Source organism: Salvia splendens, chromosome 5, assembly GCF_004379255.2.
Source record: "Salvia splendens isolate huo1 chromosome 5, SspV2, whole genome shotgun sequence".
Taxonomy (NCBI): domain Eukaryota; kingdom Viridiplantae; phylum Streptophyta; class Magnoliopsida; order Lamiales; family Lamiaceae; genus Salvia; species Salvia splendens.
The window spans coordinates 43,381,520-43,652,567 of record NC_056036.1 but is presented as its reverse complement, the minus strand read 5'-3'; the positions used below and the strand labels follow the sequence as shown (position 1 = coordinate 43,652,567).

Below are 271,048 nucleotides of genomic sequence, written 5' to 3'. Positions count from 1 at the left end.
CATCTGTGCAACACAAAAAAATTTTTAATAAAAAAAAAAATTATTTTTTTATTCCCCTGTCTGTGCACAGCACAGCAGGGGATCCAAATCCGGGAACAGATCGTCCATTGAACAAAATAATGGAACGGAAGAGAGAGAGTGAAAAAATGTGTGGTGGAAATTTCTTTTAAGAGGGGTAGTATGTAACGACCCGCTAAGCCGATATTATTAAGAGACTATATTATTAGCTCGATTATCTAAATAAGTAACTTTTACGCGATTAAATCCGAACTACGATAGATTGTCGTTGTTGTTTGTTTTGACGATTAGGCAAGAAAATAGAAAACGTAAATATATTACACCTATAAGAATGTAATAATTTTAAATAATAAAAAAAAAAGATTCCAAAAATCAAAATAATAATAATGTCCGATACATCCGATAAAAGCCCAACAAAATTTAATTTAATACATCCTTCGTTCTAAAGGAGATCGGGAACTACTACGCGGACAGCCACGAGCTTGAAACGGGTGTTTTCCTACACCAAAATAAACAATAATAAACAAATAAAACTTACCAAATGAATAATCTAATGCAATAAATCTTATACAAATCCTACAAATCCCACCAGATCATTCTTTTATATCAGCAGCATTTAATGCAGTACCATATCTCAAGTGATTATGTTGGCAACACAATCTGATGAAAAATCCTTTAGGATAGATTTCTGGCATATCTTTTATTACAAGCATTAAATGTTAGCAGTGAATGCATAAATTGTTAACAAGAGAATGCATTAAATGTTCTGACAAAAGGAGAATGATTAAGGGGGAGAATGTTGGCAACTTGCTACCAACGTCTCATGCAGCCTTTCTTTTATATACCCATGTATACCAATCATTTTTTCTTTACCCACATCACTATCAAACCCCAACCTCTTCCACGTAGCAACAATTTTAAGGAGAGATCAGACATAACAGTGTGTTCCAGTTTCAGCCGTACCAAACACTTTCTACCTCCCAAGGTAATCTGCAACTTTCTTAACTTTTAATACAAATGCATACATCTATGAAACATAGGACTTTTAATGATGCATTAGACAACACCAAAAGCATGTGACTCTTATAACGATTATAGGTAGATCTCTCAAATAAATATAGGAACTTAGCTTGGACCAATCTTTAAATCTGCCGCAAGGGACTTCCGGCAGCGGGCTCGGCACTCGTCGACCAACACTCCGAAAACCACCGCTTTCATATCTTTAAAGATCTGGAAGTTAAATGTAATTAACAAAGTTATAAATAATGATAACAATATCTTTAAAACATAATCTTTAGCTTTAAAAAAAAAATGGAAGAGAAGGGGATGAAGGGGTCGGACTTCACGACGCCCTCACCTGACGGGAAACGGCGTCGGCGGCTGGGGAGTTCTCGGCGACGTCGGCTGAGGCGCGAACCGCGACGACGTCGGACCCGCAGCGGTGGCGGCGGTGCGGCAGATCTGGAGAGAGAGAGGGACGACCGAGAGAGAAAAAGAAGCCGACTGAGAGAGGAGAGAAGAGGGAGAGAGTGGAGAGAGGAGAGGCTGGAGAGAAGAGCGCCGCCGGAGCGGCAGCACTGGCTGGCGAGCGGCGGCGGAGGAGCTGGCAGCGGCGGAGTCCAGGGAGAGAGAGAGCTGATCTTTGATTTGTGAAATGAGGGAGGATGGTGACTTAGTATTAGGTAGGTTTTAGTTTTTGGGCTAGTCTTTTGTTTTGGAATGAGCTAGCATTTAATTTACTTGGGCCAAGGGAGTGAGGAAATTAATATTGAGCCCAACTGCTGTGAATAATTTGGTGCAGCAGAAAATGATTAGGAAGGGTCCAATTTCGAATTTAATTTAAGTTAGGCCTAAATTGAAATACTTAAGAAAGATAGGATTTTTTTAGTTGCATTCAAGTTATTATAACTTCACATAAAACTTGTAGTGACGTACGAAGTATCAAATTAGTTGGAGCCGGAAATAACTAACGGACTAATAATAAATAATGTAAGTTTTAGAAACTTCTTAATAAATAATAATTTTTATAATAATAATAATAATAATAATAATAATAATTATAATCATAACGTTGGTAATAAAGTTAAACCTTGAGTTGTTATTTCTCATTTAATTAGTTAGTTTAAAACTAAATTAGTGCTTTCCTTTTTGTGATGTTTTAAAAAAAAAAAGGGTACGTTCGCAAGTAAGGTCGGAACGAAAGATTCAAGTTAAGGAAACTAAGCGATCCAGGTGAGCTTTCTTATACTAAAATACAAATCGTATTTTATGAAAACACGAACACATGTTCGTGATTTTAATGATGTTGTCATGCCATAAATATTTTGTGTATGATGCCTATCTGTTGGCTACGGCCAAGTGAATTATGAATGATGATATATAAGTCGAATTCGGGTCCCAGTGAGGGTGGTGTCCCCGCTCGGACTAGTGTACACGGGAATCCTCTGGCCGTGAACGGCAGAGAAGGTGACCGTGGAAGGTGGCCACCTTCCCGGCACATGGAAACCTCTGACATGATGGGCAGAGAAGGTGACCGTGCGAGAACACCATCTCGACGGCACAATGTGATCAGATATGGCTAAGTACAGGAAAAAGGGACTGCAGTCTAATGTGAATATTTTAGTAAGCTCGGGCCTTTTCAATAAAACCCCCGAGTGTTACTGTGATAATGGCTTGACAATATTTTCAAATGTATACTTGTATTTTTTGGCAATGTGTTCACTGAGTACTTTTGTACTCAGCCCTGCATATATTTCTAAATGTGCAGGTTGAGTAGTGAAAAGGGGGAGGGACAAGTGCTGTGGAGAGCAAGCTAGTAGCTAACTAAGAATAAAACTCTCGGAGGTTCATGTCTCCACACATGGACCACGTTCTTTTGCTTCCGCTGTGTCGGTTAAGCGACAGTGCCTACTTTATATTTGACTCTGATAATCAGAACTTGTGTGAACAGTCACTCGATCTTGCATGATCGAGTGTATTTTGTTATAAGTATTTCTCTATTTGACGTTAATTTGTGTGTCTCATTCCGCTTGGCTTTATTTTTCCCCTAAATTCTATCCCCGCTTCTTTAATCCCTCCCTAGTCACGATTTCCCCGAGTTATGCTATCCTTAGCTAACTGCGGTCGTGACAGAGTGGTATCAGAGCCGTCTTTCATGCTCTGAACCCGAGAGTCTTTTTCAATAATCTTCGGTCTAGCATTGCTCCGCTAGTCTTTTCGTCTAACAAAAGAGACTCCCAGCACTCACCCCCAACACGCTCAACCAAAGCAACGGTAAGTCAAATTTTTTTTTGGTTTTAAAAGCAAATGTGCGTTTTATGTTTACCGAATTATGTATTGAACTCCTATATGTAACCTTGACAGAACAGAAATAGTGAATTTGCCAACGCTTTCCTGAGCTAGGCAACAATACCATAAACCTTATAACGATTAGTTCCGAACGATAGTGAACATGTATTATGTGACATAGAAGTGACTTTTAGGACTGCTTCTAGTGACCAAATATAACATAGTTTGGATACGACTCGTAGGAATGACCGAGCATTTGCATCTCATCACGTTTACTTCTTTACGCTTTATACGCATATTTATGAGGATACGAGGGTCTGATCGACACGTCTTCTTGTAGATGGTGTATCCGACAGTGTCAGACATCATTTTTGAGTATATTACGTTTGTGATATTGGAGGGTACCGATCTCGGCCTATGCTTGGCGCAGTTTCGCTGGCTCTGGGAGAGGGCCTATTCGGTTGGGGTCACGCACCTCGACGGGATACAGCGACTCATCCGGATCCTGCCCTCTGACTGGGTAGGTTTTGCTCTCGATCTGACTCGTCATTACATATTTTCTGTGCACCCATTTTTCGACACTGTAGGGAACTTTCCTGAGTTTATCGGAGAGATCCATTTGTGCTTCATCCTGCACGGGCAGGCGCCGCGAGGGCCATACATACGCCCGGGCGATCTAGCCGCGGTAGGACCTGCCGAAGTTCTGCTACAGCCAGCACCACCAGTCGAGCCATTCATCCCACAGCCAGCTCCTCCGCAGCCCGATGAGCCTTACCCGCTCCCGTCGCCTTCTCTTCTAGGACGTCGGACTCGTGGGGAGTTCAAGGCTGGGCCATCCCGTCCCCCTATGGATGGGGATGACTTCGGCTTCGATGACCTCTCCTCGACACCGAGCTTGGCCGAGGTAGGGACGGCCGATTCGGAGGCTAGGGAGCTGCATGCAGCCACTGCGGAGGAGAGAAGGAGGGGCAAGGCCCCCGTTCATTCTTCAGGGACGGAGAGCTCTGACGAGCCGAAGTTTGTTGTTGGTACTGGCCGTCTACAGCCGCTACCGCTCTTTACAGAGTCACTGCTGGGAGAGATGATTCCCACCATCCGCCAGGAGCCCACTCCCCGGGAGCGTAGGCCCCGTGCATGGGCTAGGCGCCACTGGAGAGCCATCACTCGAGGACCTCACGCGCCCGGCACCACTAGAGAGTCGGCATTTCACATTGATGAGAGCTCAGATGAGGAGGTGCCCGAGGAGGAGGATCCCGGGACAGCAGAGAGCACTATTTAGACTTGGTGATAGTGATGTGATGTTTATGTATATATGTTTGTACCTCAGAAACGGATCCGTTATGAGACCGTTCTAGTTATGTTTTGACTAGCTACAGTATTTTGACATCTCGGAAACATTCGTGCGAGTGTTCCGTGGCTTGACTTTTGACTAGCGTCTGTATAGTGACAGATGTGACATTATTTTGCGACACCAAGAATGGTTGTACGAAAGTCCTCGGTGGAGGCAATTTTTTCCTTGTACATAAACTTTTATATGAAAATCTACATGTTTTATTTCGTGTCTTTAGTGATATCTGTTATTGATTGTTTGAATAAAATTTAAAGTTCTCTATTCTCTGAATCGTTTAATCTTTCTAACAATAATAACTTACCGGGAAATGTTTTATCGATAGAAAATGCCGCCAAGGATAGCCGGGCGACCCCGAGGGAGAGGAAGGGGACGTGGTAGAGGACCACAACCCGAGCCCGAGGAACAATACGTAAACCATCCGCCACCATCTCCACCTCGATCACCTTCGCCTCCACCTGCCCCTGCAGTGGATAGGACAATCATAAACACCTTTCTGAAAAAGAAGCCTCCAACATTTGACGGAAGGGGCGACCCCGCCGAAGCAGAATCATGGATACGTGCGCTCGAACGCCTGTTTGACCTACTGCAGTGCACAGACGAGGAACGTTTGGTTTGTGCCTCACTCCAACTGACAGGGTCTGCAGATTATTGGTGGGAGGCCCGCAAGAAGACAATGACACCGCATCAGCTGGAGGGCCTAACTTGGGATCAGTTCAAGACAGGAATCTACGACAAGTACATCCCCAAGAGCTATAAAAAGCAAAAAGAAACGGAGTTCTACAACTTGAGACAGGGACGAATGTCAGTGACAGAGTATGATCGCGTCTTCTTTGACCTGTCCAGGTACGGTGCTGATCAAGTGGACACGGATGAAAAGATGTCCGAGAAATTTTGTGCTGGCTTGAGGCACGAGATAAGGGTAGCATTGGCTAGTCGTGGCGGACTACCATATTCCGAAGCTCTGAAACTAGCTCTGGACATTGAGGCTGCCTTGCCTAAGGAAAAACCCGCACCCAACCCCACAAATATTCCACCGCAGGCCTCGTCTCAAATCCCAAGAGAGAAGAGGAAATGGGAAGGAAATCAAAACCAGTGGGGACAAAAGAAACCATGGCATGGACCACCCCCACCCCGTCCACAGAATTTTGCAAGACAGCCTACCTTCAACCCTCCAGGGAACACTCAGCCAAGGAATCCCCTTTGCCCCAAATGTAACAAGCCCCACGGCGGGATATGCAGGGCTAGAGAAATGACTTGTTATACTTATGGGAAAAATGGCCACATCGCCAAGAACTGTCGAAATGGACCCCAGAGATGGAATGCACCAATTAACCAGCCCGCACCACGTCAACAACTGCGAGCTCTGCGGGCAGACACTCAGGACTACCAGGCCCCGCATCCACAACGACCGAGCCTTCCAACACAAGCCAGGGCATATGCATTGGGACGAAACCAGCAGGGCAACAACCAAGGGAATCTGGCAGGTATGGGCACCCTACTGAACATACCTATTGTCATATTGTTTGATACTGGTGCTTCGCACTCCTTCATATCCACCTCGTGTGTAAACACTTTAGAACTCACACCAGAACCAGCAGAACCTAGAATAACGGTGTCCTCACCAGTAGGAGGAGTTATAGAAATCACACAAAAATGCTCGAACCTAGAAATTTCGCTCGGAGAACGTAAGGTTGTTGCTAATAACTTGGGGGTCATGAAAATGGAAGATGTCGATATTATACTAGGAATGGAATGGTTGGCCAAGAACCACGCCACCATCAAGTGCAACGAAAGACAGATTTCTTTTCAAACTCCAGGAGAAGGGCGAGTTGAATTCTATGGAATCACGATGAACAAGCGCAAATCCATAATTTCGGCCCTACAAGCAGCTACACTTGTGAGAAAAGGATGTCCCGCCTACCTCGTCTACTTAAGTGAAGAACAGCAGGAAGAAAAGAAGATTGAGGATGTGGAGATTGTACGTGAATTTCCAGACGTGTTTCCTGATACGCTACCCGGACTACCCCCAGACAGACAACTGGAATTCACCATTGATTTAGAACCAGGAGCTGCGCCAATCTCAAAAGCGCCGTACCGAATGGCCCCAAAGGAATTGGGAGAACTCAAGTTACAGCTGCAAGAACTCTTAGACCTGGGTTTCATCAGACCCAGTGTGTCACCATGGGGAGCTCCTGTACTCTTCGTTAAGAAGAAGGATGGAACCTTGAGGATGTGCATAGACTACCGAGAACTGAACAAAGTGACGCTCAAGAATAAATACCCATTGCCAAGGATAGATGATTTGTTTGACCAGCTTAAGGGAGCCAGTGTATTTTCAAAGATTGACTTAAGATCCGGGTACCACCAACTGAAGATCCGGTCTGAAGATGTACCCAAGACAGCTTTTCGCACAAGGTACGGTCACTACGAGTTTGTTGTAATGCCTTTTGGATTGACCAATGCCCCTGCGGTGTTCATGGATCTGATGAATCGCATATTCCACCCGTATCTCGACAAATTCATCCTGGTCTTCATAGACGACGTCCTCATCTACTCGAAAAATAGAGCGGAACACGCTGAGCATCTAAGAACTACCCTCGAAACGCTGAGGACCGAGAAGCTCTATGCTAAATTCAGCAAGTGTGAATTCTGGCTGAAGGAGGTTAATTTCCTTGGACACATTGTGACGGCAGAAGGAATTCGGGTGGATCCAGCGAAGGTAGAGGCGGTACAAAACTGGAAATCTCCAACCAGCCCGAACGAAATTCGGAGTTTCCTAGGACTGGCGGGCTACTACAGAAGATTCATCGAAGGGTTCTCAAAGATTGCCAGGCCAATGACGCAACAACTCAAAAAGGGCATCAAGTTTGTGTGGACTCCTGAATGTGAAGCTAGCTTCCAACTAGTGAAAGAGAAACTAACTACCGCCCCTGTGTTAGCCGTCCCAGAACCAGGCACAAATTACGTGGTCTACACAGATGCTTCGAAAAATGGACTCGGATGCGTTCTAATGCAGAACGGGAAGGTGATAGCTTATGCGTCGAGGCAACTCCGACCCCACGAACTAAACTACCCCACCCACGATCTGGAATTAGCAGCTGTAGTGCATGCACTGAAAATTTGGAGACACCACCTATATGGGGTTAAAAGTGAGATTTTCACTGACCACAAGAGTCTAAAGTACTTCTTCGAACAGAAGGATCTAAACATGCGGCAGAGGAGATGGCTGGAGTTAGTGAAAGATTACGATTGCAGCATAAACTACCACCCTGGCAAGGCAAATGTGGTAGCTGACGCACTGAGTCGAAAGTCTCAACAACTAGCTTGTCTGGCCACCCAGGAGGAAGCACTGATACAGGAATTCACCAAGATGAAAATAGAAATAGTACAAGCCCCGGAAACAGTGGAAGCAAAAATCGCAACTTTGGTGCTGCAACCCGACTTGAGAAAACGAATAATTGACGCCCAAAGACATGACGAAGCGCTAGAGAAAATACGAATGAAGGTGCGGACCGGTGAGCAAAGCAATTATAGAGAAGAGGCGGACAATGCCCTCACTTTTGAGGGAAGACTGTGTGCACCCGCCAACCCGGACCTAAGAAATGAAATATTGACTGAGGCACACTACACCCCGTATACCGCACACCCCGGAAGCACAAAAATGTACCAGGATCTAAAAAGGAAATTTTGGTGGGACGGCATGAAAAGAAGCATTGCATCGTTCGTCGAGAGATGTCTAACTTGCCAACAAGTCAAGGCATTGCACCAACGACCATATGGGAAATTGCAACCCTTGGAGATTCCCGAGTGGAAATGGGAACACATCGCCATGGATTTCGTGACCGGCCTGCCCAGATCCAAGCGCGGAAATACTGCCATTTGGGTAATCGTTGATCGACTCACGAAAAGTGCTCATTTTATCCCTATTCCCATCACGTACGGATCCGAGAAACTAGCACAGTTATATGTACGGGAAATCGTGCGTCTACATGGAGTACCTGTATCTATCACGTCAGACCGAGACTCGAAGTTTACATCCAGATTCTGGCAAAGCATGCAGAGGGAATTGGGCACGAGATTAAACTTCAGCACTGCATTCCACCCCCAGACTGACGGGCAATCCGAAAGGACAATTCAAACTCTGGAAGATATGTTGAGGGCCGTCGTACTCGATAGAGGAGAAAACTGGGAATCCATCTTGCACCTGGTAGAGTTTGCCTATAATAATAGTTATCAAGCCACCATTGACATGGCACCTTACGAGGCGCTATATGGAAGAAAATGTCGATCTCCACTCTATTGGGATGAAGTAGGGGAGAGAAGAGTATTAGGTCCAGAATCCGTGGCGGAGATGATCGAAATCGTGAGACAAATCCGGAGTCGAATCAAGGAAGCACAAGACCGGCAAAAATCCTACGCCGATGAGCGTCGAACGGAATTGAAATTTAACATCGGGGACAAAGTCTTTTTGAAAGTATCTCCATCCAAAGGAATAACCAGATTTGGACTCAGAGGAAAGCTGAAACCGCGATTTATTGGACCCTATAAAATTCTGGAAGAAGTGGGCCCAGTAGCATATCGCTTGGCATTACCACCCAACTTTGGGAACATGCACAACGTATTCCACGTCTCCAAACTTCGGAGGTACGTGTTTGACCCGAAACATGTGATTCGTCACGAAGAAATCACTTTAGAACCCGACCTGAGTTATGAAGAAAAACCGGTAGAAATACTAGACCGGAAGGTGCAGCAGCTTCGGAACAAGTCGATTACTACAGTGAAGGTTTTGTGGAAGAACCACGGACAGGAAGAAGCAACATGGGAGCTAGAAGAGAAAATGAAAGAGAAATATCCCGAGCTTTTTGTTTAAATACTTCCTAAATTTCGGGACGAAATTTCTTTTAAGAGGGGTAGTATGTAACGACCCGCTAAGCCGATATTATTAAGAGACTATATTATTAGCTCGATTATCTAAATAAGTAACTTTTACGCGATTAAATCCGAACTACGATAGATTGTCGTTGTTGTTTGTTTTGACGATTAGGCAAGAAAATAGAAAACGTAAATATATTACACCTATAAGAATGTAATAATTTTAAATAAATAAAAAAAAAGATTCCAAAAATCAAAATAATAATAATGTCCGATACATCCGATAAAAGCCCAACAAAATTTAATTTAATACATCCTTCGTTCTAAAGGAGATCGGGAACTACTACGCGGACAGCCACAAGCTTGAAACGGGTGTTTTCCTACACCAAAATAAACAATAATAAACAAATAAAACTTACCAAATGAATAATCTAATGCAATAAATCTTATACAAATCCTACAAATCCCACCAGATCATTCTTTTATATCAGCAGCATTTAATGCAGTACCATATCTCAAGTGATTATGTTGGCAACACAATCTGATGAAAAATCCTTTAGGATAGATTTCTGGCATATCTTTTATTACAAGCATTAAATGTTAGCAGTGAATGCATAAATTGTTAACAAGAGAATGCATTAAATGTTCTGACAAAAGGAGAATGATTAAGGGGGAGAATGTTGGCAACTTGCTACCAACGTCTCATGCAGCCTTTCTTTTATATACCCATGTATACCAATCATTTTTTCTTTACCCACATCACTATCAAACCCCAACCTCTTCCACGTAGCAACAATTTTAAGGAGAGATCAGACATAACAGTGTGTTCCAGTTTCAGCCGTACCAAACACTTTCTACCTCCCAAGGTAATCTGCAACTTTCTTAACTTTTAATACAAATGCATACATCTATGAAACATAGGACTTTTAATGATGCATTAGACAACACCAAAAGCATGTGACTCTTATAACGATTATAGGTAGATCTCTCAAATAAATATAGGAACTTAGCTTGGACCAATCTTTAAATCTGCCGCAAGGGACTTCCGGCAGCGGGCTCGGCACTCGTCGACCAACACTCCGAAAACCACCGCTTTCATATCTTTAAAGATCTGGAAGTTAAATGTAATTAACAAAGTTATAAATAATGATAACAATATCTTTAAAACATAATCTTTAGCTTTAAAAAAAAATGGAAGAGAAGGGGATGAAGGGGTCGGACTTCACGACGCCCTCACCTGACGGGAAACGGCGTCGGCGGCTGGGGAGTTCTCGGCGACGTCGGCTGAGGCGCGAACCGCGACGACGTCGGACCCGCAGCGGTGGCGGCGGTGCGGCAGATCTGGAGAGAGAGAGGGACGACCGAGAGAGAAAAAGAAGCCGACTGAGAGAGGAGAGAAGAGGGAGAGAGTGGAGAGAGGAGAGGCTGGAGAGAAGAGCGCCGCCGGAGCGGCAGCACTGGCTGGCGAGCGGCGGCGGAGGAGCTGGCAGCGGCGGAGTCCAGGGAGAGAGAGAGCTGATCTTTGATTTGTGAAATGAGGGAGGATGGTGACTTAGTATTAGGTAGGTTTTAGTTTTTGGGCTAGTCTTTTGTTTTGGAATGAGCTAGCATTTAATTTACTTGGGCCAAGGGAGTGAGGAAATTAATATTGAGCCCAACTGCTGTGAATAATTTGGTGCAGCAGAAAATGATTAGGAAGGGTCCAATTTCGAATTTAATTTAAGTTAGGCCTAAATTGAAATACTTAAGAAAGATAGGATTTTTTTAGTTGCATTCAAGTTATTATAACTTCACATAAAACTTGTAGTGACGTACGAAGTATCAAATTAGTTGGAGCCGGAAATAACTAACGGACTAATAATAAATAATGTAAGTTTTAGAAACTTCTTAATAAATAATAATTTTTATAATAATAATAATAATAATAATAATTATAATCATAACGTTGGTAATAAAGTTAAACCTTGAGTTGTTATTTCTCATTTAATTAGTTAGTTTAAAACTAAATTAGTGCTTTCCTTTTTGTGATGTTTTAAAAAAAAAAAAAAGGGTACGTTCGCAAGTAAGGTCGGAACGAAAGATTCAAGTTAAGGAAACTAAGCGATCCAGGTGAGCTTTCTTATACTAAAATACAAATCGTATTTTATGAAAACACGAACACATGTTCGTGATTTTAATGATGTTGTCATGCCATAAATGTTTTCTGTATGATGCCTATCTGTTGGCTACGGCCAAGTGAATTATGAATGATGATATATAAGTCGAATTCGGGTCCCAGTGAGGGTGGTGTCCCCGCTCGGACTAGTGTACACGGGAACCTCTGGCCGTGAACGGCAGAGAAGGTGACCGTGGAAGGTGGCCACCTTCCAGGCACAAGGATACCTCTGACGTGTTGGGCAGAGAAGGTGACCGTGCGAGAACACCATCTCGACGGCACAATGTGATCAGATATGGCTAAGTACATGAAAAAGGGACTGCAGTCTAATGTGAATATTTTAGTAAGCTCGGGCCTTTTCAATAAAACCCCCGAGTGTTACTGTGATAATGGCTTGACAATATTTTCAAATGTATACTTGTATTTTTTGGCAATGTGTTCACTGAGTACTTTTGTACTCAGCCCTGCATATATTTCTAAATGTGCAGGTTGAGTCGTGAAAAGGGGGAGGGACAAGTGCTGTGGAGAGCAAGCTAGTAGCTAACTAAGAATAAAACTCTCGGAGGTTCATGTCTCCACACATGGACCGCGTTCTTTTGCTTCCGCTGTGTCGGTTAAGCGACAGTGCCTACTTTATATTTGACTCTGATAATCAGAACTTGTGTGAACAGTCACTCGATCTTGCATGATCGAGTGTATTTTGTTATAAGTATTTCTCTATTTGACGTTAATTTGTGTGTCTCATTCCGCTTGGCTTTATTTTTCCCCTAAATTCTATCCCCGCTTCTTTAATCCCTCCCTAGTCACGATTTCCCCGAGTTATGCTATCCTTAGCTAACTGCGGTCGTGACATTTGTAAACAAGAGTAAAGTAAAATCAGAATAAGAGTGATGTGCTTTGTGAACAAGAGTGAAGTAAAATCATGCTAAGAGTGATGTGTTTTGTAAACAAGAGTGAAGTAAAATCATGCTAAGAGTGATGTGTTTTGTAAAAAACAAAGAAGTGAGATCATGCTAAGAGTGATGTGTTTTGTAAACAAGAGTGAAATAAATAATGCTAAGAGTGATGTGTTCCAGGATAGAGTGAAATTTCCATATGTCAAAGAATGTGCTGGAAATCATTCGATCGTGCACACAAACAGCAATGCCAACAAATCCGGAAATGATGGATATCATACAATTTACACGCACACAAATTCCTACTTGTATTTCCAATCACAACATACAATTTCCAGCTGCGTAGATCAAACAATACCAAAATAGTTCATACTTACAGTTTACAATAATCATCCAATGAAATTATAGCCATCTATCACAAACTAGAATCGCCATTAACGAGGTGCGATCACAAACTAGAATCGATCAAAATGTTCGATTCTATGAATAGTGCTAATGATCAATTTCATAGTAATCTTAATTTGAATAGCATAAATCACATGAATCCACCATAGTTCTTTATTATTGAGATCAGATCTTGCAGATGCGATCAAATAATTGACGAAATATGGATGAATTGCAATTGCTAACTGTCGTTTTAACATGGCGACTGCGCCGGGGAGCCCTGCGCCCGCTGCACAGGTTGAAGGTTTGAGCGCGGTGTTGGTAGGGTGGAGGCGGATGATGAGTTCGGCGGCGAAGCCTACATCGTCGCCGCCTTCATCGGTGAAGAACAGCGAGTCACCGGAGGAGAAGGCCGTTTTCATAATGAGAATGAAAGGAATCTACGTAATTCATTTAAATTTGATAATTTAATTTCCAAAAATACCCTTGGCCTATTTTGCATTATTAAAATAATTAATATTTGTTCCATTAAGATGTGTGGTTGAAATTTGTTCTCTAGTTATACACTTAAAATTAGTTATATCTTGATCACCACCCTATATATATATATATATGAGAAGGGTGAAGGGAGTATTCAAAAAGTTAGTGCTACAAAATATCTTAGTTTTTAAGGAAAATCATAATCGAAATTCGTGGATCGCGTGCATGAATAACAGTTAATTACAATTACTATAAAAATAAAAAACGTGAATGTAGAGTCGGATCATAGAACATTAAAAAATTACAAAAAATTGAAAAAATGAGTATTTCTTTGTGTCATTTACTTTGTCATAAAATCGAATCTATATATTAATAAACATTGCCGATTATAAAATAAGCACCATTTTATGTAGCAATAAGTGAGTATAAAATTGCGTATTATACAAGTGATCGAATTAAAACCATTTTTAAAATAAAAAATAAGGTTATATTCATTTTTTTTTGTTTTACGACTATTATTTTGATATATGGAAATTAATCATTTTTAATTAGCCTTTACTTAAATGGTTATTTAATTAATATAATTTAAGGAGCTCTTTCATTTATGGGAATATCTCCCTTAATTTAAGCAACTTGATTTTAAATTTTAACTATATATTAAAATCATACACATAATGTTGTACTCCTTATAAAGCTATTGGACACACATTATGAGGATACATATCATCGTTCATTTGAATATCAACCTTGACGTTATATATAATAATACCATTAATTAGCAATAATATCGTAATGCTCATAACCAATAAAACCATAATTATATAGTTTTCAATTAAGTATAAAATTTTTATTAAAAATTATTATTTCATTTAAATTTCATAATTTTATGACGATGAAGGCATATTATTGGTGAGAAGGCCCATATATTTGGGCTGGGCTGCATAACCTCGCAATATAAATAATTGCACAGTTGACGCCAATCTCTGAGCCCAATCAATTATTGCGGTTTGGTTTGTTTTATTTTCCAATTATTGAAAATTGCTTTTATTGAATATTAATTGTTGTCTGATTTGATGGTGGTGGCTGACACTTGCAAATGACATTGGCTTGAAATTCACGATTTTAGGTTAGGCCATAGTTAGACCTTCATCATTCTACATCTTTTCTCAGTAATTATAGTGTTGGTTTGCCAAAATGCATACGTGCCATTTTCCTTTTTAACCTTTATTTGTTTTGCAGTCAGTTGGTAATTTTGGAAGACGATAGTTACATTTGTTTTGAATATATTGGCTCTTTTTCTAGAAAAAGGAAAAATTGACACCAATTAATGAATGTGTTCTAGAATGCAATTATAACATTTTAATTGCTTTCACCAGTATAATTTGCAATAAGCCTTTAAAAGTAGTCTAACCTATTGCTACTTTTCAAAAGTATATAAGAGGAAGGACAAATTTATGCAGATAAAAAAGAAATTGTGCAATGTGTTATATGTACACCATCATATCCAATATACACGTGGTATTTACTATTGTGGATGCATAAGGTACTTTTTCTTCATAAAACATAATCTCATAATCTTCTTTATATCTCAACTCTTATCTATAAAAAAATCCATATTTTTCTATTTCTATATAGTGGAACCCTTAGTAATATCTTTTTTCTACTAAAAACACACCGCAACTAGCATCTATTAGCTATTTTCTTAGAAGTAAGCATTGAAAATATTTGTAAGGTAATTTCAGACAATTTTACAACCACCCTCATTTAAAACAATAACATTACATACTTAAAATTAAGTATAATGCCATTATTAAATATATCACCTGTATGTGTATCGCCAATGACAATGTTGCACAAGAAAGTATATTGCCATTTATGTATACAAATGATTATTTAACCATTCTGCGTAAAGAACACCTATATCATGTATATATGTGTGTGATGGGGTACGAACTAAACAAGCCCAACAGCAGTGACGGCCCATCAGCCCAAAGCCCAAGGAAGAGTATGAGTTCGGCATTACCAAAGAGTTCGGAGGAGTTCGGCATTACCAAAGAGTTCGGCCTCAGCCTACAGCTCGGTAAAAGCCAACCAATCAAGCTCTGCTCTCAGGTCGGCATCAAGCTCTACTCTCAGATCGGCAACCAAAGCAGTTCGGTCTCAGTATTCGACCGAACAAGGAGTTAGTGGACCCATGCAGGATTTCCACAACTTCCAACACACCCACTACCACGTGGCGTCAACTCAGGCCACGATCTTAGGCCATGACCTACACGACCTCCACGACCTAGAGTGATGATGTAAGCCACGATCTTAGTTCAATGTATAAATAGAACTTAGATCTGATAGAAAAGGGTTAGAATCTCTCTAGAGAAATAATCATATAGCAAGTCTGTGTTGTAAGCTGTAATTCGCAGATCAAGCAATACAAACCTGCCCCCATTTCTCCCCGTGGACGTAGATTTACCTCAGTAAATCGAACCACGTAAAATTCTCTGTGTCGTAATTTATTTTTACGAGCATTTATCATCATCAAAAATTCGCGGAATCATCACTGGCGCCGTCTGTGGGAAACAGAGAACAAAATTTGTGATAAAGCGAATTGTTGATCCATTTTTTCCACCCAAAAAATGCATACCAGATCGCAGAGTACCCGTATTCCTGCCCGTGAGAACCAGGAGGAAGCCAATCCATCCCATAGGTCGGGAAAACAGCCTAGGGATAAATCCACCACCAGTTCTCATGGTGGAGGAACAAGCCGCTCCAAAAGCCGTCACACCGAGTCTTCCCAGCAGCCCGATTTGAACGAGGCTGTCAAGCTGTTTTTGGCGGAAAAGCAGGAGGAATTCTTAACCTTCCTGCAAAAAAGCCAAAAGCAGCCGGGGACAAAAACGGCGGATTCTCCCTCTCCCTCCATACGAGACAGTCACTACCGCAGTAGTGTCATGTCTTCCAGAAGAAAGAATCCTCGGTACCGGAATCACAGGAGAACTCCATCTCCTCCATACCGAAGAAATGTCGGGTTCGCCATGTACGGAGTATTGAGGACTCCGTTCTCGGACGATATTACCCGAACTCCCCTTCCACAGAACTACCGAACTCCGTCGATAACCTATGACGGACTCGTGGATCCTCATGACTTCCTGGGACGCTATCAGTATAATATGGCGAACCAAGGTCTCAATGAGGTCCATATGTGCAAGCTGTTCCCCGAGCTGCTCATCGGGAACGCCAGAAGGTGGTTCGACAGCCTTCCTCAAGGCAGCATTAGATCCTACCGAGATCTGATGGATGCTTTCCACAGGAGGTTCTTTCAGAAAGCGGAAGCCCGAAATACTTCGGCTCAGCTGCTTTCTATACGTCAAGGTCGCGACGAAAAGATCAGCGACTTCCTGACGAGATTCCATAAGGAATGCCTACAGGTAGATAATCTCAATGATCTACTTGTCATTTCGGCATTCCAAAATGGAATCCTGCCCGGAGCTCTCTACAGAAAGCTCGTGGAGTGCGGTCCGCAAACAGCTCAAGAGATGTGGGACCTTGCGGACAAGTTTTCTCGTGCCGATGAGGCAGACCGTCGAAAACGGTCTTTAGACAGCTCATCTAGAGAAGACAAAAAGAAGCCCGGTCATAGCGATCAGAGGCATCCTCGCCGAACACCTTCTCCACTAAAGGAGAGATAACGGTCATCCGAGGTGATCGAAAAAGAGCAAGTGTGTTCGCAGATTGCGCTTAAAAGTGCCGAGCAATCAGTTCGGCACCATCAAGCATAGCAATCACAGCAGCCGGAATCAGAGGCCGGCGAAATGACCGAAGTCACACCGGAGCCGAACTCGATGGTGTACGGCACTGAAGCCGTGATTCCGGTTGAGATCGGCATATCCAGTCCCCGAACTCAATTTCTCCTCAGAAATGAATGGTGACGGACTAAGAGCCGAACTACATCTGGCCGAAGAAAGAAGAGAATTGGCCTGCATAAAAGCAGCCAAGTACAAGGAGCAAGTAGCCCGGTATTATAACCAAAGGGTGAAAAAGCTGCAATTTCAAGTGGGAGATCTCATCTTGAGAAACAACGAAGTAAGCCGAGCAGAAAAGCTGGGCGAACTCGAACCCACATGGGAAGTTCCATATCGGGTGTCAGAAGTCCTCGGCAAAGGGTCTTACAAATTGACTCACGTGTCAAGAGCACAAGTACCCCGAACATGGTACGTTTCCAACCTCAAAAAGTTCCATTTGTAAGAGACAGTCCGGTCAATGTGCTTTCTTTGGTTTGCTTGGTTTTTGTTCGTCTCTATGTGCTTTTTATTTGTCTATATGCCTTGTCTATGTGCGTGTCGTCTCTTACAAATGTTACTGAGGTATCTTGTTCTTCGAAGGCTGATCCCCTTCTTAGAACATATTCAAGCTAAACGATTGTGCGTCAAAGCTTCTAAAGAAGATACAAGACCACAATTCAGCTTAAACAAGCAGTTCGTCTGAAACGAGCTGCAACAAGCCCACGATTGTGTGTCAAAGCTTCTAAAGAGGATACAAGACCACAATTCTGCTTAAGAATCAAGCACTTCGTCTGAAACGAACTGCAACAAAAGTCCGATTCTCGCGATAAAACTTGCCTGAATTAGGACAAGGGAAAGTCCAATCCACGCGATAAAACTCGCCGAATTAGGACGACCAAGTTCGGTCAAAGCAGTTTACCTCATAAGACCGAGGACGACCATGTCTAGTCAAAGAGGTTTACTGCATAAGACCACTTCGGTTAACTGGGAAAGTCCGATCCACGCGATAAAACTCGCCGAATTAGGACAAGGGAAAGTTCGATCCCGGCGACAAAAATCGCCAAATTAGAACACAGACCAAAGACGAGTCCGGTCAAAGATGTTTATTTCATCAGACCAAAGACGAGTTCGGTCAAAGATGTTTATTTCATCAGACCAAAGACGAGTCCGGTCAAAGATGTTTATTTCATCAGACCAAAGACGAGTCCGGTCAAAGATGTTTATTTCATCAGACCAAAGACGAGTCCGGTCAAAGATGTTTATTTCATCAGACCAAAGACGAGTCCGGTCAAAGATGTTTATTTCATCAGACCAAAGACGAGTCCGGTCAAAGATGTTTATTTCATCAGACCAGAGACAGTCCGGTCAAAGATGTTTATTTCATCAGACCAAAGACGAGTCCGGTCAAAGATGTTTATTTCATCAGACCAAAGACGAGTCCGGTCAAAGATGTTTATTTCATCAGACCAAAGACGAGTCCGGTCAAAGATGTTTATTTCATCAGACCAAAGACGAGTCCGGTCAAAGATGTTTATTTCATCAGACCAAAGACAAGTCCGGTCAAAGAAGTTTACTTCATAAGACCGAGGACAAGTACGATGAAATTTTTTTCGCTAAGCTGTAAATACACAGTGTTAGAAGCGAAAACAAAAACAAAATTTCATTTTCAAATCTTGTTCGGCACACAACTCCGCTACCCTACAAGATGGCGTTACGCTATTACAAAGGACTATTCTACTGTCCAGGGTTGCTAAAGTTGAGCCATCTATTCACAAAATCCTCGTGAAGCTGAGTTCGGGCGTTCCAGGCAGCTGCAGAATAAGCAGGTCGACGAGATGCTCTAATCGACCTGCCACCTCTTCTCTGAGCCCGGGAAGCCCTAGCACCTCGGCGGCGAAGAGTCTCTTCACGAAGCATTTGTTGATCTTGCTCACTCATAATCACAGCTCCTCTACGAACTTCAGCCTGTTCTCGTCTTGACGTTTCCGGCTGTTCCAGAGTTCGTTGCTGACTTGGAGTACGGTTTTGAGCAAGTGAATCAAAGGTTTGATCTGGAGTGCGAGCATCTGTTGGCACGATATGCCGAAGGAATCTTTCTATGGAGGGGCGCCGAGAAAGAACAATGTTGTACCGAGAAGCCCAGCGCCGCAATGATGTCACGACTTGTTGGCAAGCCGAGCTCTCCAGCGCATTGTTCCTCCGGAGTACATTATATTCCTCCCACAGTTCGTCAACTCGACTCTGAACATCTGATATGGTCATTCCCCCGCGCACACGGATGTAATCCTCGTACGCAGTCCTCTCAGCAATGGTCGTGTTCAGCTCGGCCTCCAGATCATTCTTATCGGACTCTAAGTCCTTATTATCGGCATCCAGCTTCACTAAACGAGCCAGAAGCTCGTCATTCTTCGTCTGATCGGCTATAGCTCTTTTCTCAGCTTCGTCTAAAGCCGAAGAGTACAGCCGCTTCCAGTGAAGTACCTCCAGCTCCTTGAGAGTTAAGAATACAAAGCAGCTACGTCAGTTCGGCATTTCAGCTTACCGAGCAGGTAGTAAACCACAACAGGAGTAAGAGAGTACGAAAGGCTATACGAAGACACAAGAGCAGAAAGAAGAATTTTTTCATTCATAAGAAAAAAAATTTTTCTATACAAGGAGGGCTTCAAGGCCATTTTACATAAAGGAAGAAACTAAACTAAGAGAAGGGAGACGAAATCATACTTCGCTAGCTTCGTCTCCACCTTCTCGGTGAGGTTCAGCTTCCTTCTCCTTATCTGCTTCAGCTTCAGCCTCTGCCTCCTTGCTCTCCTCAGCCTGCTCGGCGCCACCGTAGCCGATCTGCTGCGTCTCCTGATCGGCTTCCTTCTCCGGATGCCCGACTCGCTCGACTTCGGCCTCCCGCTCCAGCGGCTCGGCCTCACCCTCTCCGTTGTAAGTCGAAGCGGGTGAAACGGGTCCCACGGAGGCAAAGATAGCCTCCAGGTTCTCGTCCCGATCAGCTCGACAACTCCGGACTCGGTCTGCAGAAAGCAGGACCGAGGATGAAGCGAGCTCCTCAAGGAGCGGCAGATTCTGAAGCCGAGCTGCTATCTCTCGGCTGTACAGAGGCAGCACGACATCGGCCCCCTGCTCGCCCTTATCGGCAATTAGCCTTACCAGGCTACCGACAAAGGCCGAGAACTGGCTGCTCAAAAAGAGTTTCTCCGTGTAAACACGGAGAGCCTCCCCTTGGGCAACCACGGCAGCAGCATCGCTCCGCTTCGCCTGCTCTCGCTGGATGACGAGCTGGTTTTTGGCAAACTGAGCTTCATCCTGGGCCGAAATCCTAGCAGCTCTGGCCTTCTCAAATTTAGCCTCAGCCTGTTCGGCCCGATGACAAGCAGCCGCCAACTTCCTCTGCATCTCGGCATAGTCATTGGACGCTTTGGAGAGTTCGACGGCGACGAGCTTGGAGAGCATATCGTTCCTCTGAAAATGGATAAGGAAAAAAGTCAACAGAGGGCACCAAAAATACAGGACAGAAGCCAGGCCAAAGAATCAAGAAGACAATTCACCTCGGCGAAGTCCGTGGGCCATAAAAATGGCTCACAGATATGCTCCGAAGGAGGCGCCAAGACCACGTCTTTCTCTGGCGCTCTCGGGGGCTTCTGGGTCCTCCCCTTCCTACTTGCCGAAGTCGACTCCGGCTTCTTTGGACCCGAAGAGGTCTTTTGCCTCTTCGGATTCTTCTCGGCATCAGGCGCCGAGCTGGTAGCCTTCTCTTTCTCCGGCTCCTCAAGCTCGGAGGACTTTCGGATAGCCTTATTCAGCATGAACACTGCCAAAAAGCAAGAAAACAAGGTTAGTTTTCTTCGTTAAAGCAGTAGAGCATAAAGATAGAGAGAAATCCTCACCCTCGGCCTCTTCGTCCGAAGACGAGATATTGAACACGAGGTCGCCCTTGACGAGCTCAGTTTCCGAATACTGTTTCCTAATCATAGGAATCTTATTGAGCTCGCCCTCGAGCTCGGCCAACGGTTCTAACCGAGGATGGGGAATCACGGACTTCGGCCTTCTCCAAGGAAAGCCCGGAGCCGAAGTCCTATTATAAAAAAAGAAACGGTTTTGCCATTTCGGCCACTTGGTTTTGCAGAAGGCCCTAAAAGGCTGTAAGGGGATCAAGTAAAACCAAGATCCCTTCCTTTTAAACTGGAAAAAATTAAGGATCGCCCTCAGAGACAGATCCTTATCTAGCCTACGCAGTTCGGCAGCAAAAGCCGATAAGTGCCTCCAAGAGTTCGGAGTCACCTGACCTAAAGGGAGTTGAAAAAAATCAAGAAGCTCTACAAAAGGTGGGGGAAGAGGAAAACGAAGCCCGCATTCTAAGCAGGCTTCGTAAACGGTGGCATAACCCTCCGGCGGGTCGTTAGCCCTATGATCATCGTCGGGAACCACCGCCTTCCCCCCAGGTAAAAAATACTTTTCGTGTAGAGATATCACAGTATCCTTACTCAAGATACTGTGAAAATACTCTACGGTCTTCTCCCCGGATTCTTTCCGGCTAGAGGACCCCTTATCCCCTTTCCTACCGCTACCTGACTCAGAAGAAGAAGAAGACATGGTTCTTACTTTTTGAAAGTGAAGAAAGTCTGAAGAAGCTCTTGAAAGCGGAAGAAAATTTCTCGAGAAAGAGAGAGTATAGAAGACGCAACAGCAAAGGTGTTCAAATGAGGAAGAAAGAGCATATTTATCAGATTCGGCGAAGATTTCAAAATCATCGCACCGTTTCGAATCCCACCTTTTCAGGATTCAACGGCCGGATTTTACTGTCGCATTTAATGCAGTCACATGCAAGGCACGTCCCCTGACGTCAGCCTCCCCCGTACCTTTATCCAGAATGCCGAAGTGACTCGCTTCGCCGAAGTGATTCACTTCGTCTTTCGGGGGGGGTAGTGATGGGGTACGAACTAAACAAGCCCAACAGCAGTGACGGCCCATCAGCCCAAAGCCCAAGGAAGAGTATGAGTTCGGCATTACCAAAGAGTTCGGAGGAGTTCGGCATTACCAAAGAGTTCGGCCTCAGCCTACAGCTCGGTAAAAGCCAACCAATCAAGCTCTGCTCTCAGGTCGGCATCAAGCTCTACTCTCAGATCGGCAACCAAAGCAGTTCGGTCTCAGTATTCGACCGAACAAGGAGTTAGTGGACCCATGCAGGATTTCCACAACTTCCAACACACCCACTACCACGTGGCGTCAACTCAGGCCACGATCTTAGGCCATGACCTACACGACCTCCACGACCTAGAGTGATGATGTAAGCCACGATCTTAGTTCAATGTATAAATAGAACTTAGATCTGATAGAAAAGGGTTAGAATCTCTCTAGAGAAATAATCATATAGCAAGTCTGTGTTGTAAGCTGTAATTCGCAGATCAAGCAATACAAACCTGCCCCCATTTCTCCCCGTGGACGTAGATTTACCTCAGTAAATCGAACCACGTAAAATTCTCTGTGTCGTAATTTATTTTTACGAGCATTTATCATCATCAAAAATTCGCGGAATCATCAGTGTGCATCGCCAATGAAATTGTTGCACGATATTCTCCATTTGACCATTGATCTTTTTCGGTATATTATCGCCCTCAATTTATTTCACATAGTATAATCATATCTACACTATATAAAGTGGTAAGGGTGAAAGTCCTTATACTTAAGATAAAAGACTTAGTGAATAAACAGTTCTCTTTTGAATAATACAGAGGTCGATAGTTCATGTAATCATGGTCACAAAAATAAATGAGAAAATTGTTCTTGATTTTTAGGGGAAAATTCTGATTAAAAACTAGTATTAATTTTGGATTTTCTTGCAATTATTATTATGCTAATTTTTTTAGAATTGTATCTAATTTGATACGTGAAAAATCTTGGATGTCACCGTCGATTAGTTTTGAGATATTGTCTAGTCTTAAAGAAAAACTGATGTCAATTTGATTAAAAAACATAGTAATATACGTATGTGACCATATTTTTTTGCCATGTAGGTATTGTGAAAAAAATCCAAACTTTGATATTTTCGACTGATTTAAAAGTTATGGATCGTATTAGAATTCAACCAAATTCCAAAGTTTTCAAGCAATTAACTCATTTTTCAAAGGGCATCTTCAAACATTTATATCAATATCAAACTGATTTTTTAGTATATGTCATACTCAGACTTCTTCGTCCCATTTAATTGGCACCAATTTTCCATTTTCGTCCATCCTCAATTAATTGACACAATTTACTTTTTACTACTTTTGATAATGAATATCACATTCCACTAACTCATTCTACTCACATTTTATTCTAAAAATTAATATTATATAAAAGTAGGATCCACATTTCATTAACTTTTTCAACTCACTTTTTATTATATTTATTAAAATTCATGCTGAGTCAAAGTATGACATTTAATGGTGGATGGAGGGAGTGCATAATAAATTTTAATTCATTTTATCGAAATAAGAGAGAAAAAATCAGTTTGCTTTTTGTCAAAAAAATGATTAAACTACAGTGAGACAACACAAAAGAAATACTACGACTCAACTAGATAGAGACGGAAAGAGTATAATATTGTGGTAAATAGGGCAATATTGTCTTTTTAGTTCTTGACTTAGGAAGCACCCAAAGCAAAAGCAGTGGGCCTACCCGCAGGGAAAAAAGGTTCCATGTATGCAGGAGAACACAGATTGGAGTAGGTACACCGTTTTAGTACGGACTATTGGTTGACGTAAAATCTATCCAATCAGAAGTTGTCCCTCATCCTGTAACGCTGTCTATCCTCTGCCAACGCCTAGCTCGCGCCAGTAGACAGGTAAAAGGAGTGATCGAGTATTTATGGATAGTCTGCTTGATCAATCGATAATGTCTAAATTTCCTAATCTGATCAAGTAACATTCCAAGGAAATTCGGTCAGCCCCTTGTTAGTGTAAATAGTCTTTGGTAGGTTTAGTTTTATTTAAATCAAAAGTCGGAAGTAAAGGCAAGAAATTGATCAAGTAGGATTATGTGAAATGTCATGGCCCACGTGATCAGTGCAAGTTGAGTTTAATTAGTGGTGCATGGATTGAGTTGATTAAAAACAGGAGATGATAAGACGTGTGCAGTAAGTAGATGAGTGTCAGGCGGCGCCAACTGTTGAAATGAAAAGACACCTCGAAGAGAGAGGAACGAAGCGCGTCGGGGAAGCTTTGCCACCTGGCACTCTAAAAAGGCGCGCCGGTATGCGAAGGGTCGCAGAGACTTCGATAGAAGGGAATCTTGACAGTCAGAGCTCAAGCATAAAATGGGGTCTTTCGGATCTCACTTTCCATCAGCTACCTCTCTACTATCCTTATCTATTTCTCTCCAATGCGAATCACCTACAAACATAATCCAAAGAGATGAAGGACAATCAACTCGTGGTTTCCAGTACTTCCTCGTTTTCTTCAGGAGACGTCATCAACAGTGATAATCAGAGACCCTTGTTACCGCCCAACCCACCGACAACCAGAACCCCTTCATTACCTCATGAGGTCATCGGCCCACTCCCAGTTATGAGCCCGACTGACATGAGGCGTGTGGGTTTCTTACTCAGAAGTTTCCCCGTCGGCGCTGACCCCGTGGAAAGGCACATCGCCATCAAGGTTCACCAAACAATTTCTCGGCGAAGGGACTTCTCTACGCCGCCACCGACGGAGAGTATGATTGCTCAGGACACCAAGTCACTACCCAGTGGCAGGGACCTTGTGTACCTTCACGAAGGGGTGCCTCTTCCTAGTAATCCCCTATGGCAACGAAAGGAGACAGAATGTAACATTTCTTTGACTATAGAGGTTTACTCCATCCCGAAAAAGACGCGTCACCAGACCCCGAACCAACTCCTTCTTGAAGCTGAGGGTTCAAGGCAGGAGGTGGATGAGAAGAGACAAGTGGACCGAGGGACCATGCCAGCCGCAGAAGCAAGCAAGACTGTGGGAGGCAGCCAAATGAGAGCAGAGGAAGGAAGTGTTCTTCCTCCTCCGAAGAAGGACCACCATACCCATCAAGGTGTGAAGGTCCACTAACGCCGCCAGCATAAGTCTTCCCCTCCCAAGGAGAAAAAGAATAAAAAGTCCAAAGAGGAGGAGCTCCAACAAAAGTAATAACCATGGAAGCAATAAGGAAGGCCTGTGAAATGGAGGCTATAAGGAAGGCATACAACACCCCCTGATCCAACCATCCAGAAGTCAACAGTATCACCCTCGACTATGTTTCTTTGTGCAAATTTTGTTTTGACTCCATTCTCACACTTAGTCCTAAGTCGGGACTAAGTGTGAGAAGTATTTGGAAAATTGTCTTCCATTTTGTTTAAGTGTTTTGTGTTCCTTAGCATGTTTTGATTGTTGGCACTGCCTCACACTTAGCCCAATGCTTGGTGTAAGTGTGAGAAGTTTCCCTTGTTCGTTCTTGTGCAAATTGTCTGTACCTAACCCTTCTTTCCACTGCACCCAGTCCCTCAAGGACGAGTTCATATGCAGTGGGGAGGGGGGACGGGTTAGTCACAGAAAATTCATACATGCTAAATTTTTTTCAAAAATAACAAATTTTAGATAGCAATAAGATAGGTAATATGCATGAAATCGGATAGATGAAAGACTTGATTACTTCGTGGGAGAGTTAGAGAAAGGATTCAGCACGCTCACATGTAAAACTTGATCGCAAAAACTTGATCAATTTGAATGACGCAAGTATGATGGAATCGCTCAATTTCTAAACCAACTTTGAAGCATCTCTATATGTGAGTTATAAGCCGAAAGTAGAACACTTTCTACTAATCTTTACAAAAGAAAAATTACGAGAGGCTAACTTTTAATATTGAGATGAAAATTGCACAAGTAGTGAGGACTAAAGGCATTAGGATTTAACCATTTGAGCCGTTTTTCTTTCTCCGTTCCACGAACCCGCCTCATTGCTAAAGGCACCCCTTAGTTAGCCACTTTGAGCCCATACACTCTTACCCATTCTTTGAAGCCGTAAAGCCAAAATTTTCGTATCACATGAGGAAAGAGGGTCAAGGAGATGAAATTTATCAAGGGAAGAAAACGAGATAGCAATAGAATAAACAAAATAAAAGGTAGCCGGGTTGATCAAGTTAGACAATCAGGTTGACCATACAAAAAAATGGAGAAAAGGTTTAAGAAAAGAAAGGGGCAACCTGACCCAGGAAAAAATAAAATAAAGCCGAAAGTTATAAGGCTAAGGGTCAACATTGACCGAGAAGGAGCATCAAGCGGAAAAAGACCTTAGAACCCCTAGGACCCTACCCTAACAAGTTACTACTCCTAAACCCCGTTACAACCCGAAACAAAGACCTTAAAGAACTATCTTGTGCAGTACGATTCAAAGTATTAAATTTGTGGCAACACCGAGTGAACAATCCTAACATCTCTGGTGAGGATTAAGTGACTGAGCGAATCCACCAGTGGTTTTTAAACTGAGCAATCTTGAAGTGTTAGCTTAGTTTAATTCTGAAGTGTTAGCTTAGTTTAATCTCATGTTGTAATCGTCTCTTTAGTTTAATCAAAGTTACCTACTCCTTTAAACCGCACATTTACTTTTCTGTTCTCACCTGCAAGTCACTTGATCAAGTAGTTAAATTTACCTTGTGCAAGTTAGCTAGTTTAAATTCTGCCTAGAGTAAAATCAGTAGTTAAAACTCCCAAAGTTAAAGCGTGGCAGCAGCTAACCCCCCCTGTTCAGTACTCACACACTCGACACACCAACTTCCCTGTGGGATCGACCCCGAACTTGCCGCTTTACTGTTAAAGTTGTGCAAAATTGGGAGTTATAAATTACTTTGGCAAGGCAGAAAGGGCGAGAGCTAGAGTGCATTGATTAAGTGGCAACGACATTTGCTAACTGATCCAATCGGTTTAGTTATCATTCCATATAACTTGATCCGCATTCTATCCGTGTTTTCGATCTCTTCCCAAGACCTTCCATATGACATTTAATGGTGGATGGAGGGAGTGCATAATAAATTTTAATTCATTTTATCGAAATAAGAGAGAAAAAATCAGTTTGCTTTTTGTCAAAAAATGATTAAACTACACTGAGACAACACAAAAGAAATACTACGGCTCAGCTAGATAGAGACGGAAAGAGTATAATATCGTGGTATATAGGGCAATATTGTCTTTTTAGTTCTTGACTTAGGAAGCACCCAAAGCAAAAGCAGTGGGCCTACCCGCAGGGAAAAAAGGTTCCATGTATGCAGGAGAACACAGATTGGAGTAGGTACACCGTTTTAGTACGGACTATTGGTTGACGTAAAATCTATCCAATCAGAAGCTGTCCCTCATCCTGTAACGCCGTCTATCCTCTGCCAATCCGTTACTACGGGGACAATGTCGTCATCCCGTATTCCCGTTCCATCTATTTCTATTTATATATCGATTTTTCGAATATAATCATTAATTTATTCATTTTATCGAAATATAACAGTTATTGATTTTTTCTTTTACATGGAGCTTTAATCATTTTATCTAAGTAATTATGAATAGTTAATTTTTTATATGTCATAGTACAATCTTCTATATTTGTTTATAATTAATTTTGTTCTTAGTTGTGCGATATTAATAAGTGATAATTTTAAAACGAGTTACTAATATAATTAACAATTTATTGTTATTTTTTTATTCAAAACTCCTATACATTAAGTTCTTGATTATATTATAGGAGTAGTGCCCCTAAAAGTTAGATGATCTGAACACACATCTTGCACCTGGTTGTCGTGTTATTAGAAATACAAGATTACGAATGTTTGTTACTATTATTAATATTTTATAATTATTATTTTCATTTGAACCCTTCAAATAATTCGTAATGATTTATTAATTGTAAAATAGAGATCGACGCAACGTGAGTGGCCTGACTTCGAACTCCTCATGACATTTAGACTTTTAGAGCGCAATAATCATTTAAATCGTTAGTGGGAAAGCAATCATGTGTAGATGGAATTAATTGGTTAGGATTGTGATCAAGATAGAACCATTCTTAAACGTAGAACCATTCTTAAACGTAGAACAAATGCCAAACGGAGGTCGTTAGATCTTTTAATCCAATGGTGTTGATTTGCAAAACAACTTCCCATTACAACCAAAACTATTATTAATGGGTGAATGCAGAGAAGTGAAAAAATAAAGCATGCATGGACTCTTCTTCGTTTCATTCATTCTTCCATCAACATGTGAGTTTTTTCACATGTTGAGTCCGGAATGTCGTGAAAACATAGTCTAATATGTATGATTTTTAATCTTGACCATCATTTTTTCCTCATCCAATGAATAAAATATGTAGAGTTCTAGGTTCTACACTTAAGAATGGTTCTATCTTTAACGCGACCCTAATTGGTTAAGTTTATTTTTACAAATTTGGAAGTGGTTACATTTAAAAACTAAATACTACTAGTATTTTACAAATTTCGAAGTTGTTACATTAAAAAATTAATATTCTTAGAGCTTTCGACTATTTAATCTTTTAGTTAAAACATAAATTGTTTACATGAACTTCTCCACTTTGTTATGATTTTAGTGGGAGAAATTTTTGTGTTAATTTAGTGATCAGCGTTCCTCTAGTTAATTCCATGTCAGAGTTATCAATTACTACTATATTTGAATCTATAAAGGTGATTAAAGGGATATGTCATATGATGTTTAATTAGAGTAATTAATTACCAATAAGACAGACTTAATTGAATCCGAAGATGCAGAGAAAATGTCACGCCGGACCACTAAAGTGGTAATTAATTAATTAATCTAGTGATTATTGAATCTACATTTGATCAATTTGGGCCCTCTTTTGTTTCCACCACAAGTCCACAACCACCAAATGTCACAATTTTCTATTTCCACCTTTCATAGTTAGTTAAATCCCGTTTGTGGAGAAAAGATATATGCCTCGAACAACGTTGTTATGATACTTTACTAACCTTTTAGATAAATTAGAGCATATATATATGCTGACAAATTTTGGTTTCCCTGTAACTTTAAAAATTAGTCAGAAAGATTATGTAGTTTGAATTTTATTCGCAACCCACGATGGATTTTTTGAAAAAACAGTATCTCATATGAGCGATGGCAGTCAAGAAAGCATATATATATGATATCGTTTATTTATAAAGAAAATATTGTCTTTCGGTTGAAAAACGTAACATCGTCGATATGGGCGATTATATTTTTTGAAGTGAGATAAGAGAAAATTCAATGTTAATCATTTTTGGAATGATTTTAAAAATTGAATAATATATGAATGAGAATATTTTGAAACTTGGTGGATTTGTATGCAGCAGACATAAGGGGGTACAACACAAATAATGATGAGAGTCGGTGGTGGAGAGGAAGGCGTATTGTTCACGAGCAAGAAGCTGCTGGTAACTTCAATCATGTCATGCAAATATATGAGTATCCATATTCCACTTGTTCAATATGATACTATATACTATCGTGCAAAGTGCAAAGGAATTTTCAATACCAAAAGTTTAAAAATTACTATCTTACACGAGCCCTAAGTCAGTAAAAGCTTTTGTATTTGAACTTTCTTTTCTTTGTGGCTTTTTCTTTTTTCTCTTATTGTTGCCATTTATGAAATTATTAAACCAACGTAATTAGGATGAAGGACTAATTAAGAAAGTCATCTAGTTATAATCACACTTCAATTAATTAGCTCACTATTTATACATAGATTGATCCATTAGAGGAGGGTGTCTAGACGATATAGCTTGTTAACTTCAACAATATACGAAAATGATAAGAATGAGAGGGGATATATACATGAAAAGAATGGACTTCTTGAGCTCGTTGTGATTTTGTTGTTTCTTGGCTTCATTAGTGATTTTGTATTTATTAGGATAACCTAAGAAGTTGGTTTATGTTGTACTTTTGTGTTTTGATTTTATTTTGTCTGTGTTTTAGGATCTGTCTATCTTTGTTAACTGTTTTTAGTCCTTTTTATCATCCAAATCGACATGTAGTACGTAGTAGTACTATATATTGCAATAACATCAATATGATCAACTATAGTGCATATATATATAATTCTTTTTAATCACAATGAAATGTCAATACAATCTATGTGACATTAAATTGTGTGACAAATTAAATCCAAAGTGTAGAAAAAAGATGACTTATATATGGATTTGAGGGGAAGAGATGGGTGGGACAATGATGGTGGTAATAATTGAGAAAGTTAACAAGCTAACAACCCTCTCAATAAATGAAAGATACGGCAAGAATTAATTACAATGATTCACATAACAAACACCGCACTTATTTTAAAAAAATGAAATATCCCCAAACAGATCAAGTATGCACCGTGCGCATTTGGATCCCATATTGTTGGCTAATTAGTGATGGACAAGAATTTGGTAGGGACAAATTTTAAAATAGATGTCTAGGGTTGATAGGGTCCATTTTCCTCCATTTTGACACATGAGTTTTACTACATATTCTAGTTTGCAGTCATCAAAACACCACAAAAAGAACTAGTAGGAAATTTATTACTACAAGAGACCAATCAATAGTTTATTGGCCCTTTTGGGTGTCTTATTGAAGTCTTGGAATAGAATGTTTCCTATTGGTTGAGTCTTTTTAACCTCAATATATCTTCTTGAATGATCTTCGTGCATAAGCAGGCTTCTTTGATATAAATGTGTCACAAAAATAATCAAACTGACATAGAAATTAAAATACAAAAGTCCTTGTTTCTTAATTTGATTTTTTTTAACAAAATTAAAACTTACTAATAAAATTCTCAATTTATAAGTGGTTTGAAAACTCAGAACACAAAATGAAATAAAACGAAATAATGAAAATAAAATATAAAGTCAAAAATTTACTAAAAGACTATTGCATAAGTCGAAGGTGAATTTAAAGTTAATCCGACTAAGAAACGTTTTCGACGTTATCGACGTCTTTCACTAGATTTACTGTTCAAAATTTGAGTCACATTTTTATTTATAATCATAAAAAAAGAGGACGAAAGCACCAAGAAACTTTAATGATTTCAGATGTCATTTATAATGTAAAAAGGATCTTTATTGGTGACGAATTGGAAAATGCCAACAGTAATTCTCTTGATATCAAGTAGTGTGATTTACCAATTAGGAAAAAGGTAGAGTTATCATATGAATGATTAAGTACAATTATACACATTACATATATAAAATAATCAATAAATTTATTAAAGTTCTAGTACCCAATACCATTAAAAACGCAGAGAATGTTTTTGTTCTTTTGTGGATTGGGATTTGGGAGGATGACTAATTCAATCATTTAATTAGAAATGAATGATTAAGGATAGAGTAAAATAAAGTGAGTTACATTGTACTTTAAAAAAAAGTTACTAAAAATATGCATATTTGTATAACACATATCATAATTTTTTGAAGCCTTCATCTAACAAAACTACTCCAAACATTTAAAGAAAAAGGAATAAATGTATCATTTAACACTGTAACCATATAAAATACCGCCATGTACATACCTTTAGCCGAGTAAAACAAATTATGTATATCTATAAAATACTAATGTTTTTTTTTTCATTCGTCCCAAAAGTTTATCTCATTTTAACTTTGGTAATTTATTTCTCTAATATGGTGAACTCCATTCTTCAGTATGATATGTCAATCATTTTTTTATCACTGTCTACATCTTAAATTTATCAAGTTTGCATTTGAACTTGATCAATTGATTACTAGCAAGACTATTAGAAGTGGACAAAGATATCAGTGTTGACAAAAAAAAAATCCTCAAATCGATGAAGTATAGGGAATTAAGAAATAACCAAGTCTTTTACTTTATCAAATTTGCATCAAAATTCAAGTCACCTACTATCAAGATTATTGATAGTGGACGAAGATATCAATGTTGGTATATAAAATTAACAAGCGAACTCACTACATTAGTGTAAAGAAAAGAACAAAAAACAACTATCACTACAAAAAAATTTACAAGGAAACAAAAATTGAGACGCTATTACTAGCATTTGAATTTTTTTTAAAAATAACCATAATTAAGGATGAAAAATAAAACGTCCCTAAATTGAAGACAAATTATCATAGTCTTTTACTTTTTAAGGATGTTTCTATTTGTGTCCCCTTATTTTAGTTGGGACAACAGCAATAAAGACACTTTATTATGAAGCGTTGGTGCCTGATGGTATAGTTAAACACACAAATTAGCGTCCTTAATAGCATTAAAAAGCGTCATTAGCAATATTTTTTTGTTGTAATGTATACAAGTCTCATAGCTAGGCTACTACTCCCTTTTATAGCAATTGGTTTTAAGATTGAACCTCTTTCATTTTTATCATGACATCAGAACAGATCACTAATTGTGGTCCGTAACTTTAACTGACCTAGCAATGTACCTGAACCCGAAGATGTGGAACTAGTGGCGGATCTACGTTGGTACAAAGGGGTACGAGGTGTACCCCCAAAACAAAGTATGAGTAGTGTCCTAGTGGTAGACTTATTGCCTTGCCATCCGGGAGACACGAGATCGATTCCCCTTAACAACATCGCATTATTATTTTCAATTTATATCCATTGTTCAATCACTAATTTTTTAATGTATATGCATTTATTCAGTCACTATTTTTTCTTTCCAATGTTATATTTCATAAATGGTTTTTATTTTCTTTGTATTGTTCTCTCTTTTAATTTTCTACCAATCTATTTAATTTTTTTTCTCCTTTTGATTTACTATAATACATCTCTTGTAGTATAATATTTTTGCTAATGTAATAATTTTATCTTTTCGTTTCTTGTACATCCAAATTATCGAATGTATTTAATTTTCTCTTATAAAATATTATTTGATTCTCTATAATACATTTTTTTGTCTTTATTATTTCTTGATCACTTGTAAACATTTTAATGCATTTTTAAAATTTCTGCTCATTCTAATCGATTTAAATTTGTATCTGTTCTACTACTTTTTAAAAGACGACTAAAACTTTGCTTAAATAATTGAAATATTTTTTGCAAAAATAATATATATTGCAAAAGTTGAAATAAATCATCCATAAAATATAAATATATAAGAACTTCCATTTTTATAGTATATAATTAAGTATATTAAAAATACAGATATAAATTGTGATTAAAAGATCAAATGAATTTTGAAAGTCTAAATTGATATAACTATTTATCGTATCCCAAAATCTAAAATCCTGGATCCGCCACTGTGTGGAACTGAGATAGGTCTCAAATCTCAATCAGTTGCGGGTGGCCAATTCTGCGCCGGCGCCCAAATAAAATACTTTCCCAACAATTCAGCTGAGTCTTGACAGCGAGGGACAATCAACATAAATGTTAGCTACATAACCTTTCATCATTAGGGCTCCACTTTCTCTCTCTCTCTCTCCACAAATTAGTTTAGAGTTTTGTCCTTAGTATATAACTCTCATTTGCTCTTTCCATTCTCCCCTTGTTCAAGTAGGGTTTTCAAGCCTTGATCTCTCTTGCTCAGTTAAGATTCAAGAAGCCAGGATTCAAGAAGCCCTTTTCCTCAGGATCCGGCCCGGCTCGGCTCACCCGTGTAAAGGGGTTTTAGTCCCGAGGAGAACTTCTTCCTCCTCTTCGTCGGAGATTTCACTTCGCCACGGCCCGATTCAACTTCTCATCAAGGTTTGGAATCATTCAAAGTTGTGTGTGTTAAATGAAATTAATTGAAAGTTGTGATTGATTTTATGATTGCCATTACTTTAAGCTAATGCTAAGCTAAGCTAATAACTTGGTGATCTAGCTTTAGCTGATGATTATTATTTCATGATAATATATATCTTGCATATTAATTTGAGGTTCTTATCTTCTGATTTTTCAGAAAGTAATATTTCTGTATGTCATTTTTCACGTTTTATTTCTAGATTTTCACCTAGTTCAATTTCACTTTTTTGTAGGAGGGCATTTTGTTACTATAATAAGAGTATATAATTGAAATAATATGATTTTGATATTGATTTTACATGCTCTCTTTTTTGAAATACATAATTATAAGGGGAGTGATGAGAACTTTGCATGCATCTCACATGCCTATATTTTTTTTCTTCTCATTATGATACAAGCACTAGTATTGATTTAATTTGGCATCCACCCCATCCATTTTGCATTGAGAAATTGTTGTCGATGATTATAGCCTTGCAATTTCTTGTTGGAATTCATGATCATTGACTGCACGCTTAATACTCCATATACATATACGTTCATTTAATTTTATGATATTTTTTTTCATTTAATTAGCCTTAAAAGTTATACTATGAAATATCATGTTAGATTTCAAATCTCGAACAATTTTTACATCCAAATTAATTTGAAATTCGGACCAGTAAGCTAGTTTATCATGTCATATTTAGATATTAATAAAAAAAAGATCATTTATTTTTCATTAAGATTCATTTTATTTTTGTTTCTTTACGTACACATTAAAAACCAAACACCTCCAAAAATATGTTTAATTTTATACGAAACAAACATTTAGTAATACGCGGCAAAATCGTAGTATTATTACATCAAAGAAATTAGGAAATTATGTCACGCGCAATTTATAATATGAACAATGTTTGGACCATATAGGCTGAATTATTCGATGATAGGGATATTTGGTGGACATGATGTGCTTTAATTCTTTCCTTTATGTAAAACCCTAAAACAATCACATAATAAAGAGAAACACCTTTAATTTGTTGATAAAAGAAGAAGAAAGAGGTACAATTAATCTTGACGGATTGAATCAGATATTATGAATACGTTTTCACACGTCCCTCCGGGCTTCCGATTCCATCCGACTGACGAGGAACTTGTCGATTATTATCTCCGGAGGAAGATTAGTAACCGAAGTATCGACTTGGACGTCATCAAAGATGTTGATCTTTACAAAATTGAGCCATGGGATCTCCAAGGTACAATATGATCATTTCTTCACGTACACTCCATCCATTCAATTCAAAATACCTCTTTTCACATCTATCATAAAAAAATTCGTTTCTTTTTGTCCTCATTTAAACACCAAATACTACATTTTTTAATGTACTTTGATACACTAAATAGTTCCACCTAAAATCTCATTTATATATGTAGCCAAATCTAACATAGTTATGGTTGATTTTGGTAGAGCTGTGCAGAATAGGAACAGAAGATCAAAACGAATGGTACTTTTTCAGCCACAAAGACAAGAAGTATCCAACGGGAACGCGCACGAATCGGGCCACGACAGCTGGGTTTTGGAAAGCAACCGGCCGGGATAAGGCCATCTACTCTAAGCACGACTTGATCGGAATGAGAAAAACCCTAGTTTTCTACAAAGGGCGAGCTCCAAATGGTCAGAAATCAGACTGGATCATGCATGAATATCGCCTCGAAACCGACGAAAATGGAACCCCTCAGGTATGTAACTAGCTAGTTTAATTTTCTCAATCTATTGATTCCTCTATTTTTCTGTTTTGATCCAGGATATACTGCTGGGTCGGTTAATGTTTCATCCCAACTACACCTAATTTAAGCTAGTACTACTATATACTCCCTCTGTTCCATAGTAATAGAGTCATTTTGTCATTTTGGTACGTTCCATAGTAATAGAGTCATTTCCCTTTTTAGTAAAAGTCAACGCATTTTTCTACACCTACTTTACTCCCTCTTACTTTTTTCTCTCTTCATCTCTCTACCTTTTTCATTTTCCACTTTATTCTCCATTTACTTAACTCACCTAACACAATTTTTCTTAATCTCCGTGCCAAAATGAAAACGCCTCCATTACTATGGAATGGAGGGAGTAGTATTGGGCCAGTCATTTTCCTTGTGTCTGAGTCAGTCATTTTTCTATTTCGGCATAGATAATATTTTAGCACAACTAGACTAAATTAGAAGCCCATATATACGGTTAAATTGGGCCAGTTAATATTTCAACCCAACTACTCCAAATTTGAAGCACAAATAGGTGAATGAATATTGTGTTTGGGCCCACATAGACAGTCTGGTGAGTTAATGTTTGAGCTGACTGTAATGCATAATGCAGGAAGAAGGATGGGTGGTGTGTAGGGTTTTCAAGAAGAGGATTGCGACGACACAGAAAATGAGCGAGCACGACTCGCCCGTGTGGTACGACGACCACGTGTCGTTCATGGAATCTTCGAATCTGTCCTACTACAAGAAAGAGATGTCGTTGCCGTTGCGATACGGCCAGGACCACTTCCTCCAGCTGCCCCTTCTAGAAAGCCCTAATAAAGTTGTTCAGAATCCGGATCTCGATCACAACTTTCACGTCACGGATTGGAGAGTTCTCGACAAGTTCGTGGCATCGCAGCTCAGCCACGAGGAGCTTTCCAAGGAGAACGAGGGTGGGGAATTCAATGTGACGACGTCGTCTTGTCAGATTGATCTGTGGAAGTGATGTGCATGCGATTATATATTTACTGTTTCTTGTAATGTAAATAATTAAACTCATAATGTGACCTATAGCTGTTCATCTTGCAATACTACTTAGTAATTACTACCTATATATACAAACTAAATTAAAAACACAAATTAAGAGGGGTGGGGGAAAAGCTTAGTACATATGTTATTCTTGTAAGATTTTATTGTGGTTGCACAAGGTCATCTGTGTAATGCCTCTGAATATATATATGTCCCTTTTGTATGAAATTTAAAAGAATTATGAAGATTAGTCAAATTTAGGTTTTTCTGGCAACTTTAACAATGAGCCGGGAAAATAATGACATTTTGATTTGTTTGCAATTGTCCTAAGGCGAAAAAACAGGCCACCTATGTGTACATTGTTGATGTTTTCAATGAAACGACATGATTTTCTTTATAAATGGACGACATCATTTATCTCGCCTATGGTGACGCACATGCATAATTTCTCGATTTTAACCAAAAAAATTTACTCACTAGATAATTGCAAACAAATCCAAATTTTATGATTTTCATTAGTATATATGTAGTATTATGTTATGAATGAGTACTATTATCGAATGTAAAATTTGCTAATTGTTAATTACTACTAGAATTGGCACTACTAAACTTCATAAATAAGGAGAAGTCGAAGTTGAAAGCTAGTTAGTAATAATATAATGGGGAAGTGTTACAATGATACAAAGTAATTATGCAGTATATTTCCTTTTCTTTGCTTTTGCTGTCCGAAAACAACGTCACTTAGAAGGGCAGGCTTGTAGAATATTTGGCTTTGATTCGTATATTTATTTGAAGAGCTGTTAATTCGAAACTTTTACAAAAGCTTTTCTTATACTTTACACATACGTAAACTCATCGATCTACTATTAGAAGCCATCGAGTTTAATTGATAGATCGATGATGATGAATTCGATACAAATGGTCCAATGCATCTCTACCTACTTTCCGTATATATATTTATATATACATGAGAGACATAACACATTATTAGTGAAATCCATTGTGATAGAAACTTTTCAATTTGCTTCATATTTAAAGCATATACAAAGTGTAAAAACAATAGTAGCATTAAACATCTCATATTGCATTTACGAGAATCTTCTATCACTTAGAATTATGCATCATGTCATTATTTGATTAAGTTACACAAATGAAAAAAGAATTTTTTCAGTTAGTAGGGGGGAAGAGATTTTAAGTACTACAGTCTACATTAGAAATGTATTTCTTGCATGGATTGATAATATTTCTTAGAATTTATAACTCCATTACTTGATAGTATATGCAAACTAACTATACCAAAATATATATCAAGTCCAACCTCTAAGAATAGTGTAAGAAGCCAACAATATAAGTATATATATATATATGCATAGATACAGTGAGTGTGTGTGCGTGTGATGAAATGATGATGGACATAAACCATTACCAAAATGTGGAGTCTTGTTTGAAATTTGCAGTTTCTTGCATCTTTGCCGCAGTGAAGACACCTTGTTTTTGAAGTGTGGTGATGACAAATAATAGTAGGACAATATTGGTGTTAATATATATGGGGATAGGAATCGATGTTTTGGAAAAGATGCATGGTTTCAAATCCAACTACTCATTTGACCTCAATCTTGGGAAGTGGCCAACATTGAATCCTCAAGTCAATGCATGTTTCTTGTGATCAAACCAATATACATAGAGGGAGAGAGAGATTTATACATATATATGTGTGCAGTGAGCATGGTGATATGATTATGGGGTGATTAATATATTGTGTGTTGTGGAAGTAAACATGATTAAACAGCTAGAAAAAATGATCATGTGAAACTGTATAATGATCCACCATCACTCTCGATCAGCCTGCATTGTCACAATTATTACTCCAAATTATTATTAACGTATATTCCCATATATAGTAGTACTAGGACATATGGCATACAGTATATAGCATGTTCTTAAGTGTAAAAGGTGTTTCCTTTTGTACAATTTGCATTTTATGTGATATGTTACTTGCAAGTTGCAACAGTCTAATAAGTAGTGCAAGTGGCCCGGCCCATGTGCATATCTGGGCCCGTCTGTAACTCATTCCCTCGCTCACGCTTCAGGTTCGGTCTCATAAAATATAATGTTGTGAGTGCACTTAATTTGGTACATGTGTGGTGTTAAAAATAAAGCTCGTCCTACACTAATTAATTAATTAATTAACATGTTAATTTTCTAGTAATAAATAAACTCTGCATTCTAATCACACATTATGATATACTACTCCCTATTTACTCAGGAAGATGCCTAATTATGCAATTTTACAGCGCTAGTAGCATTATTTGGCTATCAAAATTCATAATGTAAATCATTAATCGTTAGGTTATGTTTTACAGCTGCAACATTACTAATATTGAAAATCAAATCGCTCTAAATATAAATAGTACTCCTATAATATAGAGTAAATGTCAAAATTACTCCTAAACATATAGCCAGAATACGAATTCGGTCCAAAACATTCACTTTTTAAAAATCAGGTCCAGAACATTTGAAATCGTTATTGAAGTGGTCCTAAACATTTGAAATCGTTATCGAAGTGGTCCTTTTCCGTCAAAAACTAACGGTCAACGCCTAATTAATGATTTTTTAAACTTAATTAATATACTAATGCATAATTAATTAAACAAAATTAAATATAAAATTAATAAAATGCTAAGAAGTTCCAAAATCGACCACAAACATCTCTACACGTAAGGCAGCACCGCGGCGGATATTTAAAGGGGAGAGAGATTGAATTGTTGAGCAACGGCGGACAGTTAAGGTTACAGAAATTTATTAGAGAAAGATATGAATTTGAGTAAGATTGATTAAGAAAGAGGGAGAGAAGAGAGGGATTTGATGGTTGAGCTGGGAAATGGAGAGAGGATGACAATGGGTTGGACCGAGGCAAGAGCAGCGGCGATGAGGTCATGGAGCAGCAATACTACTCGACTGACAACGAGCAGGCAGAGACGACGGGAGCGAAACCATCTTCCGGCAACAGCGACCGCGTCGGCGGAGATAACAACGCCGGACCGCCGAGAAAGAAAATTGAGAGAGAGATGAGGAGGACTGAAAGGAATGAGGGTTGATGGCGACAACAATGATGGACGGCGACGGTTTTGATCTAGGACACAAGCAATGCGGAGAAACACACGATGACGACGATTTATGGAGGAGCGAGCAGAGAGAGAAAGACGCGATGACGTTGAGCGCCGGAGAGAAGAAGAGAGAGATTCCGATTTAGGAAGAACGAAGGAGAGATGGAAGGGGAAGAAGAAGAGGAGGGAGAAATAGTCAATTTTGTAATTTCTTAGCATTTTATTAATTTTATATTTAATTTTATTTAATTAGTTATGCATTAGTATATTAATTAAGTTAAAAAGAATCATTAATTAGACGTTGACCGTTAGTTTTTGCCGGAAAATGACCACTTCGATAACGATATCAAATGTTTTGGACCCAATTTTTAAAAAGTGAATGTTTTGAACCAAATTCGTATTCTGACTATATATTTAATACTAATTTTGACCTTTACTGGAAATATATGTACATGTTTTAGTGTTTATATATCAAGGTGAAGTATATAATATTCTAATTTCTAAATCAGAACATTGACCATAAAAAAATGTAAATTCCTAAAATGAATGCAGAAATTAAGGGATTATAAAAATAAATTAATACAGTCAGCCATAACTAAGGGAGACAGCACATTCTTCGGTCAATCATTCTTCTTTACTTGTTTGCTTATCCACATCTTTAACAGTATACCCCAAAATAAAATACTCCACATAATGATTTCATTTCCACCATATGATTTCATTTTGTTCAATGAATAATTGTCTCTAGGACCGGAGTATTTCTTTTCAAGAATTCTTGATATAATAGTACTTTACAAATTAGTATAATTGATGAAAGGAAAGAAGACCGGCACTCTTAAATTATATTTAGACTAATGTTACTTGCCATTTAATTTTGAAATCCAGGAGTACCATATACAGAATTACAGATCGATAATTTAGTCCTATACTCCATATTTCTCAAACTAAAGTCGGAATGTTAATATATACATATGTATAGAGAGAGAAGATCTTTATTAGTATATAATACTTTACCAATTAAATTGTTTATAATATACTACCAAATTTATAAAAAATAACAACTTAAATTTGTATTTAAATCATTTTACACTTGCCATTTAGGAGTAGTAGACTTATAAAGTAAGCTGATTCCACTTGATATTATTACGTCTTATGAATCGAATATGTATTTGAAATGATTCAATCCGATTTTGCTCTTCGATTTTAATTGTTAATTAGGATTCCATTCCGTACATATTCTTTACTTTAAATTAGCATATTTTAGTTATTGTTGCTATTTCATAATTATAAGAGAATATAATTATTTTAAATTTCAAATTTAGCAAGAAATCATATATTTATTACTTGGGGTGGGGCAATAAATGTTGATTTACAGAATTAACCAATGTATTGTAATACCAAAACAAGCAATTTCTAATACAGCCAAGATACTGTCTACAAATCTTAATTTTCAGTTCCAAATTAAGTTTCGACTAAATTGCATATTTTTATAGTAATAAACTAATAATGTCAATAATTAGGATTTGACTAGTTAGAAATTGGGGAATTGACTATTGAATGTCACGCAAATTAGATTTTCAAGTTAATTGCAACCGTGTAGAAGTAATTAATCAGAAGTAATTGGATGAGTCTCAAAGAAAAATAATGCACCAAAGAAATAAAGAAATTTTGAACTCAAAGAAAAATAATGCACCAAAGAAAGAAAGAAATTTTGAAAGAAACAAAATTAGAATTGAAGGGAGAGGGCATAAGAATGGTACATCTTCAACAATGTAAAAATCACCTAGAATTAATGAGGACTAATGCTTTGGACAAATTGAGATGTACTAATAATCTTACATGATCCATGAACAAAAAACAATCATGTCCACAACTCCAACAACATTTTGACACACCACGCCGTCTCGTTGGCTTGAGAAATCAAGATAAGAGGATCGAATCATTTCTTCCCGACCCTTTTCCAAATTTGATAAATGTTGGTTGATCATATATTTCATTGTTAGCAAAAGTTTAGTGCAAAAGGAAAATCAGCATTGGAACGATCACGAGCAGCACATAGAGCATGCGTGTGTGCAGTGCCGTTGCTGAGGAAGCTTTCTGAGGCCTGCACGTAACCATCAAAATAAATTCATGCTGCTAAAGATGAGCAAATTGAATTATTTGCAGGTAGAGTTATAGAGTTCACTCACTTTTGCATATGGCTGAGGGCACCACAGAAAAGAGCGTTGTCGGGGACAGGCAGTTCTGTTTTGTTGCTGGAATCTTCGGGGTTGATGATTCTCATGTAGGTCTCTTGCCCAAGATACCACCTATCGAGGTTGTCAGTCCTAAGGTTCCATGCACCAACATTGTCGAGCGACACATAGACAGCAGTCCATCCTCCAGCGAAAACCTGACCAACGAAAAATAAAAGTTGTAAAACATGATAGCGCGTAAGTGGTTGGTCATAGGCTTCATACCTGGACAGTGGAGCGAGATATCGCATCCCATCTGTTGTACGAGCCCCTGTTGTTTTCCGTCCAATCACCATAGCCCATCCTGAGATCATTCACCATACAATAAGCAGTTAGGATGGGTAACAAGTCACCTGTTTATAAGATGAAATAACTAAAGATTGAGACCATACCCAACGACAAAGAATGAATATCCATCCACGTGAAATGTCTGTACAACTGTGTCGTTATTCTGGAGTATGATTTCTATGAATCCCTTGTATGTAGCGTTGATGAGAGATCTGTCCTCAATTGCGGGCCTATTCAATGGTTTGCTGGGGAAATCTAGCTTATAGTCGCCTTTCACCTTGTACACATCAGCAAGGCGTATAGGGGTGTCAGGGTTGACAAATGATATCCCGTTGTATGTTGCTCGTAGCTTCCCATTAATCATTACTGGTGGTAGACTCTTGAGAATATACACATCGGTAACATTGATTGAACCATAGCGAAAAGAACCCTGTGGGTTAGGACGAGCTCCACTAGCACTCACGTTTTGCCTGGCATACACGCATGGAATCAGGTTGAGGAACAGCAAGTAATGAGAAGAAAAGAACAATTCGCAACAAAATTAACGTGCATCGAAAGAATCATACAACATAAAAACGAAAAGAGATGTGCAAAAAGTGCAGAAACTACGGACCTGATAGACAGCGCCTGGTTGAGTGAATATGATTTGTCATAAAAGTCATTCGGAGAGTCTGGGAGTGGACCAGCAGCCTTTCCTTTCGAGTTTGAATAATGCAAAACAGCGACACCGGTAACTCTCTGCCAGAGTGACTCATTCACAAATCTTGCACTGGCAACAATATAGTAATCGCTGCTAGCATTCTGATCCATGGTAACGAGAAAAGAGTAAGACTGCCCAACGTGGATATCCAAACTGGTGTAGTTCTGCTGAGTCGTGTAATAACCCTCGGTTTCTGCCAGAAGCAGATTATGGTTCTGAATACGAAAATTCAGGCTAGTTGACACCCCAACATTGTGGACCCTAATACGATACGTCTTACCTGCAATTTCCAAAATAAGAAGGCCGAACACAAAACAAGGTTAGTCCATTATGTAAAATATGCTTTTGTGAGGGATAAAGCGAACAAAGCAACAATAAGAGATACTCCATCGGGAAGACAATCAATTGATTTGCCAGTAAATCGAGGGGCGTGTTTATAAAGTTTACCAGGATCAACATTAATAGTCTCGTGCACGATACCATCAGGAACAAGAGATGTATTGTATCTGTATGGCCCTTTTCCATTGATCAGAACTCCATCAGGCATTCCTAATTCTTTTCCACTGTCAAGGGCTTTCCTTAGAGCCTGCATTTCCATACATGATCAAAATAAGAAAATTCCGTATTTCACAATTGAGTGCATGATCAAAATAAGAAAACCAACCGTGTGGTTTTGTGTGTACCAATCACCAATCATGATAACTATATCTCCATCAGGGGTGTTGAAAGGAATAGGAATGATATTGCGGTTCATGATAACCAAAGAGCCGAACCCACCAGACGCCCTCTGCATGTTAAGTGATGGGAAGTAAAAGAAGCTACCAATCTGATCCTTCACCTGGAACTGGTAGGTCCAGTTCCACTTCGGCGGGATGGGGCAATTTGTGCCAAGAACCCCGTCCTGCCATGAAGCACGGCGCATCTGAATCCCGGACCTGTGACACCAGCAATCTAATTACACAATCTGATTTGATTCTATATAACTGATAATCTAATGAGGTAAAACATACCATGTGACTAGGAGGTTCTCATCTAACTTGTTCTTAACATTCACCACCACATTGTAATTCGTTGTAACGTTGAGAACAGGGCCTGGGAATTTCCCATTGACAGCTATTACCTACAAAAGGGAGCATAGACATAATCAGCATGCCAACCTCAAAACATAAAAAATACAAATAAAAAACCAGAAAATCCTAAAAAGAGTAGCTAGAGTCAGAGATGAATCATAAAAGCTAACTCCAATGACTAAACAGACACCATTTATAACAGATTCATCTTGATTCTTCTGTGGTCCCTATACACTACTTTTTGAAATCATCAAAGCAACAAAATTAACAGCTCAAATCAAACTTCAACTTTAATTGAGAGAAAAAGAACCTCAAAAGCAGAGACAATTACAAGAAGTTAAAAGAGCTTGAATAAGAAAAAAAACCCACAAAACAAGATTAATATATCCAACAGAATCAACATGGCAACCTCAATAGCACATAATAATCAAACAGAAAATCCTGAAAAGAGTAGACAGAGTCATAGATGAATCATAAAAGCTAACTCCAATAATTAAATAGACACCATTTATAACAAATTGGTTCTGATTCTACTGTGGTCCATATGTAATACTTTTTGAAATCATCAAAGCAATAGAATAACAGCTCAAATCAAACTTCAACTTCAATTAAGAAAAAAAAACTCAAAAATAGAGACAATTACAAGAGCTTACATACAAACAAAAACAAGAATAAGGCATAAATCAATCCAACAGTTGCTAATACAATCGAGAGAAATATAAAATTAATCAATTTTCAGTAAAATCACAAAGAAGAAATGAATTAACCTGTTGAGGGACACCTAATGGAGAAGCAGTGATGTAAGAGAAATCCAATTCGAAGTTAGCAAAGGGGTCGGCGCAAGAACCGATTTTGAACAGCAACCCAATGAAGAAGATCCAATACTGTAACCGGAATGTCGCCATTTCTGATTTGACAGAAGAAATTTGCAATAGCAAACAAATGGGATAAACTGGGAAAGGGAAAAACAGAGTGACCAAATGCAGAGAGAGTGCAAAAAACGTGCTTCAACTTTCTCTATCAACACTCAAAAGGAAATTGAGAGAGAAGAAGGCTTGATTTTCTTGGGCTTTGGGTAGAGTGATTGATTTGTGTCGTTCTTACCTATAACCCTTTTTTCATGGCGCATTGCTTTTTTTATTATTGTTTATTTTTCTTTGTCTAATTGTATTAATACCAAGTTTTAATTCTAAAAGAAAGAATGTTGGAGAAGTTTAATATTTATAAAATAGAGCTAGCAGAGCACATTTTAAATAATTATACAAATATTAAAGGTGGTTAGTCTTCTATAATACTATTTGCATTCTATACAAAGAAAAAGTAATAATCAACACTTATCCCTAATCAGTACAGAATATTTAATGTAAAAGAATTTAGGAGTTCATAGTCCGAAGCTTATTATAACATTATAATAATATTTCAAAAATTTTGATTACCTTATTAAGAAAAAAATTGAAATTAATTACCTTATTACGGTAAAAATCGAACAAAATAAAATAAATTCCAAGTTCAAAAATTATGAAATCGATAATTAGTCAATGAAATGCTACAATTTGAATGGCAATTATGAATTACCTAATTTCTACATATACAAACATGTATTTCAAATTTCCATATTACACTTGGCAACGTAAGTGACATAAGATTAAGATCCTCAGGATATTATTATGAAAATAATTAGAATGTAGTGGCATTATAATTTTTTAAAAAAAATAGAAAAACAATGACATTTAGCCATGAAAGTAATTTCCATCATTTTATAATCCACGTATTTTTTAGTGTTATTTTAAAGGAAATATTTATTTAAATTTAATCCCTAGTGATTGGCCGACATTAAAATATTTTTCTACATTTGTCCCGCAAAATCTTCCATTTGCTATATTTCCAAGATAAACAAATCTTAATTAAAATGGTGGAATAAAATATTCGAAATGTATATAAATAATAATAATCGTTTTAAAATGGGAGTCAAAACCCCGCGCCCCTTTTTCCATCTCCAACGTTCCGAATTTCACATGGGAAATCCGGTGGGCCCATGTGCGTGGGGCCCAACTAACTAACAGTTATACAAAAATGACTTTATTTTATCCGGTTTCATATTTGATTGTGTCCCTACTAACTCATTTGTCCATCTTTAATCTTTTCTTGCCGCCAATTTCGGCGTTCAATTTAACTTGTTTTAGATGTAATCTATACAGAAAATAAATTAGGTCAATAGTCTGTGTCACTCACAAATTAAATAATTTCATTTCGCTCTGCATTACGCACATCCAGTCTAATTTATAGTAGGGATGTCAATGTAGCCCGCAACCCATGGACTGGCCCGAATAACCCGCCAAATTTATAGGGTTAGGGTTGGAAATTTCTAGCCCGATAAAAATTAAACCCGATTAGCCCGCACCCGATTAACCCGCGACCCGTTAGGGCTAGACCCGAAAACCCGATGGGCTGGCCCGAAAACCCGATAAAATTTCTATTATTATAGTATTTTTTACTTCTAATTCGACACTTCATTGATTAATTTTATAATATAGATAACTAAAAAATAACTTTCAATTTTATATTAAATATATAAATTTTATATTGAATTTTTATTAATATAATAATTGATAAATAAATTAAAAACTTCAAATTCACTTAAAAAATATTTAAATTTCTAAAACATGCATTATAATTTCACGAAATATCTCAAATATTAGTATTTGATCATGTTTATGATTGAGTTTGACCATATATCTCAAATTTATCATAATTAAATATTTTACATTTTATGAATATAACTAATTTTCATCATTATTTATTGAATTGATCGCATGTTAATCTTATCGGTAGCAACCCGATTAACACGCCGGGCTAGCCCGAAACCCGAACTTTTAGGGTTAGGGTTGAACTTTTACCACCCGAAAGAATTCACAACCCGATTAGCACGCACCTGATTGACCCGCAACCCGAGTAGGGCTGGCCCGAAACCTAATGGGCCGGCCCGATTGACATCCCTAATTTATAGTATGCGACCCGTCTCGCTTTTCATAGTGGATGATGCATTACGCTCATTCAAACTAATTTGTAGTATACGCGTCTCGCTTTTTACAGTGAATGATCAACGCACTTAATATAATCAACCAAATGTTGTCAACAATTATGAGTGCCCTTGAATTATAATAGATGATTTTTTATATGAAAACTAGGAATAGATTATTGCTAACATATTGCAATCTTTAATGTTAGTATACCCTTGTTTTGTCTATAACAAAATGCTCCATATCCTGGTTATCTTTTCTCTTTTGTGAAAATTAATTATGATAAAAGAAATATATCATATTCATTTATATTTATTTTCCTCATTTTAAGGGAATTGATAAAAATTAATTAAATCACAATTTGACTTTAATAATTGGTTGAATTCTTCCATTTATTGGGGATCTGCACCCTTCATGTACCTGGAAATTGAAGAGTGCGTTTTACCTTCGCATACTGTCATTTCCTCTTCCAACTTCCAAACACTTAACTTTAAACACAATTATTGTCATTAATTGAAAATTAGAAAATAGCATCGATGTCATATAAGATTTGACTATGTCCACATTCGGACAACACTAAAATCACACTATAAAATTAACTATATATGGTTGGATGTCGACAATTCAACTTTAATATTATATATTTTTAATAATAGTAGTAATATTTTCTATCATATATTTGACTTTGCAGTCCTACACTTCTTTATTTCCCCCTCCCCCACGAAAACCGCTTACATTCTTGCTATAATTATTAAACTTAGGATGATAATTAGCCAGATTGCATGCGCATATGACCTATCTAGACTAAAAGTATAGTGGGATAATAACTATTTAAATTATGAAATTTAGTTAAATTAAATTACGTATAATATTTGAAATTAGAATATTAAATTATGAAGATTCAATAGCTATTAATTATTTCGCTCGTATATAAAACGCGGTTTTATAATGTTAAAAATAACATTTTTTCTTTAAAATACAAAAAGAATACTTATTTTAGTAAACATCACCAAATTTTATAATTTAAATGACCTCAAATATTTCTTTCAAATCTTATGCAACTGTCCACAAATATTATGTAACTGACTCAAATTTTATAATTTAAATGTTTATTATTTTAACTATAGTTCAAAAGTGGTACATTTAAAATTGAATAATATAATAAGACTTATTTCAATGATAGAATCGAAAGAACTATACATTAAAATTAACTTTTCTACTACGTTATTGTCTTGTTAGCTGTAACAATAGTCTTTATTTTATTAAAGTGTTTACAGACAACGCAACTTCTTTTGATGATTAAATAGTGCATCGATTTACCAAATAAACATTTAATATTTCTGACTCAATTGCTTTATCCAATTATATATTGCCCCAGTGATCGTAATTGTATGTGGATTTATTATTTTATTTGTTGTATTTTTAATACCACTATATCCTAGTAGTATTAAATTTTAATCCAAACGAAATAGAGAGGGCCAATTTCCTTATTTTACTAGTCGAGAAGTTTAGAGAAATAGCCCAAGCCCAAATCTTGGATGTTGGTCCGTTACATTTGAAATCTATCATGTGGGTATTCCAACTTGGTCCACGAGTTTTGTATTTCCAAACAAAATAGTGATTGAATATTAAATATCAATAATAATTTAAAGCATAAGTTAAAATATAATTTTCCGACTGGTGTATCTATTACTTATATATTACATTAATTGAATATTATAGGTTTGGCCCAAATTTATGAGAGTCCCATAAGTTGTTTCCAAGGATGCTAGCTCGATGAAATGTGTTGTTCCTACTAGTACAAAGGATTAAACTTTCCATTAATTTGATGGAGGATCAATAAAAAGTTGTATATGTAGTTGTAAGAAAATTCCATTGATGATTTGTATCTATTGCGAGTGGTTGTAGGTGTGGATAAGTTGATAATGACTGTGATACTCAATGGAGAGAGGTAGAGAAAGATTGGATAGACATTTGGAAGGATAAAGTGTATAGAGAAATATTTGTTTTTATTGTATCAATGATATGCTCATAACCCTTATTTATAGGGATGTTTGAGGCTCTTCAACTACAATAATAAAGAAGCTTGGAAGTTTACATTCTAGGAACTCTTCAAATCATTAATGTACTCTAGGAACTCCACTATAATCTATTCATTTCTTCACTTTCCAGCAGATACATAGGAATTTTTGCGGTAGCTTAGTCGGCCGATTGAACAGCTTTTTGAGGGAGAGGAAGGCTCTGATCTTAAAGGAAGGATGGTATATTTGGATGAGATTGGATAGATCGAAATCAAAGCGTCCAGATCATCCGCGGGCAATTGGCACCGATGATCCACACCACACATATATCTCTCCCATCTTCACCAACACCTCTTTAATTTACGACTACGCAATTGAGATCATAGGTTCGTAAGTACTGACCAGAAAAGGAAATGGAGCTATGGCCGCCGTGATAGCGGAGCTGCAGAGAAATTTGATGGAGTTGTGAAGATCCAACCATAGTTTTGGGGATTTCTATTTGACATACAAGTCAGATTTAACAGCGAACACTTATTTATAGACGAACAAGGATTTAAGTGGAGTATTATTTTTAATCATACATTTGTAGTAGTGGAGTAGTTCATTTGAATTCTATGGTTGTCTAACAACCACTCAAAATTTATGTAACTTTCTTTTCTTTCACATTTCCACTTATAACTTATCCATTATTTATGACTTTCATCCGTTCTATGATATTAGATTTGTTTTTTTTTTTATTTTGGGCATTCCATAATATATAGAGTCATTTTCTTTAATTTTTAGTAAAAAGTAGTAACACATTTTTGAACTCTTACTTTTATCTCTCTCTTGCTATATTATCCCTATTTTTTCCCTCTCCTACTTTATTATCTTTTTATTTAATACATTACACACATTTTTCTTAATTTTCGTACCGAAAAGAAATGCCATTTTTGTAAAATACTAGTATTACATATTTATAAAAATGGTGCGAATTTTTTATACGGGTAAAAAATTCACTAACAAGCTATATTAAAAAACGTACTAATATTCAATAGTATTTTTCATGACAATGGCTCAGCATTAATAATACTCCAAAGTAAAAAAATATTCAATTAAATATTTTTTAAAAAAATGGCCATGTTAAGTCACAGGCTATGCATGGGTGGGAATGAGAGGGTGCAGAGAGAAAGAGATAACATGGCGGGAGCGACTATATATATGTTAAGGATCAACTCTCCTTAACGCGATTCCACGAACAAGAAACAGGTACCGTAGACAATCCGGCGCCCAAGAGCTTTGGGTCAGCGGTGTTTTCCGGCGATAAAGGGGCTGGGCGCGAGAGAGATTCTCGTCGGCAGCGTGAACGATAGGTTTCTAGTTGCACAATTTTGTTGGGCCGTAAAATATGATTTCATTAATTGATGATGTATAATGAAATCGCCCTATTTATAATATCTAAAACCCTAGGGTTGGTTCTGTAAGTTTTATGTCTCACATATGTGACATGTGATAGAATCCTAAATAGAATTGGATTCTTTAATATAATACATGAATTTGGTATAAGACACATTTTCCCTAATTAATTATCTATCAATTGAATATATTGATTTAAGTAGGACGTTTCCTTATTAGTCATTAATTATTGACTAATATATATGTTTCCTATTAGTGTATTGCTATTAAGGAAATTGGGATATTTATATATAATAATGTCTTGATTAGCATTAATTTAGTCAAGAATATATATGCTTTTGATTGTCATGAATTTGACCGTAATTATGTTATTGACTATCAAAATCAAATCAAATTATTATGATCATTTATTTAATTTGATTTTGATATTACTTGGTCAGAAAGAAACGTTCTAATTAAATAGTCACTTTGATGGAAAGGGCTTTAAGGTTTGATAATTGGGGTTTGTCCTCTCTCTGCCTATAAATACAAGTGTGGTGATCCCATCAAATTACACACATTACAGAGAACACATAAACGAGGGAAAGAGAGAGAAACAAATCCTTGGAGTTGCGCCACTACACCAAAGTCCGAGGAAGTTCTCTCCGTCTTCCCCAATCGCTTCCGCTATGGATCATAAATGTAAGTTTCCGATCCATTATGTTTATGGTTCTCTACGTGAAATACATGATGTTCAAAGATCTTGTTTTATTCATATTCAATTATGTATTCTTGAATATATTATGATAAATAATTTCCAACAGGTTCGACTTAACCTATATGTTCGGGAAAGAACCAACTAAGAAAACCCGAACGGAGCTTATAAAACGCTCAGCTTTTCCCTCGGCCGTAGAGCACTCGTCGTCGACACGGCTGCCGGCGTGGCCTCCTTCCCAGCCGTGTCCTCCTCTGACCCTGCCATTTCATCTTCTCCTGATCTCTCTGTTTCAGGTGTGTCAGCCGTCTTCAAGAGTGGGCTTGGGGGGCTTGGGATGTCCGTATCACTATATCAGGAAGAGATAGAGTTATAGTAGTATTACTCATTCATCTTCTCATCCCTCAATAAAAACTTTTGAGTAGTAAATTATAAAAAAATTTAAAGGTTTTAAGTTCGAAATATAGATTTTGAAATTATATCTGCACATTATTTTTTACACTCTTGAATAGCGACTATATATTTCTCTAGACATAAGTAAATTAAGAAGACAAAACAAAATTTATTATGTATACATATACCTATATATGCACACATCATAGAATGTTCATGTTCAAAAAATCTCCAACGAAGGTCCTAGATGACGATTACCAACTTGCAAAATTTTATACAATTAATGTTTTGTTACGACGCCAAATAACAAATTGTCACATTGTAGGCCATTATTATCCATTAATTTGCTATTGTTTAATATATGATGGCCACTGAGAAACACCCGACTGTCTTTTGGAAAATGACATGGATTTAGCACTTTGTTTGTTTGGTTGGTTGGGATGGTAGGGTTAAATTACACAAAAACGACAATTAGAATATGATTGATTTTAGAGCATCCACAATAGCGCCTAGCGCACCGCCTAGTCGAGCGCCGGCGCTAGGCGGTGCGCTAGGCGATCTATTGCAACCGCCTAGCGGATTTCGCGATAAAAAACCGCCTAGCGCTCGGCGGTTCCGCGGTGCGCTAGGCGATCCGCTAGGCGCTATTGCAGCGTCCGGATCGCCTAGCGCACCGCCTAGCGCGAATTTTTATTTTTTATTTTTTTTCCGAAACACTATATATACGCGACTTGCCTGTCATTTTCATTCGCACCACTTGTATTAACGAGTACTCTCTCTATCTAAATTTCTATACAAGATCAACAACGGTAAATGGATCTCAACAACGAGCCTACTTCAGGGAGTAGCGCGTCTCAAACTCCCCCGATCCCCGTGGGAGGTGGATGGAGTCAGATGCCCCCATACTACAACATGTACCCGTGGCAGCAGATGATGCCCGGGATGGCAGCGGGGGGGAGTCCGCCGGGGGCGTTTCCGGCGATGTCGGGGTGGGCACCTAGTGTCCAGATGCAGGGGTGGGCACCCGGCATGCAGATGATGCCCGGGGGGGTACCGGCGACGCAGGGGACGCCCGCGACGTAGGGGGACGCCGGGGGACGTCTATCGCCCCAGTATTGATTTTTCGACTGGTTGGGGTTAGATCTTTCCGGTGTTCCGGATGCTCCCGTTCAAACGGGGGGTGCAGAGCGGGGTCGGGGCGCCCCAAAGAAGAAAGGCAAGGGGAAAAGGGTCGGCGAGTCCTCGCAGCCGGGTGAGGACGACAACTCGGTACGGAGGAGGTGGACGGACGCGGAGAACGTCGCGCTGTCCAAGGCGTGGGTGAGTGTTTGCGACGATCCTCTCGTTTCGAACAACCAGAGGATCGTCAACTTGTGGGGCAAGATAGCAGCAGCCTACCAGAGGTTTTGCCCGGAGGGGAGGCCACGCAATGGGGAGGATTGCCGGAAGGCGTGGGACCGAATCAAGGTTGCGGTCTCCCGATTTTCGGGCTTGTACACCAACGCCCTCCTCATGATGAGCAGTGGGCAAACTGAGGACGACTGCAGGAGGATAGCGGAGAAAGCCTTCCCCCTGAAGGGGGTGTACAAGGACTTCACCTACTGGAACTGCTATCTTGTGCTGAACGACTCCGAGAAGTTCCGAGTAGGTGTCGACTCTGGCTGGCCGAAGAAGCAACGGCTGAACTATTCCGGTGATTTCAGCGGCAGTAGCGGTGGTTCCCACGACCTCCCTGAGACGGCCCAGGAGGTCCCGACCCCTCGTTCGTTTGCTCGCCGTACTCGCCCGGTTGGGCACAGGTGGGCTCAACGGGAGGCGAGGGGGGTCGCCGGGGGTTCACAGGAGGTCCAGTCGGCATCCCCCCTTGGCCAATCCACAGCGGATCTCAAATTCTTCGCGCGTCAACAAACGCGCGCTCAGATGGTCAAGACGATGGCCGAATGGCGGGCGGCGGTGGACCCTGTGGAGAAGAGTTTGTTTCAAACATTGCTCCTGAGCATGCAGGATGATTTGGAGGCGGCACGGAGGGAAGCTGCCGGGAGTAGAGGCGACGGCGACGGAGGCGGAGGCGATGGTGGCGACAGCGACGGAGGAGACAACGACGGCGACGAGGAGTGAATTATTGTACTTTTTTTTAATTATTGTAATATTTTTAAATTATTGTACTTTTTAAATTTTTAATAGTATTATTAATGTTTCCCGTATATGTCTCGTAAATTAAATTTCGTATATTGTCTGATTGTTAATTATGTCATTTTATATAATTGTTATTAGTGATGTGGCTATTGATGTGGCTTGGCTATTTATGATGTGGCTAGGCTATGGTTGGGCTATTGCTGGACTATTCTGGATGGCCTTAGAAATATACTACTCCTATAAATCAATCTTGAATATGGACAATATTTTGTTTTCTACACAGCTCGACAAATAGATTACCAAACTGTCAAATTGTAACTGCGCACCGTGTTGCTTAATTAAGCGGGTTGGGAAATGCTGACATAAATAAAATAGTACTAGAAATTAAATCTCATCTCACTGTGTCACATGTTTTATGAAAATTTAGTAGCTTATGTTTGGTCTTCTTAAACCATTGTACCACTTCATTAGCAATTAATGTTCCGTTGAGAATTTGTCCATTTTTGACGAAAACATGATTATGACTATGGAGTTGTTCAATTAGTTCTAATTATTATGATTGATTTGATTATATAACAAGCCATAATTAATGGTTATTTCTTAGATTTAAACATTACGTAGTGAAGTTACCGATATAAATATCTATAATCCGGTTAATTAGTCAAAGAAACAATTTAAATCTATCTATCTTGTCTAAATCGTTTTAATTTCATGATAACACGTAGAATAGTAAACTTTTGGTATTCGTGTTAATATATCATTTTTCAGCAACGTCTTTGTTACTATAATTGAATTGTTAGTCTTCTCTATGATAAATAGAAGAAGATATTTACGAGATTCAATTCAATTCCAAAAAGAAGAAGATATTTATCACGTTCTTATACATAATATCAAAGCTCGTTATGAAGACGGAAATTATATCGCCATCTTCACGTCTTCTTTTAGTTTTGTTTATTTTTGCATATATATACATACATATAATTAATTATGCTTGTCCAGTTGTCCTTTTAGGAGTAACTCAAATTGGAAAGAATACACAGTTTTGATATTTAATAAGTAAAATTTGTGGGAAGGGAACATTAAATTAAGAATAAAAACGTCAATGAAGAAAAACGTTAAATATTACTCCGAACGATTTTAACTTGCAATGGACTTACGACACGAGCTAGAATATGGGCCTAATAAGTATATTTTCGGCACAGAAAATCTAAGATTCGGGTCAGTTGGTTAAGAGCGAAGAGTGGGCCTCTGGGCTTATCCTAATATTAGTAGCAGTACTTAATATTTTCTGGATCTATGAATCTTTGGAGTAGTTACAACACAATATAGAAATATAATATTCTTTCCGTCTCATTTAATATGTCGACATTCTTGTAGGTGAAGTAACTAGAGAAAAAAAAATAGTTGAATATTTAAAAGAGATTTATTTTCAAATATGGAAAATGAACATCTTAAGTGGGACAGATTAAAAGGAAAACGGAATAATAAATTACATAATAGTGTTAAAGCTACATGCCTACGTCCAAACATTACTGAAATCATGCAAATATGCAACGACGGCAGTTTTGTTTAGGTATGATTTTTGGTGTTGGGCACATCAGCTCTGATTTCTCGCGGATCACATCTCATTGGACAAATGAATCAATGTTAAGCACCATAGTTAAATTCTAAATTTACAAGATGAATACACCAAATTTCATGCAGATTTATTGTATTGATAATCGGCAATTTTTTCTTATAGTAGTAACAATTTTTCATTATAGTACTCCTTATCGTAAAATATATACTAGTATACCAGATTCAGTCCGGTTACAATTTTTTTACATTGATATTTTCGATACAATAGTATAACATTATATAGTACTCCCATCGTTCCATGTTAATTGAGTCATTATTCTAATTTAGAAAATTCAAACATGATTGAGTCATTTTGCAAAAAATAAGCATTTCTTTTACTTTATTCTCTCTTACTTAATTTACCATCCACGTAACACACTATTCTTAATCTTTGTGTCGATCTCAGTTAACAAGAAATGGAGGGAGTATCATACATAATCGTATACTCCATTTGTTGAGCTACAAAGCGAGACAGAAAGTAGGTGCACTTAAAGTAGTGCATAGGAGTTGGTAATGCCCTTGGAGATTTAAAGGTAGCGTGGATAATGGATATTATTGGATATAGTGGCTCTAAAACAACACACTCATTCCACCACTCATCCATATTCCATTCACACATCGCCGGAAGCAAACTGGGATTCAAGAAAATGCAAACTCAGCCACTCTCTATCTCTTCTCATTCTGGATTAATGGTCGTTAATCAATCTCAATAAATTAAAGCTCTCACCCTCAGATTTCCTTCTCTCTCAACTTAGTCAGTCCATGGCTTCCTCCTACGGCCTCAGAAACAACACCGCCGCATCTCTCCTCCTCCGCAATTCCCACATCCACCTCCCCCGATTCCGACTCAATACACACCTCTTCATCCCCAACCCTCACCCACCTCTCTCCATCTCATTCTCTAGACTTTCTCCTTCCGCCGCCTTATCCTCCTCTTACGCAGAAGAAGAATCTTCCGACGGCGATCATCGAGAAAATGACGAGCTCCCCGGGGTGGCGGAGGCGATGAACATATCCCCGGCGACGGCGGCGGCGGTGGGGGTGTGCATCGCGGTGGCGGTGCTGGCCCTGCCGCTGGCGATGCCGTCGCTGGGGCGGGGGCTGCCGCTCAAGACTCGGGCGGTGTCGTACGCGACGCTGCTGTTCGGGTTCTACATGGCGTGGAACATCGGGGCGAACGACGTGGCCAACGCCATGGGGACGTCGGTGGGGTCGGGGGCGCTGTCCCTGAGGAGGGCGGTCATCATCGCTGCAGTGCTGGAGTTCTCCGGGGCGCTGCTGATGGGGACGCACGTGACCACCACGATGCAGAAGGGGATTCTGGTTGCGACTGTCTTTCAGGGGAAGGAGACTCTGCTTTTTGCTGGCCTTATTTCCTCCTTGGCTGCTGCTGGCACTTGGCTCCAGGTATATCAAATAGTAGTACTATCAATCATTAACTGCAACCAACTCTTCTTCAATTTGGCTACTTAGGTTGCATCATACTATGGTTGGCCTGTCTCTACCACGCATTGTATAGTTGGATCAATGGTCGGATTCGGGCTAGTCTACGGAGGCGCTGGAGCTGTTTTCTGGAGCTCCCTGGCACGGGTGACTTTGTCGTGGGTCGTCTCGCCTTTGGTGGGAGCATTCGCGTCTTTCCTCGTCTATAAATGCATCCGCAGGGTATGTATGTATGTATGTATGTATGTTTTAGTCTTGTGCAGAAAATTATGGATGCAGCCTCAAATCTAACCCTTGTCTCTACATCTATAGTTTGTTTACAGTGCTCGAAACCCGGGGCAAGCAGCAGCCGCAGCTGCACCATTAGCCGTCTTCTTAGGCGTCACGGGGATTTCCTTCGCTGCGTTCCCTCTCAGCCAGACTGTATCTGTAGCTATCGCGCAGGCCTTAGCCTGTGGCGCTTGCGGAGCTGTCATGTTCGACAGAATCATAAGGACGCAGCTCGGCCACCTCCTCGACAAGCCTCCTAAAGATGATGCACAAGTGACAGAATCAAGAACAGAGAACGAGTCGAGTAAAAACATCGGTCTCCTGTCTGATATAGCTGGTCCTAAGGGAACGCAGTTGAAGATAGTTTACGGAGTGTTCGGGTACATGCAAGTTCTGTCGGCCTGCTTCATGTCATTTGCACACGGGGGGAACGATGTCTCCAATGCGATAGGCCCTCTGGCAGCGGCCCTCTCGATTCTGCAAGGTGGGGCGAGTGGTGGTGAGATTGTGATCCCAAATGACGTTCTGGCGTGGGGCGGATTTGGGATCGTTGCAGGGCTTATGGTGTGGGGATACAGAGTTATCGCGACAATTGGGAAGAAGATAACGGAGCTGACACCGACTAGGGGCTTTGCCGCTGAGTTTGCAGCAGCATCGGTTGTGCTTGGGGCTTCGAAGCTCGGACTGCCTATCTCGGCCACACACACGCTGGTTGGAGCAGTGATGGGGGTAGGGTTCGCGAGAGGGCTTAACAGCGTACGAGCAGAGACCGTGAGGGAGATTGTGACGTCGTGGGCTGTCACCATCCCTGCTGGTGCCACTTTTGCTGTTCTTTATACATGGATCTTCACCAAGTTCTTATCCTACTTACTGTGAGTGAAACTCCATTGTTTTATTATAATGTGCACTGAAAATTTTCAACTGAGATTTATGCATATGATTCACATCTTCCACATGTACGTTATTTACTTATGGAGATCTCATGATAATCAAGTACGGAGTATTATTTCTCAATCAAGAAAGTTCATAATCAAACACAAGAAGCCAAAACATAGAGGAATCTGATTAAACGGTTTGTGTTCATGGAGATAACTCTTGTATAGAATCGAGGCTCGGCTCTCAGTCGCTTTCCTTCCATAGCTTCGGCTTCTGGATTGGTGGAACGAATGGTCTCTTCTCTTTCACATATTTTTTCGATGCAGAATCTGCACGACACAGACGCTCTGTGGAAACGAAGAGGTCCTGAGCAGAAGTGATGGATTCCTCGAAACTACCATCTCCGGCTTCTTCAACTTCACTGGCTCTCCCTCTGGCTGAGTGTCTACGTTTCAGCTTCTCCACCGAAGTACGCCTCATGAGAAAGTACTTCCGACCAGGTAACAAGACGTCATCTGCTGTCAAGACAGATTCCTGTGGGCGGTTGAAGACCTGAGGAGTAGTGATGCAGAAATCTGGGTATTTCCGAATGAGTTCGGAGGCACGAATTCGAGTATGATACATTTCTACTCGCCCACCAGCATGAACTAACCTCACCATGATATCCTTCATTTGCCTGCTCACACTCTGTGAATGAGACGGCGTCTCCTCTCTCACCTCCTGCTTTCTCTTGCACGTATTTTGCACGGCTGGGCTTGCGGTCGACTGGAAACATGAAAACATCCCTCCAGCATCTCAGACCAGCAGAAGCAGATTGATGAAGCTGTGGTGTGGGGGTAGGTATCTAATGCTCTAAAACCTATGTTTTTCTTAGTTTCCTAAGCTCTTTCCTTTTTTTAGTTTTATTCTAAAAGTCCAACAGCATGAACTAAGTTATCGATGTCCACACATAGGAATTAGCTCCAATGATGCTTAGAAATAACTTTTGGGATTTGTCGTGTACCGGCTTTGCAAACACATTCTAGTGTTGATGTCATACTCCCACAGCCCGGACAATACCTGCCTTTCGAGCTTCTTATTTCTCCCGTTTATCCAGTTGTTGTGTAGAACAAAACAGCCCCTTTCCTCGCAGGCCTTCTTTGTGTCCTCCTCCTCCCATAGACCCTGGTATGCACCATTTGGGAAGAGATCTAGGTCCAAGAAATGGACCCGTAAGTTCGTTTCTGGGTCCAAGCACTGGTCATCGCCTAACCTGTAGGAGCCACCTTCCCCGCATAACGTATCGTAGAAGCTTGGTTGTTCGGATAGATTGGAATAGGCAGCGTGCTGCACCACCTTTCCCAGCGCAGCAATTGTTATTCTGTCTGAATGAGCATAATAGAAGCCGGAGTTGAGGCGCCGAGGCAAGTTTATTGCTCCTGCAAGAAACCAGAAGCAAGAAGTTATATTTGCTCCTTCACCATAGGGCAAAATGCTGAAAAAATCAACTTCTGATCCGCTCTGTATCTTTAGAAATTAGTCAGAAAACCATAAGTTTGGATTTTTCGCAATCATCAAACCAAACTTCATGAATTTTTTGTGGCAATTTGCCCTATTATATTTACCTGTGAAATTAAATTCATCGGACTGTGCGACAAGAACGCCCTGGCCGAAAGAAGTGAGATAATCCAATGGATTCTTGAACCAATACACATCCACATCACTCAAAAGCACATTATACCCAAGCTCCAAAATCTGCAGAACCATTCTTGACTTCACTTTAGTTACTTTCTGAAAGCACTCGGATCCGAAATGGCAGTCATCGAAGCTGATGTTGGTTGGAGGAGATGCACGTTTAATAACTGGGACGCCCTAAGATATGAACATGAAAATGTTAGCAAATCTTGAAACCGTCAATTAAGCTATATAGTCCAGTAATGGAGGTGAACCACCTGCAGGACTGAGAAATCATAGACTTCATCATCAAGGGCGCAGACCAAATAGTTCGGTACTTGGAGGTAATGCAGCCTGCAGACCCAGCTCATCAGCATGTCTTTGTAACTAGATCCAGCAATTCCAAGTAGAATTGTCTTGTTCTGATCAGCCTGCATTGCCAGTAGAGATTCCATGGACATTGGCAGTGTGACTGCTTTCGTCACACTCAACGCCTCTCGTTTGAAGCAACCTCCGCGTGACTTCTCTGCTTCAACACAATCGAACAACTCCTTTTGTGTAGATAAAAAGAGGCTCTTGTTTCTCAGGTTCAGTGGCCTGCTGTATCCCTGCCAATACGCAGCGCTGTGATCCGTGTTTGTAGCTCTGGTCTAGTTCTGCTTCTAGTCAAAGCTCAATTTCATATGCAACATCCAGATTTCAGCCTTCTACTACACGTTTTTGTTTTTAATAATCTTTCGCTTTACTTTTTCAATAAGTCGATTGATTTATCAACCGACGCAGCCTGAAACTTACAACCAGTTGCATCTCTACTCTGTTTCAATAGGTTGGCATATGTTAAGGTCAAAACACTAGGCAGTTGGATAATATCATACCGCTTGTTGTACACTTTGTTCCACCCCTTTTCCTTGATGAAAACAAGGCGCCAGTTGGTATTGAGCGCGAGCATGGCCGGCAATGGAAGCCTTGTACAGCCACTCAACTGCCTGGTTGGTATTTGGAGGTTTAGCTGCAGCATATGCACAATCGTCATTCATATAGTTGTAGCTTTCTTTTGCAATCTCATTAATTGGTTTCTCAATTTCGTATGCATAAAATTGATTCTAGAAACATAACTAATCTGCAAAGCTATGACAAAGATTTCTGATTTAGCAGTAAATTAATCATCAATAACAGTCCTAAACATCAAACACTATATGATGAAATTGATTCCCAAAATCATGAATCATACCTTGCAGAAACGAGATAGCCAAATTACATTGTCCAGCGGGATCACCAAGCTCAAACAATCGCCTTTTGAAACATCCCCATTTCCCACTAAATCAAACCGGCATCTACCAGAGCTAGAACGGAGCCACGCGCCGCCGCCTTCAAGAAACAATCCAAAGCCTAGTCCAAGCTGGGGTGGCGGCCGTGCTTGAATTGCTTCCCCCGCTTAAACATAGCCATGGCCTCGCTGAGCGGCTTGAGCGCGTCCCTCCACGCTCTGCAAACGAGCGAGGCAGAGTGAAGGACGCGGTGATCCTGACTAATGCGTCGTAGGGGATGGCGGAGATTGATGGGGCATTGAATTGGGGGGGGGGGATTCGATGATTTTGCGAAGGCGTAGGTATTCCTTTGCTTTTTGATCAAGGATGATTTATGAAGAGGCCATTGCTTCTGCTTCATTTGGGCGTGGCGGCGGAATCGGTGGTGTTGAGCGACAGCTGAACAGAGTAAACGATAAATATCACTCATTTTTTTATTAGCATTACGTTTGTTCATTTCTTTTATTTTAATCAACGCATATAGTACCTCTTTTTGTATTTCTAATTATTATTTAAATTTTCAATATTTAGATTATGTAATTTTTAGAATTTTGATCATTAATTTAAATTCTCGAAATATCATAAATTTAAATTAAACGTAGTACTATTGTACTCCTTAAGGATTAATAAGAAAATGATGAATTGATTAAAAAAAATATAGTATAGTTCGTGATTAATAAATAAATTAAACATCAATTTCAGCCCATTTATCAGATAGTGATTTCATTAGTAGGCCAAAATTAAATAAAGAAGGCCCATTTAAAATAAATAGAAATCCAGTGTCAGCCCAACTATTGTCTTATTCGCATACCGTACGTAATTACTGCCCCAAGATATAAAAGCTGATTACTGATTCATGTTGATGAGTTGAGTGCTCAATTATCTCAGATAACAATTTATAAAACCATGTCAAATTTAGCTTTAGTTGATGTTTTTAGTGTTTTCATCAACTCAATGAAGTTATTCTTGATGACATGTCATCAGATTACCAAGTTTTAAGTGATCCATTGCTGAGAGATACTGTGTCTACATATGATCAGAATGCCAAGAATTGCACATCCAAGTATGTACGTATTTTCCAGTCGAGGCTATTATCTATTCAAACGTAATTTATCAGTTGGTACATATATTGAAAGATTCCATTCAACCTCTATCCCTAACATTCCTACGCTTAGAGCAGAGACTCCAGCACAGGCCGAAACTTAAGTGGGACTTTGAGCAAGGGAGCCTGGATTTCACCCGGCTTGCCAAGCTGGCCACAGGCAGCCATCTGATCATCGCCTCTGCTGGGTCGTACGAAGACCACCACTCTTGCTTTAGCAAGTATGTTGCGGAACTCTATCATCTGTTGTTGGCTTAAAGTTCGACCCACAATGGGGATTGAAAGATACTTAGATTGACCTTGCAAGGAATGCCTTGGACAAGATTGATCAACCGCTCAGCATCTTCAACACTGCAACGAAATACACCAAATGATCGTCATACGGTTTACGGTTGATTTCTTTGTATCAATCACAGTGAGTCTATTTGACAAACGACAAAAGATTTGGTATCAAAAGGATATCTGACCTGTCGTTCACTCCAGCGAGCATTACATATTCGAATAAGACCTTGTAGTGGCGTTTCAAGCGAAGTTCCTCCCCAAGTGTACCAAGAAGTAGCTCAAGGTTATACTTGCGGTTGATTGGCATGACCCAATTTCTGACCTGCATATGTTTTAGCAATGTGTTTAATTTAAATCTACTTTATTAGAATAATCAGAAAAGAAGGCTAGATGTAGTACCTCATCTGTAGTAGCATTCAAACTGACAGCCAATGCACAGTTGGATTCTTGCTTTAATTGTGGAACAAGGCCACTAGTCGAGACAGTAACCTTGCGAGGACTGAATTGAAGACCTTGCTCGTCTACCATTATGTCAGCAGCTTTTAGAACATTCTCAATGTTGTGAAGCGGTTCGCCCATCCCCTATAATGAGGAAACTTCAATCAGTAACTACAACCATGATGTGAAGCCCTAAAATGCTAGTAAAATATTAGAGCATGATACGTCTGATCAAAGCAGTAGAACCTTCAACGCATGATCTCACACATCTAGGTCAAATGAAAACCATCAAACTCGAATCGTAACCCATCATTAAGCAGCTTTGATAACAGTAGTTGCTCAAAAAGAGTCATAATCAACTCTATTAATGATGAAATAACTCAATTAACACTTACCATGAATACAACATTTGTTATGTTACCAACTTCATGTGAGAACAGTCGCCTTGCAAACACAGCCTGCTCCACAATCTCGGCAGCAGATAAATTTCTTTTCAATCCCATTCTGCCAAAGAAATCAACAGGAAAATTTATTACTAGTACTACTTGGATAACAATAAACATTTAAAGTAGTAACATTCTTCTGTTGAAATTTTGCATCATGCTTGAAGTCCCAAGTTCGTCTTCACAGAAGCCACACAAAGAGCCTTTTTCTGCTTACGTACATATAATAAGAAACTAGAAAAAAATAAAAAGAAAAGTAAATGTAGGTTAAAAATCTTGCATCCCGGTGTAGCAAAACTGACAATTCATAGCACACCCCCACTTGACTAGAAACGCATACTGTAGTCCGGCCCCTAGGACAAGGAATCACGACGGTTTCAATCACTAGTCCATCCTCCAAAGTGAACAGTATCTGTAAAATCCTGTGACTCCCAAATGAATGAGACGGTTCTCAAAACTGTTGAGGTGCATGAAAGTAGTACACATGCAACCTAATACTCTGCGTAGCAAACTAGCTATACAAGGATTAGTGACTAAACCGTCAGTAGACATGTTTACCTTCTTGGTTCCATCTGAAGCTGAAATCATATCCTTTAAGTGTAGTGCCTTGAATTCAGCATGTGCGCTTAACATCTGTTTGAAATCCTTGTTTAAACCTAACAGTGCCCAACAAAGCAGGATGGAACTATCAATTAGCCCCAAAATGGAGTACAAGATGGTTTGGGGAAACAAACAAATGAAAACTAATAAAATGTGTTCAGTTTGTCCTGAGACAGAGTGAGTGAACTTCGTAAGCAGAGACACAGTTACTTGATCACGGAGCTAAGGAGACCGGCCTTCTAATTCTTCATGGCAGTGAGCCCAGATATTATTTCCGTACAAGCGTTTCCATAACATCATAGCCTGACCAGGCCTGTAGCCATGCGACTGAACCCATTTCTGTTATAGCAGTAAAACATTGAGATACTGAAATTCAATTCAATTCAATTCAATTTGGGTCACTGCAAACTCATTACTTGGGCAATTATATCATAAGATGATAGATAGGAAATAATCAAAACTTGCTAATAGATAAAATCAACAGGAAAAAAGCGACTAGAAAATTATATTGATTAGAAAGAAGACAGAGCAGGCAGCTACAAGAATACAGCTTGTAAGTTATAACCAGGCAATCATTCTTCAACTTAGGATTTTCATCAAAAAAGAATTAAAATTGGTAGGATTAGAAAGGAGAAAGAGAAATACCTCAAGCTCGTGATATCTCATCCCTTTCAAAAGAACCATGGAACCCTTCATTGGAATTTCCATACCTCCTAAGTTAACTACAAGTAAAACGTAATTATGTTTCTCTCGAAGACTGATTGCCTGAGTTAACTGTTAATGTGGACAGAGGAGTGAATTGCCTTTGTGGTTGAGGGAGATGTTGGATTGGAGAGTGGCAGCGGCTGATAAAGAGAGAAATCGGGCATTAGAATTGGCGATGGTGCATCGTGATAATCACAACTAAGAAATTTAAAGAATTATAATTAGTAGTAGTAGTAGTATTTTTTTATAGATTTTATGAATGATTTGTAATCTCTTGAAAATCACTTTAGACAAAAAAAAATTAAGTAGTTATTACTACTAATTTAGGGTTGTTAGATGACTTTTCAAGACCATTAATCGTATCAAATGACAAAAATTGGATAGTAGATTAAAAAATTTAAAGCTAGAAAAATTAAGGTGTTGTGGGTTGAAATAAATTAGATAGACTTAATTTTATCATATAAGTGGGCTTCTTAGTTGTTACGTTTGGGCGTTAATCTTATAAAAAAAGGACGAGACCTAACCGCTGAAACACGCACGCCTACATCTCTCTCGTTTCTCTGCCGCCGAGAACCCGCCGCCTCACCGTCCTCTCCCTTCTCTGCTCAGCCTTCTGTCTATCTGCACACACAACGCGCGCCCGCGCACCACCTTACGCATTAGCAATTCCCCTTTTCATCTTCAACCGTTGAACTGAATCGGCATCTACCGCCCCAATCAAGGTAGAATTCGAAACCTAGTTTATTTCTATGCTTTAATATGAGAAAATCTCTTTTGGAAGTTGAGAAAAGGGGGGTTCGGTTATGGCGGGAGGAGTTGAAAGTAGGGTTACGATTTTTCGGTCATTGCTTAATTAATGGCTAGATGCGTGATCTATAATTGAATTAAGTTTGAATTGTGAAAGAAAGTTGGAACTTTGGATGAGTATGTAGGCCGGCCGATAATTTTGAGGGTTCAATTTGGGGATTGTTGTCTAATTGCGTCGAATAAGGTTATATGAGTGTGCTTGGATATATTTTGATACGATTGAGTTGGAATTTGTATTCAAATCAAAATCTCCTGATAATTTTGTGGTGGCCAAAATTTTAAGGCAGTTCTTCTTGAAATTTATGAGATATTCCTATTTCATTAGTTTGTCTATATGCAGTTATCTTTGATAATATTGATCATTATTTCTGTTGAAAATGTGCAATAAAGATTGAAACCTGGAAGAGTGGTGTATGGACGAAATGATCTGTTTAGCTCGCCTTTTTTAATTTTGTTTAGCATGCTGTGGGTTATTTTTGTTGAATAACTAAGGTAACTAGTGAATAGTCATATTATTTGCATTTCTTGTCTTTTACTTCACTAAATATCTAAATGAATTTCATAAGTAATTGAATATATAAGAATTTTCAGGATACACTTTACATCTCCAGTTAAGATATTACTATTGCTGCATATGAGCATTTCAAAAGCAAAGTAAATATTTACATGCTTTCTTAGCTCCAGTATAGTGAATATTCTGTTGTACTTGTACATAATGGAAACATATAATTGCATTCTTTGTAAAAATGTGCCAGTATTGCTTACAAAATCATTGATTGTTTTCTGGTGCCACCTTAATGACAGCACTGAGCACTGTTATTGATGATACACCTGCTCTCTATAGTTTTATGTTTAGCTCTTACACTCAGAGGTGCTTGTTCAATTCACTTCGATGTTGCTGTTATGTTAATTCTACTCTTTATTCATTAGTTTTAGTTTCATTTTTCTGAGTGAACATTGATGAATGAAGGTTCACTGAGGATATGAGCATATCACTTTAGACCGGCAGGAGAGCTCATCTGGTGTTCCGTGAAGAATTTTGGTGAAGAAAGGAGCTACTTATGGCTAGCCTGTTGACTGGTGAAACCTCCCATCATGGAGCACCTGTAGAAGATGTCAGTTCCCACTGGTACTTATCAAGGAAGGAAATCGAAGAGAATTCTCCTTCAAGACAAGATGGTATTGATTTGAAGAAAGAGACTTACCTGCGCAAATCATATTGCACATTTTTACAAGATTTGGGCATGAGGCTGAAAGTGTAAGTTGTTTTCAGGTGCTTTGCGTCAGTTTCTGTTCGAGGTTTTATCATTACATAAAGTTTCTTGTAAGCAACTAGTATTTTTTTAGAGAATTGCTTTTTTGCATATTGTGCGCTTGCTTCTATTTTGTTTAAAATTCTGAGGAGTACAATGATGCATTTCCGTGTTCAAGTCATTTGTTGTATTCACACCATTATATGTAAATGAACAAAATTCTATTGAATTCTCTGGAAAATGAATAACTGAATGGGTTTTAGTTTGCACTAGATTTGCTAATATTGTGCCTTTCTAGGAGTTTTATGTTCAGGAAGCTTTTGGATTGCTGTAAGCTATTTAGCCTTTATATTTTTGCATGCATTCTTATGAACCGTGGTATAGTAGTTTCATGTGATAATATCACATTATCTGTAGTTATTTCTTATCAGAATGTATTCCATCTTGCAACCTAACACAGTAGATGTTTATAGTCTTGCAATTTTCTTAGTGCACTGTGTGGATTCTTCATGTTGCAGGCCGCAGGTGACAATTGCTACTGCAATCATATTTTGTCATCGTTTCTTCCTTCGTCAATCCCATGTGAGAAATGACAGAAGGGTGAGTAAATTTTCAGTTTTATTCTGATCTTTCTGTTTTCCCTTCACAGTTAGTCTCAGCTTTATGGTGTGTATGCTAAGAGACTGCTGGTGGACATTTATATGTAGATTTTATAAGAGTATACTATCTTTCTGATTGAATATTTAGTTATGGTATTCTGTATTCAGTAAAGAATTACTTATGGTGCGACTGTTGATGATATACATTAAGTAGTTTATTGTTTGACCCTTAACCATATGATGCTTCTGTATAAGGTCTTAATTTTGGCAGCTCATCTTTATTGCATTGTTTCTGCAGACTATTGCCACTGTGTGTATGTTTCTAGCGGGTAAGGTTGAAGAAACTCCTCGTCCTCTTAAAGATGTGATTCTTGTGTCGTATGAGATTATTCATAAAAAAGATGCTGCAGCTATGCAGAGGATCAAGCAAAAGGTGATATACAATACAACTTCTATGAATCAATTATCTCTGGACCATAGAAGTGTATTGATTAGATGTGTCTTATTTTAACAAGTACTGACTTTTCCTTTCAACATTAAGTTGGGATCACGGTATTATGACTAGTAAGTAGTAATATATAGTACTCCATGTTAATTTAAAGAAGTTTACTGTACTTTGTTACTCTATCTAGTTTACTTGACACTGCTTGATCTTGGTTGTTTTCTATTGGATCTGCCCCATTAGACCAGTCTATATGCCCATCTGTATAATAGTATAATACTCATTTATGCACGGATATCATAATACTCCCTCTGTCCCTGAAAATTTGTCACTTATTTTCATTTTCATCCTTCCTTAAAAATTTGTCACCTTTCACTTTTACTATTTTTGGTAGTGGACCCCACACTTCACTAACTCATTCTCACTCATTTTTTTATAAAACTAATATATAAAAGTAGGACCCACATGCCACTAACTTTTTCAACCCACTTCCTATTACATTTCTTAAAACCCGTACCGGGTCAAACGGTGACAAATTAGTAGGGACGGAGGGAGTAATTTTTAAGAGTGTTTTGATAATCCTCTTATACATCAATCATTTCATATTTAGTTCTCTGTACACAGGAAGTGTATGAGCAACAAAAGGAACTTGTTTTATTGGGAGAAAGGGTTGTGCTTGGAACACTTGGTTATGACCTGAATGTACATCACCCATATAAGCCCCTTGTTGAGGCAATTAAAAAGTTCAAGGTTGCTCAAAATGCCCTAGCTCAAGTTGCGTGGAACTTTGTAAATGATGGGTATGATGTACTCAATATAGTTTCTACTTGGTGCTTATCCAAGGCGATTCTACCTTTTCTCCTTTTGACCAGAGAAAGCCCCGTGCAGGCTTCGGACTTCTCTGTGCTTGCAATTTAAGCCCCACCACATTGCAGCAGGTGCTATTTTCCTTGCTGCCAAGTTTCTCAAAGTGAAGCTTCCATCTGAGGGTGAGAAGGTTTGGTGGCAGGAGTTTGATGTCACCCCACGACAGTTGGAGGGTTGGTGTCCTATCAGCCTTTGTACAAAGCGGTTATAATCATTATCATTCTATCATGGGCTATTTCGTATAGAGAAGACTCGTATTTAATTTAAATGTCTGTTCAAGGAGTAAGGGGAGGGTTACTGAAATTTTGTTCTTTGCAGAGGTTAGCAACCAGATGTTGGAGTTGTATGAACAAAACAGAGTCCCACAATCACAGACAAGTGAAGCAGAAGGGAGTGCTGGTGGTAGTCAGCGACCCCCATCAAAGATGCCTGCTAATGAAGAACATGTTACCAGTTATAGTTCCCCTCATGGTGGATCTGCTTTGAAGAGTTTGTCCTCTAAGCCTGCACTATCACAGCCGAGTCCTGATGAACAATTTGTCGACAATCACAGTGGACCTTCTAGAAATACTCATGCACAAAACAGTGAGTATGAAAGTTCTGAATATAATAGTTTTCCAGATCGCAGGGGAGAGGATGTGATTCATGAACGAGAGACCCTTCCACAACAGGGGAACTCGGGGGAGACCCAGAACAAAACTAAGCTTGGGCATGGGGAGGAAGATCAAAAAAGGGATGCTCTAGAATCTAAGGACAAATATCATGGAAGAAATGTGTCCAACAAGGATATTGCACTTAGTCAGTCACCTCATGATGCTACTAGAAAGCTTGACAGGGAGAAGATTAAAGCTGCCTTTGAAAGAAGGAAGGCTCGTGGAGATATAACTCGTAAAATAGACCCTGTGGATGAGCTTGAAAAGGAATTGGAAGATGTGGAAGTTCCTGGGGACAGTGAGAAGACTAAGCGTGAAAGAAAGCAAAGTTGGAACAAGCCGTCTAGGACAGACCATGAGAACTCCCGTAGCACCAAATACGACAACGAGTCTGGAGATGCGCAATACCCCCTAATGAAGGGGCAATCCTCCCACGGAGAAGATCTTGATACTGTAGAAGAAGGTGAACTTGAACCATCTGATCAAGCTGATCGGGCATATCGGTCACCTCGCACGAGCCGCAAGAGAAAAGCCAGTAGCCCTTTGGCAGGTAGCCCGTTGGATAGGAATGGACAGGGGAGGCCTGGGTATTCAGAAAGAGAACACAAACGGCATGGCCATGAACGGGGTTGATTGCTTGTGCGTGTTTGAAGCACTGTGCATGCTGGCCGAGGTCTTGACGGGCTGGTTACTGAAGAAAGAAGACATAATGTCAGAGAATTGGAGAAGCTGGGAGAGCTGTTTTGACAAGATGAAGTGCTCTTGATATTAAGGTCGATTGTTTGGATCATTCTCTGCATATGATTTACCTGTTTGAACATAAGTTCCAGGTTAAAATGTTGAGGAACCAATTAAGGTGATTATATAATTTATCATTGGCCTTGAGTTGGCACATATAATGAGAGAAGATGCAAGATTTGATTTCTGCCATTTAAGGTGGTGACTGAGATGCATGAAAGTTGTAACAGTAACAGTAACAAGTAGAAATTTGTTCAAATTTTTGGTGGATTGTAACAATTTGTTCCCTTTTCCAGCTTCACATTTTCATGCAGGACATCATTAAATTTTTAACTATTTAATGCCGCATTTCTTTACATGTTCTTTAGTTTAATCTGTCTCAACTGACATACTTATCAATTCAATCCGGTTATCTGCTTAAACAGTCACAAGCATATGCTTCCTCGGTCCCATTAGAATGTTTTTCTTTTTGGGTTGTTCCATTAAAAATAAAATGTTTTCTATCCCGTTAGAAATGAAATATTTTTCTTTTTTGGTTGTTCTATTAAAAATAAAATGTTTCCTAAAATGGAACCAACATTGTCTCTATTTTTTCATTTCTCTTACTTTACTTTATTTTCATTAACCTACAAAACAACACTACATAAAGTTCCATAACAGAAACCATATGTTTCATATTTATTGGGACGGAGGGAGTACAAATTATTGGCCTCTGTCTCTCGAATGGGAGTCACATGTGCGTGTCATCCCATGGTGCATCATATTGGTTCCAATTTATGGCCATCTCTGTCTCATAAAAATAGAAACTACTTTCATTTTGGGCTGACCTATAAAAATAGAAACTTTCTAAAGTTTTTTAAGACGTGAACTCCACAATCTACTAACACTATTTTTACTACTTTTTTCTACATTTTTTCTCTCTTATATTTTATCAAATTTTATGTCTCTTACTTTACAAATTTTATGTCTCTTATATTTGAATCAGAGCATTCCAGTTGTCTCTCCACAAATTGTTCATTTCCGATCCCAAATTGTAGTGAGAGAAATTTGTATAGATGTTGTGTTTGAATGGTGTGAAAATAATGAATGGAGTGGGGTGTATTTATAGGTGAATTGAAGTGTAAAAAAAATTAAAATTCGCATGCAACCGTCGCGGCTATAATGTCCCCCACTATAGGCGCCGCGCCTATAGGCGCGGCTATAGCCCCCCCCACCGCGTCCTCGCCCCGCACCCGGCGATTTCTCGTCCGCCGCCCCTCCCCCCACCCGCCGCGTCCACCCCCGCGGCGGACACCCTTCCCACTATAAGCCGCCCCGCTTCCGCCCCAAACGCGGCTATAGCCGCGTCCACATTATAGTGGACGCTCTAATAACATGGGATCTTTTCACAAATTTGGATGAGATTGAAAGTGGGAAATAAGTGGTTAGGTGCAAAGCATTAGAGCATCCACAACCGTGCTCTTGCCAGCGGCACGGTTGTGGGCCCGGGCGGTACTATTCATGCCTGCTCTCTGGCAAGAGCACAACACCCACAACTGTGCTCTTCCGCAAGGACGAGCACAATTAATATAAAATTCAATTACACAAAAACATTTCCATAATATTAAAATTCATTTAAAACCCACAATAAATATTACAAATGACAAATAAAATTAAACATTGCATAATTAAAATCCTAAAAATTAAAAATTACATAATTAAAATCCTAAAAATTAAAAATTACATAATTAAAATCCTAAAAATTAAAAATGACACTACTCGTTGCCGAATTTCGCTCACATGTGGTTGATTAGGTCTTCTTGTAGTTGATTGTGGATTCGAGTATCGCGCATTGTGTGTCTTGTCTCGATCCTCTGGCCAACCGTCGTATGCTCGCCTCGGCGTAGGGGAGACCTCGCCGTCGCATTGTGCGGACAATGTGTTGACAATTCGCATGAACAAGCGCTTTGACATGCGAAAACGGCGCCTGAAGTAATCTGCCGGAAACCGCGGCTGGTCGGCAAAGTAGTCGGCAACGAGCCTTTCGTGGGCTCCCTCCCGGTCACGATGGATGTACCGTCGATTTGATCTGGTTCGTTGAGGAGGAGGAGCAGGGGTATTCGCCGCGACATATGCTTCGTAAGCGGCACGATGTTGTTCGTAGTATTCTTGTTCTTCGCGTTCCGCTTCCGCCATAATATGGGTGAAATCCATTTGAGGTTTTGAGTGGGTGATGAATGTGTTGATAGTTTGTATGAGAATTATGAATGAGAGATGAATGAGAGATGATTTGATGTGATAAATGGATGATGAATGTGTGTATTTATAGATGATTTTGGGGAAAAAAAAAAATAAAAAAAAATCAAAAAAATTCAGAAAAAACGGGAAAAAAACGGCCATATTTTTGGGATTTGGAAAATATTTTTTTTTATTTTTTAGCATTATTTATAATTAAATACCGATTTTTAAAAAAAAAATAAAAAAAAGTTTAAACACAACGGATATGCCGTTGACGAATGGGAGCGCGCCACGTGTGCGTCCGCTGGCACGGACGTGCTCGATACATCGAGCAGCGCCGTGCCAGCGGCGCGGCTGCAGCGGCGGCGGTCCTGCGCCTTGCCAACGGCGCGGACGGCGGTGGCGTCTTTCGCCACCGCTGTGGATGCTCTTACAGTTACTACATTTTTGTCGTAATTAAAACCTATTTCCTTATTAACTACTACTTGAATTCACTTGTTTCTATGTGATTTGACATTCCACCGGTGTGTTAATTGCATAAAATTAGAAATTTGTAAAGGGTCAATAAGGACCATGTCTTGTTTTAATTAATGCACCATCTCTAATAAACTCAAATAGTAATTTATTTCCATTTTCCTTTTATGAACCATAGGAAAAATCCTGCTTTGTACGAGGAACTATCCCAAGGCCAAACTCCAAAGGTAAAATAAAACTGTATACATACTGATACAGTGTCAAGAAATTTTTTTTTTAATCTAAAAGAATTCTTTTCGTATCCATTAATTCAGTAAAGTATAAAAAAAAATTGCAGTTCTTATTTGCCTGCTCTGACTCGAGAGTATGCCCAGCCCTTCCCACAACCTGGGGAGGCTTTTATGGTGCGAAAGCATGGTTCCACCATATGATCAGGTAATTTATTTTATTATATTCTCTAGTTGAATTATTGATGTGCTTTGTCAAGTAAGCTAACACCGGTTAATTTTCTTTGATTTTTTATTCATACTCAGGAGTGGGGGCTGCAATCGAATATGCAGTGATTCGTTATTAATTATTATCCTTTACTTTTACTCCGTATATTTTAATTTTAGTTCATAGTAGTTTTAAATTTTATCAGTTTGCATGGATTAAGTTGCAAAAAATCGTAAGTTTGTTTACTTTTTTCTTGTTGGCAATACTTGTGTATACTTGCTTATGTACAGCCTAATAAGTTGATAGTTGAGAGAAAAAGTTGTGGTTAGTATGTGGGGAAAAAGTGTAGAGACCTAAGCCATAAAAGCTTCTTTGCCCCTTTCTCAGCCACACGACAACCTAATCCCACAAACACTATTTTTGCTAGGATAAAGTGGTGGAACTCAAATAGTTACAGTATCATTTTCAATTCCGCAAAAGGTTTCTTCTATTTCATTTCTCAGTCAAAAGTTGAAGTTTGGCGGTGGGAATCCATCTCATTCTCATACAGCAAGAATGATCATTAGATAAGTCTGTATAACTGATTAAATGACATAAACTAATGACTAATCATATGCCAGTGTACCCTTCACTAAATGATAAGTTGATTCCTCATCCTCACAATCATTACTTTGTTCAATGACGCCAACTTTCTAATCTTACATTGTTAGATAAGTCTGTATAACTGTTGGGTTACAAACTGATACGAACCTATATTATTATTATTTAGTTTAGTTATTATTATTATTATTTAGTTTAGATATTATAGGGATTTAGCATATCTTTTTCTATATCTTTGTTTTCTTGTTCATTAAGTCAATAGCATTATAAATAGGATAGACTGTTATCTTTTTTAATCATTCAATGAAATACAATATTATTTTGGCCAAGTCCACTTGTGATTCTTTGAATCCCTAATTCCTTAGGCTACCTGCTGCCCGACGGAAGGTCTCCGCGCACAGCCAGAACGTATATCTGATCTGTAGCCGTTGCCCGACGGGTTGGAACCCGCGCACAGCCGCCCAGATCTTTATCTCCGCTGACCCTCACGGGCGCCGGATTATCTTTATCTCGTTATTGTCCGTTTTATCGGATCGTTAGGGATTTAGGTCCTTAACAACTGGTGCTTTCATCGTGATCTCACCCTCCCACCATCTCGAACCGAAGCTACACCGCTGCCCGACGGAAAACATTCCGCGCACAGCAACTGCTTTGGTTGCCGAGTCCCTCCTGTCCGTCGAGCTCTAGCCGCCGGACAACTCTCCTTCTGCAACGCCCGACGGGAAGGATTCCTGCGGGCCGCGTCGAAGTCAGACGATCATCATCCACCACAGCCACGCTTCAGTCCGTCGACATGTCATACGACTACGTCGACTATCGTCGTCGTCAATACGACGTCCCTCAGGCCACACAGCCATTGCGTCCCTACCAGCCGGCCCAACCTCGCCGTGTAACCTGTTGGGACCCTCCGAGCAGCCGGGTGGAAGTACTATGTTCGCCGTCGTGGCCTGATCCAGAATCACCCTACGTCTCACACCACTTGGATCCACCTAATCGTCGCCCACGACCGAGATACCAACTCCAGGATTTCGATCCCTATGACCCTCCACCGACGCGACAACCATCTTGTTGGGAACCACCGCGACACCGGGCATCGCAGGGATACTCGGATTATGATCAGCCACCGCCGCGTCCACCTAGTTGCTGGGATCCGCCCAGACATCGAACCAATCGCCGCTGTCCACCGGCGCAACAGCAGGACCGCGACTACCTGCCCTTTGACCAGCCCCGAAGCTCGGAGACCAGCTGGGACCGACCTCGCCCTCGGGAGGAGGTGAGAGCGCGAGTCCAGCCCGCCTCCCACCAGCCTCGCTACTCCACCGAAAAGCCAACGCGGAACCTGTACAGTCAGCCCACACGTGTGACCAGTCAAACTTCGGAGCAGCCACGCCTGCCTCTAATACGGGTCTCCCAGGCGGAGAAGTCAGAACGGTCCAGGTTGGGTCTCTGCTGGCACTGTCCCAAGAAATGGGTGATGGGACATGTGTGTAAACAACGCATTCTCTGTTATGCGGATGATGGGGATGAGTTTGAGGAGAACATTCAAGATGAGAATTTAGCCGAAGAGAAAACTGATAATACTCCCACGATAGTATTCGGTGATGATGTTCTCAATGACATTACCGATGTTCACAATGATGGCGCTCATCTTGATGTTCCAAACAACGAGTCCCCTGGAGAGTTCCTCAAGAACAAAGGGATTGTCAAGAACGACAATGAGCCACCGCAAGTGCTCGTTGGGGTATCTGATGAGAAGATTGGTGAAAAGGAGGAGACATTGCTAGAAGATAAAGAGGAGGATGGTTCTATTGGTGAAGTGGAGAAGATAATCGCCTCACTCAATGTTGTTCAAGTGTCATCCCAAAATGTTATTGGAAATTGTTGGGGCAAGAAAGGAGATGGTGTTTACACCGATTTGCCCGTAATTGCTTGTGTCTATGTGGATTTGAATGTCGGTGATGTTCCAAGTATGAATCATCGATCAACATCGCTCGACAAAGATGCAAGGTTGATCCCTCCGAGTAAGGACATGCCATGCTTGGGCATTCTGGGAAACGTGGACAAGCTTTTCGATTTGACAAGGAATTTTTCCGACAAAGTTGGGTCTCCTTTGTTGATTTTTTATGGAAGTGAAGACTCATCTGTTCGGTGCGTGTTTGATCCAGGAGGAGTTGCCTCGCCGAAGCTTTTGCTTTCATCTCTCCTTTTTGCTTCGTGGTTCCCACCTTGAGGACAAGGTGAATTTTAACCGTGGGGGAGTTGATACGAACCTATATTATTATTATTTAGTTTAGTTATTATTATTATTATTTAGTTTAGATATTATAGGGATTTAGCATATCTCTTTCTATATCTTTGTTTTCTTGTTCATTAAGTCAGTAGCATTATAAATAGGATAGACTGTTATCTTTTTTAATCATTCAATGAAATACAATATTATTTTGGCCAAGTCCACTTGTGATTCTTTGAATCCCTAATTCCTTACGCTACCTGCTGCCCGACGGAAGGTCTCCGCGCACAGCCGGAACGTATATCTGATCTGTAGCCGTTGCCCGACGGGTTGGAACCCGCGCACAGCCGCCCAGATTTTTATCTCCGCTGACCCTCACGGGCGCCGAATTATCTTTATCTCGTTATTGTCCGTTTTATCGGATCGTTAGGGATTTAGGTCCTTAACACAAACCCATCTCACATCAGATGAGTGAGGGAAGTTGGAAGGTGTATATAATTCCTGTCCAACCCCAATTAGTTTGAGGCTTTTTAGGAGTGACCCAAAAACAAATCCGTGCGGGCTTGACCCAAAGCGGACAATATCAAACTAATGTTGCAGTCGACGATCCTAACAAGTGGTATCAGAGCCCAGGTGGCTATGGGTTGTGCCTGGATGAGCCCCGGTTAGGGTCGGGCCCTGAAGGACTCGGGTTAGAGTCGGGCCCAGGATGACCCAGGGGCCAGGGCTGGAACGACCCATGTTCGTGTCGACTGCGTTCCCGATGTGGTCTCGGTTTGAGGGGAGGTTTGTTGGGTTACAAACCCATCCCACATCGGATGAGGGAGGGAAGTTGGAAGGTGTATATAATTCCTGTCCAACCCCAATTAGTTTGAGGCCTTTTGGGAGTGACCCAAAAACAAATCCGTGCGGGCTTGACCCAAAGCGGACAATATCAAACTAATGTTGCAGTCGACGATCCTAACAAATTAAATGACATAAACTAATGACTAATCATATGCCAGTGTACCCTTCACTAAATGATAAGTTGATTCCTCATCCTCACAATCATTACTTTGTTCAATGACGCCAACTTTCTAATCTTACATTGTTATATGTGATTGGTATTGATGGAAAAATTATGGATGTTAGGTGGTGTTGGTTTCTGGGGATTACAAGAGATAACAGAACCGGGCGTAATACAACCCAAAAGAAAGGAAAAGAAGGAACTGAACTTTAGAAAGTACAACGTAGAAACGAAACTACTAAACCAGTATGATTAGCCGAGTCGAGGAGGCCTCTTCCCGCAAGACGAGATACGCCCCGGTAGTGCTCTTCGACTTGGCGTGTCGTCCCCAAAGGTAAAACGGCTACGTCTCTATTGATGCAGCACCGCAATCAGTAGAGCTCCGACGAACGGGATGGAGGAGAGGGCAGAGCTTCGACAGAAAACAATGCAGAGAGAGGGAGAGAGCTTATGATGCAGAATGCTTGTATGTGTGTCTCCTAATGCAGTGGTATGACTAGCCTATTTATAGGCCAAGCCACCATGCAGGGTCAACCAGCCATTGAAGGCTCATCATGGCAATTCGTAACCGACGTCGGTTACAGGCGTGTGGCTGGAGTGTGCCACCCGTGTGTGGAGCGTATGGATTTCTCACGTGGCAGCCGTGACTGTGCCTCGTTTGACGACGTGTCAAGCCACTTGGATTGCTGACTCGGCGGTAGTCTAAAAAGAATAGTTTGGGCCAAGCACCAAGCCCAAAGACCACCCAAAGACCAATTGCCAAGATCCAAGTCCAAGTCCAAGTCCAAGTCCAAGTCCAAGATCGAGATCGGGATCGGAATCGAAATCGGGCCCGGGCCCGCGCCCGCGAGCGCGAGCACGGACTCGGGCTCGGGCTCGGGCGGGCGGCGGCGGCAGCGCGCGCGTGTGCGCGCGTGTGGGCTCTTTCACCCATCTTGGTCCACTATAATTATTAAGTAACATAAAGTCACTTAATTTATACACATTAAAAGATGTGTTAATCCTCCAATGTCGGATAATTAAAACTAATTAATTATTCCCTAAGCTCCAACTCCAAGCTTTAATTAAAAGCTAATTATGCCCAACTTTAATCCACTATTTCTCACTCACCGGAAATCGGATTTGAGAAAGTGAATATACTACAATTATCTACGTAAAATGTAGATCGACGCTATGTCATTTAATTTCACAAAATTAAATGTCTCGTCACATTTATTATGTGGTCAAAATCCATTGACCGGGCATATTTATTACCATGATTTCTACAATCCCCCACATGAGTGGAAATAGCCGAATGCATATGCATGCAGACACAAGCTCAACCCTCGAGAGGTATATAAGCATAAGGATAGGTAGTTGTTGGCCTTGAACCTTCCATAGTCGACACCATCGGATACACAGGCGGCTTAGTAGCGCGATGCTTTGAACTAATCCCCCACGGCGTGCACCGAGACAATGGTGTTAACGCTTAAACACTTCAACCTCATCCGTTCTCACGTTTTGTGTCCATTGCGGTCTTGGACACCACTTTAGATTCATAAGTGTGTTTTATGAAGCGACCACACTTCCCACTTACATAGGTGATTCTTAGTCAAGTACCTTGCCATACTTGGTCTCTTTGAGAACTCCATCTCTTTGAGATTCATAAGAACCATTAGAAGTCATAGACTTGGCCTTTACCACTAGGCAAGTTCCCCAATACTCTATTGCTCTTTAGGGAATAGATATAGTTGAGTGTTTCTCATGAACTCTCATAGCTTAGTTGTCCCTTTGAACCAAGTTCTTGGGATCTCCAGTCATCATGGTTGGGTTACCACTATGATAATTCTTTAGTTTGTGGATTTCAAACCCATTCCCTCTAGCAACTTATTCATTTGATCACGGTTTAACCCTTTGGTTAGCGGATCCGCTAGATTATCTATTGACTTCACATATTCAATTGTAATCACGCCAGTTGTGATAAAATGTCTCACGGTGTTATGTCGTCGACGTATATGTCGAGACTTACCGTTATAGAAACCATTGTTTGCCCTTCCAATAGCCGCTTGGCTATCGCAGTGGATTAGCACTGGTGGCACTGGCTTAGACCAACATGGAATATCTTCAAGGAAGTTCTTAAGCCACTCGGCTTCCTCACCCGCCTTATCTAAGGCAATGAACTCCGATTCCATTGTTGATCGGGCTATACACGTCTGTTTTATGGATTTCCACGATACAACACCTCCCCCAATAGTAAAGACGTATCCACTTGTTGAAAGTGAGTCTCTATTATCGGATATCCAATTGGCATCACAGTACCCTTCAAGTACCGGGGGGTATCTCGAGAAGTGTAGCCCAAGATTTTGAGTATGCTTTAAATATCTCAAAACCCTCACAAGAGCTCTCCAATGCTCTTTGCTTGGATTGCTCGTGTAACGACTCAACTTGTTCACGGCACAAGCAATGTCAGGTCGAGTGCAATTAGTCAAGTACATAATGCACCCGATGACCCGTGCATACTCTTCTTGTGCAACGGGCTCGCCTTTGTTTTTGCTCAAGTGAACGTCGAGTTCAATTGGAGTCTTAACCGGCGCGCCATCATAGGCTTTGAATTTATTCAATATCTTCTCAACATAATGTGATTGTGTTAAGATGATTCCATCATTCGTTCTTAGAATCTTCATTCCAAGAATTACATCGGCTAGACCCATGTCTTTCATGTCAAAGTTTCTCTTTAACATGGCCTTTGTATCGTTAATTACTTGAGTGTTGCTACCCAAGATTAACATATCATCAACGTAGAGACACACTATAACATGACCGTTATTAGTGCTCTTGATGTAGACACATTTGTCGCACTCGTTGATTTTAAACCCATTTGATAACATCACATTATCAAACTTCAAGTGTCACTGCAATGGCGCTTGTTTTAATCCATATAAGGACTTTACGAGCTTGCATATCTTTTTCTCTTGTCCAGGTACTACAAACCCTTTGGGTTGTTCCATATATATTTCATCTTCTAGTTCACCATTTAGAAACGCGGTCTTTACATCCATTTGATGAATCTCAAGATTGTGCAATGCAGCAATAGCGAGAAGCACTCGTATAGATGTAATCCTTGTTACATGTGAATAGGTATCGAAGAAGTCATGTCCTTCCTTTTGTTTAAAACCCTTTACTACTAATCGGGCTTTATACTTATCAACTGTTCCATCGGCCTTAAACTTTCTTTTAAGAACCCATTTGCATCCTAAAGGTTTAGCACCTTCGGGCAAATCAACCAACACCCATGTGTGGTTTAGCAAAATTGAATCAATTTCGCTTTGAATAGCTTCTCTCCAATGCAGCCCGTCTGGGCCAGCAAAGGCTACTTTTATCGATGTTGGTTCTTCATCCAACATGAAAGCAATATAGTCAGGACCAAAACTTTTTGGTGTTCTGACTCTATTACCACGTCTTAGTACTGTATCTTTTGGATCGGGCCTTGCACGCTTGCGCGATTCAGGTTCCGCATCCGCTGATTTAGAACTAGTGGCTTCTTCTTCCACTGGTTTAGAACTAGTGGCTTCTTCAATTCTTGTCTCAGAATTGGTTGAGACTTTTTCCTTGTCTTTGCAAGGAAATGTATTTTCGAGATATACAGCATTCCTCGACTCAATTGTTGTTCCTACTGTGATAGTCGATATTTCAGACTTGTGAACAACAAATCGATATGCACTACTGTTAAGTGCATATCCAATGAAGATGCAATCAACCGTCTTAGGTCCGATTGTAACTTCTTTGGGCGGAGGAACCATCACCTTTGCCAAACACCCCCACACTTTGAGGTATTTGTAGGATGGCTTCCTTCCCTTCCACAACTCATAAGGAGGACATCTTTTCCTTTGAGAGGGATCTTATTCAAGATATAGTTGGCTGTCAAAGCAGCTTCCCCCCACATGTTATGTGGTAATCCTGAAGTTAGAAGCAGTGCATTCATCATCTCTTTTAGAGTTCGATTTTTGCGTTCTGCAACACCATTAGATTGTGGTGAATATGGAGCAGTTGTTTGATGAATTATACCACTTGCGTTGCATAACTCCTCAAACGGGGCTACATATTCTCCTCCTCTATCGCTTCGAATCATTTTGATTTTACAACCAAGTTGATTCTCAACTTCGTTCTTATAATTTTTGAACGCCTCTATTGCTTCATCTTTACTTCTTAAAAGATAAATGTAGCAATATCTTGTGCAATCATCTATGAAAGTGATAAAGTACTTTTTACCACCTCTTGTTTGCACCATCTTTAAATCACATACATCCGTGTGAATTAATTCAAGGGGTTTTGTGCTTCGTTCAACCGAATGAAACGGCAACTTAGTCATTTTTGCTTCAAGACAAATTTCACATTTATCTTGGATATCCAATTCATTAGCCTTTAGTAAATCTAAATTTATTAATCTTTTAATGGCTTTTGAATTTACATGTCCCAATCTACAATGCCACAAATTTGAAGACTCGGTCAAATAAGAGGAAGTAGATGCTTTATTCTTATTAGCCAATGGCTTTGGAACACGCAGTGTTGCTACACTAAGCTTGAAAAGTTCGTCGGTTACATAACCTTTTCCGAGGGACTTCCCAAACTTATACAATGCAAACCTATCGGATTCAAATACAAGTTTAAAACTCTTATTCACTAGTATTGATCCTGAAACTAGGTTCTTCCGGATGTCCGGAACGTGCAGCGCATCCTTCAAGGTGATTGAGACGCCAGACGTCATCTTGAGGATTACATCACCAACTCTGAGGATTTCAGACGAGGCTTGATTCCCCATGTTTATCTTTCTCCCTTCAACGTTGTTGTAGGTGGAGAACATACTTCTATCTGCGCAGACGTGTGCAGTAGCGCCGGTATCAATATACCAGCCACCCTTGTTGTTGTTAACAAGGTTGACCTCTTCAGTGACCACAGCAATGAGGTCGTTCTCATCCCAGTCCTTGAACTCCTTCTCAACGACGTGGGCAGCCGGCTTCTTCTTCTTGCTGCGGCAGTCTTTAGCAAAGTGGCCTTGTTTGCCACATTTGTAGCAGTCGCCTTCAAACTTTTTTGAAGGCTGCTTTCCCTTCCCTTTCTCGCTTGGACGGTTTGGGCGAGGGCGTTTGTTGGAGGGACCGCCCCGCTCCAACAGGTTGGCTTTGGCTTCATTTGGGGTGAATCCCTTAGCCTTTTGGTCGCTTTTGCGCACATCTGCCTCAATGCGCAACTTCACGATCAAGTCTTCAAAGGTCATCTGCTTTCGCTTGTGCTTGAGATAACTCTTGAAGTCCTTCCAACTTGGAGGGAGTTTGTCAATGATCGTGCACCTTAGGAACTTATCGGGCAAGGTCATCCCTTCAGCCACTAAGGAGTGGATGATCATTTGGAGCTCTTGGACTTGCTCCATGATGGGTCGAGAGTCGACCATCTTGTAGTCCATAAACTTGGATGCTACAACCTGTTCAGTCCCTGCAGCATTGTCTATGCTATATTTCTTCTCTAGGCTCTCCCACATTTGTTTAGATGTGGTTACATTGGAGTATACATTATAGAGGCTATCATCTAATGCACTTAAAATAAAGTTTTTACATAGATAATCCCCTTTTCTCCAAGCCTCATAGTCCGCCATGACTTCGAGCCTAGTCTCTTGGTCGCTTGGCGCGGGCAGCTCGTTCTCCGTGAGGAAGTTGGCGACGCCCAATGTTGTCAAGTAGAACAACATCTTTTGGTACCACCTCTTGAAGTCTGATCCTCCAAACTTGGGTGGTTTCTCGGCCGGTGGCATCATTCTTGGTGCCAAAGGTGCCGCAGTTGGTCCTAACAAATTCCGTTGCCCCCGAAGGAGCCAACAACGTGGTTGGGCATAGAGCCCCCACCATTCACGTTAGGCATAGAGCCCGCCATGAACGTACTATCCCCGAAGGGGCTAGCACTCGCATGAGACCCGAAGGCCCCAGCATTCGTGTGAGGCCCGAAGACCCCAGCACTCGATCCATTAAAGGATCCGAAGGAACCACTAAAAGTGGAACCAACTGATCCACTCGAGGTGGATCCACCAGTGAGCCCAAGGGGGTTAACGAACTCCCAAGGGTTTGTTGATGAAGAGGGATAGCGCCCGGGAGTGGGCATCATCGTTGGAATCGATGACGTGTTGACCGGTCCAGTGGTCGCCATGGTGGAAGGAATGGCGGCGGTGGTGGCGGCAGCAGTGGTGTTAGATTCCGTCGACATCTCCAGCAAAGGTGTTTAAGTTTCGAAATTATTAAGTTCAGTTTAAAAGGTCCAAATCCCTTCAAAGGCAAGTTATCTCGTCTTGCGATTGTTGGTTTCTGGGGATTACAAGAGATAACAGAACCGGGCGTAATACAACCCAAAAGAAAGAAAAAGAAGGAACTGAACTTTAGAAAGTACAACGTAGAAACGAAACTACTAAACCAGTATGATTAGCCGAGTCGAGGAGGCCTCTTCCCGCAGGACGAGATACGCCCCAGTAGTGCTCTTCGGTTTGGCGTGTCGTCCCCAAAGGTAAAACGGCTACGTCTCTATTGATGCAGCACCGCAATCAGTAGAGCTCCGACGAACGGGATGGAGGAGAGGGCAGAGCTTCGACAGAAAACAATGCAGAGAGAGGGAAAGAGCTTATGATGCAGAATGCTTGTATGTGTGTCTCCTAATGCAGTGGTATGGCTAGCCTATTTATAGGCCAAGCCACCATGCAGGGTCAACCAGCCATTGAAGGCTCATCATGGCAATTCGTAACCGACGTCGGTTACAGGCGTGTGGCTGGAGTGTGCCACCCGTGTGTGGAGCGTGTGGATTTCTCACGTGGCAGCCGTGACTGACCAATTGCCAAGATCCAAGATCAAGATCAAGATCAAGATCAAGATCGGGATCGGAATCGGGATCGGACCCGCGGCCCGCGAGCGCGGGCACGGGCTCGGGCGGGCGGCAGCGGCGGCGCGCGCGTGTGGGCTCTTTCACCCATCTTGGTCCACTATAATTATTAAGTAACATAAAGTCACTTACTTTATACACATTAAAAGATGTGTTAATCCTCCAATGTGGGATAATTAACACTAGTTAATTATTCCCTAAGCTCCAACTCCAAGCTTTAATTAAAAGCTAATTATGCCCAACTTTAATCCACTATTTCTCACTCACCGGAAATCGGATTTGAGAAAGTGAATATACTACATTTATCTACGTAAAATATAGATCGATGCTATGTCATTTAATTTCACAAAATTAAATGTCTCGTCACATTTATTATGTGGTCAAAATCCATTGACCGGGCATATTTATTACCATGATTTCTACAGGTGGAGAATATATTAGTGATTGGGCACAGCTGTTGTGGAGGTATAAAGGCCCTCATGTCCATCCCAGATTCAGAGGTTAGTTAGGTTAGTGTCATTTTAATTGCAATCCTGTACTAGTTTCATTTCATTCCCTATTTTCATGTTATGACATGTGTACTAATCATATGACTCTAAGGCTATCCACAATGGCGCCTAGCGCACCGCCTAGCCGAGCGCCGGCGCTAGGCGGTCGCTAGGCGAACCATTGCAGCCTCCGAAAACCGCCGAGCGGTTTTTCGGAATTAAAAATCGCCTAGCGCTAGGCGGTCAACGGGCGCTGGGCGATCCGCTCGGCGCCATTGCAGCGTCGGGATCGCCCAGTGCATCGCCCAGCGGTTTTTTTTTTTTTTTTTTTTTTTCCCGACACTATATATACGTGATTTGCACTTCATTTTCATTCGCACCACTTGTATTAACGAGTACTCTCTCTATCTTAATTTATGTACAAGATCAACACCGAGAAATGAGTAACGCGGGTGATGGTAGTGGAGGTAGTGGGGGGGACGCTGAGGAGTACGAACGTAGAATGGCCGAAGCGTTTGAGGCATATACCAACCGCGGGATAGATCAATGGATGCAAAGAGCCTTGCAGCCGGCGGTACCTCGACCTCAGCCAGTTGTCCATCGCCGACAAGCGATTGATCGTGATCACGTAGCTGCACATCAGCGCCTATACGAAGACTACTTCGCAGAGGAGCCGCGGTTCAACGCCAACATTTTTAGGCGACGTTTTAGGATGAGCAGAGCCATGTTTATGCGTATTGTTAACGCCTTGGAGCAGCGATATCTGTATTTCCGCTTCAGGCACAATGCTGCTGGCAAACCCGGCCACACACCAATTCAAAAGTGCACTGCGGCAATCCGGCAGTTGGCTTACGGCGGCGCGGCAGACATGTGGGACGAGTACCTCCACATCGGTGAGACGACTTCCCTGGAATGTTTGAAGTATTTCTGTCAAGCCGTGATTGAAGTATTCGGTGATCAGTATCTCCGCAAGCCTACCCGCGAAGATTGCCGGGATCTGCTGAGGATGCATGGGGAGCAGCATGGGTTCCCGAGAATGTTAGGCAGCATAGATTGTATGCATTGGGAGTGGAGGAACTGTCCCGTTTCCTGGAAGGGGTTCTTCACGACCGGCTACAAGGGAAAGAATCCCACGATGATCCTCGAGGCCGTAGCTGATTACCGGCTGTGGATTTGGCATGCGTATTTTGGGATAGCCGGTTCGAACAACGACCTAAACGTCCTCAACTCGTCGCCCCTATTCAACGAGCAGTGCCAGGGCGTCGGTCCGGCCATCAGTTTTGTCGCCAACGGCAACCGGCATGATATGGGCTACTACTTGGCGGATGGGATATACCCTAGGTGGCCCGTCTTTGTGAAGACGATCCGATGCCCATGAGATGAGAAGAAGGCCTACTTTGCAGCACGGCAGGAGTCCGCGCGCAAGGACGTGGAGCGCGCATTTGGTGTGCTCCAGGCTCGATGGGCGGCGGTTAGGGGTCCAACGCGTTTGTGGCACGTCGACTGCATTGCTGATATAATGTATGCCTGTATTATCATGCACAACATGATTGTCGAAGATGAAGGTGTACAACTGACGGATTGGTCCAACGAAGATAATGAAGCCGGTCCAAGTCACGGCGTGGCCGTCCCCAACGCACGGAGTGGGGTACCTCACGATGAAGCCGGCCTCCTCCAAGCACATGCCGACATGCGCCAAACGGAAGCTCATATTCGACTCCAAAAGGATTTAATTGAAGAGTTATGGGTGCGGAGGACTGCTCGGAGTTAGTTTTTTTTATTTATGTAATTTTGTAAATTGTACTTTTTTTAATGTAAATTTTATTATTAATGTACTTTTTTAAAATTTTAGTACTTTTCTAAATTTATTGTACTTTTTTAATTTATTGTACTTTTTTTAGAATTAAAATAGTATTATTAATGTTTCCCGTATATGTCTCGTAAATTAAATTCTGTATATTGTGTTATTAGTGATGTGGCTATTGATGTGGCTGGGCTATTTATGATATGGTTAGGCTATGGCTGGGCTATTTCTGATGTGGCAGGAGGATTTTTAGTATTGATGACGTGGCAGGAGGAGTTTGTGGCTGGGCTGTGGCTGGGCTATTGCTGGGCTATTAGCACTGTGGACACCCTTAACTGAATCAAAGATGCAGACTTTCTGGGGGAATAAATGTTTAATCTTATTTCTGCTTTTAACTTTTTTTTTCTTTCTAAATGAACAGTAGTACATCTTTTGTACTAACATTTCCTCTGTTGCTTATGAAAAATGCATATCTTATGTTTTATTTTTATACCAATGTTGCAGTGATTTCATAGAAGAGTGGGTGAACATCTGCAAGGCGGCTAAGGCTAAGGTCCGGACAGAATGCAAAGACTTGGATTTTGGAGAACAATGCAGTCATCTTGAGAAGGTAAGAAGAAACATGTATTTTAAACCAGTCATTCAACGCTGGATTCAATATATGATTTATAAATTGGTTATGACGATGATGAACAGGAAGCAGTGAACGTGTCGTTGGGTAACCTATTAACCTATCCATTTGTAAGGGAAGGTGTGGTGAAGAAAACTCTGTCGCTTAAGGGAGGGCACTACGACTTTGTCAAGGGAGCCTTCCAGCTCTGGAACCTCGACTTCAACCTGTCTCCTTGTCTATCACTATGAGCCACACCAGCATTGTTAATTCATGATTCTTCAGATCAAATGTTGTAATTTCTTGGTGTTGAATAAAATGAGTTTACTTTCAAAATGTGCGCATTGTGTAAACTGTAAAGTGACTTGTAATAACAAGGAAATGAGTTTTGGAATGAGATTAACTTTTATGCACTTTCATCATGAATGATCAGTGGAATGAGATAAACTTAAGAGAGCTTTGAATTCAAGAACAACCTTCTATGGGAATGCCTTGCAGTTTTTCTCCTGACTGCCCATCTCTCTTTGATGTTTTTACGAACATGGTCTTGTCGAGTTTCTGCGGGTTCTCCATCGTCTCCATTGCCGGAAGCTTGCCTGATTCGGGTAGATTCAGCGAGCAAATCGGTGATCAACATTTCAGTGGTCTTTGTAGTGATCCCTCTGAGGTACCAGGAAATGGGTGGTGGAGGAACAATGGCCGGTTGTATCAGCTGCTCTAGCTTCAACCTTGATGCGATCCTTCCTATGCCATTGCTGCAAGAGACGTAGTCCGCCACAGAATTCGGTTTGAAGGGATGGCAGAGCTCTTCATCCACAAATAAAGGTTCCATTTTCCAGCTACCTTCAAATTTTTCCATGAATCCTGATTTTATCTGTTTGAACTTCATCTGACAGACAGGGAGAACACCTAATGTCTTGAAAAGACAAATATAGAGCTAACACATCTATTGAGGAAATGATCATGTCCTTACAGAATGATCTTCTCTGTTTTGGTCGACTAAAACATTAACGGAGATCGTTCCCGACCACCAAAGGAATCTCCAAATTGCTGCTTGCTCCAATTCCACCACCTGCCTTAATCCTTCATCCACTAATACATTTCTAGAAATTACTTCCTGAATACATCAAAGAAGAAGGCTACAGGGTTGGTAGACAGAATGATTCCCGAGTAAATGATTAAATAATTTAGAGATAATTAACTTTGTTACCTTGATGTTTTTGAATACTCTCTTATTGTCAGGGTCTGTCACAATGTTGTATACAGCATCCGGAGGCAACCCAACATCAACACTCACACTAAGGCATGAAAGAGAACCTTTAGGGATGGTTACCTGCACGTTGTTGAAAAAAATCAAACCACGAGATTCAAGAAAGTACACATAGTTAACGATAGGGACTATCTAGGCTTGCATATGTACTCTAATAACACAAACATTAAACGACATTGTAATAACGCAGGGTGGAAAATGTCAGACTTTTGTCACCTTTATACACGGAGGACGTTCCACCCACTCTGGATTGTGTTTCCATGCTTCCATTTGCCTCTCTAAACTCAAACTTGTGGTAGACAACTCTTTGTTGTTTCTGGCAGATAACTCAGAGGATCTGAAATGGTCATTCTTCTTCAATTTTTTAAAACTAAACTGCTGCATCAAAGACAAGACGCGTAAAGTGAAATCAAGAACTGAACTGGACTTCCATTCTTCAAATACAAATGAGGGCAGTCACCCACCTTAACATACTTCGGGAAGTATGAGGTGAAATTACGCAATCCTTCAGTCAGAAAATTAGGATGTTCATTAGCCTTTTCTTCACTTGGATTAGCAGTGCTTGATGCAGTAGTTTTCTCCTGAGCCATCTAAACCTGCGTAATTGTCATATCTAGGGTCGGGTTTAATACTTCAACTGAGAAATGTAAGACAGTGAAGTGAAGTTAAAAAATGGCTTTTCTTATGAAACATGGGATAAACCCATAAACAAGGTCAGTACAACTTAATTGTCCAACCATCAAAACAAGATATACTATCATAACACTTAGCTATAAAGATAAATCACTTAATGTTACTTGGAATTTCCAGTTTTGAAGCATAAATGAAATGAAAACATTCTAACACATGGAGTATGTTCAAGTAATTTAAGAATCAAACAATTGCAGAATCAAAAGTAAAATCTTGATTGAAGAATCTACTACTCCACTTATCTACATAACAATTAACAAAGGCATATGATGGATGATTCAACTTCTAAATAATTGGGGAAAGCAAGGCTTTCATTATAACAGTCTTCAAAGAACTCCAAAATTACAATAAGAAACAGTATTTAGAAACAATGCATCAGAAAAATCATGGGCATCAAAGTATATGCAAATAGGATGCAATTATGAACCCTGAATGATAGATCCGTACAGTTATAGAAATTAAGCTGACGGGAAATGTCGATTACCTTAAACAATCTACTACAAGAATCCCAGAAAAGTTTGGCTATACTGACTTCATTCCTTTGCCCTTTGAGTTGAACTTTCTGTCCAACATTAACTGACAAATCCATTTTTCCATCATTTATTCATTGAATTATCCCTTTTTGGAAAAATATTTTCTTTTTTTGGTGCCAAATTCCAAACGGCAAGGAGCTTAGCATTGGGCTAAGGAGCTTAGAAATTAGAATGAGTTATATATAACGGGTTGTTCCTTATGCTAGTTTAAGGCCCAATAGAGCTTAGCATTGGGCTAAGGAGCTAAGCCCATTAAATTAAAAACTGTATTATTGCAAATACTCCCTCATTAATTGTCACTCTTTTCCATTTCGGTTCGTCCCTCAATAATTATCACATTTCATTTTTACCATAAATAGTAAGTAGGTCTCGCATTCAACTAACTCACTTCACTCTCTTTTTATTATAAAACCAATATAAAAAAGTGGGTATCACATTCAACTAACTTTTTCAATCAACTTTTCTTTACATTTCTTAAAACCTGTGTCAGGTCAAAGAGTGACAATTAATCGGGGACGGAGGAAGTATTAGTTTAGGAGTACATTATATGTTCAACTTTATACAGAAAATCATTTTGACTCTATATATCTTAGTACGGAGTATTAAATTAATCTTGTAACATTTCCTCAGTCTCACGTGTGCATCTCATCGGTTGACTTCAGGATGTAGTATATAATTATGTCTCCATGGAATTTCTTTTGAATTTGCTGGAAAAGTTGACATAATGACATATACAATTATTTGCACATGACTAACAATTTACGGTTCCAATTCTACCACTGAATTTTAGTCAAAAATTGGATTGGTGAGGCATTGATCTAGATTCTAGATGCGTTTTTTTTGTTGAATAGAAAAGATCCATATAAAGAATATTAATTATATCATTTTATTCCTCTTGAATTAGACAACGATTTTGAATCTAAATATATTATTTTGGCGTTGTGTTCCACACATTAAATTGCATTGTCACCTAAATAATTTGTCCTCTCCAAGATTAAATATTGCAAGTACTATTATTTTACACAATCTAATAATCTCATTCAACAAATCGAAATTTGATGAGTTGTATTGAGCACACTAACTGCCACATCATGAGATCGTGACTAAGAGCATCCGCAATGGGCGGATGATGGCACGCCCGATGGCGCGCATCGTCCGCACCATCCATCGTCCGCACCCATTGCGGGTGCGTTCCATAGGGCGCGGACGATAGTCGCGCCCTATACTTCGGTCGCAGAGGATAGATGGCCATCGTCCGCGCCATCGTCCGCCCCATTGCGGCTGCCGCGGACGATGGTCATCGTCCGCGCCATCGTCCGCCCCATTGTGGAGGTCGCGGACGATCGACGCGGACGATGGTACGAGGTTTTGATTTTCTATTTAAATCTCGTTTCTCATTCAGTTGTGCATACGAACATATCGACTATCTCTTTACATATTCTCTCTCTATATCCAACCAAAATGAATCTCGGCGACACCAATAGTTCTAGTTCGTCTGAATCTGGTGGTTCTAGATGCAGCCGTTGAAGAGGCCATGGCGGCATGCTATGCGCAAATGCAGCACGAGAAGGAGGCGGCGGCCGCCGCGGCTGAGCAAGTCCATTGGCCTATTCGACATAGGTCGTATGTCCGACGCGACCACCAGAAGCTCACAGACGTCTGGTCGAAGACTATTTTGCCGATCAACCGCGATGGGGCCCGACTGTTTTCCGCCGCCGGTTTAGAATGTCGAGGTACCTTTTTCTCAGCATTGTTCGTACATTGTCTTCATGTGATGAATACTTCACGTTTCGGGAGGACGGCATCGGAAACCCGGCCTTACACCATTGCAAAAGTGCACGACTGCTATTCGTCAGTTGGCATACGGCACCACGGCGGACCTTTTTGACGAGTACCTCCACTGTGGGGAGACTACAGGCCGCGAGTGTCTGAAGAGCTTTTGTCGGGGGATAGTTGAGGCCTATGGCGACACATATTTGCGCAAGCCGACAGCCACTGATTGCCAGGGTCTGATGCAGATGCACGAGAGGGCGCACGGGTTTCCCGGGATGCTCGGGAGCATCGACTGTATGCACTGGGAGTGGAAGAATTGTCCGACGGCGTGGAGAGGCCAATTCACAAGTGGATACAAGGGCAGCCACCCGACGATGATCCTCGAAGCCGTCGCTGACCATCGGCTCTGGATCTGGCATGCTTACTTCGGCGTAGCCGGGTCGAACAACGACATCAACGTCCTCAACTCGTCCACCCTCTTTACCGACCAATGTAACGGCAACGGCCCGACCATCGAGTTCACTGCCAACAGACGCCAATACCATATGGGGTACTACTTGGCCGATGGCATCTACCCACGGTGGCCAGTTTTCCTAAAGACGGTCAGTTGCCCAATTGGTGAGAAGAGGGTTTTATTTATGCAAAAGCAGGAGGCGGCACGGAAGGATGTCGAGCGGGCATTTGGGGTGCTCCAATCACGGTGGGCAATTGTGAAAGGGCCGGCTCGTTTCTGGTACAAGGAAGTCATCGCCGATGTCATATATGCGTGCATAATCATGCACAACATGATAGTCGAGAGTGAAGGCGGAAGCATCACCGACTGGAATGAAGACGACCGTGCATCTAGCTCTTCCGGCACATCGACCGACACACCCGATAGAGGGTTACCGTTAGGCTTCGAAGAGGTTCTATCTAGACAGGCCTCAATGCGCAACCAACAGGAGCATGCGCAGCTCATGAGCGACATGATTGAAGAAGTGTGGGCTCGTAACCGCCGTCGCTGAGTTTGCGTTTTTTTAATTCGCATTGTAATGTATTAATTTTTATTAAATGAAATGAAGTTTTTGAAATTCTTATTTTAATGTATTATTTTTTTTTAAATTCGTATGGATTTTGTAAATATTAAAAAAATGATGATGTGGCGCGCCATAGGGCGCACCTTAGGGCGCCCCACTGCAGGTGGGGAGGTAGGAGGATAAAACTGCTGACGTGGCGCGCCTTAGGGCGCCCTATTGCTAATGCCCTAATAAACTTACTAAGCATAGTAGTAATAAGAGAACTACATAACTATTCGTGGAATTAAAATAAATTAATAAACCAAATTGTATTTGAAATTTTGAACTATACAAAGCCTAATCAACATTATCATAGGAGTACTTGACAACGATATGATTTAAAGTAATATAGGGAATCTCTTAATAATCATATTTAAGGTGTGTTTAATCAATTTTATTTTAATGGAAATTGTAATAATTAGATTAGCCTATGCTATGCCCACTTCTCCCGTTCCCATTTATTGCAACTGGGCTGCCTTATAATTAGTAACCTTTAATTACAAATTAATAAATCCTTTTTGGATTAATTAGACACACAACTAATTGCCTTTAATTATGTATGGCTAATTAGGCAGTTAGGGGGTAATAAACCACAAAATAATTTGGAACTTTTTTATAAAAAAACAGCACATGTGGATCGTGGTACATATTTATTGAGCACATCATTATTACCCACTATATAACTAAAATTTAAGAAACTTTTATTTTTTTTTGTAATTATAAGAGATACTCCAATATGCTCCTTAATTACGAAAAATATAGTACTACAATGTTACTACTTACTACTCCTATTTCATAATTAAAAAGAGAAATATTCAAACTTCAGATGTGGACTAAGATCGGTTCAACTGCACTTGGAGCATCCACAACCGTGCTCTTGCCAGCGGCACGGTTGTGGGCCCGACCCCACTTTTTCTACCTGCTCTCTGGCAAGAGCACAACACCCACAGTTGTGCTCTTCCGCAAGGACGAGCATAATTAATTTAAAATTCAATTACACAAAAACATTTCCATAATACTAAAATTCATTAAAAAACCACAATAAATATTACAAATTACAAATAAAATAAAAAGACATAATTAAAATCCTAAAAATTAAAAATTACGTAATTAAAATCATAAAAATTAAAATTACATAATTAAAAAAATAAAAATTAAAAATTACATAATTAAACTCCTAAAAATTAAAAATTACATGATTATTGGCTAATATTACCCGAGGAAGACTACGCATCCGGCGACACCAACCCCAATTGTTTTTTGAGACCCAATATCATGGACTCGTGCGTTTGAAGTTGCGTGGGGGTCATAGTTGACCTATCGGCCATATTGAGTTGGGCCAAAAGGGCCCACAACGAGTTGTTCGGGGGTGGAGGTGGAACATAGGGTTCGGGGGCGGGGGCAGATGGAGTCGCGGCGCGACGGCGTTCGGCCGCCGCCTTCTTCCTTCCTTGCGGTCGGCATCGGGAACCGCTTGGTCCGGCGTCGGGGCTACCCAAGTTAGCTTCGGCGAGTTGGCTAGCCACTTCTTCGCCGGCATCGGATAGGGATGCCGACCGTGATCGTTTGGAGGAGCCGCTAGAGGCGGATGTTACGCCTCCCAGATACTTCGGGTGCGTCCTCGTTTCCTGCCAAACATTTAGGTACTTGAACGACTTACCGTTCATGGATTGGTAGGTGCTCAGCGCCGCAGTGATGATGTCGACCTCGCTCCGGCCGCTCCCGACATTCCGCGACTCCTGGAGGAAATAGCCATTGAACTTGCCAATTTCGTCGTTGGCTCGGCCGATGCAGTTGCGCACCATACTCTTGTTGCGCTCGATCGTTCCCGGCGGCCGGTTTGCATTGTACCGCCGAGAGACGCGCCACCAAAAGTGATCGCCGGATTGGTTCGTGCCAACCACCGCATCTTCGGAGATTTCCAAGTACGCCCTGAACAATCTATCCATCTACGCCGGTGAGTACGGTGTGTGGACACCGGCGCGAGATGGAGGAGTCGGAGTTTGGGAAGGGACGGGAGGCCTAGGCTCCGGTGTCCACCCGTATCGCCCATCGGAGGTACCTTGCTCGTCGACCGGGTATGGGGCTGAATAGTCCGTTTCCGGACTAGGAAACGGTTGTGAACCGAACCATTCGGGGTTCCAACCGTGGGAGCCCGTAGGGTTATCATCTTGGCCGGACATAGTGATGTTGTAGGGTATGAGAGAATGAAGATGAAAATGGATATGAGAGATTGAAGATGAAAATGGATATGAGAGAATGAAGATGAGAATTGTGTAGTTTGATGTGAATTTTTTGGAGTGAAGTTGGGGGTATTTATAGATGAAAGTATATATTTTTGGGGTAAAAAATGAAAAAAAAATTAAAAAGTGGAAAAAAACGGTTATAAACAGATATATTTTTTTTGGGAAGTGAATTTTTTTTATCAATTTTTTTTAATTAAAAACCAATTTTTTAATTAAAAAAAAATTTAAACACAACGGCTATGCCGTTGACGAATCCCAGCTCGCTGCCAGCAGCGCGGACGGCCGTGGCGACGAACGCCACCGTAGTGGATGCTCTTAGTGAAATATTAATATGATTTGAGAATATGATTTGAGATAGTTTGCGTCATGATGCTTACATGTAGAGGATAAGTTCAAGTTGTGCGAAGCTTATCTCTTTTCCCCAAGGTAAACTGATTTTTGGGATGACATATATTTTTTGCATTTGATTGTTTGTTAAAATAAAGCTAATAAGTATTACCTACAAAATAAAAAAAAATATTAATATATTATGATGATATCAAATGCTTACTTAGATCTAACATAATTTACCATTTCAAAACACAAGCTATCTTTTTGTCTGAAAAATACCTCAAGGATGGGATGTAAAAATAATTAGAAAATTAAAGTTAAGTATGTAGAGGCAGACGTAAAAAAGCGGAGTATCATAAATAAAGGTTAGTATGAAGATGGAGAGAAAAATGATTTCGCTTATAATAATAGTGTTTGTTCAAACTTCCAAAATCAAATCTAAATTTCTGTCAAAACCAACCAACTAGTAGTACTACTATAAAATATCCCTTCATTCACTCAAATCTCTCTCTCTCTCTTTCACAAACTAATTACCCAAAAATTCAGCTATGCAGGCTCAAATAAGCAGTGATGATGTGAAATTGGAAGAAAATGAGGCAGAGGAATTTTCATTTATATGTGGAGGAGCAAATACGTCAGCTATAGCAAATGGGCAGATCAAACCGATTTTCCCGTTGCGCGATAATTTGCCGGATCGGTCTGCAACTCGACCGGATTTTCAAAAATCAAGGATCTGCGGCTCATCAACATCAAGTGTATTTGAAGAGTAAGGCGGTCGTACTTGCCACTACTGTAATAATGCCGGATTCACTATCTTGTAACTGAGAAAATCGGACTTCTAGGCCAGTTGGCTATAGAAATAACGGATATGTACCCGTTTTGTTATCTGTTCCATTTATGGGAAAAACGCCAACCGCATTGGCGTTTCTATAAGTAAAAACGCCAACAACAATTGCGGGTTTTAATTTAAAACGCCAACTACGTTGGCGTCTTTTAATTGCAACGTATTTTAGTCGTATTTTTTATAAATACAGTATTGGTTTGGGGATTTAGGGTTTTGCTTAAAACCCCAGATGGCGGGATATTGGGGATAATTTTGCTTTTTTTAAATTATTTGTGTAATGCCAAAATGTCAATCGTTTTCGGCTAATGATCGAGTTGATTAGTGGATAAGATTATTTTCGAAGCTGTATTTGTAGGGGCAATAATAGTCACATGAACGGAGTAGTAAACAAGTAGTGAATAATTGAGAAATGTTGAAATTAACACAATAATCTTCATTGAAAAGTTAAAAAAGAATGGGATATGCCTAAGCATTTATATTTGAAAAGGGCAAATTTGATTTGTCATATTGCTCACACTCCTATGATGGTTGCTACAATGTTCGTGATCCAATAGGGGGCGATGAGGACAAGGAGGAGGTGCAAGAGGCATGAGGACACGGGCAACAATCTAAAATTGGGAAAATTACTATAATGCAGTGGTTAAAGGGGGCGATGATAAAGAAATGGGAGAAAACATTGAGCGAAGGAGGAGGTGGAGACCACGGCACGATACTAAAAGAAAGGGCGGTACAACAACCGGAGAGAGTGAATCGATAGGGTGCATGTTAGGCCCTAACCGTGTTACACATAAGTCAAAATGACAAAAAATGACAAATTGACATATTTACTCATAAACTAGTATCAGCACTCGTACTATGCACGAGCCTTATAGTTGTCACGTACAAATTATACATTCTCAATAAATCAATGGAAATAAGATTAATATCATTGTGTGATCTTCGAAAAATAAAAGAATGTGTAATATGGAGTAGCATTTTATTAGATAAATAAAAAAATTAATTAATTAAATGTAAATTTAAAAGAAAGAAAGAATCAAATATTGATTAGAATAGAACAATTTAAAATATCTAATACAAACATAACAACCACACTTCAATGACATACTAAAACACCATCAATACAAATTAATTAGTGACAATTTATATTCAACAAAATAAAAGTTCACAAGCAAAAAAATATCAAAAAGAATGAATATGCATAAATGAGAATAAATTCACGTGATAGCAACAAAAAAATAGTTCATAAATTTTAAAAACTGTCCTTGTAAATGACATTAACACTAAAATCACAAGTGTTATCAACATTATTATTACAAGCTAAAATCTTCCAATATTTACGGCTCATAATTCTTGATACATAAATAGTTAGTTGTGTGTGGATAAAGATGAATACTTAAAAAAAAATAATTAAACATGATAACCAATTGATCTTCACTTTTGCTAATGGTATTACATCCATTGTTGAGTTTGAATGACAATTTTGGAATACAAAGTATTAAAAATATTCTTGGTGGAATCAAGACTTATACTACATATTAGCCTAAATATTTCAAAACATGTATACTAATTATTAATTGGATACCATTACATGGTCATCCCCTTAAAAACCTAATAAAAATGCAACCAAAAATCATTTCTGAATTGACCGTCGGTAAGAACATAGAGTAACCTCTGCAATATCTAAACCATGGTTGCAAATTTTTCCACCAACACCAGATATCTTCCTTGCAACGATTTACATGTCGTCAATCTCTAAATTCGACTAGGGCTGGTAAAATATACCGAAATACCGAAATACCGCACTTACCGTACCGAATCGAAAATACCGCATTTTCGGTATACCGCATCTTTCGGTACGGTATGATACCTTACCGTTAGATTAAGGTACGGCAAAGGTATGAATTTTGCATATACCGCGGTATACCGCATCATACCGCAATTACGGTATATACCGTAAAATTACGGTATATACCGTAAAATTACGGTATATACCGTAATATATACCGTAATTTTGCGGTATATACCGTTAATAATTATATATATTTAATATATTTATTATTTATAAATCAAACAAGTATGATTTGCGGTATACCGCAATGTCGGTAAGGTAAAGGTTTTCAAATATTGACATACCGAATTTGGCGGTATACCGAAAAATTCGGTAAGGTATAGGTATGACATTTTCTCATACCGCAATTTGCGGTACGGTATGCGGTATGACATTTTCGGTGCGGTATACCGTACCGTGCCACCCCTAAATTCGACAATAGCAAGAAGCCGACTAAGCTAGACAATATATTTCCATAAAATCAAATAAATCATCCACAAACTGACTACCACAAACCCACCAACACCATGTTTCTCGACCCTTTCGTACTCAACAAAATTCTTTCTCTCACCAGATCTTTCAAAAATCTTCCTACTAAAATTGTGACACAACACGAACTAATAATCTTCAATTTTTCACGATACATGACTCTTGATATCTAGCATCTGTGTTAATTGCTATGCAGTCCATAAAACTATATTTCGATGGCATGTCTATGTTATTTATGCCAAAACAACAATATTGGAATGTAAACAGATCTGAGAATAGCTGGTATTTTGTCTTTTCCTGCTATGTTTTTATAAAGCATATCCATGTGTTAATAGGTTGAATCACTTAGATGTCGATCTGATATCTATTTTGATGTAAATCAGTTTAGAGATATCCAGCAACGTCCATGTTATTTCTGCCAAATCAGTAATGTTGGAATGTAAATAGATATGTGAATAGTTGGTGATTTATCTGATGTTGCTATATTTTTGTGAAGCATATTCACGTGTTATAAATTTGTTTATATTTCTAAGATTGACGCATGTATTAGTAATTCTGGTAATTTAAAATTTTACTGCCTTCGTCCCCCAAAATTTGTCCCATTTTTCCATTTCCATCTGTTCCCCAAAATTTGTCACATTTCACTTTTTATCATTTTTGGTAGTGGACCTAGGGGTGAGCAAAAAAAACAAAAACCGATTATCTGAATCGAACCAAACCGAAATTTTGAAATTCGGTTCGGTTTTTTTGGTTTTTCGGTTCGGTTCGGTTTTAAAAATATAAAAAATTCGGTTTTTTTGTTCGGTTCGGTTCGAGCGAAAAAAAATAACCAAAAAACTGAATTATATTTTAAATATTATATTATATATATTTATTCTATTAATTTAATATATTATATCATATATATAATATATATTCTTTTAATATATTTTATATAATATGTATTATATATATTCTTTTAATTTTATATTATATATATATTTATATTCTATTAATATATATAAAATAAAATAAATAAATTATATATATATATATATATTAATATATGCAAAAAAAATTTCGGTTTTTCGGTTTTTTTTTATAAATTTCGGTTTTCGGTTTTTCGGATTTCGATTTTTCAGTTTTTCGGTTCGGTTCGGTTTGAATTTTGAACTAAATTCGGTTTGTTGGGTTTGGTTCGGTTTTGGCAAAAAACCAAACCGAAACCCGAATGCTCACCCCTAAGTGGACTCCATATTCCACTAATTCATTCATACTCACATTTTATTATAAAACTAATATATAAAAATAGGACCCACAACCCACTAACTTTTTCAACTCACTTTCCATTACATTTCTTCAAACCCGTGTTGAGTCAAAGTGGGACAAATTTTGGGGGACGGAGGTAGTAATAGTGTTGCAAAGATTATTATCACTAAATTTTTCATGATAATAAAACAACAATTTTCAGCCTTAATTTAACGGGTCCTTGCCAATTGAACGAACCACACGAAAAATTTAACCAACAAATCAAATATCGGATTGAGCCATTAAATGCACTCTAAATGTCCTCATCTACCAATTCAAATTCCTTCTTAAAGACCACCATTATATTCCAACGAAATACTACAACCGGTGGAAGTAGCCGACGGTTATGACCGGTGGAAGTATGCAAAGATCTAATTGATATCTAATTGATCTGAAGTGTTCATGTTCGTAAAACAATATTCCTTTATCAGAAATATGTGAACTGAAGTCCTTGGCGAAAAATTATGTTAGGTTGATTGTTTCTAGATGCATTCTGTTAGGTTGATTGTTTCTAGATGCAAGTTGATACTATTGCTGTAGAAGGACAAGGGTGTGCTTCTTCGATGAGAGTGTGCCGAAGAAGGACAAGGGTGTGCAGAATGCGAAGCAGCCCAAGGCGAAGGAGGAACCGCCCAAGCTGTTCTACTTGTGCAACTTCCCAGATTGCATTTTTAAATCAACTGTTAGTAGTGTGGTTCGTAGTCACTTTCGGCGTGTTCATGGCAAAAACGAGACAGTGTGTTGGGAGTGTGGCAACGGTGTTGATGACCATCATCCGTGCCGCACTTTCTTTCGTTCTTGCCCCATGAAAAAGAACCTTACCAACTATAGGGAGCTGGATAGGCTTCGAGTGAGGACGACGAAGGATCAGCACAAGATGTTTGCGGAGGAGGATCAACAGCAGAAGAAGTCGGCGAAGAAGTGAATGTATTTACTAACTATTTCTAGTATATAGAAGATTAAGCTTTTGAAACTATGAGTGAATCAAGAGAAAAGAGAGTCTGTATTTTGTTTTGCTCCTGCTTTTGATGCCTTTTATCTCTTGAAGAACTAGTGAAGGTGAATGTTTTAGATCTAACTATTGATGGTTGCTTGGACTATTGATGTTTTGTGAATAAATTTAGTCGTGCGTTAGGAATGTTCATTGAGATATGAAAGAGAATTTTATCAAGTAATCTTATTGCCAAAGCTGACGAGTATGTAACTAATTGCACAATTATTGAGTGGGAAGTGCATTCTTGAAGTTGAAAACAATTGTATATGGGTAGTGCTTTTCATTTGGGAGTTATCCAAAATAAATTTATTGACAATATTATATTAAAAATAATCTCATATTTATCGATTTTGAAATGATATGATTCATATCATTTCAAAATCGATAAATATGAGATTTTTTTAATATAATAGGGCTGGCTAATCGTGCGGATTGGGTCGCTATCGGGTCAACCCAACCTTATCGGGTCCCAACCCAACCCAACCCAACCCAAATCATCGTGTTCTTATCGGGTTCAACCCAAACAGATTTGTGTCGGATTCGTGCGGATTTCGTGTCATCCAAAAAATATAGGTCGTGTCGGATTCGTGCGGATTTCGTGTCATCCCAAAAATATTGGTCATCTTTTAATGATAGTAAATAGTAAGTTACTACACAATATATATGTTATACGAAAGGCCGGTCCGATTGACATCCATAATAGTAAGTTACTACACAATATATACGTTATACGATAACGACCGACATATGATATTATATAATTAAAATTTGATATTACACGATAAAATAAGATATTACAAAATTTAAATATTTAAATTAAATAATTTTTAAATCCAAATAATAAAATTAATATATAAAAATAGAACCCACAATCCACTAACTTTTTCAACTCACTTTCCATTACATTTCTTCAAACCCGTGTTGAGTCAAAGTGGGACAAATTTTGGGGGACGGAGGTAGTAATAGTGTTGCAAAGATTATTATCACTAAATTTTTCATGATAATAAAACAACAATTTTCAGCCTTAATTTAACGGGTCCTTGCCCATTGAACGAACCACACGAAAAATTTAACCAACAAATCAAATATCGGATTGAGCCATTAAATGCACTCTAAATGTCCTCATCTACCAATTCAAATTCCTTCTTAAAGACCACCATTATATTCCAACGAAATACTACAACCGGTGGAAGTAGCCGGCGGTTATGACCGGTGGAAGTATGCAAAGATCTAATTGATATCTAATTGATCTGAAGTGTTCATGTCCGTAAAACAATATTCCTTTATCAGAAATATGTGAGCTGAAGTCCTTGGCGAAAAATTATGTTAGGTTGATTGTTTCTAGATGCATTCTGTTAGGTTGATTGTTTCTAGATGCAGGTTGATACTATTGCTGAAGAAGGACAAGGGTGTGCTTCTTCGACAAGGGTATGCCGAAGAAGGACAAGGGTGTGAATATGCGAAGCAGCCCAAGGCGAAGGAGGAACCGCCCAAGCTGTTCTACTTGTGCAACGGCCCAAGCTGTTCTACTTGTGCAACTTCCCAGATTGCATTTTTAAATCAACTGTTAGTAGTGTGGTTCGTAGTCACTTTCGGCGTGTTCATGGCAAAAACAAGACAGTGTGTTGGGAGTGTGGCAACGGTGTTGATGACCATCATCCGTGCCGCACTTTCTTGTGTTCTTGCCCCATGAAAAAGAATCTTACCAACTATAGGGAGCTGGATAGGCTTCGAGTGAGGACGACGAAGGATCAACAGAAGATGTTTGCGGAGGAGGATCAACAGCAGAAGAAGTCGGCGAAGAAGTAGAAGAAGTGAATGTATTTACTAACTATTTCTAGTATATAAAAGATTAAGTTTTTGAAACTATGAGTGAATCAGGAGAAAAGAGAGTCTGTATTTTGTTTTGCTCCTGCTTTTGATGCCTTTTATCTCTTGAAGAACTAGTGAAGGTGAATGTTTTAGATCTAACTATTGATGGTTGCTTGGACTATTGATGTTTTGTGAATAAATTTAGTCGTACGTTAGGAATGTTCATTGAGATATGAAAGAGAATTTTATCAAGTAATCTTATTGCCAAAGCTGACGAGTATGTAACTAATTGCACAATTATTGAGTGGGAAGTACATTCTTGAAGTTGAAAACAATTGTATATGGGGTATTGCTTTTCATTTGGGAGTTATCCAAAATAAATTTATTGAAAATATTATATTAAAAATAATCTCATATTTATCGATTTTGAAATGATATGATTCATATCATTTCAAAATCGATAAATATGAGATTATTTTTAATATAATAGGGCTGGCTAATCGTGCGGATTGGGTCGCTATCGGGTCAACCCAACCTTATCGGGTCCCAACCCAACCCAACCCAAATCATCGTGTTCTTATCGGGTTCACCAAACAGATTCGTGTCGGATTAGTGCGGATTTCGTGTCATCCAAAAAAATATAGGTCGTGTCGGATTCGTGCGGATTTCGTGTCATCCAAAAAATATTGGTCATCTTTTAATGATAGTAAATAGTAAGTTACTACACAATATATATGTTATACGATAGGCCGGTCCGATTGACATCCATAATAGTAAGTTACTACACAATATATACGTTATACGATAACGACCGACATATGATATTATATAATTAAAATTTGATATTACACGATAAAATAAGATATTACAAAATTTAAATATTTAAATTAAATAATTTTTAAATCCAAATAATAAAATTAATATATAAAAATAGAACCCACAATCCACTAACTTTTTCAACTCACTTTCCATTACATTTCTTCAAACCCGTGTTGAGTCAAAGTGGGACAAATTTTGGGGGACGGAGGTAGTAATAGTGTTGCAAAGATTATTATCACTAAATTTTTCATGATAATAAAACAACAATTTTCAGCCTTAATTTAACGGGTCCTTGCCCATTGAACGAACCACACGAAAAATTTAACCAACAAATCAAATATCGGATTGAGCCATTAAATGCACTCTAAATGTCCTTATTTACCAATTCAAATTCCTTCTTAAAGACCACCATTATATTCAAACGAAATACTACAACCGGTGGAAGTAGCCGGCGGTTATGACCGGTGGAAGTATGCAAAGATCTAATTGATATCTAATTGATCTGAAGTGTTCATGTCCGTAAAACAATATTCCTTTATCAGAAATATGTAAGCTGAAGTCCTTGGCGAAAAATTATGTTAGGTTGATTGTTTCTAGATGCATTCTGTTAGGTTGATTGTTTCTAGATGCATGTTGATACTATTGCTGAAGAAGGACAAGGGTGTGCTTCTTCGACAAGGGTGTGCCGAAGAAGGACAAGGGTGTGCAGAATGCGAAGCAGCCCAAGGCGAAGGAGGAACCTCCCAAGCTGTTCTACTTGTGCAACCGCCCAAGCTGTTCTACTTGTGCAACTTCCCAGATTGCATTTTTAAATCAACTGTTAGTAGTGTGGTTCGTAGTCACTTTTGGCGTGTTCATGGCAAAAACAAGACAGTGTGTTGGGAGTGTGGCAACGGTGTTGATGACCATCATCCGTGCCGCACTTTCTTGTGTTCTTGCCCCATGAAAAAGAATCTTACCAACTATAGGGAGCTGGATAGGCTTCGAGTGAGGACGACGAAGGATCAACAGAAGATGTTTGCGGAGGAGGACCAACAGCAGAAGAAGTCGGCAAAGAAGTGAATGTATTTACTAACTATTTCTAGTATATAGAAGATTAAGCTTTTGAAACTATGAGTGAATCAGGAGAAAAGAGAGTCTGTATTTTGTTTTGCTCCTGCTTTTGATGCCTTTTATCTCTTGAAGAACTAGTGAAGGTGAATGTTTTAGATCTAACTATTGATGGTTGCTTGGACTATTGATGTTTTGTGAATAAATTTAGTCGTGCGTTAGGAATGTTCATTGAGATATGAAAGAGAATTTTATCAAGTAATCTTATTGCCAAAGCTGACGAGTATGTAACTAATTGCACAATTATTGAGTGGGAAGTGCATTCTTGAAGTTGAAAACAATTGTATATGGGGTATTGCTTTTCATTTGGGAGTTATCCAAAATAAATTTATTGACAATATTATATTAAAAATAATCTCATATTTATCGATTTTGAAATGATATGATTCATATCATTTCAAAATCGATAAATATGAGATTATTTTTAATATAATAGGGCTGGCTAATCGTGCGGATTGGGTCGCTATCGGGTCAACCCAACCTTATCGGGTCCCAACCCAACCCAAATCATCGTGTTCTTATCGGGTTCAACCCAAACAGATTCGTGTCGGATTCGTGCGGATTTCGTGTCATCCAAAAAATATTGGTCGTGTCGGATTCGTGCGGATTTCGTGTCATCCAAAAAATATTGGTCATCTTTTAATGATAGTAAATAGTAAGTTACTACACAATATATATGTTATACGATAGGCCGGTCCGATTGACATCCATAATAGTAAGTTACTACACAATATATACGTTATACGATAACGACCGACATATGATATTATATAATTAAAATTTGATATTACACGATAAAATAAGATATTACAAAATTTAAATATTTAAATTAAATAATTTTTAAATCCAAATAATAAAATTAATATATAAAAATAGAACCCACAATCCACTAACTTTTTCAACTCACTTTCCATTACATTTCTTCAAACCCGTGTTGAGTCAAAGTGGGACAAATTTTGGGGGACGGAGGTAGTAATAGTGTTGCAAAGATTATTATCACTAAATTTTTCATGATAATAAAACAACAATTTTCAGCCTTAATTTAACGGGTCCTTGCCCATTGAACGAACCACACGAAAAATTTAACCAATAAATCAAATATCGGATTGAGCCATTAAATGCACTCTAAATGTCCTCATCTACCAATTCAAATTCCTTCTTAAAGACCACCATTATATTCCAACGAAATACTACAACCGGTGGAAGTAGCCGACGGTTATGACCGGTGGAAGTATGCAAAGATCTAATTGATATCTAATTGATCTGAAGTGTTCATGTCCGTAAAACAATATTCCTTTATCAGAAATAAGTGAGCTAAAGTCCTTGGCGAAAAATTATGTTAGGTTGATTGTGTCATCCAAAAAAATATAGGTCGTGTCGGATTCGTGCGGATTTCGTGTCATCCAAAAAAATATAGGTCGTATCGGATTCGTGCGGATTTCGTATCATCCAAAAAATATTGGTCATCTTTTAATGATAGTAAATAGTAAGTTACTACACAATATATGCTATACGATAGGCCCGTCCGATTGACATCCATAATAGTAAGTTACTACACAATATATACGTTATACGATAACGACCGACATATGATATTATATAATTAAAATTTGATATTACACGATAAAATAAGATATTACAAAATTTAAATATTTAAATTAAATAATTTTTAAATCCAAATAATAAAATTAAAGTATATTAAAATTAAATATAACTAATAAAATTAAAATATTTTTTTAATTAATAAAAATAACTAAAAATTAAAATTTAATATATTATTTTTATTAATCAAAATATTTTTTTTTCTTAACGGATAACCCAACCCGACCCAAATCCAACCCAACCCAACCTAACCCAAAATTTTCGGGTCCTTATTGGGTCGACCCTATAAGTACCCAAATCCTAAACGTGCATGTTCGTGTTGGGTTAATTTTGTGTGGATTCGTGTCGGATTATCGTGTCGGATCAAAAATGCCAGCCCTAGATATGAACCGATGAAATAGTTAATGTAAGAGTAAAACTAAAATCATGTATTCGATTTTTTTTCTTTCAAAAATGATTGTGGTTGCCATTATGGGCCTGACTAATATTGGCATAGACTGTCCCAGCCCAACCACTTTTATTCGACCATGGGTTCAACTAGTTTTATTATCAGATATTACTCCAATAAAATTTCAACGCACTCATTTATTTCTAGCCCAATACATAAATTTCTCTAACCAGCTAAGCCCATGGGCCTAAATGAAAATCTCAACCAAACCCAATAGATTACCCCTCTATCAAATTCATACCAAGTCTTAAGAGTGGATTTAGCTACATAAGCAAAATAGTTAACAAAATGTGAGTCTCATTTCTATAATATACAATTACTTATACAAAAGAATAGGGATGTCAATCGGGCCAGCCCACCGGGTTTCGGGCCAACCCTATTCGGGTTGCGGGTCAATCGGGTGCGGGCTAATCGGGTTGTTATTTTTTCGGGTTATAAAAGTTCAGCCCTAACCCTAAAAGCTCGGGTTTCGGGCTAGCCCATCGGGTTAATCGGGTTGCTACCGATAAAATTAATATGCGATCAATCCAATAAATAATGGTGAAAATTAGTTATATTTATAAAATGTAAAATATTTAATTATGATAAATTTGAGATATATGCGTAAACTCAAATATTAACATGATCAAATACTAATATTTGAGATTTATGCAACATAAAACATAAACATCAAGAAATTTTAAAGCATGTTTAGAAATTTAAATATATTTTTTTAGTGAATTTGAAGTTTCTAATTCATTTATCTATTATTATATTAATAAAAACTTAATATATAATTTATATATTTAATATATAAAATGGAAAGTTATTTTTTCAGTAATCTGTATTATAAAATAATCAATGAAGTGTCGAATTAGAGTCAAACAAATAGAACAATATAAATTTTATCGGGTTTCCGGGCCAGCCCATCGGGTTTTCGGGTCTGGCCCTAACGGGTTGCGGGTTAATCGGGTGCGGGCTAATCGGGCTGTAATTTTATCGGGCTGGAAATTTTTAGCCCTAACCCTATAAATTTGGCGGGCTATTCGGGTCAGCCCACGGGTTGCGGGCTAAATTGACATCCCTACAAAAGAACATAGGCAAAAGTGTTCCGCTCTTACAACTATAGTGGCTGAGGCCAAAATATTGAAAGCTTAAACAAGATAAAAAAAATAACAAAATTTCTGTGTTGATTACAACAGGTTTAGTATAAATCAGCAACAAACATATCCAAGCAACCGAGTCCAATATACATCTCAAATTCAAAATCATGACACCCTACTCACAAACATGGGAGAATAAAACACAAAAAGTTCACAAGGAAAAAAAAATATGGCCTTATGCTTTTTACCAAAAAGACATACCTACCTTTGGCCACAATTCCTATCAACACTATGACTGCATAACTTTGTTCTGTTTAACGCAAGCCAGCGCTTTGAACGACTGGCACTTCCACATCGATGGCGCCCTCTCCACCGGAGGCGGCATCAAACTGTTACTCGAAAACAAGGCTTGAGGTTTCCCCTTCGGATTCACATTCCTGTAGCACAAGGAACGAGGTATTTGAGTTGCAGCAAATCGCATGCATTAGGAGCGATAACAAAATAGCTGAGTATAAGGCTTGCCTCGTAGTCGCCCTGTGGATCGACACCTTAAATTACTACATACGAAGCTGTACTCTTGCAGTGAAGTGGTAATATTAGGGATAATTTTGTGAACTTGAGTGCATATCTATTCTGATTTAAAAAGACCTAAAATTACACACCAAGTTTTGGCGCCGTCGCCGGGGAAGGCAATAGGTTGTTTAACTTTCTGTTTTATTTTTATTTTTATTTAATCTTTTTTATTTTATTTTATAGGTACTTAATTCGTGTTCTTACGAGTGATAGCCATCTACCATGTCCGGACTCGAAGACCAAGTTTTGGCGCCGTCGCCGGGGAAGGCAATAGGTTGTTTAACTTTCTATTTTATTTTTATTTTTATTTAATCTTTTTTATTTTATTTTATAGGTACTTAATTCGTGTTCTTACGAGTGATAGCCATCTACCATGTCTGGACTCGAAGACGAAGGAGTGTTTTATTTGTGGTAGTATCTTTCTAACTCCTTGTGTTTTTTTTTCTTTTTTCTTTTTTCTTTTCTTCTCTTTTTATCTTTTAAAGTTTACTAGTACACATTCCAGCACACAATTTTTCTAAGACTAACCCCGAAGTTGTCGAGAGTCTCGCTTTCGGTAGAATTGGTATATTTGAGTTGTGCTTGGTTTCTTTTCTGTTGTGTAGGTGTTCTAGAAAATTGATAACAGAAAAATAAAAAAACAGTGGATGCGAACCAGATCTAAGGGTGCACCGCAATTTGGGTTATTGATACATCATAGAAGAGGACAGAATTCATCTGTGATTGATACATATCAGAACTATCAGAGTCCAGTGAGAGAAAATCCAATTTTAGAAACAAATTTTGAGAGTAGTAGCAGTGATTCAGAAGCTGAGTCGATGGCCGAAAACAATAACAATGCTCCTCCTGTGGAAAAGTTCGGCGATACTGTCAGATCGGGAGTTGATCACCCGGGAAATTTCGCCTATGCTACGGATAACATCAGCATCCCACTTCACTGCAAGAGTACAGCTTCGTATGTAGTAATTTAAGGTGTCGATCCACAGGGAAGGTAAGTTCGTTTAACTCCAAATAAATAAAAATAACAGAAAAGATGAATGTTTTTGTTTGAAATTTGTTTTCTGAAAATAATGAAAAATAAAGTTGAATTCAAATCAACACAAGTGAGACAATTGTTACTCCAAACACTTGTAAACAAGACACGGATTAATCCTATGCATTCAATTCTATCTCATACGTTCGGGACAATTTAACATAAATCAACATGCAAGCACTAAACATGCTAAACATCAACTAGTCAAAGAATAGCTAAACACTTACTCTTTAAACCAAATTCAATAATCCTAAGAACCCTACGGAAGCGCGAGATTCAAAGTAAAATTGCAATTACGATCAAAATCCATTATCAAGTTGTCATCTAAACAATTCCAATTGATAATTCATTACCACCGCAATCCATCTCAATTCAAGCTAAAGAGGCATTAAATCAAGACTATAGAATTATCACTAAAGATGCACCTAAAGTAATAAATTCATTCAATTAAATAAGTAGTAATAACGAACATGAGATAAAAACGAGCATAGAATAAATCATGAAATCAAAATGTCATACTACGTGTTTGGAGCAACACAAGATTCTTAGCCTAACATAATTAAACCAAGAACAGTGATAAATAGAGATAAAACCCTAAAAACCATGGAGTAAATTTGGAGTAGATGATGGTTGGAATTTTCTCCGTTCTCTTCTCTCTTTCTCACGTTAAAAATTCCTCCCAGCTTCTGCCGTTTTTTTTCTCCAAGTTGCGTCTGCTCTCTTTTTCTTCACTGTCAAAATCTGCTCTCACCAAACAGTGGCGTGTGTTCTCCTTTTATAGTTTTGATTTCCTAAGTAGGTCACGCCTCCTTCTCCTTCAAATCCTCAATCACTTTATTTTTTTAATTAATTGTTAATCCCACGTGTATAGTTTGCTGATCAAACAAATAAAACTCAAATTACACATATCTCCAATTTACATGTATATATATCAAATAATAAGTAATAATTAAACTTTAATGATTAATTGATATATAATTTAATATAAAAATTAGGAGAAATCTTGGAAATAAAATTAACATTATTTGATTTACATCAATTGGCGTCTTCTCTTAAACTCGCCGACCTCGTTGGCGTCTTTTATAAGTAAAAACGCCAATCCCATTGGCGTGTTACACTCGAAACTGTATTTATAAAAAATATGATTAAAATACGATGAAATTAAAAGACGCCAACTTTGTTGGCGTCTTTATGTTAAACACACCACTGTTGTTGGTGTGTCTTACTTATAAAAACGCCTATGCGGTTGGCGTGTTTCCCATAAATGGAACAGATAACAAAACGGGTACATTTCCGTTTTTTCTAAAGCCAACTGGCCTAGAAGTCCGATTTTCCCCTTGTAACTCTCGTGTTTCCTTATTTTAATTTAGGGTTTTTTATTGGCCATATTAGAATAGGCCATAGGGTTGTATGTGTTACTACATGATTATGGAGTACTAATTCTTTTTATTTAATTTCCATGAGTATCTTTATACTTTTAATTTGCATTATGGAGTATATATGGACAAATTGCATTTATATGTATAGTTTATTTTGTCTTGTACAGTTGTTTATAATGTAAAACTCAATAATATAGTAAAATGCAATATACATATAACTATAATGCAATTTACGAAAATTCATCTACAACTTCCATAAATGTATATTGCATGATTGTGTTTACAATGTTGCATATTTCGTGCCACATGACAACAATTTATGACTCTGAATCTCTAATTAGTGCTTCCTCATTTCTATAGACTATATTCATAAGTAATACTATTGCATTTCTATAAGTTAAACATGAGTTACATGACAGTTAGAAACTTACTTGTTTCATAGCGTATTTTCCACAATTGTTTTGTTGAATACTGGGAAGAAAATTTTCTATTTTTAATATTAATATGCACCAACAATTCGACGCAGAAACAATTCTCAATATACAGTTTAGTCAGAGAAAGTTAGAAAATCTTTAATTGAACATATATTATATTTTTCTTACAAAGAATACTTATACGTTAGTATACATTTTAATTGTTCTCCACCAATACATTAAACCCTAACGGCATCATAAGCTTTGAGTCTATAAATTTGCATCATTTTCTTTTGTAATACATCAATATTCAATTATATCTACTTAAAGTTTAATATCTTAATATAATTCAAACATTTTTAAATTTTCTATTATATGATGAATATGAAAATAAAGTACCTTTATTACAAGCACACACTTTTTATAAGAAATTTACTAGTAGTAGTACTATTTAAATTTTTTAAATAATATTAAATTTCACTGTCACACACACTACACTTTCTTGACTTTTGCATTATTATTTGCTATTTTCCTGACTTTATAGGTTTTGGTAAAGGAATTGTTGAAACAGTATGCGCACAACTTTCTAGTATTTGCAATTGGACCTTTCTCATAAATTTCAACCTTGAAAAGAAATCAAGAACAAAAGATTTGCGGAATAATTATATTAGGTAAGAAATGGATACAGCTTAATCAAGACAGCAAGGGCCCCAACTTCGTTATTACCCATGAAAGCATAACACACAGGCCAAAACTAACATGCTCTCCACTTTGCTTCTCAACTACTCAATCAAATCAAATGGAAACACCCCACAAAAAATCAATGATTCAATTAAGAGTACATTCAGACTTTAAATACAGTGAGTACTACAAGATGGGAACAAACATTACTATTTTCAATACCAGTGAAAATAGCTCAGTTTGCTTTTGTTAGATTGTGGGCAATTATGCAGGAGGCCCAAGTGTTTAGTCCCTGGCCCAGCCCAATATCCACTGCCCATCAATTGCTGGCCCAGCTCTTAACCCTAGCTACGTGTCAGTGTGTGATTGGGTGTTGTATGTGTGTCATATATATACTCCCTCTTGGTTCTTCCGCCTCACTTTTCACTCTCTCTCACTCTCCTTCTCTCTCGGTAGAATCCTCTCCTTCTCTGCTGATTTAGGGTTTCTTCCCTTAATCTGGTGTGCTCTCTCTGTGTGGTCTTGAGAGATAGTTCTTCTCCCTTCTTCTCTGGTGTGAGCTCGAAGGTGTGGGGTTGTGAGGAAACCGCTGGTTTTCTAGTCTTGTGATACTTAGACTAGCTGTTGGTTTTCTGGTGTGAAGGAGTTCTTCTGAGACCTTGAGGGTTGTTGTGTTGTGACCGGAGTGAAGCAGTTGGTAGAGTAGTTGGTGTGCGGTGGTGGATCTAGGGTTCCGGTGTGACTTACCTTGATCGACTGTGGTCGATCTGTGTTCTCCCTTGGTGCAAATCGGAGTTGGCTGGATATTTGAGGGCCGGTTATATAGATCTGTGCAGTTGTACCTAGTGCAACTTGAGCCACATCAAAACCTTGATTTCTTCTTAAATCTTTGATTCTATCTTGTTATTACTTCTGCATTATTATTATCTTGAAGTTACTAATCCTTTACTTAGTGTTTCAGGTTCGATTATTGCAGCTTGCAGTTATAGCTTTAGTATTTGTATCAGATCTGTAATCTGGGGGTTGATCTCCTCAGAATTGTTGTAGATATACTTGGATTATATCAAGCCTTCGGCTGATCAATACCTAACAGTGGTATCAGAGCCACGTTAGGATCAGTCAAGGCTTTGGTATTCACATAGCCTCGTTCCTATTGTGGATACCTGGTAAATCAAGAGATTCTTCAGTCTCTTGGGTGGTATTGTTTTTCTGAACTCACTCTCTTTGTGTTTTCAGTGTGTTTCCTGGTTTCTTGCTTCCGTTGTGCTTTCTTCTTTCTGTCTGTGTTTCTTTCTTGGATTTAATTTTGATGGTGATTTTGCTTGAGGCTGCTCCAAGTAGTCTGTGAAACTTTGTGGTTGCAATGAGGCTTAAGTCTACCTCAGTGACCCCCTCCGCCCTTAATAAATTGAGTGTTTGTGAACTGGGAAATCATGGATCTGGATGCTCTGTTGTTCTTGACAACTTGTAGTGCCTTATTCCGTCAGAATCACTCCTAGATTAAGTTCAAGTTCTTGTTTCTGTTTCCTGTTGGCCTTGTTGTATGTGGTGGTTAGTTGCTTTGTGTCCTTTGTGCTTCTGTGCCCTGTGCCCTGTGCTTGTTTGCCTCTGGTGCCTTTTAAAATGTCTAACCTCCCTTTTGGACTCACTCCTTTCAATGGAAAGGGTGATTTCAGCATCTGGAAACAGAAACTTAAGTGTGTTTTAGTTCAGCAGAAAGTGTTTAAAGCCATTGATCAAAAGTTTCCTGATACTGATACTGATGTCATCAAGGCAGAAGTGAATAAGTTGGCATGTTCTACTATTTTCTTGAGTTTAAGTGACCCTGTGATTAGAAAATTCGGTGTTGTGGATTCTGCTAAGGAGTTATGGGAAAAGCTTGATGAAATGTATACTGAAATCTCTTTGTCTAACCGCATGTATTTGCTTGAGAAACTGTTCAAATTCAAATTGGATATGTCCAAAGATATTGATGAGAATATTGAGTTTCTCTAAACTTGTGCTTGATATTAAAAGATCTGGAGACAAAAATATTGATGATTATACTTCTATTGCTCTCATGAACTCTATTCCTGACTCTTACAGTGATGTTAAGGCAGCCATTAAATATGGGAGGGACACTGCCTCCCTGGAACTGATTGTTAGCTCCTTAAAATCCAAAGAGCTGGAATTGAAAGAGAAAAGTGACTCCAAGGCTGCTCTGGATAAAGGCTTATAGGTCAGAGGTAGATCCAACACCAAAGGAAAGGACAAGCAGGCTAATTGTAAACCCTCCGAGAAGGGATACAAAAAGCATCACAGAAACAAATCCAGATCCTCATCTCAAGACCCTAAAAAATCTAGGAGATGTTACAAGTGTAATGAGTCTGGCCACTACAGCAGGGAGTGTCCTCTTAAGAAAAATAAGAAGGATGACTCTGATCAGATTGCTAACATGGTCAAGTCAGATGATGAAGGAACTTGCTTCATGCTTCATGATGTTATTTCTGTGAATGCCTCTCTGGGAAAAGAGTTTAATAAGTTTGAGTGGTTGGTAGACTCAGGCTGCACTTACCATATTTCTCCTTTCAAAGATATTTTTACTAAATTATCACTAATGGTTTTGTTTCTATGGCTAACAACATACAATGCAGGATTGAAGGCATTGGTTCAGTTTGCCTCAAATTTGATTCTGGTTGTAAGTTGACTTTGAAAAATGTGAAATATGTGCCTAGCTTGCATTATAATTTGCTTTCTTGTGTCTCTTGAGTCTGATGGTTTAGAATGTAGATGGGGTTAAACATGCCCACGGTTCACGAACCGGCGGTTCCGGTTCGGAACCGCCGGTTCCGGTTCGGTCGTCTTCGGAACCGGAACCGAACCGTGAGGCTATTTCACGGTTCCGGTTCCGGTTCCGGTTCGAAAACCGGCGGTTCCGGTTCCGGTTTTCGAACCGGCGGAACAGCCGGTTCAATTTTTTTTTTTTTAAATTTGAAATTTGGCTTTATACAATAAATCGGAACAAGACAATGCATAATTCAAGCACAAATAAAACGAATAAGGAGAAAATGAAATAAATTTTATTGATTTTGAGTTGTAACGGACAACGATACATTACAATTTACAATACATAAGTATACAATACAACAACATACAACAATATAATATAATTTACAAGTGTCGTCGCCTCGTGGGACTCGGAAGGTAAATAAAAAAAACATGAAATGGGGGGGAAAAAGGAAAAATTGAAAAGGGCTTGGGATCAACTTAAACTTTAAAAGTTAAACTTTTCAAATTTAAGTTGAGTTGCCTACGTATCCACAATTTTATTGAGGAATCAAAGCCCACGTAGTTCTCTTACCTTAGGATCAACCATTTTTTCTTGCAAAATGTTGCCCATTTTCTAAGCAAACACATATCAGCACGCCATATACACATTGCTGCATTTCTAATAGGGGCAATTTGATCTTCCAAAGCAATCAATGCATCTCGAACACACTGATTGCTTTGGAAGATCAAATTGCCCCTATTAGAAATGCAGCAATGTGTATATGGCGTGCTGATACGTGTTTGCTTAGAAAATGGACAACATTTTGCAAGAAAAAATGGTTGATCCTAAGGTAAATTGTACTTGAAGATCATTAAAATATATTCCCCATTTGATAAATATCTTATTGGTGAAAAAGTGGGTATCTTTGAGGCAGATGGTACTGGAACACAAATTTATATATGGAATCTGGATGATACTTCAAGATCATATATAAATTTGTGTTCCAGTACCATTTGCCCCAAAGATATCCATTTTTTCACCAATAAGATACATATCAAATGGGGAATATATTTTAATGATACATTACAATTACAAATAAAAAAACATGAAATGGGGGGGGGAATTGAAAAGGGCTTGAGCTCAACTTAAACTTTCGAAGTTAAACTTTTCAAATTTAAGTTGAGGTGCCTACGTATCCACAATTTTATTGAGGAATCAAAGCCCACGTAGTTCTCTTACCTTGCTTACCTTTTTGGTCGGCTGTGCTCGCCGTTCACCGCCCCCCGTCGACTCATTGCTAATGTTGAGTGCTCTCGCTTCTGACCTCGTCATCGCCATCGGAAGAAAATTCTTCACCATCAGTCTCTACACGGAAGTCGAAATCCGGCTCTTGTGCTCTCATGTCCGCCTTTGCCCAATCGTCAAGTAACATAGTGGCTTCCATGTTCTTGGCGGAGAGATTGCTCCTTCTGTCGTCTAGGACACAACCGCCGACACTAAAAGCTTGTTCAACGGCGACGGTGGAAGCGGGAACGGCGAATATCTCCTTAGCCATGATGGAGAGTATCGGAAACTCTTTGTCATGTGTTTCCCACCAATTAAGGACGTCAATTTGTTGAGTAGGAGGACCTGCATCATGAAAAATAGAGCGCGATTCCAAATATATATCTAATTCACTAGTCGCTCTAGTCCTATTGGTTGTAGTACCGTATAGATCTTGCAATTGTGATACTACGTCGGGATCAATCATGATATTGGTAAAATCCCCTCCACCAAAATCAAATGTAGACGGACTAGGAGGAGCACGTACCTGGTGAGCGGTGTTATACCGCATTTCATATTCTGCGTAGAGAGAACGAAGTGCACTATCTAACCTTAGTTTGATTTCATCAACATCCGGAATACTTAGTTCGAAGCATTCTCCTCTTGTCAAGCCCATTTCGCGGAGTTGAGAAAAATCCAAAGCGTGCAAACAACCATAGTACATGTCTAAAATTTTATAAACACCATGCAACTTCCACTTTGGATCCAAGCATTTTGCAATCAAAAACACATTTGGAATACGTGAAAAATATTTTAACCATTTTTCAACCATGTAAAACAAAATAGCCTTCAACTCAATGAATTGAGTATTTTTCACACAAGTTTTAAAACCAATTGCCACATACATGCAATGCTCCAAAACGCGCACAGAAGTAGGATAATAAACTCCGGATAACTCAACAGTGGCATTTTTGAAAGCGCGGAATAATCGAAATAAATCCATGTTGTGGTCCCAACAAGCGGGTATCAAAATCAAATCAGAAGGAACATGAGGACAACTTCTAAAAAAATCACATAAATACTCAATGTGGTTCAAAGTCGACTCCAACATATCATATGTCGAGTTCCAACGAGTTGAAACATCCAAACGAAAGTTGGTGTACCTGCATTGCTTACCATGACAATATCTCTTCCAAGCTCTACCAATAGGAGCTTTGTTATGAATCAACTTCACAGCAGTTCTAATAGGATCAACATACTTTTGCCACAAATCGATCGCATCTTGAACACACAAATTCAAAATATGGGCAATACTTCGCACATGAAAATATTAGCCATCAATAACAGGAGAACATGCACTGATTAGTTCATCTATACTAGTAGTGTTAGCGCTAGCATTGTCAAAACCAATGGAAAAAATTTTATTGATCAATTGAAATTCATTCAAAACTTGAATGATCAATTGAGCAATTGTTTGTGCAGTGTGTGGTACGGGAAATTCACGAAATGCAATCAAACGTTTGTTCAAAGTCCAACTGTGATCAACGAAATGCATAGTGATGCCCATATACGAATTTTTGCAAAAACAATCAGTCCACACATCAGAGCAAATAGAAACTTTATGCCCTAAGTTAACAATAAACGTACCTAATTGCGCCTTCTTTTCCATGCATTGTTGAACAACGGCCCGAGTCATTGAAGTTCGACTCAATTTTTTTGCAGCGGCATTATAAACTTGCCGCATACTCGACTCAAAAGCATCGTTATCAAAAGCATTGAATGGAAGATGTTTCATAACGGCAAATCTAGACATCACATTAAGAGCATTTTTGTGATCATATTTCAAAAGAGTATTGCTACACGTACCTGATGTTTGGGATGAACCCGTCCCACTACCGGTCCCGACTCCATGTTGAAAGTTGAGTTGAGTTTGGGTTGGAGCGATACCAAACTCGACCGGATGCGCTTTCTCCATGTGACGGGTAAATGTACCGTATCCTCCACCCCTTCGGAATGTGTATACGTTTTCGCAATAGTTGCAATACACATTATAAGTGTTAGGATCGTTACTATCTTGTACCTTCTTGAAGTGTTTCACCATGATGTTGGAGGTTAAAGACCTGTCAGCTGGTCTAGGAGGTTGAGGAGGACGAGGTTGTCCACGACCACGCCGACTCCTTGGTGGTGGTGGGGGTGGCATTTCTTGAACCTCTTCTACCTCCTCCCCCTCCTCCTCGTCGTCATCATCATCATCGTCTTCATCAACATTCACAGGGGTTGGACTTTGTTGGGAATAGGCACCGCGACCGGGAGCACCACTACCGGTACCAACATAAGCATCGCCTTGGTATTGAGAGCGAGAGAGAGCAATAGCATGTGCCACATCTTGCTCTTCTCGAGCTTACAAAATAATATTTGTATTGTAAATACAAAATAAAATTATGAACAATAATGTAATGAAATTCAAAATTAATTAAATTAGTAGATAATAAATATTAACCTGCCACTCATCCATGTTCATTTGAGAAATTTCATCAATAACGGATCTCCGAGATGGCCTCTTGGCCTTTCCCTTTCCCTTATCAACACGACCTTCTCGAGATGAAGACATATTGCTATGTAGAAGTAGAAATGTAGAAATATGGAATAATATTTTTTTTGTTTTAGCAATTGAGAAAGGAAGACAACTTATAGATAGAACTACGGGAACAAGTATAAGTGTATAACAATGCGTAATAAGAGTAGCACTTGCGTAATTAAATGGAAGCACAATAGCACAAATGAGAAATTGGAGACAAAGAGAGAGAATTGGGAGATTGAAGAGAGAAACTCTTATTAACACAAGAGTGGGGTGAATGTAAATGAGGATAGAGGGGGGTATTTATAGATAAAAATGGGGGGAAAATGGAAGAATTTCGAATTTGAAATTTGAAAAAAAAATAAAAATTCAATTTTCGCAAAAACCGGCGGTTTTTGGCGGAAAACCGCCGGAACCGCCGGTTTTCCGGCCAAAACCGCCGGTTCCCGGGCCGGAACCGCCGGTTCAGTCAATGAAACCGTCTGCAAAAGCTGTGTCATGTCGCCTCGTTTCTCGCGCCGCATCCGGAAGCCCTGAACCGGCGGTTAACCGCCGGTTTTCACGGTTAACCGTCGGTTAACCGCCGGTTAACGGCCTGTTAACCGCCGGAATCGGCCGGTTTTTCAGCTGAAAAGCTGCCGCCGGTTCCCCCATCAAAATGCCTCGAAATTAGCGCCCGAACCGGCGGTTTGGCCGGTTAACCGCCGATTCCGAACCGTCCGGAACCGCCGGTTCGGTCACGGTTCCGGTTCGAAATATCTTGAACCGGAACCGGACCGCAACCCGAATTCCGACGGTTCCGGTTCGGGAAAAAGTCCACGGTTCCGGTTCGGAACCGGAACCGGCGGTTCCTGTTCGTCGGTTAACCGCCGGAACCGGAACCGGTGGGCATGTTTAGATGGGGTAATGGTGTGATGAAAATCTTTAAGGGTTCCTTGTGTCTATTCAAAGCTGAGAGAAAGCATAATATGTATGTTTGCACTGCTGAACCCTTATGTGATGATCCTGTTGCTCATGCTGTGAAGGTGAATAATACTGTTTTATGGCACAATAGATTAGGACATATGAGTGAGAAAGGCATGCATCTTTTGCATAAAAATGGTTACTTAGTCAGTAAGGATGTTAGCATGCCTCTCCCTTTTTGTGATACATGTGTGAAAGGAAAACATCATAAGGTGTCTTTTCCTATTTCTGTGCCTACTTGCTCTAGTGCAAATGTGCTTGAATATCTTCATGCTGATGTTTGGGGCCCAGCCTTTGTTCCTACACATGGTGGTTGCTCCTATTTTTTGTCTATTGTGGATTACTATTCCAGAAAAGTTTGGGTTTTCTTGATGAAACATAAGTTTGATGTGTTTGTGAAGTTTTAGAACTGGATGAAGCTGATAGAGAACCAAACTAGAAGAAAAATTGGAACTTTGAGAACTGACAATGGTTTAGAATTTTGTAATTCTCAGATTGATGATTTGTATGTGACTGCAGGTATCAGGAGGCACAAGACAGTTCCATACACTCCTCAGCAGAATGGGGTGGCTGAGAGGATGAACAGGACCCTTCTAGATAGAGTTAGGTGTCTGTTATCCTTGAGTGGTATGACTAAGAAATTTTCGGGGGAAGCCATAACAACTGCTGCCTACTTAGTAAATAGGTCTCCCTCAGTTCCCCTCAAAGGAAAATGCCCTGAATCTGTTTTCACTGGAAAGGATGTCAGCCTTTCTCACCTTAGAGTCTTTGGTTGCAGTGCCTTTATACACCAAAAGACTGACAAACTTGAGCCTAGGTCTAGGAAGTGTGTCTTCTTAGGATACTCTGAAGGTGTTAAAGGGTATAGAGTATGTCTTAGGGATGAACCAGGGTTTAGAGTGTCTATTAGTAGAGATGTTATCTTTAATGAGTCTGAGTTTCCCTGCCTCTCTAAGCCTGCTACTCCTGAGGCTACTTCTCCTACTAGTGAGGTGGAGGAAACATCAAGTGAGGTGGAGATGACATCAAATGAGATGGAGAGTCCCCTGATCCAGGGGTATGTCCCCACTCCAGAACTTCCACAACCTAGTAGTGAAACTGAAGTCACTGCTAACTCCCCAAACAGGAAAGAAGTTCCAGTTGTAAATAATCAGGATTGTGATCCTCACAATGATTTAACTGATTACTTGTTGTGCAGGGACAAAGGGAAAAAGGGTCAGAAATCAGCCAAGGAGGCTTGCTGATGAAATGAACCTTGTAGCCCGCGCCTTCAATGTACATGAGGCTGATGGTGATGAGCCTCAATCATAGAAGCAGGCTCTCAAGTCAATGTTCTACCCCAAGTGACTCTTAGCTATGGAGGAAAAGATAATGTCCTTAATTCAAAATAAAACTTGGATTTTGGTTCCTGAACCTTCTAATTGTACTATTGTTGAGTGTAGGTGGCTATTCAAGCTAAAGCAGGAAATTAGTGGCCCTAGATACAAGGCAAGACTTGTAGCCAAAGGGTTCACTCAACAAGAGGGGGTGGATTACACTGAGATCTTTGCCCCTGTGGTGAAATTTACAACTGTGCGGTTGTTACTTGCTCTGTGTGCCATTTTCAACTGGGAACTCAAGCAAATGGATGTCAAGACAGCCTTCTTGCATGGTGATCTTGACAAGCCTATATACATGAGGCAGCCTGAGGGATTTATTGATCCCAAATACCCTAACCATGTTTGCCTATTGAAGAAAGCTCTCTATGGGTTGAAACAATCTCACAGGAGATGGAACATTAAGTTTGATCAATGCATGCAATCTTTTGGTTTCATTAGAAGTGCTTTTGATCACTGCCTATATTATAAAAATATTGATTATGTTCCTACCTTTCTTCTCTTGTATGTAGATGATATGCTCATTATGAGTCCAAGTTCTAATGCTGTTAAACATGTGCAGGATATGCTTTGTTCTAACTTTGATATGAAGGACTTGGGGGATGCATAGAAGATTCTGGGAATAGACATTGTTAGAGACAGTTTATGAGCAAGTTTAACATGGTTGATGCTAAGCCATGTACTGTTCCTTTGGCAGCTCACTTTGTTCTTAGCAAAGATCAGTGCCCTAAGAATGAAGATGAGGTTCAAAAAATGAAGAAAATTCCTTACTCCAATGCCATAGGATCAGTGATGTATCTGATGGTGAGCACAACGCCAGATATAGCCTACTCAATCTCCTGCCTCTCCTGATACATGTCAAATCCAGGACCACCTCACTGGGAAGCCTTGAAATGGCTACTCAGATATCTAAAACATACTTCTCATTATGGTTTGCATTTTTCTAAATGTTCAGATGTTACTAACCTGTGTGGTTTTGTAGATTCGAATTATGCCAATGATAGAGACAAGAGGAAGTCGACAACATCATATGTCTTCACTCTTGGAGGTTCCTGTGTGAGTTGGAAGTCACAATTACAACACATTGTGGCTCTCTCAACTAATGAGTCAGAGTACATTGCTATCACTGAAGCAATGAAAGAGGCCCTATGGTTAAAAGGGGTTGTGGGTGAACTTAGGTTCCTCAAGCAGCCCACAGTCGTTTACTCTGACAGTCAGTCAGCTATCCAAGTGTGCAAGAATCATGTGTTCCATGACAGGACAAAGCACATTGATGTCAGGTTTCACTTTATCCGAGATGTTGTGGAGAAAGGTGAGGTGCTGTTGGAAAAGATCCATACTGACTCCAACCCAGCAGATATGGGTACCAAGTGTGTGTCAGCGGAGAAATTGTTGTCCTGCATCAGGAAACTCCACATTGACAGTGGATAGGTAAACTGGTGCATCAGGTTATTTTTGCCTTGATTGTGATGTTTGCCTCTTGTCAAAGTGTTCTTTTTCAAAGAGTTTAAAACCACAATCTGTGAGATTGGTGCTTACTAATGTTTGAGACATTGTAGGCATGTTTTGGCGAGGATGAAAAGCACAAGATCAAATCCAATGCCTCTCCTGATAAGGCCCAAGGTGGAGAATGTTAGATTGTGGCCCAAGTGTTTAGTCTCGAGCCCAATATCCACTGCCCATCAATTGCTGGCCCAGCTCTTAACCCTAGCTACGTTTCAGTGTGTGATTGGGTGTTGTATGTGTGTCATATATATACTCCCTCTTGGTTCTTCCGCCTCACTTTTCACTCTCTCTCTCACTCTCCTTCTCTCTCGGCAGAATCCTCTCATTCTCTGCAGATTTAGGGTTTCTTCCCTTAATCTGGTGTGCTCTCTCTGTGTGGTCTTGAGAGATAGTTCTTCTCCCTTCTTCTTTGGTGTGAGCTCGAAGGTGTGGGGTTGTGAGGAAACCACTGGTTTTCTAGTCTTGTGATACATAGACTAGCTGTTGGTTTTCTGGTGTGAAAGAGTTCTTCTGAGACCTTGAGGGTTGTTGTGTTGTGACCGGAGTGAAGCAGTTGGTAGAGTAGTTGGTGTGCGGTGGTGGATCTAGGGTTCCGGTGTGACTTACCTTGATCGACTGTGGTCGATCTGTGTTCTCCCTTGGTGCAAATCGGAGTTGGCTGGATATTTGAGGGCCGGTTATATAGATCTGTGCAGTTGTACCTGGTGCAACTTGAGCCACATCAAAACCTTGATTTCTTCTTAAATCTTTGATTCTATCTCGTTATTACTTCTGCATTATTATTATCTTGAAGTTACTAATCCTTTACTTAGTGTTTCAGGTTCGATTATTGCAGCTTGCAGCTATAGCTTCAGTACTTGTATCAGATCTGTAATCTGGGGGTTGATTAGATATACTTGGATTATATCAAGCCTTCGGCTGATCAATACCTAACAGCTTTCTACTGCAAAATCAAATTATCCATATCCCCAAAAATTACATATAATAATACACCTCTTCAACAAAGTTCAAATTAAGGATACAGTAACTTTTTTTAATACAAATTCATAGGAAAAATATTACAACAAGAAGAAAGGGGAAGCCATCATATTGATTAATTTGAAAGAAAATTTAATGTAAACTACTACCCCGGTGATCTCAAGCATCTGTATCTTAAAACCTACTACTGTATATATTATGGGGTTAGGTTCGAGTTTTCGCAGGATTGATCCATAAATTGATGAGTGATGTCTGTAAATCCATTTTTCTCATAGTTCATGAAAGCTCCCAATGCCCCAAGAAACCCTTCATGCCTCAAAAATAGAGCTTTTGCTTCACCTTTTGACCTGAAAAAGTATGCTTGTTTCAAACACCATTAAAATAGCATACATATTCAAATTCCTAGAGAAGCAGGTCATTACCAAAAATTAACTGCAACAGAAATTGTATCCATTGTGTACGCATGTCCTCGAATGAAAAATCCTCCAAAAAATATCCTCTTCAATCCGAAACGTAATGCGTTCAAGTAAGCGATCTGACATTAGCAGATGTGGGAACAGTTTATAGAATCAACATGACATGGTAAGTAGATGATTTCCTAAACTCCAGCATTGTTATTTGAATGTTTTTTCCAACAGCTTAACCTCGTTATGTGCTTAAGTGTGTCTTACCAAGTTTTACGCTATGACCCAACAGTAAGTAACACTGACTCTTAATGTTTTTGTTTGTTTGTAGATTACTCACATATATTTCATGATGTAAAGATTTGCCCTTTTCATTTCACTGACCTGTCCGATATTGTTTGAGATCATTCTTAGTAGGGACCTGGCTACATCCTCGGGTCTGTAATCATCAAGTTCTTTCTTCTCTGATATTGCCTTGCCAAAGCTAGAAGCAATTGCCGTTGACGTAAGACCAATCTGAAATAGAAGTAGATATTATCATACCATTATAGTAGTCGGTGCTACCTGGCCACTCATGTGAAAGCTACAAGCTTCTCCCTAACAAGAGAGGATGCAATATATCTCACTTTAAATACATATCACAGCGAACCCTAAATCTATTTGTCGTATTGAGGGGGGATTTCCATACACTGAGTGAAACACGTAGTGGTATAAAGGACATCAAGGAGATTAGGACATGCACTCAAGGAAATATACCTTTGAGTAATCCATTCCACCGTATATGTCTCCAACAAGCATGTCTATCACTCTGTTGTTTCCTTGGCGACTCAGTTCTAACAACTCATCGAAACTGTGAAAACCATAAAAGATCATGAAGCGAATTATGGGAGACCGTACATTGCACTACAATGAAGGATCTAAGAGCAACCTTTGGCACTTGGTTAAAAGTCTTCCCAAACCCCAGAATGTGCCGCCACCAACACTTGTTCCACTGACTCGCTCAAAATCGTTGTCACCATCTACCTAAATACACAGGGAAGGGAAAGACAATATAAATAGTTACAAGAAGAAACTAAATCCTTTCAAATTCTCATACACGCAAAAGATGCAATAAAAATGTCTGCTAAACAATCAAAAGATAACATTGACGAGCAGTACCAGATCGATAAGTTTCGTATAACTAAATGTCTTATATAGCAAACTTTATTCTAGAAAATGAAAAGAAAAGGGGGAGAAAATACCAAGATAGAGTGAACAGGAAAAGATTACCTTGATCATGCTGACTCCAGACCCCACATTGACTAGGAGATAAGGGTACAGATCTTTGTGGTTAATCTGGACATAGTCCTTCTGGCCATCCGTATAGGTAAATGCTTCATGGTTCACTGCCTAACCAATATAAGTGAAATATGAACTTCATATCAAGCGTAATTAATATAGAAGCATAGCACACGCTCCTACAGGCAAGGAAACAAAATAGACAACAAATAAAGGAGCTTTAAGTATTTGTAGAAATTGTCCGTCTTAAGCTAAAAACTGGAGTGTAATAGAATATGATAACTCCTTAATAATCATTTATCCTTATTCCTTACTAAAGGACATAAATTTGTCAATTTGGATTTGTTACCTAAATGGAGAACACAAACAGTATCACTCAAAGAAAAATATCGGTGGAAAAAGAAAAAAAAATGCGAACTGCAGCAAAGAGTCTTAAAGAGATACTCCTAATAAAGAAGTAAATTCCAAATTTTATGCATTAAATAGTCTATACCTTAAGTAGGAAATTAGCTCCAGCAACAAGGCAGCTCATTTCGTCAACCTTGTCCAGAACGATACCTAGCTTTTCTTTAAATAAATCAGCAAATTTAAATGCCCCGCCACCTGTGGCCTTCAGAAACATAATCAATCAGATTATCAATTCATGTATTCCTTGTATGTGCGAAGACAATATTTTATAATTGACTTGAAACCAATCTGGTGTCTATGCATTACATGGTCAAATGAATCAACGAAGAAAGGAAAAGGAAACATCCTCCAGGTTCGGTCTACGATGACAAGATAGTCAGATCCTTTTCCACTATTATTAGCAGAAACGGGAAAATATATGACTGGCAGAAAATTATTGGCAGCATGGAGAAGCAATTTCCATATTTATTAATTGGTATCAAATTCACTTCTGTTTTTAATCACAAATCAAAAACTACTTCAGAAATCAACAACTCATAAAATATCTGAAACTAACTAGAAGAAACCTTCTCGGTTTCAGGACAAGGCAATGACAAAGGACGTCATCTAATCATGTACTCTGACATTATTCAAAATATTACCTTAACAATATTTTCGTCACTGGCAAGGTCCTTATCATCCAGTTCACCTGAATTCACAGAGCCTCTAAGAAGGCAGATATATGTAACACTACTACACAGGATTCACAGAGCCTCTAAGAAGTAAGAAGGCATAAATATGCAGAAATAAAAATTGTTCAGCTAAACATGCATGATCATCGAATGGGTTAATAATCCCAGATAAGGGTTGCTCATAATCTTGATGTTGCATTACATCTTGCATCTCATACAGGTTTTCAATATGTGCACCACACACATTTGCATGCTCAAAACTAGTGAACATGCACGATCACATAGTTAATCGATAACTCCATATAAAGATCATACATAATCTAGATGTAAATTTAGCATCTCATACAGCTTTGCAATATGTACCAACCAGTAAACATAATGCATAACCATGCGATCTAAATCATTAAAATATTTTCCTTTTCATATTTAATGTGAGAATAGGATGATTATTCTTCCAGGTAATATATATTAGCCTCAATCACAAATCCTACTCCCATCACAGGCAGAGTATAGCAGAACATTATTCGAAGCTACAATATTCCAGGTAAAAAGGAACCGTATGTAGACAGGACACGTGGCAAATACTTAAGTGCATATTTCCAATATCCTGATATATTGATCACCATAGAAAAGTGTAAACTTACCATAGTGTTGAAGGTGCTTGGAAGATATAAACTTGATGCATTCGCTGATTTTGCTGGTTTCAAACTTGAGAAAGTGAAGTTTCCCCCTGGAGCCATCATGATTGGATGTGTTAATTCCATCCTTTAAATAGCTGTGTTTCTCATCATCATCATCATCATCAGAGGAGGAGGAGGAGCTACTGCCACTTGAGAAGTAAACCATCTTTATTAGAGAACCTACAGATTATAAAGGAAAGATCAATGCAAAATCTTGATTGGTTCATCAACTCACTATTTTCAAACTTTGGATCACCGAGGGTAGAGCTTTACAAAGTTGGAAATTATAAATAAATGAAGTAAAACTATATCAAGCAGAATGATAAATGATCTTGAATCCAAGTTGTAAAATTCGATTAGGAAACAATAAGTTGAATTAACATTCCTCGTAACAAACTTGTAGTAAGAAAAATCCCACTTGAAAAGATTGCTTTTTTACCGGCATTTTCATAAAATTAAACAGTAAGCGCCCAAATCTCAATTGAAAATGGGAAAAGGGTAATCGCAGTCGCAAATCAAACAAAGGCAACAATTGCAATTGCATTTGCATACGAAGGGATCCAGAAATTAAAGAAGCGATCACCTCCTATATCAAGAGAAAGATTCGAAACATGATCACGATAACTGGATTTCAATTCCGTCTCTTCCGAATTGGCAACATGAGTTCCAACAGTCTCCATCCCGTTACGAAATTCGATTCGGCGGAGTCTCCGGGTAGCGACTACATGATTTATACATAGAAAACAAGTGCGATTGTCAACTAAGGCTGCTGAGTCAAACCCACCACCACCTAATAGCGGAGTGGAGACACATCCACTATTCCACTAGTTAAAGGTTGGCGGATTGCCGTCCGTGCCAGCGGCGAGGACGAGGCTCGCAGCCGCTGCACTCGCGCCGTGCCAGCGAGCAGTCGACGTGGCGGCACACGATTGGGCAACGGCATACCTTTGAATAAATTTTTTTTTTTAAATTCGTTAATTAATTTTAAATAATGATAAAAAATAAAAAAAATATTTTCCAAATCCCAAAAATATGGCCGTTTTTTTGCCCGTTTTTCTGAATTTTTTTTATTTTTTTTTCCCCAAAATCATCTATAAATACACACATTCATCATCCATTTATCACATCAAATCATCTCTCATTCATCTCTCATTCATAATTCTCATACAAACTATCAACACATTCATCTCTCACTCAAAACCTCAAATGGATTTCACCCATATTATGGCCGAGGTGAGCATACGACGGTTGGCCAGAGGATCGAGACAAGGCACACAATGCGCGATACCCGAACCCACATTCAGTTACAAGAAGACCTAATCAACCACATGTGGAAGAAATTCAGCAACGAGTAGTGGTTTTTTTAATTTTTAGTATTTTAATTATGTAATTTTTAATTTTTAGGCTTTTAATTATGCCGTTTTTATTTTATTTGTCATTTGTAATTTTATTTAGGTTTTTTTAATGAATTTTATTATTATGGAAATGTTATTGTTTAATTGAATTTTAAATTAATTATGCTCGTCCTTGCGAAAGAGCACAGCTGTGGGTGTTGTGCTCTTGCCAGAGAGCAGGCAGAAAAAGTGGGGCCGGGCCTACAACCGTGCCGCTGGCAAGAGCACGGTTGTGGATGCTCTAAGAGCATCAGCAATGGAGGCGTCAAAACCGCGACGCCGATTTTTCGCCGACGCCGGTTCTGACGCCGAACCATTGAGACCGGCGTCGGCGAAATCGGCATCAACTTCGGCGTGGCCATGCCGATTCGTGTGATGACGCTGGTTCTAACGCCGATCCTCACGGCGCCATTGTAGGCCCCGGATCGGCGTCAGATTTTAATTTTTAATTTTTTTTTCGAAAACACTATATATACGCGCTTTGAACGTCATTTTCATTCGCACCACTTGTTTTAACGAGTACTCTCTCTATCTTTCTTTCTGTACAAGATCAATAACGAGCAATGGAGAACAACTACGAAGGTACTCTAATAACGATGGTCTCCACAGCCAGCGTGAAGAATTGGAGGCGATGAGGAGGGAGACCGGCGGGAATAGCCGCGGCGTAGGTGGCGACAGAGGCGGCGGCGACGACGGTGAAGAAGGGCTGGGCGACGACGGAGACGAGGACGGTGACGAGGAGTGATTTTTTTTTACTTCTTTAATTGTACTTTTTAATTTTTGTACTTTTTTTAAAATTATTGTAATTTTTTTTAATTAATGTACTTTTTAGATTTTAATAGTATTATTCGAATTTCCCGTATTTGTCTCGTAAATTAAATTTCGTATGTTGATACGATTGTAAATTAAATTATATAATTGTTATTAGTGATGTGGATAGGTAGTAGGAAGGCTATGTGAGGGCTATTTGATGTTCAGTTGATGTGGCAAGCTGATGTGGTAGGAGAATTTTAGTGCTGATGATGTGGCAGTGTGAAGGCTATATGAGGGCTATGTGAAGTCCAGTCTCATTATGGATGCTCTAACGATTAACCCCTAATTGGAATGGAATTGATAAAATGTGATTTTTTTGGGATTGGATAAATAATGGGCATGTGAATATTGACTTGTTTCAAAGCTACAATTTTTTAATTCTATATTTTCGTACACAAGATAGGATAAAAGATATCTATCCCCTTAACCTATGTTCACACAAAATAATTAGTCTTGTCTATTTATAAGGAGTAAGTTTTTCATTTATCAGCCATTTGCATAGTTTTCCCATAAATGTTTTTTAATTGTTATTTTTTTTACTATCTCTTATTTTATCAAGTTTATATTAAAATAAATATAGTAATTCTCTTTACATAAAAATAAATTGTAAATGTCATTTTATTTGAAGTACTTAGTTATTCTTTATGAGTTTATTCAAATTAATAAGTCTCTTTTAAAATTATATTTGGTCTTCCTCTTCATAAATTTTTTTTTATTGCATTCAATTTTCATGTGTAGGACAGATTGTTCATCCCTTAAAACTTCAAACTCAATCTAATTTGATGTAAAAAGGCAAAATTCTCAATATCAAGTTAGAAATCATACAAATTTACTATAAACTAGCGAAAATTTATAGAAAAAAGTGTATCGATGTTAAGGTGAGGCTGTCCGAAACTTTGAACACTATATGAAGTAGTAGAATGATATTATCGACTTCAAATGTTCATTAGACATATTTCGATATATTCGAGAAGCAGAGTCTATAGCAATTACTAAACCCATCCACAGTAACGTACTTTAGCATAATAATGAAAAATATAACTAATTGATTTCAATTAACTAAGAGATAATTAAAGCCACACAACAAAATAAAAATGAGATAATGCACCGCAAATATCAGAAAAATGCAATTGGGCAAACAGATAATTAGCTTTTATGAATGAATATAGCATTACATGTAGGACTGATGTACCGTAAACATAGGGTTATTTCTTTTTTATTTCTAGGCTAAAACTTAAGTTCCATAAGTCTTCTGTTTTTTTTTAAATTCCAGCTTTGGGAGAGACGCATGAGGGTCATGTAGTGCGTTTCATTAATTTGGTGACGCATGACCCCTCACACGTCTCTCCCAAAGCCGGAATTTAAAAAAAGTCCAGAAGAATTATGGAACTTAAGTTTTAGCCTAGAACTAAAAAAGAAATACCCCCATATGAAACAATTTCATTTAGTTTTTACACAGCCATTTGCACAAGTGCTAAAAGAAATTCCAAATTTTCTGAAACGAAATCATTCAACACACAGACTTGTATAAAGGCTATGAAAACACAGCTGAACGCATTATCCAAGCAACTCCGAACAACATTTAACCCTGTAACAACAGATTCAGATTCATAAATTGATCGAATAAGGTCATCAAGTCTGAACAAAATACTACTCCCTCCGTCCCACTTTGAGTGTAGCATTTCTTTTTTAGTAGAGAGAAGGAAAAAATAGAGAGAGTGATATTTCTATTTTTAGATATGTCATTTAGAAAAATGTGGACATCCCAAAAAGAAAAATGTAAACATCTCAAAAAGAAAAATGTATAACTTAGAGTGGGACGAAGGGAGTAGTAGTTTACAGGTATCTCACGAACTTGCCTTGTTAGCTATATTGTTAGAGAGCCAATCCAGCCCCTCGTAGAGCTCAAGACAGTACAAAAATGTAATTCATCACATAAGAGATCAAGACAGTACAAAATTGATTTCATAAATTAAAACACTATTCTTAATTTTGGTGAAACGAAAGTCATCATATAACTCAACAAATGGGAGTACAAGATTCATTTCAGAAATTAAGTAGGAGTACAATTCTTTTTTATTTAACTCAACAAATATATTTTTCTTAGTATTCATGTCAGTGAAATTCATTATATAAGTCGGGATGAGGGGAGTACAAGATTGATTTTCAAAATAAAATCTTTTCCATTTATTAGGGCTGATTTAAAAAGTTGATCATAAAATCTGCACTAAGGGCAAGGTAAATAATCATAGTTGATAACAATAATTGAAAGGAGTGGCTGCCATTCATTAATGACTGTATTCTTATATAATTATTTTGATGCTTATCGCTAATCCATACGATAATTGTCCATTAACTCCACCATTAACCCCACTTTCGTTATTATTCAATTGAAATCAACAACAACAAAAAGAAAAATAAAATCTATACAATTATGTACAACGGTTTTTTTGGACCTTTTATTGCAATCAAATATTCATGTGGCGTGATTAATGACGTTTCGTTGTCTCTAATCAAAGCTTAATCACTTCCAATTAGACTTTTCTTACCTTTTAAAATTCTGGCCCTCATTTTTTTTGGTAACGTGCCTAAGATAATGAGCAAATGAATTGGGACGTAAAGTCATTAGGATAATTAAGAGTCACATCCTAAATTGAGAAACAAATAGAAAAGTAAAATCAGCCCTCATTAGTTTTTTTTTTCTTAATAAAGTGTAACAAAATTAATTTCTTATTAATTTATTTTGATGGTATTAGTAATCATTAGGTGGAAAATTAATTTACTCCATTAAATGAATGAACCGGCCTTATCTTATCACAGACAAATCTATTTATTTCTGATTTATTTACCCTTTTTACATATTCATATGCCATAAGTGATAGGCCCATAGCTAGTTGTTTTTCAGATTAAAAATCCTCAATTTAACTACAATTGTGTAATTATATTTTATTAAACTTTTAATATTTTGGGCAATTCAAATAATTAATTGCATTTGTTGATGGGTGGTTTTTAATTTAATTAACAGGCCATGTTATATTTTATTTTTTTGAAGGTGTTGGGCTAATGGGTTAGGCCTCACTTGATTAATTTAATTTATTTGGTATTTAATTGGTCAAGCTTAATCAATGGCCTCAGTTAATTTGTGAGCTAATGGGCTTATTTGCCTTCACCTAAAAAAAAAGTTAAATTAAAATTGCATGATGTCCACCATTGTTAGGTGCCATAATGAGGAGGAGGACCTAATCACCAGAAGGGAGTCGAGATAATGAAGATTGTTGGTGAAGAAATCGGCATTCCTATTGTGGTTTATATATAAACACACGTGCGCACACATACGTTGTCGATGAATATAAACAACCTTACGGATTGATATGCTTATGGACCAGAGGGAACCATGACTGGAATCTGCAATCAGGCTATTGAATGCACTGATGCTTGAAGTTGCTAATTAATCCTTATAACCACTTTATCTTACTTTTTTTTTTTTTTGAATTTCCCAAAATTTCCAATCATTTGGATTGTATTTCATTACTGTTTTCATAAATGGGCCTCAAGAAATTTGTCTTTACTACAACTATCGTAAAAACATCAAAAATTAATAAGTACATTTAATATTCACAACATGAATTCTAGGAGTATTATTTTCTGTCAAATTATATAAGCAAACACAATATAGTACAATCTTGAAGAAATTGTGAGATTGAGCTCACACTCACCTCTAAGTTTGAGGAATCAAGAAAGTGAAGAAGCTGTTGGCTCAAGGAGAAAAGTTAGTTACAAAAGAGCCGTTGGATGCTCTTGGTTGTTGTTTTCTAGCTCTGATTTGTTAAGAGCAGTTGCTGCATATATGTACTTCATATATAGCAGAGTACTTGTAATTGTAATTGAGTGATAGTTCAATTCAATAAGAGAGTTTATCTTTTCTCCAAGAATCCCCAATTTTACTTCTTGTTCTTCATCTTCACACATTAGCTTCTGCAATTAGGTTTTCATCTTCGAGAGGGTGAGCTAACTGGAGAGAGAGTTAACAAGTGGCGCCGTCCGGTGGGAAATTGAGGTTGGTCTTGCGGAAGTTCAGACGATCTCTATGGCTGCAAGACTCGATGCAGAAAAATTCACAGGCAAGAATGATTACAGCCTGTGGAAGATGAAGATGAAGGTTGTTCTCATTCAACAAGGGCTGACTGCAGTTTTGACTCCGGCAGAAAAGGGGAAGGGTCCAGTTCTTGATGAGAAATCTCAAGCTAAATTTGACGAGATGCAGCTGAAGGCTCACAGTGCAGTCATTTTATGCCTAGGAGATAAAGTTTTGAGGGAAGTACAGGAAGCAAAGACTGCGGTGGAGATTCTTGAAAGGCTAGATGAAGTTTACTTGGGCCAAATCTCTGGCGAATAGGCTCTACATGAAGAAGAGGCTCTACTCCTATAGTTTTGTTGCCGAGAGATCTATCATTGAGCAACTAGAGGAGTTCAACAAGATCATTGATGATCTCGGATCAGTAGATGTCAAGATCTCTGATGAAGATAAGGCCATTTTGACTCTTAATGCTTTGCCCAGCTCCTATGATCAACTGAGTGATGCTATTATATATGGCAGAGATAAGCCGATTACCTACTCTGAAGTTTATGCAGCACTTATGGCAAAAGAGTTACAGAGAAGCACAACCAAAAGTTCTAATGTGCAGGCTGCAGAAGCTTTGAATGTAAAGAAATTCAAGAAGCCAAAGTTCAAGAAAAAGTTTGAAGAGTCCAAGGCTTCAAACTCTGATGCGCCTAAAGAAACAAGGTCATGTCACTGGTGTAAGAAACCAGGACACTTAAAGAAAGACTGTTTTTCCTGGAAGAGGAAGCAAGCCTCTGAGGGCAAAGGGCAGAATTCTTCAGATTGTGTAGAGGGGATTGATCCTCCTGCGCAGCTCATGAATGTGATGGATAGAAGGGTCAGTGAGTCTCGGATTATGGACTCAGGGTGCGGCTTTCACATGTGCCCTAATAAGAGTTGGTTCCATGATCTCTATGAAACTGATGGGACAGTGCTTCTTGGAAATAACAACATATGCAAGATCAGGGGAGTAGGGAAAGTGAAGCTGAGGTTGAAAGATGGTTTTATCAAAATCCTTACTGAAGTAAGGTTTATTCCACAAGTCAAAAGGAATTTGATCTCTTTGGGCATGTTGGAGCAGAAAGGCTTCAGTGTTCTACTGACTAATGGGAAGATGCTGGTGAAGTCAGGAGATAAGGTGGTAATGGAGGCAGAGAGACAGAACATTCTCTATTATCTTACTACAAATGCTGTGGATGAAGAGAGTTATGCTATTTCTGCTGATAATTTGATACATGGAGATACCAGTAGCAAACTTGATTCATGTGAGCAGTGTATCCTTGCAAAGGCAAAGAAGGCTCCATACCCTACAGGTATACACTCATCCACAGCACCATTAGATTACATTCATAGTGACTTGTGGGGGACTGCTCCTGTAAATTCTGTTGGTGGAGGGAGATACTACTTGTCTATTATTGATGACTATAGTAGGAAGTTGTGGGTGTAATTCTGAAAGAAAAATCGGAGACTTTCTCTAAGTTCAAACTGTGGTGCAACGAAGTGGAGTTAGAGAAAGATAGAAGTGTGAAGTGCCTTAGGACATATAATGGGCTTGAGTATTTATCTAAGGAGTTTGATTTGTACTGTAAGAGAAGGGCATGAAGCGCCACAGGACAACTCCTTGCAACCCCCAACAAAATGGGGTTGCAGAGAGAATGAACAGAACTATACTTGAGAGAGTAAGTTGCTTACTTCTTAGTTCTGGATTGAGCAGTAAATTCTGGGGTGAAGCTGTGTATACTGCTGCCTATTTGATCAACAAATGTCCAGCTACTGCATTGAAATCAGAAACTCCAGATTATATGTGGAATGGAGTTCATGGTGATTACTCTAAGTACAAGGTGTTTGGGTGTGCAGCCTATGCTCATATCAGACAAAATAAGCTTGAAGCAAGAGCCTTGAAATGTATTATGCTTGGTTATCAGATGGGAGTAAAAGGATATAGGCTCTGGTGTATTGAGCCTTGGAAGTAAAAGGTGATCATTAGTAGGGATGTGAAGTTTGTAGAAACTCAGTTTCCTTACCTAAATCAAAGTAAGACTTCTGATGATGCAGGCAGTGAATTGTTCAAGGTGGAGCCAGGTTCAGTAAGCCATGAGGTTGGTGGAGCCAGTGTGTCAGATAGTGATTTAGAACCAGATACAGGTGGTTCTTTCAGTCAAGGTGGAGGAGATATGGAGACTGAGGAAGATTTGAGTAACTACCAGCTTGCTAGAGATAGAGTGAGGAGACAGAATGTGAAGGCTCCTGCTAGGTATTCTGAAGCTGATGTTGTGTATTATGCTCTGTGTGCTGCAGAGAATATAGAGCTCTTTGATCCTCTCACCTACAAGGAAGCTATGGAAAGCAAAGACAAAGAAAGGTGGATAGAAGCCATGAATGAAGAAAGTGAGCCATTACTGAAAAACAGAACTTGGATATTGGTTGACAAGTCTCAGCTGAAAGTTGATGGAAAGGAAAGAAAATTAGTGAGCTGTAAGTGGGTGTTTAAGAAGAAAGTTGAGACCACTGATAAGGACAGAATAAAGTTCAAGGCTCGTTTGGTGGCTCGAGGGTTTACACAGGAGGAAGGTGTTGATTTCAATGAGGTGTTTGCCCCAGTTGTGAAGCACACTTCAATAAGAATATTACTTGCTGTTGTGAATCAGTTGAATTGGGAATTGCAGCAACTTGATGTTAAGACTGCCTTTCTCAATGGGGATCTTGAAAAAACTATTTTCATGAATCAACCAGAAGGCTATGCTAAGGTTGGAGAAGAAAATAAAGTCTGCTTGTTGAAGAAAAGTCTTTATGGACTAAAGCAAAGTCCTAAGCAATGGAATAGGAAATTTGATAAGCAGATGGTGAGACTTAATTTCATAAGGTCCAAATTTGATGATTGCATTTACATAAAGAAAAGAGGAGGTACTCCAGTTGCCTATCTTTTGCTTTATGTTGATGATATGCTCCTTGCTGGCCCATCTATGGTTGAGATACAGAGGATAAAAACTGATCTGCAGTCCAGTTTTGAGATGAAGGATTTGGGTGAAGCAAGGAAGATTTTGGGTATGAATATCCAGATAAACAGAAGTGATAGAAGGCTGTAGCTATTTCAGTCAGACTATATTGAAAAAGTTCTCAAGAAATTCAACATGGAGAATGCTAAAGCAGCCACAACTCCTCTCTCACAGAGCTTCAAACTTTCTAAGGAACAAGCTCCTAAAACTGAGCAGGAAACACTTGAGATGGAGTCAATTCCTTATTAATTTAACTTAATTATTAATTTAATCCGGTCAAAATTAACTTAATATTCGTTGACCATTATCCAATTAGGACTAAATGTGACCCATTTTTATTTGTGAAGGGACCGAATAATTCAAAAGATAATGTTTTGGACCAAAATCATAAAATTTCCATATGTTTAGGACCAAAAAGGGCCTTTAGTCTAAAAACTAAAAAGCATATTTTCTTTCTTGCTTCCGTCATCGGTCATCGGGATGCGTGAAAAAAATTCCTTAATAGTAGTAGAAATAGAATACTATAGGTTTGAAGTAATATAGTACTTCCTCATCGTATCCCATTTTGTTATGCGAGATTTTAAAATGACCGTCAATACATCGGTGTAGGTCCTGGATAGTCCTTTGCTCCTGGTCTTAACGAAGTTGAATTATAGTATTTTTTTTTGGATGTCACAATTAAATTGAGTTATTTTATTTTTTGATAAAATACAAGTATTCCATTATTCTTATTTTATTTCATCATCTATTTTATTTTATTTTATTTTTATCTTCTCTGCTTTATTTATTTTTTATATTTTTTAACACAATTTCTTAAGACTCGACTTAATTGGGACGAATGGAATGATAAAGAATTAAATTTGTTACAATTGTTGACCAGAGAATATTCAGCTTTTCCAATGCGACAGAAATACCCTTACGCCTAGTGTTTCACAAAACACAGATTAAAGAACATTTTTCCAACATTAATGTGAAGTCATGTACCCAACATTGAAATAAAAAAAAGGATCCTTATACATTGGAAAAAATAAATTAATTGAGTAGAAGAAAAAGAAATTTGTGATAAAGATTCCCACGCCTATTCCTTTTAACTCTTGAATATACATTTGATCTACAATTATGTGCACATGACAAACAAGATAAGTTGCAGTTGAAATATAGTTGTACGTACGAGTTTGCGTTAAAATGACAACACCTCTTAAAGTGACACTGTGACACCACGTATCCAGCAATATTATAAACGCTATACAACAATAGTGTAAATGCTAGACAACAATCTATAGATTGCTGTCTAGCGTATTGGATATTGCTGATCGAGAAAAAATTGTTGTATAGTGTATTGGATATTGCTGCCCGAGAAATTTACCCTTGAACATTTTTTATGATTGCCACATGGCAGCTGATTATTCGTTCATGTGTACAAATGATTGGCTAGGAATGATGGTATGGTGTTACTTTAAGAGGTATTGTCATTTTAACGCACCCCCTATCTATATGTCTTACAAAATTAGTATTTTATGAAAATAAATGGTTTTGATTATATTGGGTAGCTGAACAAACCATATCAACTCTTACCTAATAACCACATAACTATTCCTTCACCAACCATACTTTATTTAAAAATTAATGTATAGTCTATAGGATAAAATATTTAATAAAATAAGTTATTAATACTTCAAACATGTAAAATTATGTCTCTAAAGGAAGATAAGTATTTATACAATTTATGTATATTTATCACTGCCTCTTATTGTTCCTTGTCCATATTACTTTACTATTGTTACACTATTATATATCAACCACCTCTAAAAAATAAGTAAATTACATACTGCATTACGTACTACTACTACTAAACTACGGTATACTAACAATTCTCAGTAAATTAAATTTTATTGGTGACTGAAATTATAATAAATCACTCTGATAACAACTGCGAAGAAAAGTGTTTGATTAAAAAAGAAGTCAATGGCCTTGTATGCCAATTAACTTTAACAGATCCAAATCATTACAATTTAAATTTTAAAAAATAAAAAAAAGTCCGTAAACCGACAAAGAAGTGACAAAAAAGGCCATAGCTCGTGACCTGCCAAATAAATTTTCCTGCCATAAAATATCTGTATTTTTTCTTTCTAATCTGATTATATTTTTAATCTAAAGGTATGCTCATATGCCATTGTTCTATCTGCTCGTCAGTCCAAATCATCGAATTCAAAGCAAATTTATTGGTTCCCCGAAAAAATACAAGTAGCTTTTCACAATACATAAAACTCCACATATCACATCTGTATCTGTGAGGCGTCGTTGGCTTTACAGGCTTTATGTTATGCACCTTTTTGCAGAACTATCTTACTTTGTAAATACACTATTGAAATGTGTGAATTATGGCTGAAGAGTGAAGACTGAAGTGTGTAGAGTTATACTGTTCTTGAAAAAACTAGTGGATTTTTCATTTTTGTAAAGAATCAGATGCTATAAGCTGTAGAGATTTTTCTCTTTTTACCTTTTTTTGCATAGGCAAAGACGGATAGAAGGTTAAAACTGCGTGGAATTCATATACAAACTCAATTCCCACATCTCAAGCCTTTGTTTTTAAGAAAATACCCCTCATTTTTTTGGTTTCACTTCATCCCATGCTTGTGAACATTTTGGGTAAGAAATCTGCTCCGTTTGGATCAAGAAAGCACCTTTATCATCCGGGCCTTTTGTTTTTTTGCCTAAAGCTGGTGGATTTATTGGAGATTCAGTGAGTAGTTTCGGAATCTAGAAGTGGGAAATCTTTGTTTGGTGATGGTGGGATTGGGACTACTTTATTTGGTATGAGCATTGTGTGTGGAGTGTGTGAATTGCGGTGAGAATCACTTGTTCTATGTAGGGAATGAGAATTATGCAGAGAAGGTGAAATTAGTGGAGTATGGAAAGAGGAAAGTTCCTGCTTTGGCTAGTGGGATTGATGGTTTTGGCCTTAATTGAGGCTTCTCATTCAACTCTATCTCCTTCTGGTGTAAATTATGAAGGTAAATTTTCTTCTTTCTGAAAAAAGGTTTTGTTTTTTTAGTTTTCTTTGCTCAGTAATTTGGAAATTCTATGGAATGTTCTTTTGTGTGGATCTCCAAATCCTTGTGCCTAATGTTCTTGAATGTGTTTACCGCTGTCTCTTCATTAAATTGGACTTTTATAGTGGCTCCAGTAATAAATGTTTCCTGTTTTTCATCTACTTACTTGTTATCTTTAATGCTCTGCCTTACAATATTTGTTGAGAGGAAAGTATGAAACTGAGCACTAGTTTTGTTCCTGTTCTTGCAACTCCATGCAGTTGTTGCTCTGATCGCAATAAAGAATGACTTACACGATCCTTTCAATGTGCTGGAAAATTGGGATGCTAATTCTGTTGATCCTTGTAGCTGGAGAATGGTTACTTGTGGCCTAGATGGTTATGTCTCTGCTCTGTAAGTTGCTCGGCCGCCGAAACTAATGCTGAAATTGTTTTCTTAATGCCATCACTAATCTTTCTTGTTACCAATGCTTGCATAGTAGTGAAAAAGTTTTTCAATCTTATCACTGATCTTTATTGATGGTTAACCAGAGGACTATCTAGCCTTGGCCTATCTGGAACTCTGTCGCCCCGGATAGCGAACCTCACTAACTTGCTATCTGTGTAAGTAGTTTAGATAATGCTTGCTTCTTGGATGGAGTGTGATTTTCCTAATGCCTGTGTCTCTGTAGGTTACTGCAAAACAATGGAATCACTGGTACTATTCCGGCCGCTGTTGGGAAGTTAGAAAAGCTTCAAGCGCTCGACCTCTCTGTTAACAGGCTATCTGGTGAAATTCCCAGTTCTCTGGGGCATCTGAAGAACTTGAACTATCTGTGAGTTTGAGAATTATACAATCAACTAATTAACTAATACCACTACTTTCTGAAGATTGATTCTCATGCCTGCTATTCTTCTGGCAAGACAGGCGGCTTAACAATAACAGCCTTACTGGACCTATTCCCAACTCTCTGACCAAAGTCGAGAGCCTCACTCTCGTGTATGTCATCCTTCATTTCTCAAAATGGCTGTAGTATCCTCCTTCATTCATTAACTGTAGGCTTATTGTATTATCAATTCTTGCAGAGACATTTCCTTCAATAATTTCAGTGGCTCGTTGCCTAAAATCCATGCTAGAACGTTTAAGTGAGTTATCTTTCTAGTTACATGGACTAATTTGTACTCATATTGCATTATACTCGTTGCTAATTTTAAGTAGCCTCATTGCTCGAATCGGTTTTCAGAATGGTTGGGAACCCTCTAATTTGTGGACAGAATTCTCGAAACAATTGTTCTGTTGTCTACCCAGAGCCGTTGTCCTTCCCACCAGATGCTGTTAAAGGCAAATATCATCTCATCTTCTTCCATGGCTTGTGCCTCATGATCGAGATAATATATTATCTGATATCTGCTTCCTACGCAGGTCAATCAGACTCTGGAACAAAACATCATGTTGCAGTTGCTTTTGGAGCAAGCTTTGGTGGTTCCTTTTTAATCATAGTTGTTGTTGGCTTGCTGTTTTGGTGGCGATACATGCGACATCAACAGATATTTTTTGATATTAACGGTGAGTTTACATTGTTAGAACACGAATGAATGTATGCAATTTATATTGATAAATAGATGTGTCTCATCTGGTTCTTGAAAGTTAATGAATATTGGCGTTGAGATGGTAACCACTGAGCCCGACAAGTTTTTTTGCTCGATAGTTTCTTTTTATAGCTCGTAGAACTGGTCCTCAACATGCTTCTGCTCGCCCGTTCATTTTAGAATTACACTCATATATGTAAAGCAAAAGTTCTCATTGTTCATCATTCCTCTTTCCTCGGGAGAAGCTTTGTTTGCTCCTCGTTGCATCATATCCGAATACTATGTTTATTTTGCACGTGCTAATGCAATCACAGAAACTTGTCTTGGTTTGGAACTGACTTCCATTGCTATGATTTTTAACAGAGCAATATGACCCTGAGGTACGCCTAGGGCATTTGAGAAGGTATACTTTCAAGGAGCTTAGAGATGCAACTGATCATTTCAATGCGAAGAATATACTAGGCAAGGGAGGATTCGGTGTTGTATACAAGGGTCGCTTGAACAACGGGACTGTAGTGGCTGTGAAAAGGATAAAGGATTACAATGCTGTTGGTGGAGAGATACAGTTCCAGACAGAGGTAGAGTTGATCAGTTTGGCTGTTCACAGAAATCTCCTCCGACTCTGGGGGTTCTGCTCGACTGAAAGCGAGCGACTCCTAATCTATCCGTACATGCCAAATGGCAGTGTGGCATCGAGACTGAAAGGTAAGCAAAATCCAACAATCAATCATCAGTTGATCATTATGTAAAGGTATCCATAAATTGATTGTTTTGGCAGACCATGTCCATGGGAAGCCAGTACTGGACTGGTCAAGGCGGAAGAGGATAGCGCTGGGCAGTGCACGGGGTCTGGTGTATCTGCACGAGCAGTGTGACCCCAGAGTCATCCATCGCGACGTCAAAGCAGCCAACATTCTGCTGGATGAAGACTTTGAGGCTGTGGTTGGCGACTTTGGATTGGCGAAGCTCCTGGACCACCGCGATTCTCATGTCACAACAGCTGTCCGTGGCACTGTTGGTCACATAGCGCCGGAATACCTCTCGACGGGCCAATCATCCGAGAAGACTGATGTCTTCGGGTTCGGAATCCTACTCCTGGAGCTGATCACAGGACAAAAAGCTGTCGACTTTGGGCGGGGAAATAACCATAAAGGGGTGATACTAGACTGGGTATGACGACCACCACCATGCTCTCGCCTTTTAAAACTCTTACATACACAATGTTGATGATGTTGCTAAATTGGTGATATAGGTAAAGAAGCTTCACCGAGAAGGGAAGCTGAGGCTTATGGCAGACAAAGACCTGAAGAGAGAGTATGATGAAACAGAGCTTAAGGAAATGGTTGAGGTGGCATTGCTGTGCACGCAGTTCAATCCGTTGCATCGGCCTAAAATGTCAGAGGTTTTGAGAATGCTGGAAGGCGATGGCCAAGCAGAGAAGTGGGAGGAGCAATCACAGAACAATGAGCCCCCTAGATACCGATCATTTGAACATCCCGTTCAAAGATACTCGGACTTGATAGACGAATCCTCCCTTGTAGTTGAGGCTATGGAGCTATCCGGGCCAAGGTAGCATCTTTCCATAAGGTTGGTTAGTTTATGGTATCGATTATTAAGCTAAAAGATTTGAAGATTTGCCATTCGCTGCTGTCTATAGTGTTTGTTTGGAGCTATTTGTGTGTTTGAAATCACTTGTATAAAAGAAAGAGAGAGGGAACGAAAGAATCATGTACATTTGAGTTGTTTGGTGGAAGTATTAGATTCATTACATTTCCAACTCATAATCGTGTTTTGCAATGTGATGCATATGTTATGGTATAGCTAAATTATTTAGGATTAATTGTAGAGAGAGTTAGAGGTCATGAATTAAATTGTACTGCACTACTAACATATTTTGATTATTTGGGAGGCCATAATCCAAAAATATACCCCTATATTCTTCACAACTATATGTTGATTTAGCCAAGGCCCAGAAATTATATGCTTTCCACAAACAATAATATAGGAATGTAAGTTAAGAGTTACTATAATATAATGAGAATTTTATAATAAGATAATGAGAATTACATAGGGCCAACTCCAGTAAATATACCGCATAGTATATTTTAAAATTAAAATTATGCCTTTAATTAATTTAGCTCAAAAAAGGGGAAAGCGCCTGGGATTGCTTCGACTAATGTCTTGGGAAAGATGTGACATTTTATATCGAAAACGAGCACCATGTGAGATCCTATGCGGAGTCATAAATTAATAATCATATGATGATCTAATTAACAATGCCTCAATCAGATTCTGTACACATATAGTATTTCTGAATTAAAGACAAGTATCAAATATTGTCATAATGCTCAAGTTCGTCATAATAATGTATTGATTGTACTTGTAGAGTAACATTTTTATACATACATACCGGAAATATATTGGGTATATTCCCATTTTAGAAATTCATACATTCTATAAATTATATACTCCGCGTGAACTACCAAATTGTGTGAATCGAATTATTATTGTAGTGACTTGGTAACGACTCAACTTGTTAAAGAGTACGAAATCTTTAATTCAAATAAAAACCTGAATATAATATGTACTACATTACACGAATCCATTAATAATACGATCGAAAAAAACAGAAATATAGTAAAAAAAATATCTCCAGACTTTATTAAATTTATATGTATATTTATGGCGTCGAAAATTATCAACCAAATCGTAATTGGAAATTTCCATTAAAATATCTAATGAGTAAAAAATATCCAATCACAAGCCAACAAAGCAGCCGCAAGTCATGGACCCCACGCCTATGCTCCGGGCACGTGATTAATCTCCAAAGCACGTTATTTTTGGTATACCTCTCTCATGTTGCCACGTGTCCCCTTTTCTCACAATAATAATATTATCAGTTAATGAATCTAATTTTTTGGGGTGTTTGTGTGGAATTTTTAGCAACTCAATGCTTTGAATACCTTATATGACTCTAAGCCTATTGTTCTAGCACCTCTTATCGCATGAGAGTCATTTTTAAGGCATTCAATCAAGTTTATTTTAAGGCATTCAAATTGTTACTATTATGAATTTAGCAGTTATGCATTCTGTACATGCATATTTGCATTGCATATGTTCTTATCTGTTCATCTATCTCTATCTTTCTTTAAATGCTCTTCTTTGGAAACTTGCGTGGATTTATATCCGTACAACACCCTACTAATTAGTTATGTTTGAAAAGCTTAAATCTTTGGCTCCAGTAATGTATTATAAGGAATAGCTGCATTGTTGAAGGCTCTTACGATTCGTTGCTTGGGCATTTTTTCTTGAAAATATTGCTAAAAATCTCTATATGAAGTTTGAGCATATTTTGCAGCTGTTATAACTTCTGTAGTTCAGTCATCTGCAACTAATATTCATTCGTGTGGTGCGATTATTGGCTTTTGCTAAGAAGATCTAATATAGAGATTGTGCTTCAAGGCTGATGTGTATACATCGTTTAGGTGTTGAAAATTGTTCTTGTTTTTGTTTTTGTTTTCAGGAATCATATAGTTCAATGAAACTAATATGTTAATAATAACATAAGTGTAATTATTTCAGATCAATCGCATCTGTATGCTGAAATATCATTAAAGGATGTATGCTTCATGATATAATTTGTAATCAAGCAAGCGAGTTTGGTTATCCTAAGATCTTTAACCTGTCGGGATCAGATTGTGAGGGCATGCAGTAAACCGGTTGATATCTGATTAAGTTTGTTCCATATGAGATAATACTTGGGTTGTTAAATATATCTAGCATTACAAGTACATAAATTGTGTTTCAGGTGGTCCTTGTCATTTCCACTGATATAGTACCAATTTTCAAGAATGACTGATGGTTCCAAAGATAGAATGGCCATTTCAAATACTTTTGGTAAATAATTGCAGTGTGATAGTCTCTAGCACTAAGAAGGTTTTGATACTCATGTTAGTATGCTGATTTTGAAATTTAATATGGTTTTTAGTGGCTGATATTGAATTGACTCAGTTTCAAATATTCTGAGATATTATTGGTGTAACTTTGCACTCATATTGAAATCATGTACTTCCTCCGTCCCAACTGAGTTGAGTCATTATTTTTGGCAAAAAACAAACATCTAATCCCTCTTACTCTATTCCCTCTCCTACTTTACTCTCTCTTATCTCTCCTACATTATTCTCACTCCTATTTTATTATATTTTCATTTAACTCATTTCTTAATCTCAGTGCACAAAAGAAATGCCTCAACTTATTTAACTTAGTTGGGATGGAGGGAGTATTATAATCTAGCTATAAACTTCTGTTTGACATCTATGTTGCTGAATATGATATGAAGATGTATCTATGTCTCGTTTGCTAAATATTTACAATCAGTTCTTGTCTACTTAATTATCCACAACATCAACATCTTGATTTGAATAGCATATTTTTGTTTCCTGGGCATGCTCTGATCAGCCAGCAATATTTAATTTGGATTTGCAAGTGGCATTTTAATGTTTCACCAGCCTCCACTCCACTACTGTGTTTTATGCTTTCCTCTAAATCTTGGTTCATCATTATGTTTTTTGTCTTTCATGTGCAGTAGGCTGCTTCACTAGATTTTGTGCTAGATTGTCATTGTTAATAGATGAACTGGAATGCTGTGATACAGCATGGGGTATTTATTTCGTTTGTGGAGAGCTTAGTGGAGCATTCTCGAAATCTCACTTTTCTCTATGATTCTATTAATATTTTTATTGCTGCTTACACTTAGTCTCTAACATGCTCTATTTTGTGATATAGGCTTGTGGAGACGAAACTACTGGCAGCTTTTTCATTGACTCCTTCTGAGGAATAAGTTCTTGAAGACTATGTGGAAGGACTTTCTGAGGTTTCTGCTTCAAGCGTCACTTCTTCACGAGGTTCCTTCTTCAAGCTTCTCCTTCGTTACCGTATTTCTCTTCCCTTGTATATATTCGTAGCTCCTCCCACCCTCAATGTTTGTATTCACACTCCCAAAGCTCCACAAACATCTCCATTCATCTAATTCGATTCTCAATTCGCTATCGAGTTACCTTACCAAACACATTGACTCTTTCCTTACTACCGATTACTTGGACCAGAAGACCCTTCTATCTGCCCATGCCGCGCTATCATAACAACTGGTAACGCACACTATAAATTTATCGCATCAAAGCTGATAGCATATTATGCGTCCCTCAAACAGTCCCATAATTCAACCAAAGTATTTGATTCCCTCACTTTTACACATAACTTTCTTTGGAACTCCATCATCGAAGCCCATTTTTCTAATGGGGACCATGTGCAAGCCATTAACTTCTTCTCCAAGATGAGGTTTGCTGCCATTTTGCCTACACAATTTACCATACCAATGGTTGTTTCTGCTTGTGCTGAACTCCAATCACTTTCTATTGGCATGAAATTTCATGGATTAATCTCAAAACCGAATCTTTTCGATGGAAACTCTGCTGTTTTTGCTTCATTCGTGTATATGTATTCGAAATGTGGAACTATGGACTATGCATCTCTTATGTTTGATGAAACTACTGTTAAAGATGTGGTTGTTTGGACTGCACTTGTGATAGGCACGGCACGTGCAGAATGGCGAGAGTGAGAAAGGTTTTCACTGTCTTTGTGAGATGCATAGAACTGGTGGCAATAGTGAGAAGCTGAATTTCCGAACATTAGAAGGGGGTTTCCAAGCTTGTGGAAACTTGTGTGCTTTGGTTGAAGGTAGGTGCTTGCATGTGCTGGCTCTAAAATCAGGAATTGTATCCTCAAATGTGGTTCAGTCTGCCATTTTGTCAATGTATTCCAAGTGTGGTAGTGTTGAGGATGCTCGTATGTCTTTTTCAGAAGTTGTAGATAAGGATCTAATATCATGGACATTAGTCATGGGTGTCTTTTCAAGGTTGGGGTGCATTGTTGAATGCTTTGATATATTTTTGAGGATGCAAGCTACTGGTTTACATCCTGATGGAATGGCAATTAGTTGTTTGGTTTCTAGTTTTGCTAATTCATTGAGAGTCTCTGAAGGGAAGGCACTCCATAGTTTTATTATCAGGAGGAATTATATGATTGATGAGAAGGTACATATTTCGTAATTGTCAATGTACTGTAAGTTTGGCCTCGTGGATCTTGCTGGGAAGATTTTTATTCAATGCCGCGATCAGGTAAAAGATTCTTGGAATATAATTGTGTCTAGCTATGAAAAGGTAGGATTAGATAAGAAATGTATAATGCTCTTCGGACAAATGCAACGTCAAGGGATTAAACCTGATTTATCCAGTATATTATCATTAATTTCTTCCTGCTCGATATTGGGAGCCATCTGTTTTGCTCGTTCTATACACTGCTGTATGATGAAAACAATGATGCTTGAGAAGGTCACAATTGTTAATTCACTGATAAACATGTATGGGAAATGTAGTAAGTTGAATGAAGCAGAAAGGTTACTCAATCACACATCACATGACATTACTACATGGAACTCTCTTATCTCATCTTACATTGACAATGGTAATTGTCTCAAGGCTATAGCTCTTTTCGATGTAATGATTACGAGAGGCTTAAAGCCTAACAAAGCAACACTAGCTGTTTTGTTGTCTGCTTGTGCTCAGATTGCATCTCTTGAAAAGGGGAAAAAAGTTCATGATTATATCATAGAAGCTGGATTTGGCTGTGAAGTTTCTGTTGCTACATCGTTGGTTGATATGTATGCCAAATGTGGAAAAATTGATATGGCAAAAGAAATTTTTGACTCACTAAGTGATAGGGATATCATATGTTGGAATGTAATGATTTCCTGTTATGGTATGCATGGATATGGAAAATCTGCAGTTGAGATGTTCCAACGAATGAAAGAATCTGATGTTAGACCAAATGACCTAACATTTCTAGCAGTACTCTCAGCATGTGTTCATGCTGGATTAGTTGATGAGGGCAAGTCAATCTTCCACAAAATGAAGGAATATTCTATTGCACCCACACTAAAGCACTATGCATGTATGGTGGATCTTTATGGGCGATATGGTTATCTGGATGAGGCAGAAGCTCTTGTTTTATCGATGCCGTTTACCCCTGATGGGGGCATATGGGGTTCTCTGCTAAATTCTTGTAAATTACATAATAATGCTGCAATGGGTATGAAGATAGCAAACCATGCTATTGAAGCTGACCCAGAAAATGATGGGTATTACATATTGGTCTCAGACTTTTATGGCTCTATGGGCATGTGGGAAGATGTAGGGCAAGTGAGGAAAAAGATGAAGGATAGAGGGGTAAGAAAAACTGTAGGTTGGAGTGCTGCATAAACTGGCAGAATGACCACAAAATGTGGTCTGTCAAGTAATCGAACCTTAAAGATATTAGAATATCTAGAAACGAATTAAAGTCTCTCTTCTACATTTTATTTGTAAATGGCAGCCAGCTGTGCTTTGGTTGGATTGAGGAAGGTAATAAGATACATATTTGAATTCCTAACTTCACTTCTGGTAGCTGAAGCATGATGCCAACTCTATATATTGAGTGGTGTCCTCTCTTTTGACTTAAATTAGCTAATCCCTTTCTCATTAAGATATTACTTTGTGGACATCATTTCGCGGGCGGAGGACGTACATTGTGGCTTGAATTGCTCTTAGGAATAGTTTTCCTCTAGAGACTTTATTTATTCAAGAGAAAAATCAGTGTTTCTTTTATAGGGTCTCTTTTGACACTTACTGGAATTTAAATTTCTTAAACGTACTATGATCTTACTAGTTGAAAGTTTTTTGGTGCACTTTGGATGGTAAAAGCTTGGCTTCATTTGCTCTAATAGCTTTGTGGATTAAATCCTGTGAAGAATGATTGGTACTACTATGGTATATCCCCTTTTTAGTCAGCACATGGGTGGTATACATCTGTGTAGCAGAGAGTTTCTTATGAACTGAACACAACTGCTTAACAATCTCTAGATTTTCCATTTTTATCTCTGCAGGTTGAGGCAGAAAAATTGCTAGTCCTGAAAAAAAAAGTCACACGAAGGACACTCCAGTTTCCTTGGTGAGATACGGAACACAGTTTTGGAACTTTCGGCACCACCACAGCTGGTAAGTCCCCTTCTAGTGCCACCACTTTTTTGCTAACCAGGCATTTTCTACTTTCCAATAGTTTCCATACATAATTGGAATTATATGTTGATGGCCACACCTCAAGAGTAGATTATAGCTAACATATTAAGTTACTACATGAGACTAATATTAAAAGTATACCCCGAAATTAGCAGTGTTGAGAAAGTGAATCATTTCAGATGCCCCATAGTTTACTTGAGAAACCTTGTCTCAGATTAAAGAGCTCAAGGAGAAGATGCAAAGTTCTGGCATGCCGTGGCCCGGGGTTGAAGGTGCAGAGAGATGGGAACAAGCATGGATGGCCATAAAGAAGGTAAGCCTATAGATGGGCATCCATACTTGCATGTTTTATGGAAACGTTGCCATCTTTTGATAATCATTGATTCAAGAACAACTGATCTTTACATCAGCCATATGTTTACTTTTCTGCATTTCTAGGTGTGGGCCTTAAAGTGGAACAAGAGGCCATACTTCAGCACAAGAAAAGTGAAGCTTGATCATGACTGTCTTTGCATGGCTGTCCTAGTTCAAGAAATAATAAATGCTGATTACGCATTCGTTATCCATACTACTAATCCATCTTCTGGGGATTCATCAGAAATATATGCTGAGGTAATAATATTTGCTATACTTTGTTTATACTTTATGAATTGTTAAAAAGTGTTGATTAGCGTTGCATGGGATATTCATCAACTGGCGCTTGTAAACACACAAGAAATATCAACGTACATGAGAGACACCATAGCTGAATAATTATAAAAGAAGGGATTCAATTACTAGATTGCCTCCTACTGCCTCCCACACCCTCAGTAAGGCCACAATTATCTCCGACACCCCCTCCTCCCCCAGCAAATGACTCTCCTTATATTTGCATTTGAAAGTAAACTTTTACTGATCAAAGAATTATGTGTCAAAAAGTACGGGCGCACTCAGGAGTGGCAAGTCTAGTACACCCCAATATATGTCTATAACCTCAGGTGACAAGCTAGACATGAAACTGGTAAATCATCAGCTACCTAAAATCAAAATTTATAGTTAAACTAAACAACCTATATCTTTTCATATATTTTTTCTGTGCTGACTCATTTCTTGGGGGTTTAGCTCCAACTTAAAGAATGAGGTAAGAAGAGTTTTCAATGGCGAAGATCTAGAAGGTTATACTGGTGCTGGGCTTTATGACAGGTAAAGTTTTATGATTGACGCTCTTCTCTAATGTCACAGGATCTTTGGAATATAACCAAGCCCTGAACTTGATGGTGTTTCTTGCAGTGTCCCAATGGACGAAGAGGATCAAGTGGTGCTTGATTACTCATCTGATGCATTAATGGTTGATGGCGACTTTCGTCATTCAATTCTCTCTAGCATAGCCGTTGCAGGAAATGCCATCGAGGAGCTCTATGCATCCCCTCAAGATATTGAAGGCGTTGTCAAGGATGGAAAAATATACATAGTCCACACAAGACCACAGATGTGATCAAATTTCTTGAAGTCCAACTGTTTTCCGGGATGGAAAAGACCTACTACATACAAAAACACGACCCGCAAAGAGCAACATCTACTATAAGGGTAATGAAAAGAATCAGGTAGTGGTAGTTTATATCAACTGTCAATATATATGGATGCCACAAGTAGTTCATATTCAAGTTATTCTGTATATGTTTCTTCTAAACGCTGTATCATTCATACATACTTTATTTATAATAACTTAATAAGCATTGTTATTATTGACAGTGTATAAATGTTTTTTTTTTCTGGTGAAATACCTCTACATTCACATGCCATTTATCTTTTCCAATCCTCGTTATAACTTATACACAGTACATGTTTCGTTTGATTTTTTTTAAGTAGGTATATTATTTAATTAGCATCTGTATTGTTAATCATTCAAAAACACCCAGAGATAGAAATGATTAATGTTTCTTTTATTCCGAACTTAATTTCAATAGTCTTAGTTTCCTACCCATAATATAACTTCACAAAAATTAATTGTGACCAATCCCACAAAACTATATATGCTGGTAATCCAACAATTGTTAGAAGAAGAAATAAACATTGTTAAATTTCGTACAAAAGAAAATATTACTAGGAGATAATTAAAGAAAATATTTCATTCCCAGTTTGTAATCTACTTTGGAAATATGCATTTCAGTTTCTATTTATCTTTAAACAATTTACGCTGACACACTACGTTGTGCAAGCATGCAAGCGTGCATTAACTAAAACTGACACAATGCACTCTTACATGCTTGCTTGTGAAAAACTTTCAACTATCTTACATGTTTGTACATTTGGAATTGGCAGTGGATCTCTAGATTCAACACCTGGATAGAAAAAAAGGAAGGACTGCTGCAGTATCTTCTTACATAGGTTAATTAATTTCTTTTATAAATCATGTAATCTAGAGATTGTTCTCATCTTCCACTGAAAATTTGGCTGCTCCCTCCAAGTGATGCCTCCCACAATTGATGACATTCTGATTCGAGCTAATGCTATGACAACCTCGCGCATCTCTGGCCTGTCTACTGCCTCTTCACTTAGACACCATTGTGCAATTTCACCCATCTGCACCCACCATTCACAACCCTCTTAATCTTTCTTATACCACCACTCATGGAGTATATTTTCTATGTACTCTACGTACCTTGTATACGTCTTCTCGAGGATAATTGTCTTTCAGATTTCCATCTACCAGTACTTGCAACGCCGAAGCTGCATCTTCTTCATTGAAGATATTGTTTACCTGATCAAACTCATCTAACACCATAAATAAATATGGTCTTTTTTTACTGCTATTCAACAATATGCATCAAACTTTGTTCACTTACTACTGTGATCAAGGACTTCATCTTATTTGGCTCTTGGTTGTCTCGGATGAGTGCACGTTGGCCGGTTATAAGCTCTGCAAGAACTACTCCAAATGCAAACACATCAGTCTTAGTAGTCACTTGCATCTCTTTCACAGACCTGCAACAAATCATTTTACTTTGATATGCTAATGTAATGATGATATGATGATTCAGATACACCACAACTGGACTTACTCAGGTGGAAGGTATCCTGGCGTCCCAACAAGCTGGGTTGCTATAAATTCATCTTCATTGCTTCTACCAACAAGCTTTGCTAAACCAAAATCTGCAACCTGCAGATATTCTGAATCATGATTGCTCCAAAAATCCTGAAGGAAGATCAATAAGTAGGTACATACCTTTGCTCTAAGCCCTTCATCTAGCAGGATATTTGTAGTTTTTATATCACGATGCACATATTGAGATTTTGTGTGGTCATGGATGTACTCTATACCCCTTGCAGCATCAAGTGCGATCTGGGTTCTTGCGCTCCACGAGAGAGGCTGATGACCTAATTAATTCATAGCCTATGATATAAGCATTTCTTTGCAGTTTATACGCACAAAGTGTAGTGTTTCTTTGAATACCTTTCATCAATGGATCATGAAGACGGTCACTAAGAGAGCCATTCGGGATATACACATAAACCAAGTAGAGGTGGTCATCACCAGTGGCATAGCCCATCAGCTCCACCTATATTCTTGATAAATTGTAATGGCCTCTCAATGTTACAGTAATTCTCAGGTGATGGAAAATTTCTCTTACCACATTATTGTGATGTATTTTGCACAACACTTTGATCTCAGCAAGGAATTCCTTGGAGTTGTTGGACCTCATTTTCTTGATTGCAACTTCCTGATTCATGTCAATGATAGTTGTGACTAGTCAAGATTATTGATGAATATTTGGGGGACTAAATAGTACTACTACCTTCTCTCCGATCACACCGTGGTATACACTTCCATATCCCCCCCGGCCAATTATTCTAGTCTCATCAAAGTCACCTGTGGCCTCTGCAATCTCCTCAATACTGAAGAAACTTGGTTTCTCTGACTCAAAAACTGTGATATCTGTCAGAGATCCAAGCAGATCATTTTAATTTCTCTCTCTGAGTACTATGTAGAGAAGTGAAATACTCCATCAAATAATACTACTACTACTACTCTGACCTTGTGTTATTTCTTTCTGTGTGTACTGTCTCTGCAAGGAATGTGCTCTGGCACTTGAGGAGTTTTTGAATGAAGATTTTGGATCCTCTTTCTCTGCCTTCCTTCTTTTTCTCCCAACTAGGATTATGGCCAAGGTGCATACTGAAAGTAAGGTTACAGCTGACAATATCCCAATGAGTAGGATCCATTTGTGTGCCTTTTTTGTCCCTGAAACCAAAAGAATGAGGAATTTCTAACAAAGTAAATGAATGATCATGAAAATGATGCTCACCTTTCTCTGAACTAGGGAGTCCATATTTTTCCATGGGCACATATAAGAGCCAACCTTCTTTAATGAAATCTGGGGTTTTCAAATATGTGTTTAGTTTCTGAATTCCATCAACTTGAGCAGCAAGTAGATTTGCAATAGAGGAGAGAGTATCAGTTGGCTGAACTGTGTAGGTGACCACAACTTGGGACTCAATCTCCACACAGCCACACAAAAGATGCAGAGTTTTATTTTCTCCAACATTTAAACTTGTATTTACTCCGCTACTCCAGACTTGGCTGCTAAAATTTTGATTTGATACCTCGTAGAAAGTATCACCGTGCTTTGGCTCGTAGACTATATCATAGAAGTATCCTCGAGTTCCATCAACATTCTGGCACAAGCAGTTTACAGAAACCAAGTAATCTTGCCTATCTGCATATGGTATAGGCTTGATTGCTGATGCATTGACCGAGTACAAAGAGGCCACATTATCCACCTTATATACATTGTGCTGGTAAAGAAGAGCACTACATGACTGGATCTTTTCTGAACAAGTGAAGGGGTACATCTGTGTTTCTGAAACACAGCTTTTCATGAACAAGATTGGGAGAAGAAGGATATGAAAAAGAGGACTACATCTCTGAAAATCCATGAAAACAAGATTGTGAGAAGAAGAAGAAGAAGAAGAATAGTTAATTAAGAGGAATTGGAGATAGCTTTGTCGATTTGTTCCTACATATCTGTCATTATATACTTGCTTGTCTTCTTCATTATGATCAAGTGAATAGTTAATCCAGAATCTCTATACTTTATAGCCTTAGTCACAAAGACACATATCTAGGTAACCTATCCTTCTGTCAATGGACATTGTTGAATATTAGTATGCACATTTGAAAACATCATAAAAATGTGACCAAGGTAATTAAGTGTGTCTAAAGATGCATGGTTGCCTGATCTCTTACAAATTTGATCCTTGAGCTGTGCATATGACTATTGACATCGGCCGGCTGGTCTGAGTAAATCCTAAATTTACTTGTAATCACATTCATCGATTCTCCTAAATAGAATATAATTAGTTGATGGACTACTAATCAAGGCTTAAAACGTCTTCGTAATACTGCAAGTTTGCGAATTGGGAGATTAGAAAATGAGATTTATTATGAGAAAAGTATCTTATAAATTTAATACAGTACTTCTCCATATTACTATCTTATGGGCCACAGTTATCCAAAAAGTAAAAAAAAACATTAAACATTAGTGGGTAATTTGAACTTGGTCTCTAATGCCCGATACTATACTCGATTAGTCCAACCACCTACCCACTTCAATATTTTATTCTTTTATCTCTATTTCGGAAGGTGTCAATCCATTTTTAAAATTGTTTCCATGTATTTTTTTTTAAATTAGGTTGTATTTAATCCACATGATTTCGGAGTTTGAGTTGCAATCTTCTATTCATGCACCCGACCCGACTCTTTTGGTTGGTTACATCTTTACGCAGAAAAATGAGTTAAATAGTAGTAATATTAAAACAAGGGTTTTTTCTTTTTTGTTCTAGATTAGAACTTAGATTCTTTTAGTGTACTAGAGTTTTTTTTTATTCCGTGTTTGGGAGAGACGCATGACCTTCATGCGTCTCTTTTTAATGAAACGCATGACGGAGATGCGTCTTTTATAGAGACGCATGAGGGACATGCGTCTCTAATTTTTTTCGATTTTTTTTAGTGACGCATGACCGTCATGCGTCTTAGGGAGAGACGCATGAGGGTCATGCGTCTCTAAATACATATAGAGAGAGATTGTATAAATACAAGTCAGGTCACGTCAAGGGGGCAAGTTTTGAGAAATTGGGGAAAAGTGGAAGAGAGAGAGATTGTATAAATACATACATATTACTCCATCATATATATTAAACTCAAATGATTTTTTTACTCCATAATTTATGTTCGGTGAACATATATTTTGCTCTAAATAAAAATAAATATTAAATAAGTTATTAATTTATGTAGAATTAGTTATTCATTTTACAAAACCTAAAAATCATATACATTTTCTTAATCCATGTGGGCAAACAACTAAGAAACATAATATGTTAGCTTTCCCTAATTAATCATATAACTATGTTAAAAATTCATATGAGATAAGATGTATCATACTCATAAATTTAAATATGTGCCTCTTGATAAGCAAAATACGAGTATAAAAGAAGACATTATATTTATGTTATTAATCAAGTACTTTTAGGCATAAGTTTCTATGATTAAACACTTTATTTAGGCTATTTAACAAGCTAAATACAGTGCAATTTTTAATTTAAAATTGAACGTATAAAGCAAAATAATATTTAGGCAGAAGGCATATAAATTTAGAGTGACTAGACGTGTAGCTTGAGTGTCACAGTATCTCTCTCTTCAAAATAATAACATACAATCTCTCTCTTCAAAATAATAACATACAATCTCTCTCTCTTCTCACTTTTTCCCAATTTCTGCAAAAACCTGCCCCTTGCCATGACTAGACGTGTAGCTTGAGTGTCACAATTTCCATACAATCTCTCTCTGTATGTATTTATAGACGCATGACCCCCATGCGTCTCTCCCTAAGACGCATGACATTCATGCGTCACTAAAAAAATCGAAAAAAATTAAAGACGCATGTCCCTCATGCGTCTCTATAAAAGACGCATCTCCGTCATGCGTTTCATTAAAAAGAGACGCATGAAGGTCATGCGTTTCTCCCAAACACGGAATAAAAAAAAACTCTAGTACGCTAAAAGAATCTAAGTTCTAATCTAGAACAAAAAAAGAAAAAACCCATTAAAACAATGAATAACAATAGTTTACCAAAATCATATTATTAAATGATAAAACAAGGACCAGCTAGTAAATACTACTAATAATTGTATAATGAAATTCATATTTTATAAAATAAAATAAAATTAAATAATAATAATGAGCATTAATAAAAAAAAATATAGTACTACTAGTCTACTACCAATGAGAACACGCTTATGTAAATTATACATAGAAATGAAAGTACATGTAACTAGTAAGAACTAATACATGTAACTAGTAAGAACACGACGCAAACTCAACTTCCCATTTTAAAGATTGATAGCTGTCGATCTTTACATTGTGGAGTAGTTTCCATCAATATACACCAAAATATCCTCCATACTAACTCCATTTGTTCTAAAATGTAGGTCAGAGTTCACTTCTAACTCGTCATGTCTGTAAGAATCCTGTACAAAAGTCGTTTCAAAATCTGTCTGGTTGAATGTATCAATATTCACTTTATCCTTCAATCTACTGTACACGGCTTTTCGTCTGCTTTCTTGAACTCTTCCCTCAGTAAATTGCGAATTCTCCTTCTCAGACTTGAAGCTTCCTCAGGTCTGAACCATTGCTTTCCGAACTGATAATGGATAAGAATGCGCAGAGGTAACCAAAAATAACCAGAAACATAAAGAAAACTGAAAATATTAGTAAAATGGAAACAAGTACCATATCCAAGTCCCGCTTTTTCAGACGTTCAGGCGCATCGCCAATGAATCGTTCTATAAAGAATAGAACAAAAAGACCACAGTCGTATACATTCTGTTGCTGTGGCACCTGTTTCACAAGGCAGTTGTCTTAGTTAAATAAACGCAAGCAGGCCGTGGTACAGTATCTTCGCTTTCATAATTCATATTTGCATACATTCACCAAACTAAGTTACACTTCACCCTCTTCTCAACATCTTTAGCTTAACAGTTTTCTTCACATTAGGAAATGATTAAACAGAATTTCTTTCAAAGGAAGAAGTATACCTCAATAACTCTGTCATCAATTCTTCGAGAGAGCCTGTTCCAGATATGCTCTGCAAAGGGCAGTTGCAGCACTTCTTCTTTTTTCAGAAACTTCCACTCTTCTACTAGAAAGCTGTCGGATAACAAATCATGGCCACATTTGAAAATAAATAAATTTGCATAAGCAATCAATTGAATAACTTGATTTAGATGACTTGGGGCAAAAGTTCAAGTGGCATACAGCAAGCCAACCAAACAGCCTGATCAAAGTGACAATTTATGATAATGACAATGACAATCCATTCTCTAGTACTCAGATAATAGACAACTATGCATAAGCAGTAGACTTTTGCCAATGCATAAAACACATGCTGAGTATTCAACTTATTAGCTGGTGATACTTAATATGCTCCTAGTCTCCTACAACTAAGGAAGTAAATACTACTAATATTTATAAGAGAGCCGTATGAGGTCAGAAAATTCAGATGAAAAAACCAAGTTGAGCATCTGTAATTTATTAGAATAGTCAGCGTACACCCATATTGCAGGCACAAAGCGATAGTTTCCATACAGACCCAATTTAACTATGCTACCACTTCAGGGACCATTTACAAGTAAAAATTTCTGAGTGCCAATGGAATCTAAAATGTTTAGACAGTCTCAAAGACCAATCACATGATATACTATAAAAATATACTCCCTCCTTGCCAGTCTTGTGGTTAAATTTAAGAAGTGGGACAAAGTTCCTGGTATCGCATCAAATATTACAACTTCTCGTCAAATATCAAGGACAAGTTCAATATTATTGTATATTCTACTTTAAGAAAAAACAAAAGGAAACCTATGCACCAACTTAGAATGAAAAATCGTGTAGTATTCTCCCAGTATGATATCAGAGTTAATAATTAATATCCCATAACACATTGTAAGGTATCTGCTACACGGTATACACACTTTGGCAGTCTTTTAGCAAACTATCAAATTTGTATGATCTAAAAGCAGTTTCAGTGACCAGTAAATAGTGCTTGTCTCACAACATAATCAAGAACAAAATTTACTGACCTCTTAACATTACTGAAAATTGACTTGCTACAATGAAGTCCTAAAGAATCCAAATGTAGTATAATTGGCCCTGATTCGTCTTCTTTATTTGGCATGGATATAATAATCAAACTCCAATGACAGCTGCCGGAAATGAGATAATGCAAAATATAGTCAGTGAGGTAGTCTGGCAATACAAAAGATCTGGTAAGTTTCAGAAAATGCTTGACATGGCATGTCGACTCACCGAATGTAATGCAAAGGACTAGAATGGAAATACATCGATGTATATGGATGAAATACAAATGTTCATGACTCGGAAGTTCTGGGGGTAGCATCTACTCCCTCGGTCCCTCCGTCCCAACGAAGATGACACGCTTTCCTTTTTAGTTTGTCCCAACCAAGATGACATATTTCTATTTTTGGTAACTTTCTGTCTCCAATTAACACACTCAACCACTTTTCCTCTCTCCAATTAAATATTCAACTCTCTTTCTCTCTCCATTTAACACTTACACCTACTCTTTCTCTCTCCAATTAACCAATAACTCATAAATCCCGTGTTGGCTAAGAAATGTATCATCTTAGCCGGGACGGAGGGAGTACTTCTTATCAGTATAAATTGACCTGTCTTGCTTGAAACGAAAGGCCTCATATTACAGCTAACTGAACTTGGTACAGTACTCATGTAATTATCACCTCAATGACCCCCATTTCTAAATAAAGAAACACAGAAAGCTGATTCAATTATTTAATTAAAAATTAACATATTTTTTCTGTATATTAGTTGAAATTTAGGCATTGATATTTTCGTTGCGCTATTGCCTTGATCCTGGTTAAAAATTAACTCTCTCCAAAAGGGGTCGGGGACCCAACACATTATGTAGGGAAATATCAATGATCACAACCTACATGTGTATATCAGAGAATCACTGCCATGGTAGTATGCTATGCACAAAAGCAGAGGTCATAGTTCAACCAACTGATATAGAAGAACAAAAACACTTCCAAGGGTAGCTTGACATCATAACAACTGATCTTACTGCTTACTTTTCATGAATTGGGAGGAAGATATATGCTTTCTCGAATATATTTACACCTTTCCACCACCTTCTGAACTTCAAAAATAGATCTTCTCTATCAGCCTGCATCAGGGAAAAAATACTAAGTAGACCAAAAACTTGTATAATTAACTAAAAACAAACATCAAAACTTAGATTGCAAGTAGGATATACAACAGGATCAGTTTCTGCTTTTCATTTGAAGGGATTTGACTTATAGTACATAAGAAATATTCTACAGCACTCATAACGATCAGCATGATTTTGAGGTTGACAAGAACATCAAATTCTAAAAAAGGAATGTGTCCATGCCTCTCATAGTAAAACTCTTTCAAACTCTCAGAGAGACACTAGACGAGCAATCCATTGTAAATGACAATATGACATTGGCGCCTTTCTTATTTCTTGAATATCAGACGATTCTATGTACATAACTGGGATAAAATTGACTGTCCGACTCCAAAGAGAGGAGTGCTCCAAGAGTATCAGAAGCTACCTTCGACAGAACATCCTGTTTCAACTTCTCATAGAAGTAAGTATTAAACATATGATAATTGTCTTTTCTTCTGGCACTTGGGAGTGTTGGTTTCTGCAAATATCTAAACAAAGTATATCAGTTAGTAAATATCTCATCATAAATTTTTAGCAACAAACCTGCAGTCTCAAGTGACAAAAAGTTAGCATGCAATTGAAGTGTCATAAGGAAAGAGTTTAGAGAATGCTAGAACAACTACAAATATTTTCTTCATTTTTGCAGAGAAATTCTTAATAAGTGAGTCTCCCACAAGATGAGCACTAATTAGTGCTAGGATTTTTCACTTTGGTTGAAATAGGATTAAATCATTAAATTAATAGTCTTAGCTTAGGATGGCAGTCCAGTATCCAGATTATATCCATATTGCTGGAGGATTTAGTGTGAACCAAGCTTGTATACAACTCAAAGAATGCAGTATTAAAACAAACGAAACTAAAACTACAAGCTCAAGTTTCTTCACTATATTAGGAAATGTAATGTAAATTACAAAATTGCTAGCAGTCCATAGAGTGGATTACTAATGTGGAGTAAAGGTGGATGAACACAAAATAACGAGAGCAAAGCGAAAACAAAAGACAATAACTGGACTTAAAGAAGAGCAATCCTCCGAAGAGGCCTGATAATCCTCAACAGAGGCCTATGGCTGAAACTGTCCTAAACACTTTATTTTCTGAGATGCCTAGCTCTTCTAAAGTGGAGCTATTTATAGGACTCCTACGACCTGTCGAAGTGTAAACTAGGAAAGTAAATCAACTTAAAACTAAACAAGGAAACAAATCCCTAAACATGGAAAGTAATATCGAGACAGTTTTCACACTAATGAAAATAATTTCAAAAGATAATGGAGATCTCTAGTTTGATCTCTATCAATACTGAATGCCATATGTGTTGCCATAAAACATGCTAGCAACAGCTCAGCAATCTCAACTTAACAGTACTGTCAAGTAAACAAAGCAGAAAAAGGGAAAAGAGATGAAAAAGGTCCTCCAATGAGCTAGGGCAAAAAAATTCATTAAAATATACAGAAACAATAATTACTATCAGTAATAAAAGTAATGGTCACATGACTCACATACATATTGACGATAAAGAAGTACAATAACTAACAACCTTTATTGAACTTACCGAATGTAAAAGTTCATGATTGGTGATGACAAATAAGACTCAGGAGTCAGACATTCCATGTCCAAGTAACAAATTTCGAAGGCTTCAGGATCATCCCTATTTTAATAAGCAGTAATGTAGGATGCATAAGAAGGAACTTAATCATACAAAAATCTTCCATGATACATATTGCAGTAAGATGGTACCTTGATGGGTAGTATATACGGGCATCTTTGCTGCTGAAACAAATTAAGAGGAAGGAATAAGTAAGTTCTGATCCCAACTACACAAAGCATCTCAAAACTTTATCCCTGAAAGCAGACACCAAGGTTACAGTCTTGCTAGATTGTTCAAGGATCTATACTATACCTTTGACCCACTTGGTCTGTTTCATCTACTACATCGACCTCAAGTTCATCGTCCTCCTCATCTACTAGAACAAAATCTCTCTGCTGAAAATTTTATGTTGGCAGTTGTCACCTTCATGAGTTGATTAACAGTAACAGCTGAAAAACATAATATACAACACTGCACCACTCTAAACAAAACTATGGGCACAGAATATACTTGAACAAAAAATTATAAAAACTAGATAGGCAACACAGAACAGATACAGGAGAATAGCACTAAACATATTTTGCCAGCAATGTTGTTCAATAACAATCTCCTTAGCAATGTAGGCTGCCTTAGAATCTATCATCTCAAAGGTTTAGTGCACCACCCAAGAAAGATTGCAGATATAAGTTCAGTTAGCAGACACTGAGAGAGAGAGAGAACAGTTGGAGAAAGGGGTACATGAAAATTCAACTCCAAACTAAGTGAACTTACCGCGCTCCTTCTGGTGTTATGTAGACGCAGACTAGGAACACTACTTTTCCTAAAAACAGCAAAAAAAAATATGTCAAGAATATGTAATCATCGTGTAAAATGTGTTGTTTTTCTGTTCATAAGTATATTTTTATATAGATTCCAAAGAGTCTGAGGGAGAGACAAGTAAATCAAATATCAGATTTTGGACTCATCAGACAGTAGAGGGATCAGCCATTAGAGGTAGGTGTTTCCACAGCACAAGTAACACTGATGAAACTCCCTTAAAAACAAGTGAAATTTAGCACAGCCTTACTTACTTTCTTGCTGAACGACAAGAAACATCTTTGTCAGACAGATGAGATGAAGAATTAGAAGCATGGCTTCCTCGTTTCTCACCATTGGTTTGCTGCAGGTTACCAATGTTTGCTGAAAGAAAATTCGCAGATTTAAAAGGTGTTTGTCTTGATGATAAACCTCTCTTCTGTGTTATCTGAGCTAAAAATGGCTTGTGCTCTTGGATATTTTTCTGATCAGATTGATTCAAAGTATATAATTCTGCTCCGAAACATCTGTTTGCACTCTGGTTGAGAAAGAAAAGGAAAAATTGAAGGGGATCTGACACCACATTATCTCATTGGGTAATCAGGACAAGCAAGTAAATAACTTATTACAAATGCATACTTCATTGTCTAACTTGCTGCAGAAATGCTTACTAAATTCTGAAGCAGGTTCAGATGGTGGAGCTCGTGTATGAGATAAGTCATCCATGGCACCTACAGAACACAATAGGCTTTAATCACCATGTGTTTAACTGAGATGTCGAGGGTTCATTGTTCAATCAGAACAAAATGAAAAAAAAAATCAAACAGAATTTTGAATCCATGGTATTTTGACAACACAAAAATCTATTCATCCTCTCTGATGTAGCATAAACTTTCTACTTGTGCATGTGTGTGGCTAAGTCCACATATATATCTAGCTAAATATAATTAAATCCAAGAAGTGACTAGGTTATGTTAACTAAGTTTGTAGGAGCAGTAAAATACAAACACTGAACAAGATCAACAGGAAGGAAATGGAAGGGGGGAAACAAAACCAACAGCTACAACAACATCTACTTTGTACAGAGTGATGCAGCCTCACCATTACCAGTAGACTCATCGACTAATGCTATCAACTTGTTGCATTTGAGGTTATCCTGAAAAGAAATATCATCACAAATACATGATAAATCCCATTGTAATGCAAACGCACAGAAAGACGACAGGAACAAGACATTTTAGCATATTTTGCGGCAGTTTAGGACATTCAGATGTAAAGCATTGGATATGTTGTACTAAAATTTGCCCATATGTCATCACTTATCCAATAATTCTTTATGATGAAACCACTTTAACAGAATGCCACAGCATAATGTCAAACAGACCCAATTATCATTATCATCATCACTAAAAAGCATTTCCTCTCATCTTTTTTAGTATCAATATGTTATCTCATGTTTAAGATATACTTTTGATGAAATACGGGCAAATAGAGATTTTCTTCTTGGCAATTCCTAGTCCAATGTCGTATGACCAAACTCAACTCACGCAAGTCACATTAACCAATAGTTTCAGTTCTCACAGACAATGACGAAAAATCCAACCTTCTCAAGACTTCTGCGCGCCAATTCCGCTTCCATCCTCTTTATGTGATCTCTCAATTTGACGCCGCCGTCGGACAATTTAGACGCATTTAGGAAATTCATGCTCCTCGCTATCCTCTCTTTGAGCTCTTTGTCGGAGAGATTCCTGAAGTGATTGTCGGTGCCCGGTTCCACCTCCTCGGCTTCCTCCAGTGGCATCGACTTCTCCGGCGCATCCTGAATCAGCAACTCCGGAGGAGGCTCGTCGTCTCTAGCGAGTAATTTATCGAAGTCCAGTTCTATACCCGCTTTCCTCTTTCTCTCTCCTTCCCGTGCCATGCATCTGTGTGCGCGTGTAGGTCGCCGAGATTGAAGTCCGGTGAGTGTAGTGAGAAACTCAGAAGTCAGCAACTGCTTTGTTTTGCCTTTGATGATTTGATTTGATTGCGGCTCTCTTCTCCTCGCTTCTCATTCTCAGGGCAAATCAGAGCGTTTGGGGTTTCTATTTCAAAATCTAGGTTAAATGTCGATTTTGTCTCATCATTTTTCTTTTATATTAAAATCATGTTAAAAGAATATCAAAATTTATTTTCTAAGACTTTTCAGTCAATATATTAAAATCATGTTAAAAGAATATCAAAATTTATTTTCTAAGACTTTTCAGTCAAATTAGAGCCGTCGTGATATTATTTCTTTTTTTGAAGCTGTATCTAACTTCTCATCGTCGACAATCCACAATGTTAACTAGCAATGCTAAAACCAACAATCATTGTCCTGTGATTTTCGGTCTTGCAAAATGACGTAAAGCTCGCTTGTTAACACTGATTGAGGTTAGTTCCAGAAACTCCTTGCTAATATGTTGTTGCGTGGATGTCATTTATCGCAAACTGCCATTACCAACATCGTCTTACATGAGGGTATAAGTGGCAAGGGTTGGATGCGATCGGCTTAAGCACCAAAAGAGTCTGAAGAATGAGATTTGAAGTATTAGGGCATCCACACCCCCGTCCCGATCCAGCTTCCAAATCTCCTCCACGTCATCATTTTCCCTCATTTTCTGCGACAAGCCACAACTCCGCAGGCTCCATTCAGGCCCCAACCATTAAATTACATCACACCTACCAACTATTTTACTCGTAAAATATAAAAGGTTGAACAATTAAAACACAGAAAATTCATTGTTATCCGAAAATTATAAATTACAAACCCTAGAAATTAAAAATTACAAGTCCTAGAAAATTTAAATATTACAATTCCTAAAAAATTAAATACAAAAAAAAAACTACTTATTATTCCTCATATTTGAGCCAATGAAGTCGATCACTCATTGTGCAACTCGAGTTTAAACTCCGACATCGCCGATATATCCTTCGCCGCCAAGTCCTTCAGATGGCCTACCTGCAATGAAATACTCGTTCTGTAATAGAGTCAGTCATCTTATTTAGTGAAAGGTTGGGTGGCGGCACCGGCCTTTCCCTTCGCTTTCCTCTTCGCCGCTTTATTACTCATTGGACGACTTTGAGTGCTGGGGGATGATCCAAAGACGTCGTTGTTTGTCACGTTGAGGTCGATTGTCAGATCTCCATCGCTTGTAGAGTAGTTTTCGAAGACGGAAACTTTGGGTCTCTTTGGCGTCCCATTTCCTGCCAATTTTGCACCTCATGGGTCTTTGTCACGAGGTCCATCTCGTTGTGATCCGGACCACACTAGCCCACTTGTCATTCCACTTCGAAATCTCCTTCTGAACCTGGCCCAATTGCTTCTGAAGCTTCACGTAGTCATGCTCGAACGTCCCTACTGGTCGACCAGCGTTAAACTTCTCAGCGACCCACTCTCATAACACTCTATTGGCCTGTTGGTTGCTTATGATAGGATACTCGGAGATGTCGATGAAGTTCTAGATCAGAAACAAGGTCTCCTTCAGGCTATACTTTTTCGGCCCGCTATAATCATCAGTTGCCGCATCCTTGTCCTTCTCCGCATATTAGGTGACGGGCTCCATCTCGCTGATGTCGTACACATCAATACTAGCTGGCTACGACAAGTCTACCTTGGCGGTGGTGGACTACGTTGTTGGACTAGGAACAACATGTTGCTGGGGTGATGCCGGTAAGTACCAATTGAGGCACCTAACTCATTTTGCACAATTTTTGTTGCTCGGATTTGGTTTTTTTATCATGTGTAATGCAGCACTTGTTTTGCAGGAGTAGCTATCATTTTTTATTTGAGCATTTTCTTAATAAACTGGCACATTAACTCAAACTCATTATATTATTAAAAATATGGAGTACGGAGTATTTAATATGATGGGCCTTTTTATACTTGGACAGCTTTCCCTATACTAATCTGTATATGCCACCAATTGTTAGGCAAAATTTTAAATCCAGTTCGACCGCAAGAGAAATTCCTAATTATTTCTACTTGTGCTTCTTTTAAAAACCTTAAATACTGGACTTATTTATACAGTCTCGCATATAACAACCCAATGTTCTAGCATTATTTGCCATTTGACTAAACTTGACCACATGTGTTGGCTGCTCGAACGGGTTTACGGATTAACGCTTAAAGTCTCCTAGCGGGTGGCGGAGCGTTGAACCCGTGACCTCAAGGAGAAAAATTTAATGGTCTCAGTATACCATGGTGGAAAGCATATGTGGTATGTATGCCCTACTAACAGTACTTTGACAAATAGGTATGCATAGAGACCTACCTCCAACTAGAATCACACATAAACACATACATATATGGAAATTTCTCATGTCCATACATAAATCATATAGCTCCATATACACATTAATTACTAGTTTCATATACACATTAACTACTGCTTTGCTCTTAAAAATCTTCCACATCATTTAAAAAAACACCATTTCTAATATTGTGGAGAACAAAATTACACTTGGAATCATCACCAATAGAACGTTAACTAGATATTAAATGGAATTATTTTTTTTATTTTTTTTACACATAATAAATTAAATGATAATATAGTATACTTCTTATTTTATTTTTCTGTAGCTTGTTAAATATGAATAATAATATAGTATAATTCTTATTCTATTTTTCAATAGCATGTTAACTTAATAATTGTTGTGTGCTATCTTAAAATATAAAATTTGGAGTACTTATTAATAATAATAATAATAATAATAATAATAATAATAATATGATCCAAAAAATATTTTTATTATATTAAAAATTTGCCAATACACCATAAAATAAAATACTCTAGAAACAAAGTATAGTGAATGATTATCGCAGCAAATAGCAATTAAAATAAATATCTATACTCAAACTAATCACCAACCATAAAATTTAATCATATAAAAAATAAGTACTCAATAATTAATACGGCAAAATTTTCAAAATATTCATATATAGTTATATGAATTATATATGAGATGCAAAAGTTTCATATCAAATCAAATTTTTGCCGTTAGCTAAGAGGATGGTAATTGAATGACTTCAGCATTTTTCCATATGTCCAATTCAAAACCAAAATGAAATAAAATATATACTTTATAAAAATTAATGTGTTAAATGTAAATTCAGTACTTACTTACTATGGAGTATAATGGTAAAACAAAAAAAAAACCCTACATACTATAGTTTTAATCTTTTGTTTTACATGTATGTATGCATCACGAAAACAACATAATTTTGTCTTTGCCATTGGGTGTGCCGAATATATAGTTTCGACATATATATACTCACAGGGGAGTGATCAATTGCTAACTCATTCTCTAGTTGCTAACTATAACTAATTTAAGATCATAGGATTTTAGAAATTTAGTGGTCTAAAATTTGCCACGTGTAATATTCATTTTTATTAATTAAATAAAAAAGATAAAAAACTACCAACTTAGGGTTTTTGATGAAAATGTCAATACAGTGTTTTGAAAATATCAATACAATGTTTTGATAATATCAACACATTGCTTATGTCAACACATTGCTTTAAGAATGACATTCTACATGTATTATATTTACATATTTTATATACAATGTTGACATTTGTGCTGTACGAAAAAATTGAAAATTTTCAATTTTTTTTTCAAAATTTGACATCGGAACATATGCAAGTGAGATCTCGTTAGAATTCTTATGAAATTATCTTTAATTTGATATATATTGTTAGGGCATTGCGATGGAGAAGATGAGAGCTTTCTTGTTTACCAACTATGTCGGAATGGAACTATATAGTATAACTCTTGTGTGTTTGAAGTATGACTGATTGTAGTAATGTAATGAAATATAAGACTTATTATCAAAAATAGTAAATGCAACAAGGATTGGCGGACGGATTACAAAATAAATTAGTGATAATTAATGGGAGTAATGATTTGTGTGGAGTAGTATTTCGAGTGAACTACAAAAATATCCATGAACCATGAGTTCATCTCACCAATAGTCCATGGACTTTAAAAATATCTACAGTAATCCCTGGACTAAGAGTTTATTTCAAAATCGATCCTTTTTACATTGTTCAACTGAAATTGTCCTTTTGGGGGGCTGGTTAATTTCGTCATTACACAATTTTCACTTTTTGAATATGATATTATTACAATAATTTAATTAAAAACAATTAATTTTAAGATCTATGTATTCAAAATAATTAAAATTTTAATTCAAAATAATTTATTGATATTTAAAAATCTTAAATTTAAATTTAATATTATAAATTTAAATCTGATATTAAAATACAGAAATAAAGTTAAATGACAAATTTCAAATAATATCAGATTTAGTATATAATTGAAATAATATCATATTTTAAAAAGTGAATATTGTGTAAAAAAAAATTACTCAGCTCCCAAAAGGCATTTTGGAATGAAAAATGCATAAAGACCAATTTTAAAATAGAGTGAACTACATAAATGGTACCTGATCTTTCACTTTCGCACGTAAATGGTACCTGATCTTTATTTTATATCATTTTTTGTACCTTTTAATCACATTTTTGGTACCTAGTGCAATTTTCAGCCAAAAAATGCCCTCTAAACAAATACATTTTTCCATTTATGTCATAAAGGATAATTTGGACATACACAAAATTAGTACCAAAATTGATATTATAATATCTTCTCTCATTCTTCTCACTCTTTATACTACTATTATTAATCAATATTAATATTATTATTTTAATATTGGAAATTAATAATTAACTTATTTTCAAATATACTTACTTATAATTATAGTTAAATTATATTTAGTTATTATATTAATATTATTGTTATAATACTAAAAACTAATAGTAATTAATAAATAATTATAGTTAATTACTTAAATTATGAATCATATAATATTATATAATAATAGTAATAATAATAATAATAATAATAATTATTTTATATTAAATTAATAATTAATGGAATAAGTCCTTAGGGTGTGTTCGACGCCACGGAATTCAGGGCTTGGAATTGGAATTGGAGCTTTCAATTCCAATTCCGTTGTTCGGCAATATAAAAATACGTGGATTTGGAATTAAATTCCAATTCCACAAATTCAATTCCGTATCCTAACAAAAGAATTCCAATTCAATTCCACATAAAAGCGGGTCAAATTTTATAAAAAGCGCGGATCTTTTTCCGGGTTAAAATGCCAAACGGGTCATATAAAAAGGAGAAAATTAGATCATTTATCCCCTTTCTCCCTCTCTCTCTTCGCGTGCCCTAACATAGCCCCTCTCCTCTTGCTCTCTCTCTCAAACCGCGATGCGCCCCCGCTTCATCTCCAATAATCGATCGATTATAATCAGGTAATGATCCAAATTTCTCCCCATCTTTCGATTTAATTTCATCTTTCTCTTCGTATATCGATGTTGATTCTTTCTTTTTTTCCTCGATACCACTATATATATATAGGTATGCTGAATAGTTATTTTTCAATGCCAGATTGATGTAATTTTTTGTTGTATGGGTAGTATGATGGTGGCTAGCTATTGCAGTATTAACGTATAAGTTGTTCAATTTTTTGCTGATAAAAAATTGATCTATTTGTGGTAAACACATTCGACATGTTAAAAAAATTTCGCCTTATTTTTGTACAAAACACAATTACTAATTGAGCATAAAGATTCATACTTTGAGAACTACTATTTCTTAAACTACATCAAATGATTGGAATTCAGTCACATAAGGCAGCCCCTTCATGGGGCTACTCCTTTATTTCCAATTTTTTTTTATTTTAATCTTGCAACTATTGTAGGTTTTGATTCTGGTTATGGGGAACTTTGGCCTTATTTTTATCCGTCATGTTTAAATTTGCAATTTTGTTTTGTCGACACATTCAATTGAATGCATGTTTACTGTACATAAAAGGTTAGAGATAGGTGTCAGTTACAATAAACTGACCACACACCGTAGCTATTACAAACCAGTTGTGTGATTTTGTAGTTCAAATTGAATATTGTAGCTTTATTCGTTTCTTTTTATCAGTTGTCAGCTAAGTAATCTTGTTGTTTTTTGTTATTGAGGTTGTCCTTACAGGTAAAAACTTTAGATTTTTTTTATGGTCTTAGTTCTATTAATCAAGACTGATTTTGGTAGTGGCTGAACTAATGTACTACATCTTCGATTCTTGAAAGCGAGTGAAACACAATATCAAAGTTTGAACAGAAACGACCAAAGGCTTAAATGGTTTTTTGCCTTATACTCCATATATTATAGTACTTGTTATTATCTTGTATCCATTTCCAGCTTGCCAGCTTCTTGTATGAATTCATTTGTAGTTATTTATATGTAAGCAATCTGTTGTGCTAAACTTGATCATGGTTTTATGAGTTGTGTCTATCTAGTCATTGTTATGAAATCATACTGCAGAGCTGTTATATTGTAAGCTGTGTTGGGATCACATTGGGCTTAAAGAAGTGACATAATTGGTCCATCGCCTTGCTTATGCACAACTATACTCAAATTTGACATCTCTACAGTTATGATAATTAGTCACTTATTTGGACCAGTTGAATTTGATACACCATAATGTTTGTGTGTTAAACTGAAAGTGCATGTAGTACTCATTTTTAATGTTGTTTTTCTAGTGGTTGTTGGAAAATTTTCAGGACTCTGGTTGCTGATTTTGGTTTTGGTTTTGCAGTAGCATATTCTATCTACCAAGTGGAGATTATGAAAAATCTGACCAAGTTACAAATATATAAAGACAGTGATATGAGGACAAACATGACTCTGGTTTATTGGAGACTCTAAAGATGGAGAGAGTTGTGTAATTAATTATCATTGTATTTCTACACTCATGTATAATTATCTTGTATTTAAATTATATAGGCAGACACATCATATATATATATATATAGTATATGACTATATTGTAGATTGATAATAGAAATTAATTATCATTGCTTATTATTTTATTAATAGCATTTTTTTATGATATAATTATAGTCAATGGAAAATATTGAATTTTAGAGCTTGAGAAAAAAGTAAAATTGTGATGAATAATTATTAAAAAAATATTATTTTAAAAGAATTTTGAATTTTGAATTTAATTCAATTCCAAATTCTTTGTTTTGAGTTACCAGACAAAGAATTTGAAATTATGATACAATTCCATATCAATTCTTTCAATATACCAAACAAAGGATTTGGAATTGATTAGAATTCAATTCCTTCCAATTCAATTCCAATTGAATTTCAATTCCAATTCCGTGTACCGAACGGACCCTAATAAAAATTTAAAATTGTGAATTGTATTCATAATGATATAAAGAGTTGAATAATTTTAGTTAGGTGTTTCAACCCTAAAATAAGTATAAAATAATTTAATAAAAAATATTCAATTGATTTAATTAATTTATATAATTAATTAAATTAGGTGTTTTGTTCTTGATTTATATTATGATGCAATTAAATGTATGTATAAAACATTAAAAAGAAAGAAGAAAAAAAGAGAAAATAAAAAAGAGGAAACATAAACTAAGGAGAAAAAAGAAAGAAGAAAGGAAGATAAAATACTACTAAAAAAGGAAAAAGAAAATGAAGAAAAAAGAAAGAAGAAAAAAAGAAATAAGAGGAAGAAAAAAATCACATGTTTGGTATCTATTTAATTGAAATTTTCAAAAATATAGAGTTATTTTTATCATGAGGTACTAAAAAAACGATATAAAATAAAGATCAAGTATTTTTTAAAATAAACCAAAATCCTTTTGACCAGATAAACCCATTATTTTGACACTAACTTCATCCCTAGACGAGAGCCGGCAGTAGATTAAAAATAAATTTTGAGCGCACCACAAAACCCAAAATTAGGGCTCAGAAATCTCAGTAGAACTGAAAAAATCATCTTCCAATGGCGGATTCAAGTTCAACGCCATCCGCCGGCCACAATCCTGAACCCGAATCTCGACCCGCCCAACCCGATCCATCTTCCATATCGCTTCCAAACCCTACCCCTACCGGCCATCTTATGCAGCCCTCCTTCCGCCCTGCTAGGACTCTATTTTCATTGCCTACCGGCGCCCCTACCCCGCAATTCTCACATGTTCCGTATCAAGCTCCTGCCGTTCCACCACCGGGAGTGGTACCGCCTCCTTACGTCATCGCCGGTCAGCCTATGAGATACGGGTCACCTATGTCGAATGGCTACTCTGCCATGCCTCCGGGTGGGTTTTTCTCTCTATCTCTGGATATATGACTTGTGTTTGTGCGCGCGCTTTAATTCCACTTTCTTATGGATTTTAGAGGATCTGCCTTTAATTTGTACTAATAAAAACTGGGCTATTCGCCGAATCACAAGCTTTATGCTTTATGCTTTATGCTTTATGCATCCTAGGTTGTACAGTAGTATTTTACAATCTGTTAACAGTAAAAACATACGAGGCATAAGGGATATAGAGGGGTACATGTTAGCCAGATTAGGGGTATCGATGACGGGATGTTTTCTCTACAGTGTCTCGTGATTGATTACGGTTGGAAAGGTTGGAAGGCTTCATGTCCCTCACACTTCAACTCCTTTTTGTTGGTATGCACGCAATTTTTTTATTTGCTTGATTTCTACTACATATATTTCTAATAGAATGTATAGTGATACCTGTGAGTCTTATGCTATAGAATAAGGAAACACATCGGATTTTTAAAAGTTAACGTATTGGCTGAAAAAAATTATTTTCCACTCCAATCTCAAAATTGTTATGGTTTTGCTGCTCACTGAATGGTCTGTTATTGTAGTGATAAGACTGTTTAAACCCTTTTACGGGATATTGATTTTTTAATTGCCGACAGCATACTATGATAACAGTTGAGTGCAGCTATGCCTCTCATTCAAGGTATCACAATCCTCCTAACCATACAAGCTTCCTATGTGATTTGTTATGATTTGTGTGATTAAGGTTCTATACCATTATATGCTAGTTTTATATCTGAAATGTGTTAGTTTGAGTGAAAATTTGGTTTGGTCTTCTCACTTCTCAAATTAAACATTCACCTATAGTGCCTCCAATTGGGTAGTTTTGTCGTGCCTTCTGTTTGCAAGTCAATTCTTAAGGTATGCCCTGTTCATGCATTTCCTGTTTCATGAATCCCAATGTTATTTTCTTGATGTTCCTTCAGTTTATATGTTCAGCTTGTGAGTGTTGTCATGCCTGTGCTGCAATCTCTTATTGCTTTGATATTTTTGGTAACAACAGTTGATTTATATTTTTGGATCTTTTTATGCTTGATTCAATCTATAATCAGTTGATATGTAATTTTCTTAGCATGCTGCTGATATTCTGCCTAGTTTTTGTGGCTTATTCATGCAGGGGTACCTCATTATCCTTCTCCTTATGCACAAATGCTTCGGCCAGCATTTCCTCCACGTCCATTGGTTGGTGTTATGCCATCATTGGCACGCCCTCCAGTTATTGGAATTCGTGGTCCAATTGTTCCTCCCGTTGTTAGACCCATTACACCAAATGCCACATCTGCAGAGGATCCACAAACGACTGTTTATGTTGGGAAGATATCATCAACCGTGGAAAATGATTTCATGTTGTCTCTCCTGCAGGTTTGATATAGTAGCTTTAAATATTGTTCTTTTCTATTGTAATCTTGTGGGATTCATTTTGTTTATGTATGATTAGTTTATGGAATTTTGTTTGAATGAATAAGATAGCTTGATATTTATCTCAACCAAGTCTAACTTCTAAAACTTTCTGAAGCTCTGTGGGCCTGTAAAGAATTGGAAACGTCCACAAGACCCCACCGGTACTTTAAAAGGTTTTGGATTTTGTGAATTTGAGTCTGCAGAAGGAGTTCTTCGGGCATTGCGACTACTCAATAAGCTAAGAGTTGATGGACAGGAGTTGTTGGTATGATTGTACTACCTTCTATTAAAGATTACGTCTTCCTCTATTTATTGTTGATATTTTTTCTTCAACTTTGTCGTGTTAGCCTTCACCATTTTCATGCAAGATGCTGATGCCTCATGCTACATATTTCTCTCCAAAATTGGAAATTTTTTATGATTCATCAACATTTTCTGGGTTTTAGTTCATGTGCTACAGATGTTTAACTAGTTATACATATGCTTATGTGTCTTCTATCCCTCCAAGCTATGAAAGTTGAAAAGGACTTTTGTTCTTATGCTGATATATCATGAACTTGATGGGTCTGCAGTTAAATGTTAATCAAACAACTCGGAAATATCTTGAGCGTTATGTTGACAAAAAGATCGAAGCTTCTAAGGCCAAGGAAACTGCGACTGATGGTTCTGACAAAGACGAAGAAAGAGAGTCAAGCATTGATACTGAAAAAGTTGTTAAGTCGACTGAAGAGTCTCTAAAGCCTTCATCAGATGAACCAAAAAAGGATAACAGTGAGATAAATAAGGAAAATTCGGATGCTGGCAGTTTTGGCCTTGTAACTGATGCAGATCGTGATGCAGATCGTGATGCTTCTGAGAAGCTCACAGGTATGATAGAGGAACGACTTAAGAACAAACCACTTCCTCCTCCACCCCCACCCCCACAAACACTTATTGATGGACCTGGAAAGTCAAACTCGGAGCAACCTTCTGGGTCAAAGGACAGGGAATCAGAAGATGGGGTGAAGAATGGTACGTAATTCTGTTAAACCTGATAATCTAGCTGGGATGTTTTATTTCCATGTCACATTAGTTGTTACAGACAATGATGAAATGCTTAAACTTCACTGTGCAGACACAGAAGACAAAAATGAGGATGATAAGACTGCTGAGAGCAAACCTTCTAGTGAACCTGATAGAGCTGGAACAGGTTCTCCCGATAAGAGTAGAAGACATGATAGGAACAGGGATCGAGACCGTGACCCAAGACGAGAAAGAGAAAGAGAAAGAGAACTTGAAAGATACGAGAGAGAGCGGGAGCATGATCGGGCAAAGAGGGAGAAGGATAGAGAAAATAGGAGTCGCGAAGATGAACGGAGGTATAAAGCGCATGAAAAAGAGTGGGAATCAAGAGAAAAAGAGAAGGAGCATTGGCGGAAGAGAGAGCGAGAAAGAGAGAAAGATAGGGCGTATGAAAGGAAATGGGAAGTTGTGGACCAAGAACGTGATGGTGATGATGGATATGGAAAGAAGAGGAAATGCAAGGTAAGCGATGAAGAGAGAAAAAGAAGACAGAGGGAGAAGGAAGAGGACCTGGCTGACAGAGTGAGAGAGGAGGAAGAAATTGCAGAAGCTAAAATAAGAGCTGAAGAAGAACAGAAGAAACAGCTGGAGGCTGAGAAAGCAGAAAGTGTTCCACCAGCTAATGGATTTGAGAAAGCTATCTTGCCAAATGAAATTAATGCTGAAAACCAGCCTACTGATCAGACCTTTGAGCTCAAACCAAGTCCCGAGACTTATGAAGGTATTTATTTCTTCTGGCTTAACTGATGATCGCATTTCAGTATGGGGGTCTCCACCTTTGAACTTACATATACCTTTCCCAGTTACAGCTGAAGGGATTCTGCAGAATGGCACCAGTGATTCATCTAATTCTGCTTCAGACGTTCGGCAAAATAACAATGTGCCAACTAAAAAGTTGGGTTTCGGGCTTTCAGGGTTGGGAAAGCGAGCTGCTGTGCCTTCTTTTTTTAACGAGGACGAGGACGAGGATGCACACAAGGAAAATAAGATGAGACCTCTAGTCCCAATTGATTACTCAACTGAGGAACAGGAAGCTATTCAATCTTCCATGTCTGAAGCCCCATCATCCAATATGGCTGCCGCAGCAGAATTCGTGAAGCGTATTTCAACTGTTAATCCAAGAGAACTTGACGGAGAGAAAGAAAAAAGTAGGCATTCTCATGAGAGATCTGGCCAGCGAAACCGTGATAGACATGAGGAAGAGAACAATAGCATCCGTGAGGAGAGCAGAAGAGATCATTTTGAAAGAGAAAAATCAAATAAAACAAAGACCCCAGAAAACCAGAAGCTTCTGGATGCTAAGCAATTGATTGACACTATCCCAAAGACCAAAGATGAGCTGTTCTCCTATGAGATCAACTGGGCGATCTATGATCAGGTGATTACCCTATATGCCTCTTTGATGCTATGATATATTCCATTTTGCTTAATCATATCCTCTGGGGGTTGGAGGGAAGAAACTAATTATCATTTTATTCGTTTTGATTTAATGTTGAAAACCAGTGAGGCTGTGATTAAATGAATTATAGTATGAGTGTTTTAAGGTTTTGTCTGGTATTAATTACCGGATCATGCTTGACTTTTGTGTAAATAAGTTGATACAGTGGGGTTAAAATATAAGGAGGTAAAGGTGGGGTAGTTTCCGAAAGTGGAAAGTGCACACTTTTGTGAACGGACTAAAATAGAAACTGAGCACACCTATAAGGGACAGAGGAGGGAGTATTATTTTGGGAATGATTGAATTCTTATTACTGTTACTGTATGACGTAAGGTTATGTGCATGATAGTTTCTAAGGAAGCCTATCTTTGTACCTTACAGAATGTGCTGCACGAAAGAATGAGACCATGGGTATCAAAGAAGATAACAGACTTTTTGGGTGAGGAAGAGGTCACACTTGTGGACTATATTGTTTCTAGCACTCAGGAGCATGTAGAGGCAGGTGAGATGCTTGAGAGGCTCCAAACTATCTTGGATGATGAAGCTGAAATGTTTGTGCTCAAGATGTGGAGAATGCTTATCTTTGAGATTAAGAAGGTAGAGACTGGCCTGACTCCGAAGCCCAGGGGCTGAGTGAATTAAAGACGAATATAACGTGTTGGTTTAATCAAACTTATATTCCCATTTGTCCTTATATTAGAGATAGATGGAATAATTTGCAAATTTTCAGTATTTTTACCTTACCTTTGATGCAGTTTCTTAATCATCTTATGCCTCTTCGCATATTTTTACCATTATGCCTCTGATTGATGCAGGTTTTGTATTTGAATGTGCTTTTATAATTAGTAAAATAAGCCTAGTTTTTGTTGGGATTTAATGAAGTGAATTTGGTTATTTAAAGACATTCACAGCAATATTTTGAACAGCAGAATTGTGAGATGGATTAGCAGATGATATGACTTTCAAATATTCCATGTCCTGAACAATAGTTGGAGCTTTTGAAATTGAAAATCAATATTTATGCGAAAATAACAAAATTAGCCAAAACAGATGAAAAAAAGTTGGTAAATAAATCAAAATCAGGCACAAAGAAATGATTAGAGTAAGAAATTAGAATTGTCAACACTTGTTTGATCTTTCACATGGCTGAAATTTACAAAGACATTTCCTTATGTTTGTTTCCTAATTTGGAGGAAAAGTGAAGTTGAAAGTTGAGCTCAGTACACACAGCACAGCCTAGAAAAATGATACTCCACACACACAATGGGGCCAAGCCAAACATTCATTTTGTCCGCTGAAGGTCAATATACACTAGTGTGAGATTGTGTCCTCCATAACATAAGATTTACAAAATTTGTGTGTGACAGGCAGGCGCATTAAACAGACTTAATCAAAAGAGAAACCTTTACTTAGACAGATAAGCATCATAAGCACAACACAAATTCTCCCTAAAAACATAAACATAGGAATGGCAATAATTATTAAGTTGAAAAAAGAAGGAATGTGGATGTCAAATCCATTTTAGTTACCAAAATGCAGCGGGAGATGAAGGGATCAAAACTTCAAATCGATTCTACTTGGGCTACAATACATATGGAGTAATAACTTTACTTACTCGATTTATTTATCATTATTTACCATTTGACTAATCTTTTTTAATTCAATGGCTTCATCATTTTTTCCAGACGTCCAGTTCAAAACCAAAACCAAAATCAAATCAAATAAATACTTTATAATTTATATAAAATCAATACTTACTACTATGGAGTATAATGGTAAAACAATTTTTTATACTTACTATACTTCAATCTTTTGTTTTATATGTATGTATGCATCACGAAAACAACATAATTTTGTCTTCTCCATATATGATTTCGACATATAATCACAATACTGATTAAATAAGCATCCTTGTTTTCGTAACACATATTGGCTTTAAGAATGTAAAAAAGAGATAAATTACACAAATTGCCGATTTTTCCTTGTTTCAACATTTGTCGTTTGTCACAATAAAAAATAATAAAGTAGTAATAGAATCCGAATGTTATTACCATTTATTCCAGACTAATTCAAATCTTGTTCCAAAAAAGGTAGTATTATGTAACTCCTTATAGTATAATCACTCCATTTGTCACTACATAGATAAACATAGCCTTCCCAACTCAATCTCTATTGATGATCATCATTTTCATTATGTCCCTTTTCAAGAAAAATGAATCATCTAACATTCATTAGATTAATCTTGTTAATGAATCTCCATTTCATGCATCAAGCAGCTCTAGCAGATGAGAATCAATGTGTTGTTGACATGAAAACTCCATCATCATGGAATGATTCAAGAGGAAACTGGGGTGGATTTGTCAACAACAACACATGTGCACAAGCACTAGAAACATATTTATACGCGTTGGCGAAGAACGCCAACAAAACCGGGGAAATATTCCTGAACCGCACACAGCGAAAGGCCTGTCTGAGTTCAACAAACATGACTGAGAAAACCTGTGGCATTGAGAGGCTAATTAGTGGGACAAAACCGGGGAAACATATTTACTCAGTGAAAGACGTTGTTAACGAGCAAGCAACACAGCTGCAGAATTTGGATCAAGGCTGCAATGAAGGGTGCAGCTCTTGTTTGAAGAGGTGGGAGCAGATGGATTTTTCATCGGCCAGTAATAGCTCGATCGAAGAAGAAGAAGCCGATATCTGTAGGTTTTCGGTTCTTGTTTCACTTACTAGTAGAAGGGCTAGTGACATGGAATGGATAGATTCAATCTACACCTTCCTTGGAGATGGAATTCCATTAGGTAAGTTGTGCATAGTTTTTTTACCTAGTGATTCTATGGATTAAAAAATTTGATCATCTTGTGCAGCTGATGAGGAGAAACAAGAAAAGAAGATGACCTTAACTAAAGGTATGATACTAAAAAGGAATAAATGGCCTGTTTTTTGGTGATTGATGATTGTTGATTACAGATCTTGAAATTGTGGCTTGTGGTGTTGGGGCCATTTCAATAGTAGTAGCCATTTTGTGTGTAATCTTCTTCTTCTACTTCAAGAAAAGGACCAAAACAAGACCTTCGAAAGAGATTTATGGTAGTGATCATCTTGATTAATAATCCAATGTAATTTAAAGAGTGATTTCATCTCATCTCATCTCATGTTTTTTTTTTCTAAACTCAACAGAAGGTGAACATTCGTGTTGGGAGCAATCCAGCAGCATGAAGATCTCAGTCAGAGAAGTGTATCAAGCCACAGACAATCTCAGTGCAACAAACTTCATAGGCCAAGGCATAGGCATAGCAGGTCGGTATATATATTAGTAATATATTTATGATGATGATGATGATGGGTTGATTGGAGCAGGGAAAGTATACAAGGGGATTCTGTGGAAGGGGGAGGCTGTGGCGGTTAAGCACATATTAAACGAGGGGCACATGGAGACGTTTGTAAGGGAGGTGAAGAGGTTATCACATGTGAAGCATCCGAACCTGGTGCAGTTGTTAGGGCAGAAGATGAGAGCTTTCTTGTTTACCAACTGTGTGAGAATGGAAATCTGTGTGAGTGGCTGTTTGGTAATTAAAGACTAATAGTATATAACTCTTGTGTGTGTGTGTGTGTGATTGTAGTAATTAAGTATGTTTTTGAGTCCAGGGAAGCATAGATTGTTGTGTTGGATTAGAAGGGTGGAGATTGCTCTAGACTGTGCGAGAGGCCTCTGGTTTCTTCATACCCATCCTCAAGGTTGCATTGTTCACCGTGATGTTAAGGTAGTACGATATATATATATATATAGCCAAGCCAAGCCAAGCCAAGCCAATACTTACTACTAATTGTTAAGCATGCATGCATGCAGCCAACAAACAGCAGTAAGTTTGAAGCGAAACTGTCGGATTGTCAAAGGTGATCTCGATGGGATTCTCCCAGAGGTACGTGGACCCCGAGTACCAGAAGGATCGGCACGTGCACTCATCTACAGATGTTTATAGTTTTGGAGTAGTTCTTCTGCAGCTGCTGTCGGGACAAAGGTCATCAATCTGGAAGCCACTAGGCCCGTGGGCTTGAGGTAGATAATTGAAAATAGTAGTAGATGTAACATAGGGAGTAAAGTAGTAACATTTTGGTAAAAACCTGATGAGAAAAGGAGGAGGAGGAGGAGGAGGAGGGGATATAACAGAATTTGCTGATCCAAAACTTAATGGTGAGTGAGTATTGTTTTGAGATGATTTTGAAGCTATCTAGCATTGTGTTGTTGTATTGGAGTTAAGCAGCAACGCCCTTCCATGGAAACACTCGTCTCATTGCTACAGGAAGCCCCTCGCATTTCTCTCAATAATGAATTCAAGACTCAACATTTTCCCCATTCATGGATGGGACGTGACATCAATATCAGATCAAACTCAACGATTTTAATAAACGAAATTAGGAATTAATACACTCAACATATAGGGTCATATTTTATCTACATAAAATGGGAAGCCTATTCCAAATTTTTGAAATTCAACAAAATTGTATACTTGGGAATGATTCTGTTTACAGCTAGCTGTATTGATTGATGTTCAATTGATTAGCCTCATTATCAATTTCATTTTCTAATTCATATAGTACTACTTATTAGATGTTGAATAAAAATATTATTATGGCTAATAAATTTAGTGAACCATCATGTCTCTATCTATCGATTAGACTTATATGGACTAGTAGTTTTACTTCGAAAGTTGATTATATTCGAAAAAAAGTGCAAAAACATCTCGCTGCTAATCTCATATTTAATCGCAAATACCTTCACATTTTGGAAAAAAAAAAATTACAGCAAGCTTGCAACAACTAAGCACAAAACCTATGTCCAAAGTCTATATAAATATTGCGACCAACATTAAATCCATTCCCATATATTGCAAGAATGGCCATTTCCCACAAAAATCTATTACTACCAATTGTTATTCTGTGCAACACTGATCATGCATACTCCCGGGGACCGTCGAGAGATTAACTGACAGTTTTATTGGATTAACGGTTAACCAGAGCTGCAATGTGTTCTTTGGAGGGGTGAACGTGCATGTCATGAGCAATGGGGAAAATGCTGAGCTGAGTTTGGACAAGTCCTCAGGTAAATTCAAACCATGTAACTGTGGCAACACTTGTCTGCATCATTTCATCCTCTTCTTAGGTTCTGGCTTGTCGTCGAAAAACAAATATTACTATGGATTCTTCAACGCGGCTATGAAGATGCCTTCTGGTTTTACATCAGGGGTTGTGGTTGCGTCTTCAATAATCTAACACTAATCAATATTTGGCTACTCTCTTTTCCCCTGTTTTTTAAAGAATCTCAAACTTCATCTTGCCTACTCTGTCTTCTCCTGTTATTCAAGCTGTAATGCCACATCCCCTGCTTATCCATCAAAGCCTATGTCAGTTTATGCGACTATCTGGGATGGCTCGCAGTGGGCAACTCGAGGCGGAAAATATCCTGTTGATTACAAATATGCGCCATTTGTGGCGTCAATGGGAGGGATTCAGATGGAGGGCTGCATCTTGCACACAAAGGATATGGTTCCTTCGTGTTCAAGGAGCAGCCGGTCGAGCTTAGACCCCGTTGATGGCGAGCTGTTTGCTAAGCTGTCCAGTCAACAAACCACAGGGTTGGAATGGGCTAGGGGAAAGCACATGTTCTACTCATATTGCCAAGACAAGTCCAGATACAAAGTTATGCCACCAGAATGCAATAGCAAATAGTAGGAAAAAGATTACTAGTTTCATTCTTTTTGAATAACTTGTTGACTATTATCAACTATATTATCAAGATGGAGAGGAATAATGACAGCACTATTGAAATATTGCCAAATATAAATCTTCAAATAGACTTCAAATATATCTTCACTCATATTTAATCATAAAACATCACACATTTTCTTGTACCAGAATATGTAGATGACTTAGATTGCAACACGATAGATTGATCATGTTTATTACTGGTTATACAAACGATAAAGGCTAAGACAAAGCCAAAAAAAACTACAAAATGCCATCAGATATGACTTTGGTCCCAGATATGAGCAGCATATTATGAATCTCGACCAAAAAAGACGGTCCCATGCCTGTTTTAAGAAATGCCATAGATTAAAAAGTGTGTTTGAAGCTGCTTCCTCCCAAACGGCTTTTAGATAACAATAGCCAAAAGCTAACAAGGTGAGAGACCGCAGCTATTAACAATCATGTTCTATCTAAACATGATAAATGGGATACCGGAGGACGTTCGTCTAGCATACGCCTCATACTGAGAACCAAAATACTGCCTCAGGAAAAACTCTTCATATGGTATCCTCATATGGAAAAAATGCCTAACCACTAGCGCAAATGCAAGTGTACATAGGGGATTGTAAAGCATTATCTGAGTACCAATGGACCAGAGAAAGAAGCCACAGTAACTTGGATGCCGGACGTACTTCAACTTGTAGAGCCCATGAGTGATCAATACATGATCATCATCAATATATTTCTTTATTAGATGAGTGAAGGACCTACCAGCGGTTATTATAGCCAACTTTAGTATGATTTCACCAACGACTACCAAGGCAAGACCCATGTTGCTTATTGCCCACTGTTCCTTCATTTCTGGAAAGAAATGTATTTCAACCAAGTACTCGACCAGGGAGAAGATCATTGCCATAACATAGTCTACGCTGAGTAATAGGGAATTCGGAGTTACTTTCTGAATCCCGTGAAAGTAAACTGCTAGAAGAAACTTAGAACTGTGAAACAAGAATATCGCATACAGCATTTGCGACATTTGTCTGAAAGCTGTGAAGCTGAAGATATCCGACATTTTTCAAAAGAAGACCCAAAAGCCTATCCCCAGGGGAAATAATCAAGTCTCGTACTCCGAATCATCCCAAACAAGAAAATTTGGATAAGTTACTCTTGTTTTTTTCCCAGACCTGAAATGGTTATACATAAGTAAGATATTAGAGATGAAACATGGGGGCTCAACGCACACAACGTTCATCTGTGTCTAGCATATAAACAACATTAGATCAATTTAAATTACATCTACAGTTCAAAGTTCAAACACAATGGTCTTTATCCATATTGGGAAACATAACTTTGAGGACCCTAATCAACCAGGCTATCACATAACTAAATTAAAGCTGAAGGAGCTGCTAGCTCTCCGTACCTAGCTTAAATATTTTCATGCCTACCAGTGTTTTATGAAAAATCTGAGATGATTCATTTTGTCTGACACCAAGCCTCAAATCATAGCAATGCAGGGTTCTATTACAGATGCCTTAATTTTGAAGATATGCAATCAACAAATGCACTAACTATGGTAGTAAATTCCCCATGTCAAATCACATTTCTTCAGTTCAACCCCTGGTTCAATTTTGTCCGCTTAGCATATTTAACAATGTTTGTAACATAATTCACAGAGCAACCAATACCATGCGCAAGCTTTTACTGAGAAATCAAAACCCCAAGCAAAATTGCACCAGCTGTTTCCATATTCAAAGAGAAGCAATCAAAATCTTAACAAAATTCAGAGAAACACATAGACATACAGCATTGTATTTACGAGATTCGCAGCTATATTTCGACATTTTGCAGCCAAATCGAAACCGATTCCGCTTCGAAATATTAAATCACCTGACGTGGGCGAGCGTATTGGTGTTTCTATGCAAACAGTTAGCAAGTCGATCTATGTGCAATCAATAACACTCAGGATTTTCCAAGATAAGATTGAAGAAACTCGAAGGAGAGGCAAGGAGATTTTTTTTTCATCAAAAAGCCGCGATTCATAAGTATTTTATTTTACGATTGCAATTTGAAACTTCCCCAAATTTTAAATGGAATTTTAACATTATTTTTTGAGTATTCTTGGTAAAAATATTGCATCTTTTTTATTTTTCAAATAGTACTGTAATTCTTAACTGCCACATGTTCATATGAATTTTAGTATTGAAAATTATACAACACAATTGCAAGAGAAGCAAATCCAATACATAGTGTATCAATAATAATAAGTATTTTTGTTAATAAATCACAATTACATCAAAACGTAGATACTTTTAATAATCAGTCGAAGTAGAACAAAAAAGGCATGTGCTTGAATTCCCAGCAAATATGAACAAAGGCTTACTTAACCAGAGCTCTCAATAAGATCATTAGTTTCCCAACGGCTACTAACCAACCATAAACACTAGCATTAACATCTAGCAACTAACGCCTCTCTCTTAGTATTTTGAATATCCAATCAAAGGAATCATCACCATCACAGCATTGCCTCAGCGTCTCATGTTTAAGCAAGCGGCAGCATGCTGACAGATAGGCGATGAATCCGTTCCAACATTGGAAATATGGCAGATTATGACAAAATCCCATTGCTGGAGCTGTTTTTGATATCGAAGGTGGTGCGTATCACGCAACTGGGATTTTGGGTTCACCTAGATTTACAAAAGACTGTGCACGGGCCATTCGTGCTGCTGCTGCTTCCCATGATATGAGGTGATCCATAAATGTGTTGATGTATTTGGCTCTATCATTCTGTTATCAAAGATGGCAAGAAGGAATTAGTAAGAAGCTTGTTTTTTGGATAATGTAAGAATGGACTTGTGAAGATCAACACACCTTGAAATCCAAATAATACGCGTGCTGCAAAACAAAGGAAGGAAGGATCAGTATAGCTTAATTAAATAATGTTATCGTTTCTAATTGTTCATATGCCTTTGTCAACATAATTTGTGTGTGTGTGAGAGAGAGACAGAGAGAGGTAAAGTGCATACCTCCCACACATCCAGACCAGTTATTGGCTGCAACATTTAACAGATCATTAACATGCTGAAAGAAAATCAGAGTCTAGGCAATTGCATATATAAACATGATTGAAACTCCTTACTATGTCATTCCAGACCAGAGGATTAATTGCATTGGATGTTTTAACTATTGCAAGACATCTTTTCTCCCTTTTCACTGCACCAATTTAACAAGGAATTAGTGCTGCCGTAGCATAACGAAACCATTACTGAAAAGAATTTGTAGACATGAAAACTACTTATACAGCAGCATACTTAGCAACAAATATCATTCATCAACAACAGATCAGATGTTGATCGCACAATTTCTGACCTAGGCAAGATATCATTCGCACAATTGAGAACTGTGCGAATCATCTGCACATCAGAAATAAATTTTTCTCACCTTAATTCTTGATTCGTGCAAAAGATAACTTCCAAGTAACAGTAATTGGCAAGAGCTAAAATGACAACATATGAAACTTAGACAACAATATAATACTAGAAACTGTTGTGTAGACAACAATATAATACTAGAAACTGTTGTGTAGCTACTGATCCTAGTCAACTTTAGAGGCTGTAATTGGCTACATCATTGAGCACTTGGTGTTGGTGAATATCCAAGAGCATGAACCAACCATTGCACATCAAGATCTTGTTCAGATTTCAAATAGTACTTAATAAACGTATTCAACTTAGACAAATATTCATATAACACTTACAAACCAACCACACCCAGCAAGATCCGAAGGATGTAATGGCTGCTTCTACGAACTTTTCTCTGAAATTGATAAATGAACCAAAGTCCTTTTCTATCTGCTGCAGTAGGCCCAGTGTGGGCATTTCACCTCCTCCAGGTTGCATTGATTCCCAAAAGAAGTCATGATTCCAGACCTTAAATTGATGACCACAAAAGACGTCAGAAGCACTGGATGCTACACTAACAAAACACCATAAGTGAAACGCGAGGCTTATATAAGATCAGTGGTTAGACTTGCCACTAACCAAGTAAGCAGAAGGTCTGCCTGGTTGGTGAAGGCATTCAAAATATTGCTCTCGTCAATATTGAAGTTTAAAGTGCTTATTGAAACAGCAAAGCATACAAGACAAGACTAGTCATCGAAAATTACCTGAGCTGCAGAGTTGAACTCAGGCCACGGGTTGCCGTTGCTATATGTCACTTTGATCAGCTCATCCATCGTATATCCATACAGTACATCTTTTTTTGCAAGATGTTTGTTAAGAGCTTCAACATAACCACGATGGTGAACTCCCCAGTGTACCTCGAGCGTTTTCTGGCTCATATATGGTTCCAGAGCATCCTACAAGAAATGAAAAATAATGATTATTTCTCGACAAAGCACTTTTCACTCTAAGCACAAGCAAACTAAACAGATAGTACTTCAGGACCTAGATTTAAGATGCTACCATTTCCCCAAACCCTCATTCAGTGCATAAAATGCAAACAAATCAAGTGAAAACTTTGCATCATCATAAGCCAAAAAAAGCTTGTGCGTATAGTTGAAAGGGACCTCTATCTCTATGAATGCGAGAATGGCCAAGTAAGTGAGGAATTTTCTATCTTTTTATGTTTGTAGACTTGTAGTAGTAGTAACTTTGATATTCGATACTCAAAGAAAAAGAAGAAGCAAACTCACTAGTTTGTAAGGTGGGCTTTTTAAACCATAATACGCAGTGATGCTGCGACTATTTCTGGATTTATCTCTTCTCTGTGCTCCTCCCTGCATCCAACAGAATCCAATATTTCATTCACCATGACACATTGGCATATCAAAATTTGTTTCACGCGACATACCAGCTGGGGAACGGCGCCAAAGCTCCCCAATTTGTTTGAAGACCCAAAATTGGAGCCCAAGGGGCACTGATTACTAATGCAATTAAACAAACTCATTTCCTGCTACGGTAACCGCAACCTCGAACAAGTAAGGATACCTGAATAAAGAAGAAGAAAATGTATGAAATATTGAGAAAAAATCGTTCAGCCATTTCATCGAACATGTGCAAAGCTCCTTCGAAGAGGGAGGTAGCATACCTCAGTTAAAGATAAAACAGCACTTCGTATTCCAACGTATATTGTAGTATTTGATCAAATAAATTATTTTGGGCTTTAGCCATCCTTCAGATGGGCCAGTAGGCCGAGCCATTCCAACAACAACTTCATTACTCATTCAATGAATTGTTTTTTCCAGCCCAAGAACATTTAAGCGATATAATGTTTTTTCCAATAAAAAATGAAACAAATCAGTAATCTTGCAATTAATAATTCTTACAAATCAGTTATCTTCCAATTAATAAATGTTAGTAAGAAACTAGTAGTAGGGGAGTATTATTATTTTAAAAAAGGATTTTGGGGGAAATGCAAATCTACCTAGCTAGTACTTCCATAAAGAGCAATATACGATTTCCATTTTTGAATGTAAATGAAGCAACTTGCTAAAATCTAAAAGTGGAGTACAAGATAGTCTGCTTTATACTTGCATCATATAAAATCATTCATTCATCATCATTTGTATGTAGAAAACAACCAGCAAAAAGAGTGTGTTTCAAGTTGTTCTCCTGATCTCCGAAAAATAACTACTCACAGTTCCTCCAAACTGGTTCGCTTGAGGATTTAAAAGCTCGATTCCCTGAAAAAGCATGTCAAGCCTTCACTCAGTAAAACAAATACTACAAGCAAGTTAGCAACTGATAACAAGTCAAGCTAAGCTATAATCCCCAAGGCTTAGACATCAAACCTGCATGGGTGTGAAAGCCAGACTTGAGATCAGTCCAGAAGTTGTGTCCAATATTTTTTACCTTAAACCTGAAAATTTCCTTAATAATGTGATAAAATAGGAGAACAAACTAGATTGATGAAACATAAAGATTAGCAAAGAAATCATACTTCTTCGCTACTTTAGATGCAAGTCTGCTCTGTCCTGTCCAACAGATACACGAAGCCAGCCTTACCGAGCCCATCACCTTCAAAAAATGACACAAAGTATTACTCCATAAGGATTATAAATTTAAAATGTACTAATCATACTTAACAAAAAACATAGTATTAGTGGTACCTAGTGAGCTCTCCTCTGGTACCCCAAATTGCATCCTGTTTGCCAGCTTCTGCATGTCTGTAATAGCATATCTGATGGAAATGGCAATACCATTAGGTAAACTATAAAACAGAAAAACAAAATTTAATGAATAAAAATAGTTGTAGGGAAATTTCAAGCACCTTTCTTTCATTTTCCTTAAACGCCGACCACCTCTCTTCTTTCTAGGCTCTAATTTAGGAACTGGGAGTGGTTTAGGCTGCTTAGCAGGAGGCGGCTCTTTCCATCTTTTTGTGAATCTCTGCACGCTCGTAAACTTCTACCAGTTTGGCCGATTGGGTATCCCCTAGAGGAATCTACACGTGCAGCAAGAGCAGATTTTGAAGCCAAAAGTCGACAAGCACGCATTCTTAAGGAAGGAGGAGTACTCTGTAAAATCTCAGTTTGCTCCAAATAACCAATACGAATTTGGGATGTAGCTGTTGAGAATCCTGCTAAGTTCTTCTTTTTGGCACCAAGAAGCTGAACATTACATGCAGGAAATGTTGCTAATGCTGAAAGACCACCAGCTGTAACAATCACTTCCAACTATGGCCGAGAGGTTTGGGGCAATATACCCCATTCGACTCTCCACAAAATCAAGGACCATCTTCTTTGCAGAATCTAGAGCAAGAGCACTATCACATGCATCAATTGTCATTTGCAACACATCCTCCGGAAGGGGCTTGCCCCTAGTAGTAGCTGATGCTGTGACACATACCACCATATTAACAGCAGAGGGTAAAATCCCTTTAAGATCAACAAGCCATTTCATTAGCAATATTTTTAACAACCCGGGCGTAATCAATTGGGTGATGAACAAGATATTCAAGTTCTGGGAATTTCAAGTCGCGGATAAAATTATGAATTATTACAATTTCATTTTCAATATCAACAGACAAGGCATTACAATCAACGATCAACTGATACTCATCTTCCAAGACTATTTCATGAGTTGAGTTCTCAGCCACATTTCGTAATGCATGTTCAACTTTCTGCAATGAAAAATAGTGGTAAAACTTAGTTTGTGTAATAATGAGAAACATAAGACATGCCATTAAATCTAAATACAGACCTATAGAAGGAAATCAGTTGCTGATTAAGACAAGGGAAGTGCAACAAAACCATCCTAAAGAAAAGCAAGCAACATCAGATGGATTAACTAATCAAGTCACAAAAGCATAATATAATGGATATTGGATACATAGATAGATAGAGAGATAGCTTAGCTAGTAGTCTAAAATAAACCAACCTTCATGATTTGAATAAACCGCTGAGTGTTTTGTAGCTTGGCAATGTCAGTAAAATCAGCATCATTATTATCTGCTTCCTGAAAAAATAGTAGTAGTATAAAACTAGGGCCACAGCCAAGAAAAAATAGCAAAAACAGGAAACATAAAGTGCTAACTGCTAAGTGAAGATGAACAGATGACCCCGTCATTATAAGCAATACAATAAAACACTAATATGCTTACCAGAAGATGACCTTCGTTATCTGACAATTCATCAAGATCAGCCAGAAACAGTCATTAAGAATTGCCTGAAACAAAATAGGAACAAAAGAAGTTCTGTTAGAAACTTCACAGTAACATAACTTACATCAAATAATTTGTAAAAAAGTAAAAAGATTCACATTATATGACAGTTACACAATCAAGAAGATGAAGATCCCATGTAGCCACATCAATATATGTTATCTATATGCAGGGGAAAGTTGGAATTGATCCTTGAATGATCTAATTAGATAAACCAGTTGATATAAAACAGCACTACTCAAGAAAACTATAAATCCATACCACTACCAGTACCTATCGATCTTCCAATAGCAACCACAAGTTCATCTCAACAACTATTGTAGAAAATTATCAATAAGCTCATCAAAACAGAATACCAAACAATAAAACAACACCCACATTATTGAATTTAATCACACGTATACAATATAGAAAAAAAACATAGGAGTAACTTAACCTCTAATATAACTGCAATTCGAAACACCAATTCAAGACTATTAAAGCAATGAGAGATTATAATCGAATTACCATTTTTCGCTAAATTCCTTGATGCGGGTGTATGTGATATCGGACTCAAGAATATGGAAGAGGCAGCGTTAATAAGAGGATGATGAAAATATATATTATGAAGTTTACATATTTATAATATCTGGACCAAATTAAATTAAATTAAATTAAATCAAATCAAATCAAATCAAATCGTAATCATCTATTATGAAAATACATAATAATGATAACATTGAAATAATATTACTTAGATTTATGCAATATAATCTTAATTATTTATACAAACAAATAATAATGATGACATGCAATATTACTTTTATCTATAAGGAATGTAATAGTTTTAATAATTTATAGATCATGCATGTATCTTTGTTATTAATTAAAATATGGGCTTACACCCATCCTTTTTAATTAAAATTCATATTTATATATGAAGCACAGTCATCATAATTATTAAAAACCGTATCTTTGGTTTCATTAAAGATATTTTTTAACATAAATACTGGACACGCGCAATATCTGTATATTTCAATTCATATCTAATACTATCATCAAACTGGTAATAAAATATCTTCACATATCTAATGAATTATCATAATGAATTTTTTGGTTTCGAAACATATACATTATCTTTATTGACATACATTATTCTAAAGGCAGAATATATTTGGAATTGGATTCGTACGTCGTCTCGTTATCTAAAAAATAACGAACAATATCGTTAATTTTATACAATAACGTTCGTGCGGTTCGATTGGAACACGACATTGTAAGGTGGGAAGCACGACATGTGCTCTAGCATAGAATCATAGATTATGTCACATAATAAATGAGTGACAGGTTGAGTTTCTTTAACTTTAACACCACTCTATTTAGAATTTATAGGACTATGCATAACTCAACCTGGAATTCTACGCAATTAAAGGAATGAAAATGTTCTATTACTTGCTTGATGACGGGTTGTGTGCACCTTCTCCAGCTGCAAAAGCTTTCCGTCAAGTGCATCTTGTATCTAATGATACCTCACATCAATATGCTTCGTTCTTGAGTGAAAACTCAAATTCTTACTCAAGTGAATTGCGCTTTGACTGTCACAGTAAAGCACATACTTCTCTTGCTTCAAGCCCAACTCTTGTAGAAACTCCTTCAACCACAACAGGTCTTTACAAGCTTCCGTCATAGCTATGTACTCAGCCTTCGTTATGGATAATGCCACACATTTTTGAAGTTTCGATTGCCACGAGATAGCTCCCCTTGCAAGTCTCATCAGGAATCCAGACGTGGACTTCCTGGAATCTACGTCACCAGCCATGTCTGCATCCGTGTATCCATCTAGTAGGATATGGTTGTCGTCAAACTTCAGACAAAGTCTAGAAGTACCTCGCAGGTACCGAAATAACCATTTCACTGGGATCCAATGCTCCTTTCCCGGGTTAGAGAGAAATCTACTAACCACATCAACTGCGTAAGCTATGTCTGGTCTAGTGCATATCATAGCATACATTAGACTGCCCACCGCAGAAGCATATGTCACCTTTCGCAGCTCTTCCTTTTCTGTCTCACTTGTCGGGCATTGAGCAGAGCTGAGCTTCATATGACCCACAAGTGGAGTGGTGACTGGCTTCGACTTGCTCATACTGAATCTTTTAAGAACTTTCTTAATGTATTGTTCTTGAGATAGCCAGAGCTTCTTGCTCTTCCTATCCCTGGAGATCTTCATTCCAAGGATCTGCTTAGCTGCGCCCAAGTCTTTCATCGCAAAAGACTCGCTTAGTTCTTTCTTCAGCTCATCAATTTTGCTGGCATCATGGCCTACAATCAACATGTCGTCAACGTAGACTAACAGTATGATAAACTCACCCCCTGTGAACTTGTTGAAGAAAACACAGTGATTTGAGGTGGTCCTGTTGTAGCCATGGGTCGACATGAAGGACTTAAACTTCATGTACCACATTCTAGGAGCTTGTTTTAGGCCGTACAAGCTCTTCCTCAACCTGCACACAAGGTTCTCTTTCCCTTTGACTTTGAAACCCTTTCAGGTTGGTCCATGTAGATTTCTTTATCTAAATCTCCATGCAGAAACGCCGTCTTCACATCAAGTTGCTCGATCTCCAGGTCTGGGCTGGCAGCAATTGCGAACACGACTCTGATTGAAGACATCTTCACCACTGGTAAGAAAATATCATCAAAATCAACACCCTTTCGTTGGCTGAAACCTTTCACAACCAGTCTGGTCTTGTACCTTGGTTGTGAGCTGTGCTCCTTAGCCTTCAATCTGTAGACCCACTTATTTTTCAGTGGCCTCTTGCCGGCTGGCAACTTCACCAAGTCATAGATGTGATTTTGGAGTAAGAAGTTCATCTCCTCCTTCATGGCCTCTAACCACTTCTCTTTTTGGTCATGCGCCATGGCTTCAGCAAAACTCTATGGCTCTCCTCCATCAGTGAGCATTACATACTCATGTGGGCTATATTTGGTAGAAGGTTGTCTTTCTCTAATTGACCTTCTGACTGGAGGGACTTCATCTTGTGCAGGTTGAATCTCCTCGTCACCTGCTTCATCATCAACCGGATCGCTGTGCTCCGATTGGATATCTCCCCCGTAATCTTGAGCCGTCGGTGAATGAACTGGATCTAAGTTGACAGGAACTTCTGAATTAGATTCAGGCTTTTCTTTCGCATCATCAGGAACTTGATCTTCAAGGAATACGACATCCCTGCTTGTGATGACCTTCATGTCAACCGGGTCCCGTAACCAAATTCTTCATGGGCGTATCCCAAGAAGATACATGGTTTGGTTTTGTCATCAAGCTTGGATCTCTCATCTTTTGGAATGTGCACGAACGCCCTGCGGCCAAACACTCTCAAGTGTTTATAAGACACGTCTTTTCTGGACCAAACTCTGTCTGGAACGTCACCGCCCATAGGAGTTGATGGAGAAAGGTTGATCAAGTCAACTGCAGTTCTCATAGCTTCACCCCAACAGGATTTTGGCAGTTTGGAATGCGACAACATGCATTTGATTCTTTCACAAATCGTTCTGTACATCCTCTCTGCCACTCCGTTGTGTTGAGGAGTCTTTGGGACACTTTTCTCAAGCTTGATACCATGGTTCTTGCAGTGCAACTCAAATGGCCCTTAGTACTCACCGCCGTTGTCTGCACGAACACACTTCAGTTTCCTTCCCGTATGTCGCTCGACTTTTGCTTGAAAATGCTTAAAGACCTCCATGGTTTGGTCTTTGGTTTTCAAAGCAAAACACTAGACTTTTCTCAAAAAATTGTCAATGAAAGTGACGAAATATAACGCGGCACCAAGAGTTCTGTCCTTCATGTAGCACAAATCTGTGTGCACCAAATCAATAGGCTGGGCTCTTCTAGAGGGAGAGAAGCTCTTGAATGTAACTCTGTGTTGTTTTCCGGCCAAACAATCAACACAGGTTTCCAAATGCATTCCTTATACCTCAGGGATGAGGCTTCTTCTAGCCAAGATCTCCAGACCTTTCTGGCTCAGATGACCAAGCCTCTTATGCCATATCTCAATGGAAGAATTTTTGACGACTGCGTTTACCTCTCCATTGGACAACGTTGCATGCATCAAGTAGAGCGAATTTTGCTTTCTACCTTTTGCTGCAATGAGGGAGCCTTTTATCAGCTTCCATCTTCCTTCGCCGAAATGGTTGATGTTGTTGGAACTACCGCAACGGAAGACACGGAAAACAAACAGGTCCTTAACGGATCTATTTAGGTGATTATGCATTCGATTCCAATTTCATGCAAATAACATAGATCTATGGATATTACACGTCAAAAACACATAATCATGCATATTTGATGTAGATTCGATCGTTACCTCTTGATCCACCATAGGATTGACGTTGCTAGCTGCACCACTCAGAGATCCTTGATTTATCGATCACGAATCTTCCAATCTATTCCCTTATCCTTGATAATTCATCCGTGTGGGCGAATCTTGAATAATCAAAAATAGCTTGGTGAGATCTAGGAAGAACACCACACAAAACAATCTATCTCGATTCAATTCTATGGATTAGAATGAACAAATTAGAATGAACAAGACAAGGCTGAACCAAAACCCAAGATCCCCTTATTCTATGGCTCGAAAATCGAAGCAGAAGGAGAGAGAAGGGCCGAGTGGTCGGCGGCTAGGGTCAGGGTTTGAGTTGTGAATTGTGTCAATTGTGTGCTAGGGTTTCCACATCTCACCGCTATTTATAAAAGATTTATTGGGCTAGAATGATGTTGGGCTCCCCCATTAGATAAATATCTAATTAAATCAAATGACCCATGATTTAATATATTATCAATGGAATATTATTTTGTTCTACTAAAGAATAATATTGCACTCCCATCTAAATCACCAAATTACAAATAACTTGGGTCCATTTTATTTTAAAATATTTCCCGCGTTTAAGATTATCTTAATCCATCAATTTAATTCTTTCGTCTGCTATATGACTTGAATTAAATTAATTCACCAATGAGTTTTCTAGTTTGAAACTTTATTTATTATTCGTGGAATAAATTCCAACTGCGCAGATTTCTGAATAATAAATTCCTTTTTCAAACACCTCTTTGGGGATTTAATCATACCACACTGGGCACGCGAATTCTATGAAATAATATTCCAATACCTTCATGTTATTCAATTACTACCACCCAAGATATCATGAACTTGAATTACATACAAACTCTCACATATTGATAAGTCAAAGTGGCGTTTGATTAAATAAACAATATTGATATTAATTTCATAGACTAGAAAATAATAAACTTTCTGAAATATATTCTTACAGTAGATAGCAATAAAGAATACATTTCGTATTGGATCCTTTCAGTACTTTACCACACCGGTGTTACTAATCTCGTCTTAGGTAAGAGAGAATTATCACAAACACCGCAACCATACCAATAGGTAGCCAAAGCCTATCTAGGTTGTGAATACGTTTTTCTTCTTACTAGATCTGGCCAAGTCCCCTACTGGAAATCTTATGAGAAGATTCATCGAATTTCCCTACTTGACCTTCTTAGTAAAAATCCTTAGACTTATTTATCATATTTCAATAATAAACCATTATATTATATTATTTATTCTCATAATTAGGTAAACAAGTGGACGTGGCGTTTCTCGTATACATGCACAAGCTGATTGTACAAAGGCATGTACGCTCGAAGCATCTTTTAGTATACAAATCCCAACAATCTCCCACTTATACTTAAAGAATGCTTTCGAATATACCTACAGCTTTATTGGCCTTGTGCTACACATTCACACACATTTTCTCCCACTTATACTCAAAGCAAGCTTTGGCCACTATGTACTCAAAACTATAATTCTTATAAAAGAATCTACCAACATAGTCTGCTAGAGTACATAAAACGAAAATATACTTGTAATTTATAACCTTAATTCTTGCTTAGGAGCACGATTATTTGATCAAAATATTTCTAGGCCATTTGATCCAGCGGAATAATTTTATGTGCCTTTCTCAAGTGCACTTATACATATTCCTCTATCAAAATCCAATATTCTTGATCCTTCTGAATTTCTACTAATTAAAGTAGAATACTTATAGCAATATATAAAGTTTTAATCATGTCGAATATGATTCCCAAAACTTTAATTGTATAATCCCAATTTAACTTGGTATTATCCTTGCTATATAATTTGTGATGTAAATGTATGTATGAACATAATTACCTCATCACAATGACTAATTGGAGATTAGTCCATATGACAAAATAAAACCGAATGATTGCATTCTTTGTTTTATAGTCATAAATTCCAAGAGTTCATTATTTAACCATTGTTGTGATCTCTAGAAATACTTTCTTTGGAAATCCAAAAGTGTTTCTTATTTTAATAGTTAACTTGGAATTACCATTTAATGTTATTAGAGTTATGAAAGTTGTGTAATACATCACTTCTTTCAATGAAGGGTGTGAGCCCCTTTAACTCTATCGAACATTACCTTAATTCCAATTAGGAATATTCTATGATACAAAATTTAGCTCCCACTTTTAAAAGTAGAAAGAAAAAAAAATAGAAGTCTCAATATTCTTTAAAGCTATTAAAACAATTTAAACAGCGTCTGGAGTTAAATTCATCCTAGTTTAATAAAACGAGCCATGAAGCTCTTATTAAACACTTAGAATTTATACATTCCTTAAGAAAAGCTCCCACTATTTTAATTATCACTTTCACAACAAAATAAATAAAACAACAACTATTCAAATAGTTAACTCTTGGCTCGGAACATTAAAATAAATTTAATGTGCACACTATATTTACTATACAAGAATTTCTAGTATTTATAATAAATACTTATCTTGTCACTAGTTGAATTAATTTACTTGTTTTGTAATCAATTATTGTGATTATCTTTCTTACACCTTTATTTGAACAAACACGATCATAAGATCATTTTATTTTGTATTGAATCCATGTCGAACATAAATGTTCTATTGATTCATTGACTAGAAGTAAACTTCTTAATAATTGAATCAACAAATTTAACCACAAGTAAACATTTTGATATTAAACTTAGTTTCATTCGATGTCATAAATAATAGGATCATAAAAATTCATTTTTCTAATAATGCAAGCATTATAAAACGATATTGATAATCCAAAACGACAATTGATAATCTAGGAATATAATTCCACATCAATAATCTAACATGACATAAAAAACAATATCCAAATATCAAAAATCCAAATTCAACAATTGTAAATAAAGCAAAAATAAACTCCTCTGACTTGAACACGGTCATCTCAAAAGTCCACCCCTTCTTCTCATCTTTGTTTGAGTAGTCACAAGCTTGTTATAAAGCTCCAAAAACGAAAACCTTTTGTCGCTAAACAAAATTTCATCTCTGACTTCATTAAAGCTATCTGGAAGCCCATCAAGGATCATTATCTACCGGGTTTCTGGGTCAACTTTTCCCCCCAACAAGTGAAGTTCATCGAAGTAGCCAAGCATGACTAGGGCATATTTGCCCACGTTTTGGCCCTCTTCCAATACATCACTCCTTAAATGCTTCACAGCGAGACCAACTCTAGCCTTGGAGGACACTTCTTCAAACCACTTGGGCTTGTTGATCAATGGCCTATTGGGTTCGTCAAACCTCTCAAGGGCATTGCCAATAGCGGCCAACAGAAACCCCTTGAGATGACAATCCGCTGTATGCCATCGAGCATGTGAATCCTTGTCATCGCCTTGTAGATGGAATGTGGAAGGACGATCCTTAATTAGAACCAACTTCAAGTCTTTGATCAATAGATCAACATCAAGCTTACTTTTCCATCCCTTAAACAATTCAGAGTCATGCTTCCTTGAACTAAGTATAGCATAATAAATATCCCAAGCATCAATCATCTTTCGTTCAAGCTGAGAATAAAAACCAATAATATAAACATGTAAAATCTCAAAGAATTGCAAATAACCACAAAACAATTCATCCATTTTACATCAACAAAAATCAAGCACAAACGTTCTTCAACGAGAAAGCAGTGTCATATTCATGCAAGAAATCCATTATTTTTACTGGCCACAATGTCGACAGATAGTCCAGAGACCATAAGAATGGCATGACTGACTAACACTGCTAAAGCGTATAACCATAAAATTAAGCACTAAAGATTCTTTACTTGTGCGAGAACTCCTCTAAAGAAAGGTCGGACCGGACAAGCACTTCTTCATATAGCTCCCTCTAAGCATTATTAAAATACAATCCTTATAATTTCACAGCAATATTGCTCCGGTAAAGACCATTCGCGATATTACTGAAAAACTAATTTTACGATTTTAATAACCTTTATCTAGAGAAATCTAAACAAACAAACTGGTAATGTTCCTCCCGTAAAGACAGGCCGGTCACTACTTCATACTTAGATCAATTTTATGGAGGCCATATACAAACGTGTTGTAATTATCGCTTCATATTTTCTTGTTGGTGGTTTTAATGGTTTAATTATCACTTAAGCAGATTAGGCAGAACATCCACATTCAAAGTATAATCAAACATGTACTAGCTATGCATGTAAAGCAATAAGTACATAGGCGATGCATGAGTTAAGCTAGATTTTAACAAATAAAATCATAATTCCAATTAAAATTCTATCAATCATCATTAAAACATGTAAACACACTTATAAAAGGTTCACATAACCATAATGACGAAACTTGATCATTTAATTAAGCATCTTAAATAAATATAGATAGAAACAAAATTCTACCTTCACATAAACAAGATTATCTAGACTTTAAGTCCAATCTTAAACAATCATACATTATTAGTTAAAATAACGTATCTTGATTATTTGAATTACCTTTTAATACTATTAGGATTTACCTAGATAGAATTAATCCATCATTATCCTAAAATTAATATCTAGGTGTATATCATAAAAGATTAGCTAAATCTTAATTTAAAATGTCCACTTGGATACATAAATCCGCACTTATCCAATTAAGACTAAATCCATTTAAAACACACCAATTAAAATCGAGAATTAAAGTTCTCTTAGCTTTCATGATTAGAAGAAATTTATTACATCTTTAACTTACAACGATGTTTTCTAGATGAAACTAATTTCACCTTCATCTAAGATTAAAGAAAATTTCAACTTAATAGATTACTAGGGATTTTAATAGCAAAATTAATGCTCTATGAATTCATCATATCTTTAAAACAATTCGATGTTTTCTAGATGAAACAAAATTCACCTTCATCAAAATTAAAGATAAAATTCAAACTTTAAACTAGGAATTGGATTCCAATTAAAATCCAATTAATCATTTCACACATTAATAATATAGGATTTTAGCAACATGATAATGCTAAATGAATTTCTTACTTCTTTAATTACATTGACGTTATCTAGATGAAAAAAATTCACCATACATCAAATTAAAGATAAAATTCAAACTAGGAATTAAAATCCATCCAATTATTAATTATGTAATTTTCGAAATTTTAAGGTTAAATAATTGAAAAACTCATGTCTCTTACCAAGGTATATTTCTAGGAAATAATTCCATAATACACCAATTAAAATAAAGACTATTTCAATTAAACCTTAAAATAAAACATGAAAGCACATTGAGAGAATATTCTTTAAAATTCCATCCTATTATGGAAAAGCCAAAAATTAGATCAATCAAATATTGAATTTCCTTATGTTAATTATCATGATATTATCTAGATGGAAAGAATCCATCAAAATCAACTAATTAACAAATTAAATCAATTTGAGCTAATTATTCCAATTGACAATTTTAAAGAAGGCAACAAATTCTTTATAAATTGGAATCTCGATTAATCAAATAATTCATTCCAATTTACCACAAGTTAAACAATTCTTCAAGGTTTAGGATTTTAAACCTAAATTATAAACTTGTGCATCAAGAAACGAGTTGAAAACGAAGAACGAGACGACGAGACGATGCAACCCAAAACCCTAATTAGGGTTTGGGCATCCACGGGCTCGCAGGAGCCGCTGCTGCCGCGTCTAGCCTCCGCCGCCTCCCGCGACTCCCGGCGCTGCTCCCACTGCAGCACCGCCGTCTGATGATCGCCGCCGCCTCTGCGGCTCCCACTGCAGTAGCCGCCTGCCCTCCGTCGCCTGGAACATCGCGGCTGCTGCCCCAACCGAAGTTAGGGCTGCCACTGTCCAACGGAGCTGCTGTCGCTGCCACTGCTGGTGTCCGACGTCGCAGCCGCCAACCTCTGGAGCTGATCGCTGCTGCTGTCACGCGGCTGTGCAGCCGCCGCTCGTCGACAACACAGCGGCTGTCCGGCGCTGCTGTCCGAAGACGAAGCAGTTGCTGCCGGAGCTGCTGCCCGTTGCCTACTGCTCGCGTTGCTGATTTTCTGAAGACGTCGCTGCCATGGCTGGATCAACAAGGATCCATGGCTGCCGCCTTCGTCGGCGCCGCTGCTATCTGCTTTTCCGATCAACCAAGGCCGCCGCTGCCTTTTCTCGCCGGATCTGGATCTCGGATCCCCGATGAAGGCAGCCCGGTACTTGAACACATCTAGGGTTTAAACCCTTGCGTTCATACATTCGTTTTCAATTTAATTAACTTGATTCATCGCGGTCGCTTCGCTTGACCGCGATCTTAAATCTTAATTAATAGTTTTCTCAATTGTAACAATCTTTTATATTCACACCAATATGCACATTTAAATTTCCAAGCTTTTAGCAATTTAAATTGTTCTAGCATATTAAGAACATAAAACTATAGATCTATGAATATTTGCTTAGATCTAGAATATTCTTGTGAAAAACTTGAATTAGATTCAAGATTCATAATATTCTTTCATCAATCCAAGTATTCAATCATGGATCACTTTATTTCTTGAGTCAAACACATATAATCACTTAAAAACATACATATATGTAATCAACAAACATATAATCTAGTACATATTACTTAGAATATATGGATCTAATGTTGTTCATCATAGATCTAGAATATTTTGTAGATCTTAGGATTTAAATCCAATAATCTATATACTTAATCATCGATCTAGAACATCATATCATAGATCCAAAAATAAAATCAAGAAAAACATAGATCCAACACATATTATAAACATATAACATGTAATTGCATGAATTTCGAAAAACCCAAGTTTCCACACTAATTTTTCAAAAAAATTCAATTAATCAAATACATAATCATAGCCTAAAAATTGGCTCTGATACCAATTGTTGGAACTACCGCAGCGGAAGACACGGAAAACAAACAGGTCCTTAACGGATCTATTTAGGTGATTATTCATTCGATTCCAATTTCATGCAAATAACATAGATCTATAGATATTACACATCAAAAACACATAATCATGCATATTTGATGTAGATTCGATCGTTACCTCTTGATCCACCATAGGATTGACGTTGCTAGCTGCACCACCTGGAGATCCTTGATTTATCGACCACGAATCTTCCAATCTATTCCCTTGTCCTTGATAATTTATTCGTGTGGGCGGATTTGAATAATCAAAAATAGCTTGGTGAGATCTAGGAAGAACACCACACAAAACAATCTATCTCGATTCAATTCTATGGATTAGAATGAACAAGACAAGGCTGAACCAAAACCCTAGATCCCCTTATTCTATGGCTCGAAAATCGAGGCAGAATGAGAGAGAGAGGCCGAGTGATCGGCGGCTAGGGTTAGGGTTTGAGTTGTGAATTGTGTCAATTGTGTGACAGGGTTTCCACATCTCACCACTATTTATAAAAGACTTATTGGGCTAGAATGATGTTGGGCTCCCCCATTAGATAAATATCTAATTAAATCAAATGACCCATGATTTAATATATTATCAATGGAATATTATTTTGTTCCACTAAAGAATAATATTGCACTCCCATCTAAATCACCAAATTACAAATAACTTGGGTCCATTTTATTTTATAATATTTTTCGCGTTTAAGATTATCTTAATCCATCAATTTAATTCTTTCGTATGCTATATGACTTGAATTAAATTAATTCTCCAAAGAGTTTTCTAGTTTGAAACTTTATTTATTATTTGTGGAATAAATTCCAAGTGCGCAAATTTCTGAATAATAAATTCCTTTTCAAACATCTCTTTGGAGATTTAATCATTACAATATACTTGTTCAATTACAATATACTAGAAAAAGACACATTAATTATACATCATTCTCATATAACAAATCCGAAACCTCATTATAGGCCATCTGATTTAGTCTCCCACACAGAAAGTCATCATTCATTAATTTTGACAATCTATTACATGCATGAATGCCTCATTCGTGTTTAAATTCTCAATACATTTCCCAAACCTAAATTGCTTGGATGCCATGTTTTGACAGTTTCATATCTATAATTGGAAAAAAAGAATGTACAGTATGTTAAAATGGGCTAGGCTAAAATACGATGTATGTATGTACTTACTCTATTGAATAGAGAATCTATTCGACTATACCATCGTTAACAAAACACTAACAAAAAATGTAAGTAAAAAAATCCAGCAATGTGTGAAAGGACAGGGCATTATTCAAGTATAACATTTTATTTAAATTCATCAACCATAGAATAAAGATTTACATAAAAAACAATAAGAATCTCAATCTGTTTATTTTTTGAAAATTAATTAATACAGATTTTATTTAAGGAGAGTTTAATTTTAATTTGAGAAGCATCAACAGCAGAGCAGTGGGCCCTAACAACCGTCTCCCTTCTTTCTCTCTCTTTTCTCTCTTTCATTTCGTCTCTCACTCACTCACTCACCCCCCCAAAAATCCCATCAGCCTTCCCTTTTCCGTTCCTCCTTTTTCCTTGAAGAATCCCTCAACAAAAACTTTGTTTTTTCTTTCAGGCAATGCTGAATGCGAAAAATCAACTTTGAAAATGGGGAAAAATGTTGGTGTCCTGCTTTTCACTCTTGTTCTCCTCTTCGCCGGCGTTTCTGCTGCTTCTTCGCCTGCCAGTAAGTGTGTACTGGAGTATGAGTTTTCTCTCAATTTGTTTCCTTTAACTACTAAGTATTTATTTTTATTCATTATACAGAAATTCTTAATGGAGTTTTGTCCAACACATTTTCGATGCTGATGAAGTGGATTCTATCGCTCAAGCCCACAACTAAAACTGGTAAGGATTGGATTCCTTTTCCTTCCCCTCAACACTGTTTAACTGTTTATGCTGCAGCTGTTTCGGGACGTCCGATGATGAAATTCGAGGGCGGCTACAATGTGGAGACGGTTTTTGACGGCAGCAAGCTTGGAGTTGAGCCCTACACGGTTCAAGTCTTGCCAGATGGCGACCTTCTTATTTTGGATTCAGCCAATAGTAATCTCTACAAGATCGCTTCATCCTTGTCATTGTGTAAGTTCCGTTTATTTTTCCTACTTTTTGAGCGATCAATGCTTGTTATTCTAATTTCGAGTTTTTGTTGTTGAGTTGTGATTGTTGAATTGCATAAGCATAACTATATGCCCTTGCTTTGCTTTCCATGGGAGCTACTCTTGTTAGCAGTTTTGATTGTTTTCCTTGTTTTAGTAATGTTTGACAACTGTGATTCTGATTTTGTGTTTTTTTTTTGTTATTTGCGCGTATTCATTTTTTTTTCAAAAAATCAGCTTTGATTTTTGTGATTTGGAAAAAGAACAAGCTAAAGAGTGTTATTGGGCTGTGACTGTTGAATTGCATAACCACAACTATATGCCCTTGATTTCCATACTCTTGTTAGCATTTTCGATTTTATGGATCTGGTTTTCCCTGCTTTGAAAATTCCAGATAGCAGGCCGAGGCTGGTTTCAGGGTCGGGAGATAGCTACTACGGACATGTGGATGGGAGACTGAGGGAATCAAGAATGAATCATCCGAAGGGGCTTACCGTTGATGACAAAGGAAATATTTACATTGCTGACACGGACAATATGGCGATCCGGAAGATAAGTGATACAGGTGATTTGAGATGAGAGTTTCATAGATGTGAATTCAACTAAAAGGATTTAGATGTGTTATTTAGTCGTTTCGTGTTTTAATGAATCCACTGCCATAATTCTTGATTGTTTCTTGATTTTGTTTTCCAGGGGTCACAACAATTGCAGGGGGAAAACGGGTTCGTGGAGGTGGACATGTGGATGGAGCAAGTGAGGATGCAAAGTTTTCAAATGATTTTGATGTGGTGTATCTTGGAAGCAGCTGCTCCCTCCTTGTAATAGATCGTGGAAACAAGGCAATTAGGGAGATTCAGCTCAATTTTGATGATTGTGCTTATCAGTATGGAAGTGGCTTCCCCTTGGGTAAATCTGCAATAGTATGCTTATCTAGTTACGTTGAGTTCACACATATAAAACTCTTGTACCATTTTTTTGCAGGCATTGCAGTTCTTGTAGCAGCTGGCTTCTTTGGTTACATGCTGGCTTTGCTTCAACAAAGGGTTGGTTTGATCGTATCTTCTGAAAATGTGAGTCGTCATCCACTTTCTGCATCTCACTTCATCTCGGATAAAATAGTAGTACTATCTTATTATTCTTGTGGTGAGGATTGTTGCAATATGTAGAAAGAAGAAAAGATGTGATTGTCGATCTTTTCTCTGCATTGATTTATGGCTTGGTTAACAGTTGTTCCATATTTGATAACCGTATGATGTTATTTTCTCTTAAAGGATCGGGAAGCCATGAATGGGAGTTTATCCGAACGTCATTATCAGAAGCCATTAAAATCGATGATGAGGCCACCACTGATTCAATCTGAAGATGAGCAAGAAAGGCAAGAAGAAAGTTTTCTGGGGTCTTTGGGGAGGCTTGTGGCACAAACTGGGGAATCTGCTGCTGATATTCTGGGAGGAGTGTTTCCCATGTTCAAGAAGAAAAAGCTGAACCCTCTATATCAGACGCAGCATCCGTACCAACAGCAGCTCAAGTACTCAAACGCTTGGCCCGTGCAGGAGAGCTATGTTATACCACATGAAGACGAGCCTCCATTTATTGAAACCAGAGCTCCTACTCCTAAGAAGACCTATGCCTTCATGATGAATGACTCTGAGAAAATGCAGCAGCTTAGGCAAAGCCGCGCCTTCTATTCTGGCTGGGAAGGTGACCTTCAGAAGCAGCAGCAGCAGCAAACAAAGAAACAGCATGATCATCAGTATCACGCACCACCTGCTCAGACCCACTACGAGCAAAGCCCTGAGACGACTAATGAGATAGTTTTTGGAGCAGTACAAGAGCAAGATAGAAGGAGAGAAACTATGGTGATCAAGCCCCTAGATCATGGTGTTCCTCTCTACGATCATCAGAACATTCGGTCTCGACTCGGGCGTTGATCAGTTATGCAAACAGAGCTACTGTTTTGGTTTGATCAATATATTCAATTGAGGAGTAATGGGTATAGCTGGATGCAAGATTACAGTATAAGTACATCTTTGAGAGTGGAATCTGTTTAATCAAGTAGAATAGTGCAAAGTTTGCTATTTCTATTTAAAATACAACTTCAACAGCCCTGTGAAAATGGGTGGAAGTTGTTCAAATTTTCTTGTCAGTAACTAAATATATACTTTATTTATTGAATTATGCAGCCACCACATGGAAGAAAGGTCTCAGCTCTAGTTAAAAAGCTCTGTTTATTAGTCAAGTTGTTGGGGGGTTGTCAGCGGATCCATATGTTGCTAAATAATATTGCTTCAATGAACTAGGCAGAAACAAACTTATTTTGTGCAAGAATGTCTAAAGACCTATTACCTCTACATGTTGTTGGAGGTTATTATTTTTTATATTTCAGACCGGTTTTCTCCATATTCTTGGATTATTATGAGAGAGAGAGGAGGGGGGGGGGGGATAATTATACAAAGAGAAGCAAGAACGCATTTTGAAGCAACTGCTGTAATAGAAACATACTACTATGACTTAATGAATCTTAAAGTAAAGATCTTACCCAAAAAGAAAAGAAACCCCAAAAATGAGCAGCAGGTGTATGCACTTATTGTAGTTGCTGAGAGCCCCCAATAGGTAGCCAACAACTATCGCAGGTGAAAATTGATCGATGAGTATACATGAGATGCAATGGATTGAATGATGACGTTTTGCCGTTATTAAATCAATCTAGTTGGACCGAAGAAGATGATATAAAGAAGCCTAGAATGAGCAAATAAGTAAACAATTAAAATCCTAGCAACAAGTAGTACAATATACTAATATTAATGAAACAAACACAGAATTAATTGAACATCATCAAAACACATGAATAGTGCTATTAGTTATTAGTGTAATAGGGCGGTGGCATGCTACTCTCTCCGGCCTCATTCTCCTCCTTGGCCTCCACGGATGGCAGCTTCGAGAGGAGGGCTTCGAGGCTGCTCATCGATGGGGTTATTCGGGGATCGTAATATTCATTTGGTACTACATGATTCATCAAATTGTTTTGATAGTGCCACATTTCTGGAGGCACACTAGCATATGGTGACGAAGATGATGAAGACGATGGATGTGGCAACAAAACCCCCGGTATGCTTTCGATATAGATCAGCTTCTTTCTCAGCAGCACTACATAGCTCAAGTCCTCAACAACCTGCACTTATTATACCCTTCATCGATTAATTCAAGAGAGAGAAGGAAATATAGAGATATAGAACAGAACCTTGTGGACAGCTCCTAATTGAATTACACCTTCTCTTACAGCAATCAAAGCAATGGTCTGCAACAATTAATTGATTCCTAATTAATATTTTGAATAATGAGTGAGGTAATTCATTCATTGTACCTTAATACCGGACCGGAACTGAGCTTCCCAAGTCCTAGGATGCTGTTAATTTGTTTCCAACCATAATATATGGAGTAAGTAGTAGTAGTAGTAGTAGTATATGTTAAAAAACCATAAGATATGTCTAATAATTACTCACAGAATCAGCTGAGTTGTGCCATGCAGATAGGAAGTTGATTTCTTGATCATTTGGTTCTCTGTGGATCCACTTGTGGCTGTGATCAGCCGCCACTTTCCCAATCAAACTGAACATTATTTATTTACTGTATTAGTTTATAAGCTAGTATATATATATATATATATATATATGTGTGTGTGTGTGTGCTGCAGAAACATACCCTTCACCATAATTGTAGATTTCATGTGACATTTTGAAGAAGATGTCAGGCTGCAGCCCACTTTCCTTCATCTCACCACCACAAGCTGCAAAATTGCAAAAACCATCTTCCCAAACCAATATCCTAATCCAACAAATTAAAATCAATAATCAACACTCCTTGATTAATTATTTTATACAAATTAATTACCAGTTCTTCCTCACCCCTCTTGACCTGTCATCCCACCTATCATCAAATCCAAACATCATAATACGATGTCAAATGCATAGCTAGGTTAAACATAATTAATTAAGTTGTAGAGGGAGTGTAGTAACTTAGGAGGTGGATAATTTCTAGGAAGAATCCTCCAAAAAACAGCATAAACCCATTGGGAACTCTCATGTATACAAAGACTCCTCAGAGTGTGTTGGAGAAGATGAGTTACAGCTAGAGAGTTGAGTTGTTCTTCCATTCTATCTCTCTTCTTTTGTTTGTGATGATGCTACAGTGCCTTAAACCAATTTGCAAAACAAGTAAACCCCAACATTTCTTTACTCCCTTTATATAGGGAGGGCAATGTCTCTCTCTAATTAATGGTGTTGGGAAATAACCAACAATTATGATAAAACAATTTAAGAACTAGTTAATAACTGCTTGCTTAATTATTTGTTGTACATTTGCTCTAGAATCGCCAACATCTCTTTCGTCGATTTGGCTAATTAATTTAGTCATATGATAGGTCACGTTCCAGGACGACAATAACTTTCTATCAAGGAACTCCTACTCTACTCGATTCATCTCAGGCTTTTCTTTCATGGCCTCATATACGTATTTAATCATCGATTTGTATCTTCCATAAACTAAAATCCAATCCAACAAAGTAACCATTTCATCAAGCTAGAGGAAATTCACTAAAGAATTTCTGATAAGAATATATATGTCGCATTCTACAGGTTGAAGAGAGCTACTATTTATTAGTACAACCAAAAGAGTGAATCCTTATAATTTTACTATAATTCCTCTAAATTCATCAACTTTAATTCCGATCATTAAAAATGAGATTTGAGATTGGCCAACATTTTCTGGTGTCCACTTTTCAAACCTCCATTCAACACCAGCCCTAACAGTCCTATGAATCAGGGCTGGGTAAATATACCGCATTACCGCACTTACCGTACCGAAATTATACCAAAAAATACCGAATTTGCGGTATACTGCAATTTGCGATAAGGTATGATACCTTACCGATAGACTACGGTATGGTAAATGTATAGAATTTCGTATACCGCGGTATACCGAGAGATACCGCACATTCGGTATATACCGAAAATGAGGTATCATACCGTTATTAATTTATGCCGAACACACGGTATATATCAAAAAATAAGGTATTACCTTATATGTATTTATATGTTTCAAATATATTAATATAAAGAATACTTAAAAATTAACAATAATTTAAAAGCTTCCTTGTGAGGGTGTGAGAGGAAGATGAAAGAAAAGAAGACTATGTTGGTTATTATCGAAACTGTTTTGGATTTGATGGTTGATGTTTTATTAATTTGAATGTTATGACCAAGATTTGTTTGTGAGGGAGTTTTAGGGCTTGTACTTTATTTAAATAGTTGAACTGTTAATTTTAATATTTTGGGTATGAAACATGTTTCTTGCGAAATGAACACAGGTATATGGTATGTCGTACCTTATTTGATATACCGTAAAAATGTGGTATACCATAAAAATGTGTTATACCATAAACATGCGGTATATCGCATTTACCGCAAAAATGAGGTATACCGTAGTAACAATACGGTAACAGTATTAGAAATATACCATACCGAATATTAGGTATACCGAAGTGAGGTATACCGAAACATGCGGTAAGGTATAGATATGAGATTTTCGCATACCGCATTTTGAGGTAAGGTATGAGGTATGGTATGATCGATGCGGTATACCTTACCTTTCCACCCCTAGCCTATGATTACCGAAAACCTTAGCATCCATAATCATCACTACATCAAATTCATGCTTTGCTGAGTTGCTCTATATCTTTTTTCAGTATTTACACATGACTTCTGCCTAATCTCAAGAGAGGCCATAACCTAACAGATGATGAGCACATTTTTCGTTAAAAACATAAGAAAATTAGGTGAAAATTGATTAAGAAAAGTCCATATGTAGAGTCACGGATATTGTTATTTTTCACTTTTGTTTTGTTTAGAAGATGGGAATGATAAATACTTCTACTATGTGAAATGTGATGTGAATAGAAGGTTGTGAGCACTCCTTTAACAGTGTATACATCACTCTCAATATCTGACTCATCGTGTACAAACATATCACAGTTTTAATAAGGAGTGGTCGAATTCCTCAGTGTACTTTTTTTTCCTTTTTTCTTTTTTCTTTTCTGAGATTTTGGTAACTTGTAGTACTGTTTTTTTCCTTACATACTGCTGCATGATTACAACACCTGATCATATAAAAATACATGCATATATACAACATATAAATGTGTGTGCTAGATATTTTTGTAGAACTTTTTTTGGGAAGTGAAATTTTTTTTATCGATTTTTTATCGATTTTTTATCGATATTTTTGTAGATATTTTTATCGCGCAATGCCACGTGTCCTGCTCGCTGGCGCGGCGTGAGTGCAGGGGCGGCGACCCTCGTCCGTGCCAGCGACGCGGACGGATGCGCGCTCTTCCGCCACCGTTGTGGATGCTCTAATATTTAACAACCAAAAAATTATTATTGTGTGAGAGCATATATATGGAATGTAGACTTATATCATATCGCACTAAAATTTAATAGCTGGGGTTAGTGGAAGACTTGATGAAAGCATGGGTGTATATTTTGTCAAAGAAGAAAGAGAAAATTTTCAGAGCCATATTTGAAAAATTAGAGAAGTAAAAGTTAAAAGATGTCAAGATATATATAACATACTCGTTCGTAAACCCCTCATACATATTGCAACAAAAGGATTGCGTTAGTGTACTAACTAATTTACAATAATAACTAATAACTTTCAATATTGTATGTTAAAATTATCAACACAAAGATATAATTATATTAATACAACATGTAAATTTAAATATCAATATAAAGACATAAGTTTATCAACACAAGAAGATTGATAAATTTATATCTTTGTGTTGATGTTTTTAACATACAAAATTGATATTAGTTATTACTGTAACTTAGTTAGTATTTGATTACACACGAGTTGTGTTAGTGTGCTAACTAATTTACAGTAATAACTAATAACTTTCAATTATGTGTATTAAAATTATCAACACAAAGACATAATTATATCAATACAACATGTAAATTTAAATATCAACACCGAGACATAAATTTATCAATATTCTTGTGTTGATAAACTTATGTCTTTGTGTTGATATTTAAATTTACATGTCGTATTGATAATTATGTCTTTGTGTTGATAATTTTAATACACAGAATTGAAAATTATTAGTTATTACTGTAAATTAGTTAGCACACTAACGCAACTCTGATGTGTGATCAAATACTAACTAAGTTACAGTAAAAAAATGTCTAAATACACCACATAACATACCTACTATTTTAAAAAAAATGTCTTTAGTTTTGACGCCCAATTAAAAAAGGGACGCAAATGAAAAGATTAAAGTTTAGCGAACAATTATGTCCTCAACTCATAGACGCTTTTCTTTACACCTTTAATTTATTTTTCAAAAAATTTCAATGCAAGTAATTGTATCGTTCTCAACGGATGGATGCCCCCAATTTATTTTTCAAAATTTTCCAATGTGAGGTAATTGTATCTCTAGAATCTAGTTGTATGCTATTATAAGATAATTCTTGTAGTGTTTAGACCATCCACAACGCGTCTCGCGCCGGGCTCGCGTCTCGTCTCGGAGAGACGAGACCCCCGCGAGACGCATTGCAGCGGCCGTCTCGTCTCCAGCTCGCGACCGGCTCGTCGCGTAGCTCGTCTCGGAGAGACACGAGACGAGCTGTCTCGCCACGCGCCCGAGACACGTGGCACGTCCCCATGCGTGCGTGACGCCCACTCGCTGGCCCGCGAGTGGGCGTCGTCACTGATGACGCAATAATTCATTTTTTTAAAAAAAAAATCGATTTTTAATAAAAAAAAAATTTTTTTTTTCAAACGGTAATATTACCGTTAAATATTTATTTTCATTTTTAAATTTTTAATTTTTTTACTCTATAAATAATTCTATTCCATACTCATTTCAAACACAAACACACATCTATTCCTCTCAAATCCTCTCTATCACTCCAATTTCCATCTTCAATCAACTCAAACAAATGGATCCTTTTGAGCAAATGCGTCAATTAATGGAACAATCACTCGAAGAAGATCGACGACGAGAGGCGGAGGAAGCCGCACCACCCCCACGACGCTCCCGGAAGTACATCAATCGGAACCGGGAGGAAGCCGCCGCACGGTTAGTACGCGACTACTTCTGCGATAACCCGATTTGGGGAGATACCTATTTCCGTCGCCGTTTCCGCATGCGGAAACCGCTATTTCTCCACATAGCGAATACTTTGGCGGCCAGGGAGGAGTTCTTCCGAGAAGGGTTCGACGCGGTCGGTCGTCCCAGCCACACGACGCTGCAGAAATGTACTGCAGCCATCCGGCAGCTTGCGACTGGACAAACGGCCGACATATTCGACGAATACCTGCACATCGGAGACAGTACTGGGCGCTTGTGCTTGCTCAACTTCTGCAGAGGCGTCCGGGCAGCCTTCAGTGACGAATTTCTCCGGAGGCCAACCACGGAGGATTGTCAGTTCCTCCTCAACCTGCACGAACAAGTGCACGGATTCCCCGGGATGCTTGGCAGTGTCGATTGCATGCACTGGCAATGGAAGAATTGCCCGGTGGCTTGGAGGGGTTCCTACACGAGCGGCCACAAAGGCACCCACCCAACCGTTGTACTCGAGGCCGTTGCCGACTACCGACTTTGGATCTGGCACACGTACTTCGGGGTCCCTGGCTCGAACAACGACGTAAACATGCTCCAACAGTCCGACCTCTTTACCGAAGTTTTGGATGGTAAAGCGCCGGCCATCAACTTCGTCGCCAACAACCGACGGTATAAAATGGGGTACTATCTCGCCGACGGCATCTACCCGAAGTGGCCGACCTTCGTGAAGACGTGCGGCAGGCCAGCGAACCCAAAGCAGGCTCTTTTTGCGCAGAAGCAGGAGGCTGCGCGCAAGGATGTGGAGAGGGCGTTCGGGGTTCTCCAAGCGCGCTTCAACATCATCAAAGCCCCGGCTCGTTCGTGGTTCATGGAGAGCATGGTCGACATCATGTATACGTGCATAATCTTGCACAACATGATTGTCCGAGATGAAGGACCCGATGCCGGAAATTGGTTCGACCCCGAATCCCCCGGAAGCTCAACTGCAAGTAGTCCGCCGCGAAGTGGAGCGCATCCATCTATACAAGAACGGTTGGCTATTCGGGCAAGGACACGCGACTCTAGCGCCCACACCCAACTCCAAGAGGATCTAATTGAGCACATTTGGGAAAACTTTGGCGGAGAATATTAAATTATGTCATTTTTATTTTTTAGAATTTTAATTATGTCTTCGCTTTTTTAATGTTAAGTTGTAATATTGTTTTAATTTTAATAAAGTGTGTTTGTTTAAATTGAATTGGGTTTTAAAAAAATTATAAATTAAATTGAATGAATAGTAATTAAGAGACGGTATAGAGACGGTTAAGAGACGGAGCGTTGCAGCCTCCGTCTCTTAGTTAAGAGATGGAGGAAAAAAGGACAGTGGGGCCCTCAAATAGTGCTCAAATAGTAGTTAAGAGACGGTTTAAGAGACGGTATAGAGACAGCGTTGTGGATGGCCTTATGTACTTCTAAGATAATTCTTGTTAGTCCAAGTAATTAGACACACTTTCTGTGAATTAGTTTTTGCAATCATTGATTGTTTGATTCTTTATCGGGGATTACAAATTAAGAGCAGTAGTAATTATTTGGGGGCTGAAAAAGGGTAGTATTTTCCTTTTCGATGTTTCTTTTTACTTATTCAAGCATACCTTAATTAAGTTTCGCGGTTGCCCCTTGTTTCCTTAACTAAAAACAACTCCAAACACATCAATGCATCTAATTCTCATTATATATGTACATACAAAAATAACTGAATACATATATGTACAATTTATATTAGTTAAATGATTGTTTGAGGGAAGGTTAGAGGTCAAACCTCAATTCAACAAATATAGTTATATAATCGAAGTACAATGTCGTACTACAAGCATCAAAAGAGAGATTTGTATAAACATTTTGCACCATATATATATATCTAGTTCAATTCCTTCTATTTTGTTTGGGTTTCAAATTTATTTATAAATTATTATACTACTAATATTTTAGCAATAATTTGGAGTGGGACAATGGATGATGGTAGCATCTTTATGCTACAGATGCATTGAAAATGAGTCACAATGATAAGAGAGAGGGATGGAATAAGCATCTATCTAAAGCTTAGTGATTGACTGAGATATGTGGGGTTTTAATTATAGACATTGGATCACTCTCCAACCAAAGTGCCCCTCTCCTTTTCATCACAACAAGACACGTAGACAGAGAGAGACCATGCTTCAATTTATATTTCTGACATATATTAAGATATCAATTTAATATCATTCTGTGGTGACATGAAATGAAGAGGGATGTGATTCTTTTATTGAAAGACTCAAAAGGAGCAACTCCATATAAATGTTGGAGCATATTTTGCACTCTCACTTCAGTGCTTGTTTTCCACTACTCCATATCTTTACACCCCCTATCCGAGATGCCCTTTGTTCTTCCCCATTTCTTTTTTTTATCTTCAATCATCTAATCAAATAATACTCCTGACGTTGAATGGTCTTATTGACTTAAAAGATTAAGGTATATATTAATCTATTATGAATTTATGATGTAGATTGGAAGGAGGAATATCACTACATTAATATTGTTAATTGGATGCCAATTAAGTGACCTTGTAATTCTTGATTAATTACACATAATGGATTGGTTGGGAAGTTTGTTGTTTTCTAATGTGAACATTTGTTTAACAGATAATCAAGATAGTTGTGGCATGGTATTTAAAATTGAATTATAGTTGTGGTTCAAAATCAAATTGGGCCGCTGCGTGGTTTCCGTGATGGGTCTAGAATCTGGGCCCACAGTTTTTAATGGGCCAGAAATGAAAATCATTCATGGTTGCAGTAAAGGGCCTAGAAAATGTTTAAATTCGTCGTACTTACTCGATAACCTATTTTTAAATCCTTCAAACCTAGTACTTATAAATAAAAATTAATTTTGAATGACATAACTACCAAATAAAACTTTTTTCCTTCAACTTCAAAATAGTTTACTTTGCCATCTAAATCCAACTTATTCATCTCATTAAAATATTCAATTATCTTTTTCCTCTCTATTATATTCCACTTAACAACTCTTCCTAAAATCTCGTGCCACTCAAGAATATGGCCATCTTGAGTAGTACGGGGGGAGTAATATTTATAACCTTACCAACTCATAAAATGTCACTTAACTCATGGTAAAAGATAGGAGTAGTCTATTAGTTTCACAAAAGATGTCTCACTTTCTTTAAAGTTCTCTCTCATATAAATACTCCCTCCGTCCCAACTAAGTTGAGACAAAACTTTTGGGCACGGAGATTAACAAATTGTGTTGAAAAGTAGGAGAGGAATAAAGTAGGAAAGATAAAGAGATAGTAAAGTAGATGGTGGAATAAAGTAAGACTGATTGGATGTTTGTTTTTTGTTAAAAAAAGAAATGACTCAACTTAGTTGGGACATCACAAAGAGGAATACGACTTGATTAGTTGATACATAGGGAGTATTTTTTTCCCTCTACTTAACATACAAAATAAAGTCTCGTGTCATCCCACAAATATGACATCTTTTGTGTGATGGAGGAAGTACTAGTATTTATACAATATGTAATAAGTAATGAGTGAAAGAATTAACACAAATTTCTATGCTTATAAAGCTATTTATGTGTCCTTCATAGCGTTCTTGTACTAAGAGTTTGATGGTGCTTCAAAAGGAAATCTTGGTCAAGTTATAAAAAATTACTCCCTCCGTCCCACAAAGATTGTCCTATTTTGACCGGGCACGTGTTTTAAGAAATGTAATGGAAAGTGAGTTGAAAAAGTTAGTGGAATGTGGATCCTACTTTTATATATTAGTTTTATAATAAAATGTGAGTAGGAATGAGTTGGTGGAATATGAGGTCCACTACCAAACTTTGTGGGACAGACGGAAATAGAAAAATGAGACAATCTTTATGGGACGGAGGGAGTAAAGTAATAGTAGTAGTAAAATGTTCATTTTAAAATATTAATTAATAGTAATAACTAAAAAATGGTCAGGCTCGGCCAATCTGAAGTAGATGGTGGACAAGATTGCTAAAAGTTGAAGCAAAAACAGGAACAAGGAGGCGCGTAGAGGAGAAGCATACCAACTCTCAAACCAAAACACTTGTTTTCTGGCAAGAGGTCAACTGGCAAAACAGATAGGCGTTAGTGAAATCGAGGTAATATTTGAACTGATGTTCCACTTTCACCAAGCTCATTCTCATTCTTTCATTTTCTGATACCATTTTCACTGATGCAGATTATGAACACTCACCGTTGTATTGTATGCTCAATGTTTCCATCTTGATTAGTGTTTTGGTGATAAAAATTTTGTCCCTTAGCTTTTATTTTATGGAAGTGAAAACTTGGTCCAAGAAATGAGACTAGATGAACGCCAGCAGATTTTACATGATTCCATGGTACGCATGTATTGAGGCAGACAGGGGAGAGGGGAATCCAGCCATATTATAGTAGGATGAATGAATCAAATTTACTTTCCCTAATTATAGGAGTATTTTATTTTTTGGGAGAAAAATATCTACTTCCCTCCAGATAGCCAAAATTCACATTAAAATTTTTTAAGGTCATAAATTACAAAAAAAAAAAGAGAAATACATAACCCTTCTGTCCCATGCTACTCGTATTTTATTTTATATACTAAGTAGAGAAAAAAAGTAGTTGAATATTTTAATGAGAAAAATAAAAAAGAGGGATTTATTTTTCAATTAATATAGAAAGTGGACATCTTTAAGTGAGACAAACTAAAAAGAAAAAGTAAACATTTTGAATGAGACGAAAGGAATACTCAATACGAGGAAATCAACTCGATGCTACTTTCAAGGATAAAATTATTAATCCCCAAGAAGTACTATTTAAAATTAACTTTCAAATATACATATAATTCAATATAGTATTTTAAGATTGGATGGGTCATCTTCTTCCCCAAAACAGCTGGGACAATCATTAATTTCTCAATTCACATTTGCAAATTTTGAATTCTCATATTTAAAACAGCTGTTAATGGTGATTCTTTCTTATCAATTTTATCTGGTGGAAGACGCCCTTATTAGTTTTGTGCCATTGTATGAAATCATGTACTTCCTCCATCCCTAATGAGGAGAAGTCTCAGCTCGTGTCAGCTTCTAAAGTGGAAGCCGTCACAGGGGGGAGACTGTCCCCGGAAAGCTAAGGTTATGGAGGCGGTTACTGAGAAGATAACCAACGAAATGGTTGACAGAATCCTGAGAAGATGCTGGCAAGCGCATTCCCGCCAGAGGACAGGTTGTTCTCGGGGATGAGAGGAGAAAGGAGGCGGGTGTTGACGTCTTCTCAATTGAGTATTTCCAAGAAAAGGATAAAAGAAAATTGGGCCTAGTATTATTGGGCTCAAGAAGGGAAACAATGAAAAGAATGAGCTCATTGCATTTGAGCTTAAATGGGCCTAGAATGGCCTTCCAAATTAATGGTTTTTGGACTAAATTAACTCCTCGACAAGAGTCAAACCTGTCAGAAAAAATGAAGATGGCTCCTAGACTCGTGCTAAAACTATCTAAGAAGGCTCCTGAATACGAGCAAAAGCTGTTTAAGATGGCTCCTTGACACAAGTTAAAACTGTCGAAGATGGCTCATTGATACGAGCTAAAACTGTCAACCAAAAATTGATGAGCTCTTTGACAAGAGTTAAAACTGTCAACAGAAAATTGAAGAAGCTCATTGAAACGAGTTTAAACTTTCAATGAAGAAAAAATAACTCCTTGATACGAGTATAAACTATCAATGATGAATTGAAAAAGCTCTATGATACGAGCATAAACTATCAATGAAAAGTGAAGGACTCCTGAATACGAGTATAAACTATTCATCAAAATGAAGATCATGCAAGTTCAGTGTTGGACAACTCGATACTTAACTTGAGGGGGAGTATTGGAAAAAGGACATGTGAGTCCCAAGTATGTTGGAAAGAGAAACATGTGAGTCCCAAGTGTATTGAAAAGAGGATATCATTTATAGGGTTATAGTTCCAATTGTATTTTTCCTATGTACCTTTAATAATTCTCTAGTCCTATAAATAGAGATGTCCATTGTATGACAAATAACAATTCAAATCTATCAAAATGTAGTTTTCAAGAGTTCTTCGGTTTTTATTTTCCGCATTTTACTTTTCAACAAGTTTTGCAGATTAGATTTTTGCACCTTATATGTTATGGCCTATGGGGCTTTGGTGAAAGATTGAACTCGTGAGTCGTGGGTAAGAAAGTTCTAACTTATTCCATATGATAGTAAAATATACTCCTATTTATGATTTTTGTTGTTGTTGAACAGAGGCATTATTTCAGCAACATGTGAAGCGTTCCGGAAGTAAAAGTTGCTTTATTTCCTACAAGGTTCCGCCTGGTATCAAAGTAGCAAAGATTTTTTTTTTTTTACACACACACACTCACATCGGAGTTCGAGATACATTGGCAAGCGAACCAGCCTCTTCCAGCCCCTCGTGGTCACGTCCGAACCAGCCTCCTCCTGCTCCTCGTGGCCCACGAACTAGCAGCTTAACCACCCTCAGACGGGTCCAGGCCAAGCACCGGCCTCTCCCTTTCCCTCGTGGCCCACGAACTAGCTGCTTAACCACCCTCAGACGGGTCTCGGCTCGTAAGTTGACCACCCTCAGACTGGTCCAGGCCCGTATGCTTGCAAAGTCCCAAGGCAACAAGCCTTGGGCCCACAGGGAAATTAATCCCAAGTTGGGTCATCCAGGATTCGAACTCAGGACTAGATGGCGTCATATCCTTGACTCCCTTCTCAACCAGTTGAGCTATGAGGCTTGGTATCAAAGTAGCAAAGTTAACTTCCCACATTTTACATTTTTTAAGTTTGTTTCCAATGAAAAAAAATCAAGTTAAAAGAGGCTTCTCAATATCAAAGACAATAGTGTCATCGGCGGCGTGGTGGTCGACATTGGGACTCTTTGCATTGCTTTCATTTCGTTTAGCCCAAAGCACCAAATACAGACCGCTGAACATCACCAACATTCCTGCCAAGCTGCGATAGCACAGGTAGACAAATTATACGGATATGATAAGTTAACAGATTAAAAAAAAAAACATACTCCTTGGCAGAAATGGAGTCGCCTAATGAGATAGAGGTGGCAGCAGAAATAACAGTTCCGAGAGGGTTGAAAATGGAGACCACAACTGGACCTCTTTTCTTCATTGCCCATGCGTTCACGCTTATGCACATTCCGCTGATCCCGCCTGCCTGTTCGAAATCATAAACCTCTAGAAATTAAGAATGGAAGTATAGATAGTAATTAATTACCACAATGGAGTAGCCAAGCAAATCTTGAAGATGCAGGTAGTCCCAATCCCAGTAATTCTCATCTAGGACAACCTCCACTACTGCTGTTAACATCGAACCTAGCAACGAGGTTATGGAACACATTGATATGGGTGCTGAAAAATCCCTCAATGTGATAGCCTGCAGCACAACTTGGGTGGACAGAACAAAAACAGCAGCAATGAGATAGGTGCAACCCAGGATTGTTTGTGAGTTGAAGTCAGTGGGAGTTTTGGTGTTTGTGTTGGAATGGTCGCTCTGCATGAGGCTCATCACTACGGCTCCTAACACGCACAGCATCGTCCCGCCTATCTTTGCTCTGCTGTACTTGCACCCTATGTCCATTCTCTCTAACCCGAAGCCACAGGCGATGAAAAAGATGAGCCCCGGTGCTAGATTTGGCATTGCTGTTGCTACTGCTGGTGAGGTCAGGTGAACTCCTTTCATAAACAACGACTGAAACACTGTCACCCTGCATCCACAAATCGTAACTTAATTCATTTAAATACTAGCTAGTGTCTAGTAGTATAGTATAACATAATAAAATTAAATACCTACCCCCCAAACGAAAGTAAAAGCAACTGTATAACAAGCTTGTAGGTGATCTTTGACGGCCATTTTCTCCTGCAACATGCATGGACCCACTATTTACTCTTTTTCAATTCACATATACTCCCTATTTAATTTAAAGGAAATAAATTAGACGTGCCTTTCAAAGAGGATTGCAAGAGGTGAGAGCACAAGAAAAGTGGCAAAAGTGGAACATATTATTAGAGAAGAAGGCTGGAGTCCTGTTTTCAGAATAATGCTCAGCAAAATTGCATTTCCCGCGTACAAGAATTGCACAGAAACCAATCCCATCACCACACCTATCTCTTCTATCACTTCCCTTTTCTTTGATGCCATTTTTAATTTCCCTTTCCCTTTCTCTTTCTCTTTTTCTTTGTCCCTTTCCTTCTCCTTTTTGGGTACTCAACATTAAACTCAACATTAAACCTCCTTCTTTCTTCCTCTCTTATCTGCATGCATGCAGATTCTGCGTGCCCGTCTTCTTCCTCTTTTGAGTTATCCAATCTTCCAATCAAGAAATAATATTGCATAAATGAAACACCTCAATTTTCTGGCAGAAAGAGCCATTTTTTATAAATGAACAAAAAGGGCCATTCCTCCATTTATCAATATTTGTAATGCTTGATCATTCAGAGACAAGGGTTTCTAAAACTATCAAGGATCTTGATTTGATTCCTTTCTTTGTTTAATTTTTCGTGAGTTTGAGAAACAAAAAGAAAAAGTTTTGTTCCTGAAATGGATGGTGTGTTTAGAAGCATACCCTGAATTTTTCGGTCCAGTCATTGTTGGATTCTCTTACAACCGTCTAATTAGTACTCCTAGTTTTCTTGTATTTAAGTATATTGCCATCTGTAATTTTATGTGACAGGTTACGAAAGGAATATAGAATGCATGGAATTTTCGGAGAGAAAATATAGCTGTGCTACACTATTTACTAAAGGCGATAAAGAAGTCACAATTAATGGGCAAAATTTTATGGGTCCTTAGGTGCCTAATATCATGCTACTAAAATTCAATTTTTTTTTATTTTTTTCATGAACTTCAAATTTGACAAATAATATCGCGTTGATCGGGATATTAATTTCCCACCCATTACCTGATGTGGCAAAATTTTGCATTTATGGCTTGTGGGGAATATTCAAGAAGTTGATGTGGACTTGGCCGGCATTTCATAAAAGAATTTCGTTTTACACAAGGGTTTTTTCCTCTTGTTTTCTCTATTTCATCAAAATCAATTTGAGCATTTTTCATGATGCAAAGAAAAAAGGAGAGTTTTCTAGAGCCCGCAACGATGATCTCTGCGGCGGGCTGGCCCGTCCCGGTGGGAAGGGTCACCGACTGGATGTCGTTGCGGTTGGTCCGTCGTAGAGGGTTGCCCTCCGCTAAGGGTTGGTCCCGATTTGGCAGGATGATACGATTATTATTATTATTATTATTTAGTTAGTTAATTATGGATTTGCATATCTTTTTCATATCTTTTATCTTGCTCATTAAATTAGTATCCACTATTATAAATAGTGGACATTGTTAGTCATTTTGATCAATTCAAGAAATATCAATTATCCTTCTATTTTATTTTCTCTTACTCTCTTTCCTTTCAAACGTGCAAAACGCACAAAATCATAATTTTGACCCCGGATTGATCGACGGGCAAAAGCTCCCGCGACGTTCGACGCAAAATCTACGAGTTAAGGAACTTCATCCTTAACAATTGGTGCTTTCATCATGATCTCTTCCTCCGAATCGCTGTCTACATGTCGTACAGCTACACCGGATATCAACTCCGGCAGGCGGATTACCACCCATGGCAGCCCGTCGTATCTCAACCTCTGCTTCATCCGTGCAGAGCGTTAGATCAACAATCATCATATCCATATCCACAGGATGGGAGACTCCACCCACAACACCATCCCTACCAAGCCCGTCAACCCACTTCCTGGGACCCGCCATGGCTGCGCCAGGAAACTGCGTATCTGCAACCATCGTCCTACGAGCCAGATTTGTACTCGCCACCACCGCCCTCTTGTTGGGACCCGTCAAAGTTGTGCACGCAGCAGGGATACTCTCAGCCTTATCAACCGCCTCAGCAGCCACACCACACCGCGCTCAGACAACCCACTTGCTGGGACCTTCCATGGGTGCGCACGCAGCAGAGTTCTTCGACCTATGATCAACCGCCGTTGTTATATCTGCAACCTCCCGATCAACCGGATTGGCAATGTCTCCCAACGACTAATGATGTCGGCCATTTGGAGCCTCTCGACATGCCACGTGATCCAGTGACGCCGGAGTCTGAACCGAGCCTAACGGTGGCTGACTTGGCTTCACAGCTCGAGCGTTTGACTGCTATTGTCAGGGAATTGGGGTCTCAGATGGATTCACGTGAACGTTGCCTGGGTGATCCACACGCCGCAATGAGGCCGACGAGCCATCTCCGCACAGCCGCCCCACTGGCCGCTACAACTGCTGTCTCGTCCATGAATCTGCCCCCGCCAGCTCCTTCGTGCAGCCCCGATATCAATGGAGATGAGGGCGAATTGTTAGACGATGACCCACTCCCACTAGCCGTGATCTCTCAGTCGGGCAACTCCAATACCGTTCCAACATCGGTCCCTCATTTTGTACTTGTTGTTTTCCCCGGTTCTATAAAATTGGGGATTTCAGAGGGTGTGAAACGCGACTGCTTTAGTTCTTCTCTCAGCAAGAGTAGAGTTACAGAGAAATTTCACAATTTGGATGATATAGGTTTTAATGATGACGCGAATCCAATTGATGGTGATGTTGCAAGAATGAATCATCGACCAACATCGCTTGACGGTGATAAACGGTGGATTCCTCCGCGCAAGGACACGTCGTGTTTGAGCATTCTGGGACGCGTGGACAAGCTTCCCATTTTAACGATGAATTTTGGCAACCACAATAGTCATCCTTTGATGATTTTTGATGGAGGTGATGCAGGGAGACGCTCAAATATTCGGTGTATGTTTGACCCAGGAGGATTCCTCGACACTCATCGTTGCTTCATGGTGCCCACCTTGAGGACAATGTGTATTTCAACCGTGGGGGAGTTGATACGATTATTATTATTATTATTATTATTATTATTTAGTTAGTTAATTATGGATTTGCATATCTTTTTCATATCTTTTATCTTGCTCATTAAGTTAGTATCCACTATTATAAATAGTGGACATTGTTAGTCATTTTGATCAATTCAAGAAATATCAATTATCCTTCTATTTTATTTTCTCTTACTCTCTTTCCTTTCAAACGTGCAAAACGCACAAAATCATAATTTTGACGCCGGATTGATCGACGGGCAAAAGCTCCCGCGACGTTCGACGCAAAATCTACGAGTTAAGGAACTTCATCCCAAAAAGACTAGCCTATTAGGAGAGAGAGCTCATTTAGTCTATATACCCCACATCAGTTGTTCTCACAACCGATGTGGGAATTGAGTCCGTAACATTCGACCCTCCTTTAAGGGCCAACGTTCTCGTTGGTCACGGCTGGTTCTTTGCCAGGCCACCACTCCGAGTTCTCGTTGGTCACGGCGGATTCTTTGCCCGGCCACCACTCCGTGGGTCACCACTCCGAGCGGTCCCAAACGCACTCGTTGGTCACGGCGAGTTCGTTGCCCGACCACCACTCCGAGTCATTTGGGCTCTCAATGAGAGCACCAATTAATACAGACCAAACATGAGAACTCATCCCAAAAGACTAGCCTATTAGGAGAGAGAGCTCATTTAGTCTATATACCCCACATCAGTTGTTCTCACAACCGATGTGGGAATTGAGTCCGTAACACAGGACACGTGCCTAGGGCAACGTGGCACTCCCCCAGCGCGCGGTGATGCCCACTCACCTCCTCCCCTGCGAGTGTGCATCTTTTTGACTGTTGGAGTGTAACATCCCAAAAAATGACCCTAAACGGAATTTGCTATTCAAATGAGAAAATCGGTCAATTAGAGCTTCCAACAAATAATTTAATACCTAAAACACCTTTGATTGTCCAGATGGCGAAAAGGATTGCACTCATGGCTAAAGTGGCGATCATTTGGAGGACCCGGAACAAGATTATCTTTGATGGGAAAACTTGGGACGCAACTAGGGTCATCTTTGAGATTAAAGAAGATACCTACAACATCTTGTACTCACACTTTCCACATGAGCATGTTCTTCTCCACCTTCCAGACAGATGATGGAATTCACAGGTTTTAGATGTTTTGGTTTTCGACGCACCTTGAGTCACTCACAAGGGGTTTTTATCTCATGGGGTTTTTTCCGCAAGGGGTTTTAACGAGGCCCGCCCACTCTGGGTTTAGTTGGGTGACTTGAACTGCGATCGTCCTTTTTGGGGGCTTGCCCCGTGTTGTTCATTTCTTGGTATTTACCATGTTGCTTTGTACTAGCCAACTTGTGGCTATATCTCTTGTAATTCCCCGGGTATGTCCGAGTGTATGATGTAAACGTTTGGTTTTGGTTCTATTTGATTTATTTACTCATAAAAAAAAAGAGTGATGATAAACCACCAAATTTTGTATAACCAAAATAAGGTTATATTAATAATTTTATGTATTAATTATATATTAAAATAATAAATGTAAGTAAGTGGACAAGTTAAAAAGACTTATTAGCCTTTAACCTCATTTTTTATTTTTATATTTGAATTTCCTTTCTATTGTTTTTAAAATTTGAATTAAAGTATGCACTAATTACATTTATGGTTCCAAAAAAGTAAAAAAATTATACACAAATCATAAATATATGACCACAATATTATGCACTTTCAATATACTATATATGCATCCATATATTTTAATTAAATGCATAAATAAACCTATTTTTTTCAAATAAACTAGTTTTTGGTTGTACAAAATTTGGTCACATAGATTTGTTGTTAAATAAAATACCCTACGACACTGAGGTCGCAAATCAAACAACAATTAATCTTCAATGAACATTTTCAATAATTGAAAAATAAAACAAACCAAACCATAATAATTGTCGTTGTTAATTGGGCTCAGAGTTTAGCGTCAACTGTGCAATTATTTCTATTGCGAGGTTATGCAGCCCAGCCCAAATATATGGGCCTTCAAACCAATAATATGTCTTCATCGTCATATAATTATGAAATTTAAATGAGATTATTTTTCATAAAAAAAATTATAATTGAAAATTATATAATTATGGTTTTATTGGTTATGAGCACTAGAGCACTCGAACGATTACCAATCAAAGCACCAATTGATTGGATGTTGTATCCTATCGATCAACAATAGAGCACTCGAACGATTACGAAGAACAAGATAAATCCTAGTTGAGGTGCTAGGGGGCGATTTCCGCCAGAACCGAGGAATGAGAACAAGTAATTAACTTTATTTCTCAATGAATCAAAATACTAGAGAATTCTACAATTTATGGAATTCTAAACCCTAAACCTATCTTGCTAATCAAGCAAGATAATTAAAATAAAAGATTACAAAAGATATGGAAAATAACTAACTAAAATAAAAGGTACTAAATCAAATAAAATAAAAGATAGCGGAGATGATCTTTAGCGAGATTCACTAAATATCAATTACGGTATTGTTTCTAATTAATGATATATGTTAGTATTATATATAACGTCAAGGTTGATATTCAAATGAACGATGACATGTATCCTCATAATGTATGTCCAATAGCTTTATAAGGAGTATAACATTATGTGTATGATTTTAATATATATTTAAAAGTTAAAATCAAGTTGCTTAAATTAAGGGAAATATTTCCCATAAATTAAAGAGTTCCTTAAATTATATTGATTAAATAATCATTTAAGTAAAGACTAATTAAAAATGATTTCCATATGTCAAAATAATAATCGTAAAATTAAAAAATTAAAAAAACTAAAAATGAATATAACCTTATTTTTATTTAGAAAATGATTTTAATTCGATCACTTATATAATACGCAATTTTATACTCACTTATTGCTACATAAAATGGTGCTTATTTTATAATCGGCAATGTTTATTAACATATAGATTCGCTTTTGACACGGCAAATGACACAAAGAAATATTCATTTTTTCAATTTTTTGTAACTTTTTTATTGTTCTATGATCCGACTCTACATTCACGTTTTTTTTAGTAATTGTAATTAACTGTTATTCATGTATGCGATCCACGAATTTCGGTTATGATTTTCCTTAAAAACTAAGATATTTTGTAGCACTAACTTTTTGAATATTCTCATATGTTTCTCGACCTTTTTCATTTCTAATCTTACGTCCTACATTTATTCATAAAATGGTCCACTTTACAAGGCCACTTTGATAGTTTTTCACTTTAGACCATTCAATTTCAGATACATAATGAGTTATTAATACATAAATATTTAAAAGAATTCGTCAACTGACATCTTATTTATCCATTTTCTTTATTCACTTTAGATCCTCCTATTTGACAACAATAATTAAAGATATGCAGTCACATAATTGCCCACGCAAAATTTCAATAATAATAGTAGTAGTAATAGTAATAATTTTAACAATCTTATTTTTTATGAAAATTGACTATTGTTTTTATTTTAGGCAATTTGATTTTACTGAATTGACCACATTTTGACTATTTAGTATCAATAGTTGGTAATATACAATATCGAAATGCGCGATTTTAATCAAATGAAACTGTCATGTTCTGATTTAAGTAAGTCACAAAATGTGATTAAGTCAATATGATTTACATAAAATCATCAGAAAATTAAGCTGAATTCCATATACTAATATTTTCTGAATGCGTAGAGATTGACACTATACAATTTATGTGTGATGACAAATGCATACTAGTACTTACAGTGTGGAACATCTTAAGACGTAATGTTAAGCATTGAAAAAATCATTCAATTGATGGAAATGATTCTTTATGAATTTTTGCGCTGCTTCTGAAGAGAAACTCTCTTTAATTTTCAGGAATTATAAAAATAAAATTAAGGCATTTGCATGTACTCCCCAAAAGTCCAAAACTATGCTATTCTGGATTATGAGAATGAAACATAAATACAATTATCCAATTATGTTTCAAAGACAAAATGAAGTAAGTTGACCCATTTACTTCTTAAACCAAAACTATCTATTTATGGAAAATCTGTTGTTATAAAAACAAAAAATCTTGTGGTTTACCAAAACGAAACACCATAACTAGTGTTAGGAGAAATGAAAGTGGGAATGGTGAGAAAAATAATAATGTGTATGGTGATAGTGTTAATGTATGTAAATAGTGGAAATGCAAAATTGCATGATTACGGCGATGCCCTCTCAAAAAGCTTGCTATTTTTTGAGGGGCAAAGATCAGGGAAGCTTCCCTCTACGCAGCGTGTAAGATGGAGAAAGGACTCGGGTCTTCGCGACGGATTCGATAAGGGTGTAAGCGTCATTTTTATCTAATTATTTTGGAATTTTAGGTAGAGCATTAATTTGGGAGTATAACATTGCAGGTTGACCTAACCGGTGGATACTACGACGCGGGCGACAACGTGAAGTACAACTTCCCGATGGCGTTCACGATAACGATGATGGCTTGGGGTGTGATCGAACACGGCAACTCCATGGGCCCTGAGCTGCCGCATGCACTGGAGGCGGTGCGGTGGGCGACGGACTACTTCCTGAAATCCACCGCGGCCGCCCCCGGTATCATTTACGCCCAGGTCGGAGACCCCAACGCCGACCACAACTGCTGGCAAAGGCCAGAAGACATGGACACCCCGAGAACGGTCTATGCGGTCACTCCTAATAAGCCTGGAACCGAAGTCGCGGCTGAGACCGCGGCGGCGCTGGCTGCCGCGTCTTTGGCGTTTAGGGCTTTCGGGGATGAGGCGTACGGCAAGGTGCTTTTGGAAAGGGCTGTTAAGGTAATTTTGATTATTATATCTTTTGTTTTGGATTTTGTGCTAAATTTATTTGTGTGTTTGTATTAGGTATTTGAGTTTGCAGACAAGTATAGAGGATCTTACAATGACAGTATTGGTGAAGGAGTATGTCCTTTTTATTGTAGTTACAGTGGCTACAAAGTAAGTACTACTATAAATGTATATAAATTATCTTGAGAAATAAATGTTGTGCTACAACTTTATGGGTGGTTTATCCGCATTTGTTTGTTTGATCAATTATATTTATTTTTTAAGGGGTGAGTGGCTCATTTCTAATATGTTTCTTTGTCAAATTTACCAACCTAACAATTAATTATGATAAATAAAAAAATTGCAGGATGAGTTGTTGTGGGGCGCAGCATGGCTATACAAAGCCACCAATAAGGTGTATTACTGGAATTATGTGAAGAAAAATGTCATAACCTTCAAATCCAACATCGAAGCAGCCAATTTCGAATTCAGTTGGGATTCAAAACATGCTGGAATAAGTGTTCTTGTCTCCAATGTACATATGTTTATTTGATTATTTCTATCCTATGTTTCATTTTTCATCACAAAATCTTAAAGAATCATTGTCTCTACCATGATGCAGTGGGTGCTTAAAAACAACAAGGAAGCTTCTACAACACCTTTCCTATCCTATGCAGACTCATTTATGTGTTCTCTTATGCCCGAATCTCCCACCAAAAATGTCCAATTCACTGCTGGTAATGTCCTCTAATTTAATACTACTAGTATAACAATATTTATAATTTGGGTTATAAAAAGTGGATGGTTTAATTTGAGAAAAAAATTAACACTTTTATATATGTGCTAATATTTGTTTTCAAACGTTATGGAACTGGACATGATAATCCTCAAAAATATGTATTAATTGTATATAGATGTGTTGCAGGTGGGCTTTTGATGAGAGGAGGAAAATGCGATTTGCAACAAGTCACCTCCTATTCATTCCTTGTATTAGCCTACACTAATTACTTGAAGAATTCTACCCATGTGATTCGATGCAAAGACAAAATCATCAATCATACCCAACTCGTGAATTTCACAAAAAATCAGGTACACATTACATACCTTCAAAAATTTAATGGAAACTAATTGAAACTAATTGAATTGTGTAGGTGGATTATATACTAGGAAGCAATCCATTGAACATGTCTTACATGGTGGGGTACGGCGCTAAGTTTCCGAGGAGGATGCACCACCGGGGTTCGTCAATACCGTCGTTGGATCAACGTCCCGATCACATAGGATGCAAGGAATGGTTTCCGTATTTCAATAACACGTCCCCCAACCCTAACGAGCTCACAGGGGCCGTATCCGGAGGGCCGGAGATAGACGACTCCTTTGCTGATGCTCGGGCCAACTCCTCCAAATCGGAACCCACCACTTATATCGTGTCGCCGCTTGTTGGATTATTGGCTTTTTTTTCTGAGGCCGCGACTCACTAGCTAATTGTATTCAAATAAAATATAGTTGTCTGTCGGATTTAAACTTCTTTTTAATTATCCTTTTCAAGCAATGTCGACTTTTGTTTGCCATTGATATATACTCTTTATATAGCACCCACAAAAAGTGGTGTACGAGATTTGGTGTACCATTTCTTTAAAAGTACATTTATGTATTATTTCATACTATATCATAATATACATTTGGAGACTTGGAGATGTGAAAAGTGAACATGGTGTATTCTTACACAATTACTTTAAGCGTCGATTGTGTAAATGTTCACGACATCAATTGATTTCTCTATAAAAATTAAGGCCTAATATAAAGAAGGGATGATTGTCATAATATTTGGTTCAAATCCCATAACTGTTTAAATTGATATATAAAATCATAATCTTTTCAATTTTTCTCAGTTGTCTCATATTTGGTAAAATTTAAAATTAATATGGCAATACAAAATACAATGTGACGATAAAACGGCTTTATATTTTTACAAAAAGCGACAATTATTGCATTTTAAGGTCTACATGGTTATAATATGACATCAATTCCTTCCGGGGAGGATACACCACCAAAGTTCGTCAATACCCTCTTTGGCACAACATCCTGACCACATAGCATGCAAGGAAGGGACGTCGTATTTCGCTAGCACAGCCCCCAACCCTAACGAGCTCATAGGGGCCGTAGTCGGAGGCCCGGAGATAAACGACTCCTTTGCCGATGCTCACGCCAACTCCTCCAAATCAGAGCCCACCACTTATATCTTGTCGCCGCTTGTTGGGTTATTGGCTTATTTTTCGCAGGCCGCCGCTCACTAGCTAATTCTATTCGTCTGTCGGTAAATCAGGCTCACTAGCTAATTCTATTTGTCTATCGGTAAATCAGTCGATAACTTTTTCACATTCAATTATTTAATTATTAAATAATCTTTAAAATTATAAGTTAATAAAAACAACTACATGCACATATACTTTATTTCTAAGTGGTATCATTCAACGAAATAATAATAGTCATTCTCATCCAATTATTTTATCACTCCATCCGTCCCAGAAAGATTGTCTCATTTCCTTTTTCACACTCGTTTTGTAAAAATAATAATAAATAGTTAAAGTAGAGGGAGAGTAAAGTAAAACAGAGGATAATGTAGAGAATAGACTTACCTACATTATTTTTTCTCTTATTATACTCTCTTTCAACTTTACCTATTTATTATTATTTTTGTAAAACGAGTGCAAAAAATGAACTGAGACAATCTTTCTGTGACGGAGGGAGTATTATATAGTGTTGTCATCAAATGAAATAATAATAGTCATTCGCATTCAATCATTTTATTTTTAAATAATTCTTAAAATTATAAGTTATATAAACGTCTATATGTATATATACTTAATTTCTTAGTGTTATCATCTAACAAAATAATACTATTCCATGTCCCATTAAAAATACAATGTCTTTTTTTAATTGTCCACTGAAAATGACACATTTCCTATAATATAAATAACATCATCTGTATATATTTCTCTTTTACTTTATTCTCTCATTATTTAACTTAAAAAACAATAATAGTATTGTACTACATAAAATCCTGTGACAGATAGTATTAATTGGACGGAGAGAATAATAATCATTCACATCCAATTATTTTGTTATTAAATAATCACTAAAATTTTAATTTATATAAACGACTACAGCTGTATACTTAATTTTCTAATGTGATCATTAAATAAAACAATATTCTAAGTTCTTTTTTAGTCTTTATTATATTATTAAATTGACATATAGTAAAGTAATAGCCAAAGATACATTGGAGCTTGGTCCTTTTAAATTTTTGGTTTTTTTTTTCTTAAATTTGTACTATATGACATTAATTTAAAATTGTAAAGTAACTTTTTTTTTTGTTTTCATAATTTAACCGTGTTAATGCAAAAAAAAATTAGAGTGACCTACATAAAAGGTACCTAACGTTTGCATTTGTTTCACTCCAGGCCCCTGACGTTTAAAAATATCGCCACAAGTCTCTGGCGTTTAAATCACATATCATGTTTTTTCAGACTAAAAGGTTCTTCAGCCCTAAAAGGGCATTATGGGCATATCACATTTGACGACCGACGCGATTTGGCGGCCTGCATGCTGCTGACAGCTGACGCGATTTGACAGTTGACGCATACGTGCCACGTATACCATACTGCATTTGTGATTTAACAAACACATACCATACTTCATTTGTGATTTAACAAACACATTTCAAAAATATCACAACCCATTACATTTAAATAAATTGATGTTGTCTTTACATTTTCTACCGATTACGGTTACATAAATTTCAAACTGTTATAAATGTTTAGGCTTACAATTGAATGCATAATTTATGAAGCCAAGTTGTAACGAACATCAGATATAAATGTTTAGGCTTACAATTAAATGTACCAATCAAGTTATAAATGTTTAGGCTTACAATTAAATGTACCAATCAAGTTAAATATGGATTCCACTTTCAGCCTTTTCAAAAATCGAATTCGAAGTTCTAACGTTCCACTTATTTGCTTTAATTTATGAAATGCCGCATTTCATTTAATATCAATATGTTAGAATTAATTGTAATGGCAAATGAGACAATCTCAACTGGCTTTTGTAATTTCAGCACAACTTTAAAAATATTATAATTACATTAACTTTTTAATGATAAAAATGAATATAAGTTTTTGTTACTAGAATGATTTGCAATTTAGTTAGAGATTTGCGTGATGAAAACCCCGTGTTTCTTCTCATTTATCGGGGTGTCCTTCAAATTCGGCAGCACCTCCACCGTTTTAGGCCTCGGTGGGACAACTGGACCAGCCGTCGGCGGAGCTGCCGGTGCGGGAACTGGTGCCTCAACCGATTCCCTGGAGGCCTTTTTCACCCTTTTCATTATTTTGTTTTAAACATCTTGTTTTTGTTTTTCATTAGAGATACTAGATCACTAAAACAATCCTTAAAGCACTAATCAACTACTAATTTCTCATCAATTTTATTCAAATTTTCATCTTTTCCTACACAATCCTAACCTAGCCTACCCAGCTCCCATACAAATGCCACACCTGGAAATTGGCAAACACAACACAATATCAAACAAAATTTGCATCAATAGCGTGAAATTGAGCATTTTCTATTGAACAATCATCGCAGTCGCCAAAATTTTCTTCCATTTTTGCTGTAATTAAAGCAGAAAGTGAAAAAATAAGTACCTCGCTGCGAATTGAGAAGACAAAATTCAAATCTAGGAATCACGACATGAGAGAAAAAACTACGTATGCAGGTGTGAGATAGAGAGAGAGCTGCGTGTGTCGATTTGGGAAACAAAGATCCGAAAAAATGGTGGCAAACAGAAGGAATTGTTTCATTTATAGCTAAATTTTGTTCTTCAAATTTGGATAAAATGTTTAATTAAAAAACATTATCAGAAAATACTTACTTTTTCAACATTAAGCATTGTTATAATGTTATTTGATTAAATTAAATTAATTCTAATTAATTGCCATAAATTTATTTGCAAACGGAAATGTATAAATAAATTTATCTACAAACCTCTCTCACTGAATTTTGACTGAATTCAATCCGCCATCAACCACCACGAAATGGTGGCGATAGCAGCGGCAGCCACCGCTCTCTCAACGCTGAATCTCTCTAGAACATCCGTAATCCTCCCCCGCTGCCACCTCCGGAGAGCGATTACCTCATCTCTCTCCTCCGCCATCACCGAATTAGGCGCCAAAATCAAAATCGCATAAACCCTCGCCGCGCGAGGACTCTGAGCCCTACATCCCGTGGACTGTCAACGACGACGAGAGCGGCGCCGTCACGCTCAAGACTTTGTTAGAAATTGCAACGTGACAGTAGCAAATACGTAGCCCACTTATATGTTAGAATTAAATAATATTCCATCTGACACTCAAAATATAATGCACAGTACATGCCATTGGGACAAATCAAATTTGAGTTCCTGTCTACAAAAGTGCAGCCTCACACATCCGTAAAATGTCTAAAATGCCATGCAAGCCATAAGGATATTATGAACCGAAAAAATGGCTACAAATACCTGATATGTGATTATGTTAAATGCCAGAGACCTGTGGCAATATTTTTAAACGTCATGGGCCTGGAGTGAAACAAAGTATCTTTCATGTAGTTCACTCAAAAAATTAAAAGTATAAAAATTTTAAGATATGTAATTAATTTTGAATTTAAAGATAATTTAGTGCTAAATATTAGTAGTATATTCATTTATTTAAAACGTATAACAATCTTGGCTACCTAAATTTAAATTATCTTAGTTTATGAAATTATCGTATATAAATGACACCTCTTTAGATTGATCTACCACATATTCATATTTTCCATATATTATCCATGTAATTTGATAGTGATATAAGTTTATAATATAAAAATGTTAATTTAGTAAGAAAATAATACTGTTTAATAAAAAATCGGTTTAAAATGTAATGGCAAATTGTATATACAATGTTTGTTAATATATCTTTACTTTATTATATACAGCTAGTATTCCATATAATAATTGTAGAAAAGTACATTGCGAAAAATAAAAGACATTAAGCTCTATTGATTAAACTTGAATGATTCTCTCTTAAATATATGAAAAATATTATAATTCCTCAAGTATCTTCTTTGATTTGATTTTCCATAATCATCTCTTGATTTCTCCTATTATTTTTGGCATAACTTCATCTCTTATTCTCCAATTAATTGATATTTGTATTTCAAGAATGGTTGATAATTGATAAGGCAAGGCAAGGCAAGGCCAGTCCTCAATCCTCATACATATATGAAGTTTCAACCCACCAACAACCAAGGGCCAAGGCAGATAAAATAAAATAAAAAACTTAAAAAGAGTACAAAACAGAAGGAGAGAGAAATAAGCTACAATACATCCCTATGCTATGATATGTTGGCTACAATTTGGAATGAGGAGGGCAGCCGTTGAGTACTAACACTCTTTGCTTTCTGTAGTCACTGGCTACTAGCTAGGGCCGGTTAAACAGACGCTGTGCTCGACCAACTCTCACCAACTACTAGAGTATTTTAAATATGCATGCAACATTGTAGTAGTAATTTCCAATTTCCGACCAATACCTTTTTGTTGATTTCTTTTGATTTTTCCACTCCAATCTGAAAATGGTTCTGGTTTTGCTTCTCACTGAATACGCTGTTATTGTTAGTGATAAGACTGTTTAGCCCTTTTACGGGAATATGATAACAGTTGAGTGTAGCTCGTTCAAGGTATCACAATCTTGAATGAGAATTGGAAAGGTTTTGGATTTTGTGAATTTGAAAGGAGTTCTTCGGTCATTGCGACTACTTAATAAGCTAAGAGTTGTTGGTTTGATTGTACAGTACCACTGGCTTTGCCTTGTATTAAAGCATGCATTTTTGTGTTTATATTTTTCTTCAACTTTGTGGTGTTAGCCTTCACCATTTTCATGCAAGACACTGACAAATTTCTCGGTTAAGTCGACTCTAAAGCCTTCATCAGATGAACAAATCCAGAGGCAGGCAGTTTTGGGCTTGTAACTGATGAAGACAGGGATGCATGTTTCTGAGTATATTAAGAACAAACCACAAACAGTACGTAACTCCTGATAGTCTAACTCTGACTTTTTTAGTTGCTTAAAACTTCCATTGTGCAGAGGATGATAGGAGTAGAACAGGAACAGGGATGGAGACCGTGACCCAAGATGAGAAAGAGAAAGATAAGTTGAAAAATATGACCGAGGAGCATTGGCAGAAGAGAAAGGAATTGGGAAGTTGTGGAGCAAGAACGTACAAGGTAATTGCAGAAGCTATAAATAATTAAGAGCTGAAGAAACAACTGGAGGTTCTAAAATCACAAACCAATACTGAAAAGCGTTGATCACACCTTTCACCTCAAACCAACTCCCAACACTTATTTATTCTTCTGGCTTAAATCATGATCACCCAATATGGCCAACCGTATTTCAACTGTTAATCCTAGAGAGCCTGATGGAGAAAAAGAGAAGAGTAGATCCTAGATAGCCTTATGGAGAAAAAGATAAAAGTAGACGTTCTCATGAGGAAGAAGAAGAAGAAGAAGAGAACAATAGCCTCATGTATAGCTTCTGCAATTATTTAAAAAAATACTACAAGGTGGCTTTTGTGATTTAAATATTGCTAAACACTTAAAACACGTGCGTAATTAAGATGATGAAGTAATGATGCATTTCGGATAAATTGACAAATGTCATCAAGATCACCAAAACATTATGTAACCAAAAGTTTCGAATTGGGATTATTCAGTTTCGAATTGGATAGCACTTACCTACAAGAAAAGACCCCATCTGCTTCCTCAGTATCCAGCTTGTTCAAGCATGGTTGAGTGAAGGCATTCCACATCTCCTGTGATCCATGCACTTTATACACTTCATCACTGGAGAGCGCCCCTTCGGCAAGCTCGGACAGCACCAATTGAATTGGATACAGCACACGATTGATACTCATGACACAAGTGTCGCTCTCTCCCATGATGTCGTCAACCTCAGCACCTGTGAAATATAGTCCCGCTCCCGAGCCCGGCAGCGGCGGTAGGAGAGTGGTCTCGTACGCCGGTGCAACCAGGGCGGCTGGTGGCACCAACGCAGGCGGTGCCACCAGTGGCACCAGGGCAGCCGGTGGCACCAGGGCGGCTGGTGGCACCAACGCAGGCGGCGCAGCTACCTGAGGCACCAAAGCAGGCGGCACAGCTACCTGAGGCACCAAAGCAGGCGGCGCAGCTTCCGGAGGCACCAACGCAGGCGGCGCAGCTACCTGAGGCACCAAAGCAGGCGGCGCAGCTTCCGGAGGCACCAATGCAGGCGGCGCAACAGTGTCTTCTTTCCTGCATGTTAATTCACATAATTCAGAAATAAGCGAATCTCTCTCCTGCTATTCAACAAGTAATTCAGAGCCTCCTAATCCCATTAACATCGACTGTAATTAAACAGATCATAATCTATAAGATTCACGTATTAACATCGACTGTAACTAAACAAATCATAATTTATAAGATTCGCGTATTAACATCGACTGTAATTAAACAGATCATAATTTATAAGATTCAGGTAAACGTAAACGCGATCGATTAGAACCTCCTAATGAATTTAACTTCCGAAGCTACCGCACTAATAGAACCTCAGATTCACGCAAATCATAATTGGAGTTATATAATCTAAAACGAAAAAACCTAATAGAACCGCTTCCAATCTAAAATTAAGATTCACCGCGATCGATCAGAGTACCAATAGAAATTCAACATTAAATTCAAGTATTCACGTAAACGAAGCAATAGATGCTCTGTATCTAAAAACTCACCCAAATTCAACATTAAATTGGAGTATTCATGTAAACGAAGCAATAGAAGCTCTGCATCTTAAAAGTTCACCCAAGTTCAACATTAAATTGGAGTATTCATGTAAACGAATGCAATAGAAGCTCTGCATCTAAAAATTCACCCAAATTCAACATTAAATTGGAGCATTCATGTAAACGAATGCAATAGAAGCTCTGCATCTAAAAACTCACCCGGTCATGGTGATGATTTGGTGTGATGATTTGGATTTTCTCTTCAATCGTGTGCAGAGCTTAATCGGAGAAGAGGTTTGAACACATTATATAGTTTTAAAAATGGAGGGAAACAGCCAGCTGGCTCTTAATTAATTGCAAGCCTCGTAACTCTTAATCTCATCTCAACTAATTAATCACGCTTTGTGCTCCGGAATGGGATTCAAGCTCTTTGCTTTCACCATTCTTGGTTGGTAAATTAAATAACCACTAAACAAAAATACAATTTATTTTAAAATCATTTTAGTTCACTCTTTCTTTCTGCAATTGAAGTAAAACAATCTAATAATGAAGTCCATAAAACGATCTAAAAATAAAGTCATTTGCAGTTCGGATTTTAAATTCGACATTAAATACAATCCTATATTATATTTAGTATATGATTTAATTGATTAACTCTTGTAATTTTACGGTGCATGGGGTGTTATTGGCTTGACTTTGGCTTTCATTTGGCAACTATACACTCTTTAATATTACTAAAGTCCACAATTGGTCTTTTATATTTGTCCTAAAAAACTATTTAGTCCTCTACATTAAATTTGTTAATTTTTGGTCCCAAACAATATGATTTGTTCCAAAGTTAATTATTCCGTTAAAAATTTAATAGTGAAACATATTTTGACCAAATTTGTGACTTAATTTTGAATCTAAATATATTGATCTGGTTAACCTAATTAGTTTAATTAGATTCAAAATTAAGTCACTTATTTGGTCAAAACACGTTTGATCATTAAGTTTTTAACAAAATTGTTAACTTTAGACCAAAATATATTTGTTAGGGACCAAAAGATAACAAACTTATTGTATAGGAGTGAAAAGTTTTTTTAAGGCAAATGTAAGGGACCAATTTTGGAGTTTGATGTTATTTGTGCCACTCCACGAATCTCCCAAGATGGAATCCGTTACAGTAGATACGTGCAATTAGCTAGTGCAGCTTTTGGTAAGTCAATATGAAATACTGCTATTTCAAAATAGGCAGAACACGAGGTATGCAATTGTAATACATTTTAGTATTTTATTAGGTGAAAGACTATCAAAGTTTATAGCGTCTTTTCTTATCATGTACCTCTCTAATAGGACTTGCGTGGCGCTGATCGTGATCGGCGGATTCCACGCAATAGTCGCCGCTATTGTGAATGCTCTTACTTCATATATACATTTAAACACACGGACGGGATCTCATTCCATGGCACGCCTTATTTTTCATGTTATGTATACATATGACCGAAATTCGAACAAATGACTAAATGTGGTCATAACATGAAATCTTACATTAACATATAGCTTCACAAACCACTTCGTTATCAATCACTTAATTTTACTCCCTATATTAACTTTGACAAATCTGCCAAACTAATCTGCTATAAAGAATATCAGTATCTTATATTCACGTTTTCTTCAATTTCTTACCTATTGCTATCGAAAATATTGAGGAAGATGTTATTATATACGTAAGTTTGCCGAACCTCCAAAAGTAGATAAATTACTAAATGTACAAAATTATATGTTCACATTGTGAGCGAAAAATAGGGAGTAGAGTACTACAAAATTTAATGTTCTTCCTAGTAAATAATTAATGAGTGAACATTGTTAATTCCCATGGTTTTGAGAGAAAGAAAACTTGGGGTATAATGAAATGTGCTATGCAAACTCTTATAGTGAGATCGCTGAAGAGGGGCATGTGGGAGCAGAACTTGAGTGGCTTTGGAGTAGATAAGTAGTTGATCCTTAATAGCGAACAACAAGTCACCATTGACGAAAACTTTGAGCGGGAGAATAATATGTGATAATCCTGGTCGATCAGCAGCTGGTATTTTGGCAATCGTATATTCTCTCATCCAAGAATTTGAATCTTCATACTTGTTCATCTTCCAAATATCAATATGCTCTCCATGATTTGTTTTACCGTATGACCATAGCTGATCATTCAAAACACATAGTCGTTGTGCACCATATGTATCAATGGAATATCCATGTTGGCGAGGGGGAGGGGAAAAACTGGTAAACACCTCGGTTTCCAGATCAAAGCAACAAATCACAAAATTACCCTCGGAATCAGTTGCAAACCAATGAAGATTTCCATTAAAAAATAAAATATAATCAAGCCAAAGTCGAGTTTGGAAGTTTTCGGACAAGCCTGATTTGTCAGGCAATCTAGTTGTTGCTGCTTGGATACTTCTCCACAAGACTCCTCCTAACGTATACAGGTAACAGGACCTAGATTCATCGACACATAAAATCTTATATTGGCCGCTTCATTTGCTTACTCCAAATCCAAATAGGCATTTCTGTGGCTGAGGAGGAAGCTCAACATATTCACAAGTAATTGGATTGACTATGAAAAGAGTATTATGATGATCATCTAATCCATCCCATAACAAAAGCAAACCATTAACTGAATCAATTATAAGACGATGGTAGCCAAGAATTTCACGCGGAGATGGCAAGCGGAATCGGACAAGGGGCTGATAGGCCTCATCACAAACTGTATACCCAATATGGTCATGATGAAGGAAGGCCATACCTGATTTTGGATACGATTGGATGAGATTGCGCCATAATTTACAAACACATTTGTACCTCGCAATGCTTCTGATAGGAAGTCTGCCCAGAATCTCTACCCATATTTCTTGGGATAGATACAAATCTTGCTCCTTCATTATAACGCAAATAGATAAATAAGTATCAAACGAGAGGAAATTAAATCAGTTCAGGGTTTATCAAGTATAGGAATTAGGGATTGAAACTGAGAGTTGGGAAAATACTAGTTTACGAAAGGACTAGTACATATTTATACTATAACCCTACATTTAAATTAAGTAGAATCCTAACAACATGGAAATAAATCTTAAATATATATAATTAAGTAAAATAAAGATCATGGAAATAAATCATAAACATAAGGAAAATAAAAATTTATCACTAGCGTCTCTGTATCCAACATGTAAATTCCAATTCAAATAATAATCTTATAAAAATTTAATGTTTCCGTCATTCCTTTTATTTTTTAAATTTGTCAATCTAGAGATCTTTAATCAAAACTTACCCTATATAGGATCTATTTATTTGATTTTGTCATATATGGTTTTTATTGAAGGATAAATTGTTCAATAAATCACGAAGTTTTGTTAAATTATGATGGGTCTTATACTTTTCAAAAATAGTAAATCGCCAAGTTTGAAAAAATTATAATCATCCCATATTTTTTAACTTGGGCAAAATCGATACAAATATGTCAACCAGAATATTTATGTGGACAAAACAACGTAGTCCAATAATGCTTTGCTAAATAAATCACCAAGTTTAAATAAATTTTGAATAATCTCATCATGTGATATACTTATATCTTTAATTACTTTATGTATATATGTATTTATTACAAATATAGGATCATTAAAGAGAAAAAAAATACATATTAAATTTCATTATTAGGCTCAACCTATCCTCAATTATCATCAATTGATCATTTCTTAATGTATTTTTGTTTCGACCTTTTGCAGTTTTAATGTAATATAGCTAGGGATAATCACCTCTAACAGATTTTCATTATTGGAAATTTTCCTTCAAAAAGTAAAAAAAAAAAACATACCTTCGTCTATTAGAAACTCTTTTCCTTTTTTCTTTTTGGTCTGATTCTTGGAAATAGAAAATATCCTTTGCTCTAATATTGAGATGGGACTGATTTCCAAATAACACGCTTTTTAATTTTATATTTTTCTTACTTTAATCTCAATTTTACATTAAAATCATGTCTTTTCAGAAGTTCCTATAATTGCAAAATGGAGGAAGTACTATTATTCTTCTTCATATATTCATTAGGCAAACAAGTTTTGATAAAAATATAAAGAGCAATCAATTTCACATATCAATATAATTCAATTGTATTACAAAAGTTGGGTGACACTACCACATTATATCATAGACTAAAGAAAACAATGAAACACGTCTTAATTGGTAAGACCCATGAAGTGGCTTAACTAATACTCGTACTACAATACTTGTCTGCATACCTATTGCATAGAGCGAGCGCGCGAACCGAGTTCTTGACCTGGCCAGAGAAGCCATCCGAGCAAGTCGAGGCATCCGTCATGGCCGTGCTGACCCACACCTGCAAGTTGCTCATGACTCAAGTGCCACACGAACTCCGGGCCTATGTTCTTGAGCTCGCTCAGCCGATTGACGCTGTCGCTGGTCTCCTCCAGGCAGGCAGTCCTTGATGGCGGCCCGCTCACTAGCTCTTGAGAGGGATTTCTCGCAGACGGCCGGCGGGGTATGTGGTGCTCTGCATGAGCTTCTGATGAGAGGGGATTGTGATGAGTGAGAGTGGTGGGAGCAGCCATTGTTTTTTCTGGTTTATGGAGACATTCCCTTCTTTTAAACTATATTTATTGATAGAATTGTGATGAAGTGCTCGTTGTTTCTCCCATAAGTTGGTAGCACGACGATACCATCAAGCATCATCGTTGCTCAGCAATATTAGCTAAGAATTTGCTAAGTGGTAATCGAGCTTTTTTGACAGTGAATAGCCATTAGGTATTGTCACACACTGAGTTCAATTTCCTAAATCTGCCATTATATAACAAGCATTAAAATAAAGTCATTTGTATTTTTCTATTATTAAAGAACCAAAACCTTTTAAAGCAAGTGAAACATGCAAATTAGCAACAACTAAAAGAAATAGTATCCCAGTATAAATAAAAGAAATACCTACAAAAAGCCTTGCTACAAAACTCAAAATTCTTTGGTTCAGAAATACTCTTACATTCGAATTCCAAACATCTAAAAGGTCATTTAATAAACAAGTTTTAAACTTAACTAACAACAGCAGAAATACAGCAACGCGGCATGCAGATCATCTAGGAGTCAGCAATGGTGACTTCGACTTCGACACCAGGTTCAATGGTGATCGAAGTAATCTGCTTCACAACATCTGGTGAGCTGAAAAGATCGATGACTCGCTTGTGCACACGCAGCTCAAACCTATCGAATGTGTTTGTACCTGAAGAATCAATTCAACAAAATGTAAATTGTTCACAAACATAAACAGCATCAAGATTATGTACACAGATCGGGTAAACTAGAACTATTCAGAGAAAGCTGGACAGGCCAATATGTAAATCCTAATTATTCAGACTTGAACTACCAAGAAAATTCCAAAATATATTCACACAAGAAATTTACAAAAACAAATCTGTTTATATAACAAGCCACACAAACTTTCACAGGAGGCATGAACAACAAATCCCTGAACATTGGTTTGAATTAAGAACATTACAAATTGTTAGTTCAGAGTGGATTCACATAAGCAAGCAAGCAACGAAGGGTTTCACAGTTATATAGGATCCCTACCTTCACCACAAGGAGACTTCCTAGTGGTGATTTTAAGAACCTTGGTAGGCATTCTGACTGGTCCCTTGACTCTCAGCCTTTTGTCCTTGGCACCACGTACAAGGTCAGCACAAACTGTCAAAGAAAATTCAGGTCAACAGTGCCTCAATCATATAGGAACCATATACAGAAAGATACCAAAATTGTTGAAGCATCACAACTCAGAGCACAGCCATAATTCATGAATAGATCCAACAGACAAAAAAATCAACTCGTTAAAAAGAAATGATAAATCCATATTTCAAAGTTGGTGAAGCCTCGGAACTCAGATCATACACATAATTGATTAATGGCACCAACAGACTACAAAGAAACTTATTGAATGGTACAAAGAAATCCTCCAGCCAATAATGGAGAAGTAAATAGCAAATCCATGATTCATGAATACATACATCAAAGGTAGACCAAGTAAACAGTGCCAACTAATCGGTACCTCCAATTGTAAAAGGAATAAAAAACAAAGATCATAACACACTCAAATAATCATATCAATCGATTTGACGTGAACAGACTGAAACTTTCTGAATATTGAGCAGGTAAAAATACAGAACTTACTAATTCGCTGCGACTCCATACGGCACCAGCGAACGAAAAGGAGACATGAAGCTCACTATCACTATAACATAAGCTCTTAAACGCAACTTATAGATCAAACTCCTTTAAGCTTATCCAATCATTCTTTAGAAGAAATTGCTCCAAAATTAATAATCTTACTAAAAACTTTTAACCTCTCTTCAAAAGTAAGGGCAATCAAAACTGTTCACGCTGTAATTACACCACTGTCATTACTAACATTTTATATGCTACTTATTTAGATACTCAAACTATTAGTCAATGCTACAACTGGAGCAAGCATAGCCCTTTTGCAATTCATGCCACAAACAAGATAAATTAGTCTTCGAGCATACAATAAACCAGGCACATGTTATGAAATCCAGAGCTTAAATAGAGCAATCGAATACTGAAACACAACCAAAATAAATCCACAAGCAAATAAAGGTTGCACCTTTCTCGAGATTTTTGACATTCTTGGAGGACAGAGTGATGCGGATCTTGTGAATCTGATCCAGGGGCTCCTCCAGCCCCGGCTTCGTCGGCTTCATTGTTGCAAACGCCATTGTTTCGTCTGGCCCGAGCATACACACGGAATAGTACAGTCAATCAATCAGCAAACAAATTTTCATATTCGCATAATTAATAGCATTAACTAAAGAGCCGATTGCGAAATACAATTTTCGCTTTGAGTTTACCGGTGGCGAAAAGAGGAGTGCGGCGGCGGAGCTGAGAAGTTCGACGAAATAAGAATGCAGCTGAATTGTGATTGTGATTTTAAACCAAGCGGCTAAGCTAGGGTTTTGTTTTCATATTTTGGCTATTTGCATTTGCTACCCTGCTATTTGGTTTATTTATAAAAAAGCCCGATAAAATCAGATTTGCAAAAAATGTTAGTAATGGTTTTTTTTCAATTAATAATTGATTAGTAATGATTAATTTTCTATTAGTAATTTATTAGTAATGGTAAGAAAAAAAACAGCCATTAGAGCAGTCACACCATAGACCACAAATACGTACAAGTTATATATTATTCACATGTCATATCAGTTTTTCATATCAGCTCATAAACGATCGGTGTCATGTGATACTCTCAAATTGGTTAATTTCATGCGGGCTAGACCACTCCGCAGCTGGCTCATGGTCCCTAGTCTAGCTCGCTTTCCTACGATGAACGATTTGAGTTCACTCATTGGACCCTTCCAAATATTGTCAATGATTGCAAATAGCTTTAATTACCCTAAATCGCTTAAAATGTACTATCTTTGGAAAGTTAGATGTCTTAGTTCTTTGTCACTCTATCCCTTAATATATCAAACTGAGCTAATTCAAGATCAACTCATCTTGTTAATGCCAATGTCAAATTCTTATTTCATCAACTTGAAATGGCGGGGAAGAGTTATATGGTTTTGGAAATTTCATTTGTTAATTCCTAGATATTGAAATAATATCGTAAAGAATTAGTAGTAAGCATTAGTTTCGACACCAAATCAAATTTAACAAAAATTCAATTTTAGACCGATTAAATCGATAGGAAAAAACATAATAACCTCTTTTCATTATTATATGTTGTATAGCCTGATTATATAGGAGTACATAACTTGTCCATATAACTGGAGTAAAATTTCAATGCAGTTTTCAAAAATTTTGTGTAGCTGTAACTATATACCAAAAGGAAATAACAACGATTACGATTTATGAGATTATGATGTTTTTAGTAGTAAGATATAGTAATACACTCATCAATAAACCTGACAAAATGGTTATAGGAGGAACCAAACATTAACGAAACAAAGAAGAATTGAGTTTCAACAATGAATAAAACTGTCCAATAAAAAGAACAAAATTCCAAATCAACAATTCACTTTGCCAAAATACAAAATGGTTTTTCCCATTGTTGACTCATCAGGGCTTCTCAGCTTAAGCAACAAGGGTGCTCGCCGTGGTCGATTCACTGCAGGAGTAAAGTTGACATCAAGAAGTTAGAAAGGGATGAAATCAATGTTCCAAATACAAGTGCATGGCTTAGTCTTTTGCAAAGATCTGATACAAGAAACAGCAGTAGAATATTTATGCAGTAACTAGACAAGATTATCTGGAACGACACAAAGTTCAAACAGTTCGGAGGTAGAACAGCTGATGGTGTTTAAAATGATGCACAATGCATTTGTTAAAAAAACTCATCCAAAAAACAAAATGCAGGTCCTTTTGTGTATTGTATTCGGCCAATGAATCATGTTTGGGGCTTTGATTTCCTTTGTTAGAAATCAAGACAAAATTCTTCCAAACCATAAAAACTGAAAATCTGTGCTTAAGTAGAACTACTGAGTAGGAACATTCTAATTGGAAGTATCTCCTGAATAGCTCAACTAGTCAAAGAGACTCAAGTAAATCCTAGCTCAACTAGTCAAAGAGACTCAATCGTAAGATTCATAAAGAAAAGGAAGTAAATAATTTGATCAGTTTAACGGGTGAGCTACGTCAATCCAGAAATATAAAGCCTCCATACATAACACATTTTGAGATATCAAACTATACAAGGCAAATATAACACAATTCAACCAAGTAACTCATAATTACTCAAAGATGAGAAGCAACTTAAAACGGAGTAATGTGCAAAGGGGCTTACTATTTCCACACAGGTGGAAGCTTCTTGGTCTTCTTGTAGTAACGGGCCAAGCGGTGAATCCTGCTCTCAACCAAAATCAACCTGAACTTTGAATCCTTATCCTTCCTGTTCCTCTCCAAATGCTTCCTGATGGCCACAGCCTTCTTGATTAAGTGGTACAGATCCTCAGGAATCTCGGGCGCAAGAGCTGAAACAGCATTAACACCAACCAGCAATCAATCAGCTAGTGAAAATACATGTAGGACTAAATATTAATCAATTTCGAGAGCACAAATTTTCAATACCGTGAGCCTTCAAAATGCGAAGGATTTTGCTGCCAGTAACGCTCTTCACCTGAGCAATACCATGTGAGTCACGAAGAATCACGCCGATTTGTGACGGTGTCAATCCTTTCTTCGCGAATTTGCAAATACTCTCCTCAACCTATAGAATGTGAATTTCAATAATTAAAAAACTACATTACCTCCAATTTACCATAGCATTACATATAAAGCTTAACACAAATGTGAGAGATTTAGGTCAGACTGATTTACATCTTGAGACGAGATTTTGAGCCAGGTGGGGACAGATCTCTTGTAAGGCAGAGCTGAAGCAGAAATACCTTTACTGAAATCAAACAAAAAACGAGCACGCAAAATCCATAACTACGGGAAAATCATATGGTGAAAAAAGCGTAAATAGAGTGATGGAGATGGAGATTACCCTCTGCTATGCATACGACCCATGGCGCAGCAGCTGTGTGTTCAATCGGATGAAATTTGTTCAATATCCAATTTGAAGGCTACGAACCCTAGCTCCACAGTAATACTAGAGCATTGAGGATGAAGATTTGGGTTTTAATATGCTTATGAAGACAATTCAGAAATTATATTGGGCCGGCGCACTTATTATTGATATGCAAATTTTGTTGGGCTTTTTAATGTTAAATGGGCTTGTATACTTACTAGTTATAATTTAATGAGCAAATTGAACTTTTATTTTATAAATATTGTGAAATTAAAAATTTCAATACTTTTTTTTATTTATTAGAATCAAATTAAATATAAAATTGAAATGAACAACGCTAAACGTGCGGCAAATGAGAGTAATACTCACGTAACATATGCAGCATATTATTCCTTTGAAAATATAAGTATTGCATTGACCTTATGACTAGTTCCATGAGATTCAGTAATTCACTTTTTTGTGTTACTCTACACACGACTTTCAGTGTTTTCACACATACTACCTCAATCCATACTAATGCAAAATTAGTAAAATAAAAAAGATATTATAAAAAAATTCTATAGTTAATTCCCTCCGTCCACGAATAAGAGTCTCATTTCTATCCGACACGGGTTTTAAGAAATGTTAAAAAAAGTGAATGGAAGAAAGTTAGTGGAATAGAGGTCTCACTTGTATATATTAGTTTTAAATGATATGTGAGTGGAATGAGTTAGTGGGATGTGGGGGCTCTTTATCATTTATGATAATTATGAACCGGAACTCCTATTCGTGGACGGACCAAAATGGAAAAACGGGACTCCTATTCGTGGACGGAGGGAGTACTACTCAGTCCATAAAAATGCACGATTTTAATGCAAAAATAGTAGTAAAATAAAAAAGATAGTATAAAAAATATTCCATAGTTAAAAGTGTTTTAAGTGAAAAGTAGATAAAAACTAAATTTAGTAGACAACTCAAAATGAAAAATAAGAGTATTTTTAGACGGCTGATGTATATTTTTATTTTTTTGAGAATTGTATTCTTTACTTGAATTTGTTTATCTATTATTGTGAGTTTATTGCGTCAAATTAAAGTACATTAGTGCTCCATTATTTTTAACAATTTAAAAACAATAATACTATTATGATGCAATGTATTATTGTAAAATATAGTATTTTATAGCAATAAATTTTATTAAAAGAATCTCATCACAAAAGATACTATCTCCCAAACAACAAGAGTATGCTAAAAGGATAAATTATGAAATAGGCATTCCTTTTTCATAAGATATGAGTCAATAAATAAATGAAACTTTCTACCTACAACAATAAATAAAGTTCAAAATCAATAAAATCAAACATATGCATCTTCACGGCTTGAGAAAAGCACAAGAGCAAGAACCTCCTCTCTCACTCACCTGCAATGACAGCTTAATCAGAACATCAAACAATTCCAAACCAATAGGCCTCCAAAAATGTTATGAATCATAAACTAAGAGATAGTGATAAGATCCCACATCGGTTTCACACGGAAGTGTGGAATTGCATGGTTTTGGGTTAAGTTAGGGCTTCCTACTATGATTATCCATTTATCCGATAAACTGCTGAATAATTATACTAGAAAAAAAATACTCCAGTTACAGAGTATTTTTCTATGGCAATGGAGCCAGAAAGAAGAGATACACATCATGTAAGAAAGAGCTTAGAAGAAATGTTTCCTTGTGCAGATGATCACATTATCTAGGCACAGGCAACTGCAAAGTTCAGATACACACAGCATGTAGTTCAATATGCATTACAAATCACACATCGAATCAGGAAACTACATTCTATCAGCCCACAAAACATGGTTTAAACCATCTAGTTTCTTTCGGGTGTTTTGATATATTTGCCCTGACAAACAAAATGTCCGGAGGAAATATAGAGAATGGCGATTGGGAAAAGTCTTCCAACTTCAGAAGAGGGGATCCTTCAACTTCTCAAATTATATTCATCATCATTTACATGTTTGAGGTATATCCACTTTTTAATTATCAAAAACTATGGTTTACTGCTGATGTACCTACTGTTGGGACTAGAGCACACTTTCAAAAGTAACTACTGTATTTTATTAAACTCAATACTAAACACTAAATACACAGGACTCGATGTACACAAAATAGTAATTTTTTCACTAAAACGTTTTGAGGACACATCTCTCACTAGACACCTCACTCAATCAAGAACTTTCAATGGTCTTTGAAGTTACCAACCCATTCCCTCTGAATATATCAGCAACTTGGGTAGCTTTCAAGGTTTCCAATTCTTCCTAATCTTCTCCAAAGTCAGCCAAGACTTTATTTTCAATACCTACTGCTTGTTTAAGTTTACTACATATATTCCATTTTCTACATATATTCCATTTTCTCAAAAAGAAATAAAATGCTTACATGTTACCAGAATAAATGTGGCAGGATAAATACTATACATAAGAACTCTATTTCATCGATAGATTTCCAATTTCGGGATAAATATATGTATGTTTGACATAGCAATGTAGTTAAAAATAGGCAAAGGGAAAAGCATGCTAATTCTCTGGCTAGTTTCTAAAGAGGTGAAATGGTGAAGATACAAACTATAAGTGAGAATACTAGACGATAATGTTAGCCAGCTCTGTTTCTAATGAAATGTGTTACCAAATAATTCAAGGCTTTTCTCATTTCCCTTTCATACTAATCAGATTAAAGGTAAATTCCAACGAAAGAAACTAATCGAATTTATCACACAATCATTACGCATAAACAGATAAACAATAAACGGCTGGGATGAAATGCAACGAGCGACAACAAATCGAATTCAAAATTCAAAATCTGAACAATAACTCAAATTTCACCTTTCTCATTTCGCGACCATGCGCGCGATGAAATCCTCGTATTTGATCTTGCCATCGGATCCGACGTCGACCTCTCGGATCCACTCGTCGAACTCCGCGGGCTCCAGTTTCTCGCCGATGCTGGTGAGGATGTGCCTGAGCTCCTTCACCACGATGAAGCCGGTCCCCTCCTTGTCGAGCACCTGGAACGCGTCGCGGAGCAGCTTGTCGAACGGCTCCGCCTTCAAGTGCTTCCCCATGAGATCGAGGAACCTCTGGAAATCGAACGGCGCGGTGAGCTTCTCCTCGGCGATTATGGCTTTCAGCTGCGCCTGCGTAGGGTTGCCGCCGAGGGAACGCATCAGGATTCCGAGCTCCGATGGCGCGATTTTTCCGTCGCTGTCTGCGTCGAAAAGATTGAACGCCTCCTTCATCGATGATACCTGATCGTCGGTGAGCCCCATTTTGCGTGATCTCTTCTTCTCTTCTGCGGTTGCCAATTCCTTATTGTTTTCTACTTTTCGAGAGAGAAATGTGATTTTGTTGAAGGAGGGTAAGAATGGTAATATGGAAATCTGTGGGGTTGTTTCGGGTAATTTTCAATATTAATTTGGGCCGTAAGTTATATGTGGGCTGTGATAAATGGGTTTCATCATTCTTGGGCCTCTAAATTCGTCCACAATTTAAAGAGTCATTTTGACTCGACACGAGTTTTAAAAAATTATTTTTGTAAATAAAAGTAAAAGGAGAAAGTGAGTGAAATGTGGAACTCATTGAATTGTGAGTACAAAAAATTAGTGAAATGTGGGGTCTGATATTAAAAATGAAATAAAGGAAACGATTCTATAAATCATGAATAACTGAATATGAAAAAAATGATTCTTTAAATGATGGACAGATGGGATACTTTTTGCAATTCACCATGATGCACTATTTCAGAATAAAGTTTATTTTTATTTAATGATTCTAATACATTAAAAGTTATTTTAAGGTAATTAATTTCATGAATTATATAAAATTGAATTTTAATTTGTTGTGTTACTTCAAATACTTTTATTATAAGTAATTCTTAAATTAATGACCTAGATAAATATACGTAAAAAATTAGGCAAATACTACAATATATACATTACAATGTTGGAAGCATAATTTTATCCCACGACTTATGAAATGGATCATCAAATAACCGTTTACGGCGTCATACACTTGGCCCTTTTTCAATCTCGAGTAATTTCTTATCTAGTTGTAAATTTCCAAAGGAGTATGTGTATTGTGTATCCACCACCCTCACATCTTTGGTCGCATGTCAATGGCAAAGTGAGTAGTATCGTATTAGTATAACGGGTATTGTACATTTTTCGAAGAATCTTATATGCTTTAAATAAATTCCCTATGTCCAAGGCAATTCTTTCAACTTGAGTGACTGCAATCTAGTGTTCGTCTGCTCTATTTAACATTTCCCCAAATCTATGCTATAGATTTCATACTTTTCTCTACACTTCCTTCTTCCCTAAAAAATTGTGGACCTCATCAATACCCCGATCCTCAAAATGGAAACCAATTTGCAAAAGATGAATGGTCCCAACACAACAATCAGTGTGTGTGTGTGTGAAAGAGAGAGAGGTAAACAAAGATTACAGAAGAATCTTGGGGCTTGGCTTAGACAACCTTAGCATTAATGGTTGTGAAGACATGAAAGAAACATATCTATAATAATGAAACTTTAAAAGAAGGAAGGAAGAAAGAAAGTAAATGAGTGAAGCAAGTTAACAAAGGTGGTTAGAATTGTGCTAGGAAATTTTACAGCTAAAAAGGAGGCACCCACATAATTAAAATTAAATGATAAATATGTGTAATAATTGGTTGATCTAAAAAATAATAATTCACTGAATTTTGTGGTAGACACAGTATCAGTCCATCAGTCCCATAATTTTCTACCTTTTTCCAATCTTACACCAATAAATAACTTATTTATTGCCTACACATAATTGCCATGATTATACCATCACTGTCAATTCTTGAATTTTACCTAGAGGAATTCTTACAAATGTGAATGGGACTGAGAAGAGATGATCAATCACAAAGTCCAAGAGAAAAAAGTGAAATTTGTTGTGTACTATAGTAATGATTATATCTCTTACGGTGGTGTTCGGTTTGCAAGATAAAATAATACCACGATACAATTTAGGATTGAATTGTGAGATTATTTTAGTCATAGGGGGTTAGCCATGACTAATTATCTCATGATTATCCATCTAGGATTGAGTTATGAGGTTGAATCTCATGAACCAAATACACTACAAATTTAATCACGGGTACAATCTTGCAAACCGAACACCTCCTATATTGTTAACATGTAACACGACCTAAATCAATACCCATATTCCATACAATTGAAAAGGGCTTTTCTCCTTTTAAAGTTTGGTGAGTAGTCAATGTGAGCAGTCCTTACCTACACTATAAGGCAAAGCAAGAATTAGGAGGGACTAGGGTTTAGCCATTACAATTTTTATCACTCACTTGATAATGATAATAATACTAATGAGCCATCATAATCAATAAAATATGACTAATTTCATGGACTGAACTAGTGCAATGTACAGGACTTGCTTCATATCTGTTGTATAAGACTCTTTCACTTAATAGGCTAGTTTTTTTAGATGTATTCTCTTACGCTAGTTTGTAATGATGGTATCAAAGTCAACTCAAAGTGGTGGTTTGGTAGTACGGATTGTGACCAACAAGGTTCGAATATTATAGACTGAAACCAGTACAAGGTCTGAGACATGTTCTCAAAGAGGGTCGAATGCTACGAATTGAAATCAATGCAGGATATTAGACTTGTCTCACATTGTTATATGAGCAATAGATTGTTACGAGGCTTATCCTTAAAGATAATGGAATGATACGGACTTGAACCAGTGCAAGGTATGAGACTTGTCCCACATCGGTTCTATAAGCAATATATGTAGGTTTTATAGACTAAATGACTTCTCATATTACTTCATAAGCTTTTGAAATAGTGCAAGGTATAAACTTGCCATTAAGGAGCAAATGTTACAAACCAAAACCAATTCACCTGCTGATGTGAATCAAATTGTACATTTTTATTCCCCTAACTTTACATGATTTATATAGTTTGATGCTTGCAAAAGTATGTTTTGTGGTGTAGGAAGAGGAATAAATGGTGAAACAAAGAATGAAGCTCGGAGTGTGAAAAAGCTGTCCAGAAAGCTCTCAAAATTGGCCACCCGGCCGGGTGTATTTTATGTCTAATAATTCACCCGGCCGGGTGTGATGTTTAGAACACGAAAATTCCAGAAAGTGGTCAAAATGAGGTACCCGGCCGGGTGAATTTTCAGCTGTAAAATATACCCGGCCGGGTAGTTATTTGAACTGCAGATTTGCGGTTTATACAGCAGTTTCTTTTCCCTAGGAGTGGACGAAAAAGAAGGAAGGGAAAAAGGTGTCAGGGGGTTGGAAAAAGAAAAGGAGAAAAAGGCAGAAGGTGGCAGGGGGGAAGGAGTGTGACGTGAAGGGAGCATTGATTATTGAACAAAAATTGAAAAAGGGGAGTTGACTTGGGGGGGGGCGATTTCAGGAAGGTCCGGCCTACTTTCCGACGATCCGACTCCAAATCCCAACTCCACTCATCAAGAGCTTGAATCCTACGGTTTTAATTGCAAATTCACCATGTGTTTAGGCTAAGCTTCTTTTGTTGCTCCAAGTTGTAATCTAGGCTTGTATGGATGTTTTCACACCATTGATTTCATATGTTTGTGTCCAACAATGTGCTCAATATTTATTCACTATGTTTTTGGCTAATAACGTAGTGATGTTAATTCCTCTGCTATTGTCTCTTTAACATAGTTTAGGAATGATTGATTGTTGGATTGCTATCGAATTAGAATTGTTCATAGGATAATTTGATAGTGGATTAAGTAGGTGACTATAGTAGATGATCTTTTATTCCCGCGCTTCCGCAGGAATTTAATATCATTGAAAATTAATTCATGGAACAAGTGTTCAGCTGATTGTGAATTATACGTCGCAAACATGTTCAGTGCACGCGATTAGGTTGATGTTTTAATCCCTTCGTATGTTTCATTGTTAAAGGTGTAGAATAATACAAGCCTCGTGAGCAACTTGGAGTGACATCTTTCTCCATTTTCGTACCTTAGTTTGTAAATTTAGTTTATTAATTTTGTCAATTCTTGTTAAATAACCTACGCATCCCTGTGGTTCGACACTCGAAGTACTACAGTCGACTCTGTACTCTTGCAGATAGATTGTAATATTAGAGCTATTTTATTAAACTTGTGTGTTAATAATCCATTAATATAAAAGCTCGAAAATTACACATCACCTGCACGGCATGTTTTAATAACACGTAAAACGAGAAATGGTCCGAAGTCCATATTTTTTGAGAAAGTTGCCCTCCTACACTGAGACTAGCAATATACCAACATCATATGTGTTACATGTACATAGAGAGTATGTTGGAATGTATTGACAAGTATTGGAGGGGTTGATGGAGTGCATAAAGAGAAGGACAATCTCAGCTTTACAACTATAATTGTGGAATGGGATAATCTCATTTTCAAGAGATCCCATATGCAATCTCTGCACTCTCTCTCCAACTTTTGCTACCATTACATTGTACAATTTCATCTTGGAGTCTTTTATGGGCAATCATCAACATCTTTATCTGATTACAACCTTTTACTTGACACATGCCGTGATGCCTGCACAAATTGAGCATCCATTTCCTAAGTATTCCATGTGCACAAACAAATTGATGCAACAATGCATAAAATCATGATTCTCACCAGCACACCCTACACTTGTCCTGCCTCGGCAACCAGTTCACAATCTCGTTGCAACGTCCATTTCATACGTGGGACGGGTTGCGTTCATGACACCCCTTAACGCGTTTTCTACAATCATTCACATTGTGTAACTTTAACAGAAAGAGGATAAGAGTAGAAGCCTCTTACTCCCTCGTATCCACTGCTCTCTTCTTGCAAGGAAGATTGTGTTTTTCAACCCTTTTAACTTGAACGCGTCTGGCCTGAGATGTATATTGAGATCAAAGTGTTCAGCCGAGTCTGTCAATAGATGTCTTCAATTTGGATAACATGAATTCTTAAACAGTGAATTCTTAAACAGATTATGTATAATGGGGAAAGTGAGAATATTTATAAATATGTTACAAGTCCATTGGAAGTAAACAGCAAGCATGAAATTAGAAGATCAATAATGACAACATACCATGTAAGAATCATATGCAGCATGAAACATAACCAGAGTATATTACAGCATAACTGTAATTTTGACAACAGACATGAAGCTATTTGGCATTCGATATTCGGGTTTTTCTGAAAATGGGAACCTTTTTCTTAACATATTGCAAAAACAGTAGAAACGCGTTTGGATTAAACCCACATACATCAAACGAGCCCCAAACGCATTTTTACCCTTTTTGCAATTTAAGAGCCTTCACTATTCATAATGATCATATATATGCTACAAAAGATTGATGTTTCCCTCTCTATTTCTGATTAAAAAACAGAAGCTAGAAGAATAAAATTTTCCTCTGTACACACCAAATAAGAACAAAGAGATGGTCCATTTAGCAATTTCTTGCAATAATGTATTATCTATCCTTCACTAAACTGATTGAGAAAATGGGGAAAATAAATAAACAAATCAACAAATGCTACACCAATAATTCTAGGTAGTTAACCAAACAACAACAACAAGAAGTTATATTGATGGTGCCTCATTAAGCATTTCATCCTCACCATTAATGTTTCTAAGAAGCACTGCATCATTCTCCTCTACACTGGAGAAATCTTGTCTCTCGAGCTTTGTGTGGGCTGCAACGAACACGAGCTTCTGTACCTTGTCAAACCCTACTCCCTGCCCTCGAAATAATCTCGTGAATGACCAATCACACTTGTTCCCACCTGAGGTTGCCTGAAGGAAAAGAAGCCTCACTGCAACTTTACTAAGTGATTTGAATTCTTTTAGGCAAGTTTCCCACACAAGCCTACTGCTCTGCGGATTAGCCATCTTCATCTTCCCTGTAACGGGATCCTGCTGCTTCAGCTGAACTGCCTGAGCATACAGCGGGTCCAAACCTTCTGATCTCCACTTCATAAGCTCCATCAATGCGATATGAGCCTCCTCCCCTGCAACGAGGCGGGTGACGAGCTTGTCAACGTCCTTCTCTTGCTCGTGCGACAAGCACTTGAAAGGGGGGAGGTACTTCCCACAGGCATCCCTGACCAAATACTGTGGATCAAGAATGAAGGCGGCTGACCATGCCGGGTGATAGTTTTTCCTAAACCGCCTCTCGACTACCCTCTCAACGGGCCCCTCAGCCAAATTGTACTTGGTGCACAACTCCTTGATTTTGGACCTCATCTCCCCCCAAAGAGGAAGGCATTGCCCGACTAAAGGCCTATCCGCCTCAACCTCCTCAGCCATCGACATTACCAACTTTATCAACGAATGAACAGCCTCCACATTACTCCAAAACCCAACATCTTGAACAAGATCAGCCACTTCTACAGCAGCAATATCCTCGACACAAACAGATTTAAATGCATCATCTAACACAACTAAATGAAGAATTTGTGAACAAGTTAGTATATCTTCCAACATTGCAACAAAAGGACCATAATTCTTAGAAATGTCACGTTTAGGAAAGGGCACTGTAATAAAGGTAGGAACTTCAAACCCTTGCAACCTAAACTTGAGGAAAGAACTTCTAACCCTCGGTTGAGAGTTGATCAAATTCGCGATTTTCAGACAATTTTCAGCTACACTCCCAAATAGTGGAAGTTCCCTATTGAAGTCCTTGATCAAACTACAGAATCCATGAATCTGACAAGATAAATTAACCATCCAAGTATTCTGAAGTTCTAACCTTTTCAATGCCTTCCCTTTATACCTATCTGCGATAATGCCTACACATCTCTGTGCATTGTCACCACAAATCTCTCCAACCGTCTCCCACAATACCTCCTCCACTGCCCCGCCATTCGAGTACACCGCCTTTTGGAAAACTCTGGTTCCATTAGGAAGGTTAACCATAAACTTAACCAGGCTCTTGTTCCCCCTTTCAATGATATTCCATCCATCAGAAGCAATCTGAAAGAAAGCTGCATCCCGGATTCTTGCTTCGGACGCTCTTCTAGCTTCCTCGAACTTGGAATCAAGCCTCGAGCATAGAAGCTCCCTCTTTGACACTTCAGGCAAGCCGACTTGCCTTAGAAAAGCCGCGAACTTGGAATGCTCGAGGCTCGAAAATGCCACAGACCCACATACCTCGTAGTACCAGTCAGCTAAGAGATCAAAGGCTGCATCAACTTGCTCTTTCCTCAATACATAAGATGGAGGGGAATTGGGGCTCTTGAGCTTCTTCACACTCTCCTCCAGCATTGCCAGTGGCCTCAAATCGTCTTTCCCACCGGACAAAATCGGCGGCTTTGGAGTCATTGAACTGGCGGCGAATCGAGAAGAATCAAACATGCTTATCGGAGACACGTCCAAGGAAGCGCGCTTGCGGTGATTCGACTGCGAGGAGGGGGATGCGAGAGGGGGCAATTGCGTGATCGGCTTCAGCATCGAGGTGAAATTGGGGCAAGCTCCTCTCTTGAGATGCTCGGAAGCGGTTCTTGAAGGGTTTGAAGCGGAGAATGCGGCGTCGCAGAGGGTGCACTTGAGCTTCACTGATTTGGGGAGGTTGGTGTCGGGATTTCTGATCAGGATGGGATCGAAATGAGCCCAGTACCAAGCTCCTTTCCCATCCACCGCCTTCGTACGGAGCGACAGCAGCCTCGCGTAGCGCTTGTTCAGCGCGTCTTCAGGCGCCTCCGGTGGAGATGGGTTTGCGTTGGACATTTCTGTTCCGGGAAAAGGGTGCCGGATTCCGTGAAAATCGGAGCTTTTTGGTTTATGAGTTATGACTGTTGCTTCGGCATTTCGAGCTTGATATTTCGCAAGTGATCAAGTATGAGTTCATTTAAGAGTTCCGCCGCGTTTTTTAGCCGGAAAATAAGTGGTGGAATTTTGAGGGTGAGATGTTCGAAGAATTGCTCAGGTGAACATATCGCAAAACAGAGGCTGCGAAATCAAAATTTGGGTATGTATTGTAGATAGGGGGAGAGAGTGAGTGAGGTGTTCAGTGTTCAGTGTTCTGTTCTTGACTTGAGGAAAAGTGGTGTGGAGAAGGAGGAGAAGAAGAAGAAGAAGAAAAATCAAAATGGGGAATTTATTTTATTTTTGTTTTTATTTTATTCTTGTTTTCTGACGAAATTATAGTACTACTTTTTCTAGTACCACGTGCTAGTTATGGCGCGTGTGGGAATCAACGGAAGAAAGTTGGAAATTCGTCAATGTAGTGGGCCCACTTGATATCAGCCAATCAGATTGACTATTTGGTTAACACTGGTTACGTGGAACGCATTTAATTTACGAGTATTTGGGACAAAAATTTACTCATATAGACATAGTGGAATACCATAAAAATGAAATATTATTCCATTCGTGTCAGATGTTTAGTAAAGGAAATGTAATAAAAATAAGAGATACATAAAGTAATAGAGAAAGATAATACAGTACTAGTAAAAGTTTATTTTTACTACAAAGTTGAGTTAATTAACTTACTTGGACGGGTAAAGTATATATTTTAATATTTAAAACATGATTTTTCCATTTGTATTTATTTATACTTTATTATTTCACTCATTAACTAAATAAATATTCCTATTATGAGTGACTACTATGATATGAAGCCTATGATCAAATTATGGAATTTGGAATTTACAATGAATAGCTACTTGGTCACATTAGATCATGATGCAATTTATTGAATAAAATGATAGAGCGTTTTAAATGCTAGAGAGATAAAAATATTTTATAATTTTCCATAATATGATCAAATAGACGAACTCAATTTAAAATTGAAATTGTAATAGTAGATTGTTAGTTCCTTTCGAAAAAGAAAGGAATGTGCCATGAAATTCAAATTTAGCAAATTATTTCTACTACCTATCAATCTACCCCCAATCATTCCATACTGTAACTAATATCGGTGTACAGCTATTATTTCCTATTTCTGCTTGTACGAATATCAATTATCATACATACTTTTCAATTAATGCAATACATATTATAAATACACTAACATGTTCTTAATAGATACACTAACTCATGGACTTAATAATATAATCAACCTTATTAAATCCTACCAAATGGGTTCAGCTGAATCATTTAATAAGTATGAATATTATAAAGTAGTGCATGAATCACACTCCTATAAAATACAAAAAAGTACTTGATACAAAACAAAATCATACTCCTATAAAATACAGAAAATTAGGCAAAGTAAAAAGACATCTACAATCATTTAACCATCACTCATGTATGCAATATCTCCACTTTGAGTATTTCAGTTGATAATTAGTGATTTAGAATACACCAGAAATGGTAAATGTAAATAAAATATTGCTTGAACAGTTGAATGGATTGGCTTTATAGCTAATTGTTATTGGTGTAATTAATTAGTGGGACAAGTGTAAGCAATGTTAATAAAAGTTGTTGGCAAAATCAGGCCATAAAAATTAATGAAGTGGTTGATTAAAATTGAAACGTGGCTCCAATGGTATGATTTGACAATTACTGCTAAAGAAGATTAGCTAGCTTAATCGATTGAAATTTATTAGTATTAGTATATTTTAAAGAAAAAGAGAAAGAAGTAATTATGTTATCAATGAATAAATTTTGGTTATTTTTCGTTTTTTCCCCTTGTCGGTAAACAACTTTAATTAGCTTAATTAACAAGGCAACTATGTAGAAAATTTTATTATAATTGCAAAAGTGCACTTTTATAGTATCAACTTGATATGCATGCATGTTATTAATGTTTGTCCGCTTCTCTCAAATCCGAAACTATTAACACTCCAAGCATAATAGCTCTATTAATTTTTGTTTGTTTTAACCTTAATAAAACTAACTATAGTGGATCTGGGACTCCATTTTTACCATCTTCAAATCACTAAATACTTCCAAAGCAAGTGAAATTATGGCACAGACACTACTTTCAATTTCTCAAATGATTCCTAGTACTATTATATACCACTAAAAATAGAGTGATGATAAACAACCAAATTTTAACCATCAAAATAAGGTTATATTAATAATTTGATGTACTAATTATATATTAAAATAATAAATATAGTAAGTAGACAAGTTAAAAAGACTTATTAGCCTCAAACCTCATTTTTAATTTTTATATTTGAATCTCCTTTCTATTGTTTTTAAAATTTGAATTAAAATATGCACTAATTACATTTTTGGTTCCAAAAAATTAAAAAATTATACACAAATTATAAATATATGACCACAATATTATGCACTTTCCATGTACTATATATGCATCCATATATTTTAATTAAATACATAAATAAACGTATTTTTTCAAATTAAATAAATTAAATTTTAATTGTACAAAATTTGGTCACATAGATTTATTGCTAAAAATAATCCAAAATTTCAAGTAAGGAGAGCCTTCACAACTATCACAAGTTGTTTGGTTCTATTGACTTTCTCATCATTGCCGCTCCTTTTATCTCAAGTTTAAGTTGAGCTTATTGGTTACAGGGCAAAAAAACTAGTTTGGGAAGTCTACGACATAGATCTTTTCTGTATATTTTCCTTTGAGTAGGTGGAATTGTCAAAATCTTCTCTAATCTGGATAATTTGATGCTAGTGATAAAGAAAAATCTGTTTTATGCTTTAAGGTTGTAGTAACCAGATTTTGACCTTCTTCAGTTAAAATTTATAAGTTATAATTTAATGTGGTTGTGGATTAAATTAAGTGAGAGTGCAGTCTATAAACAACTCCAACTCAGTGAGACACTCTTGACCGCCAGCAACTAAGTGGTAATCAATTTATAATAAATGATTAAATTCTCAATTCAACTTCATAATTTTCTTGGGTACACCAAAGGCCTCTAATAAGAGGACTCTTCTGATTTGCTGTGAAGTAGTCTTACTTGTAGCCATTGCTTGGTTTAATCAGTGGTTCTATTTAATCTTTTGTTTTTGCTTTTAGGTCCTTAGTATCCTGACTATATTTCTCTAAGATTCAGGCAACTAATTTGTGATTTGTTCGTATATCTTTTCTCAGCAACTTCATTTCATTATGAACCTCAGCCAATTCCCAGCCACTCCTTTTTTGAATGATTAAAAGCTAATTTTCAGGTTATATTGAGCCTGTTGTAGTAATTCTTCATGAACATGAGCTTACATGGGCGGGTCGGGTTGCTTGGAAACATCACACTTGTATGGTTTCAGCACTCAGCGTCAATACAACATTAAAGCAGCATCCGCTCATATGGTCAGCCATGGTCAGTGTTTTAAAATATGATCCTCTTATTTTACTTATAGGGTCTCATGTAATTGTTCCAACTATATTTAGAGCTTATCATGTCATGTCTTAGAAATATTTCTTCCATTCCGGTCTCATAGTTGAGTCATTTCCATATATAGTAGCTTTTTCCTCTATCTTACTTTATTCTCTCTTACTTTATTCTCTCACTTTTTTCTCTTTCTTAGTTTTTTATCTATTTATTTAACACACTCAACATTCATTTCTTAAACTCCGTGCCGAAAAGTTCCGTCTCAACTATGAGGGAACGGAGGGAGTACTGTATTTTATATGCGTATTTTATTTTGGTAATTGCAAGTGAAGTATATTCTTCTTAGTTTAAAAAATATATGTATAAATATAGTGTTTCTTCTTTCTCTTTCTGAATATTTGTAATATGCTTATATATATAAATGGTTATATGTGATAACTGGTAACCTATTTTTTGCAACATATAGATATTCTATTATGCTCCAAAAGTATCAGAGAGCTGGAAAGGACAGAAGCTTCTGTCAAGAGCTGAGTTTCATGTTGGCGCCGATATTACCAAATTTCTATGGTTGCAGCTTCTTCCCACATCTGCTGATCAAACTGTGCCTGGCTCTGATAAGACAAACCGAGTTGCCTTACTTTTTGGTACCCTGGAAGGCAGCATTGGCTGCATTGCACCTCTGGAGGAACTTACCTTTCGTCGTCTGCAGTCATTGCAGAAAAAGCTCGTAGATTCTGTCTGCCATGTCGCTGGACTAAATCCACGATCTTTCAAACACTTCCATTCGAATGGAAAGGCTCATCGCCCAGGTCCTAACAGCATTGTCGATTGTGAGCTGCTCGTGCAGTACGTATCTTACTCTTTCGCACACATCCTTAGCCTATTTTTCTCTCTACGAAATATAAAGTTGCCCTTTTTTGGCAGTTTCGAGATGCTGGCACTCGAAGATCAACTTGAAATCGCTAATCAGATCGGTACGACATGGATGCAGATCATGTCCAACTTGAATGACCTCAGTGTTGCTGATATGAACCTTTATTATTATTATTTAGTTTAGATATTATAGGGATTTAGCATATCTTTTCCTATATCTTTGTTTCTTGTTCATTAAGTCAGTAGCATTATAAATAGGATAGATTGTTATCTTTTTTATTCATTCAATCAATATATGAAATTATCATTCTTTTGGCTCAATTGAGTAGCAAACAAGAAACATCTCCTAAGGTTGCTGACGAGGCTGATCTCGCGCTCAACCGCCCTTTTTGCCGTCCAAGTCACGACCCAACGTTGGGCGCTCGACAACAACGACATCTCGTTTCTTGATTTTGTGTGGAAATCGACGTTAAGGATTTAGGTCCTTAACAACTGGTGCTTTCATTGAGAGCTGACCCTCACACCATCTCGAACCGAAGCTACACCGCTGCCCAACGGAAAACATTCCGCGCACAGCAATTGCTTTGGTTGTCGAGTCCCGCCTGTCCGCTGAACTCTAGCCTCAGGACAACACTACTTCTGCAACGCCCGACGGGAAGGATTCCCGCGTGCCGCGTCGAAGTCAGACGTTCATCATCCACCACAGCCACGCCTCAGTCCGTCAACATGTCATACGACTACGCCGGCTATCGTCGTCGTCAATACGACTCCCCTCAGGCCACACAGCCATTCCGTCCCTACCAGCCGGCCCAACCTCGCTGTGTAACCAGTTGGGACCCTCCGAGCAGCCGGGTAGAAGTACTCCGTCCGCTGTCGTGGCCTGATCCAGAATCACCCTACGTCTCACACCACTTGGATCCACCTGATCGTCGCCCACGACCGAGATACCAGTCCATCGGGTACCGCGATCGCGCGCAAGACGCCTGGCCCCGACACCGCGGTGGCTACGCCGAGAGGGGTGGCCACCTATCTGATCGCGGAGATCATCAGACCCAATTAGGGTTTGACCGCTACCCACCAACCGCAACGCAGCGGCACCGCCCAACGTGTTGGGACCCACCGGCTCAACAGCAGGACTGCGGCTACCCGACCGTTGACCGGCCCCGACGCTCGGAGTCGTGCTGGGACCGACCTTGCCCTCGGGAGGAGGTGAGAGCTCGAGTCCAGCCCGCCTCCCACCAGCCCCGCTACTCCACTGAAAAGCCAACGCGGGACCTGTACAGTTAGCCCGCGCGTGTGACCAGTCAAACTCCAGAGCAGCCACGCCTGCCGCTAATACGGGTCTCCCAAGCGGAGAAGTCAGAACGGTCCAGGTTGGGTCTCTGCTGGCACTGTCCCGAGAAATGGGTGAGGGGACATGTGTGTAAACAACGCATTCTATGTTATGCGGATGATGGGGAGGAGTTTGAGGAGAACATTCAAGATGAGAATTTAGTCGAAGAGAAAACTGATAATACTCCCACGATAGTATTCGGTGATGATGTTCCCAATGACGTTACCGATGTTCACAATGATGGCGCTCCTCTTGATGTTCCAAACAACGAGTCCCCTGGAGAGTTCGTCAAAAACAAAGGGATTGTCAAGAATGACAATGAGTCACCGCAAGTGCTCGTTGGGGTATATGATGAGAAGATTGGTGAAAAGGAGGAGGCATTGCTAGAAGATAAAGAGGAGGATGGTTCTATTGGTGAAGTGGAGAAGATAATCGCCTCACTCAATGTTGTTCAAGTGTCATCCAAAAATATTGTTGGAAATTATTGGGGCAAGAAAGGTGATGGTGCTTACACCGATTTGCCCGTAATTGCTTGTGTCTATGTGGATTTGAATGTCGGTGATGTTCCAAGTATGAATCATCGATCAACATCGCTCGACAAAGATGCAAGGTTGATCCCTCTGAGTAATGACATGCCATGCTTGGGCATTCTGGGAGGCGTGGACAAGCTTTTCGATTTGGCAAGGAATTTTTCCGACAAAGTTGGGTCTCCTTTGTTGATTTTTTATGGAAGTGAAGAAGGGAGACGTTCATCTGTTTGGTGTGTGTTTGATCCAGGAGGAGTTGCCTCGCCGAAGCTTCTGCTTTCAACTCTCCTTTTTGCTTCGTGGTTCCTACCTTGAGGACAAGGTGGATTTTAACCGTGGGGGAGTTGATACGAACCTTTATTATTATTATTTAGTTTAGATATTATAGGGATTTAGCATATCTTTTTCTATATCTTTGTTTTCTTGTTCATTAAGTCAGTAGCATTATAAATAGGATAGATTGTTATCTTTTTTATTCATTCAATCAATATATGAAATTATCATTCTTTTGGCTCAATTGAGTAGCAAACAAGAAACATCTCCTAAGGTTGCCGACGAGGCTGATCTCGCGCTCAACCGCCCCTTTTTGCCGTCCAAGTCACGACCCAACGTTGGGCGCTCGACAACAACGACATCTCGTTTCTTGATTTTGTGTGAAAATCGACGTTAAGGATTTAGGTCCTTAACAGTTGCCACAAGCTTCTTGTGAGCACTTCAGGTTGAATACATTGTGCGTTGAATAGTGGTCTTTAATCTTTATATAATATACTGAGGGTAGAACTTGACACTAATATTTCTCATTAAATTAGTTTCTTTCTTGTATTTGTACATGAAAAAATTTCAGTTCTACTCGACAATGTAACCATGTGATAATGTAAAATTATAAGATTATAAGATTCTGATGCAAATATTCATTTATTAAATCTTATTGTAATGGTTATATCATTAACCATCTTTTAGAGATTAAATTATGTGGAATTTAATGATTAGAAAACCAATTATAAGAGTAAAATTGGTATGAGGCAAAATTTTGGAGACATGCCAAAAAGGAAAAGTTATATTCCTCGACATATGATGGATAATATATACTCCCTCCGTTCCACAATAATAGAGTTATTTTTACGCACTCATTTTGAAAAAATTATTATAAATAGTTAGAGGGTGAGAAAAACTAAAATAAGAAGGACAATAATAATTATGTGGAACAGAGTACTACATTAATCAAGTAGATAATTCATTCTATGTTCCTTGACATTTTTTCCCACAACTCTATAAATGCTACATAGCTTGATAAATAAAATTTTGTATAAAATACATACTATGACATCAAATATGACTATTCAATCGAAAATGGTGGTAAAAATTGAGGATTGTGAGCAAGAAATTGGATGGAAGCAAATTCTTGCTGCCCATCAATGCATCATCAATCATTCTCGCTCTTTAAATTTACAGGGAGGAAAATGTATGTACACATGTTAGCATACCAACAATTAAGTATCACAATAACTAGCATAAATGCAATATATATTGTTCATTATAAAAACGACTTAATAATATGTTAACATTAAAAAAAATACTAATACTAGAATCAAGTAAGTGTTGGAGTAAACCAAATGGGTGCAGTGACAGTATTAGTATCGGTATTGGTATTGGTATTGGTAATGATGCGATGCAAGGGATAGTAGCAATCGGAGAGAGTAAAGTCGTGGTGGCAGATTCCGACATCGGGTTGATGATGATGTTGTTTATGGTGGGTGAAGTAAATAGAATTGGGGTTGAAATGGGAGATGGTAAAGGCGTGGTTGGTTCCAAGAAACAAGGCGAGATCCGAAGATGGGCATTTCCTATAGCTCTTCCATCCATTATGCTTTATAATTTCTAGTGTACCGAAAAAGTGAGTTTTGTGTTGGTGTTTGTGGATAAAACGTGTCACCAGCAACAGCTTATCCGTCTGCTCCACATACGCCAGGTGTTTCTCTTTCAAGTGCTCATCATCAATCGGCCTCAACGGACTATTGTTTTGTCTCTGAATCCAAGCTAATTTGGGAGAATCCATGTCCCTCAGGTCCCATTCCTCCAGCCCCGATGCGTGGAACTCTGATTTGGTCAAGCAACTGAACACATTGCTCTTGCTTGAATACACGAAATCATCGTACGACTTGGGATACACCAACTTGAAGGTCTTGTCCTCTTCATCCATGTATGGCTTCCCTATGGGGACCCACTCCTGGCTGTGCCCCGGGCAGCAGAAGGCCAGCCGGTCGTCCTGCCCGTACGACACCATGGCGCGGCACTCCTCGGACCCGGGGGAGGCTGCAGACAGGATTAGCTTCGACACCGTGGCTTTGCCGCTGACGTGGTGGAGGTTGAGCACGGGGTCAGGAAGGGACTGGATTGGGGGGAGCCTGATGTGGCGGCGGGTGATGGGGTTGGAGAGGAACAGCTCGTTGTTGCGGTTGTTCATCAATGCTAGCCACCCGTGGGATGACCCCACCACCCGGGCGTTGTCGTCGGGGATCTCGGGAGGCTCTGCTCCCGGACCGTACTTGTTGATCAGCACAACCTCCTGGTCGGCCAGGCTGTAGAAGTTGTACACCATGCCGCCGCGCCTTCTGTCGAATGTGGGCGGCAGCATCAGCCATGGATTTGGTGGATTAGTGCTCGTGCTCGTGCTCATCATCCTACGCCCACGCCCACGCCCATATAATCTGGCTCCAACTACTAGTAGCATTTTCATCATTTGCATAATTGGTTGATTATTAGCATTATAAGGGGTATATATATATATATATATATATATATATAGATACATACTATTATTAATTCGTATCTTCAACAAATTAGTAGTATTTTATAAGATTGGGATGAAATCTTTGAAATTAATCCTCCTATATCAATATTAATTAATTATGTATGTCTCAAATAGTAAATCTTGAGTTTTATAAGATTGAACTATATACTATATCTCAAATAAAATCTTGGAATTCAATTTATTCTTCCTAAACCCTAAATTTAATCTGGCCGCACCTCCAAATACTATAACTATACTAATAGCTTTTTTTGATTATAGAGTTAGGGGCATATCTTATTATAGGGAGTACTATTAAATAAGTAAGAGGTGATGATCTTCGACTTGGAGCACAGGTTATAAAAAGATTGGGTGAATCTTAAATTCGACTTGGAGTGCAAGTTATAATAAGATTGGGTGAATCTTAAATTCAAATTATTAATTACAGTATATATTATAATGTATATCCGTGGAATATTCACAACATATTAATCATCCAACATTAATAACAAGGAGGAATATTATTATAGAGGGTGAGATTGAGATGCAGCAGAGAATGAATCTCCAATTTATATTCCGTGGTAGTAGGAATATTGATGATGTGGCGAATTTTTTATGGGAATAAATGCAAGTAATAAATGATCACAACACGGGAAATTACGTGGTTCGATTTACTGAGGTAAATCTACGTCCACGGGAAGAAGAGAGGGCAAATTTGTATTGCTTGGTCTCGCTTACAGATTACAATACTGATTCGCTATAAGATTCAGGATCTAGAGAGCTTAACCTTGGTCTATCTGATCTAAGTTCTATTTATACATTCGAACTAAGATCGTGGTTTGCAGCCCTGGTAGTGGGGTTGATAACTGCTTAATACCACTAAATAGATCGTGGGTGTAGTGGAGGTCGTGGAGATCCTGCATGGGTCCACTATCTCCTTGTTCGGTCGAATACTGAGATCGAACTGCTGAGACCGAACTGCTGAACTTTGCCGATCAGCTTTTGCCGATCTGAGAGTTGAGCTCGATTGGTCGGCTTTTACCGAGCTATGGGCTGTGACCGAACTCTTTGGTTGTGCCGATCTGAGAGTTGAGCTCGATTGGTCGGCTTTTACCGAGCTATAGGCTGTGACCGAACTCTTTGGTTGTGCCGAACTGATACTCTTTCTTGGGTTTTGGGCTGATGGGCCGTCACTGCTATTGGGCTCGCAATTATTGTTTAGTTGTTTAGTTCGTATCCCATCACCACCCCCCCCCCCCGAAAAGCGAAGTGAATCACTTCGGCATTTCGGATAAGTGTAAGGGGGAGGCTGACGTCAGGGGACGTGCTCCGCACGTGTCTGCATTAAATGTGACAGCAAATCCGGCCAGAGAATCCAGAAAAAGTGGGATTTGAAACGGTGCGACGAATTTGAAATGCCTTTGCGAGTCTGATAAATATTTCCTCTCTTCATCATTGGAATACTTTTGCGATTATTTCTTCTGTATTCTCTCTCTTTTTCGTAAAATTTTCTTCCGCTTCTTCAAGAATTTCTTCAGACTTTCGACCATCAAAGAGTAAGAATCATGTCTTCTTCTTCTGAATCTGTTTCTGAATCAGGTAGTGGTAGGAAGGGGGGTGAGGGGTCTTCTGGCCGGAAAAGGTCCGGGGAGAAGACGGTAGAATATTTTCACAGCATTTTGAGTAAGGATACCGTGATATCCTTACACGGAAAATATTTTCTTCCTGGGGGGTTATTGGTGATTCCCGACGACATTCATAGGGCTAACTCGCCGCCGGAGGGTTATGCCACCGTTTACGAAGCCTGCTTGGAATGCGGGCTTCGTTTCCCTCTTCCCCCTGCCTTTGTAGAGCTTCTTGATTTTTTTCAACTCCCTTTAGGTCAAGTGACTCCGAATTCTTGGAGGCACTTATCGGCCTTTGCTGCCGAACTGCGTAGATTAGGAAAGGATCTGTCTCTGAGGGCAATCCTTAATTTCTTTCAGTTTAAGAGGAAGAGATCCTGGTTTTACTTGATCCCTTTACAGCCCTTTAGAGCCTTTTGTAAAACCAAATGGCCGAAATGGCAAAATCGTTTCTTTTTTTACAATAGGACAGCGGCTCCGGGCTTTCCCTGGAGAGGGCCGAAGTCCGTAATTCCTCATCCTCGGTTAGAACCGTTGAACGAGCTCGAGGGCGAGCTCAATAAGATTCCTATGATTAGGAAACAGTACTCGGAGTCTGAGCTCGTCAAGGGTGACTTCGTGTTCGATATCTCGTCTTCGGACGAAGAGACTGAGGGTGAGGATTTCTTTTTTATGCTTTACTGCTTTAACGACGAAGACTAACCTTGTTTTCTTGCTTTTTGGCAGTGAACATGCTAAACAAGCTCGGTCGCAAATCCTCCGAATCTAATGAGCCGGAGAGACAGAAAGCCACCGGCTCGGCGTCTGATGCCGAGAAGAATCCGAAAAGGCAGAAGACCTCTTCTTCGGATCCAAAAAAGCCGGAGTCGACTTCGGCAAAGGGGAAGGGGAAGATTCAGAAGCCCCCAAGAGCGCCGGAGAAAGACATTGTCTTGGCGGCCCCTTCGGAACATGTCTGTGAGCCTTTTGCATGGCCAACGGACTTTGTAGAGGTGAATTCTCTTCTTGATTTTCTGGCCTTGCTTTTTTCCTATATTTTTTGTGGCCCCTCTGTTGACTTTTTCCTTTTTCCATTTTCAGAGGAACAATATGCTCTCCAAGCTCGTCGCCGTTGAACTCTCCAAAGCGTCCAACGATTATGCTGAGATGCAGAGGAAGTTGAATGATGCTCGTCACCAGGCCGAACAGGCTCGGGCAGACTTTGAGAAGGCAAGGGCCGCTAGGATCTCGGCTCAGGATGAAGCTCAGCGTGCCAAAAACCAGCTCATCATCCAGAGAGAGCAATCTAAACAGAGGGAGGTTGCCGCCGTGGTTGCTCAGGGGGAGGCTCTCCGTGTTTTCGCGGAGAAACTCTTTTTGAGCAATCAATTTTCGGCCTTTATCGGTGATCTGCTGAAATTGATGACCGATAACGCTGAGCAGGGACCCGAAGTCGTCCTGCCGCTGTATGGCCGAGAGATTTCAGCTCGTCTCCAAAGTCTGCCGCTCCTTGAGGAGCTTGCTTCTTCCTCGGTCCTGCTCTCTGCTGAAAGAGTCCGTAACTGCCGCGCTGACCGGGACGAGAACATGGAGGCCATCTTTGCCTCCTTGGGACCTGTTTCACCCGCTCCAATCTTTAACGAAGAGGGTGGGCAGGAAAACGAGGCCGGCAAGGAGACCGAGCAGACGGATCAGCAGGCCGGCGACGGGCATGCCGAGCAGGAGGTGCAGCAGATCGACGATGGGGGCACCGAGCAGGCTGGAGGGAGTAGGGAGGCCGAGGCTGAAGCCGAAGTAGACAAGGAGAAGGAGGCTGAAACCCACAGAGGAGCCGGAGACGAAACTGGCGGAGTATGATTTCGTCTCCCTTCTCTTAGTTTAGTTTCTTTCTCTCCTTGTAAAATGGCCTTGAAGCCCTCCTTGTGTAAAAAAAATTTTCTTGTGAATGAAAAAATTCTTCTTTCTGCACTCGTGTCTTCTTTATAGCTTTTCGTAATCTCTTTTACTCCTGTTGTGGTTTACTGCCTGCTCGGTAAACTGAAATGCCGAACTGACATAGCTGCTTTGTATTCTAACTCTAAGGAGCTGGAGGTACTTCACTGGAAGCGGCTATACTCTTCGGCTTTAAACGAAGCTGAGAAAAAAGCCATAGATGACCAGGTGAAGTATGACGAACTCTTGGCTCGGTTAGTGGAGCTGGAGTCCAACAATAAGGACTTAAAGTCCATAAAGAAAGATCTGGAGGCCGAGCTGAACACTGTCATCGCTGAGAGGACTGCATATGAGGATTTCATCTGCGGGCGCGGGGGAATGACCATATCTGAAGTTCAGAATCAAGTTGATGAACTGTGGGAGGAGCTTCATGTACTCCGGAAGAACAATGCGCTGGAGAGCTCGGCTTGCCAACAAGTTGTGAAGTCATTGCGGCGCTTGGCTTCTCGGTACGACATCATTCTTTCCCGGCGTCCCTCAATCGAGAGATTCCTTAGGCGTTTCCCGCCAACAGATGCTCACACCCCAACTCAAACCTCTAATCCACTTGCTCAAGATTCTACTCCAAACCAACAACGGACTCAGGATGAACCGGAAACGTCAAGACGAGAACGTACTCCAAGTCAGCAACGGACTCCGGAGCAACCGGAAATGTCAAGACGAGAACGCCCTGAAGTTCGTAGAGGAGTTGTGATTATGAGTGAGCAAGATCAGCGGATGCTTCGTGAAGAGACTCTTCGCCGCCGAGGTGCTAGAACTTCCCGGACTCAGGGAAGGGGCGGTAGGTCGATCAGAGCATCTCGTCGACCTACTTATTCTTCAACTGTTCGGAACACCCGAACTCAGCATCATGAGGATTTTTTGGATAGGTGGCTCAACTTTAGCAACCGTGGACAGTAGAATAGTCCTTTGTAATGGTGTAACGCCTTCTCGTAGGGCAGCGAAATTGTATGCCGAACAAGACTTAATAAATGAAATTTTTTCATTTCGCTTCTATCACTGCGTATTTACAGTTCAGCGATTTTTTATTTCATTTATTGTACTCGTCCGCGGTCTTATGAAGAAAACTCTTCTTTGGCCGGACTCGTCCTCAGTCTTATGAAGAAAACTCTTCTTTGACCGGACTCGTCTTCGGTCTTATGAAGAAAACTCTTCTTTGACCGGACTTAGTTTGTGTCCTTATTTGGCGAGTTTTATCGCTTGGATTGGACTTTCCCTTTGTGTCCTAATTTGGCGAGTTTTATCGCTTGGATTGGACTTTCCTTTTGTGTCCTAATTTGGCGAGTTTTATCGCTTGGATTGGACTTTCCCTTTGTGTCCTAATTTGGCGAGTTTTATCGCTTGGATTGGACTTTCCCTGGTTGACCGAAGTGGTTTTCGGCTTATTGCAGTCCGTTTCAGACGAACTGCTTGTTTCTTAAGCTGAATTGTGGTCTTGTATCTTCCTTAGAAGCTTGGACTCACAATTGTCTTTAATACATGATCTAAAAAGGGGATCAGCCTTTAAAGATCAATATACCTCAGTAATATTTGTAAGAGACAAAACGCACATAGAGACTAAACGCACATAAAGACAAATAAAAAAGACGAAAAAGATTTTAAACTTTTATAAAACGACCAGCATAAAGGACAAATAGAAACATGAAAGCACATATCCCTAGGACCGAACTAGATACAAGACTGACCGGACCTTGTCTCTTACAAATGGAACTTCTTGAGGTTGGAAATATGCCATGTTCGGGGTACTTGTTCTCCTGACATGTGAGTCAATTTATAAGACCCTTTTCCCAGGACTTCTGACACCCGATACGGACCTTCCCATGTGGGTTCAAGTTTGCCCAGCTTTTCTGCTCGGCTTACTTCATTGTTTCTCAATACGAGATCTCCCACTTGAAACTGCAGCTTTTTCACCCTTTGGTTATAATACCGGGTTACTTGCTCCTTGTACTTGGCTACTTTTATGCAGGCCAGTTCTCTTCTTTCTTCGGCAAGATCTAGTTCGGCTCTCAGTCCGTCATCATTCAGTTCTGTTGAGAAATTGAGTGTTCGGGGGCTGGGTATGCCGATCTCAACCGGAATTACGGCTTCAGTGCCGTACACTAGACTGTACGGAGTTTCACCGTTGGAGGTTTTTGGTGTAGTTCGGTAAGACCATAGGACTTGAGGAAGGTTTTCTACCCATTGTCCTTTGGCTTGTTCTAACCGAGCTTTTAATCCTTTTACCAAAATACGGTTTGTTACTTCCGTTTGTCCGTTTGCTTGTGGGTGAGAGACCGAAGTGAACCGCTGTTGAATATTCAACTCTTGGCACCAATTCTTGAATGTCTTGTCGGTGAACTGAGTCCCATTATCCGAAATGAGGATATGGGGTATGCCAAATCGGCAAACTATGTTCTTCCAAACAAAATCCAATGCCTTCGAGCTCGTTATCGTAGCTAATGGTTCAGCCTCCACCCACTTTGTGAAGTAGTCCACGGCAACGATCAAGAATTTCATTTGCCGAGGAGCTTGTGGTAGTGGTCCTACTATGTCTATGCCCCATTGCATAAAAGGCCAAGGGCTTTGCATAGCACATAGATCGGTCTGCGGCATCCTTGGGATATTTGCATGGATTTGGCACTTCGTACATTTCTTAACGAGCTGTACTGCTTCTTGTACCATAGTTGGCCAATAATATCCCCATCTCAGAACTTTTTTAGCTAAAGCTCTAGCTCCGATGTGGCTGCCGCACGATCCTTCATGAACTTCTCTAAGGATGTAGTCCGTCTCTTCTGGTCCCACACATCGCAATAACGGTTGAAGGTAGGACTTTCTATATAGGACTACTTCATGAAGTTCATACCGAAGTGCTCGGCATGTGATTTTCCGAGCTTCTCTCTTATCCTCGGGCAGTTGTCCTTGATCTAGATACTTTGATATTGGCGTCATCCAGTTCGGCGAGCTGGTTACTGAAAGTACCTCAGCATCATCAATGCTTCTGTGCGGTAATTCCTCCACTTTTGAGCTCGGATATGAGGCCAACTTGCTTAAAGTATCTGCTCGGCCATTTTCCGCTCTGGGAATGCGGATTATCCGAAAATAAGAGAAACTTCGGCTAATGCTTTGCGCTTTGTCCAAGTATTTTTTCATCCTTTCATCTAGGGCTTCACTTGTACCCAACATGTGATTCACTATGACTTGTGAATCACAATGGATTTTGAGAGATTTGATAAATAGACTTTGCGCTAACCGAAGTCCGGCAAGAAGGGCTTCGTATTCGGCTTCGTTATTAGTGGTTGGGAATAAGAACCGAAGTGAATAAGTTACCTCGTGTCCGTCGGGAGCGATAAGTAGAATACCAGCTCCACTTCCCGTCTTATTCGAAGCTCCATCTACGAATCCAATCCAACAGTCCGGCGGCTCCACTTCGGGTTCCTGGGGCTGTGTTGGTTCATCATTGGTAGGGCTTTTCGGTTCGGCAATAATAGGGATTGCTTGATCGAACTTTGCCTCTACCAGAAAATCTGCCAAGGCTTGTCCCTTGATGGCTTTCCGAGGTAGATATTCTATTGAATGTTCTCCCAACTCTATGGCCCACTTGGCAATTCTGCCTGATGCTTCAGGCTTAGTCAAAACTTGCCGAAGTGGAAGATCGGTTAAGACGCATACCTTGTGAGCATAGAAATATGGCCGCAGTCTCCTTGCTGCATTTACTAATGCCAGAGCAATTTTTTCCAGAGGTTGATACCTTGTTTCGGGACCTCTTAATGCTCGGCTTGTAAAGTAGATAGGACGCTGCTTTAGGCCTTCTTCTCGTACAAGTACCGCGCTAATGGTTTGATCTGATGCCGCTAAATATAAGAATATCACTTCGGCATCTGTTGGAGCAGAGAGAATAGGGAGTTCGGCTAAATAACTTTTGAGTTCGTCAAAAGCCTTTTTCTGTTCGGCTCCCCACTCAAACTTTGGTGCCTTCTTCAAAACATTGAAGAACGGCAGTTGCTTTTCGGCTGCTTGGGAAAGGAATCTATTCAGTGCGGCTAGACATCCAGTTAGCCTTTGCACATCATGTATGGACTTCGGCATTGCCATGTTCTGAACAACTTGAACCTT

The 271,048-nt window shown here is 38.1% G+C and overlaps 25 protein-coding genes, 2 long non-coding RNA genes and 4 pseudogenes across 44 annotated transcripts; 13 read left to right on the top strand and 18 right to left on the bottom strand.

Moving 5' to 3' along the window:
• The first annotated feature begins 33,600 nt into the window (after positions 1–33,600).
• On the top strand, positions 33,601–36,778 carry LOC121802810 (NAC domain-containing protein 7-like). Its single transcript, XM_042202515.1, has 4 exons — positions 33,601–33,886; positions 34,993–35,157; positions 35,370–35,641; positions 36,270–36,778. Exons 2-4 carry the CDS (start codon positions 34,998–35,000, stop codon positions 36,642–36,644), a joined length of 807 nt encoding a protein of 268 aa, XP_042058449.1. The 5' UTR covers positions 33,601–33,886; positions 34,993–34,997; the 3' UTR covers positions 36,645–36,778.
• Positions 36,779–41,475: 4,697 nt separating this feature from the next.
• Positions 41,476–45,185, bottom strand: LOC121805355 (monocopper oxidase-like protein SKU5). Its single transcript, XM_042205170.1, has 9 exons — positions 44,834–45,185; positions 44,007–44,116; positions 43,661–43,931; positions 43,444–43,582; positions 42,910–43,276; positions 42,401–42,766; positions 42,234–42,312; positions 41,964–42,166; positions 41,476–41,878 (listed from the first exon to the last, which is right to left on the bottom strand). Exons 1-9 carry the CDS (start codon positions 44,969–44,971, stop codon positions 41,785–41,787), a joined length of 1,767 nt encoding a protein of 588 aa, XP_042061104.1. The 5' UTR covers positions 44,972–45,185; the 3' UTR covers positions 41,476–41,784.
• A 10,726-nt stretch (positions 45,186–55,911) lies between these two features.
• On the top strand, positions 55,912–58,010 carry LOC121802057 (inorganic phosphate transporter 2-1, chloroplastic-like). Its single transcript, XM_042201612.1, has 3 exons — positions 55,912–56,749; positions 56,816–57,007; positions 57,098–58,010. Exons 1-3 carry the CDS (start codon positions 56,105–56,107, stop codon positions 57,929–57,931), a joined length of 1,671 nt encoding a protein of 556 aa, XP_042057546.1. The 5' UTR covers positions 55,912–56,104; the 3' UTR covers positions 57,932–58,010.
• Positions 58,011–58,038: 28 nt separating this feature from the next.
• On the bottom strand, positions 58,039–61,252 carry LOC121804345 (beta-arabinofuranosyltransferase RAY1-like). The gene is made up of 6 exons (XM_042203830.1): positions 61,026–61,252; positions 60,816–60,901; positions 60,460–60,593; positions 59,863–60,192; positions 59,536–59,782; positions 58,039–59,349 (listed from the first exon to the last, which is right to left on the bottom strand). Exons 1-6 carry the CDS (start codon positions 61,250–61,252, stop codon positions 58,904–58,906), a joined length of 1,470 nt encoding a protein of 489 aa, XP_042059764.1. The 3' UTR covers positions 58,039–58,903.
• A 619-nt stretch (positions 61,253–61,871) lies between these two features.
• On the bottom strand, positions 61,872–64,483 carry LOC121802059 (annotated as a pseudogene).
• A 512-nt stretch (positions 64,484–64,995) lies between these two features.
• LOC121802056 (cyclin-T1-3-like) lies at positions 64,996–70,193 on the top strand. The gene is made up of 7 exons (XM_042201610.1): positions 64,996–65,183; positions 66,239–66,526; positions 67,040–67,121; positions 67,419–67,553; positions 68,187–68,362; positions 68,451–68,602; positions 68,748–70,193. The coding sequence occupies exons 2-7, from the start codon at positions 66,330–66,332 to the stop codon at positions 69,713–69,715; spliced, it is 1,710 nt and encodes a 569-aa protein (XP_042057544.1). The 5' UTR covers positions 64,996–65,183; positions 66,239–66,329; the 3' UTR covers positions 69,716–70,193.
• A 2,459-nt stretch (positions 70,194–72,652) lies between these two features.
• LOC121802060 (carbonic anhydrase, chloroplastic-like) lies at positions 72,653–86,991 on the top strand. The gene is made up of 4 exons (XM_042201616.1): positions 72,653–72,738; positions 72,849–72,946; positions 86,473–86,578; positions 86,665–86,991. Exons 1-4 carry the CDS (start codon positions 72,679–72,681, stop codon positions 86,827–86,829), a joined length of 429 nt encoding a protein of 142 aa, XP_042057550.1. The 5' UTR covers positions 72,653–72,678; the 3' UTR covers positions 86,830–86,991.
• LOC121802058 lies at positions 86,950–89,149 on the bottom strand. Of its 3 annotated transcripts, none has more exons than XM_042201613.1 (6): positions 89,023–89,149; positions 88,313–88,444; positions 88,065–88,226; positions 87,789–87,911; positions 87,552–87,695; positions 86,950–87,467 (listed from the first exon to the last, which is right to left on the bottom strand). In XM_042201613.1, the coding sequence occupies exons 2-6, from the start codon at positions 88,436–88,438 to the stop codon at positions 87,027–87,029; spliced, it is 996 nt and encodes a 331-aa protein (XP_042057547.1). In that variant the 5' UTR covers positions 88,439–88,444; positions 89,023–89,149; the 3' UTR covers positions 86,950–87,026. The 3 variants fall into 3 exon arrangements, with proteins under 3 accessions (XP_042057547.1, XP_042057549.1, XP_042057548.1); XM_042201615.1 differs by having other exon boundaries at positions 88,065–88,223; XM_042201614.1 differs by having other exon boundaries at positions 88,313–88,461; positions 89,023–89,141.
• A 33,096-nt stretch (positions 89,150–122,245) lies between these two features.
• On the bottom strand, positions 122,246–126,621 carry LOC121803169 (pantothenate kinase 1-like). 2 transcript variants are annotated; one of them, XM_042202872.1, is made up of 10 exons: positions 126,307–126,621; positions 125,688–125,903; positions 125,014–125,060; positions 124,458–124,574; positions 123,956–124,075; positions 123,615–123,709; positions 123,443–123,536; positions 123,071–123,202; positions 122,705–122,781; positions 122,246–122,629 (listed from the first exon to the last, which is right to left on the bottom strand). In XM_042202872.1, the coding sequence occupies exons 1-10, from the start codon at positions 126,401–126,403 to the stop codon at positions 122,479–122,481; spliced, it is 1,146 nt and encodes a 381-aa protein (XP_042058806.1). In that variant the 5' UTR covers positions 126,404–126,621; the 3' UTR covers positions 122,246–122,478. The 2 variants fall into 2 exon arrangements, with proteins under 2 accessions (XP_042058806.1, XP_042058804.1); XM_042202870.1 differs by having other exon boundaries at positions 122,705–122,817; positions 126,307–126,616.
• Positions 126,622–137,169: 10,548 nt separating this feature from the next.
• LOC121802055 (protein NSP-INTERACTING KINASE 3-like) lies at positions 137,170–141,426 on the top strand. Its single transcript, XM_042201609.1, has 11 exons — positions 137,170–138,042; positions 138,342–138,474; positions 138,612–138,683; positions 138,752–138,895; positions 138,988–139,059; positions 139,146–139,205; positions 139,304–139,401; positions 139,483–139,626; positions 140,013–140,354; positions 140,428–140,819; positions 140,902–141,426. The coding sequence occupies exons 1-11, from the start codon at positions 137,940–137,942 to the stop codon at positions 141,220–141,222; spliced, it is 1,881 nt and encodes a 626-aa protein (XP_042057543.1). The 5' UTR covers positions 137,170–137,939; the 3' UTR covers positions 141,223–141,426.
• A 1,161-nt stretch (positions 141,427–142,587) lies between these two features.
• On the top strand, positions 142,588–148,941 carry LOC121802054 (annotated as a pseudogene).
• Positions 147,071–149,234, top strand: LOC121804344 (alpha-glucan water dikinase, chloroplastic-like). The gene is made up of 5 exons (XM_042203828.1): positions 147,071–147,106; positions 147,975–148,073; positions 148,199–148,372; positions 148,875–148,942; positions 149,030–149,234. The coding sequence occupies exons 1-5, from the start codon at positions 147,071–147,073 to the stop codon at positions 149,232–149,234; spliced, it is 582 nt and encodes a 193-aa protein (XP_042059762.1).
• Positions 149,235–149,843: 609 nt separating this feature from the next.
• LOC121803237 lies at positions 149,844–152,762 on the bottom strand (annotated as a pseudogene).
• Positions 152,763–155,094: 2,332 nt separating this feature from the next.
• LOC121802053 (ubiquitin-like-specific protease 1D) lies at positions 155,095–162,493 on the bottom strand. 6 transcript variants are annotated; one of them, XM_042201608.1, is made up of 14 exons: positions 162,009–162,493; positions 161,507–161,561; positions 161,045–161,136; positions 160,681–160,943; positions 160,382–160,430; positions 159,923–160,005; positions 159,760–159,792; positions 159,575–159,670; positions 158,411–158,513; positions 157,904–157,998; positions 156,875–156,997; positions 155,834–155,945; positions 155,529–155,636; positions 155,095–155,439 (listed from the first exon to the last, which is right to left on the bottom strand). In XM_042201608.1, the coding sequence occupies exons 1-14, from the start codon at positions 162,324–162,326 to the stop codon at positions 155,326–155,328; spliced, it is 1,644 nt and encodes a 547-aa protein (XP_042057542.1). In that variant the 5' UTR covers positions 162,327–162,493; the 3' UTR covers positions 155,095–155,325. The 6 variants fall into 6 exon arrangements, with proteins under 6 accessions (XP_042057542.1, XP_042057536.1, XP_042057539.1 ...); XM_042201602.1 differs by having other exon boundaries at positions 155,095–155,636; XM_042201605.1 differs by having other exon boundaries at positions 155,095–155,636; positions 159,760–159,789.
• A 5,129-nt stretch (positions 162,494–167,622) lies between these two features.
• LOC121802852 lies at positions 167,623–169,360 on the top strand. Its single transcript, XR_006050861.1, has 2 exons — positions 167,623–167,745; positions 169,083–169,360. It is a non-coding gene; the product is annotated as an uncharacterized LOC121802852 (long non-coding RNA).
• Positions 169,361–170,171: 811 nt separating this feature from the next.
• LOC121802051 (RNA-binding protein 25-like) lies at positions 170,172–175,296 on the top strand. 6 transcript variants are annotated; one of them, XM_042201599.1, is made up of 8 exons: positions 170,436–170,604; positions 170,892–170,963; positions 171,720–171,986; positions 172,141–172,290; positions 172,598–173,036; positions 173,140–173,808; positions 173,891–174,465; positions 174,907–175,296. In XM_042201599.1, the coding sequence occupies exons 1-8, from the start codon at positions 170,581–170,583 to the stop codon at positions 175,156–175,158; spliced, it is 2,448 nt and encodes an 815-aa protein (XP_042057533.1). In that variant the 5' UTR covers positions 170,436–170,580; the 3' UTR covers positions 175,159–175,296. The 6 variants fall into 6 exon arrangements, with proteins under 6 accessions (XP_042057532.1, XP_042057531.1, XP_042057530.1 ...); XM_042201600.1 differs by having other exon boundaries at positions 170,463–170,604; positions 171,742–171,986; XM_042201601.1 differs by lacking the exon at positions 170,436–170,604 and adding an exon at positions 171,224–171,267 and having other exon boundaries at positions 170,918–170,963; positions 171,742–171,986.
• Positions 175,297–176,773: 1,477 nt separating this feature from the next.
• LOC121804343 lies at positions 176,774–177,521 on the top strand. The gene is made up of 2 exons (XM_042203827.1): positions 176,774–177,329; positions 177,396–177,521. The coding sequence occupies exons 1-2, from the start codon at positions 176,774–176,776 to the stop codon at positions 177,476–177,478; spliced, it is 639 nt and encodes a 212-aa protein (XP_042059761.1). The 3' UTR covers positions 177,479–177,521.
• Positions 177,522–177,615: 94 nt separating this feature from the next.
• Positions 177,616–178,587, top strand: LOC121804341 (annotated as a pseudogene).
• Positions 178,588–180,742: 2,155 nt separating this feature from the next.
• LOC121804340 (protein-S-isoprenylcysteine O-methyltransferase A-like) lies at positions 180,743–182,157 on the bottom strand. Its single transcript, XM_042203826.1, has 2 exons — positions 182,079–182,157; positions 180,743–181,460 (listed from the first exon to the last, which is right to left on the bottom strand). The coding sequence occupies exon 2, from the start codon at positions 181,346–181,348 to the stop codon at positions 180,743–180,745; it is 606 nt and encodes a 201-aa protein (XP_042059760.1). The 5' UTR covers positions 181,349–181,460; positions 182,079–182,157.
• Positions 182,158–182,495: 338 nt separating this feature from the next.
• LOC121802049 (superoxide dismutase [Fe] 3, chloroplastic-like) lies at positions 182,496–186,132 on the bottom strand. 2 transcript variants are annotated; one of them, XM_042201594.1, is made up of 10 exons: positions 186,065–186,132; positions 185,362–185,956; positions 185,125–185,261; positions 184,967–185,050; positions 184,439–184,630; positions 184,031–184,202; positions 183,413–183,486; positions 183,300–183,326; positions 183,145–183,168; positions 182,496–183,060 (listed from the first exon to the last, which is right to left on the bottom strand). In XM_042201594.1, the coding sequence occupies exons 3-10, from the start codon at positions 185,218–185,220 to the stop codon at positions 182,935–182,937; spliced, it is 795 nt and encodes a 264-aa protein (XP_042057528.1). In that variant the 5' UTR covers positions 185,221–185,261; positions 185,362–185,956; positions 186,065–186,132; the 3' UTR covers positions 182,496–182,934. The 2 variants fall into 2 exon arrangements, with proteins under 2 accessions (XP_042057528.1, XP_042057529.1); XM_042201595.1 differs by having other exon boundaries at positions 185,912–185,956.
• A 253-nt stretch (positions 186,133–186,385) lies between these two features.
• LOC121802050 lies at positions 186,386–188,515 on the bottom strand. The gene is made up of 6 exons (XR_006050725.1): positions 188,443–188,515; positions 187,876–187,940; positions 187,653–187,730; positions 187,476–187,529; positions 186,544–187,395; positions 186,386–186,453 (listed from the first exon to the last, which is right to left on the bottom strand). It is a non-coding gene; the product is annotated as an uncharacterized LOC121802050 (long non-coding RNA).
• Positions 188,516–195,147: 6,632 nt separating this feature from the next.
• Positions 195,148–199,635, bottom strand: LOC121803488. The gene is made up of 2 exons (XM_042203147.1): positions 199,325–199,635; positions 195,148–195,831 (listed from the first exon to the last, which is right to left on the bottom strand). Exons 1-2 carry the CDS (start codon positions 199,337–199,339, stop codon positions 195,361–195,363), a joined length of 486 nt encoding a protein of 161 aa, XP_042059081.1. The 5' UTR covers positions 199,340–199,635; the 3' UTR covers positions 195,148–195,360.
• Positions 199,636–200,651: 1,016 nt separating this feature from the next.
• On the top strand, positions 200,652–203,522 carry LOC121802422. Its single transcript, XM_042202095.1, has 7 exons — positions 200,652–200,914; positions 200,995–201,075; positions 201,133–201,309; positions 201,721–201,891; positions 202,020–202,232; positions 202,308–202,396; positions 202,598–203,522. Exons 1-7 carry the CDS (start codon positions 200,836–200,838, stop codon positions 203,255–203,257), a joined length of 1,470 nt encoding a protein of 489 aa, XP_042058029.1. The 5' UTR covers positions 200,652–200,835; the 3' UTR covers positions 203,258–203,522.
• A 574-nt stretch (positions 203,523–204,096) lies between these two features.
• LOC121802923 (protein RICE SALT SENSITIVE 3-like) lies at positions 204,097–205,526 on the bottom strand. Of its 3 annotated transcripts, none has more exons than XM_042202615.1 (7): positions 205,343–205,526; positions 205,218–205,253; positions 205,029–205,151; positions 204,830–204,935; positions 204,691–204,732; positions 204,568–204,624; positions 204,097–204,498 (listed from the first exon to the last, which is right to left on the bottom strand). In XM_042202615.1, exons 1-7 carry the CDS (start codon positions 205,477–205,479, stop codon positions 204,184–204,186), a joined length of 816 nt encoding a protein of 271 aa, XP_042058549.1. In that variant the 5' UTR covers positions 205,480–205,526; the 3' UTR covers positions 204,097–204,183. The 3 variants fall into 3 exon arrangements, with proteins under 3 accessions (XP_042058549.1, XP_042058550.1, XP_042058551.1); XM_042202616.1 differs by having other exon boundaries at positions 205,232–205,253; positions 205,343–205,523; XM_042202617.1 differs by having other exon boundaries at positions 204,380–204,498; positions 204,597–204,624.
• A 10,236-nt stretch (positions 205,527–215,762) lies between these two features.
• On the bottom strand, positions 215,763–217,648 carry LOC121804339 (WAT1-related protein At5g47470-like). Its single transcript, XM_042203825.1, has 5 exons — positions 217,452–217,648; positions 217,301–217,366; positions 216,725–217,214; positions 216,516–216,664; positions 215,763–216,448 (listed from the first exon to the last, which is right to left on the bottom strand). The coding sequence occupies exons 1-5, from the start codon at positions 217,646–217,648 to the stop codon at positions 216,301–216,303; spliced, it is 1,050 nt and encodes a 349-aa protein (XP_042059759.1). The 3' UTR covers positions 215,763–216,300.
• A 1,928-nt stretch (positions 217,649–219,576) lies between these two features.
• Positions 219,577–226,674, top strand: LOC121804338 (endoglucanase 8-like). Its single transcript, XM_042203824.1, has 9 exons — positions 219,577–220,139; positions 224,576–224,720; positions 224,792–225,205; positions 225,272–225,279; positions 225,349–225,364; positions 225,561–225,728; positions 225,816–225,930; positions 226,119–226,282; positions 226,345–226,674. The coding sequence occupies exons 1-9, from the start codon at positions 219,577–219,579 to the stop codon at positions 226,672–226,674; spliced, it is 1,923 nt and encodes a 640-aa protein (XP_042059758.1).
• A 12,278-nt stretch (positions 226,675–238,952) lies between these two features.
• On the bottom strand, positions 238,953–241,050 carry LOC121805573 (40S ribosomal protein S20-2-like). Its single transcript, XM_042205483.1, has 4 exons — positions 240,922–241,050; positions 240,678–240,797; positions 239,633–239,746; positions 238,953–239,282 (listed from the first exon to the last, which is right to left on the bottom strand). The coding sequence occupies exons 2-4, from the start codon at positions 240,787–240,789 to the stop codon at positions 239,140–239,142; spliced, it is 369 nt and encodes a 122-aa protein (XP_042061417.1). The 5' UTR covers positions 240,790–240,797; positions 240,922–241,050; the 3' UTR covers positions 238,953–239,139.
• An 839-nt stretch (positions 241,051–241,889) lies between these two features.
• On the bottom strand, positions 241,890–243,686 carry LOC121802275 (40S ribosomal protein S13-2-like). The gene is made up of 5 exons (XM_042201902.1): positions 243,555–243,686; positions 243,386–243,458; positions 243,137–243,275; positions 242,853–243,039; positions 241,890–242,177 (listed from the first exon to the last, which is right to left on the bottom strand). The coding sequence occupies exons 1-5, from the start codon at positions 243,575–243,577 to the stop codon at positions 242,144–242,146; spliced, it is 456 nt and encodes a 151-aa protein (XP_042057836.1). The 5' UTR covers positions 243,578–243,686; the 3' UTR covers positions 241,890–242,143.
• A 1,125-nt stretch (positions 243,687–244,811) lies between these two features.
• LOC121802267 (probable calcium-binding protein CML13) lies at positions 244,812–246,944 on the bottom strand. The gene is made up of 2 exons (XM_042201894.1): positions 246,429–246,944; positions 244,812–244,974 (listed from the first exon to the last, which is right to left on the bottom strand). Exon 1 carries the CDS (start codon positions 246,869–246,871, stop codon positions 246,434–246,436), a length of 438 nt encoding a protein of 145 aa, XP_042057828.1. The 5' UTR covers positions 246,872–246,944; the 3' UTR covers positions 244,812–244,974; positions 246,429–246,433.
• A 3,785-nt stretch (positions 246,945–250,729) lies between these two features.
• On the bottom strand, positions 250,730–254,678 carry LOC121802046. 2 transcript variants are annotated; one of them, XR_006050724.1, is made up of 3 exons: positions 252,212–254,678; positions 251,237–251,478; positions 250,730–251,152 (listed from the first exon to the last, which is right to left on the bottom strand). XR_006050724.1 is itself a non-coding variant. In XM_042201590.1 (1 exon), exon 1 carries the CDS (start codon positions 254,316–254,318, stop codon positions 252,174–252,176), a length of 2,145 nt encoding a protein of 714 aa, XP_042057524.1. In that variant the 5' UTR covers positions 254,319–254,678; the 3' UTR covers positions 251,984–252,173. The 2 variants fall into 2 exon arrangements, 1 of the variants encoding a protein (XP_042057524.1); XM_042201590.1 differs by lacking the exons at positions 250,730–251,152; positions 251,237–251,478 and having other exon boundaries at positions 251,984–254,678.
• Positions 254,679–262,160: 7,482 nt separating this feature from the next.
• Positions 262,161–263,312, bottom strand: LOC121804337. Its single transcript, XM_042203823.1, has one exon. It carries the CDS (start codon positions 263,310–263,312, stop codon positions 262,161–262,163), a length of 1,152 nt encoding a protein of 383 aa, XP_042059757.1.
• Between the last annotated feature and the right edge of the window lie 7,736 nt (positions 263,313–271,048).

Bases quoted from the DNA above. Each gene is read 5' to 3' on its own strand.
- LOC121802810 (XM_042202515.1), top strand. From the start codon at position 34,998: ATGAATACGTTTTCACACGTCCCTCCGGGCTTCCGATTCCATCCGACT. The intron at 35,158-35,369 runs GTACAATATGAT...TGATTTTGGTAG, and splicing joins TGAGCCATGGGATCTCCAAG to AGCTGTGCAGAATAGGAACA. The intron at 35,642-36,269 runs GTATGTAACTAG...TGCATAATGCAG, and splicing joins ACGAAAATGGAACCCCTCAG to GAAGAAGGATGGGTGGTGTG.
- LOC121805355 (XM_042205170.1), bottom strand. From the start codon at position 44,971: ATGGCGACATTCCGGTTACAGTATTGGATCTTCTTCATTGGGTTGCTG. The intron at 44,117-44,833 runs GTTAATTCATTT...TCCCTTTTGTAG, and splicing joins CATTAGGTGTCCCTCAACAG to GTAATAGCTGTCAATGGGAA. The intron at 42,767-42,909 runs GTCCGTAGTTTC...CGTGTATGCCAG, and splicing joins AACCAGGCGCTGTCTATCAG to GCAAAACGTGAGTGCTAGTG.
- LOC121802057 (XM_042201612.1), top strand. From the start codon at position 56,105: ATGGCTTCCTCCTACGGCCTCAGAAACAACACCGCCGCATCTCTCCTC. The intron at 56,750-56,815 runs GTATATCAAATA...TTGGCTACTTAG, and splicing joins CTGCTGGCACTTGGCTCCAG to GTTGCATCATACTATGGTTG. The intron at 57,008-57,097 runs GTATGTATGTAT...CTACATCTATAG, and splicing joins TCTATAAATGCATCCGCAGG to TTTGTTTACAGTGCTCGAAA.
- LOC121804345 (XM_042203830.1), bottom strand. From the start codon at position 61,252: ATGAAGCAGAAGCAATGGCCTCTTCATAAATCATCCTTGATCAAAAAG. The intron at 60,902-61,025 runs GTTTAAGCGGGG...GGTTTGATTTAG, and splicing joins CTCAGCGAGGCCATGGCTAT to TGGGAAATGGGGATGTTTCA. The intron at 59,350-59,535 runs GTAAATATAATA...GGTTTCTTGCAG, and splicing joins CGATGAATTTAATTTCACAG to GAGCAATAAACTTGCCTCGG.
- LOC121802056 (XM_042201610.1), top strand. From the start codon at position 66,330: ATGGCTAGCCTGTTGACTGGTGAAACCTCCCATCATGGAGCACCTGTA. The intron at 67,122-67,418 runs GTGAGTAAATTT...TTGTTTCTGCAG, and splicing joins ATGTGAGAAATGACAGAAGG to ACTATTGCCACTGTGTGTAT. The intron at 68,363-68,450 runs GTATGATGTACT...AGCCCCGTGCAG, and splicing joins TGGAACTTTGTAAATGATGG to GCTTCGGACTTCTCTGTGCT.
- LOC121802060 (XM_042201616.1), top strand. From the start codon at position 72,679: ATGAACCATAGGAAAAATCCTGCTTTGTACGAGGAACTATCCCAAGGC. The intron at 72,947-86,472 runs GTAATTTATTTT...CCAATGTTGCAG, and splicing joins TGGTTCCACCATATGATCAG to TGATTTCATAGAAGAGTGGG. The intron at 86,579-86,664 runs GTAAGAAGAAAC...GATGATGAACAG, and splicing joins AATGCAGTCATCTTGAGAAG to GAAGCAGTGAACGTGTCGTT.
- LOC121802058 (XM_042201613.1), bottom strand. From the start codon at position 88,438: ATGGCTCAGGAGAAAACTACTGCATCAAGCACTGCTAATCCAAGTGAA. The intron at 88,227-88,312 runs GTGGGTGACTGC...TCTTTGATGCAG, and splicing joins ACTTCCCGAAGTATGTTAAG to CAGTTTAGTTTTAAAAAATT. The intron at 87,912-88,064 runs GTGACAAAAGTC...AACAACGTGCAG, and splicing joins AACGTCCTCCGTGTATAAAG to GTAACCATCCCTAAAGGTTC.
- LOC121803169 (XM_042202870.1), bottom strand. From the start codon at position 126,403: ATGGAGACTGTTGGAACTCATGTTGCCAATTCGGAAGAGACGGAATTG. The intron at 124,076-124,457 runs GTATAGACTATT...TATATTGGTTAG, and splicing joins GAGCTAATTTCCTACTTAAG to GCAGTGAACCATGAAGCATT. The intron at 123,203-123,442 runs GTATATTTCCTT...CTTCTATTTCAG, and splicing joins GTGGAATGGATTACTCAAAG to ATTGGTCTTACGTCAACGGC.
- LOC121802055 (XM_042201609.1), top strand. From the start codon at position 137,940: ATGGAAAGAGGAAAGTTCCTGCTTTGGCTAGTGGGATTGATGGTTTTG. The intron at 138,684-138,751 runs GTAAGTAGTTTA...GTGTCTCTGTAG, and splicing joins CTCACTAACTTGCTATCTGT to GTTACTGCAAAACAATGGAA. The intron at 139,206-139,303 runs GTGAGTTATCTT...ATCGGTTTTCAG, and splicing joins ATCCATGCTAGAACGTTTAA to AATGGTTGGGAACCCTCTAA.
- LOC121804344 (XM_042203828.1), top strand. From the start codon at position 147,071: ATGGCAGCCAGCTGTGCTTTGGTTGGATTGAGGAAG. The intron at 148,373-148,874 runs GTAATAATATTT...TCCAACTTAAAG, and splicing joins CATCAGAAATATATGCTGAG to AATGAGGTAAGAAGAGTTTT. The intron at 148,943-149,029 runs GTAAAGTTTTAT...TGTTTCTTGCAG, and splicing joins GGTGCTGGGCTTTATGACAG to TGTCCCAATGGACGAAGAGG.
- LOC121802053 (XM_042201602.1), bottom strand. From the start codon at position 162,326: ATGGCACGGGAAGGAGAGAGAAAGAGGAAAGCGGGTATAGAACTGGAC. The intron at 155,946-156,874 runs GTCAGTAAATTT...GTTATCCGACAG, and splicing joins ATTTTCAGTAATGTTAAGAG to CTTTCTAGTAGAAGAGTGGA. The intron at 155,637-155,833 runs GTATACTTCTTC...CTTGTGAAACAG, and splicing joins TTGATGACAGAGTTATTGAG to GTGCCACAGCAACAGAATGT.
- LOC121802051 (XM_042201596.1), top strand. From the start codon at position 170,292: ATGGCGGATTCAAGTTCAACGCCATCCGCCGGCCACAATCCTGAACCC. The intron at 172,291-172,597 runs GTATGATTGTAC...ATGGGTCTGCAG, and splicing joins TTGATGGACAGGAGTTGTTG to TTAAATGTTAATCAAACAAC. The intron at 173,809-173,890 runs GTATTTATTTCT...TACCTTTCCCAG, and splicing joins AAGTCCCGAGACTTATGAAG to TTACAGCTGAAGGGATTCTG.
- LOC121804343 (XM_042203827.1), top strand. From the start codon at position 176,774: ATGAATCTCCATTTCATGCATCAAGCAGCTCTAGCAGATGAGAATCAA. The intron at 177,330-177,395 runs GTAAGTTGTGCA...CATCTTGTGCAG, and splicing joins TGGAGATGGAATTCCATTAG to CTGATGAGGAGAAACAAGAA.
- LOC121804340 (XM_042203826.1), bottom strand. From the start codon at position 181,348: ATGTCGGATATCTTCAGCTTCACAGCTTTCAGACAAATGTCGCAAATG.
- LOC121802049 (XM_042201594.1), bottom strand. From the start codon at position 185,220: ATGAGTTTGTTTAATTGCATTAGTAATCAGTGCCCCTTGGGCTCCAAT. The intron at 184,203-184,438 runs GTAATTTTCGAT...CATCAATTTAAG, and splicing joins AGTTCAACTCTGCAGCTCAG to GTCTGGAATCATGACTTCTT. The intron at 183,061-183,144 runs GTGTGTTGATCT...CTTTGATAACAG, and splicing joins CGTATTATTTGGATTTCAAG to AATGATAGAGCCAAATACAT.
- LOC121802422 (XM_042202095.1), top strand. From the start codon at position 200,836: ATGGGGAAAAATGTTGGTGTCCTGCTTTTCACTCTTGTTCTCCTCTTC. The intron at 201,310-201,720 runs GTAAGTTCCGTT...TGAAAATTCCAG, and splicing joins CGCTTCATCCTTGTCATTGT to ATAGCAGGCCGAGGCTGGTT. The intron at 202,233-202,307 runs GTAAATCTGCAA...ATTTTTTTGCAG, and splicing joins TGGAAGTGGCTTCCCCTTGG to GCATTGCAGTTCTTGTAGCA.
- LOC121802923 (XM_042202615.1), bottom strand. From the start codon at position 205,479: ATGGAAGAACAACTCAACTCTCTAGCTGTAACTCATCTTCTCCAACAC. The intron at 204,936-205,028 runs GTATGTTTCTGC...AATAATGTTCAG, and splicing joins ATCTACAATTATGGTGAAGG to TTTGATTGGGAAAGTGGCGG. The intron at 204,625-204,690 runs GTACAATGAATG...TAATTGTTGCAG, and splicing joins AGTTCCGGTCCGGTATTAAG to ACCATTGCTTTGATTGCTGT.
- LOC121804339 (XM_042203825.1), bottom strand. From the start codon at position 217,648: ATGGCATCAAAGAAAAGGGAAGTGATAGAAGAGATAGGTGTGGTGATG. The intron at 217,215-217,300 runs GTAGGTATTTAA...TTGTGGATGCAG, and splicing joins CTTTTACTTTCGTTTGGGGG to GGTGACAGTGTTTCAGTCGT. The intron at 216,665-216,724 runs GTAATTAATTAC...GATTTCGAACAG, and splicing joins TGCTTGGCTACTCCATTGTG to GCAGGCGGGATCAGCGGAAT.
- LOC121804338 (XM_042203824.1), top strand. From the start codon at position 219,577: ATGCCACGTGATCCAGTGACGCCGGAGTCTGAACCGAGCCTAACGGTG. The intron at 220,140-224,575 runs GTGGATTCCTCC...GTATGTAAATAG, and splicing joins TCGCTTGACGGTGATAAACG to TGGAAATGCAAAATTGCATG. The intron at 226,283-226,344 runs GTACACATTACA...TGAATTGTGTAG, and splicing joins TGAATTTCACAAAAAATCAG to GTGGATTATATACTAGGAAG.
- LOC121805573 (XM_042205483.1), bottom strand. From the start codon at position 240,789: ATGGCGTTTGCAACAATGAAGCCGACGAAGCCGGGGCTGGAGGAGCCC. The intron at 239,747-240,677 runs GTGCAACCTTTA...TTTCTTTGACAG, and splicing joins TGTCAAAAATCTCGAGAAAG to TTTGTGCTGACCTTGTACGT. The intron at 239,283-239,632 runs GTAGGGATCCTA...TTGATTCTTCAG, and splicing joins GAAGTCTCCTTGTGGTGAAG to GTACAAACACATTCGATAGG.
- LOC121802275 (XM_042201902.1), bottom strand. From the start codon at position 243,577: ATGGGTCGTATGCATAGCAGAGG. The intron at 243,276-243,385 runs GTAAATCAGTCT...CACATTCTATAG, and splicing joins TCAAAATCTCGTCTCAAGAT to GTTGAGGAGAGTATTTGCAA. The intron at 243,040-243,136 runs GTATTGAAAATT...ATGCTGTTTCAG, and splicing joins TCGCATTTTGAAGGCTCACG to CTCTTGCGCCCGAGATTCCT.
- LOC121802267 (XM_042201894.1), bottom strand. From the start codon at position 246,871: ATGGGGCTCACCGACGATCAGGTATCATCGATGAAGGAGGCGTTCAAT.
- LOC121802046 (XM_042201590.1), bottom strand. From the start codon at position 254,318: ATGTCCAACGCAAACCCATCTCCACCGGAGGCGCCTGAAGACGCGCTG.
- LOC121804337 (XM_042203823.1), bottom strand. From the start codon at position 263,312: ATGATGAAAATGCTACTAGTAGTTGGAGCCAGATTATATGGGCGTGGG.